Source organism: Bos taurus, chromosome 14 (genome assembly GCF_002263795.3).
Source record: "Bos taurus isolate L1 Dominette 01449 registration number 42190680 breed Hereford chromosome 14, ARS-UCD2.0, whole genome shotgun sequence".
Classification (NCBI taxonomy): Eukaryota; Metazoa; Chordata; class Mammalia; order Artiodactyla; family Bovidae; genus Bos; species Bos taurus.
The window spans coordinates 21,805,897-22,094,254 of NC_037341.1; the positions used below are offsets into that span (position 1 = coordinate 21,805,897).

The following is a 288,358-nucleotide window of genomic DNA, read 5'->3' on the forward strand; positions in this document are numbered from 1 at the left end:
TCTACAATATTATGCCCATCTTCTAAGATTGATATTTGATGCTATAATAAAGAAATTTGCCTGATTATTGAAGCACATGTATAAATATAATTGAAATTCACCTTTGAAAACAAGTCGAGCAAGTCATGTTTATTCTCTAAAAATAGTTATTCTGCCAGTGAGTAACTAGTTTTTAAGTCAACTACATTGTGAGATAATGGAGTTTTCCAGGTGGTGCTAGCGGTAAAGGACCTGCCTGCCAATGCAGGAGACATATGAGACACAGATTTGATCCCTAGGCCTGGAAGATCCCATGTAGGAGGGCCTGGCAACCCACTCCAGTATTGTCTGGAGAATCCCATGGACACGGGAGCCTGGTGGGCTGTGGTCTCAGAGTTGGACATGACTGAATTGACTCACGCATTCTATGAGATGATACAAATCACAAGGTCTCCTGGGGCTCTGAAATTATGAGTCATCCTGCCTGCTTGCTCTGAAAGAGCTATTTTCTGTGAGTCAGAAATTTATCTATACAGACCTAACTATTTTACCATAATATTGGGCCTCTAGAATAGGAAATATTCCATTTTTAGTCTACTTACATATATTTGTTTCTAGAGCTCATCGTTCAACATTTAATAAAGAACTATTCATTGTGTGGGTAAGAATTTGTGTTTCCTCTCAAATATATCACTTAATGAACTTAATTAAGAACGTGCTGGAGGTCTGCTTCTTAGGGGGACATTTACAAACTACTCTGGGCTTTAACAAATAAAGAATGTGTTCTTTGAAGTCAGATTATTACAGAAACATCAAATTAAATTTTGGATGCATTTTACTGTTTAAGCATTCAGGGTGAGCTTCATGATGCTTAACTTCTGAGTCTGTTTAATTATGAACTGCTAAGTTAAGATCATGGCATCTGGTCCCATCACTTCGTGGGAAATAGATGGGGAAACAATGTCAGACTTTATTTTCTGGGGCTCCAAAATAACTGCAGATGGTGACTGAAATTAAAAGATGCTTACTCCTTGGAAGGAAATTTATGACCAAACTAGATAGCATATTAAAAAGCAGAGACATTACTTTGCTAACAAAGGTCCGTCTAGTCAGGGCTATGGTTTTTCCAGTGGTCATGTATGGATGTGAGAGTTGGACTGTGAAGAAAGCTGAGCTCCGAAGAATTGATGCTTTTGAACTGTGGTGTTGGAGAAGACTCTTGAGAGTCCCTTGGACTGCAAGGAGGTCCAACCAGTCCATCCTAAAGGAGATCAGTCCTGGGTGTTCATTGGAAGGACTGATGCTAAAGCTGAAACTCCAATACTTTGGCCACCTCATGCAAAGAGTTGACTCATTGGAAAGACCCTGATGCTGGGAGGGATTGGGGGCAGGAGGAGAAGGGGACGACAGAGGATGAGATGGCTGGATGGCATCACTGACTCAATGGACATGAGTTTGAGTGAACTCCGGGAGTTGGTGATGGACAGGGAGGCCTGGTGTGCTGTGATTCATGGGGTCACAAAGAGTCGGACACGACTGAGTGACTGAACTGACTGAATGAATGAATGCATTTATAATTATCACGACTCTTAACTTACCAATTGTATATATACTGATTTCTTAAAATTCATCACCTCCAGATTGTGGTAGGTGTTTCTGTCAATAAATACCCCTGCTTCCTGAATCGACTTTGCTACTGTTTATGTCTCTTTTGCTTTCTATATAATTAGACTATTATTGGTTAGGTTCTACAGTCATTATTTTATTTAATCACCATGCAATACCACTGATGGGATTAAGTGTCATTATCTGCATTTTATAAATGGAAAATAAAAAGGGAGGCTGGTGAGGTTAGAGGACTTTCCCAAGTTCAAACACAAGAAGTGGTAGAACCAGGATTGGAACTCATGTCTTTCTGACTGCAGGCCTCACGCTTCTTCATCACTGCATGATGAAAGCCTCTTTAAGCAGAGCATCTGTCTGTTGACCCTTGTCTGTCCGCCCCCACCACAGTCCACGGTACTGCATCCTCAAGCATCTGACTGGATCAGTGAACGAATAAGAAAATGTTTACAAGATAAAGTCATGTGGGAATACATAGTATAGAAATTCTCAAAACAAGCACCCCTGGGGTAGATATAGAATGAGATGCAATTTTGCATCCCAATTTTGCAAGTGAGGAAACCAAACCTCAAAAGCCAACACAACTAAGACCAAACACCACCTGGTAGGTTTGAGCCACGCCAGGTCTTTTATCCCTAGACTCAGCTCTGTCTGCACTGCATCCCACAGAAATTGAATGTTGTGGTGTTCACTGAGAGGGAAACACAAGACGATCAATGGAATAGAATAGAAAACTCAGATAGAAAGCCACACACACACAACCAACTAAAGTTTTACAAGGACATAAAAGGAATTCAGTGGAAGAAGATGGTCTTTTCAACAAAGGGAACTAGAGCAATTAGATATTCACAGGCAAAGAAGAAGGAAAAGACAAACTTTAAACTATGCATCACACTTTATACAAATTTAACTGAAAATTGATCATAAATTTAAATGTAAAACTGTACAAATTTTAGAAGATGATATAGGAAAAAATTTCCAGAACCTAGATCTTTGTGAAGAGATTTTTCATACATAACACCAAAAGCATGAACCCTGAAACAAAAGTATGGTAAATTGAACTTGAAAAATATTTATTCTACAAAACATCCTGCAACGATATGAAAAGATAAGCTAAATATTGGGGAGAAATATTTGAAAAACACATAGCTGACAAAGGACTTGGGAGAAGGCAATGGCACCCCACTCCAGTACTGTTGCCCGGAAAATCCCATGGATGGAGGAGCCTGGTAGGCTGCAGTCCATGGGGTCGCTAAGAGTCAGACACGACTGAGTGACTTCACTTTCACTTTCCACTTTCATGCATTGGAGAAGGAAATGGCAACCCACTCCAGTGTTCTTGCCTGGAGAATCCCAGAGACGGAGAAGCCTGGTAGGCTGCCGTCCATGGGGTCGCACAGAGTCGGACACGAGTGAAGTGACTTGGCAGCAGGCAGACAAAGGACTTATGTCTAGAACCCTCAAACCTCAAGAGTAAAGCCACAATCCGGTTAGAAAATGGGCAAAAGACATCTCTTCAAAGATGGTATACAGACAGCATATAAACATATAAAAAGATGCTCAGCATCACTAGCCCTTAGGGAAAGAAAGCTGAGACCACAGTGAACCATCACTGCACAGTTGTAGGCAATAACTACTGTCCTTTTAACAACAGTTAAATGAAAAGTGGTGACAATACCAAATGCTGGACAATGCAGAGAAATTGGACTTTTCATAGACTGCTGGTGGCAATGTAAAGAATACACAGGAGAACTGTACAAAAAGATCTTCACGACCCAGATAATCACGGTGGTGTGATCACTCACCTAGAGCCAGGCATCCTGGAATGGGAAGTCAAGTGGGCCTTAGAAAGCATCACTACGAACAAAGCTAGTGGAGGTGATGGAATTCCAGTGGAGCTATTTCAAATCCTGAAAGATGATGCTATGAAAGTGCTGCACTCAATATGCCAGCAAATTCAGAAAACTCAGCAGTGGCCACAGGACTGGAAAAGGTCAGTTTTCATTCCAATCCCAAAGAAAGGCAATACGAAAGAATGCTCAAACTACTGCACAATTGCACTCATCTCACACGCTAGTAAAGTAATGCTCAAAATTCTCCAAGCCAGGCTTCAGCAATATGTGAACCGTGAACTTCCTGATGTTCACGCAGGTTTTAGAAAAAGCAGAGGAACCAGAGATCAAATTGCCAACATCCGCTGGATCATGGAAAAAGCAAGAGAGTTCCAGAAAAACATCTATTTCTGCTTTACTGACTATGCCAAAGCCTTTGACTATATAAATAACAATAAACTATGGCAAATTCTTCAAGAGATGGGAATACCAGACCACCTGATTTGCCTCTTGAGAAACCTGTATGCAGGTCAGGAAGCAACAGTTAGAACTGGACATGGAACAACAGACTGGTTCCAAATAGGAAAAGGAGTATGTCAAGGCTGTATATTGTCACCCTGCTTATTTAACTTCTATGCAGAGTACATCATGAGAAACGCTGGACTGGAAGAAGCACAAGCTGGAATCAAGATTGCTGGGAGAAATATCCATAACCTCAGATATGCAGATGACACCACCCTTATGGCAGAAAGTGAAGAGGAACTAAAGAGCCTCTTGATGAAAGTGAAAGAGGAGAGTGAAAAAGTTGGGTTAAAACTCAACATTCAGAAAACGAGGATCATGGCATCCGGTCCCATCACTTTAGGCAAATAGATGGGGAAACAGCAGAAACAGTGGCTGACTTTATTTTTCTGGGCTCCAAAATCACTGCAGATGGTGACTGCAGCCATGAAATTAAAACACGATTACTCCTTGGAAGGAAAGTTATGACCAACCTAGACAGCATATTAAAAAGCAGAGACATTACTTTGCCAACAAAGGTCTGTCTAGTCAAGGCTATGGTTTTTCCTGTGGTCATGTATGGATGTGAGAGTTGGACTGTGAAGAAAGCTGAGCACTGAAGAATTGATGCTTTTGAACTGTGGTATTCAAAAAGACTCTTGAGAGTCCCTTAGACTGCAAGGAGATCCAACCAGTCCATCCTAAAGATCAGTCCTGGGTGTTCATTGAAAGGACTGATGCTAAAGCTGAAACTCCAAAACTTTGGCTACCTTATGCGAAGAGCTGACTCATTTGGAAAGACCCTGATGCTGGGAAAGATAGAGGGCAGGAGGAGAAGGGGACGACAGAGGAGGAGATGTTTGGATGGCATGACCAATTCAACGGACATGGGTTTGGATGGACTCCAGGAGTTGGTGATGGACAGGGAGGTCCGGCGTGCTGCCGTTCATGGGGTCGAAAAGAGTCAGACACAACTGAGCAACTGAACTGAACTGATGGAAACAGTTGTTTTCAGTGGAAAACAACATTGTCTTCTTAAAAAACTAATATCTTACTCACCAATCTAGCCATTGCAGTCCTGGTTATTTATCCCAGAGAAATGGAAAGTTATGTCCACACAAAACCTGTACATAATTGTTTATAGCAGCTTTATTACTACTGGCCCCAAATTGAAAATAACCAAAATGTCCCTCAGTCAATGGATAGTTGAACAAACCATGGAATATATATGTTGTTATTGTTCAGTCACTAAGTCATGTCTGTCTCTTTGTAACACCATGGCCTGCAGCACGCCAGGCTTTCCTGTCCTTCACCATCTCTCAGAGTTTTCTCAAACTTATGTCCAATAAGTTGGTAATGCCATCCAACCATCTCATCCTCTGTCACCCTCTTCTCCTCCTGCCTTCAATCTTTCCCAGCATCAGGGTCTTTTCCAATGAGTCAGCTCTTTGTATCAGGTGGCCAAAATATTGGAATTTCAGCTTCAGCACCAGTCCTTCCAGTGAATATTCAAGGTTGATTTCCTTTAGGATGGACTGGTTGGATCTCCTCACAGTCCAAGGGACTCTCAAGAGTCTTCTCCAGCTTGGATTCAGATAAACTTCGGCGAGTTGTTATTGATTTCTACAGGAAATTTCCTTTCCTTCCAAAGGAGTAGAATATTATTTTAATTTTCTCAAGTATGTGATAGTAATGTACAAAATCACTCCTCCTGGAAAAGTGTTTTCTAACTCTCTGTTTACTTGATTAGGCATCTGGAGGGAGCCTGTCCTGATTCGAGTAAGTTCATCTGAGCCCCAGGGCCCCAGACCCACCTCCGGGAGCCCTCTGTCAGCAGTGTGCAGGGCAACAGCCATACTTCTCTGGCCGATGGAAATGGAGTCCAGGAAGTAGCTCAGAGCCAAAATCAGTTAGCTGTGAATGACAATTTATTTTCATCTCTGATAAACTGCTTACTCCCCAGTTAACCTCTTCATCCAGAAAATGCTTTTCTCCCAACCAAGCTCACAGCTTCCTGACAGCAATAAAAACGTTAGAGCCCATCAGCTCCACTGGCTGACACTCAGTGTCGGTGTTACTTGAAGTTTATATTTTAAAAGGCTCATGGGAGGGAAAAGTCATTCAAAAAGCATTTAGCCCTTCAAATATGTTCAAGCCCAAGAGTTCGCTGTATTCTAATTACTCTGGAAAGTGCTTTACTAATTAAAACTTTTAAAAACTTACAAACAGAACATAACCAGGGAAAGAGAATGGACAATAGCTTCTGCCCAAGAGACGAAGTTAAAAAAAAATTATGTTTAAAGTAAGATATTTTAAAATACTGTGTGCGTGCTAAGTCACTTCAACCATGTCCAACTCTATGTGACCCTATGGACCGTAGCCCTCCAGGCTCCTCTGTCCATGGGATTCTCCTGGTAAGAATACTGGAGTGGGCAGCTATTCCTCCCTTCCAGGGGATCTTCCCAACCCAGGGATTGAACCCGTGTCTCATTATGTCTCCTGCATTGGCAGGTGGGTTCTTTACCACTAGGGTTACCTGGAAAGCCCAAAATACTGAATACTTCAAAGAAACAGTAGGCTTGATGAAGCAAGCTTCCCGCCCTACAAGAAACTTAGAAAAAGCCTTCATAAAATCATAAATCCTTCTCTGAAGGATATAAATATCCATGGAAACAATAACGTGTGACAATAGAATTAGCTTCAGAAACAGAAAAAATAGAGGATATTCACGTACAGGGAGAAGAGGTGATGATTCAAGACTTGGTGATCTCTACATATATTTTAAAAATTATTCCCTGTCAGAAAGGATTTGAGATAGCCTAAAAGGGTGCATAAAATCTGACCAGATAGTATAAATCAAAACAGGAGACCAAAAGAGAAAGGAAAACAATGTTGTGGACATAAAATAGAGATGGGATATATATCCTCACAGTGCAGAATCGGAAGCCAGGGAAAGGCACACAGAGGATACACCCGGCAAGTAGGTCTTCTTTCCTTGAAGCCTCACTTCCTTTCTGCTGCTTCTACTTCAGCCTCAGACCACATCTCTCCTTTCTATTCTGGGTGACTCCCTGAGGGTAACCAATGAGGACAAGTGAGAGGATGGGGATTTAAAGGCAAAATACCAAAAAATATTGACAGGAGCTCGGTGCTTTACTATTCGCCACTCTCTGTGCCAGTCGGTGTGATGGGATCAGAATACAAAGACTATAAAAGGATGTGAGGGACTCCGTGGTGGTCCAGTGGTTAACATACTGTGTTTCCTCTGCAAGGGGTGCGTGTTCAATCCCTGGTCTGGGAAGTTCCGCATGTCATAAGATGAGGCCAAAAGACAAAAATAATAAATAAATAGTACAAAATGAGATAAAACTTGCAAACTTTAAATACATGGGTGTGAGTGGGAATGTCAGTCACACCATCACTTTGCTGCTGATTCCTATCTCATTAAAATGATAAAATTTCTAAAACTTTAAGGATCCACTGGGGATTTTTGCATGCTTAGTCACTCAGTCATGTCCAATTCTTATGACACCATGGACTGCAGCCTGCCAGGCTCTTCTGTCCATAGGATTTCCCAAGCAAGAATACTGGAGTGGGTTGCCATTTCCTTCTCCAAGGAATCTTCCCAACCCAGGGATCAAACCCGAGTGTCTTGCAGCTCCAGCATCGGCAGGCAGATTCTTTACCTGCTGAGCCATCAGGGAAGCCCATTGGGGGGTTTTAAATGCTGCTAAAATTTTCTTCTACAACCCTGGTTAGAAAATTAAGCACTCAATCTAAGCATTAAAACTTTCTCATTACCACACGTAAGTTCTTTAGCAAGAGGTCTGGGCTAGATCTGAAAACAGAATGCACATGTTAATTTCCTCAAGCCCCTGGCCGTGTCACACGATCACCATCTGAAGGACAGGTGATGAAAATGTTTTTAAAGTTTCTTACTCTTTTTGGTACACATTCCAAAAATGTGGGGGACCATCTTGGCTGTCTGAAAAAGCAGCAACCACCCATAAAAAAGTCCCCCTGTTGCCTTGGTGATCATGAATGATGAAGTCATTCTGCCAGAAACCTCATTCATTTGAAAATTGAAGTCCTTGAGTGACAATAAGCCAAGAACACTGTAATATCAGGGGGGGATAAAAAGGAAGTCGCAAAGTCTAAGACACAGCAAGGCACCCAAACAGGAAGGGAGTGCCTCAATTCACTTTACTGCAAGTTCTAGGAAGAGTGGATGGCAGACACACTCACAGGAATCCAGTGTTAGAGATCAGGTAGCTTCCAGAGATGAAAAGAATATCAGCTAATTAAAAAAAGAAGAAGAAGAAGAAAATTTACCTGTACACACTTCTATTACAGTGATGAAAAGACAAAGACATGCTTCCAAGACAATGACGATTTTCCACACAACTGACCTTCTGAGAGCAGAAGAATTGATGCTTTTGAACTGTGATGTTGAAGAAGACTTTTGAGAGTCACTTGGACAGCAAGGAGATCAAACTAGACAATCCTAAAGGAAGTCAGTCCTGAATATTCACTGGCAGGACTGATGATGAAGCTGAAACTCCAATACTTTGGCCACCTGCTGCTAAGTCGCTTCAGTCATGTCTGACTCTGTGTGACCCCACAGACGGCAGCCCACCAGGCTCCCCCGTCCCTGGGATTCTCCAGGCAAGAACACTGGAGTGGGTTGCCATTTCCTTCTCCAATGCGTGAAAGTGAAAAGTGAAAGTGAAGTCACTCAGTCGTGTCTGACTCTTAGCGACCCCATGGATGACAGCCCACCAGGCCTTCCGTCCATGGGATTTTCCAGGCAAGAGTACTGGAGTGGGATGCCATTGCCTTCTCCGTTTGGCCACCTAGTCAGATGCAAAGAACTGACTCATTCGAAAAGACTCAGATGCTGGGAAAGATTGAAGGCAGGAGGAGAAGGGGACAACAGAGGATGAGATGGTTGGATGGCATCACTGATTCAATGGACATGAGCTTGAGCAAGTTCTGGAAGTTAGTTCTGGACAAGGAAGCCTAGTGTGCTGCAGTCCATGGGGTCGCAAAAAGTCATACACAACTGAGCAACTGAATTGAACTGAACTGAAGATGGTGGAGGTAGGGGAAGTGACACAGAGTGAAAGCCAGCACCCTCACCTTGAACTTGATCTCAGAATTGTACAAAAGTTTTATATTATCTATGAAATTGAAGGAGTGGAGAATTTGAATATCTCATTTCATATAGCTCAAAGACTTTGTGAAAATGAGTAAACAAAATAAAAATAAAAGCTGCTCTAGAAAATCTGGAGATTCTTTCATCACGAGCCACTGCTTTGTATCAGGGTATTGGGAAAACTGATCTCCAGACCAAAGTTTTCCTGAGGGTGGTCTTCAGAACACCTGTTGCAGAATCAGCTGATGTATTCATTAAATGTGCAGAATCCCAGGAGGCACCCAACTCACAGGTTTCACAATTTCCTGGGTGATATAGGACTGCATTTTGAATCAGTTTCCTCCTTCATGGGTGCACTCTGCTATAGAACCAGGGGTCTACATTGCAGGACAGGCTGAATGAGCTCCAAATGACAGTCGAGAATTTCCAATGGTCCTGGTACCCCTCGTTGCTTTCTGTCACCCTTTTGCAGAGAAATAATCTAGGATATCCCCCCAGAGTAACTTGTCTTGGCAGTCTTTGTTCAAGTGGACAAAATGCTTTCTGCCCTGGAGGTTTCATCTTCAAGCTCATCCAAGAAGATTTGAACAGTTTTCTAGACTTTCCTAGTTTTCCCTCTTTCTCCCAGATTAACAAATACAGCCAATTGAAGATAAACAGCAAACTGAAAGTCCAGAAATGCGACATCACAGGAAAAAATTTACTTCAAGCGGAAAAGTAAAAGTGTTAGTCACTCAGTCATGTCCAACTCTTTGTGACCACATGGACTATTGCCCGCCAGGCTCCTCTGTCCATGGGATTCTCCAGGCAAGAGTACTGAGTGGGTAGCCATTCCCTTCTCCAAGGGATCTTCCCTACCCAGGGATTGAACCCCATCTCCTGTACTGCAGGTGGATTCTCTACTGTCTGATCCACCAGGAAAGCCCAGAAATGCTATATCACAGGATAAAATGATTTCAAAGTTAACTCTAAATACATGGTAATAGAGATCTCTACAAGTCTGCTAGCGTCCACGGATTGTGTGTGTGTTACAGTCAACCACGCATGGAGTTTTTGTTGGAAACCTGAAGAGACCCATACATCATAGCCCACATTTCCATGTCTGCCATCTTGACTGAAAGTAAATGTTGTCCAGCCAGAGGGGCGGCCCCAGGAAGCACTGGAGTCTCCAGAGAAGGGTGAGTAATCCCTGTCTGGGCAGAGGCTGGCAGCAGCCTCTGTAAAGGGCTGATCTAAATTTATATGCTTTCCCTGCTTTGTCTGCTCTGTCTCTGAATGTCAATTTCAGGAAACAGGCCCCAGAAAGACATACAGCTATTGAGCTTTCCAGATGGGTGAGGGAAGGTCAAAGTATTTATGGCAGAAAAATATTGCTCTTGGGTCAAAGCTGACTCAGAAATCGCATGTGTTGCTCTGCGTTCTTTCACTTTAGCAACGACTTACAACCCACATAGAGGTGCAGAATCAACTCGCTCCTCTTTCTAAGACCCCATTCATATTTTGTAGCCTTCAAAATGTCACTGGAGAGTTATTCAGAGTTATCTCTGAAGCAACCACCTCTCCTGAGTGAGTGGGAAAGTCAATCTGGAAGAAGCACAGAAGAAAGTTTATATAGATTTAAGGTAAGGATTCCTTTATAGCTCAGTTGGAAAAGAATATGCCTGCAATGCAGGGGACTCAGTTTCTATCCCTGGGTCAGAAAGATCCCCTGGAGAAGGAAACGGCAGCCCACTCCAATATTCCTGTCTGGGAAACCCTGTAGACAGCGGAGCCTGGTGGGCTACAGGTTTAGGGGGAAAAGCATGGAAAACCAGACGTTATAGTTTGCTAATCACTCATGAGCAGCCTCTGGAGAAATCAATTGTGCAAACCATCCATGTTCACATGCAGGCTCCCTGGCGTGGAAAGGACTTGAACCTAGTCACCCTTTCCATACATGTTCCATCCTCTCACCATCATTTTCCATCCAGTTTTCAGAAGAAAAGCATGCTGGGTCATCAAGCCATTCCACATTCATAAATCCCAAAACTCCATAGAAATGCTCCTTGGAGAAGAATAAAACTCTAATGTCTGATAACAAACATATTATTAAGAGTCATGATCACTGTAAGCTGATCTTAAAGCCTTAAAAAAAATCTTTGTTTATTTACAAAACATTCAGTCTCTTATTCTTGTTTAGTCACTAAGTCATGTCTGATTCTTTGCAACCCCATGGACTATAGCCTGCCAGGCTCCTCTGTCCCTGGGATTTCCCAGGAAAGAGTACTGGAGAGGGTTGCCATTTCCTCCTTCAGGGGATCTTCTTGACCCAGGGACAGAATCTGCATCTGCTGCTTGGCAAGTGGATTCTTTACCACTGAGCCAGCTGGGAAGCCACATAACAGATTTCATTCTAATTTTATAGAAGAAAAAAATTTTTTAAATTAATTTTCATATGTAGAGAAGTAACTTCAAATCAACTCCCAATAATCCAAGTGAAGGACTTCAGGCAATGGCTTGAATGGGAAAATTGGCAGAGTTTTAAAAATCTATTTACCTTTGTATTTCATTAAGATTAATTATTTTAAATCAGTGTATATAACACATGACATATGAGAAAGTTGTTTATATTTTAGATCTTTAGTGTCTATCAATCAGCTAGTTAGTAGGACAACATGAATAAACAGAGAAAGAAAAAAGTGTTTCTCAACTTCAAAGGAATCTACACAGAAGTGGTCTTCACAATATTATCCAAAAATGAGCAAAGAGCGAGTGCAGACTACGGACAGACCATTATCAACAGCTATGAGCAAAGGTTCTGGCACCATTTCCAGAATTTTAGGAGAAAAAAAAAGATTTCATGAGGCACAGGAAAAGTACATTTTATAACTTTTTAAGAAACATTACTAATGCACTTTGCTTGGTTTGCACCGGACATCACAACTGCCTATACGACAGTTGTGAGAGAGGGGCAGACCACTTGTCATTGCCCCCATGAACTTGGAGTGGCGGCCGAGGCAGAGAGCTCAGAATGGAAAGGGCCCAGCCAGGACTCACACCGCAGCTCAGAGTCTGAGTCTAGGGCTGATCGCTTGTGTTGTCAGAGTACCAATGCCATTTTCTTTCTCAACCAAGACATTACAGTAAGAACAGAAGACACGGAGGTTAAGGTGCTCGTGTGCCCACTAGTCCATGTCAGTGTCCTCACTGCGTTTTGTTCTTCCACAGTCTATGCTCCAGTGATAAAAATAAATCAAGTAAGCAGCTTTCACCAACACTGCAGTAATGAATCTGCAGCCTTTGTGGTTATTGTTCTTCAGTCACTCAGTCGTATCTGACTCTTTCCAATGCCGTGAACTGCAGAACACCAGGCTTCCCTGTCCTTCACTATCTCCCAGAGTTTGCTCAAATTCATGTCCATTGAATCGATGATGCCATCCGCCATCTCATCCTCTATTACCCCCTTCTCCTCTTGTCCTCAGTCTTTCTCAGCATCAGGATCTTTCCCAGTGAGTTGATTCTTTGCATCAGGTGGAGAAAGTACTGGAGCTTCAGCTTCAGCATTAGTCCTTCCAATGAATAGCCAGGGTTGATTTCCTTTAGGGTTGACTGGTTTGATCTCCTTGCTGTCCAGGGCACTTTCAAGAGTCTTCTCCAGCCCCATAATTTGAAAGCATCAATTCTTTGGCCCTCAGTCTTCCTTATGTTAGCCCTTAAATGTGGCCTGAAGTTGAGTCCCTTTCTGAAAGCCCTTTAGAGGATGAAGGAAGGATTGTAAGGTTCTTACTTCAGTTCCCCAAATCAAGTGAAGCTGGAAAGTAATGCTGAATTTTTCCCTTTTCATTCTTCTGGAACGTCAGTTTCAGACTTCTTTCAATTCTGTTTCACCCTTGAATGGCAAAAGACAAATCAAAGGGCTCACCAAGCAGGAATGTTAATTGGCAGCCACTGTAGAAAACAGTAAACTAAAAATAGAGCTACTATATGATCCAGCAATCCTGCTCCTGGGCATATATCCAAAAACAATGAAAGCTCTAATCTGAAAGAGTACATGCACCCCAATATTCATAGCAGCACTGTTTGCAATAGCCAAGACATGAAAGCAACCTAGATGTCCATCGGCAGATAAATGGATAAAGCAGATGTGATCCATATATACAATAGGATACTATTCAGCCATAAAATGAATGCAATAATGCCATTTGCAGCAACATGGATGGACGAGAGATTATGATACTAAGTCAGACAAAGACAAATGTCATATGATATCACTTATATGTGGAATCCGAAAAAACAGTACAAATGAACTTATTTTCCATGCAAATCAGAAACAGACTCACAGTCACAGAAAACAAACTTAAAATTACCAAAGGGTAATGGGAGGAGGGATAACCTGGGAATTTGGGATTACCAGATGTACACTATTATATAAAACAGATAAACAGCAAGGATTTCCTGTATAACACAGGGAGCAATATTCCATATCTTATAATGACCTATAATGGAAAATAGTCTGAAAAAAAAATATATGTAACTGAGTCACTTCACTGTATACCTGAAACCAACGTAATATTGTAAATCAACTATACTTCAATTAAAAAGAAAAAAGACTCACCAAGCAGATGAGACAAGTTCCCAAACACAGCAAACACCCAGCCAGGTCCCTTCTCCAGCTTCACCCCACGGGGGTCACATGTGCACTTGTCACACAACACAGGCCACCAAGGCCACCTTCTTTGTCAAGTTGGCCAGCCCTGCATGGACGCAAGGAAATACAGACGCATCGTTCTAGGCCGCAGGATCCTGGGCACGAAGCAGCTTGGTGCTGCCAGAGGGAGCTGGGAGGGCTGGCAGAGGTGTGCTCAAAATCAGGTCCCAAAGACTCAGGGTGAGGTTTTATTCAGAGTGATGGCACTGGGCTGGATTTTAATCCTGCCTCGAATACCACTGCCTCCAAGTTGAGCACAAACACTGCGCAGGCCCCACATCCCAGAGCACTATAGCACAGAACCCAGGCCCTTTCCAGTGGGAGGTGAGGGGCCTGTGCCTGTTCAGTCATGTCCAACCCTCTGAGACCCCATAAACTGTAGCTCGCCAGGCTCCTCTGTCCATGGGATTCTCCAGGCAAGAATACTGGAGTGGGTTGCCGTTTCCTCCTTCAGGAGATCTTCCAGACCCAGGGATTGAACGTGAGTCTCCTGCATTGGCAGGCGGATTCTTTACTACTGAGCCATCTGTGAAGCCCAAAAAGGAGGGGGCTGAGAGAGGATTTATCATCTCCCTTGGAAAAGCAAGGGTGAGAGGTGGCTGACAGCCCAGATCTCTACCTGGGAGGAGGGATCCACTGCTCCTTCACCCCCTCAGTTCAAACACTGACCCTAGGAACTCAGCACTTTGGGGTGACATAGCAAGATGCACTACAACACAGTTTGAGATGCAAATTCGCCCTGGTTCCGACCTCAGCCTCAGGCAATCTATTGTTCCAGACAAACCATTCTCAGCTCCCAAGAAAGGGTGGTGACATCACATGTCACACCCAGACGTGTCTGTCAGCTTGCAGCTTCCTCACCCCCCGCCACTCCTGTCTGTGGTGCTCACCCCTGCTCTCCATACTGCTCATGGGGTTCTCAATGGACATGAGTTTGAGCAAATTCCAGGAGATGGTGAAGGACAGGGAACCCGGCGTGCTGCAATCCATGGGGTCGCAGAGTCAGACACGACTGAGCAACTAAGCACAAGGCAACACTGGCCGTGGCTGTGACTTTAAAATGACCAACCTGATTTTTAAAGCCCTGGGGCTCTTAGGCTCCGTGAGGAGGGGTCTCCAGGAGCAGGAGGCTGGGCTCTGGGCAGCACTGTTCCCACCCAGACCAGAGACCCCACCCACACTGGGACTGGGGGGCTTAGCATTGCAGGCCTTTGGAGCCCAAGTCTGTTTAACCAGTCCCTGATCAGCACTGTGAACTAAGAATCTCTGCCTCTCTCTATCTCACATACACACACACAAACACACACACACACACACACACACACACACACACACACCATTCCTTGGTGAGAAAACTGCTGCATAAGATAAGAGAATAAATTCTATTTTCCTTGATTGTACTTTTAAATGTGCAGAACAAAAGATAAGATTCGAGCACTTTTATCTCCAATAAGTGGTTTTCTAAATATGTCAAGATAAAGATGAAATGATGCAATGAATGAATCAGAAGTGAATTAGAAAGGAAAGCTTCATTAGAATGATGCATCCCTGGATCCAGGAGCCATGGTGATTAGTTTAGGTGGCTGCTTTGGGCTTCCATCCACAGATCCAAGGGGACTGAAAGCCCAGAGTGTCACCACCCTAGCTGGAATTCTTGGAGAAATAAAAGGATGGTAGGAAAGAAAGAATAGAAAAATCTCAGAGTTGGACACGGAGTACTGAGCAGGCAGAGGACATCATTGCTTTAATGAGTGCAAACACCATCTGTTCATCTTCTCTCCACCCCCACAAACCTTTTCAACCACTGCTACCTACAGGGGGCTGCTCACAGCCCCCCGCTCAGGTGGCTGCTTCACCTTTGCCCACACTTGTCCCCCCACAGAACTGCCACCCCCAGTGCAATCGTGAGGTTCACCTTTCCTTGTAAGGCTCTCAGTTCTCTGAGGCAAGAGCTGGGATGATCTCGTCCGCCACCAAGTCCTCAATATCTAATCCACTGCCTGAGCTTAGTTGGTGTTCAATTGAATACTTGTGGTCAGGACTGCATGGGCAGTCCTGACCTCAGAAACCCATTCAATGCAGTACTCCAGGCAGCCTCTATCAACCCATTTAAGTTGACACAGGACTTGAAATCTCTTCACCATCTGACAATTAATAAGTCTAAGTCGATCAGAAGGCAACATCCACTAGCTGTGGTTGACATGAATTCACGTCATTTAAGTATTTCCAGCTTCCCTGGTGCCTCAGGTGGTAAAGAATTAGCCTGAAATGTGGGAGACCTGGGTTCGATCCCTGAATTAGGAAGATCCCCTAAAGAAGGGAAAGGCTACCCACTCCAGTATTCTTGCCTGGAGAATTCCATGCACAGAGGGGCCTGACAGGCTACAGTCCACGGGGTCACAAAGAGTTGGACATGACTGAGCGATTAAAGGTTATACATGCTAATGGATTCATTTCCTCTGAAAGAGTAACTGGCTTGTTTTCAATCTCATTTCACCTGCCATAGAGGAAATCCACTCTTTACTATAGTTCTAGACACAGAGACATTGTAAATATATTCACCTGTTCACGTGCAATATTTAAACACCTGATGTATGTATTTGTACTCAGTTGTGTCTGACTCTTTGCAGCCCCATGGACTGCAGCATGCCAGTCTCCTCTGTCCACGGAATTTTCCAGGCAAGAATACTGGAGTGGGCCTCCATTTCCTTCCCCAAGGGATCTTCCCCACCCAGGGATCAAATCCTTGTCTCCTGCAATAGCAGATAAATTGTTTACCACTGAGCCACCAAGGAAGGCCAACACTAGACACAGGCTCTAAATAATAACCTGGTTCAGCTGCTTAATAATAGTCCTGAGAATTACTGACTTCTAATACAATTACTGCTTGGACTTTTAAATCCTATTTTATGCAATTTAGTTCCTTTTAATGTGAGGAGACATTTTTATATTTCCAAAGAAAAAATTCTACATCACCATGTATTCAATATCACTCCATATGTATATATGGAGGAATGTTTACTTACAACTGGTTAAAACGGTAAATTTTACATTATTTGCAACAAGGGGAAATAAAATAAAAGTTGGGCAGGAGACCAGAGCATAATTGATCAGCATTTGTTCCGGCTGCCTTGTTACCTTAACCAGGATCCATCCACAAGAAAAGTTTAAGCCTCTGTTTCTTCATACAGGAAATGTTAATCACAATGCCAGACTCACAGATGCTTGAAAGAAAAGAAAGGAGATGCATATAATTGGATACACAATCTGATTGTTGCCGAGGGAACTGGACTTCTAATTAATCTGGGTGGCCAAGCCCCAGGCCAGGAATTCATCTAAGGGAAGATACTCCCAGGATGCTACTAATCCCTTACACGGAGGCCTGGGTCCTCCAACTCATCACCCGGCCTAGAAGGTTGCAGATCCCTGATAGTGAGATGAGTTAGGAAATGAAAACACTAAGAAAATGACCAGAAAATAGTGAGCATATATTAGTCAGGATCCCCAAGAAAATCAGAACCTATTGGTTGTATTTCCCCATGTGACCCAGTGGTAAAGAATCTGCCTGCAATATGGTTGGGGGGGGGGGTGGGCAGGGGGTCAGTGGTGGATTCGATCCCTGGATCAGGAAAATCCCCTGGAGAAGGGAACGGCAACCCACTCCAGTACCTGGCAGGCTACAGTCCATGGGGTCGCAAAGAGTCGGACATGACTGAGCATGAGACTTCCCCTCTCTATAGGATGTATTATATAACACAGATTTACATACAGACAGAGGTGAGAGAGAGAGAGAGTGTGTGTGTGTGTGTGTGTATGTGTGTTCTCCACTGGGAACCATAAGTTTTGCAGGGCTGTTAGGATTCCCTTGTTTTCACAGTAATTGGTTCAAACACTTTCCTCAGGCTTGCTTATCCACTCACAAAGATTCCTTGTTGATATACTGTCTTTAAGTTCTGTTTTTCTCATTTTTAAAAAAGTTTTATTTATCTGGTTGTCCCATAAAGAAGGCTAAGCGCCAAAGAATTGATGCTTTCAAATTGTGGTGCTGGAGAAGACTCTTGAGAGTCCCTTGTACAGCAAGAAGATCAAACCAGTCAATCCTAAAGGAAACAACCTTGAGATTCATTGGAAGGACTGATGCTGAAGCTCCAAAACTTTGGCCACCTGATGCAAAGAGCCAATTCATTGGAAAAGACTCTCATGCTGGGAAAGACTGAGGGCAGGAGGATAGCAGGGGATGAGATAATTTGATAGCATTATCGACTCAGTGGACATGAGTCTGAGCAAACTCCAAAAGATAGTGAAGGACTGGGAAGCCTGGCTTGCTGCAGTCCACCAGGTCGCTGGGTCAGACACGACTGAGTGACTGAACAATGACAACAAGTGTGAGAGATGACAGGAGTCGGCCAAGCTCAGGGTCGAGAAGTTTTCATTTGAACGTGTGATTGTATTACCGTGTAGGCTTGGACATCTAGCACTTTCTCTGTTGACTTCACATGAGAAAAACTGAAGTTCACTACAGACATTTCAAAGTTATGTAAAATACAGAACAGTGAGCTATTCCAAGCATTACAGTTATTCTTCTGCTATCATCTCTCATTGTCCTCTCTGTGGTCTTTGCAGAAATAATTAACCTTGTGAATGCTGAATTACTCACAAAAAATGGAAAAGCTCACCGTTAGTATATCAGGGCCACATGAATGTTGAAGATAGAGAGCTAAAGGACTATTGTAACTCCAGCAATCAACAGAGAAAATAATTCTGCAGTGAGAGAAATAATTCTTGTGTGCTTCAAGAGCACTGAAGACATTCAGCTTATCGATTTTAAAAGAACTCTCTCTCACGCACTCTTTCTCTCTAAATTTTCCAGCCAGAAATCGCATGTGCTTTGTGCAGAAGCCAGGACCACATGGCCTTCTACCTGCAGAAATTTCTTCTCCACTCTTTCTATTGAAATGGGTGCAAAACTTATTGTCAACGTAGGAGACAGTCTGTCCTAAATCAAGAGGTTGCCAAGAGAATGAACAATTCTCATGTGTCCATCTACCTTGAGACCAGACTCCTGCCTTTGTTTCCTTCATCAATCACTCAGTGGTTTGGGCCATGACCCCACACCCACTGCCTCATGTGGCTCCCTCAGCTGCATTTTCATCCAATCATGCTCTGTCTTTATGAGTTCTTCCCTAAGACACCAGAATGCCTCTGGAATGCCTTCCTTATCCAATATACAGACACCCGCAGAAGCAAATTCAATACATCACAAACAATTCACAGGCTCACTTTCGTATGACTTCCTGAATCATTTGGAAATTATAGAAATCAACTTTGACTAATTCAGCAGGAATTTAGTAAATGTTATTGAGTGGCTCAAAGTATCTCTTAGGGGCTGGAGGACCAGTGGCTGAGGTTACACAGCCAAACAGCTCAAAATCACGCCAGCAACTATCCCTGTGGAGACCTCCCCACAGCCACTGTCTGCCCAGATGCCGTCCCCAACACCAGGCTCAGGACCCTCTGCTGGGAGCCCCCACACTCACACCACTGTTCTTGGGACTGGGCACTGCTCATGCTAAAGGGCTTCCCTATTGGCTCAGTGGTAAAGAATCCACCTGCTAATGCAGGAGACCTGTATTTGATCCTTGGGTCCAGAAGATCCCCTGGAGGAGAAAATGGCAACCCTGGGAAACCCCACGGACAGAGGAGGCTGGTGGGCTACAGTCCATGGGGTCACAAAGAATTGGACATGACTGAAGTGGCTCAAGGCAAATTTGGCCTTGAAGTATGGAATGAAGCAAGGCAAAGACTAATAGCGTTTTGCCAAGAGAACACACTGGTCATAGCAAACACCTTCTTCCAACAACACAAGAGAAGACTCTACACATGGACATCACCAGATGGTCAACACTGAAATCAGACTGATTATATTCTTTGTAGCCAAAGATGGAGAAGCTCTATACAGTCAGCAAAAACAAGACCAGGAGCTGACTGTGGCTCAGATCATGAACTCCTTATTACCAAATTCAGACTGAAACTGAAGAAAGTAGGGAAAACCACTAGACCATTCAGGTATGACCTAAATCAAATCCCTTATGAGTACACAGTGGAAGTGAGAAATAGATTTAGGGGACTAGATCTGATAGAGAGCCTGATCAACTATGGACGGAGGTTCGTGACATTGTACAGGAGACAGGGATCAAGACCATCTCCATGGAAAAGAAATGCAAAAAGGCAAAAAGGCTGTCTGGGGAGGCCTTACAAATAGCTGTGAAAAGAAGAGAAGTGAAAACCAAAGGAGAAAAGGAAAGATATAAGCATCTGAATGTAGAGATCCAAAGAATAGCAAGGAAAGATAAGAAAGCCTTCCTCAGCGATCAATGCAAAGACATAGAGGAAAACAACAGAATGGGAAAGACTAGAGATCTCTTCAAGAAAACTAGAGATACCAAGAGAACATTTCATGCAAAGATAGGCTCGATAAAGGACAGAAATGGTATGGACCTAACAGAAGCAGAAGATATTAAGAAGAGGTGGTAAGAATACACAACAGAACTGTACAAAAGAGATCTTCATGACCTAAATAATCACAATGGTAATGATCACTCATCTAGAGCCAGACATCCTGGAATGTGAAGTCAAGTGGGCCTTAGAAAGCATCACTATGAACAAAGCTAGTGGAGGTGATAGAATTCCAGTTGAACTATTTCAAATCCTGAAAGATGATGCTGTGAAAGTGCTGCACTCAATATGTCAGCAAATTTGGAAAACTCAGCAGTGGCCACAGGACTGGAAAAGGTCAGTTTTCATTCCAATCCCAAAGAAAAGCAATGCCAAAGAATGTTCAAACTACCGCACAATTGCAATCATCTCACATGCTGGTAAAGTAGTGCTCAAAATTTTCCAAGCCAAGCTTCAGCAATACGTGAACCATGAACTTCCAGATGTTCAAGCTGGTTTTAGAAAAGGCAGAGGAACCAGAGATCAAATTGCCAACATCCGCTGGATCATGGAAAAAGCAAGAGAGTTCCAGAAAAACATCTATTTCTGCTTTATTGACTATGCCAAAGCCTTTGACTGTGTGGATCACAATAAACTGTGGAAAATTCTGAAAGAGATGGGAATACCAGACCACCTGACCTGCCTCTTGAGAAACCTGTATGCAGGACAGGAAGCAACAGTTAGACTGGACATGGAACAACAGACTGGTTCCAAATAGGAAAAGGAGTATGTCAAGGCTGTATATTGTCACCCTGCTTATTTAACTTCTATGCAGAGTATATCATGAGAAACACTGGGCTGGAAGAAGCACAAGCTGGAATCAAGATTGCCAGGAGAAATATCAATAACCTCAGATATGCAGATGACACCACCCTTATGGCAGAAAGTGAAGAGGAACTAAAAAGCCTCTTGATGAAAGTGAAAGAGGAGAGTGAAAAAGTTGGCTTAAAGCTCAACATTCAGAAAACAAAGGTCGTGGCATCTGGTCCCATCACTTCATGGGAAATAGATGGGGAAACAGTGGAAACAGTGTCAGACTTTATTTTTTGGGGGCTCCAAAATCACTGCAGATGGTGACTGCAGCCATGAAATTAAAGACGATTACTTCTTGGAAGGAAAGTTATGACCAACCTAGATAGCATGTTGAAAAGCAGAGACATTACTTTGCCAACAAAGGTCTGTCTAGTCAAGGCTATGGTTTTTCCAGTGGTCAAGTATGGATGTGAGAGTTGGACTGTGAAGAAAGCTGAGCACTGATGAATTGATGCTTTTGAACTGTGGTGTTGAAGAAGACTCTTGAGAGTCCCTTGGACTGCAAGGAGATCCAACGAGTCCATCCTAAAGGAGACCAGTCCTGGGTGTTCATTGGAAGGACTGATGCTAAAGCTGAAACTCCAATACTTTGGCCACCTCATATGAAGAGCTGACTCATTGGGAAACACCCAGATGCTGGGAGGGATTGGGGGAAGGAGGAGAAGGTGACGACAGAGGATGAGATGGCTAAATGGCATCACCAACTCGATGGACATGAGTTTGAGTGAACTCCGAGAGTTGGTGATGGACAGGGAGTCCTGGCATGCTGTGATTCATGGGGTCGCAAAGAGTCGGACACGACTGAGCGACTGAACTGAACTGAACTGAAGTGGCTCAGCAACTACAATAATGGCCTACGCTGCTGCCCTCACCTGGATGAAGTCTGTTAACCCTGCTTCTTTGGGACACAAGTAGATAGATAAACAGATATATAATCTTCCAAAATGTGCTACTTTAAAAAAAAAATACATTTGGCTGCACCAGGTCTTAATTGTGGCATGGGGGATCTAGTTCCCTGACAAGGGTTTGAACCGGACCCCCTGCATTCAGAGCATGGTGTTGAAAGGTTGTTGTTGAATCACGTGAAGACACCGGGATTCTTGGTCCCCAGAGAAGAATTCAATCCGGGGCCAGAGACGAGGCTTGATCGCTCAGAGTTTTTGTGTAATAAGTTTTATTAAAGTATAAAGGAAATGGATAAAGCTTCTGACACAGGCATCAGAAGGGGGCAGAAAGAGTACCCGTTTGCTAGTGTTAACAATGAAGTTATATAATCCAAAGAATGTCTGGAGGTTGTAAAGACCTCATCAGACCTACTTCCGTAATTTACATTTTAAGATAACACTGTCCTCAGGCAGGATACATCCTTGTAAAGACCAAGTCTACTCCCATAATTTACATTTTAAGATAACAGAAGGTTTAATCCAGAGACTGTCCTTAGGCAGGATACATTATTGTTATATAATCCTAAGGAATGTGGGGAAAGAAAAAAAGTTTGTCCTTTCTTCCTCCTTGAGAATTCCAGACCCCTCTCTCCTTGGGGACCCCTAGACTCCTTATCAACCTGCCTAGGAACTGACTCTCTAAGTGTCTTAGCCACTGTACCACCAGGGAAGTCCCTAAAATGTGCTATTTTTAAAACCTCAGTTGTTAATTATCTGGGTTAGAAGCTGAAATTTATCCTTGGGGTGACTTCATCTGTGTCCTGGGATGGACCATTTTTATGAGCGGTTTTGCTCCTACAGATAGGTCTAGACTGGTCTTGAACATTGCTGAAGTAATAAAAAATACAGATGCTTCCAACGATGTCCATTTTATTATGACTAAATATGGAAAAGTTACCTCTGTGGTGGCAGAATGCATCTCTGTAGAGATGGACACGAGGTGAGAGCTTTCAGGCTCCCACTGACAGAGCTATAATCAGGGAGTCTGGAGTTCTGGTGGTCTGTGGGGGGAAGACACAGCTAGGAGATCCATCTCCCACACCTGCCACCGGTGAGAAGGTATCGGAGTCAGTGGGGAAGGATTGTGAAGTGCAGGCAATGACTATGGGGACAGAGCGTGTCAACCATCACCTGTTCCAGGTTATAAGTGAGCTGGGTCCCCTCCCAGCCTTCACACCAGCCTTACACTCACCTGCTCTGTTTTGTGGACTAAGGGGGTGGGACCTGTTGGTGGGGTGGGACATAAAATATACGGGATTCACGGACACAGCAACATGCGTGGCCAGAGATGGAAGGCAAACAGCTTGAAGTCACTTCTGTAAGAGGGAATAAGTAACAGCCAGGAGAAACCCTGACCACAGCCCAGAACCTTCAGACTCACCCTTTGGGACTTCAGGATGGAGCTTGCTGCAGTCCTGTTAGATAAGGGCTCAATTATTTTATTTAGATATTAACAGGGGAGGTCACTCCCAAGGGCTGGAGTTCAAGAACAGAGACATGGGGACTTCTCTGGGAGTCCAGTGGTTAAGATTTTGCACTTCCACTGCAGTGGGCATGGGTTCAAACCCCTGGTCAGGAAATGAAGGTCCCACAAGCTGCGTGACACAGCCAAAAAATAGAAAAATAACAGAGACCCCAAGGTACACATAAAGTATTCGATTTTAGAGAGAAGGCTAATGACGACAATAATTAAAAGCTGATAACCAAATTTGAGAATAAAAGCAATAAATTTAAACATATTTTCAGCTCTGTGAATGGGAAATAAGATTTTTAGAATTGGGTTTTCTCTAAAGCAATAATACCACACCAAAATTCACTGCAATAAGAAATTCTCATAAGTTACTGCTCTATTAAAGTATAATGTGATCCCAAGGAACTCTACAATGGGATTATAGCTAAAATCCCTATTTAGCCCTCATTTCATTTGGCATTAATGACCACAGCTAGGAGATATATACTTTATAATGTGAAAAGATTATGATTAGTCATTGTGGATGGTTTATTAACATGTCAAGATACTACATGCAAATAAGAATTTGATGGCCTCTTTGTCTATCTCCTCCAACCCCTGATCACTCAGGGCCTGGGGCTTTTCCAGGAGAAGGTGATTTAAATCCTGGGCGGCTCAATTAATGTACTTTTAAAGCAGGAGGCTTTATTTATATTTATTTATATTTAAAGTGGTAGGACCAAAAAGGTCCTGCTGTGTAGTACAGGGAACTCTGCTCAATATTCTGTAACAACCTAACTGGGAAAACAATTTGAAAAAGAATAGATCCAAACACATGTATAATTAAATAATATTCTTGTGTGCCTGAAATTAACACTGCATTGTTAATCGACTGTTGTTGTTTAGTTGCTAAGTCGTTTCCAACTCTTTGCGACCCCATGGACTGTAGCCCACCAGACTCTTCTGTCCATGGGATTTCTCAGGCAAGAATACTGGAGTGTGTTGTCATTCTCTTCTCCAGGGGATCTTCCCCACTCAATGATAGAACCCGCATATTCTGCATTAGAAGGTAGATTCTTTACCCTGTACTCCAATATAAAATAAAAAGCTAAATAACATTATTCTAAAAAAGAGAGATTGAACCATGAAAAAAAAAAAAGAAGAATTGGTGATAGGCTTTTATACAAAAACAAACTTCACAGCCTCTTGTCCTCTTCTTGTCTCTTCTTCCTAAGCCCCTGTGGAGCAGATAGCACATGGCGCAGGGGCTGAGCACACCGGATGGTACCCAGTATTGGCTCACTTTCCCAGCAGTGAAAAGAAACACAGCTTTTGTGCTGACTCAACACTTCTGACATCAAATGGGTGGGTTTTTTCCCACTGCCTGCCTGGAGACAGTGTCATAACCCTCCGGCTGAGGGCTCAGTCTCACAAGTGCTCACCCAATTCAATGCCAGTGTCAAGTAGCAGAGTACCCAGGTCACCCACACTCTGTCCAATTCACCTATGACCCAGGGTCCCCATTACTCTCTCTTTCAGGTTCAATCATTTGCTAGAGCAGCTCATAAAACTCAGAGAAAGGCTTGCTTATATTTACCAGTACATTATACAATAAACTGAAAGTGATTCCTGGTGGCTCAGACAGTAAAGAATCTGCCTGCAGTGAGGAGACCCAGGGTCGAGAAGATCCCCTGGAGAAGGAATGGCTACCCTCTCCAGTATTCTTGCCTGGAGAATTCCATGGACAGTGGAACCTGGTAGGCTACAGTCCATAGGGTCACAAAGAGTTGGACATGACTGAGTGACTAACACTTCATTTTTATATGATGAAGGATGACCCACCAGATAAAAAGTTACACATAGGTCAGAAGGTTCTGGACACAGGATTTCTGTTCCCATGGAGTTGGGGTGGGCCACCCTCTGCATGTAAGTGTCTTCACCAGCCAGATGCTCTCCAATCCTGTACTTTGTGGATTTTTATAGAGACTTCTTTTTTCCTTTGGAAAACGTAGTCATTTTCATTAAAATGCTATCCATGTTACCACGTTATCCATGTATCCATGTTAACAGGTAGACTAGAGCTATTTTTAAATGAATTAACATTTTAAACCATTCACTGTTAATTTGTGATATGGTAAACATTAATAAATATAATCCATCCAAACAAAGGCCCTTTTATCAATAGTTTTTAAGAATGTAAAGGATTCTAGAACAAAAAATTTAAGAACTTCCACCTTGGAGAAACCACTGCCCAGTGCACCAGAGTTCTGGAAGCAAGCCATGGCCATGCTGGCTGCAGGAGCCAGAAAATATAGTCAAACCCAATGGCCAATGAGAAAAGGTCAGTAAACCGTGGCTCTCCATCCAGGCGTCCTTATATAGTACAGGCTAAAAAATAAGGAACGCAGCAGTTATATACATCAATGAGGATGAATCTTTGGAAAATACTGATATTTGAAAACTAAGTTGCAGAAGAATTCTTACCATGTGAGCGTGTTCATATAACAATGTAAAAAGCACGCAAAACCGAGTGTACTGATTAAGGACTCACGTGCAGTAAACCACGAAGGAACGCAGGGGATGCTGAACGCAGAATTCAGGATCCTGGTGTGTTTCCTGACTCCTGGCCTACACTCTCCTGCCAGGACTGCAGTGCCTTGGACTAACCTTGTCCACAGTGCATTTTAGTCACTTATTTGTTGACTATCTTTAAAACTCTGTTTTAAAAGATATGCATTTACTTATTTGGCTGCGTCAGGACTTAGCTTCAGCACTCCGGGTCTCTAGTTGCGGTGTGTGGACTTAGTTGCTTCACGGCATGTGGGATCATAGTTCCCTGATCAGGGATGGAACCAGTGTCCCTAGTATTTAAGGTGGAGTCCGAACCTAGTATTGCAAAGTGGACCACCAGGCAAGATCAACCATCTTTGAACCTCTTGGGGGCATGGACGAGGTCATTTAATTTTAGATTCCAGATCCTACCATCCTTCAGATGACAGGCACTTAATATGTATTTAGGAGTGAATAAATAAACACTGTTTTCTTACTTTACAAAACAAAAAAGCAAGGGGCCACATACTTGGTGATGGGAATTCAGCCCTGCATTCTGGGACTGAATGAAAAAAGAACAAAATCTTATCTACTGGTTCAAGTCTTCTGATTTTCAGCCAGGGCTGCTCACAGGTAATTCGGGCAGCAAGTGTCAGATTATCAAGGATATTGTGTGTTTGTTGTTGTTGTTCAGTCGCTAAGTGTGTCGGACTGTTTGTGACCCCATGGATTACAGCACACCAGGCTTCCCTGTCCTTCAGTATCTCCAGGAGCTTGCTCAAACTCATGTCCATCAGGTCGGTCATGCCATCCAACCATCTCATCCCCTGTTGTCCCCTTCTCCTCCTGCCTTCAATCTTTCCCAGCATCAGGGTCTTTTCCAATGAGTCAGTTCTTTGCATCGAGTGGCCAAAGTATTGGAGTTTCAGCTTCAGTATCTGTCCTTCCAATGTATATTCAGGGTTGATTTCCTTCAGGATTGACTGGTTTGATCTCCTTGCACTCCAAGGAACTCTCAAGAGTCTTCTCCATGTGGTGACCAAGGAGGACGAAAGAGAAGATGAAACCAAGGAGGGTCTTGGAATACAGGAATGGAAAAACCAGACCCTTATTGACCTTCCCTCCCATTCCCAGTTCTATAACTATTAATGGATTTCAGGTCCTCCTGACCAGTATAACCTGTCTCCTCTCCTACCCCATAGGGAGAAGGTATTTCCCTTACTCTTCCCCTGACCCAGTATACATGCCTCATCCAAATAGCAAATGACCTGCAAGATCCCACTCCTTGTACCCTGGCTATAAAAAGGGACTAAGGACCCCGTTCAACGTCAGTTCTCCCCTGAGCTGGCCCACTGTTTTAACAGCGTCTTCCATTCTAATGAACTTTATTTCCCTCTCATTCTGTCTCATGTCTGGAAATTCTTTCCCAACCTGCGCCTGGACCGTGACATCCAACACCACGGTTCAAAAGCATCAATTCTTCGGCACTCAGCCTTCTTTATGTACAACTAATCTGAAAACTGGCAGGGTCATCAGGCCCTAATGGATGGGATTTATTTAACACATGCTCTACCTAAGGTCACATGACTATTATCACATGTGTATCATAGCCCTATGAGTTGAGTACCCTTCCTATCACCATTTTACAGAAGGAGTGACACAGAGATGTTGTCACTTGCTCAAGGTCACAGAGCTCCTGAGGAGGAGCAAACAGTTCTCTGGGCAACATCAGAGACTCTCGAGCCAGAACCCGAGGCCCTTCCCTCCAGCGCTGTCTGTCCTCATGTGTCTCAGGTGAAGACCACCCTTCCCTCCAGTGCTGTGATCCTCATCCTTGTGTGTCTCATGTAAATACCTGAAGGGCAGGGCCGTGGCTCAGCCCAGCACTTACGTGTTTTTGTCTGTTCGCCCCATTTTTCCTCTGCACTGCTCACAATGTCTCTTCCTCTATTGTGAGGACTGACTTGATGGTTCCTGTGATCTTGATCCTCCCTGCACCTTTGAGAAGTATAAGAAAGTGCTGCTTTCCACTCGGCTTGCCGTGTGTCCAGATGAGCAAGTAAAAGCCAGCAAGCTACGGTACAGGGCATCACTGCTATTGTCTGCCTCCCTGAAAGGAGGACCAGAAACTTCATTTGGAGGTCAAGATTCTCGAAAAAACAAACCCTCTATTGAAATGACATCTCACGACACCCACCATGAATCAGTGACCAAAACAAGGTCAGGATATTCAAGTCCAGAAATCCATTTGCATTCATGGAAATTTAAAAAAGAATCCATCTGTGTTTTATTCACCAAAATTAGCATCACCAAGGTAATAGCTGAGTGGTATTGAAAAAGCGGATGTTGGCAGGTAGCTTGGAAAGCAATCAGGCAGCTTGGGAATTCAGGTCGAGAGCAAGTGCAGAGAACAGTTACAGACCCACGAATGCTCTGGACAATGGATCCTGAATGCTATTCTAAATTGAATCGTGCACTAGTGTTGCAGAGGGCCCTCCAACCCGGTGAGCCTCTCTCTGATAAGGAGTCCATCCCACAGACTTCCTCCTGGTTATTGGAGGAAGTCACTGAGTACCTACTCTGTGTCAGGACCTAAAAGAAGCCATTCTTGCAAATTCCTGACCTCATTTCATCTTCATAACAATGCCATCAAATAGCACAATTGACACCATTCTATTGATGGAAAGCTGCACATCCAGTTGTTTAGCCCCAGGAAATGCAATGCTAATTCAGTTTAGTTCAATTGTTCAGTCTTTTTTGACTCTTTGCAACCCCATAGACTGCAGCATGCCAGGCTTCCCTGTCTATCACCAACTCCCAGAGCTTGCTCAAACTCATGTCCATCAAGTTGGTGATGCCATCCAACCATCTCATTCTCTGTCATCTCCTTCTGCTGCCTTCAATCTTTCCCAGCATCAAGGTCTTTTCCAGTGAGTCAGTTATTTGCATCAGGTGGCCAAAGTATTGGAGCTTCACCTTCAGCATCAGTTCTTCCAATGAACACCCAGGACTGATCTCCTTTATGATGGACTGGTTGGGTCTTCTTGCAGTCCAAGGGACTCTCAAGAGTCTTCTCCAACACCACTGTTCAAAAGCATCAATTCTTCAGCACTCAGCTTTTTTTATGGTCCAACTTTCACATCCACACATGACTACTGTAAAAACCATAGCTTGACTAGACAGATCTTTGTTGGCAAAGTAACATCTCTGCTTTTTAATATGCTGTCTAGGTTAGTCATAGCTTTTCTTCCAAGAAACAGTTCAGTTCAGTTGCTCAGTTGTGTCCAGCTCTTTGTGACCCCATGGACAGCCGCACGCAGGCCTTCCTGCCCATCGCCAACTCTTGGAGTTTACTCAAACTCACATCCATTGAGTCGGTGATGTCATCCAACCATCTCATCCTCTGTCATTCTCTTCTCCCACCTGCAATCTTTCCCAGCATCAGGGTCTTTTCAAATGAGTCAGTTCTTCACATCAGGTGGCCAAAGTATTGGAGTTTCAGCTTCAGCATCAGTCCTTCTGAAAAGGAAAAGTTAAAATGTTACATAACCTCCTTCTCCTTCTGCCTCTGTAACTCAGCTTGCCCTTTGAAAAGTCTAGATCATGTAGGTCACATAGTCTCAGAAAGTGGGGACTTGCAATACTAGGAACTGGAGTTTATCTCACTCACTCTTGTCCTGCTCTTTGCAATCACCCAGCCCCTGCAAACCTGCTTAATCATGCCTGACCAGGACAGGCATCCCCCTCCCCATCTTGACTGCTATTCCCGAGCACACAAAACCCCTTATTTTAAACCAGCCTATTAACAGCTAGTGTTGCCCACTATAGTCTATCGAAAAACACTTGTAATCCTTTTGTTCGGGGCTCACAACTTGGAGTGTTTATTCCTCTGGGCTTGCCGATGTAATAAACCTGAGTTCTCCAACTCTCCGAGTGTAGTGCTTGGTTTCTCGAGTACTGGTTTCTGCAACATTTCTGGAGGCCCCAGCAAGATTCCAACCACACTGGCCCCTTGAGCCACCAGACTGGTAGCTTGGCCAGGCTGGAGCGAAGGAATCCCGAGACAAACAAAAAGTTAAGCCACATGACGGTATTCGGGTTCTCTTTTGAACCAGTGTTCTGACTCTCTGGACGGCCAAGCCCCAACTGGACTCATTGGAGGGATGGGCCAACTCACCAGGAATGGCCACAGGATAAGGTAAGGCCCTGGGGGAGACCTTACCCCAGGAGGAACCTACCGCAATTGGTCAAAGAGGAGACTGATCACCTCCTGGAGCTCCCAGGATGGGATCAACAGTTAAGGAAACCTGGGGACTTGGGAGGAAGGGTTGTGTCGTGAATGATAACCTCCTTGGGGCTCCCAGGAAGGGAGCAACAGTTAAGGAAACCTAGGGATTCAGGAGAAGGGAGGCATAATGACTATAAGTTCCTTGGGGCTCCCAGGAAGGGAGCAACAGTTAAGGAAACCTGGGGACTCAGAAGGGAGGCATTGTGACAGCCTCTGAATGATTGTGAGTGCATGCATGATTGCTGATTAAACTGAGTGAGAAATTTTTCTTTTTGGAAACTACAAAACAAAATCTTTTTGCATATGCAATCAAAAACAACTAGCATATGCAATTAAAAACAACTAGCTTGTTAAAAAGACCTGCCCAGGGAAAAGCTTAAGTTAACCCTTTCCATGTCCTTGAAATACACAGCCAGCTTGGCCTGAGACCTCAGCTTTGGGCAAATTAGAACTTCAAGTGAAGAGAAAAAAAGGGGGACAAAGAGATATTTTAAATCTCAAACAGAAAACTTTAAGATCTCTGTCTGTCTGTCTGGATTTATGTATGTCTCAGTATATGTCTTTTTTCTGATACTATTGTTGAAGTTGTAAATGAGTTCTAATTTAATTGGCCTAAAGAAAAGTAAGCAATGAAACAATTCTAAATACAAGAAAAATTAACCTAAATAAATTTCAGATTCAAGTGAACTGGGAAATATTCAACACTAAATATCTAGTATTAATGTTTGTTTGCTAATCTAATAAGAAAGTAGGATGCATGTTTTTAATAAAGCTGATATAAAAAATAAAATTGCATTTTATAAAGGGAAAAGAAAGTAGGTCTGACTTACAGGTGGCTGTTACAGAAAATGATTATAAGTTTTGTGGAAGGTGGAGCCTGAAAAAAAGCTTTGTGCATGGAGGAGTCTGCTGGGCTGCAGCCCATGGGGTCACTAAGAGTCGTGTCACTCTCCCTTTTCCCTTCCAAGCACTGGAGAAGGCAATGGCAACCCACTCCAGTGTTCTTGCCTGGAGAATCCCAGGGACGGAGAAGCCTGGTGGGCTGCTGTCTATGGGGTCGCACAGAGTCGGACACGACTGAAGCGACTTAGCAGCAGCAGCAGCAGGACTGACTAAGTTTAAAATAAATTTAATTAAGTTTACCTGCTATAGATGGGAGTCTCCAGGCAAGAACACTGGAGTGGGTTGCCATTTCCTTCTCCATAAGTTTACCTAAATGAGTTTAAAGCAAGCTGGTGCAAAAACTTAGATTCGGCCTTTCTCTCTGTTAAGAGGACATACTTTCTTCAGATATTGAACTGCTTTTAATAATAGATTTATGTTTCTTTACCTCTTAATTGGTCTATTCTATATTTAGCTTTGAAATCTTTTATTAACTTTGGCTAAGTAAATAAATATTATTTCACAGTAACTTATATGATCCTACCTGAGTGAGTGTTATAAACCCTTTTGATATTTATTAACAAAACGTCCTAAAGAATTTGACTTCTAGCTAACTTTGGGATGCTTCAGAAGGTCCCTGAGAAATCCCAAAGAGCTATTAAGCTACCTGGGTTCACTGAACATGTTAAATTACATGCGAAGTACTGTTAAAGGGGTGAAAAATCTTTTCAGGTTATACTGTATGGTTCATATTACTAATATAGATATCCTAAAATTATGTGAAATTCATATAGATCTGATATGCCCTGATAAAATATGGTCAATTATAATTCTAGTTATCATATTAAAGTGTTATAACCAGGGTTTTTTGTCAATTGCAATAGAATCAGGATTTAAACATGCCTTCTATGGTTTTATTCTCATGCCTTTAGAAGAATACTGCTAGTTCTTCAAGATTTATGGAAAAGACTTTCTAAGATTAAACAGATAAACAATTTTGTTATTTTGTTATTAACACTAAGCTGATGCCAGACTGGAATTTGGTCTTCTCTCTGTTCAGAGAACAGTTTTCTTAAAATGCAGCTTTCAATAACAGATTATAGATTTCTTTGCCTTTAAGTGATTTATATTTGTTTTTAAAATCTTTTTGTTACTTTGGTAAAATAAATAAACATTATTTAAGATTATGGTACATGTAGATAAAGCTCATTCTGCTTCTACAAAAAATAACCCCTCATGGTTCGACTTTTGCTTTCTTGATGTCTTTAAAATATGGCCATAGTCTGCTCTTAAATCAGGAAATTAAAAATAAATAAACAACAGCTAAAAATCAGAGCCAGTACTATGGGAAATCCAAGAGGGCTGCTTGGCTTTTTCCGGCTCCCTGACAGACCTCATCATTTGATGGGTTAAAGCCTGCCCTGGCTACAGTGTTAATGCCCTCAGTGAGTTCTCCAAAAAAGGAAAAAATTATGTTTCACTAAATATTAAGTTCTAGTTTTGTTAATTAACATCTGTGCTTACTAAGACTCACTTCCGAGATAGTTCCTTGTTATGTTATATGGCTAAAGGTTTAATTAAGTTATTAAAAAGGTCACTCTAAGATTGTTACCAAAGCTTATTTCAGTAACCAGTCTTTGGATAAAGGTCAGATGCTCCACGATGTACAACCAGGAGATTAACACTTGGCTATAATCATTTAACTGAGACAGATGACCTAGGGTATACCAGGCTATACCCAATGAAAGTTATTGACTTAAATTCTTCCTTGCCTGTGACCTTACTAATAACTGCTAGCTATATTATTTTCTATGTAGCTTGCTTCAGAAGATTATTTCTTACATTACCAAATGTGTGACTGAGCCTGTGATAAAATGCTGATATGCAGTTTTGTATGAGATCAATAATTGTAACAATGTACTCCAGATATGGGAAGAAGCAACAAGGGAAAATATTTTTCTGGACCAGTTCAATTCAGTTCAGTCACTCAGTTGCGTCTGACTCTTTGCAGCCCCATGAATCTGAGCACGCCAGTCCTCCCTGTCCATCACCAACTCCTGGAGTTCACTGAGACTCACATTCATCGAGTCAGTGATGCCATCCAGCCATCTCATCTTCTGTTGTCCCCTTCTCCTCCTGCCCCCAATCCCTCCCAGCATCAGAGTCTTTTCCAATGAGTCAACCCTTCGCATGAGGTGGCCAAAGTACTGGAGTTTCAGCTTTAGCATCATTCACTCCAAAGAAATCCCAGGGCTGATCTCCTTCAGAATGGACTGGTTGGATCTCCTTGCAGTCCAAGGGACTCTCAAGAGTCTTCTCCAACACCACAGTTCAAAAGCATCAATTCTTCAGCACTCAGCTTTCTTCACAGTCCAACTCTTACATCCATACATGACCACTGGAAAAACCATAGCCTTGACTAGACGGACTAGACGGACTTTGTTGGCAAAGTAATGTCTCTGTTTTTCAACATGCTATCTAAGTTGGTCATAACTTTCCTTCCAAGGAGTAAGCATCTTTTAATTTCATGGCTGCAGTCACCATCTGCAGTGATTTTGGAGCCCCAAAAAATAAAGTCTGACACTCTTTCCATCATTTCCCCATCTATTTCCCATGAAGTAATGGGACCAGATACCATGATCTTCATTTTCTGAATGTTGAGCTTTAAGCCAACTTTTTCACTCTCCTCTTTCACTTTCATCAAGAGGCTTTTGAGTTCCTCTTCACTTTCTGCCATAAGGGTGGTGTCATCTGCATATCTGAGGTTATTGATATTTCTCCCAGCAATCTTGACTCCAGCTTGTGCTTCTTCCAGTCCAGTGTTTTGCATGATGTACTCTGCATATAAGTTAAATAAGCAGGGTGACAATATACAGCCTTGACGTACTCCTTTTCCTATTTGGAACCAGTCTGTTGTTCCATGTCCAGTTCTAACTGTTGCTTCCTGACCTGCATATAGGTTTCTCATGAGGTAGGTCAGGTGGTCTGGTATTCCCATCTCTTTCAGAATTTTCTGGACCAAGAGGCTAGTAAGACAGGTATGGTCCAGAGACTTTTGTTACTTACAAAACCTGGTCTAGTGACAACACAGTGAGAGGCCCGTCAATGGAATCTTTGTTAGACCTGGGAATGAGCCTCCCCAGCACCGACGGACACAGTGACCATGAAAGGCCCCCCAAACATGGTCAAATATGACCATGAAGGGGCCCTGCTGACTGGAAGTTGGCCCTCGCCAGCTGCCTCTACAAAGATTAAATCATGACCACTACAAATGCTGACCTTCCTCACACCCTTGAAAGGAGTTCAGGGCGCAGACAAAAAATAAGGCACTCTGAGCTCTGGGAAAAACCCAGAAAAACAGGCCTTCAGAGAGTCAGGTGTTTTCAGATAAAGATTTTTATGAGTCCAATTCTTGCATCTTCTCATACCTAGAGAAACACTAATGTCAGGAACCAATGTCTGGACCCGGCTCTCCTGGCTAGCGCCTCAGCAGCTTTCCTGCTTCTATTAATCTTTGGGCCATGTATCTTTAACTTTCTTGTTAAATTTGTTTCTCCAAGTAGTAGTACGACAAGAACATCCCCCGGCCAACGCCCAGACAGTGCTGGAACAAGCTGCCTTGTCATTCTGTGGACTCTTACCTCCAGCCGTAAATGCACCCCGAGGTCCTCAGGCTATTCTCCCTTTGAGATCTTATACGGGAGACCACCCCCATGCTAGAAAAGCTCAAGGGAGACCACCAACAACTAGCTGACCTGGAGCTGTCCCAACACCTCCAGGCCCTGGGAACAGTCTTCCACCATATTGCCCGAGAAACCTGAGAAAGGACACCCATCCACTGGGCAACTGGGTTCATCCCTATCAGCCAGGAGATGAGGTATGGGTTAAAGACTGGAAAAAGAAACCACTTCAGCCAGTTTGGACAGGCCCTCACGTGGTCGTCCTGGCAACCCCTACTGCTGTTAAGAGTTATAGGTGTCACCCCTTGGATCCACCACACCAGAGTCAAGAAGGCAGCGACTTCCTGTGATGAGGACACCTGGAAAGCAGTCAAGACTCCGAAAACCTCCTTAAAGTTAGGTTCCAAAAACAACAGCTCTCACCCACAAAGGACGCTGAGCCCTGCTCTAGTCAGTCTGGAAGCTGACCAGTCAACACACAGCAGAAACTTGAGGACTCTTCAGCCTTGCTGCAGCCACACTCTGGCAGCTGGCTGGTCAACGCATGGCAGAAGCTTGAAGATCCAGCTATCAAAATATCAATGGATTTTCATTGTCAACCCTGCCTCTATCCCTGATTGGTATTATTGCTGTGCTCTTCACTACAGGACTGGCTTCAGTCGCACCCCAGGACTGGGACTTGGGTCAGAAGCTGCGGTTAACTGTCTGTTATTTCACTGTAGTGAGAAGCCTCATTCTTATTAGATGTCTTTTATGATTGATTCTCCCTACTAACTACACCGCTCCACAGTATAGCTGAACCCCCTTCATGACAGGCCCAGTTGCTATAGCCGTGACAACCCAAAGATGGGGAGAAAACCTTTTGCTAGTGTTCGGTTATCTGTTATGTGCAGGCTGCTTTGCAGCCTTTTGGTGTCCCTTGCTGTAACAGATGGTGCTGCCCCCAAGGCCTTTTCTTTGTTTGTGGGACAGATGCTTACTGATGTCTACCTGTCAATTAGATGGGGATCTGCACCATAGCTTTCCTCACTCCCCAGATAAAATTGTCCCCAACAACCAGACTCTCACCATACCTCTGGCAGCACATATGTGGTCACAAAGAGCCATCCAGTTTCTACCTCTACTAGTTGGCCTGGGAATCGCGGCTGGGATAGGTGTGGGACTAGGAGGAATTGCTTCATTAACTACCTTTTACCATACGCTATCCAAAGACTTTACAGACGACTTTGGGAGAGTGGCCAACTCTTTAGTGGCCTTACAGGACCAACCAGACTCCCTGGTTGAGGTGCTTTTACAGAATAACAGAGGGCTAGACCTACTGACAGCTGAAAAGGGAAGACTCTGCCCCTTTCTGAATGAAAAATGCTGCTTTTGTGTAAACCAGTCAGGAATAGCCAGGGACATGGCCCAAGAGCTAAGGGAACAAACAAATGATAAAAAGGAGAGCGAAACTAGCTAATTCCTGGGGTAATTGGAACGATATCTGGAGCTGGGCGTCGTGGCTTCTCCCTTTAACAGGTCCTCTCTTCACACTGTTTGTGGCACTCTTGTTTGGCTCTTATATTCTCAATGCGATTACCCAGTTCATAACCTCTCAGATTGAATCCATGAAGTTACAAATGGTAATAGCTCAAAAGAGCCCCCTAAACGATGGAGAGCTTTGAATGTCTTACCAAAACATTAGATGATGCTTTCTGCAATGAGTGATAGAAGCATTAAGAGGGGGGAATGAAGAGGAAAAGTTAAAATTTTCCATAATCTCCTCCTTCTGCCTCTGTAGCTCAGCTTGCCCCTTGCAAAGTGTAGATCACGTAAGACACGTATTCTCACAAAGTGGGGACTTGAAATACTAGTGAGTTCATATCGCTCACCCTTGTCCTGCTCTTTGCAATTGCTCAGCCCTGCAAACCTGTTTAATCATGCCTGTCCATGTAAAGGTCAGGCATCCCCCTCCCCACTTCTACTGCTGTTCCCATGCGAGTGAAACCCCTTAGTTTAAACCAGCCTATTAACAGCTAGTGTTGCCCACTACAGTCTGTCTGTAAAAACTCAGTAATCCCTTTGTTTGGGGCTCAGAGCTTGGAGGGTTAACTTCTCTGGGCCCGCTGGTGTAATAAACCTGAGTTCTCCAACTCTCCGAGTGTACTGCTTGGTTTCTCGAGCACTGGTTTCTGCAACATTTCCAATGAATATTCAGGACTGATTTCCTTTAGGATTGACTGGTTGGGTCTCCTTGCTGTCCAAGGGACTCTCAAGAGTCTTCTCCAACACCACGGTTCAAAAGCATCAATTCTTCAGTGCTCAGCTTTCTTTATAGTCCAACTCTCACATCCATACATGACCACGGGAAAAACCACAGTCTTGACTAGACGGACCTTTGTTGGCAAAGTAATGTGTCTGCTTTTCAACATGCTATCTAGGTTGCTCATAACTTTCCTGCCAAGGAGTAAGCGTCTTTTAATTTCATGGCTGCAGTCACCATCTGCAGTGATTTTGAAGCCCCAAAAAATAAAGTCTGACACTGTTTCCATCATTTCCCCATCTATTTCCCATGAAGTGATGGGACCAGATGCCATGATCTTCATTTTCTGAATGTTGAGCTTTAAGCCAACTTTTTCACTCTCCTCTTTCACTTTCATCAAGAGGCTTTTGAGTTCCTCTTCACTTTCTGCCATAAGGGTGGTGTCATCTGCATATCTGAGGTTATTGATATTTCTCCCGGCAATCTTGACTCCAGCTTGTGCTTCTTCCAGTCCAGCATTTTTCATGATGTACTCTGCATAGAAATTAAATAAGCAGGGTGACAATATACAGCCTTGACATACTCCTTTTCCTATTTGGAACCAGTCTGTTGTTCCATGTCCAGTTCTAACTGTTGCTTCCTGACCTGCATACAGATTTCTCAAGAGGCAGGTCAGGTGGTCTGGTATTCCCATCTCTTTCAGAATTTTCCACAGTTTATTGTGATCCACACAGTCAAAGGCTTTGGCATAGTCAATAAAGCAGAAATAGATGTTTTTCTGGAACTCTCTTGCTTTTTCCATGATCCAGCGGATGTTGGCAATTTGATCTCTGGTTCCTCTGCCTTTTCTAAAACCAGCTTGAACATCAGGAGGCTCACGGTTCACATATTGCTGAAGCCTGGCTTGGAGAATTTTGAGCATTACTTTACTAGCATGTGAGATGAATGCAATAGTGCGGTAGTTTGAGCATTCATTGGCATTGCCTTTCTTTGGGATTGGAATGGAAACTGACCTTTTCCAGTCTGGCTTGGAGAATTTGGAGCATTACTTTGCTAGTGTGAGATGAGTGCAATTGTGTGGTAGTTTGAGCATTCTTTGGCATTGCCTTTCTTTGGGATTGGAATTTAGGATTTGAAAAAGCTCAGCTGGAATTCCATCACCTCCACTAGCTTTGTTTATAGTGATGCTTCCTAAGGCCCACTTGACTTTGCACTCCCTGATGTCTGGCTGATAATTACCATCTTTCATAGGAGACATCCCACCACCCAAACACTAGTCCCCCTAGCCCTCCTGCCTGAGAAAGGAAGAGAGCAGAACAGAGTAAGGGCCCTTGAACTATAACCACCTACTCTTCCATAGGCTTTTACTGAGCATCCCTCACTTCTTTGCTTGTGGCTCAGCTGGTAAAGAATCCGCCCGCAGTGTGGGAGACCTGGGTTCGATCCCTGGATTGGGAAGATTGCATGGAGAAGGGAAAGGCTACCCATTCCACTATTTTGGCCTGGAAAATTCCATGGATTGTATAGTCCATGGAGTTGCAAAGAGTTGGACATGACTGAGTGACATTCACTTTCACTTTCACTCGCTTCTTCTGTGAATAGTTCACATCCAAATTGAGCACCTACTGTTTACCGCCCTGAGTGAGGGACTGGGTGCAAGGCAGGGATACCAAAATGCTGTGCTTTTAGGGTGTTCACAACCTTGGGGATAGGCGGGGGAGACTGGGCTCAGGAAGCCTCTTGAGGAAGGCCCCAGGCTCTGAGGAGCCTATGAGGAGAAAGGGAGGAACCAGGGGTGTCACCAGAGACAAGCCAGAGGCACCTGGAGGAAGCTCTGGGGGGCAGGTGGGACTGGACCCCGAGGAGTGGGGTGGGGAGAACACTATCCCCCCACCAGGCCCTACTGTGGCAGGGATGGCAGCAGTAGGCGTCTAGAGAAGCCTGGGATGTAGGCTGTGCTGCGTAGGTCAACTGAGAGGGATGCAGACATGTATACAGAGGGAAGTATGTGCTCTAATACTCTCATTCAGCCTTAGTTATCATCATTAAATCATCATCATCATTATTAAGTTATATTAATTATTAATCAGTATTAATTATTAATCATTATTGAGTTCAATTCAGTTCAGTCGCTCAGTCGTGTCTGACTCTTTGCGACCCCATGAATCGCAGCACGCCAGGCCTCCCTGTCCATCACCAACTCCTGGAGATTACTCAGACTCACGTCCATCAAGTCAGTGATGCCATCCAGCCATCTCATCCTCTGTCGTCCCCTTCTCTTCCTGCTCCAATCCCTCCCAGCATCAGAGTCTTTTCCAATGAGTTAACTCTTCGCATGAGGTGGCCAAAGTACTGGAGTTTCAGCTTTAGCATCATTCCTTCCAAAAAAATCCCAGGGCTGATCTCCTTCAGAATGGACTGGTTGGATCTCCTTGCAGTCCAAGGGACTCTCAAGAGTCTTCTCCAACACCACAGTTCAAAAGCATCAGTTCTTCGGCTCTCAGATTTCTTCACAGTTCAATTCTCACATCCATACATGACCACAGGAAAAACCATAGCCTTGACTAGACGGACCTTTGTTGGCAAAGTAATGTCTCTGCTTTTGAATATGCTATCTAGGTTGGTCATAACTTTCCTTCCAAGGAGTAAGCATCTTTTAATTTTATGGCTGCAGTCACCATCTGCAGTGACTCTTTGTTAACCATCATTAAAACCTGTAAGTTAACTCAGTAAGGAGGCCATCAAACTGACAAGGCTCTGATGGCTTCATAGCACAGGAAAACAAACCAAAACCTCAACCTGTGACTGCCTCCTATTAGGAAATTGCACCTAAGCACCATCACAACTGGCCAGCCATGCTGAGCTCCACCAATGAACAGCCTCCTTTCTCCCTCCGTCTCCTCTTCCCCCAGGTGCATCTCTCCAGGCTCCAGCCTCCCTTGACCTCCAACACCTCCTTCTTCACTGTGCGCCTGGTTGCCATCAATTGTTGCTCAAATAAACTCTTAAACTGTTCTCTGTGCCTCAGCTGTCTTTTAACAAACCAAAGGCCACAAGTTCCAGAAACAATTAAATGGATGCTTTATAATCTTGAGGATTCTCTGGCAGAGCTGGGAGAATCCAGGGAACAGAGCAGCAGATAATCTGGTGATGGCCCAAGACAGGTGAAGATTCTCTGCAGTCAGGTTTATTTTGTATTTTTCACTAAGAAGTGGAGTAATACACAATAAACACTCCTGTGAGCTTCTAGTCTAATCAAAATGGTTAACTGTTGTAAAACTTTTGATCTTGAGACTCTAATACCATTCTACTTGTGAGGAATTTTATTTATGGTATGGATGTTATCAACACTTATGTTACTTACCAAACGTGGTAGTTAATTCAGCTTTGACAAAACTGGCTTTGTTTTAATTGACCCAAATAACAGAAAAAGGTGTATAGATTTTCTTAGAGTTATGAAAAATCATTTGTCAGATTTCTTTCTTCATCACATAAATTGTACATACAAAAATAAACTGTGATCACAGCAGATCTAAATTATAAATGCAACACAAAATCTGGGCTTTTTAAAAAATGAGTTCAGTTCAGTTCAGTCGCTCAGTCGTGTCCAACTCTTTGCGACCCCATAAATCGCAGCACGCCAGGCCTCCCTGTCCATCACCAACTCCCAGAGTTCACTCAGACTCATATCCATCGAGTCAGTGATGCCATCCAGCCATCTCATCCTCTGTTGTCCCCTTCTCCTTTTGCCCCCAATCCCTCCCAGCATAAATCTATGTATATAGGCATATATCAATTCACATAATTGAAATTATCTGTATATTTTTGTTCTTTTTTTTTTTTTTACTTAAAATGCAAAAAGTTGCCTTATATCACTGAGAATTCTTCAACAAATTACCAGCGGCTGTGTAATGTCCTCACATACAGATGTTTCTTGACTGATGCATTAACTTCCCTGTTAATGGTTTGGATTTTTTAAACCATTAGAATAGCTATTCCATGAATAGCTGTGATGAATTTCAGGGAGCGTCAGTTATGATTTCCTTAAAGCAGACTCCTATAACCAAAGTGACAGAATCCAACGGTGCTAACATTTTCAAAGATCGTGAAACCTATTGCTGTGCTGCCTTCTAAGAAGGGTCACTGAGGGAATTTCCCGGCAGTCCAGTGGTTAGAGCTTGGAGCTGCTGGGGCCAGGATTCAGTCCCAGGTCAGGGAGCTAAGACCCTGTAGTGGCGCAGCCAAAAAATAAGTAATGAATGAATTTAAAGGATCACTAACTATCCCTCCATCCCCTTAGTGAACATCCAGTCACCCTTCTCCTGTCTTCTCGTCCTTCCTCGGCCTTCCATTCCTGAGACGCCTGGGGGGTGACCTTCAGCCTGAGTTCAGGATGTTTTCTAGCCCAGCTGGACCTTAGTGGTACCGTCTCTCCCCAGTACTGCTGGTCACTCTCTGTGCCGACGGCACCCTGAGCTGGCGGTCCACCCTGGCTGCCTCTTCCAGGTCCCTGCTGACACTGTGCTCAAAGTTGTAAAATCTATTTAGCTACTTTTCCATACCTGCTCCAGCTTCTTTCCTGACACACCATTAACTCTCTGTCTTTCCCTGGAATAAAGGATGACGTGTCCTGAGGCAAGGATAAGGGTGATTCTAGGGGGCTGAAAGTGCTCACCATGCAGCCTGAACCTCCCTCCCCACGTCCAGCACCACAGACCCTCGGGGAGCTGGCATAACTCAGCTGAGACTAGGCTGCCTGTTGAGGGGAGTCTACCAGGGGCGTGACGTCATCAGACCCCAGGAATCAGCCAGGCGTCAGCCCTGACTGCGGGATGGCCTGGCCTGCCCAGTGGCGACCCCAGCCCCAGCTCACCGTCCGTCTCCACCCAGACAGCCTCCCCTTGCAGCCCCCAGAGCTGGTGACTCATAGCAAAGGCCCTTAACCCCCACCCTGTCTCAGCAACACTGCCTCCTCCCAGACATCCTGACCCCAACTCTGGGAAAACTCTGGGCCAGAGCCACACTCAGCTTGTGGAGGAACAAAAGCAGGAACAAAAAAGAGGAAAAGAAAACATGAAAACCAGGAGAGAGAGCGAGAGCAGGAGAGAGAGCGAGAGCAGAACAGAGGTAAAGAAAAACTTAAGAGAAAGGAGGGAGGGAAAAGAGGATGGAGTTAATTGGCTCATTATCTAGTTAATTAGCTGGCTAGTTAGTTGGTTGGTTGGTTGGCTAGTTATCTAATTAGTTGGCTAGCTAATTAGTTGTTGGTTGATTGGCTAGTTATCTAGTTAATTAGTTGGTTCATTGGCTAATTAGTTGATTGGTTGGCTAGTTAGTTGGTTGGCTAGTTGGTTAGTTAATCATTTGGTTAGTTGGCTACTTAGATATTTGGTTGGCTAGTTAGTTTCTAGTTGTGTTTCTCTCATAAGAGAAAGCCTATGGGCTGGCTTTGGGCTCATACCCCATCCAGGTGACCTAGCTGGTGACAATGCACCCCGCTGCCTGATGGGAGACCAGGTTGCTCCCTCTGGGAGGCTCAGGTGACAGAGGAAGGAGCTCACACACCTGGGTCCTCACCTGCAGCAGCCGAGTGACCCGGGCCCCAACTGCCCACTGTCTGGGGGATTCTTCAAGGTTGCAGTGAAGGCAGCTGGAAGGCCTTCTTAACACCCTTTGTTCTTGGCTCTCGGATTCTCACGTATTGTTTTTAGTACATTCGACTTGAAAGAGTCTTTTGTGTGCTGGAAATTTGGGGAACGGAATTTCTGTTTTGCAAGGCCAGAAGTTAGCATCAAGGACATGAAAACCTCAGCTTCAAAAAGTTCACGAAATACCCCATTGTTGATGTTTTGCAGAAATCAACAAAATCCTGTAAAGCAATTGTCCTTCAAATAAAAAATTAAAAAAAAATTTTTAAATACATCCCATCATGAGTGTGTGCATTTTCATAAAATTCATGATTTCTTACAGGGTCTCTGAAACCACAGAACAGTGAGAAGCTTTGATTTAGAGCCACAAATTCTTTGTCTTTACCAAACGGAGTGATTTGCCTTAAATAGATGTGGCAGGTAAACAACAGATTTATGTGTGACATGAAGAGAAAAGACTTAATAAAGACTCTACATGTTGGGGAAGAAGAATGTATGAGGGAATGAAGATTCTGCTGAGTCCAGAAAGGGTCCCTGTTCCCAAATCCACAGTCCTGAGCAGTGGGAAAGACAACCAAGTTTCTCACAGGCCCCTCTTGCCCCAAGATGGGAAGTGTGAGCTTGTACCTAGATAGATAAAATGCCATGACCTCAGGCCTTCATGAGACCCCATGTACAGAGGGTTTGCCCTGAAGATGGATGCACTGCTCCCAGGGGTCAGAGCATGGAAATAAAGGCACCAAATAAAAAGTGGCATTCTTACCCAGCCCCACTCTGCATTTGTAACATCGCAGGATTGATCAAAATACGATTTCTAAGGTTATCTTCACTCAACAGCAATCTATTATATTTAAGGTGGAGAAAACCCCACATGGGTTTATGGAACTTGGATAAAAAGGTTTGCCAAGACCAATACTTTTGTGAACTGGAAAAAAGAGCCAGCGAGGAGCAGTCATGACCTCAAGGCACAGCCCGCAGGGTGGATGCTGTCAAAAGAGATGCCGATCGATGATGAAACTGTCATCTTTTTCCTTCCCCATGGACAGGTGATGACCTCTCACCAGCTGTCAGTTCAGCATGGTCCTCTCTGTGGGCTCCCGCGGTGTCCACGCCCAGACTGGTCTCTTCTCTGGAATGCCCACGCTTTCCAGGTGCCAATTTTAGTAGGTGCATCTTTGCAAGATGATCCCAAGAGTGGCTGTGCCTGGTGATGCCCTGAGCTCCCTCTCTGCTGAGTAGGTGGGCCACATCTCATCCCACCAGCATCAGTCAAAGCTGCAAACAGATCACCCTCAGAGACAGCAGGGCTGCTGAAGAACAGCCAGCACTGTGAAGTCTGGCAGGTGGGGATTTACTCGGACCTACCCCATCTGGCCACAGGGATGTCGGCGGTCAGGTGAGGAGGCCAGTCCCGTTGGCGGAGCTCAGAGGAAGCCAAGTGACTGAGGACTTAGGAAACGCCCCTGAGAAAAGTGACACAGACCTCAAGTCTCATGTCCTCTGTAATTTTTTCCCGTTTCTCTAAACCTAAGCAGTACATCATTCCTGGCAACCACATGAGACATTTTTAATTTTTCTTTTAGAATTAAGCACATTTGCCCTATATTAAAACTATGATTACTCTCTCTTCCTATATTATAAACTCTTCAAAGACAGAAGTAGCATCTCTTACACATTCTTTTATATACACATACACACCTGAACACACACACATGGAAACAAACACACATGGACACACACACACTTAAAGAGACACACACTCCTGGACACAATAACTACTTAGGTCAGTCTTGCTCACAGTAGTTTTTAACAACTTGGTTGATTTGAATTGAATTAATGTACCATACATCAAAAAATTTGCTAAGACTTTTTAACATAAATACTGATGCATGGTCTGATTATACGGTGGTGATACAGAAACTCTGTGGCTAATCATTTATTTCCATCTCAGTGTCGTGTTTTCACCGCAAAATAAAACTTAATTTGAGTAAATCTGCACCAGACATTAATCATATGCTTATTAAGCATCACTTTGAAGCCTGGTTATGCACAACATGTTTTTTATAATTCAGTGCCTGGGTTAGTTTTCACTTGGGATGCCACCTGAATTTTAACGTGCTTGGAAAATAGCATTTCCAGACACAATAGGAGGATTTACCTCCCACGGCTCAGCCTGAAGCTGGGCCTGTCCAGGCAGATGGGCCTGTGGGAGCCCCTCTCAGGTACCACATCCAAGATCCAGGGAAGTCCCTCCACTCATTTTCAATAGGGTTCTACTGCTCGGTCATCTAGTTGCTTAGGTAGTAAACTGGGTGCTTGTTTTGACTTTAGAATATCTCTGGTAGGCAGCTACCCCTGATTTTCCTTGTGTCCACCGGGTAGTTGTTAAAGCTGAGGGCAAACCCCAGTAACTTGGCTAAGTCACTTAACTTCACTCGGGCCCTCCACCTTTTTAAAACAGGGGTAACAGCTGTAGCCTCACAAGAGGGCTGTTCCAAGCTTCAGACGAGGAAGAGCATTCACAGGACCTGGGGCAGGCCTCCACACAAAGTCCGATCATGGTCTTCACAGCTCACATTCTATCACGTGCAGTATTTTCATCTTATCTCGTTTTTAATCTCCCAAATTAGCCTCGCTCATTTAGACTGATTCCATCAAGCTCTGTTCCTGGACTCTATCCTGTGCCTGGTTTATACACCGATGTTTATGCCAGTACCACCCCAGCTCTATTTAAAGCCAAGTACTGTTAATGCCTCCAACTTTAAATCCTTTCAAAACTGTTTCAGCTCTTCCAGGTCATTTGCATCTCCATGCAAACTTTCAAATCAGCTTGTTTATTTCTACATCGAAGCCAGATGGTACTGCTGTTGGGACTACATGGAATCTGTGGACCAATCCAGAAGAACTGACACCCTAACCATGTGTATCTCCCAATCCATGGTCAGAACATATCTCCTCCTGTGTGTCATCTTTCATTTGCCTCAGGAACCTTAGTTTTTAGCGCACAGATCTTATACTCTTGTTAAATTTTTCAAGTGTTTTTACACTATTTTAAATTTCCAGTTGTTGGTTGCTAGCCCAGAGAAGTGTTTTTTACATGTGGACCTTGTATTCAGTGATCACCCAGGTCCACCCAGTGGTCTTGGGCAGCGGCTCTTGTCTTCTGCCTCCCACAAGGGATGCTGGCCTCCCACAAGTCTGAGGACTGGGCACCAATGACCCTGTCCCTCTCACCCGGCTGTCACCCAGCTCACCTGCCACTCTCCTCTCTGCCTCAGGGACTTTTACTCAGGGTTTTACAGCCTTTTCATCTCTAGGTATCTTTCCACGTGTGTCACCTCACTGCCAGTTACTTTCATCTACGCCTCATGTCAACATCCCAGAGATACTGGTCAGCGTGGCTCCTCCTGGGCCCACCCGCCTAGGGTTGTCATCTCCAGACTTTCTGCCTGTTGGTCAGGCTCCCATGCTGAGCCATCAGCTGTGTGGGTGCAATAGGTGGCAGGGTGTGAGCAAGGCAGTGTGTGTGCAAGTCCCAGTCAGGCCCCCTGCCCTGGGGGGATCACAGGCACTGCTGCTCTCTTCAGAGCAAAAAATCTCCCTTTTTCAACAGTTTCTCCTGATGTTGGGCCAGCCAGGAAGGAAGGTCTTCATCTCACCATGGACACATCACGGGACGCAGGTCTGTTTCACCTTGCTCCATCAAAACGTGGTCTGAGGTGTCCAGCATTCAAACAGCAACATGACAAAAATAAAGCAGCACTATTCTAGAATAAACGTGCTTTTAAAAAGTAGAATCTTAAGGATAAGACTTGTTCTCTTATTCCAAAGGTAGACCTTGGCCCCAATGTTGAAAATCATTAGAAACTGGTACTGTCTCAAAGCCAGAAACATTCTAACTAGGTCTTTTGTAATAAAACAGGTAGCCTGTCAATTTATATTGATATAAATATATAGCCTATTTATATTCTATAAATCTGGTACTTGTGACTGTCCAGGTACAATGTGTGGGAATAAGCTTTACTTGCCAATGGGAAGGCCCTTTTCACATATCTTCATAAAATATGAAGGTCAATAAGATCCAAAAAAGAAGTTTCCCACCACAAAAAAAGAATTTTAAAACAATAAAAGTAGTTAAAAATAATTTTTAAATGAGCAGAAGACTTGAAGAGGTATTTTTCCAAAGACATACAGATGGCAAACAGGCACATGAAGAGATGCTGAACAATAATCACTAGATAACTGCAAATCAAAGCCACAATGAGACGTCACCTCACAGCTGTGAGAAGCTATTATCAGCAAGAGGAGGTAACGAGTGTTGGCAAGGATGTGGCCAAAAGGGATCCCTTGTGCACTGTTGGTGGGAATGTGAACTGGTACAACTACTGTGGAAAAACAGTATGGAGGTTCCTCAAAAAGTTAAAAATAGACCTACCATACAATCCAGCAATTTCACTTCTGGGTACTTACTCAAAGGAAATGAAAACATTAATTCAAAAAGCGATCAGATTTGTGGTTGCCAGAGGCATGGGGTGGGAGAAGTTGGGACCTGGATGAAGGTGGTCAAGTCAACCGTTTCGATCTTTTACCCTTAAACAGGAGATGGTGCTAGGAGTGTCTTTCTATAGAAGAAAACTTACCATATAAACTATTAGCCTTACCATCTTTACAATCAGAGAACTGCTCAGAATGAAAAGTGAAAATGAAACAAAAAGGAGACTCACACCAGGCGACGAGGTTAAAAACAAAAGGCTCAGATCTGGGGGAGGTAAACCTCCAGGCCATGGATGCCCCTGTGAAGGCTGGGAGTTCCAGAATAAAAGGTGGGAGGTAGAAATAAAATACCTATTGGCAATATTTAAACCAGAAAGTATTAAAAGAAAATAGACTTGAAGTATGAAAATCCAAGAGTAAATAAGAAATCAGTGAAAATAACCTATAGCTAAAATTCCTCACTGTGCTTCATAAGCAAGTCTTTTAGAGGACAGCATCATGTTAAGAGTTCATTTAACATTTTAAGGTTTTCTCAATATTAGCAGAAGATTGCTGCAATGTGCATGTGTGGATGGGCGGGTGGATGGATGGAAGACAAAAATCCGTATGAATTCAAAACATTTATTTACCATTCACTACTCTGCCAATACAATTCTCCCAATTCAGTTGGGACAAAAGGTACTTTTGTTACAATTCAAGTCAGGAACAAGGAAAGAAAAAAATGTATTTGGAGTGAGAATGTTTTAATAACCCTATATTCATTCCAGAGGACAATAAATAAAGAAATTATGAGCAGTATATGTAACAGTACTATTTTCCTTAGATACAGAAAGCACCTACTTTAAGACAAATTAATGGGAAATCAGCATTGGGAAAAGCTACACAACAGAAGAAAATGACACATAAATGAGGAATGGTTTGAGCTTGACCGCAGTTACTGAGACCCACTCCAGGTCTTCTATCCCAGGTGAGGGGACGGCTGGAGATCCAAGGGAAGCCCTGAGAGCTCATTCAGCTCCGGGCGGCTGCAGTCTGCGGCTGTTCAGACTGGAGTTGTTTACCAAGATATTCCCTGAAACACAGAAGGAAACAGCAAGGGAGGTTAGAAGTGAAATCAGTAAAGAGTCCTTTTCAAAAGTGAAGCACAATATACACTGTCGTCTCTAGTCACTTTAACATCTAAAAGCTGAGCCCCAGAAAACTGATCTTCAGTTCAGATCAGATCAGTCGCTCAGTCGTGTCCGACTCTTCGCGACCTCATGAATCACAGCACGCCAGGCCTCCCTGTTCATCTTGCCTAAATTCAAAAGTACCAGTACTGCATGAATTTTAAACAGCCCATTTACCATGTACAGACCAGGCGTGACACACGTAAACGAGTAATTCTGCACCCGACCACAAGTGACGTCTGCCTTCCTGTAAAGTCTTGTCTGCTGCTCTCTTTTGCAACCTAACAAATTCAAAACCAACCTACGTACAAGTCCAAGTCAGTGGACCAACAGACACATGAGAAGCTTCCTGACATTAGGAAATACAAGTTGTCTATCCCTAGAGATTGACACAAGCACATGTGAAAACAGCCACTGGAAGTAGCCTCCAGGATCCGACAGTTCGGAGCTGCTTGTTACTGAGTGCTCACTCCATCTACACTGGTGGAGTCTGAAACCTTCCCCAAGATGGTACTGCTGAACCCACAGGACAATCACAGGAGCCGAAAAGTGATCCTCTTTTATAGAGGGAGCAAACTGTGGCTTAGAGAGGTGGTCTCCCAATGTTTCAGGTGACGTTCTCTCCTCTAGAAAATCAACTGGACAAGCACCCAACCAGTGTATGTGCTGTGCGAAGTTGCTCGGTTGTATCCGACTCTGCAACCCCATGGACTGTAGCCCACCAGGCTCCTCTGTCCATGGGATTCTCCAAGCAAGAATACTGGAGTGGGTTGCCATGCCCTCCACCAGGGGATCTTCCCAGCCCCTGCAGGGATCGAACCCACATCTCTTAGGTCTCCTGCGCTAGCAGGAAAGTTCTTTACCACTAGCACCACCTCGGAAACCCACAGTCTGTGTATACTCAGCTCTGAACTGCAGGTGGCTACCACTGTGATTCCAGGACAGAAAACCTTTCCCTATCTTCTCACAAAGGACTTGCCTAAACTATTGTTTCTGAAGTACCCAATAAGGACAAGAAAAAGGTTTTTTAAGAACATTTACAAGATTCCTCCTATAAAGAGGAAAATCTGAGTTTTGGACTAGAGATCAGGTTCACACTCCAGCTGATCACTTGGTGGAGAGCGGGCTCTCAGTGTTCACTGGGGAGCTGGCTGAGGGATGGGTGTGAAGGCTGCTCAGTGGGCGCAGGGGTCAGCATTTCCAGCCCTCAGCCGCCGCTCCACCTCCCCTGGTCTTAGCACCTCCATTAAGCAGCCTTTGGGGGCCCCCAGGATCCACAGGCCAAGGTGACCTGCTGTCCTGCACAGCACAGAACCCAGGATGGGGTGAGTCTTGGCCCCTGCACTGTCCACCCTCTATCATCACAGCCTCAGCTCAAAACCATCCCTGCTTGAAGATGCCTGTGAAACAACACAGAACCCAGACAGGAAGAGCATGAGCTCCAGGAACTAGCACAAGTGAGGGGACAGAACTCCACAGGGCTCGGAGCCAGCTGTGGTTTAAACACGCGAGCCTGACTGAACTTCCTGCAGCGTGACAATGGCTTATGGGTTTATCTTTTTAATCCCAGGAGGAATGTTCTTACCGCTGACTCACTCTAGGTTTCATACGAAGCATATAATCTATTACTGTATTAATGAGAATAACCACCCTAACACAGACAATAGGGATCTTTTCTTCAACCAACAGCTAAGTTTTAATTTATGCAAAGGTCAAAACAGAAGCCTACAAATGTTATTAGAAAATAAAAGAGTTTATGGTCACAGTCAATGCCAGCACCCTGGGGAAGATTCCAACCAGGGAGCATTTGTGGCTGCATAGGTCTGTGAGGTTTAGGCAGAACGGGGCTGGGGAGTACAATGCTTACTGTAGAATCCCCAGACCTCAGGTACACAGTCTGCCCTCCATACCCGCAGCATCCTGTCTGCAGATTCAACCAGCAATAGCAGGAGAACACTCCTCCCAGATGATCCACGGACACGGAGGATCGTCTGTGAAGGGCTTGAGTCTGTGAAGGATTTGAGGCCACGCTAGGTCCTGGAACAAACACCGTCTAGTACTGAATGGAGGCACAAGAGCCTGCCCTACACGTCGGGAACCCGGTCGACAGAGCTCTGGAGAAACATCGACTCCCTGGGCTCGGCCTGGAAAGCGTGGTGATCTGCTGTCCTGACACCCAGTGTGGTCAATTCTAACACTCCTGTGCATCACCCAAGCTACCTGCAAGTCCTGTGTGCGGGCACATGGAAGTCCTGACACCAGGGGCCTGCGCCTGGGAACACACAGAGGTTACCTCACCCGCAGTCAGTTACAGGCCACCGTGGAGACCTGAGCATGGGTGTGCCCGCATGTTCTCCTCTCTGCTGTACCTGGGAGCGGGTGTCTCATCTCCACCTACAGGGGAGGGAAAGCTGTGGCCACCTGCTCAGGGCAGAGTGGGCAGGTGAACTGCCAGGGCACAGGCCCATTCCTCTCTCTACTGAGAGGCTGCCTGGTCTCCAATAAAAGAGGGTGCAGAGAGCAGACACTGTTCCATCTTTACAGTAGATGATAATAACAACAATAATAATGAGTAAGTAAAAGTCGCTCAGTCATGTCCAACTCTTTGCAACCCCATGGACTAGACAGTCCTTGGAATTCTCCCAGCCAGAATACTGGAGTGACTGGTGGTGGTGTTTTAGTTGCTAAGTTGTGTCTGACTCTTGGACTCTTGCAACCCCATTGCCTGCCAGGCTCCTCTGTCCATGGGACTCTGTAGGAAAGAATACTGAGTAGGTTGCCATCTCCTTCTCCAGGGGATCTCCCGACCCAAGGATGGAACCCAGGTCTCCTGCATTGCAGGCAGATTCTGTACCAACTGAGCTACGAGGGAGGAGATCTTCCCAAACCAGGGATTGAACCCAGGTCTCCCACATCGTAGGCAGATTCTTTACCAGCTGAGCCACAAGGTGTTGGGGGCCGGCGGAAGGCACTCCGCCCGTGGCAAAGGTCATGAGGAAGGAGGCTCGGCATACGCAAAGGCGGGCTCGAGCCTCAGGAGTCCCCCTGGAAATCCTCGAGCATCTACCCCCATAACCAGAGCCTGCCTGCTTTACTACTTTGTGCTCCCACCTACACCTCTGACTTTACGGGGGACTGTCCCCCACCACCTCTTTCAGAAAAGGAGTTAACCTAGAGCTCCAGTTAATAAAAACTCCTGGGCGTGACAGGAGTGTTTTAACCTACAAACTCCTCTGAAGGTTCTCTAGCCTGCCTGACAGGCTTGTCCGGCCACATGTGATTGCTCACAGCCTCCCAACCGTGAGAGGCATGAGATGCTTTAAACCTTCTAAAAACAGGTTCCTTAGAAAAGTTAGAAAACCATTAGTATAAGTATAGTGGGCTGATTAGAAACTGTGTTGGTGAAGGGTTTTTCATTTGTTGAGCCAATGTTTGTTGCTAAGTCTCCACATCCCCTGCCCTTACACACGTTAATGAATATATAGAAGAAATAAGTATTAACCTTTGATATTAATCATGTTAGACCTTAGGCTAAGTAAATTCTTTCCTTAACTAAAACCCACTACACCCTCACCCTATAGGAATGTAACTTTATTTGGGTGGCGTCTGTTTTAAGAATAATCACCCCTGGAGAAATAAGTGTCCTGGTTGACTGACCGCTGTCACAAGGATCATAAATTGTCAGCAGGCCCCTTGGCCAGAAGATGATGCAACACCCCTAAGACCTCTGTATACATTTGTATGAAGCACCTGACTTTGATAAAAGTCAGGACTGCTGACCCCATGTGACTTTTGCATAACATCTCAGTTATAAAAGTAGACCATGGAAAATAAAGAATTGGGATCAGTTTCTCAAAATACTGGTCTCCCCATGTCTCTCTCTCTCTCTCACTCTGGCTGAGTCTCCATCTGGAGCACAGAACCCACCAAGCTTACTAATTTTGCCTGGGCTTCTAAGATCCGACCGGGGAGGCCTCAGTGTCTCCTCTCCTTCGGGAGAACGGAAGGATGCCTGTGGCCTACGTTAAGTGGTGCAAGCTTCTTGTCTTGAAGTTTTATTGGTCTCCCGCATAAACCAAGCTACTCAGCTTCTTTTCTCCACTGAATTTTCCTACTGAGCTATCCTCATTCTATTACTCTTTACATCTTTAATTAATATGTAATTGAAGCTATTGTATCCTGATCCTCGCCGACGCCGTCCCCACTTCGAATACCCTGGATCAGCCGGGGCTGGAACCTGGCAACAAGGGAAGCCCAAGAATACTGAAGTGGGTAGCCTATACCTTCTCCAGTGGATCTTCCTGACCCAGGAATCAAACCTGGGTCTCCTGCACTACCGGTGGATTCTTCACCGGCTGAGCTACCATGCCTCTGGGTTAAGGCTACGTTACTGTCAGGCAAGAGGAAAAGTGACTACAGACTTCACTTCAGGGGATGAAAACACACCTCTAACAGGACTTCACAGAGCTATCTAAATGAGTTATCTGAGTACCGAGTTAGTCTCTGTACATATGAAGATTAATACACCAATTCAACTCACAGTTCACTCAAAGGGCATCTGATTTGTACCAGCAATCCATGGGAGCTGGACATTAAACTGTTAACTTCTACAGCCCAAAAAGCAAAATTTGAGGTGTGTGATGCTTCCTTCTCTAACGTCATCCATAACTTTGTAGGGAAACAAAATTTGCCACCCCACATAATGTCTCTTCAACATGAGGATTATTTTATGACAATTATTTTTAAGAAACAGACAGTTCATGAAGTCTTTCACCTGCCCCTTACCTGTCTACCGACCTCAGAGGAAGTGCCTGGCCCAGAAGACCACTATCCTGGGAGATCTACAAAGAGCACGGGCCGGGTGTGGGGAGCCGGATGGGGCCTGGAGAACAGAGTCCTCTGTGTCCCACCATCCCAGCAGGTCTCCGCAAACATCTGTTCTCCAAACACCCGCTTGTCTGTCTCCGTGTGAACTGCCTCCTGCCTGCTGAAGTCCCCAGTGACACCCCCTTCTCCTCCTCTCAGATGCCACGGAAGCCTCCTAGGACAGGCCCCTGTGCACATGTGATTAAATCAGAGTTTCTCCTGTTAATCTTCTCATGTCAAATTCTTAGACCAGCTAGAAGAACCTAGAAAGCCAGAGGGCAATTTTTTTCTTTTTCCAAAATCTTAACATCTCTTGAGATGTCAGCACTTCTGAAAACTGAAAAAAATGGGGAGTGTGAAGACATATTTCCCTTTCAAAAAATCTAGGTAACGGATTCATGTTGATATATGGCAAAACCAATACAATATTGTAAAGTTAAAAAAAAATAAAATTAAAAAAAAAAGAAAAATAAAAGGGAAACCTACAACAAAAAAATAAATAAAATAAAATAGGTAAGCCTAAAAAAATCCAGGTAAGAAAACAGCCCACACAAGATATCATGTTGAATGCTGAGAGAGCTCATATGTGGTTAAGAAACACCAATTTCATTCTCTTGTCAGGGGTATAAAAGATCTACATCTCAGCATCCACGATCCTGACAAACAGCTTCCCAGATGCTGTGAGCACCCCCCCAGACAGCTGAAATCTGAAAGAGGGTCTGAGGGTGATGCCAGCCCCAGGGCACCGGGAAGTACTGACCTGGCCTTACTTACACTAACTCCAAGAACAACACGAGGCCTCCACTGTATTATGATTAAGGGCCAAACCCTCACTGTACTTCAGTTCAGTTCAGTCGCTCAGTTGTGTCCGACTCTTTGCGACCCCATGAATTGCAGCACGCCAGGCCTCCCTGTCCATCACAAACTCCCGGAGTTCACTGAGACTCACATCCATCGAGTCAGTGATGCCATCCAGCCATCTCATCCTCTTGCGTCCCCTTCTCCTCCCGCCCTCAATCCCTCCTAGCATCAGAGTCTTTTCCAGTGAGTCAGCTCTTCACTGTACTTAGGGTTGTTTAAATATTCAAACACTTTTATTCATTCTTTAAAACTGTAGTTGAAGACACTGACTATATAATTTTTTTTAATTTATTCATTTTTAATTGAAGGGTAACTGCTTTACAGTATTGCATTGGTTTCTACCAAACATCAGCATGTATCAGCCATAGGTATACCTATGACTATATGATTTAAAACCATGGTAACTTCAGCTATGGATCAGTGCCAGGGGAGAGAGTGAACTGTCTCCTGACAAACATATTAATCTGAGAAAACTATGGTCTCAATTGTTTTCCTTTTTGCCTTGGCTTCCAAGAAAGTCAGTAGAAAATGTACTTTTACTATCATTTTTGAACTATTTTCTCTAATCTTCATTTTAGTATTTACATTTTCATAACTAAAATGATAATGGACCTAGAATTCTCCATCCCACATCTTTCCATGAGTTTATCATAATGACTAAAACTACAACTGAGTCATAATTATATTTCTCTTAATCTTTACCAATTCTGTTTTGGAAAACAATTAGGTATAAATCATAAAGGAAATATTCTTTTCTGAATGTATAAAAACAATTCATTTTGAAAATATAGACTTTATACCTGTTTCCAGTACAGACTTCTACTTAGTAAAGAGAAAAAATAAATTTCAAATATGTTATATATAGTTCTGTTTTCTTTCATGCAAATTCACTACAGTTTACTCAGCTGGAGTTATTCATCCAGCTTTTATGATGATTTTAAGTATTATACACAAAGCAAATTATGTTTTATGAGCCATGTAAAAAATCATAGTGCTCTCCCTCATCTGTATCTAATTGACAGGAACACATTTAAACTGCAAACTTGAGTGTGTGTGTGTGTGTGTGTGTCAGTCGCTCAGTCGTGTCCAACTCTTTGTGATTCCATGGACTGTAGCCCAGCAGGCTGCTCTGTCCATGGGACTTTCCAGGCAAGAATACTGGAGTGGGTTACCATTTCCTTCTCCAGAGGATCTTCCCAATCCAGGGATCAAACCTGGGTCTCCTGCACTGCAGGCAGATTCTTTACCATCTGAGCCAGCCGGGAAGCCCAGGGAAACTGTTTTCACAGCACTTTGAAGTCCCAGCCTGGGAAAAGCTGCGACCAAGGTCACCTGTGCCGTCTCTAACATCTGCCTCTTCCAGAGCCCAGCACTGCCTGCTGGACGCGCATCCTCATCTCTACTCTTCCAGTAACGTCCACAGAAGCTACAGCAGAGCCCATTTTTCAGATGAGGAGCTGGAGTTTAGCACATTAAATGATATGTTGTAATGTGAAGCTGTTTAGCAGCATGTAGGGTATGTAAACCCAAGTCTGTCTGATTTTAAACCTCAGAGTCTTCATCCCTAAATAGCACTGCTTCATGGAACATTATTCCAGCTCCTGGTGGCTGAAGACATGTTATTGTGTAGATGTGAGAATAAACAGTTTAAGAACATCACAGCATGAGTCCTCAACCTATTTCCCAAATATATTTTCATCACCACTAGCTATTTCATTTTCTAATAGCATTTAAATTCAAAGACTAAACAAATTAGCAGTATCCCTGAAGAGGTGACCCACAGAATTAAAAAAAAAAAAATCAGTGATTCTAAAAGTAGACTCTATTTACATGAATTCTGGTCCTAAGAAACAAAAACATAAGTTTTAAAAGCAGTTGTATTACAGTCTATTATGAAAGCAACTTGGGAAAAATTCACAATAACAAAGATATCTTTCCCACAGGAATTCAAGCAATCAAACCTTCACAAACTAGCTATAAAATCTAAATATCATTAGCTAAATCCAGAGTTTCTTCAACTCCAGCTTATGTTCAGAAGAGTCCAGTCCCTCCTCCCCATCACCTCTACCTTCTGTTATCCACAGAGCAGCAGTCTTAGGCACTTTATCGTTTTTCTCACACACGGTTATGATGTGCCATGCGCTGGGCCACTCAAAGCATTAGGTCTGGCAGCAAATGCACCTTTTTCTTTTTTTAGAAATGTTTTTTTGGAGCAGTTTTAGGTTCACAAAAAAATAGAGAGGAAGACACAGAGATTTCCCAGATATACCTAGTCCCCACACACTTGGAGCCTCCCCAACCATGAACACCCCACATCAGAGAGTATATTTGTTACCAAGCATGAACCGACACTGACACATCTTAATCACCCAGAGTCTTAGCTCACCTAGCTCACATTTGTACACCATCCAGAGTGAGCCACCAGGTGTGCTACGACTCTGGGTGATTAAGATGTGTCACTGTTGGTTCAGGCTTGGTAACAAATGCTTGGACAAATGTGTAACGACACACGTCCATCATGATAATTTCACACAGTATTTTCAATGTCCTAAAATTCCTCCGTGCTCTGCCTGTTCATCCTTTCCCTGATTCTCACAATTGATCTTTTCACTGTCTCCACAGTTCCGCTTTCTCTAGATGCCGTATATTGGAATTATACAGTATGTAGCCTTTTCAGATTGGCTTCTTTCAGTTGTTTAGTTGCTAAGTCATGTCCAACTCTTACAGCCCCAGGGACTGTAGCCTGCCAGGCTCCTCTGTCCACGGGATTCTCCCACTCCAAGAATACTGGAGTGGGTTGCCATTTCTTTCTCCAGGGGATCTTCGCAACACAGGGATTGAACCTGGGTCTCCTGCATTGCAGGTGGACTCTTTACCACTGAGCCACCTGGGAAGCCCTCTTTCACTTAAATCATAGGCCTTTGGAGTTTCTCAGTGCCTCTCCATGACTTGATAGCTCATTCCTTCTCAACACTCAATAATGGTCCACTGTCTGGACATATCACAGTCTGCTTATCCATTTACTCAAGGAAAGACATCTTGGTGGCTTCCAAAATGTCTGCTACAAACATCCATGTGCTGGGTTTTTGTGAGGATGTGAGTTTTCAAACCCTGTGGGTTAATATCAAGGCACACAACTTCTGGATCACAGGTTAAGAATATGTTCAGTTTTGTATGAAAATACCAACTGCCTTCCAAAGCAGCTGCACCATGTAGCATCCCCACCAGCAACGAATGAGGATTCCTGCTGCTCCACACCCTCACCAGCATTTGGTGCTGCCACTGTTCCAGATTTCAGCCAATCTAATAGGTGTGTGGTGTTATTTAGCTTTTGTTTTAATCTGCATTCCCCTAATGACATAAAATGTGGAGCATCTTTTCTTAATCTTACCATTAGTATATCTTCTTTGGTGAGGTGTCTGCTAAAGTCTTTGGCTCACTTTGTACTCAAGTTGTTTTCTTATTGTTGAGTTTCCAAAGTTCTTTGCAGGGAATTCCCAGTGGTTCAGTGTTTAGGACTTTGCGCTTTCACTGCCAGGGGCCCAAATTCAATCCCTGGTGGAGGAACTAAGATCCCACAAGCTGCATGGCATGGACAAACAAAAAATAAGTTCTCTGTATTTCAGATAAGTCCTTTATCAAATATGCCTTTTGCAAACATTTTCTCCCAGTCTGTGGTTTTATTCTCTTGACATTGTCTTTCACAGAGTAGAACTTTTTAATTTTAGTGAAGTTCAACTTCTCAATTATTTCTTTCCTGAATCAGGCCTTTGGTGGTGTATCTAAAAAGACATCACCATGTCCAAGGTCACCTGGATTGTCTACATTATCTTCTACAGTTTTTATGTTCACTCCATGATCCATGTTGAGTTAGCTTTTGTAAAGGTTGTAAGGTCGGTGTCTAGGTCCTTTTTTTTTTTGGCATGTGGATGTGCAGTTGTTCCAGCGCGATCTGTTGAAAAGACTACTTTTATTTCACTGCATTGCCTTCAACTCCTCTGGCAGAGATCAGCTGATTATATTTAAGGGGCCTTATTTCTGGGCTTTCTATTCTGTTCCATTGATCTGTTTGTCTACTCTTTCACCAATACCATACTATCTTGATTACTGCAGTCTCATAGTAAGTCTTCAAGTCAAATTCTGCCTGTCCCTTGCTGGTACATAGGAAAGTGATTAACTTTTGTGTATTAACCTTATTTCCTGCAGCTTTGCTATAATTGCTTATTAGTTTCAGGAAGACTCTTTTTTTGTCAAGCCTCTAGAATTTTCTAAATGGATGATCATGTCATCTAGGAGCAAAGACTGTTTCATGTCTTCCTTTTCAATCTGGATACCATTTATTTTTTCTTATCTTAATGCTTTGGCTAGAACTTCCAGTACAAAGAAGTTGTGAGAGGAGACCTCTATGTTTTGTACCTGATCTTTGTGGGAAAGATTCCAGTTTTTCAGCAATAAGTATGACGTTAGCTGAAGGGTTTTTTAAAAAAATAGATATTCTTTATCATATTGAGAAAGAACTCTATTCCTAGTTTATTGAAAGTTTTTATTATGAACAGGTGTTTTATTTTGTCAGATGCTTTTTCTGCATCTATAGTTATAATCCAGGAGTTGGTGCAAACTCCAGGAATTGGTGATGGACAGGGAAGCCTGGCGTGCTGCAGTCCATGGGGTCACAAAGAGTTGGATACAACTGAGCAACTGAACTGAACTGATGGTTAAAATCATGTGATTTTTCTTCTTCTTTTTGTTGATGTGATGGATTATATTAACTGATGCTCAAATGCCTAACCAGCCTTGCATATCTGGAATAAATTTTACTTGGTTTTGGTGTATGATTCTTTTTATATGTTGTTGGATTCAGTGTGTTAATATTTCATTGAGGATTTTTGTATCTATGTTCATAAGAGATTCTTGTTTATGGTTTTCTCATAATGTCTTTGTCTGGTTTTGGTATTAGGCGATGCTGGCCTCACAAAATGAGTTAGGAAGTATTCCCTCTGCTTCTCACCTCTTAAAAAGATTGCAAAGAATTGATCTAACATTTCTTCCTTAAATATTTGGTAGAATTCAATGGTGAACCCAAGTAGGCCTGGTGTTTTCTGTAGACAGCTGTGTCCAGTCTACTAATAAGTCCATCGAAGGCATTCTTCACTTCTGATACAGGATTTTTGACCTCTAACATTTCTTTTTGGTCCTTTCTTAGGATTTCTATCTCTCTGCTTAACTTGTTCATCTGTTCTTGCATGCTGTCTACTTTATCCATTAGAGTCCTAAGTATGTTAGTCATGGTTGTTTAAAGTTTCCAGCCTGATCTCCCAACATTCTCGCCATGGCTTGTTCTGATGTCTTTTTTTCCTTTTTGGTATGCTTTGTAATATTTTCTTAATAGTTGGATTTGGTGTGCTGGGTAAAAGAAACTGTTACAAATAAATCTGAAGTAACATGGTGGTGAGGCAGGGTGAAAGAAGTTTTTTGGAGTCCTATGATCTGGTCTCAGTCTTCACTGAACCTGGACCCTGAGATTGTGACCTTCACAAGTGTCCCTTGGGGTTTTTCTACCCTTCTGGGTAGGAAAGGATGGTCAGAGTCTGCTGGAACTGGTCATTTCCCTTTCCCAGGTCAGTCAGACTCTCATGACACCCCAGCAGGCAGGTTAATGAATCTCCACTGAGTACAGCCTTGGTTAAGAACAAGAGCTCTGGGCTGTTTCAGAATGGTTCCTCTCCCCTTTCTGACAAAAGGCCATGGGAGTTCTTAAATATTTACTGTGGGACACTGGTCTGGCTTCTGAAGAGAACTCTCACTGTACTGGCCCACTCCCCAACCCCCCGTCTAGATCCCCTAGACTTGTGCATACTGCACCTCCTGTGATTCACCAGCCATAGTCCAGCCTCCTCCAGGCGCTGGTCCCTCACTGTCCCCTGGTCTGAGTCCTGCTCCTCTGAGCAACGACTCTGCATTCACGTGCCTCTTTAGTCTCGGCTGCAAAGTGTATCCTGTCCTCTCCTGTGGGTTCAACAAGGGTTGCTTGATTTTTCAGTCTGTTCAGCTGTTTACTTGTTCAGATGGAGTGGAGACTTCAAGCTCCATACCTGTAGAACCAGAACCAGAAGTCCCTCCTTTTCACTTTAAATGCTGGTTCCGGATCAAGTAGTTATAACCAAAAGCAATCAGTACAATGCAGAACACGCCTGTAAGTGACCACAGCACATACAAATCTAGTTATGCAACATGGCATATGCCGTTACAAGCACTCTTAAGAAGACAGAATGGGAGCAAAGTCCACACTCAGGGCTTATTATAGACTCCTTTTACTTGAATTATATTTAGAATGTAATAAATAGTCTTACCTGAGAATTCCTCCACTAAAAATGTCATAAGAATAATGTGGAAAATTCCAGGCAGCCCAAGACAGACCACAATTTTCTAAATTAATTTTGGAAAATGTTAAATTTGGAAATGTCATATGTTATGGGGAACACATGTAAACCCGTGGCTGATTCATGTCAATGTATGACAAAATCACTACAATACTGTAAAGTAATTTGCCTCCAATTAAAATGAATAAATTTATTTAAAAAAAATAAAAAAATAAAATCACTTGGAATGTTATAGTAACATGATTATTAAGGCTAAAAAATTAAAACTTACTAAGGGGTTTTTCCCTTCAATTCTGTTCATAAGTAACTCTTTTAATCACTGTATTTATGGCTATGTACTTAGAGAATAACTAAAATACCCCAGTCAGATGTAAAGATTGAAGAATAAAAGCAGTATCACCCACACCCTTGACTTTGTGAGGTCTCTCTGTTATATTATTTACCTACACATAAAAGAACTAGAGAGTCTAACACTCTTATTATTCTGCTTGAAAACAGGTTGAAAAAGAATCTAGAAACAAAGAGAAAGTTCTACACAAGATCCTCTACCTACAAAATTCAGTGTTTCTTTCCTGAAGTCCTGAGCTGTCCATATGCACATATGGCTGCTTCTGAATTAGAGGCTGATTACATTTAAAATCATTCTGTAGGAGAGAAACGATGACATTGTATGATGTTAGATTATAACACAGAAGCTGAGGGTCTATACAAAAGTTCTCTAGACTAAGTTGTCATTGCTTGTATCTATTTTGCCAAATTCATGAATATAAAAATCCAGTCTTGTTCAAAAGAACGAGGGACATACCAGGAACTGCATGTGGGGATGGGAAGGCCAGAGCCTGCACATCCACTCAGCAGGGCCATGGGTGGGACTGGCCCTTTCAAGGCTCCCTGAACTACAGGGACCCCGGTGTATGCCTACTGTCCCCTCCTTCCATTCTGGCCCCCACATCCCACCCACATCAGTTGGGGCTACATGTAACCCATTATTCCATACACACAGGTGTCCAGTGGAGGGGGCAATGCTGGCTACTCTATGTCCTCCAAGTCACAGAAATAATCCAGAAATCAGTCATAAACTCCTGACAAAGAAGTGAGCAATATTTTCACATGATACTGTAAAGCTCTACATTCCATGTTCCATAAACCAGGGGTAAATCCATCTCTGCATCACCAAGAAAAGTGAACTGAACCCCTCAGAGCAGAATCCGAATTGAGAACCAGAGACAATCCAGGTCCATGATTTCCTAAGTTTCTAGTTTATACTCAAAATGTAATTTTAGACTTAAAACCAAAAAACCATTCTCCACAGTAAAAAAGAAATGCTAACTTTACTAAATCTACAATTATGATTTAGTCTGATCAACAGAAAGCTTGGGAATAATGAAACACCAAAAACCTAAAAATGATTTATGGTAGAAAAGTCAAACAGTAAACCAGGAGAGCGCTGGAACTCTGGAAACCGGGCCTCAGAGCAAAGCAATAACAGAGAAAACATGCTCGATACCGTCAGGAAACACTGCTGCTGCTGCCACTCAGACAGACTCGTATTCTACTTTTACCCATAGCTGTGTTTTAATTAGTTTCAATATTTCTGTTACTGTGTTGTACTAAAATACACCATTTCTAAAAATTTGTTTTAATTAAACCAAGACAAACTAAATGCTCAGAGGAAATCAAATCAATTATGTTTTCAGGTTTTATTTGGTGTGAAACATCTTCTAAAAACCAGTACCATGGTTTAGTTAAAAAGCCTCTATTTTAGGAAAGTAGAGCAGTAGGCTTTACCAGCTTGGTTACCTGCATAAAGATACTGGCTCAAAATCCTTTTACATTTGGAAATAATGCTGCCAAAGGTTTTCCTTTCCTTTCCTTTCCTTCCAAATGACATTCTATTTGGTCTCACACCAATTTGACGTTGAATAACTTGCTACTACTGGAGCAGTTTACATCCTCTGGCACAAAGTGCCATAGAAAAGTGTCTGTCACAACAAACGCTACAGTCTGATCAACTGTGGATTCTAATCCACAGTTAGAATTCTTTCTAACTGGATTCTAATCTTCATATGAAAATTCTTTTAATAAAGTACAGGAAAGCTTCTCCACTAAAGAGGATTTATCATAATTAAAACACTAAAGCTAAAATATTTTGGCACGTAACTAGAGAAAAGGGGGAGAAAGGATATTCTCTAATTGGCTAGTCAATAATAAAGAGCAAATAAACCAGTTACTGGCCATAAAAAAATTTACTTTTCCTTTTGTAATCCTACATCAAAAAATTTACTGTGAAACTAAATCAAATTCCTAAATTCAAGACAAAGTTTTCAAATTTTAAATGTTTCATCTTTAATGCATGATCATTTGAACAATAAAATTCTCGACCAAAAAATTTTCTCCACTGCCAAAGGGAACACTCTAGTGTTCTATGCCATACTCAGCTTTTTTTTCACATCATAAATGCAATTTAAAAAATGAAAACGCTGAACAATAAACTTTTCAAGAGAAATAATAACTATTTAAATGGAATTATTATTAACAAGACAAGAATTATACTTCAGCAACCCTACTGAACCTGACAAAGGATGAGACGGTTGGATGGCATCACCAACTCAACAGACATAGACTGAACAACAAACTACTTTGCACATGTGTTTTTTGAGAACATTAATGCAGTTGTTTTCTAAACTATCACAACACTGCTCTGAATGGCTAAAATCTACTTCTAGGTATTAATCTAAATCACTGCTCTTAAAAACCAGCACTCACGAGAGCGTTTCCTTAAGAACATGTGGATGGGGCCGGGGGCCGGGGGCACCTACCAGTTGTGCACCATGAGCTTCTGTACAGCCAGGAGGGCGTTGTAGCGCACCTGCTGGTCCTCGTGGTGCATGTGGTTCATCACCAGCTGCTTCCCACCCAGCTGTTCGATGACCCTGCAGGACAGAAGCCACGCAGTGAACACGCGGCAGTTGACTTTCCAATGCCTGCTGTCAGTCACAGACAGCCCCAGCCCTCAGCCGCCCAGGAGTCTCACAAAGAGAAGTTACCGTACTGGTAAGTAAACAACACACATCTTTTTAAAACACCATTTCTCCCAAATCACAGATTTGAAGCATTCATACATTCTCTCTTGAACTCCTAATAATAAATCCAATTGTTATCCTCATTTCCTAGTCTGGGCAAATATGATCAATCTGGACTGCTAGGGTAATCTAGATTATCGTGCTCCAGGCAGTTGAGTATTAAGTTCTTTATTACCAGCATTTGTGGCTTGCTTAAAAATTAGTATACTGCATACCACCTAACAGCTGAAATAATATCAGATCAATAATAAGCCCAGCGGCTGCCATTCTGGGAGCCAGATACAGGCTCAGAAGCAGGCGGCAGGGAACACGAGGTTAAAAAACACCTCATAGAAGCCATGTTAATTTCCTGAGAAAGACTCGATTTGTTAAGATATCTGCCCTTTCCTGCAATGATGGAGTATGCCATTATGACCTTCTGGGCAGTAAAAGAGATGAGAGATTCCTCTTGACAAAAGCACCATGAGGACTGACAATCACACCACTGTTGCTGCCCCCCTGCAACACCCTGAAAAATTCAGTTACTACAGGCACAAAAGTGAACCGTAAACAGTTACTGCATCACAAATGGAAGAAAGGACCCTTTTGTCTGCCAGGGCAGGGCCCTGCAAAGAGCCAGTGGGTGTCTAAAATGCAGCCCAGCAGTGTGGGTGCCTGGTGGCCAACACCACCACACAGTCAATGGCTGGGACCCCTTAGTGTGGCAAGGCTGGCGGTGGTACAAGACAACCTAGAGGGAAGCACACGGGTTGGGGTGACAGAGAGGCTTCACCTGGAGACCTTCTTGTATGTTATTTTTAGAACATCTTTTTTTTTTTAATGTACTGTATTGAGAAAAAAAAAATGTGTAGTATAATTATATCCAGTTTTTATGAGTGCTTGTCCCATGCCAGGTACTATGGATTAAAACACCACCTTACCTAACACACCAGCTCAGTCCTTTATCAACTACATTATAGTAGCTCAGTCGTCCAATCTAGCAAATTCTTTCCTGCCACTGAGGACAAGGAACCCCCATTTGTGGTGCTGATGTGGGGACTGAAGGATAGGAAGCTGATGTGATTATTTTCCCCAAAAAAGAGCTTCTTCCATCACATTCATTCATCCTACTCAGTTCAATAACAATTCAATATTATAACAAATAACAGTAATAATTGAAAAATCACCAGTACTCATGAAATGGCTTTTAAATTACAGCATACAAACCAAAGAAAATCCTGAACGTGAATTTTCTAGTGAGATCTCTATTGGCTAAGGCACAGTTGTGTTCCACACATGTGCTTCTATTCTTATACCACCCATTTTTAATTAGGTTTAAAATTGATCCCCAGCGTTATGGTCACCTTGATACCACTTACACCATCATCTCCCAGCTGAATGACTCTACTCTACAGGAGTGTGTGAGTTAGGACCCTTGCTGACCATCTCAGGGCACCTGAGGTAACCAGGTTCCTCCCTTACCGCTTGCCTCGTGGGTAATGGCGCACATACTCCCCAACGTCATGGGCGGCAACAGCTAGGACTTGGGGATCGTCAGACACCTCCAGAAGTTTGGTCAAAATTCTGAAATAAATTTAATTCAAAGAGAGACTGATTTCTAATCCTTTTCTAGAGCACAAGAGAACACAGGTATAATGCTGATATTTTCTCAAAAATGTACATTTACAAATATAACCGTATTTTCTACAAGTTTCACATTACACACAGTACACTGCACATGCTTTATTGAACATAAGTCAGCAGCCTTCAGACCTTTTAAACGCACATAACAGGTCACTTTCAGACTCATAATGTCCACTGCCCACAAGTCCCACAATATCAGGGGGAGACTGGGAGGGAAAACTGCAGGTGGCACACAGGGAGATCTCAGGGCAGGGAAACACTTCCGTGTGACACAGAACATGTTTAGAATGCTTACAGAATTCCTACAAAATGGGGAAACAAACGAACAACAACAAGAGGACCTGAACGGGCATTTCTCCTGGGAAAAAGATAACCCAAATGGCCAATAAGCACATGAAAAGGTATTCAACCACATTAGTAAGCAAGAAAATATATGTTAAAACCATGGACTATCTAAAAACTTAAAGGACAAAAATATGTCCATGAGTATGTGGAATAACGGAGTTTATTTAGCATGTAAACTGGAATTAACTGAATGTGAAACTTACTTCAAGAGCTCATAATTCTTTTCATTTAACCTCGCAGCATTCTCTCTCCAAAATTTCTCAGATTTGTGCACAGGACTCCACTCCAACCTTCCAGACTTAAGTTCTGAACTGTATTCATCGAATGAGCTATAAAAATTTTGAAAGAATTCAAAGTTTATAAGAATCTGAGAGATACTCCAAAATGTAAAAAACGTAGAACATCTTCACTAATGATTTAACTATAGAGACTGAGCATCCTCTATGTATTATCCCTAAAAAAGTTTAAACAGCTTAAATCATCTTCAGCAAGCCACAGGAAACTGATTCAGAGCACTGAGGTCCAACGTTTCTGTCAAATTTGAATACTCGTCATGAGACGTTAAAAGGAGCACTTGTTTCCAAAATCCTTACTCTAATACACACATGAATATATGTCACTGAAATATCTGATAATTTAGCATTGTTTCTACCACGCCACTTAAAAACTGTATTTAACAGACCACTCAATATGTTAGGATACATTTACGTAAACAGTGTATTACTTTAACATAAAATAAAGTAGTACATTCTATTATACTTTAAATGTCAAACTATGATATGGCACTACAAAAATAAAAACACATACCTCAGGACAATATTTTTAACCGTGATTATCAACAATGTAGAGACAATTCACTAATTGAATTAGCCCACTATAGATTAATAATAGAAATAAAACCTCTGTACATGGAACAAATTGAAATGCATTTTAATTCAAAAATTATTCACTATGCCTATGTGCTACGTCGCTTCAGTTGTGCCTGACTCTTTGAGACCCTATGGCCTACAGCCCACCAGGCTCCTGTCCATGGGATTGTTGTTTTTGCTTTGGCTCCGTCTCTCCATTCTTTCTGGATTTATTTCTCCACTGATCTCCAGTAGCATACTGGGCACCTATCGACCTGGGGAGTTCATCTTTCAGTGTCCTATCTTTTTGCCTTTTCATACTGTTCATGGTGTTCTCAAGGCAAGAATACTGAAGTGGTGTGCCATTCCCTTCTCCAGTGGACCACATTTTGTCAGAACTCTCCACCATGACCCGTCCATCTTGGGTGGCCCTACACGGTACGGCTCAGAGTTTCATTGAGTTAGACAAGGCTGTGTGGTCCATGTGATCAGATGGGTTAGTTTTCTGTGACTGTGGCTTTTAGTCAGAAGAATCAGTAAGTAGTAAAAATTGGCTGCTGCTGCTGCTAAGTCGCTTCAGTCGTGTCCGACTCTGTGCGACCCATAGACGGCAGCCCACCAGGCTCCCCCGTCCCTGGGATTCTCCAGGCAAGAACACTGGAGTGGGTTGCCATTTCCTTCTCCAATGCATGAAAGGGAAAAGTGAAAGCGAAGTCACTCAGTCCTGTCCGACTCTTCGTGACCCCATGGTCTACAGCCTACCAGGCTCCTCCGTCCATGGGATTTTCCAGGCAAGAGTACTGGAGTGGGGTGCCATTGCCTTCTCCAAAATTGGCTAGTATGGATTAAATAATTTAGAAAGCTATCATTAATCTTATTTATTTTTAAAAGGATCTCAAATCATTATTACAGAAGAACTAATGATAATTTTTAAAAATAAACATAATAAAATGGAATTTATATAAACTGCAAGCCCATGGCTGGCCTATTATACTACAAAGAGAAAACTCATTCGGCTTTCTTTCATAAAACTCTGTATAAACAACTGATGCAGGTGACAGCTCCCACCTCGACAAAGGCATTTGGGCCTGGAGACTATGGGCTGCACTGAGTTATCTGGTAAATACATTCCCAGAGCACACATTACACTGAAGGCATGTGCTGGACACCTCACGGAAAATCCTACAAGATTAGAACGTTTATCACTATTTTACCAAAAGGAAAACTGAGACTTCAAAATGTCAAGAAACTTGTTCAAGGCCACACGTGGACAAAGTAGCCTAATAAGCAAACCCCAAACCCCAACTCTTCTTAGTAAATAACTCTCTTTCCAGAATGTGTCAGTACTTTAAAAACAAAGAATGCATGGGTTAACGGGGAAAACTGTCAAACTAGTATTAAACAAAAAAGAACCAAGACCAGAAGAATATGTGGAACCCATTTGCATTTGTGTGTTGGGGGTGGGGGCTAGAAGGTGTTTAGAAATCAGAGTGTGGGGGGAGGAGGTGGGGAAGATAGGGAAGTGGCCTGGAGTCCCATCTGGACTGTAATAAGGGAGGGATTTTTCTTTTTACTGCATGTACATCACTTGCATAATTTTTTAATATAAACAATAAAGCAACAGAAACTTAAAAAAAAAGCATGAAAAAAAATACTCTTTCCCTATATGAGCAAACCTCCTCCATAAATGAAATGACTGCTGCTTAAAAAAATATTCTAAACCGGCAGATTCCCAGAGGGTGGCATCCACAACCTGAGGGAGAACAGTGGCTGGGATTTCAGACCACAGAGAATGGTGGGTTCTCCCCCCAGAAGAGGAGAGAACACACACAGCTCTGACCAACTGTCTGCACGGTGATGAGCCAGTGTTTCCATGTCCCTCAGTTTTCAACAGAAGACACCACGTTTTAGCGCAATCTTCTAAGTTCGCAGTTAGTAACAAATTGAGACTTCCTTAAAATAGGAGGCCAGGCAACAGCCCAGGATACCCAGCCCATGAGAATCAAAGAGGACAGCACACCTGAGATCCTGGACACTCTCACCGAGCTTCTCCAAGAGAAACTTTATATCCTCACTGATGTCTTCGTCGTCGTACTTCTGCTGCTCCAAATTCTCCAGCTGTTTCAGGACTTTGCACTGAATCATCGCCAGGGCATACTCTTGGCGAGTTTCTCGTTCAACTGACTTTTCTAAGAAGTTCTGGGTTAGATGGAGACATGATGAGAAATGATGTAACCCGTTATGTGATATTGTCTACACCTGCCTTCTCACCCTCTCTCCTCCACCAGTTCTCAGGGTACCCATCACCTTAAGTGGATGCCTGCGTCACAAACTCTGACTTCTTGCCTGAGCTCCTGTCCCACCTCAGGAGCACTCTTCTGATTCCTTCTCTCTACTGTCTTCACTAAACACTTTAAATTATTCCCCCAGACAAGCCTCAAAACCCTGCACACATTTACAACAGTGCCATCCCTATCTTTGGTCACAGCCCTGCTCCTGGGGGCACCACTATGAACATTCTGTTCATCAGCCACACAAAGCCCGAAGGATGCTAAGAAAGACTACTTTCTCAGTATCCCCTAGTTCTCAATCGGTGACCTTTTTCTCCCCCACATCAACCTATCAGTGCACACAGGACAGCAATAAAGAACTTGCTTTCTTCAACAATTATCAGAAGCAATTTTCTGTTTTTAGGAGTACTTATGAAAGCAGCAAAAGAATCTACGTATTTCTAAAGATAAACTGTTTACTGAATTAGCCAATGTTTCTAAGCAAGCGCCATGCCCATGCTCAGGTCTGGAATAAGGACAAACAAGCTCTCAAGAAAGCCACTTCAACAAAGGTGGCAAGGAAGGCCTGTCTAATCCCCTCCCCCACATTCCCACACAAATCCTGCAATAACAATTCTAAATCAACTGTACCAAAATTTTAATCTTCTTTATTTCTGCAAGGATGTTACATTTCTACCAATTATGCTAAATAAATGCAGAGAGGCTCTGGCTTAGCCTATGAAAATCAGTAAGATCCATCCCCACCAGAACTCTAATGACGTTTTTTCACAGGAACAGAAAAACAATCCTGAAATCTAGTTGGAAACACAAAAGCCTCCAAATGTCCACAGCAATCTTGAGAGAGAAGAACAAAGCTAGAAAGGTCACACTTCCTGATTTCAAACTAAATTACAAGGCTATAGTGATCAAAACAGGATGGCACTGGCATAAAACAGATACACAGACCAATGAAACAGAACAGAGGGCCTCTCTGAAGGGGTTATGACTGTGAACTATCTGTAGAGAATATGCAAGTCTATGCATGTCTCTGTCTGTGTGTGTGTATACGTATGTGGGTGTGAATTAAACATCATAGTTAACACAAGCTAATATAAATCCAAATTCAACTGGGTGGTGTTTCTTCCAAAGCCTTCCCAAGCTTTCATGCAGTCATAAAATATAATTTATCTTATTATCTGACATATTAAGTAGGGTCTGGACTAAGCAGAACCAAAAAAGAGAAAAAAAATTCACAACGGATGAAGAACTCTAGACAACAAATACAGCCCCGAGTGTCTTTCTCAGTCACAAGCCTCAGAACATTCTAATTTATTTTAGAAACAAAAGACTGACATATCAAGTTAACCGAAGGAATAACATTTATGGAGACCTGGAGTTCAGCACCTGCTATGAATAAGTGAGACTGACATTTTCAAAAATAAAATTTCACCCAGCCAAATGAAAAAAAAAACAAAAAACAAAAACAGCTGCTATATTTCTTCAGCTCACAGCAGCTCAGCAAGCTTCCTAAAGTCTTCAGCATAAAAATTTTCTTCCTCAGGATGTGGGGAGAAATGTATAATTAGATGATCCTCAAACAACCTCACCAGCGAAATCTTTATCAAAGATTATAGGAATTTGAGGATTAAAAAAAAAAAGTCATTTTCATTTTTTTCACCTATTTGATAGTCTAAATCAAATGGCTTTACTATGTCCTTACTAATGGCTCGATTTTAACTCAGTTATGTACATCAAAGTTTTGGATGTCTAAGGATGTTTTTCTGATATTCAGTCTTCAGTCTAATCATACAATGACTATGTTGTCCCAGTTTAGTAAGGACAGTCTAAAAAACTAATATACCTATCAATAGATTGGGTCTATTTTAAACACTCTGAAATTCAAGTTGGACAACAGAAGTCCAGAAATTAATGTAAGTTCCATGCATTGTGTATAGGTAAAAAAATTGAATCTGCAAATAAAGTTTAGGTAATATTGTTAAATCTTGCTAAATATTAGTAAAACATTTGTGCTGCCTCTTCTAAATCTAACAGAATAGCCCTTGACCTCTGCCTAGGTGCCACATTAACCTAGAATGCAATTCATAGAGGTGGGGGTTAAAGAGGCAGATGGCTATTATTTTGTGCTTTTATGGACAGAAAAGGAGGAAGAGAAATATTTCCTGTATATTTACTATTGCCAGGCCCTTTGTCTGTTACTTCATTGAATCCTTAACCAATGCTGAAGTGAGTTAAGTTTCACTCAACACTTTCTATAGACGGAGGAATCAGCTCTGAGAGCTCACACCACCCTCCCATCCAGCCATGCTGGGACTCACTCCAGGTCTGTCCACTCCAGAGCCAACAATCTTGCTAACACACCACATGGAAAGGAAAACTAGAAAAGAGCTACACTATCCTACTTCTAAGATGTCCATAAAAAGCTGATCAACAATCTGGAGAGCTCCCAAATCAGGGCCAAAGAAAACAAAGAATCTCAGTCTGGCTGTACACTTCCTGTGACTTTTTGAACACTGTGACTTCTACAGAGTCCAGCATGGCCCCCTGCACCCTCAACTTCCCGGTCTGTTTAAGGGAAGATGCTGACTGAGGTCATGGCCAAAATCCTAACATCCTAAGAGGACAACTTCACTGCTCAAAGTAACTGATGATCTCTAAAGCTGTCTTAGAAATGACTGCTGGTCAGCAGACCCAGGATCAGAAATACAACTCCATTCTAAACGAAGGGCCCAGGACAGAAAAAAAACCTGAAACAGCCTCCTGGAAAACAAGGCCACCTGAATATAGCACTGTCACACTCCCAACAAGCGTCTGCAATCCTCACATTTCATCCATATAGACAGCTTCCTCCCTCGTCCCCTCTCCTGCCATAAATACAATCTGTGATAGTTCAGTCTAAGCTCACCAAGAATCCACAGCTCCATGACCACTGGGAGAACAAGCAACATTTGCACCCGCTGAAAGGCCTCAGGCTGCATGAAAAGTGCCTCACACACACACACATCACACACCCCCTCACAGAACACACCACACACACACACACACATTACACAGAACACACCACACACACCACAGACCACCACTGAATACACCACATGCACACCACACACACATCACACTCTACAGAACACCACAAACATCCCACACACACTCCCCCCATAGAAAACACACACACCCCACTGAACATACCCCACGCACACCACACACACATCATACACTACAGAACACCACACACACATCCCACAGAACACACTCCACATACACACACCCCACAGAACATACATACACCACACACACCACAACACCACATATACAGAACACACACACACCCCACAGGACACACTCCCCACAAAACGCTTACGCGGAATGCTGCGAGGATGATCCTCGTCACCTTCTCTTTGACCGACTCCTGCAGGATGTCAGACAGGACAGGGATGATGTTGTAGCGCCTCAGGTGTTCACACATCTGTGGGCTAAAAGCCAGGAGCCACACAGAAAAGATCATCTGATACTGGAGCTGAAAGCCACACTTGTTACTCAGAACGCCCATGATGCTGAAAGGAACACAGGTGGAAATGACGTTTAGGAATAGGACAATGCAACCAGAAGTAGAAATAACTGACTGCTCTTTCTGCCCCAGTGCACCAGTCTCTCAGAATCATGTCCTCTCCTTTCTGCCTGCAGGAAGGAGCAAGCCAGAACCCTGCTCTCAGAGGGCCAGTCCACACGGCCAGAGTCTCAGGATGCTGCCCCCTTGCGCCAGGGCGCGCGGTCACACAGTGAACAGCAGGAGGGCCTGACCGGCATTCAGGACGTGACCCTTGCACCTCAGCACGCAATTTCCTTTTGAATCTTACCTTTCACTTATATGCTACTTTATATAACTATATACTTTAAAAATACTTCAAATGTCAGGGTACAAATGTTCACAAAGGGCAGTTGAATGGGGTGGGAGGGGGGAAGCAATTACTTTAGTGGAAGCCTGCCCACTTTAGCTCCAGTAGTTAAAAAGTCAGTGCCGACCTCCAGACTTTCCAATAATGTAAGAGTATATTCTCAGTCTTATACAGGCATATAAACTTTCAAAGATAGTGTGTGCCATTCATGTAAGTGAAAAGGAAACCACACAGAGAAAACAGGTCCTGGGCTTTTAAACCACAGTCCCCTTCCACTCTCCTCAAGCAGGCTATGCTCACAATTTTTTCTCTTCCCAGGGTCCCTGCTTGTGATTTGAGGAGCACCAAAAAGGAAAAAAAGAAAACCTTCAATCCTAAACAAAAGAAATGGCAGAGTAGAAAGTACATGTTTTCTTTCTTTAAAAAATGAAAAAATTCAATGACTTCTCTAAACTGTCCCACTCTCGGCAACTTAACATATTCTACCTTTATTAATGCCTCTTCTCAACTTAAAAGTCTCTGTATTAATTTGATTACAACTAACCTTGTTGGTAGGTATTACCATACCAAAGACTGTATGTTGGACATGACACATTCTAGATTCTATTTATGCCCTTTCTTGTTACTAAACTGAATAGTTAACACTGGTTCAGTTCATTTCAGTCGCTCAGTCATGTCCGACTCTTTTGAGACCCCAAGGACCGCAGCATGCCAGGCTTCCCTGTCCATCACCAACTCCCAGAATTTACTCAAATTCATGTCCATCAAGTCAGTGATGCCATCCAACCATCTCATCTTCTGTTGTCCCCTTCTCCTCCTCCCACCTTCAATCCTTCCCAGCATCAGGGTCTTTTCAAATGAGTTGGTTCTTCACATTAGGTGGCCAAAGTATTGGAGTTTTGAGCTTCAGTATCAGTCCTTCCAATGAATATTCAGGACTGATGTCCTTTAGGATAGACTGGTTGGATCTCCTTGCAGTCCAAGGGACTCTCAAGAGTCTTCTCCAACACCACAGTTCAAAAGCATCAATTCTTTGGCATTCAGCTTTCTGCAGAGTCCAACTCTTACATCCATTTATGACTACTGGAAAAACCATAGCCTTGACTAGATGGACCTTTGTTGGCAAAATAATGTCTCTGCTTTTTAATATGCTATCTAGGTTGGTCATAGTTTTTCTTCCAAGGAGCAAGCATCTTTTTAATTTTTCATGGCTGCAGTCACCATCTACAGTGATTTTGGAGCCCAAGAAAATTAAGTCTGTCACTGTTTCCACTATTTCCCCATCTATTTGCCATAAAGGGATGGGACCAGATGCCATGATCTCAGTTTTCTGAATGTTGCATTTTAAGCCAACTTTTTCACTTTCCTCTTTCACTTTCATCATGAGGTTCTTTAGTTCTTCTTCGGTTTCTGCTGTAAGGGTGGTGTCATCTGCATATCTAAGGTTACTGATATTTCTCCCAGCAATCTTGACTCCAGCTTGTGCTTCATCCAGCCCAGAATTTCTCATGATGTACTCTGCATGTAAGTTAAATAAGCAGGGTGACAATATACAGCCTTGATGTACTCCTTTCCCGATTTGGGACCAGTCTGTTGTTCCATATCCAGTTCTAACTATTGCTCCTTGACCTGCAAACAGATTTCTCAGGAAGCAGGTAAGGTGGTCTGGTAGTCCCATCTCTTGAAGAATTTTCCACAGTTTGTTGTGACCCACATAGTCAAAGGCCTTGACATTACCATCTTCCAAAAATACTAGTACCAATAACTAGAAGAGCAGCATCTGGTTAGCCTCTCTGTATGCCGTTAGGGTCCACTAGACCAAGCTTTAAGTGTTTATCTTTTGAGCAATTGTAACTATTTTTAGAAGCAGCTGTTTCATGACTTTTATTCTTTCTTACAGGTCTTTCAAAGAACAAAAAGAAAATGCACTTTTTGTTTAATGGGATAAAATTCAATATACCTTGGGCTTCCCTGGTGGCTCAGAGGGTAAAGCATCTGCCTGCAATGCAGGAGAACTAGGTTCGATCCCTGGGTCAGGAAGATCCCCTGGAGAAAGAAATGACAACCCACTCCAGTACTCTTGCCTGGAAAATCCCATGGACAGAGAACCCTGGTAAACTACAGTCCATGGGATTGCAAAGAGTCGGACATGACTGAGTGACTTCACTTTCTTTCTTTCTTTCAATATATCTTACAGCTACAATACAGGTCTATTAGACCCATTTATAAACCTAAGATATACTGTGAGTTTGTTAACTATAATTTGAAGAATCACATATTTCACCATCCTAGATCTTATTTTGTCATTATTCCCTCATTATTCTCAAGTATGATATAAAAAAATAGTAAAGACTAAAGTTATTTAAAAAATGGATGATGAAATCACCTAGAAGATGATATAATAGTAAAATGAATAATTATGCTTTCTTACTGCATTGCCCAAAATATCACATCACTTTAAAGAAGATAAACAGACCAGAAACACCGCCTGCGTAGTCACCTTCAGGTTTCTGTGCGGAGGACAGTTAACACGTGAGATGGCTGTCCTAAGAAGTTGGTTGCCTGCACACCAGGGCCCTGGTCGGCCTCTGGGAACATGACTGGTGATCAGCCCCCTACACAGAAACAGAACTTTGCCTAGAAGATGTTGTTGAGTTGCTAAGTTGTGTCTCTTTTGTGACCCCATGGACTGTAGTCCGCTAGGCTCCTCTGTCTGTGGGACTTCCCAGGCAAGAAGACTGGAGTGGGTTGCCATTTCCTCCTCCAGGGGATCTTCCTGACCCAGGGATCGAACCTGTGTCTCCTTCATTGGCAGGAGGACTATTTACCACTGAGCCACCAGGGACTAAACTGTGTACACAAACAAGATGCTATGTCTATGCTGAAGGCCTGCTTTCCCTCTGGAGTCTGGAATGTTGCTTTGGGCAAGGTGGAGAGAACCAACCTGATATACTAACAATGAAAACCGGGGGCCCTGAGTCTCCAGCATGATTCCTGGGGAAAAACATCACACAAGACATTTGAAAAAAATTTTTTTTAAAAAACACCTTCATTTCAGTGATTAAACATATTAATTTCTTTGACAATGTCAAGGAGAGATGCTCTTAAATGTTACCCCACATGACAAGTGAGGGCTCACCAGTTCACCCCGTCTGCCTCCACCCAGGCGAAGCGGTACTCATTGACTCGGAGCATCAGCTGCAGACACCCGGCCACGCACTGCACATACTGGGAACTCTGCGTGGGAGAAAGCACCTCAGGTCAGCAGGTTGCACAGATGCCAGAGTCTGGAGTTTGTTTACTAGGGTTTCTGATGGTAATATCAGAACGTCCAAAAGTCTCTATTATTTCTTCAAAAGTCAATTCCCCTTTTCACTTTCCTCTCTGACTCTTAGAAATGAAGCTGACTTCTGTGAAATTAAGCCTACATGGTTCAAGCTTACATCCAATCAGGGAAATCAAGTAACACAGTAATTATGTCTTTGATATGGTTTGATAAACAGCTTATTATCCTGCAGTGTTTCACTTACTCCTGAAGAGAGGCATGATACAGACAATACTGCTTTTCATAATTATATAAATATCAAAGATCAACAATAAAATGAAAAAGATATAAGTGTAGTCTCTGAGATGGGCCCATATCTGAATGATATGAAGCTGGCTGCTGAACCATCCTTAGTAAGGATGATACCGCTAAGCACTCTGAAAGGGTACTCTTAGGATTAAGTAAAGTAGTTCATAGAGCACGGAGGTAAGACATTTCATAGAAACTCAATAAAAAATAACTTAAAAACTATACAGCATATACAAACCTAATTAAACACGTGAAAAAGATTATGACTTTTTAAAACTATCAGTTCAGCGGCACTTTCTTAGAGAAACTGAGGTTAAACCTGAAGCTTGAAATAAATATGAGTAAACAATAAAAAAAAATGTGAATTTTCAGTTCTAAAGACGTTTCAGGCACCTCCATATTAGAAAAGCTGGTGGTGACACCTGGCCTGCGCTTCTCCCTAAATATTTACCATGAGCCTTACGTCTGTAAGAAATGAAGGAACAAGGGGAAATTTCAGACTCTGGCCTTAAAGAGCATGCTGACAAAAAGAAAAAAGAAAGGAGAGGACAGTGGATGTCATATAAATACACAAAACCTAACACACATTAGGTTGAAGCTCTATGTTTCAATTTAAACTAAGCTTGCTAAAAACTAACACTTCAAAGAAAATTCCAGGCATTCAAACACAGAAACACAATGATATAAGTATATTTGGTAGAACAATCAAAAGTCATCATGGAAAGGTTATCTTAGGTTTTACCTAGAAAGTAGTGAACCCAAAGCACAATATATCCAATAGCACTAACATAATTTGCCTAAAAACTCAAAATGTTAGCAAAAATTAATGACCCAAAAAAAAGGTGAATTTTCAGTTCTAAAACAATCTTCCATAATGGGAGAAAATATGTATGTATTTTTCCAAAAAGGTCAGCAGGTAAGTAGCCCTTCATAAAAGCAGAATTCCATCTTTCTTGTTTAGAGAAAGAATCTGGGCAAGCTTTCTCCAATAATGAACAAAAAGGTAGCCTAGGGCACACTGTCCTCTTCCACTTATCATCAATCTCAACACAAAAATTTCTTGGTTCACTGTCTTTTTCCATGTCTATTTGCCATTCTTTACTGCAATACATGACACATTTTTAAAATGGCTTCTCCGTTGCTAGTTACAGCTTCAGCATTCACATATAAACAAGCAGATAAAAAAGATTGCTTCAAAAACCGCACTCTTTCCTGTGATGCACCACGAGGCAGTCCAACACCAGTCCAGAAATTATTTTCAGTGAAGGCAATGCTGACAGACAACTGAATGACCGCCTCCAATTAAACAAAGGAAACTATATCACTTCCTTAGCTTTCTCTCACATCATCCTATTAGTGTCATGTATAAAATTATTCAATGACTTATTTTTAAAGAGAATAATCAGCCTTCCATCACTCCAGTGAGTCACCGCCTCTGCTCCTACACAGACGCCATCCAGGCCCTGCTAGAGACCTGCAGCACGTGGCGCTCGGGCAGCTCCGCACGCGCTCTGCCCTCCCCAGAGCCATGCCCATGCTGTCACCTCCACCATCACCTGCACCCTCCTGCCCTGCCTTCCTCCCTCATTTCAGCAGCCAGAGAGCTGCTCAGCTGCCAACACCACACCCCACACAGCACTATATCTACGGCCATTCCCACCTGCCTCTCGTCCAGAGAGGCGGGCAGTGCTTGCTGTCCAGGCCCCGCAGCCCCACGAGGCCTGCAGCCAACTCCTCCCTCACAGCGCAACATGTAGCTCCAGTGTCTGCTGGTTTCCTCTACTCACCACCTAAATATACTCTATCTTTCTCATCTTCATGTTATCCCTAAATGTGGTACCAACCTCTGCATCTCTCTTCCTCCTAATACATGATGGTTTCTTGAAAGTTCCATCACCAGGTTCTTACCTCTCTTCCATCTTACCAGCCCATTAACATGGCAACTGCTAGGGTTAGCAGTGACCTTCAAGTGCTAGGTGCAACAGTTACTTTCCCCATTGAGGACCAGACCTCCACCTCCAGTTACATCCCAGAACTCTGGCCCCTCCTCTCTCCAGGTGAACTGACCCACGGGCTCAAACATCGACTCCTCCACCAGGAAAGAAAGGCAGTAACAGAGTATCACAGTTAAGAACAAAGGCCCTGGGACCAGCCTGCCATACTTGGCCACCTCCAAGTCTCTGAGTGAGCTTCCCACCAATAAAGTCGGAGAATAACAGGGCACATCCCGTAGGGTGTGGGATAATCTCGTTAGCTAACACGTGACAGGCTAGGCGAAGATCCAGCTACAATGTGCACAAGCCTTCCTGGTAGAGAAAAAGCAACTTGACTTCTCAACACATTTAAGAAAAGATCATCAAATATACTCTCCAATATGGCTGACAATGGGAATTCTCCTACATTATGGTGGATTAGGCACCTAAGGAAAACAGCAACTGGCAGAATTCAAGAGGGACCCCCAGATCCATATTCTGGAGAATTAAAAATAATTCAAGGAACGAGGAATGATAAAGCAGGAAGGCAACAAAAGATACACATAGGAACTGCAGAGTCATTGTGCCAAAGTTACACTAGAGCTGCAATAGTGTTTACAGACCGCTTTTCAACACCCATCTCCATAACCCAGGGATTTAAGTACAAACTAAAAGAGAAAGTGTAAAGATAATATTCCTCTAAAGTTTGCAATCGTGGGCACTTAAAAAAAAAGGAAAAGTCTGCAGTGCAGAGAAGAAGAGCTGTCTAGAGATACTGGAAACACACGTGTGTCTGGTGGCATCAGTGAAGCACAGAGCTGAACCCATCAAGCACACAACCAACCAAAATAAACCCCAGAAGCCAGCTGTAGATGAAATCTCCAGGACTGGTGATTAACCCACCCCCAAAGCACTCAATGTTTCAAGACTATGACACAAATCTTTTCTCATAGAGCTAAAAAGTCAGTGTGCACACCTCACACACACACAAGTGTGCACGTGTAGTTTTTGCTTCTATCACAACATCCACTTTAGAGAGTAATGCAGGACAATGTCAGTGTCAGGAGAAAACTGGAACTGTCTCCCTTTGCTGACGGATATAAAAACTGGTTTAGAAAAGTGACTGGAGCTGGATCTAAATCCACATGTACCCTGTGCCCTGGCAACTCCATTCGAGAAATCATGTGCTCCAGGCATGAGTGATTACATCCACCAAAAGCCATGTACAATGACGTAACCCTGAATATATGTAATTAAATTTGATTTTCTCCTGTTCCTCTGTCTCATGTCAATTTAATTCTTTGACCAGCCAGAATAACCCAGAAAAAGGAGAGGGTAATTTTTTCCTCCCCAAAAAGTTATGACTTGAAAAAAAAAGTGACCAAAGAAAGAAAAGGAGGCAAAGAGGGAGAGAGGCTTTAGCAATCAGAAGTTTTGCTAAATTATCTCTGGCATATCACTGAAACTCTTCAAAATTGTTGTCTCATCAATACAAGAAAGCAATACCAGCCCACCAAATTAAAAAACAAACCTCTGCTACTCAAATATGAACTGACATCAGTTACCATTAAACACAAAACATTATAATGTACATCATCATTATTATTACCTCATATTCAGGAACTAAAACACACACAGTGCAAGAATTCTCTTGAAGTTGGCTTATTAAAAGAGACTTTCCAGTCAACGTTAATAAAACACCTATATTAAATTAATGCCTAAATTAAAATAATATCATCTTAGATTTAAGTCTTACCAAAAAAGTAATTTCACTATTAATTTACAAATTTATAAATCTCCTTCAAGTACTGCTTTCAATCTAATTTGCTTAGTCATGTAATTTAATTACATGACTACTGGGATCCTTTATTGTAAGGAAAAATTATTGTGGACTTCAGAAAATATGATTTACTTTATAAATGACAGCTTTGTATGCAATTCCAAGAACATAGTTACCTTATTATGACAATATATAGCCATGGTAACAAATGTTATGTAAAGGAAAGTCTGGTACTGAAATACTTTACCATTTAATTTTCTTTTGCATTGCTAGAATAGACACAATCCTTCCAAACATCTGATCAGAAAAGCAAAACTGATAGCTTATCTGTTCTCCTTTTTGTAACATTCATTCTTTGCATATACTTTAATGATCCTCAATGTTTAAAACATACTAATTTTATGACAAGAAAATAAAAGGCAATTGAACAATGAAAATGATCCAGGAAGTGCTTTTGGTAAATAGGAATGCTCTGGAAACCTGCACAAAGACACATAATTGGTCATGAACTTCTTGAGGTCCTCACAGACTTGACAAGTCACCAGCGAGAGGGGACTGGAGTTAATAACAAGCCTGCCCTATCCAAGTGTCTGACGCAGCTCACTTACATCTGCTACTGGGCAGCACCTCTGATAAACTCATGGACAGACATTAAAGAAGCAAATCATGAAAGTTCTCTACCTCCTCTGAAAGACTGAAAAGTCTTAAATTAAAAACACAGCTGGGCTTCCTTGGTGACCCAATGGTTAAGAATCCTCCTGCCAATGCAGGGCACCCGGGTTCGATCCCTGGTCTGGGAAGACCCCACATCCTGTGGAGCAACTAAACCTGTACACCACAACTACAGAAGCCTGCACCCTAGAGCCCATGCTCTGCAACAAGAGGCACCACAACGAGGAGCCTGCACACACAAGAGAGAGCCCTTGCACAGCAGCGAAGACCCAGCACAGCCAAAAATGAAATAAATAAATTTATAAAAAAGAAAAAACATAGCCTTAAATTTAAAATAGAATCAAAGCTATAAAACTAACTTCACGTTAACAAGGATGTCAGAACTGCCAGAAAATACAATTTAAGGAATTTGGCCAAAAGTAAAAAATGCTAAGGTTTCTTTTCCCCTTTCATTCGAAAATGCTGTTACTAAAAACATTCCACTTTTAGGTGAGAGAAGCCTGTCACAGATAACCGTGTATCACATGACTCACTCACATGAAGTGACTGCAAGAGACAAGTCCAGAGACAGAAAGCAGGTGAGTGCTTGCCAGAGGCAGGCAGGGGGTTAGGATGGGGGCGACTGTTGATGAGAACATGGTTTCTTCCTGGGGTGTTGAAAATGCTACAAAACTAGATTGTGGAAATGGCTGTACAACCCTGTAAATATATGAAAATCTGCTGTAATGCAAGTGGAAAGACTATATAGTATGAGAAACATACTTTGATAAAGTTGCAAACAAAGCAACCAAAAAGCCTGCATAAAATGGAAAGCTGATCTACTCACTCACACTTGCCACATTTCTGGGCTCAGGAGCCATGTGTGCTAGGGGCTCCCAGAGTAGACAATGAGAATATGAAGAACAACACTTCCATCATCATGGCAAGTTCTACTGCTTCAGACCTGCTCCAGAATATTAAACGGCAAGACAGAGTAAGTGACAAGAGAACCTGGCAACTTGACTGTGTTACTTACTGCCAATGAAACTACGTCCACCCAGCAATAACCAGGGCTGAGCTGGGTCTACAGCAGAGATGGCCAGAGAAAAGGACATGGCCAGACATGGGAGCAAGCAGTCCCCTTGCTCCCCTGCACACAGGTATCGAAGAAGCTGGACAAAGGGAGGATACCCAGACTCTTCTAACTCCTCCAAAGGCTGGAGGGTTCCTCTTTCTGTCAGGGCATCAGCACAGCAATCAATGCCAAGGCTATATGATTTCCTCGGAAAAACCGAAGAAAACTAATAATCCACATGCAAGAGTCAGCAAAGAGCTGAATGACTGTAGAAGATCAGTCAGCCTAAGTATGAGAAATCTGAAGTCAATTATGACCGTCACATTCAGGTAAAGACAACATAATGCATTTTAAGAAAAGTTCATCTATGGAACATAATTTAAATAAAAATGTCTCACGGGTCCACTCATAACTTAGGATGTCACTTCTGTGCCATTTCAGCAGCCAAGACTGTAGCATCATGCTTCTCATACTGCAGCGCAGAGCTGTGCCCTGTTTGTCTTATACTGACATCAAGTGGCAGCAGTAGGGAATGCAGTTTACCCAACCCCATTTGTACACTGCCTGAACCCTAAACAGATTTTAAGATGTAACATGGCTATTTTTCAAAAGTCTGAGTAGAAAAAAAAAAAAAAAAAGTCTGAGTAGGCGAGGCAACTTGGAGAATGTCTAAAGCTCCAGGTTCAGTCCACAGGTCTTAGAACCCCTCTGGGAAGGACTCTGTCTCCATGGCGGTTTTGCAACCATGACCAGATGACCGTGGGCAAGTGGATGACCTTAGGCGAGCCAGTGTGCCTTTTCAGCAGCCTCACTGCTCATCCCTGAAATGTGGCTTATGGTAAGACCCACGTCAAAGACGAACTGTGAATATTCAAGGAGATGTAAGTGCCAGGTGACTGAAACAGTGCTAGGCACATAGTAGAAGCTCCATAAATACCAGTTACCAATTTTGATCCCCCTACTAAAATGAGACCGTCAAAGGAAGTGCTAATACAATACCCCTCTCTCATGTGCTTTCCAAGCAGAGAGCTTTCTGAAGAAGCAGGACCCTTCAGGAAGAGACAGGGAGTATGTTCAGGTGTGCAGGACACTAAAGGGAAGAGACTGGACATCAAAGGCCATCTTCTCTCCACCCAGAATCACCATCGATGCTACTAACTCTGCTGGGATGTATGTGTCAAGTCCACCAGACAACCCACTTTGACTGACCACCACCAGGTCAACAGGATCATGTGTTCCACATGACGGACAGGAGAGAAAGAAAGGGGTGTCATGTGACCAGAGCCCACTGACTGCGCAAGCCTAAATAACTTCCAGGCCCTTTAAAAACCACTTTAGTTTATGGACATGTGTGATTCAAAACCTTTTAAAAATTTGACAAATAAATCTAACCAGATAATTTTTCAAACTATTTTTCAAAATTTCAAACTGATAGGAAAAAACTCAAGTCATATAAGACAAAGATTCCCAACTTAAACATCTGCTCGTGGTTGAGCATCTAGACTTGGAGCCTACCTCCTCCTTCCCTCCCCAGCCCCCAAACTGCTCACCTGGTTCTACACCTTGTCTGATTCCACCTCAGAGGACTTGTGCTAATTTCTGGCCTAACACACCCAAGTGTGCTAGGGTCAAGAGGTCAAGTCCCTCCACCCAAGCCCCAAGAGAAGCACCCCTTTTGGCTCTGAAATGGATTCTGTCGCCCTCCCTAGTCTGGGAGCACACATATGGGGTGTTTGCTGCAGATTATGAACACGGATCCCACGTGGCTCCACCTCAACTTGGCTGAGGTCTATCACAGGCAGGTGGGAATGTAGATACAACTCTTCTATATTTTTAACTCTTTCCCCACCTCTCTCTCTCCACTGGCACTAATCATGCCAGCTTCTACTTGTCCACATTTATTGCCAATTCTTAAACTCTTCTGAATACAGTGAAATCAAACCATTCCCAAGCAGGGGAGATTACTCTAACCAGGAAAGGAATTTGGGGAGATATGATTAGTTTTAACATTTAACCTTTGGGCTCTACAGAAATGTGGGGCATGTCTGGCCTGAAAAGGGGGGATTTGCCCCCACCATAGGCCTCTAGAAAATCCTGAGCAACAAGGGCAAGTAGTGAGTCTTTGGACCAGCAGGGAACTGAACTGTCTCCAGCTGCCTGGCACAGGGCTCGCAGATCTGTCAGACATTATGGCCTGAAGACAGCAGCTCTGGTGAACTCACTCTGAGTCGCTCTGTCTTAGGCCCAAGATACAGCCACCTGAAGGGGAACGCAACAGGAAGAGGGCGTCCCACATCCAGAGACAGCAGAACGTGACCCCCCAGCCTAGGAAGGCTCATGCACAGCGTTCAAGACTCCACTAACCGAAGTGGAGGCGGCACCAAATCCGTGGATTTACATCCAGGGGATGCTAACTGTCTACGACTCAAAGTAACTTATGCTTGGGGCGTGAGGAGGCCAGTGAATGAAGAGGGAGTATACTTACATCGCTTGAAGAGACTGTTCCTGTTTCAGCAGTGACACCGCTACCACGCAGTTTCTATTATGAAATAAATAACTCATTACTTAGTTTTGTTTTTACTCTTATCCTACTTTATCAGCTTACTAATTTTATCATTATTTTCCTAGTCCTATTTAATGGAGTATCATCAACTAATAAAAAGCATGGGGATACATGAAATATTCTAAACATCGTTACATTCTTCCAGATATCTTAATCAGTAAGTTATCCTAAATTATCTTAAAATAATAAACTGAATACTAAGTTCCAGCTAAATTGTTTAAGTGAAGCTGGTGCAAAATTTCCAAGTCTCAGGATTTACTGCCTGAACTGTTTTTCCAATAAGACAATGTCTTAAGCCCAACTATCTACACTGTGTTCTGCTTCGAAACTTTCAAAACGAGTGTCTGATGATGGAAAGATACTATGCGGGACTCAAAGATGAGGCTATTCACAGCAAGGCTAACACACTATAATGACAATCAGAACCTCACATGTTAAACAGGAATGGGCAAAGGAAATTTAAAGTAGAAAGTCAGAAGCTGAGTATGCAAGGGAAAACTGATAATGAATTTCTGCAAGGAAATTTTTATTTTGTTTTATTCAACAACTATTATTTTCTAAGTGCCAGGCATGAGCCGCTATAACACAAGTATAATTAATGCTCAAACTATCAGCAAAAAGGCTCCTAAATGTCACTGTGAAGTCGAAAAACAAAATATTCAAATTTGCACCTAATTCAGACTTTTAAAAGTTTATTTTTATTAAAATCATGAAAGTGTGGTCCTTTTGTATGAGAGAGAAAATGCTTATGACGGAGAAAAAGAGACCTCGGAGAGACAGTGTTACCACATGGCATTTAAGCAAAGAAGAAAAAAAATCCCGAACCAGCCAACACTTCATTCCTCAGACAAGAGGCCTGTAATTGACTCCTGACCAGAGGCTGGGGGAGGAGTGTCTGCCCATAGCAAGAGGCAGAAGCCGGGCCCAGCAGAAGTAGTGACCAGACTCAGAGCACACGGGCCGAAAATTCTCCCTGGAGCACAATGTGCAAAGCAGAGAAGCTAGACCTGAACAAGGCCAGAGAGTTGGCCATTAAAAAGAGAGCCAGCACGTTGGAAAGACACAGAAAGGTCTCTAAGAACATCCGCCTCACAACAAGAAGCTCGGGTCTGATGAAAATTGTTCCAAACACTGAAATACCTGCTTCTACTAGAGACTAGCGGAATATCCCTCCAACTGCTGGCCACGGTTACAACCGCAGCTAATGGTGCTAACAGGGGCAGATCGCCTGTGAGGCACAACACAAACCTTACTCCCATGAGAGAAGTCTAAGCTGAAACGACCCAGCGTGCTGGAAGCACACAGCAGCATGCAGTCTCTGCTACCCACTCTGGTTTTAAGAGTCCAGCTACCACACAGCCTCACAGCTGACCCCAAAGCAAGATGATGCCTGCTCAAAGGGAGAACTAACCTCAAAATAGGGGGGGGAAATGGGGATGGGGGATTACCTATGTAATTAAACACTCTGATCCCAAATGGTACACACTAAAGAATTTTAAACCTTGTCTTCACATAACTATTTTTCACTTTCTAAATATCTTCTTTTTGAAATCCCTCAACAATTCTATAAAATCTGCAAACCTGGGGCTCGTGTAAAAATACTTTTAAAAATTAAGCCCAAAACCTGTAAAAATGTATGCTATTGACAGAGAAAATAACTGATTTTGTTCAAGACACTTCAGAATCTCCCTGTCCAAACAGAAAAGACTATGAGGCTCCACCACCCCCCACCCAAACGAAGGCAAGGGAGGATAAGACAAAAATAAATCCAAGTAAAATGTCATGGTGTCTCTCTCATGCTTCGAATTAAAATCTATTAAGATCATAAGGCCACCTAAAGTCTAAACGACACCTTTCCAAAACTTTATTTCAAGTAGACCTTTACTTGTGATCTGACACTGTCACCACCACACCTACCGGCAATGCTTCTCCCGGTCTCACCCTTGCTGTCACCCACCCTGCCACACACCCCACCCCCTCTCCTACCTGTCCTTCCACGGATCTCCTCCCCCCCAGTTCGGCTCACTCCTCCCTTGAGGCTACTCCCTCCATGCCCCCTTACCACCTCACACTTGCTCACTGGACCCCCAGAAGGAAAGAAACCCTCAGCTCAGCCCCTGGAAGTGTCCGGTCACCTGTCCCGCTCCAGAGAACCACGAAGACAAAAGGGACAACTTGTCATCTGCCAGCTATCACACCCGCGAGCTGTCTTCCTTCACAGAGCAGCAAGGTTCAAGAGGCCTGATAGCAGCGAGACAACCTGCAAGCAGGCCACCTATTTCCCTGTGGCTGTAAACTCAATCCCAGGAGGACATGGTAGGATCCAGAGAGGCAGTTGCTGCGATCCAGAGAGGCAGCTGCTGCATGAGACAGCATCTCAAGCTAGAGACAGCAGCCCTGGGCCACCCAGAGTGTGTCTTTTGAAGCTGTGTGATCTCCCAGTCCATATGACCTTGGCAGCCGCCTTCTGGAAAGGGCAATCCTCCCCACTCACAGAAATGCGTGATGGGAAAATCCCGAGTGGCAGAAGAGACAGGAAGGTCTGAGTGGAAGCCAGTCAAAGACAGAAAAGGTAAAGCCCCTATCAGACCTGTGAGCAGCATGGCTGAATCAAACAGTTCAAGATGGCTCTAGTTTAACACAGAATTTCTGCAACTTCACATAAATATCTTAAGTAGCTTTAGAGAACTGGACGCTATATTCTTTTAAGAATACTAAAAGGAGTGTCTCTTACCTGTGAACTCAGTTGAGTCTTTATCCAATTGAAATAGTAATTCAAGTCGCTGCCTTCCATCAGTTCTTTTCCCCAAGCTGCTAACTTGGCAATAATTCTTGCTGCCTGAAAAACAAGAACTGCATTTGAGTATTATTCTAAAAATCACAACATCAACCCTAAAAAAAAGGACTTGTAACCATTTTGCAGCATGACTTCTTTTAGCTCTCAACTTGTCCCAACATAACAGATAATATTTCATTTTTTAAAATATTTTAATGAGGTCAAATATAGTTTTAAATATTTTCATTAAAGTGAACCAAAATCAGTTGTATGTTAAGAATTTCAGGACATTCCTTACATTATTCTGAGTTTCAAAAGTAAGACTGGGATTCATTACAAGACCAGCAAAGATCAAAAGAACACAAAAGTCCTTAGAGACTCTCACCAAACCACTTGCCAAAGTCCTGAGCCAGCTCCACAACACATTGCCAGCACCACCTCACTCATTCAAGCCCCTGCAAGTCTCACACTTAAATATCTATATCTTGATATAAAATATATCCTGGGTATGAAATAGTCATTTAAAATATATCCTGGGTATGAAATAGTCATTTCTTGCAATAGAAACAAATACTCTTTTCTCCTCAATCAAAAACTTCTCAATTTTCTTCAAGCTATAAAACGAATCATGAATTTTTTAATTAAATAGGCACTATATGTTTATCAAATCATCATGTTGTATACTTCAAGTATCTTACAGTTTTGCCAGTTACACATCAATAAACCTGAAAATTGACAGATATAGACGGGGGGGAAAAGGCAGTATAAAATACTACTTCATTCTTTGAGTACTTTTGATAAGCAAGTCAGTGTTTCAAATTCCAGGCTTTTATGTCAATAAAATCATGGAATGCTCTGCAAAATCTGAACTGTATCAGGGCAATCCTGCCTCCTCTGAGCTCCCAGCCCCATTCCCACCCCCTGACCCCCCACCCCTAACACCCCTGTCACTAACCACCAATAAGGAAATGGAGCTCTGAAAAGTCAGTGTCAGAGCAGCCACTCCTCTGGCAACTGGGAGGTCACCTAATCCTGACTGGTGTTCTTCCTGAAATCAGAAACGTGATCAATTCAAAACTCACCATATGAACAGTAAAGAGATCCTGGCGATTCAGCATCGGAAGGAAGTAGGACCAGGCAGTGTTCTTGCTACGTTTAGCGTAGTCAAAGAAAATGCTAACACGCTGGTGATTTTCCTTAGAAAGAACAATCACTGATCAGAATGCATTTTGTTAAAGAACACGACAATTATGCACTGCTTCTCAGCCTTCCCTCGTGTGTTTTTTCCAGTCTGTGTGAGATCTGTCCCCCCATTATTATTACAGTGGAGCAGGGGGTGGTGATGGGGTCAGGGGTAGACGTCTTTAAATAAAAATCACCACTAATGTATTATGATTAATTTAAATGTAGTAAGCCATGCTAACAGATGCCTGCAGGTGGAGCACCCCTAGCTACACTTCTCCTCAGCCTGCCCTGCTCCTGACCTGCCCCTCCCAGTGCTGTCCGGACACCTTCACCCTCCATCCACAGAAACAAAGTCGGTAGGAGGCAGAAAGATGCCAATTTAGCTCTAGATGGAAGGATCCGAAGGAAGCACCTCAAGCTACTTCCAGGCAGGCAGGGGAAACAAGGAATTAAAGAAATCTCGAATGTTCACGGTTACTCCTAGCGTGCTGTGTTAGAAAAATCAGGGCAGATGCAGACAGCAAAAACCAGCATATACCAGCAGACAGATCTGAGGAACAATTAATTCTTAGTTTCTCAGTTCAAATAATACAAGCTCTACCTCTCACTGAAATGTTCTCTGTGTATCGATGGCTGAAATCCACTACCTGATTCACTAAGTGAATACAGTGGTTAAGAAGCAATATTTGGCAACGACGCAAATAAATACATAAACAGTCATTCTAATTCTCAGATCAATATTTAAATCTTTTTAAATGCAATGGTTTTGAGACTTCCCTGGTGACTCAGTAGTTAAGATTCTGTGCTTCCAATGCAGGGTACTCAGGTCAGAACCCTTGTTGGGGAACTAGGAACCCACATGTTGCACAGCGGGGCCAAAATAAATATATACAATGCGTTTTTTTTAATATGTATTCACTTGGCCGCACTAGGTCTTAGTTGCAGCATTTGGGAGTTTAGTTCCCTGACCAGGAATAGAATCCATGCCCCCTGCACTGGGAGACACTGGACCACCAGGGAAATCCCCAAGGATTTTCATTTTGGTTTATACTAGCAGTTATGTGGAGAAGGCAATGGCACCCCACTCCAGTACTCTTGTCCGGAAAATCCCACGGACGGAGGAGGCTGGTGGGCTGCAGTCCATGGGGTTGCTAAGAGTCGGACACGACTGAGCGACTTTACTTTCACTTTTCACTCTCATGCATTGGAGAAGGAAACGGCAACCCACTCCAGTGTTCTTGCCTGGAGAATCCCAGGGACAGGGAGCCTGGTGGGCTGCTGTCTATGGGGTCACACAGAGTCGGACATGACTGAAGCGACTTAGCAGCAGCAGTAGCAGCAGTTATGTATTTGAAGAGTAGAAAACTATCTCCTTCACTAACACATCATTAGAGTCTAGAGTAATAACTTAAATAGTCATGGTAATGACTTCATCAAAAAACTGTAAGTTCAAGTAGGTCATGATTAACGTCGACAGGCCATGGATTTTGTAGCCAGTTGGCCTGTTTCAAAAAAGATGACTCTGGATGCCAACAATCTAAACCTAGATTATACTCAGGTGTAAAAATACAATACTGTGAATAAGGGAGTCTCTGTATTGAGGGACAACAGAGCAGTAAATAGAAACTGTAAGCTACTGGAAAGGTCCCAAATGATGAGCAAAATGTTCTCCAAACACACCGTGCTTCTGAGGGCAAACACCTTGCCTACAGTCAGCACTGAGCTCCCAGTACCCGGCACTGGACAGGACACAGGGATGCTGAAATCTGCAGAAAGACTAAAGGAGAAGGAGCCCTGTCATCTGTGAGTACGCCGAGCATCCAGAAAGCCTGTGGGGGTACATCAAGCCCTGCCGTGTTCAGCACAGAACTCAGAGGAAATGTGGAAAAGAGACACACCAGTCCCCCAACATCCTGCAAACCACAACAGCAGCCAGTGTGCAGTGTGGGGACAGCCCCGTCTTCACCATGATAAGCAAACGACAACTCCCACGGTGAAGAAAAACACACCATCACACCCTGAAAGCGAACAAGTGCTTAAGTGAAACCTTACAGAAATGCTACTCCTGGGAAAACACAACAAGGTGAGGACGGAACATGTCTGCTGAGGAAGACACCCACCTGCAGTGTATCATCCACCAGGGTGAGTATGTACTGAACTGTCTGCTCTTTGGAAATATGAGTCATCAGATTTATAAATGTCTTAGCACACTAAAAAAAAAAAAAAAGGAAATGAACATTAATCACTGTTTTCAACTGCAGATACAATGCTCTAATGGAATTTCAGTAAAATATTATTCTCTTGCCTAAATGAGGACGCAGTTATAGAAAATGCATCCTTTCACACATATGTGACCAAGTACAGGAGGGCCATACTCACATCAGATTTTTTATAATTTCTAATCACATCAAATGTTTACTATTTTAAAACAGACAGACCTAGCCATCATCAATGCTTGATACCATAAAGAAGAAGTTACATAGACAATCTAATTTTAAATTTTTGTTTTGATGTTTGGGTTTTTTTGGTCTTTTGGGAAGGCTTATACATTTATGGGGAAGCAGAATACCAAAGCAGCAAAAGTATAGGAATTCAGTTCAGGTGCTGCAATCAGAAGTTTCCATCCTACAATTTAAGAACTGAGTCACGATCGCTCTAGAATTCAACAAGACTGGCACTCGTTACATGCCTCCTCCCACACTTCCCAGGATTGTACATTTGGGCTAGCCTGTACGACAGATCCTTCAGCCCATCAGGGCCCCATATCAGAAAATCTGATGGGTGGCAGAGTTAGATGTTGTTCTAGTGAGAATACAGAGTAGACAAAGAATTTTCTTTAAAAAAAAAAAAATGTTAAGCAACTTTGAAAATACTGTATACTTTGAAACAGTAATTTCCATGCCAGGAATCTACTCTATTAAAAAAAAAAAAAAAAGTTTCAGAAAATGTCGGAAAGGATGGAGGAACATATACACACTCAGTACGACATTTTTTCCAAAATTAACAAAGAAAACTAGAAATCACTCAAATGCCTTCCAATAAAAGAGAATTTTTAGTGAAACTATGACACCTGCTTAAGAGGAATGTCAAAGAATCACTGAGAAAATCTCTAGAATGTCTAATGACCCAGGGCAGGGCTCGTGGTCTGCTATCTGTACCAATCACCTGACTGCCTTCAGTCTGAAGCATCTCCTGCTTCTCCTCAGGACTTCTTTTCATCTCAAATCTTTGAATGAACTCGCAGTCTTCAGAAGAAATCATCTGCCCCCTAGAAAGAGAGAAGGAGGTTTCTGTTCAGTAAGGACTGAAGGGTCCCTATGAGCTACTGATACAGAATGCTTCTCTCCTCTCTCTGCGAGTGCTGACCCCAGGCCCAGCACCCACAGACCTGTCTTCAGAGCTTAGCTGTACCACCTCCTGCTCAGGGGCCTCCCAGGACCTGAGCTCACTGACCCACAGGATGCAAACAAGAACCACATTGTCTTTAAGGGGCTGGACTGAAGATGAAACAATTCACATAAGGTGGTCAGCACAGGCCTGGTCCCCCGAAACTCAATAAAATACCACCTCTAGGCACTAGCCAGTCTCAGCCTGTCCCCACCCAAGCCAACCTAACAGGTCAGCAGCTCTGGCCCCTTCTGTGACAGCCAGCCCGGTCAGGCAGTCCTGACAATTCTTCCTCCTGACTTCACTCTACTCCCCACTTCCCTGCCTCTCGGAGGGCTCAGTCCCCTGGCCACAGCCCAGCAGGCTTCTGGCTTCCAATCACACCCTCTTTCATGCCCCTTGGGGGTGGCTCAGCCCCATGGGCACAACCCAATAGGCTTCCTGCTTCCAATTCCACCCTCCTCCATGCCCCTCTGACCCTGCAGTTCTGTCAAGCGCACATCTGACTGCACATTTACTCCTTTCACCTGGTCAAACTATGAATCTAAAAGGCAGTTCTACCTAACACCTCAAAAGTCCTTTTTAAGTCAGTTGACAAATTAAAACCTTTATGAGGGGCTTCCCTGGTGATCTAGTGGTACAGAATCCACCTGCCAATGCAGGAGACACCAGTTCGATCCCTGGTCCAGGAAGATCCCACATGACACAAGGCAGCTAAGTCAGTGCACCACAACTACTGAGCCCTCACGCTCTACAGCCCATGTTCCATAATAAGAGAAGCCACTGCAATGAGAAGCCTGTGCACTGTAACTGGAGAGTAGCCCCTGCTGGATGCAAGCAAAGCGATATAGACCAAGCACAGCCAAAAATAAATACATATATTAAAAAAAAAAAAATTTTAAGCACTGTGATCAGCACAGCCTGCCCACTGGAGCCCCAAGCTGTTTCCATCACACTAAGCTGGGTGACAGCTAACAGTTCTAAGGAGGAAGTGTTTTCTTCCACATTTGTTACATTTGTTAGGCTTTTTCCAGTGTTCCTCTCACAGAAGCATGACCATGAAGAAGGCCGAAGCACAGGCACATGACAGCCCTGATTCACTGCAAACCAGCACTTACTGCAGGTAGGACTGCCAGTTCACTTTGTTCGCACGGACTTCCGCAGCCTTGGCGGCAATGATGTTGGTGGGAACAGCAGCATCCACAGCACCCCGAATATCCATCTTGGTCATCTAAACTTATGATCTTGACTGTTCTTCTACAGATCTTCAATTTGCATGCAAGGCAAAACCAGAATACAAGGTGTGATTGTTTTTTAACAACTGCTACTATTATCATCAATAGCATCATTATCACCATAATCTCTAGGAGCATTCATCTCAAACATTAAAAAGCCTAAACAGGTCCGCTGGGGCTCATTCAGATGCTAGAATCTGGCTGGCAGAAGTGGGACTCTCCCTCGCCCTCTGTACTGGTGTGTCAGCAGAATCTCTGGACGTTCTAACTGAGAAAACTTCAGAATTTTTAGTTCACTCATTTCAAGTTCTCAAGTTGCCAAGAGCAAGTCAAAAACAATTCTGGTGAAAATGGTGAGCCAAGCTGGAACAGGTTTTTCCTTCAACACTAAGAGAAGCCAACTATGGGAGAAACTGACTCTACTCCATTATGATCCAGTAGTGAAAAAAAAAGTCCTCTTTGTGGAACAGAAAAAAATACGCTCCCTCTAAACAATGGATTGAAAATGAATTTGATTTATAAATGAGAAGATCGAGGGCGGGATACTGATTCAGAAATTCTGCAGTGTGTAATAAAAGAAGAGAAAATGGCATGGAATAACTGCCTCCTGTGATTTGAAGGCCATTGTGAAGGAAAACAATGCAGTGAAAACAAGTTCTTCATATTAGGCCATATACCATTGCATCACATTTATTTATCTTTCTGGATATTTTTATAGCCCTTAATAAAATATATTAAAATAAAAATAAATAAAAATAAAAAGCCTAAACATTAACATCATTAATATTTCAAATCTTGTCCAGTTATGCACTACTCCACAGACGTGTTCTCTATAGGTTTTCACTTTTCCAGGAAATGTTTTCCATTTGTTGGCACTAATACCGCAGTAAGATTTTAAAAGTAATCATAAGATATTGGGCTTCCCTCCTGGCTCAGATGGTAAAGAATCCGCCTGCAATACGCAAAACCTGGGTTTTATCCCTGGGTTGGGAAGATGCCCTGGAGAAGGGAAAGGCTACCCACTCCAGTACTCTAGCCTGGAGAATTCCATGGACTGTATAGTCCATGGGGTCACAAAAAGTCGGATAGGACTGAGCGACTTTCACTTTCATAAGATACTGAATTCAGAAATCATACTTACTAGAATAGGCATACAAGATAAGAAAGTATTTTAAATGTATACAGTTGCTGCTGCTGCTGCTAAGTCGCTTGAGTTGTGTCCGACTCTCTGCAACCCCATGGGCTGCAGCCCACCAGAGTCCTCTGTCCATGGGATTTTCCAGGCAAGAGTACTGGAGTGGGGTGCCATTGTCTTCTCCGATATACGGTTGAGATAGACTTACAAATAAGAACTTGCATAATATAGATACAACCAACTATTTTCTTTACATTTACTAAGCACCATTTTAAAGTGACATGAAAAATCTACATGTCTTTTTACAACTTTATTCAAATTAAAACATTCAAAATGGGAATGTAAGATCTCTTAGAAGGCAGAGCTTTCTTTTTTCAATCAAAATAGCAGTTTCAAAATCAATATTGAGAGAATTTTTTGAAACAGAGATACATTTTAGGCTCAGTCAACAATGGGAGACTGATCTGATAATATGAATGCACAAAAATGGGTTTTAAGTAATTCTCACTCCTAAACTTAAAGATAAAAGCTTAAGCCTGCTTGTATCACGACACAAAATATAAGATGCAGTTTACAAAATAAAAGCTCACAGTTAGTTATGACCAAAAACAAGCTAAAACCACAACCCAAATTCTTCTCCAGGGTCCCAATGACCTTAAGTCAGTCTGGAAGGAATCTCTACATCTGAGGATTTGCTGTCTAAACAAACAGAGGCACTGCGGACCGGCCGGGGCCAAGCATAAACAGGCTCCGCCCGGGCCAAACTGGGACCGCGGAATCGAGACGGCCCAGCCTCGGCGGGCCCTCCCGCGGCGGGCGACGGTGCCTGCGGGCGGGCGGTCACCTAGGCCCTGGACAACCCGAACCCTGCGCCGGCCACAGCCGCGGCCCCGACCCGGGGAAAGCACCTCTCGCCCGTCCACGCTGTACCCTGCCCTACCCTGCGGGGGAGGCTCTGCGGTTCCGCAAACGCCGCTGAGGCCGGGAAGGAAAGACACCTGGGAACCCGGGGCCGGAGGAGGGCCGGGGACGCCTGGGCAGAGGAGGAAGCCAGCGCGCGCCAGGGACGCGGAGAAACCGCAGGCTCGCAGGGCCGGGGCCGCAGCCAGAACGACCCGAGAGCAGCCTCACCCCGCGAACCGCGGGACCCCCCGACGCACCCAGAAGAGGCAGGAGGACGCAGCGGTCCGGGCGCCGAGTCACAGCCGAGTCGGGGGTCCTCCCGGTCCGGAGGAGTGGGCGGCGGCGGCGGCGGCGGGGGCGGTCCCGCACAGAGGAGACGTTGAGGACGGAATAGGCTGGAGGAACCCGGAGCGGCAGCGGCGGAATGACAGGAGTGCCGGTCACGTGAGCCGGAGCACGTGACCGCGCGGAAGGTGGAAGCCAGGAGGGCCCAAAACGGCTCCCGGAGCGCCCTTCGCTTACGAGGCATGCAGGGACTCTCCCCACCCGAACACCCGGCAGTCCCCGGGACAGGGCCGGTGGGCGCCAGAAGCGAAGAACTGGGCCAAAGCTCATTGATCATTATCGTAACCGTCATTCCGAAAAGGTTAATTTAGAGCTTTGAAGTCGGTTAACTTTCACTTGGATTTGACAAATCAGCGAATCAGGCGTTCTTAAAACGAGTCTCAGTTATGAAACATATGCTGAGACATAGATCCCAAATGTCAGATTTTTACTGTGTTCTCAGAGTTGGGCAACCATCACTGCAGTCAGTGTTGTAACATTCTCATCGCCCCAAAGAGAAACCTCTTACTCTTTAGCTATCATTCTCCATCTCTCCCCAAACCTTCTTGCCCTAGGCAGCCGCTCCTCTATGTATCTAAGGACTGGCCGATTCTGGACATCTTAGGAGTGGCATTATACAACATGTGATATTTTGTGATTGGCTTCTCTCACTTCATATATGTTCAAGGCTCATTCGTGTGTCAGTACATATCAGTACTTCATTCCTTTTTACAGCTGAATAAATATTCCATTGTGCGGGTGTACCTTTGTCTACCTTTCACTAGTTAATGGGCATGTGGGTTGATTTACATACTGGACACTTGCATGCAAGTGTTTGGTAAACATGTTTCACTTCTCTGGCTTCAGCGGATATCTACAAGGGAACTGCTACATTGAATGGTAACCCTGTTTTCCAAAGGGAAGGTATCACTTTACACTCCCCCCCAGCAGTGTGTGAGGGTGCCAGTGCTTGACATCCTCACTAAAGCTTGTCATTGTCTGTCTTTTTGATTAAAGCCTACCTACTGGTATCTCCTTGGTGATTTTGACTTGGATGTCCCCAGTTGCTAAAGATGGTGAGCATCTTTTCATGTTTTTTGGCCATTTGCACGTCTTCTTTTGAGAAACGTCTATTTACAAATTCACCCATTTCTAGTTGTTTTTTTTAAAGAGCTCTTTATATATTCTGGATATAAGTCCCTTATTATGTATGTATGATTTGCCATATTTTACCCTATTTTGTGGGTATCTTTTCACTCTTTTGATGATATCCTTTGAAGAACAAAAGGTTTTCATTTTGATGAAATCCAGTTTGCCTGTTTTTTCTTTTGTCACTTGCACTTTTGATATTATGTCTAAGAAGGCTTTGCCTAATCTGAGATCACAAATATTTTCTCCTAAGTTTTCTTTTAAAAGTTTTATTGTCTTAACTCTTAAATTTGGGTCTATGATTCGAGTTAATTTTTTAACATGATGTGAGGTCCAACTTATGTTAGTTTTATATATCCATTTTGGGGGCCTGGGACTATGTTATGAAAGGAAGTTTCTTCAGTTCATAGTCCCCAGCAATGCATACCTGGGGTCCTTACTTCTGTACCCCTCCAGACCCAGCAGAAGCTACCTGGGCCTTAGATACCTTTGACCAAGGATCAAACCCAGGCCCCCAGCAGTGGAAGCGCAGAGACTTAACCACTGGACCACCAGGAAAAGTCCAATAATCTGATATTTATAAAGCACTTTACAAAAAGGAAGTATGATGTAGAAGCCAAGTTTTGACTTCATGGTTAGATGACTATCGCATAAGGAAATGACTTCAATTAATTCTGTGCTGTGCTGTGCTTAGTCGCTCAGTCGTGTCCAACTCTTTGTGACCCCATGGACAGTAGCCCACTAGGTTCTTCTGTCCATGGGAATTCTCCAGAAAGAACATTGGAGTGGTTTTCCATGACCTCCTCCAGGGGATCTTCCCAAACTAGAGATCAAACCCAGGTCTCCTGCACTGCAAGTGGATTCTTTACCATCTGAGCCACCAGGGAAGTCCTCAATTAATTCTACATGACATAAATAAAAAGTAATAATCCTTGAAGTGAAGTGTGGTTATGAGTGTAGCAAGCATTTCCAGCCACAAAGCCGACTGCTACTAGAAGGACCTTTTAAGAGACCGAGATAAAGTGGCTCCTCTGCCTCTCGAGAGTATGGTCCAAATTTTTCACATATCACACACTACAAACGCAGAATATTACCACATGATCTATTTCCTTTATCATGATATACTAAGCAATATATCACTTGAATCATTTCCTTCAGTTTTGATCTAGCATTAAATTTGAATTAGGAGTATGTTGCTACCCGTAGAGATGAAGAGCCTGGTAGGCTACAATCCGTGGAGTCACAGAGTCAGACACGACTGAGCAACTTCACTTTCACTTCACTTGCAACCTGTAGAGGGCAGTCAGAACATACCTAAACTCTCAAACTCAGAGGCTCATCCTGGAATAGAGCCCACGGACCGTGGATAAACTGCTGACCCACAACACAGATAATCCTCTTGCTTTGACGGATGCGACTTTACAGGGAGGCCCCCAGCAGACTAAGCGATGGCCCAGCACCAGCCAAAGGAAGAGAAATAGAGTGGACCCTGGGCTGGTATTGTTAAAATCAAGCTACAGGACTCGTTTGAGGCTTTATTGTAAAAACATGCCCAGGCTTTCCCAAGACAACCAACAGGGCCACCAGAAACATTTCTCCAGACCATCGAGGCGGATACAATTTCTGCCTCCGCCGTGGACTGAGGCATATAATGTGAACGTTCACCAAACCGTGGAAAATGAAGGATGTGCCACAGCCATGCACAATGTCAAGGTAAGACCATCTCCCCAGTCCGTGACCGTTCTTGGCAAGGAAAGGGTTTATCCAGAAAGAATATAAAACCATAAGCAAGCTTTAGTGTCAGCGCTCACTTTACCTTATTGATGATTTATCAAAAAGGCTTCCAAACTAAACCCAAGAGAAAAACTCGAACTTTGATAACAACCTGATTCATCCAGTTTTCTCCAACCTAAACAGCTTCCCTTTACAACGGCAAATGACTACATTTTGTTTGTTTGTTTCAGGAAGTCTTGTCTTAAAAAGCAGAAAACCTAGACATAGATTTCTATGGCTACTATCAGTGTTTAGATATTCTGACATAAAAGTTATATCCCATGTAGTAATGAAAAAATATGGGCTTCCCTCGTGGCTCAGTCAGTAAAGAATCCACCTGCAATGCAGGAGATGTCAGATACCTGGGTTCAGTCCCTGGGTTGGGAAGATACCCTGGAGAAAGAAACCACAACCCACTCTAGTATTGTTGCCTGGAGACTCCCATCGACAGAGGAGCCTGGCAGGCTACAGTCCATGGGGTTGCAAGAGTTGGACACAACTGAGTGACTAAAACACCACCAATGAAAAAGTGTAGATTGCTTTCCACCAAAATTGTTTGAGGGAAAAAAAATTTTGGTAAAACTAATACAGGCATGAAAGACCATTTAGGAACTAAGGGTGTTTTTCCTAAAGTCATAGTTTCCTAGCTGAATTTCTTAAGCATGAATTTCTATAGACAACGTGATTTCCCCAAAGAGTAACCGCTTTCCTACTCAGCGTTGTGTGTATCTTTGCAGAAAGTACAGTTTAAGTCTGTCAATCCTCTTAACTATTAATAGAAGCAACTCTTAAAAGGCTATTTGGTGTGGAGGGGGATGGACATGTGTCAATGCCTGTGACAAACAATGATCAGAGCTCAGAAGAAATGCTGATAAATTCTACAACTGAAGACCTGTCCAGATTCTGCAGCACTAGAAACTGCCTGTGCCTTGGCTCATATCCTCACAATAATCATGTATTTGCAGATTCTAATTATCCAGATCTGCCCTTTCCCCAGAGATTTTTGTTTTATCTTTTGACTGCACCATACAGCATATGGGATCTAAGTTCCCAGACCAGGAATGGAACCCAGGCCCCCCACATTGGTAGCATGGAGTTTTAACCATTGGAAAACCAAGGAAGTTCCTCCCTGGTGTTATTTTAACCAACTGGCACAAGGAGAAGTTGTTTGTTTGTTAAGTCATTGGGAAGCTTTTTCAATAGGAAGGTAGTTGATTTCAGTGGTTCAATAGGAAGGTACATTTGATTTCAGTGCCCACATGTGTTAAAATTGCATAGAACTACACTCACCTGTAGGGCTTCCCATGTGACTCAGTGGTAAAGAATTCACCTGCCAATGCAGGAGATGCAGGTTCCATTCCTGGGTCAGGAAGATCCCCTGGAGAAGAAAATGGCAACCCCTCCCCACCACACGCACACATGAGTGCATACAAACTTATGAAATCTGAATGAGCTCTTAGAATTATACCAATGTGTCTCTTGGCTTTGATGTTGTACAATTTATGAAGTTTCCATTGGGTGGAACTGCGTGAAAAGTGCGGGACCACTGTATGTACATTCTTTTGTGAAACTTCCAGTGAATCTATAATAATTTCAGAATTAAATGTGTAAAAAAAAAAAAAGCCTTCCAAAGGCAGGTTAGACTGAAAATAACAATTCATTTGTGTTGTATAAATATGTTGTCTACTGTGGTTCTTCCTGTTGTTCTTTTTTATTTGGATTCTTAACCGATTTCATTAGGTAAGAAGTACTGAGGGAGTCAAACCTGTTTTAGAGATGAGAAAGCATGTTTGTAAAAACCACTGTTACATTCGTGTAGTCAGCTAAGTGGTGATTCGAACCCAGGTTTTTTCTGACGCTGACTTCGTTACTAAGTCGATAGATTCTGGCTGTGCTTTAGAAGCAGGCTGTAATTTCTCAGGCTGGAAGCCAGCATCCTCAGTAGTGATTTATCTGTGCATTCTCCCCAAAGAGCCCAACAAAACTGCTAATTTACTACAAAATAAATTAACATCTTTCCACCTACACATGTACACACACAGACACACACTGATGAACTTGGCTTCATCGGGTTTAGTTTTTCTCCACCAGGATTTCTGCTTCCTTCCATTCAGAGCACAGAGACCAAGTGGGAGACGGGGTGCTCCCTGGACCGGGCACTCTTTTTAGTGATAAAAGTGAGAGAGAGAAAACTTTACAGCCACGCTGGTGAGCAGTTATCTACCCATCCATCTGTCAATACAGATAGATGCATACACATGTGTGCATTCTTTCCCAGTAATAAAAGTGATCAGAGCTTAGACCAGAAAATTTTCTACATAAAATTATTTTCAACGTCATTTTAATTGCTGTCCCTCTGAGAGTGCAGACTTTTAGGTGCTCTCCTGTCCAGGTGTGTGACCCCTTGAGAAGCCCATCAAAGCCCTTACTGTGAGACATTACACACTGAAAGGGGAGAGATAAACTCCAAGGCCCCCAAAGGTACCTACCAAGACAAGGGAGCTTTTTATGGCAAATACAGGGAGCAGAAAGAAGAAAGGAAAAATCTCTTAGCAAGAAAGGAATTATGCTTCCAATATCCAGCACCATATACATATACATCGATGTATTCAGAAGACAAAGTTATCCTGTCCTGTCTCCAGTTGTGAAAGAGCAAGTTCCCCAAGGACAGAGTTGGTTCTTACCTTTGCAAAGGCCCTCTGAAAAGAATTCTGTAGTAATTAACAACTGAGAGGCTCACAAAATTGCCTAAGGAAAGGCTCATCTGGAAGTCTGTCCTGGTTACATCCTCCATCCTTGGCGAGCAATCCTCAGGTCCCCCTGCAGGTGATTCCAGGTGAGCAGGAGGAGGGTTCCCCAGGCTCCGGACCCAGGGACTCTGAGTTCTCAGTGACCATAGCTACATTGTCTTCCTTTTATAGGGACCATAACAAAGCCCGTGGTGTCGTCCTTAGAAACGTGTAAAGAGTTCTCCTGCTGCTCAGTTTCTGGCTCACAGAAGCCAGGTCAGTGGTGTGGCATTAAGAGCAAAACTATGGGGATCTTCCCTGGTGGCTCAGTGGTAAAGAATCCCCCTGCAATGCAGGAGATGCAGGTTCAATCCCTGGGTTGGGAAGATCCCCGAGAAAAGGGAATGGCTACCCACTGCAGTATTCATGCCTGGAGAATCCCACGGACAGAGGAGCCCAGTGGCCTACAGTGCAGAGAGTCACAAAGAGTCGGGCACAACTGAGTGACTTTCACTTTCAAGAGCAAAACTGTTGGGGACTTCTCTGGCAGTCCAGTGGTTAAGACTCCTTGCTCCCAAAGCTGGGGGCTCAAGTTCAACCCCTGGTCAGAGAACTAAGATCCCACATGGTGCATGGTGCTGCAAAAAAAAAAAGAGCAAAACTATTTTCAGCCTGTTAAAAAGAGTAGTGTTATCACCCTAGAGTTTTAGATAGTTAATCTGGACTCTATCTTAACTTGATGAAGCATCTAAGATACCAGCTTATGCCTTTCACCGTAATCGATGAAATAGTGATCAATTTTCAATTTCAAAGTGAATGGCTGGGAAGCGGTATAAATTAGGAGTCTGGGATTAACAGATACACACCTAGCACAGGGAACTCTACTCAATATCTTGTTATGGAAAAGAATCTGAAAAAGAATGTATATACATGTATACAGAACTGAACCACTTTGCTATACACCTGAAACTAACATTATATTGTAAATCAACTGTATTTCAATTTTAAAAGAATGCATACCTTTAAAACATACATACATATATATATATATAATACAGGCATAAAAAAATGTACAATTATAATCCGTACTTTTCAATTGACCCGAAAAAGTCAGTCCTCTGAGGTTAAAGAGTTGGGTCATTAACTGTTTTCCATTAATTATCATCAAGGAGGCTGCTGGGAAAATGCAATTCTCTCCTCCACTGGGAATATTATGGAAAAGCCAACTGTTTGCTTCCTAAAACCCAGTGTCAGCCTCTCCATTCTCCACAGTGGAAGTAAAGATTTTTCTACTCTGAAAATAATAGTATACAGAAAAGACCCACATCAGTCCTACTCTTCAACATTTTAGATAAAAATTTTAAAATAAAGTTTTGGTCATGTTTACAATTTTTTTAATGCTTACATAATTGTCTTTCAGAGTTTTACATTAAAGGTTGGGTTTTCTTTGTTCTCAAGGTTGAGAAGTATCAAAGAAAAGGGAGGAATTCTAATGGAGCAGGACACCCCCTCCCCCTACCCCGCCCCCAACTGTGGGGCTTTGGGAAGCAGGGACAGGCCTTCAGTCCTTCCCTCTTCTGTAGCTTCTCCCTGCAGATAGCCCATTTCCTGAGTTGTTTTACAGATGTAAAAACCCTCCATCAAATGGAAGATGTTGACTACTTGAGGACCGTGAGCACACAGCCCCAGGCCTTCTGGAGCCTATGGACTGATCTTGTGAGCCTGTGACCCTGTGACACCTCCTGTGACCTTACCATCAGCCCAATCAGAGAATTGCACACTAGCTCATCTCACACCCTGCCACCCAACACCTGCTCCCAGCAACCTGGCTTTTAAAAATGCTTTGCTGAAACCCTCCTGGGAGCTCAGGTCATGAGCTTTTCAGGGCATGAGCAACGCGTCTCCTTGCAGGACCCTGTAGTAAACCTTGTTCTGCTCAAAAAAAAAAAAAAATTGGGTTTTCCCACTGGGTTATATTTTAGAGGCAAACGTCTCCACCAGTGCCACCAGGTGGCTTGTTTTAGCAAAGGTAGACAGCATTTTAATAGGTTTCTTCACTCCTCTGAAGTTTTTTCTGAATGAGAATCAAGAGTGTATTGCATTATGTAGTTTTCTAACTTAGCCTGAGTTTGCTTTTGTTCTTGAGAATGTAAATCTAGAGTTTCTGAACACATGAACAAATGACAGTGATTCTAAAATCAATGGCTTTGTAGGGCTTCCTGTCTTTACCCATCACACCAGACTCAGGGCACAAGATAAGAAGCCTCTTATTCCTTGGTGTCTCAGGATTCTCAAACATGTCTTCACTCCCGGGTGCTGTGATAGAAGCCACACAGGGCTTCTCCGCAGGCTGGGAGGCATCATAGCCTGGAGTTAGAAACTTTACAGAATGGCTTTATAATTATTGCATTTAAATTGACTGAAGAAAGTAATTTTAAAATGTAGCAACTCTTTTGAAAGATAATGGTTTAAACCTTGGAATATATTCAGATATTCAAGAGTAAAACCCAAATTATGGACTATGTAATTTAACTTGACATTAGTGATGTAACCAAATATGTTTTTCCAAAGGAATATATTTTGATTATGTGAGGCTGAATTTTCAGCATTAAAAATCACCAGGATTTATTCTCAAATAGGGCTTCCTAGCGGCTCAGCAGTAAAGAATACCCCTGTAGGGCTTCCTAGTGGCTCAGCAGTAAAGAATACGCCTGCCAATGCAAGAGATGCAAGTTCAATACCTGAGTCAGGAAGGTCCCCTGGAGAAGGAAATAGCAACCCACTCCAGTATTCTTGCCTGGAGAATCCCACAGACGAGGAACCTGGCAGGCTACAGTCCATAGCGTCGCAAAGAATCAGACATGACGGAGCATAGCAACACAGCAGTTCTCAAATAAGAGACAATTTCAAGAACTATTATTCAAAAACAGACTGAGGAATGATTTAAATATCATAAGTCTAGTCTCAACATGTGTTTGCAGCTGCCTGTTCAGATTGCACCTGACTGGAGGATAAAAGGAAATGGCAGGAGCTGGCAGCTCAGGAACCTGACCCCAGGGGTCTGTGGAAGAGTCTGCTCGCCAAGTCCTCACTGCCACTTCCCAGGAGAGTCGAGTCCAGTGGGGTCTGGTACCCACCCCTGGATCAAGCCGGTCCTGGCAGTCCTGTGGGCTGTGAGACAACCTTAAACAGTTGTCCAGCACACATTTTGAGCGACTGTAACTTTGAACCAGTGTGTGGCCTTCCCAGGACACCCAGGTACTCGAAGGAGACAGACTTGCTTTCAGTGTTTGAGTTCTAGCATCTTTCTATCCATTGTGTGTGCTCAGTCGTGTCCTACTCTTTGTGACTCCATCAGCTGTCAGCTGTCAGGCTCCTCTGCCCATGGAATATCCCAGGCAAGAGTACCGGAGTGGATGGTGAAGGCTTCATGTGACCCTCTCTGCTGTCTTGAGTCAGACCAGATGGATCCAGTGTGGGTCACCTAACCACCCAGATTCACGGAGACATGACTGTTTTTACCTCTAAGTTATCAGGAAAGGTTGCTGGAGGTGATGTAAAAAAAAAAAAAAAAGTTGAGCAAAATAGGACCACATGGAATGAATAAAACATTCGATCAGATCAGATCAGTCACTCAGTCGTGTCCTACTCTTTGCGACCCCATGAATCGCAGCACGCCAGGCCTCCCTGTTCATCACCAACTCCTGGAGTTCACTCAGACTCACGTCCATCGAGTCAGTGATGCCATCCAGCCATCTCATCCTCTGTCGTCCCCTTCTCCTCCTGCCCCCAATCCCTCCCAGCATCCGAGTCTTTTCCAATGAGTCAACCCTTCGCATGAGGTGGCCAAAGTACTGGAGTTTCAGCTTTAGCATCATTCCTTCCAAAGAAATCCCAGGGCTGATCTCCTTCAGAATGGACTGGTTGGATCTCCTTGCAGTCCAAGGGACTCTCAAGAGTCTTCTCCAACACCACAGTTCAAAAGCATCAATTTTTCGGCGCTCAGCCTTCTTCACAGCCCAACTCTCACATCCATACATGACCACAGGAAAAACCATAGCCTTGACTAGACAGACCTTTGTTGGCAAAGTAATGTCTCTGCTTTTGAATATGCTATCTAGGTTGGTCATAGCTTTCCTTCCAAGGAGTAAGCGTCTTTTAATTTCATGGCTTCAGTCACCATCTGCAGTGATTTTGGAGCCCAGAAAAATAAAGTCAGCCACTGTTTCCACTGTTTCCCCATCTATTTCCAATAAAGTGATGAGACCAGATGCCATGATCTTCGTTTTCTGAATGTTGAGCTTTAAGCCAACTTTTTCACTCTCCTCTTTCACTTTCATCAAGAGGCTTTTTAGTTTCTCTTCACTTTCTGCCATAAGGGTGGTGTCATCTGCATATCTGAGGTGATTGATATTTCTCCCGGCAATCTTGATTCCAGTTTGTGTTTCTTCCAGTCCAGGGTTTCTCATGATATACTCTGCATATAAGTTAAATAAACAGGGTGACAATATACAGCCTTGACGAACTCCTTTCCCTATTTGGAACCAATCTGTTGTTTCATGTCCAGTTCTAACTCTTGCTTCCTGACCTGCATACAAATTTCTCAAGAGGCAGATCAGGTGGTCTGGTATTCCCATCTCTTTCAGAATTTTCCACAGAAAGAAATTGTCCAAGCATCTGATATTAGCAATTTCACACCACCTTTCCCAATTGTGTAGTAAGTCTACTCTCTCTACTTCTGCAAGCTGCGTATATGTAAGCCTTTTGTCTGTGACCGTTTGCCGGAAAAGCCGTGTGTGTGAAGGAGATTTTTTTTTTTTTGAAGTTTTCAGTGGAAAGCTCAGAGTGTTGCCACCCATGCCATCGTAGGAGGATATGTACTTAATTACGTAGACGCTTTCACGTAATTAAGTACATACGTGCAATTAAGTACATGCAGAACAAGTTTGCTGGATTTATAAGCATATTAATCAGGAACTAAGAGCCATGTCCTAACACTGCCTTTTTTCTGTTTTTGTCTTTTCCTAAAAATAGCTGCAAACTGTTTTTAACAACTCACTAGTGTCATCAAGGTCTCCCCTTTCCCAGGGTTCCAGCCCCAGACCTGTCCACCATGTTTTGGCCCCTGGGAAAGCCCAGGCTTTGGGGGCCCCTCTTCACCCCTCATGCATCCTGATAACACAGAGGGAGGCAGGTGAGGAGGGGAGGACATGAGGGAAGGAAGCTAAGAAGGTCTCCCAGGCACCACGGCCATTAGCCTGTGCCAACCCCTCACCTCAAACCTTCCCCAACACCCCCAGTCACACCTGGGGCACCTCATCCTCTCACTCTGGCCTGACTTCTCCCATTAGGAAAGAAAATAAAGTTCAAGTTCATTTGGTGCTTAGATGTGTTGTTGTTGTTCAGTTGCTAAGTCGTGTCCAACTCTTTGCGACCCCATGGCCTGCAGCATGCCAGGCTCCCTGTCCTTCACGATCTCCTGGAGTTTGCTCATCTAAGTTTACTTAGATATGAATGAACTAATATATTGTTCCCATCACAAAATGTGCATGGACTGCTAATATTAGGTCCACAAGTGTGAAGTCCCAATAGCATAATCTGGGGCAAATAAAACCTGAGCATGAGAGAGACCTGGTGTGTGTGGCTGTTTCTGGTGCCTCCCCCGAAGCCATGCTGCAGCCTGGTCCAGCCCCAAACCCATCAGACACCAGATTCTACCTCTGGTTACAAAGAAGCCGGCCGCCCTGCATCATCCCTTCACTTCAGAACCTCCTGTGTTCTGCACAGTCTTGACCAAAGGCCAGGAGAACTCTGCTGGGCTCATCTGTCAGAAACAGGCTCTCTTTTTCCATGCTGCTGCTGCTAAGTCGCTTCAGTCGTGTCCGACTCTGTGCGACCCCATGAACTGCAGCCTACCAGGCTTCTCTGTCCCTGGGATTCTCCAGGCAAGAACACTGGTGTGGGTTGCCATTTCCTTCTCCAATGCATGAAAGTGGAAAGTGAAAGTGAAGTCGCTCAGTTGTGTCTGACTCAGCGACCCCATGGACTGCAGCCTACCAGGCTCCTCCATCCATGGGATTTTCCGGGCAACAGTACTGGAGTGGGATGCCATTGCCTTCTTCCTCTTTTTCCATAAGTGACATCAAAAAAGGGAAAAAATAGAGTGCCTTTGGATTGTAGGTAATCATGGAAGCAGAAAGCTGACTGCATTTTCAAATGCCTTCTTGCTGAGTCAGGATTCAGCACTCAGCTGCTCTCTTGGCACCCAGCCCTCCATCGCAGGCACAGATGCAGTGACCACACTGAGGATCCCAACAGCAGGATGGCTCTGCTCTGTTTTGTAAAAGACCGAAGGGAGTGAGGAACGGTGAATGGCGGAAATTCAAGCGGTTGCAGGATCTCAAGCTAGTGAAACTTGAGGCTCCAGTGTATTAATAACTAATTGGAGTCTGATAAATTGAAGACCTCTTTATCCCAGCCGCAGGTGTCCCGTTCTGTGCATCCTAGCCAGGGCCAAGCTGCCACCAGAGTGAGGACCTAAAGCAGTGTCTCTGGAACGGCAGGAATGGGGTTTGAATTCAGGCCCAAGTTAGCTTTAATTCTCTGAGTTTTACCATCTATAAAATCAAGACAGTAATACCTGCCAGATAGAATTTCATTTGGTTCTTTTTTTATCAGATACTTTGAATTTTAAAAAAACAACCTGTACCCAAGGATCTAGGTTTCCTATTAGCCCTGTCATCCTGGTAAACTCCCCAGACCCACGTGTTTGATTTGTAGCCCATTTGATGGACAGAGAAGCCCGGCAGACTACAGTCTATGGGGTCTCCAAGAGCTGGACACAACTGAGCACGCAGGCACACAGTCTCCAATAACCAGGTGTTAACCTGGTTATTTCCTCCTACAAAATGGGCTTCCACCTGCTGGGCACATTGTAAGTCAACACTGATTGGCTGATGGATTAGTAAATAGAATTGCATTATTGCTGTGCTTCCTGAGACCCTAATCAGAGATGTTTTCTCTTGACCTCTTTAACTTGTTGTTCAGCTGCTGTTGTGTCCAACTCTGTAACCCCATGGACTGCAGCACACCAGATTTCCCTGTCCTTTACTGTCTCCTGGGGTTTGCTCAAACTCATGTCCTTTGATTCGTCGGTAATGCCATCCAACCATCTCGCCCTCTGTCGCCTCTTTCTCCTCTTGTCTTCAATCTTTCCCAGCATCCGAGTCTTTTCCAATGAATCGGCTCTTCACATCAGGTGAGGTCACTGTTAAAATCTTTCTTCAGCCAATGTCTCATGTCCCGAGGGAAATTAATGATAGTTACAAATCCTGACTGGCCCCAAGATGTATCATTTCAAATAGGTGCCAACCTCCAGCTTCCTCAAGAAAAACAGTCTTTTTAAAATGCTGGGTAAAGCCATCCAGTGAGTCCAACTGAAAGAAATCAGGGCCAGCTGACAAGTTCTCAGGCAGCCAGGCAGCCAGGCGGAGAGGGAGGGAGCCCGTGCAGCCTGAGTGAGGCTCACACAAAACCCAGTTCACAAGGAACCAGTGGGGAAGCACAAGCGCAAGCAGTCTTCCCGGCCGTCACAGACCATCCACTTTGGACGGAACAATGGCTGCTTTTGTTCTTGCCGTCCTGTTTGTTGGCTTTCGTGTCCTCAGCTGTGACACTGGTGGATCCGGCCTGATCGATGGGGACAAATGAAGTGCAGGCTCTGGCTCGTGTTCCCTTCTGCATCAGGCCTTCTCCAAACACTCATTTCATAAACTCATATCCTTGAGGTGTGTGCAGGGAATTGGGACTGCTTCTATACTATTGTTTCTGGTCTTCTGCAATTTAAGAAGATGTGAGACACATCTGCAAGGAGATCCAACCAGTCCACTCTAAAGGAGATCAGCCCTGGGTGTACTTTGGAAGGAATAATGCTAAAGCAGAAACTCCAGTACTTTGGCCACCTCATGCGAAGAGTTGACTCATTGGAAAAGACCCTGATGCTGGGAGGGATTGGGGGCAGGAGGAAAAGGGGACGACAGACGATGAGATGGCTGGATGGCATCACCGACTCGATGGACATGAGTTTGAGTGAACTCTGGGAGATGGTGATGGACAGGGAGGCCTGGTGTGCTTCGATTCATGGGGCCACAAAGAGTCGGACATAACTGAGCGACTGAACTGAACTGAACTGAGACACATCCTTGATAAGTTAAACACCATGTCTTTTGTAAGATCTTCTTGTTACAAAAAACATCAAATGTACCTAAAAGCAGAGAAAAATAGCATGATAAAACCCTAAGTGTCCATTCCCCATGAGCTTCCCAGATGGCTCAGTGGTATAGAATTTGCTGGCAGTACAGGGGACATGGGTTAGATCCCTGGGTCGGGAAGATCCCCTGGAGGAGAAAATGGCAACCCACTCCAGTATGCTTGCCAGGAGATTCCCACGAACAGAGAAGCCTGGCGGGCTACAGTCCATAGGGTCACAAAGAGTCAGACACGACTATAGCAACTTAGCGACTAAACAGCAACCCATTACCCAGCCTCCACAATCATCAAACTCAAGTCATGTCATTCCCAAGTTCATTCATTTGGGAAAAAATGTGGATACACATTCCATCCCAGGATGGCTTTAGGTTTTGGAGACACAGGTCTGAGTAAGGCACAGTTCTGACATACATTGGGCTTGGAGACTCAGGGGAAATGAACAGTCAGTGTTACAACACAGGGCAGGAAGTGCTGTGGTCAGAGAAAGCAGACAGGCCGCTCACCCATCCTGGGCGAGATCCCAAGGAAATGGCATCTAAGGTGAGTGGGAGATGGCCCTTGGAGAGAAAAGGAGGCCTCCATGGGGAAAGGGGTGGGACTGCAGTAGAGGCAACAGTCTATACAAAGAACAGGAATGTGAATGAACAAGGGGATTTTAGGAACTGAAGGAATCTTAAAATGATTGGAACTTTGAGTATAAAAGAACAGTGAGAAACTTGGGTGAATCAGCAGAGTACCAACAAATCAGGAAAGGTCTTCTATGCCCCACTGAGTCCTGCAGAGACACCAGGAGCCACTGAATGGTTAGATGGAGAGAGTAACATGATCACATTTGCCAGCAGAGAGATCACCCCTCATGCAAGGTGGGAGTGGATTAGACTGGACAGAAGCTCAGTGTAGATGTCAAGGTGGGACCTGTGAAGGAGGTAGCTTTAATTTAATTAATGAGCCGGGCAGTCCCATGGGGAATGCTGAAGTGCACAGTTGGGAGGCCCTCAAGCTCTAGAGCTTCCTCTGTGGAGTCTGCTCTGCATTTCCACTTTAAAAAAAAATTTTGATGTGCACCATTTTTTAAATCATTACTGAATTTGTTACAATATTTCTTCTGCTTTATGTTTTGTTTTTTTGGCTCAGAGCCATGTGGGATCTTTTCTCCCAGACCAGGGATCAAATTCTCACCCCCTGCACTCTTAACCCTTGCACCACCAGAGAAGTCCCTGGGTCTCCACTATAAGGCAGGGCCAAGGTTTGGGTCTGGGGTTAGTGTTATGTGTGTTTAGGATTCAAATGACAATGGCATTGGACACTTAATATACACATACACACTGGTCTGATATTTTGGCCACCTGATGCGAAGAGTCAACTCATTAGAAAAGACCCTGATGCTGGGAAAGATTGAGAGCAGGAGGAGGAGGGGGCGACAGAGGATGAGATGGTTGGATGGCATCACCGACTCGATGGACATGAGTTTGAGAAAACTCCAGAAAATAGTGAAGGACAGGAAGCTTGGGGTGTTGCAGTCCATGCGGTCACAAAGAGCTGGACATGACTTGGAGACTAAAAGAACAACAGCACAGTGAAGAAAGAGAATACTGCTGATCGTGAGCGTCTCTGTCACCCGCACCAGTCAAGCTTGCACTGGTCTCCACCAGCTCTTAGGGTTTTAACAAAAGAGTTTTTCATTTCTTGAAGTTACTAACATCAAACCTTGAAAAGTCTTGGAATTAAATATCACAATATAAATCCTTTTTTTAATTTATTTTTTTATTGAAGGGTAATTGCTTTACAGAATTTTATATAAATCCTTCTTGACCCGATCCTTTTATCTTCTTTTTTTTTTTTTTCCTTTTATCTTCTTAAGAGAAACTTTATATGAAGTGAAAAAGAAATGCATGATTTACAAATAGACTATGGCTGTCAATCATTTTGGAAGCCTTGCCGCACTAAGACTGAAAGCTTTCTTGCAAAAAATAAATAAATAGAAACTTTGGACATCACACAGAGTCAACTATATTGAATTTCATTTCAGAATAACAATATTCTGCATTCCGTGGATTTAGCTTAACAAAGGTGTCTGACTTTTATGAGGCCAACTCTCCTAAAGCTTTGGTGTAAATCCCTTACTAACTAAATTATCAGAGGCTTCTCTGTTAGGCCCTAAAGTACTATTCCTTGCGTCGTGCTCAGTCACATCTGACTCTGCGACCCCATGGACTGTAATCCACCAGGCTCCTCTCTCCATGGGATTTCCCAGGCAAGGATACTGGAGCGAGTTGCCATTTTCTCCTCCAGGGGCTCTTCCCCGACCCAGGGATTGAATTTGCATCTCTTGCATTCCCTGCCTCTTTACTACTGAGCCACCTGGGAAGCCCCAAAATACTACTCCTTAGGTTCAGGTAAATCAGGCTATTATAGAATTTTTATTATTCTTTTAGGACCATAGAGAACTAAGCAATTTAGTAGGGAAATAGAGAATTAACAGCCATTGATGATGAATAGACTTAGTACCTATAGAGTTGAACTCAGTCATTCAATCTCATCTGCAGGTCTGGAAGCATAACTAGTCTTGGAATCTTCACTACTCACTGAGTATGAGAAGAATGAGACATTGGAATTTTGATCACAGAGAATCAGTGTGGTCAGATGTACTTAATTACAACTGGAAACTATCATAGTCATCTGGAGACTAGGAGTCAACACCATCGCTGTCATAGATTACTGTCATTGGTGTCGGTAAATAATAAGCACATTTCCTGGATGTGGGGCCACAGAGCATTATACCCAGGAGTTGTAGGATGGGCCCCAGCTCTGCTTTTTCTTTGCAGGGGGTGGGGGTGGGGTGGGGTATGGTTGCTTTACATTGCCAATTTGGTTTCTGCTGTACAATGAAGTAAATCAATCATATATGTATACATATCCCCTCCCTCTTGGACCACCCTCCTCCCCACCTTCCCCACATCCACCCCTCTAGGTCATCACAGAGCACTGAGCTGAACTCCCTGTGTTATACAGCAGCTTCCTACTAGCTATCTATTTTACAAATGGTCGTGTATAAGAGGGAGAGGGCAATGGCACCCCACTCCAGTACTCTTGCCTGGAAAATCCCATGGATGGAGGAGCCTGTTGGCTGCAGTCCATGGGGTTGTTGAGTTGGACACAACTGAGTGACTTCACTTTCACTTTTCACTTTCATGCGTTGGAGAAGGAAATGGCAACCCACTCCAGTGTTCTTGCCTGGAGAATCCCAGGGACAGGGGAGCCTGGTGAACTGCCGTCTATGGGGTTGCACAGAGTTGGACATGACTGAAGCGACTTAGCAGCAGTAGCAGCAGTGTATAAGAGAACTCACTGGTCATAGCAAACACCCTCGTCCAACAACACAAGAGAAGACTCTACACATGAACATCACCAGATGGTCAACACCAAAATCAGATTGATTATGTTCTTTGCAGCCAAAGATGGAGAAGCTCTATACAGTCAGCAAAAACAAGACTGGGAGCTGACTGTGGCTCAGATCATGAACTCCTTATTGCCAAATTCAGACTTAAATTGAAGAAAGTGGGGAAAATCACTAGACCATTCAGGTATGACCTAAATCAAATCCCTTATGACTATACAGTGGAAGTGAGAAATAGATTTAACGGCCTAGATCTGATAGAGTACCTGATGAACTATGGACTGAGGTTCATGACATTGTACAGGAGACAGGGATCAAGACCATTCCCAAGAAAAAGAAATGCAAAAAAGCAAAATGGCTGTCTGAGGAGGCCTTACAAATAGCTGTAAAAAGAAGAGAAATGAAAAGCAAAGGAGAAAAGGAAAGATATAAGCATCTGAATCCAGAGTTCCAAAGAATAGCAAGGAGAGATAAGAAAGCCTTCTTCAGTGATCAATGCAAAGAAATAGAGGAAAACAAGAGAATGGGAAAGACTAGAGATCTCTTCAAGAAAACTAGAGATACCAAGGGGACATTTTATGCAAAGATGGGCTCAATAAAGGACAGAAATGGTATTGACCTAACAGAAGCAGAAGATATTAAGAAGAGGTGGCAAGAATATACAGGAGAACTGTACAGAAAAGATCTTCCCAACCCAGATAATCATGATGGTGTGATCACTCACACTCACCTAGAGCCAGACATCTTGGAATGTGAAGCATCACTACGAACAAGGCTAGTGGAGGTGATGGAATTCCAGTTGAGCTATTTCAAATCCTGAAAGATGATGCTGTGAAAGTGCTGCACTCAATATCTCAGCAAATTTGGAAACCCAGCAGTCACCACAGGACTGGAAAAGGTCAGTTTTCATTCCAATCCCAAAGAAAGGCAATGCCAAAGAATTCTCAAACTACCACACAATTGTACTCATCTCACACACTAGTAAAGTAATGCTCAAAATTCTCCAAGCCAGGCTTCAGCCATCCGTGAACCATGAACTTCCAGATGTTCAAGCTGGTTTTAGAAAAGGCAGAGGAACCAGAGATCAAATTGCCAACATCCGCTGGATCATCAATAACGCAAGAGAGTTCCAGAAAAACATCTATTTCTGCTTTATTGACTATGCCAAAGCCTTTGACTGTGTGGATCACAACAAACTGTGGAAAATTCTCAATGAGATGGGAATCCTAGACCACCTGACCTGCCTGTTGAGAAACCTATATGCAGGTCAGGAAGCAACAGTTAGAACTGGACATGGAACAACAGACTGGTTCCAAATAGGAAAAGGAATACATCAAGGCTGCATATTGTCACCTTGATTATTTAACTTAGATGCAGAGTACATCATGAAAAATGCTGGGCTGGAAGAAGCACAAGCTGGAATCAAGATTGTCGGGAGAAATATCAATCACCTCAGATATGCAGATAACACCACCCTTATGGCAGAAAGTGAAGAGAAACTAAAAAGCCTCTTGATGAAAGTGAAAGAGGAGAGTGAAAAAGTTGGGTTAAAACTCAACATTCAGAAAACGAGGATCATGGCATCCGGTCCCATCACTTTAGGCAAATAGATGGGGAAACAGCAGAAACAGTGGCTGACTTTATTTTTCTGGGCTCCAAAATCACTGCAGATGGTGACTGCAGCCATGAAATTAAAACACGATTACTCCTTGGAAGGAAAGTTATGACCAACGTAGACAGCATATTAAAAAGCAGAGACATTACTTTGTCAACAAAGGTCCATCTAGTCAAGGCTATGGTTTTTCCAGTGGTCATGTATGGATGTGAGAGTTGGGCTGTAAAGAAAGCTGAGCACTGAAGAATTGATGCTTTTGAACTGTGGTGTTGGAGAAGGCTCTTGAGAGTCCCTTGGACAGCAAGGAGATCATACCAGTCCATCCTAAAGGAGATCAGTCCTGGGTGTTCACTGGATGGACTGATGTTGAAGCTGAAACTCTAATACTTTGGCCACCTGATGCAAAGAGCTGACTCATTTGAAAAGACCCTGATGCTGGGAAAGATTGAGAGCAGAAGAAGAAGGGAAGGACAGAGGATGAGATGGCTGGATGGCATCACAGACTCGATGGACATGGGTTTGGGTGGACTCCGGGAGTTGGTGATGGACAGGGAGGCCTGGTGTGCTGCAGTTCATGGGGTCTCAAAGAGTAGGACATGAATGAGCGACTGAACTGACTAAGTGTATATATGTCAATCCTAACCTCCCAATTCATGTTCTCTATGTCTGCACCTCTATCTGGATGCCAGACATACGTGTTTATATATGTTTTTGTTTTTCTCTATCTGACTTACTTCATTCTATATGACAGACTCATGGTCCACCCACATCTCTACAAATGACCCAATATCATTCCTTTTTACGGCCGAGTAATATTCCATTGTATATACATACTGCATCTTCTTATCTGTCAATGGCTATTTAAGTTGCTTCCATGTCCTGGCTATTGTAAACAGTGCTGCAGTGAACACTGCGGTACATGTGTTTTTTTGAATTATGGTTTTACTTGTCCTAACAAACATCATCTAACCTCACTGCTCTGCAGTTTCCTCATTAAATAGAAGGGGGGTGGGGGCAGGGGAGTGGTGGTTAGTTAAGTAACATACATGAGAATGTTTTGAAAATGCTCATACCTCAGGGTAAAAAGAATTCAATCTTTTTTACGACAAAAGTAAGTGTGCAAAATATAGTGGGAATTTTGTTAGGGGACTGCCTATTCCTTCTAAGGAATATTTTGTTTGGTGTATATATATTTTTATATATTAAATTTTATATTATAAAATATTATATAGAATTATATTATATATAATTATTCTAAGGTTTGCCAATTTTGTTTATCTTTTCAAAGAGCTAGTTATTACTGTCATTGGTATTTTTCTAATTTAGTCTCAATTTCATTTTTTTCTGCTCTAATCTTTGTTATTCCTTCTTTTTATAGATATTATGGGTTCGATTACAGACCACTATAATAAAGTGAATCACATGAAAAAAAATTATATAATATATATAATTTTTAAGTTGTAATCATCCATAATTTAAAACTCTACTAGTGTAGACAAATGTAATTTTTATAGAGTTAGAGACTCCCAAAAAAAATCACTAAAGCTTCAAAAATGAGTTTTGAATTTTTCTTTTTAATTTTCTGATATGTAATAAAAAATTCCCTTCCTGATCTCTGGAGATATGGAATATTACAGAAGACAGAGTGCAGGCTTTAGTTTACTTTTATTTTCGTTTCTTTTCTTTTTCATCCTCTTAAATGAGCTAACAAATAAGAAAGATGGGGAAGAAGATTTTGAAGTCTTAGGACTGTGGTACATGGATCCTTTTTTCTTATTATTTACAAATGCTTTAGTTCATTTACATTTTTAACTAAAACATTCAAAATTAGAACCATGCAACCCTGCAGTTGTGAACTAATACGATTGTTGTGGTCATGGAAAAATGACTTTTTACAATGACAGAAAATTAAAATATACAGTATGGCTAAACCACAGCAAAATAAAATTAAAAAAAATAAAGTTCAGGAAAAATAGGTCAGCTCAAAAAATTAAATCTAATTTAAAATTCCACTCTGTGATTTTCATTTTAAAGACTTGCATAAATTTTTGGTAAAGAAGTAGTTTAATTCCACCATGGATGTTTCCTTTATGAAATGTACTATTTAGGGGTGAATGACATTTCTGAATTTTCCTTTTGAAGGGGGTGAGACTCTGTTCATATTGACTCTGCAGTTCAGTAAGCAACATGAACAGTTAGGAAAGCGGATTCCCCATCAAAATCAGGGATTCCCTAAAACTTCTGGAGTCCCTGGGAGCAGTCCTTTTAGGAATACTGATTCCAAGATGATTCCATTTGGAATTGTTTCTTAAACTCTTGGACTGTCATACAGAATCTGGCCTAAAAGGAAGACCGGGCTTTTCGGAGTGATCGGCACCGCCTGCGGCTGAAGGTCTCTCCTCGGATAACTTCTCGGATCGAATTTTGTGGCTGCTTTAATACTCCGTGCTCTGATCTTGCCAAAACGAGCAAAGGAAGTGGCTGGGTTTCAGCACCCGATGCCTCCAGCCTTCACACCCCCGCTAGTTGGAGAAGCCGGCGGCCCTTCGCAAGACAGGAGCCAGAACTGGGGGGAGCGGACTGCTGACCCGAGGGAAAACACCACTCTAGAGAAGAGGAAGAGGTGAACTTCTCCAGAGGCCCAAAGAAGCCGGGCTTTTATATTCTGCCTGCACATGTCTGCGGTTTCCCTCACAAGCGTCTCTGTCTGGGCTCACAGGACCGCAGCGCAATGCCTAATGAAGCGTGCAGAGGAAGGGGCGTCCAGCAACTCCGGAAGAAGGGCTGGGGCGGGAGAAGAGTCAGGTTACAGGTTCCATGTTCTCGAAAAACCACTCGAAAACCTGATCTAGAGACTCAAAATCCGGGACCCACGAAACGCCTGTGGAGCGACCTTCGGGGCCCCGGCAGCCGGGCGCGCTCTGCAGAGGTGCGCCTGCGGCTCTGGTTCTACGCTCTCCGCTCTGTTTCAGCGCTTGCCCGAAGCCTGTTGGGAAGGCCGCGGGGTGGGCTTGCCAATTCCGGGTCGCCGGGAACCAGGCCTGTTTTCTCTTGACTTGCTTAGCATAGTGGCATAGGCCTGCGGCCACGGGCACCGCTCTGGAGCTGCCAAGGCCGATGGCCCACGGTCTCCGGGTGCGTCCGGTGCTAGCGGCATCCCGCCGGGATCCAGGGGCGCAGCCGCGGCCGAGCTCTCCTCCCAGCCTTCGCCCAGGGGCTGGTCGCCTGCGTCCCTCCCCGAGAGACAGACCCTGGGCGCCAAGGCCAGCTCTGGGTTCTTTCCGCATCTTTCACTTCCCTCCTCGAGTGAGCCGTTGGCGCGCATCCAGAAGGCTCGGGGATTTCCGGGTCCAACCCCTAAAATAAACGCTGCGGAGGTCCAGAAAGTGGGGGAGGGGAGAGAAGCGTCCGCACGCGGAGAATGAAAACACTATGAGAACGACCCCGTTCTCTAGGAAAAGGTAATGAGGGAAGCTCAACAGTGAACTTGCTCGGAAATGCAAACCCAGCTCCTCTCTCGCCGGGAGCATACCAACGACCGAAGGACGAATCAGCCGGAGCGCCCGGCAGCGTCCCAGAAAGGGCCTCATGAATGAGAATGGGTTGCTAGGTTTCCTCGCTCCCTCCTGACACCCGCTTTCCACCAGAGGAAAGGAAGCAGGCCTGGCCCTGCCACTGCCGAGCGGGGACGCGCGCCAAGCCCACGCGGCCGCTCCCTCCTTCAGGACCCTGGAGAGCGGCCGCCGCGCCCCGAGGACGCGCGCCACGCCCCCGGGTCGCCCGTATTCGCTGCTTCTCGCCTTCACCTTTATTTTTCTTGGCAACCACTAGCACTTGCTTTTCACACACATTAAATTGTCTTTTCACTTTGCTTGCGGGGGCTGTTTGGATTGGCTGAGTTAGGTTCCGGTTTGTAACTTCACTAAATGTTAGTGGACCAAGAAGCTCTGAGAGCTCCAAAAACCTGAACAAGGTGGGTGACCTGAAAGCGCCAAAGTTCAATCCCTTTACTTCGTAAATGAATTAGATGAACTCAAAGAATAAGAATTTCCGAAGGTTAGCCGTCGCGTTGGTAGCAAGGTAGAGTCCTGAGCCCCTGAGTTCTAAATTAACGTTTACCTATACATACCAAGAAAATAATAGTTTATCTTTACCTTAGCTTCTTAGATCTCCCATGCAACAAGTGGAAGGTGAGAGGCCTGCCTCTCAGCTGGAGGCCTGCCTCCAGGATGTGCTGGAGGAATAAGATGGACACAGGGCGTGTGGAAAGGGGGCTGCAGATGGTGCTAAGTTCTGGTCTCTCCTGACCCCAGTACCCAGCACAACCGAAATCAAATCGCCAGTGCATTTTCCTCCAGCCTGAAGGCCCTTCAATCTCCTGCCTGTAACCAGGCCTCCCCTGGACACTTCTCACAGGCCCTGGTGACCTCATCTGTCTCTAGTAGAGCTCTGGGCACTTTGGAAGGTGGACCAAGACAGAGGGAAAGAGGCAGGATGAGAAGATGAGGCAGAGTGAGAGTTCCGAAAGTGAAGTAGATTTTCAACCAAATTCGAAAGAACCAAGAGAGGTGAACACAGACACTGCTGTGCACTGCACCTCACAGGGAACGGGTCTCATGGGAGACCCTGGGAATGTTAACATTCCCATTCTGATGCGGTGGGTCAGGATAGGGTCTGAGATTCTGGTTTTCCAACAAGCTCCCAAGTATTATCCAAGCTGCCGGTCCAAGGACCACACCTTAAGTAGCCCTCAGTTAGAAGGGGGTGGGAGGAGAAGGCGGTGGGGCGGAGAGGGAAGAGAGGGGAGGAATGAGAGGTGGGAGAAACTAAGCAGAGTCCTTTTCCTCTTGCTCTCACCGACTTCTCTTGCACCCCCAAAGTAACGCCTCAAAATGCCGCAGACTGGCACTCTGCACTTCCTCTTCAGTCTGTAGCCGGACCCCACAGTGACCTTGTGTGGTTTTTGTCTCTCTCCTCCCCCGCCTCGCCCTGCCCGCCGGCCCCGCACAGCTCCTAGGTTCGCCCGCTGCCCCGACGCTGCTCAGCCTCCTCTCCGGCACGCTCTCCGGCTTCGCGCGCTTCTTCGCTCTCCTCCTTCGGCGACCCCCTCCCGAGGCTCCCCTGCGGCGCCGGGACTTCTCCGCCCTGATCCCCGCCCTGCCAGCCGCTGTGCTCTCGCCGGGGCACGAGGAGCGGCCGGGCCGCCTCTCGCTCCTGCTCAGGGCAGCTCTGGCACTGCCTGGCCGACCCCCAGGGGGACGTCTGCCTCGGGAAGTGGACGCCAGCGCCGGGCAGAGCTCGTCCATACCCGTGAGTACTGTGGTCTCACAGTCCGTGACCTCACCGAGACGCCCGCATCCCGGGTTCCTCTCTAACTCGGACTGACCCACTCCATGTGGGACCAGCAAGGGGAGAGCGGGAGGGCAAGCGGGAAGGTCACACCCGGCAGCGCAGGTTCAAGGAAAAGACGCCGGCTGCCCGCCTCACACCCCTCCCCCCAGGAGACCCTCGAGGCTACTTTTCCGGGACCACTTTCTTCCAGAGTCTATGGAAGAGGGAGGGGTCCTCGCCCTCCGCGAGGCGGCTTCTCAAACTCTCCATCTTTACGCGTCCCTCTCCTCCGGCTACTCCAAGCCTACCCGGGACAAGCTTCAGCCCCCTCCTCGCGCTCCCACTCCCCAGCCCCCGGCTACAGCGGGCTCGGGTGGCCAGGGAGGAAATGACGTGATGTTATTTTAGGGTCAGGTCGGCTTTCAGCTTCGGGGTTTAGCACGGCCCCGGCAGTCAGACTGCGTCTCGATCCCGAGGGAGCGCGGGGGTCTTAAGGCCTCCGCGCCCGCAGAGCTGGGCGGCGGATTCCCCCCACCCTCCAGGTCTCCTCCTTCCTCGGATTCCAGTCATGAGTTAGTTTTCCCCCGCTCATCCCCGCCCGCCCCCCACCCCCCCCGCCATCCAGCCAGGTGGGGCCTTCGACTCACTCGGGCGGGTGGGGAGGGGGTGAGGAACTCCTTTTCAGTATCGGGCCGTTGGAGGCTGAGGCTGCAGCCTGAGGAGGTGGGGGGCGAGCTGGGAGAAGCACTCGGGGGAAAGGAGACGGTGGGGACTGCCCTCCTGAGGCGGACAGTCCGCGGCCGGACTCTCCGGGTAGCAGCACCTGTGCGCGCGGCCCACCCCTGCGCGCACACTGGCTCCTCCTTCCCACAGCTCCATTCATAAGGTCCCACGCTCCTCCCGCACGCCGGAGTCCCACCCAGTCCCCGCGAACCCCAGCGTAAGGAATAGCCGAGGGGGTTCTTCGGCTCCCACTCTCCGTACTTCCTAATCAGGGGCTGGAGAAAGGGACCACGGTCCGGGCGTGGATGGGAACCCCCAGCTGTCGCCGCAGAGGAGCGCGCCGCCGGAGGCGAGCCCTGGGATCGTGGAGCCAGGGAGGGGGAGAGAGGGGCGGGGAGAGGCAGAGCCGAGGGAGGGAAAGAGCGAGAGAAGAGGGCGACTGGAAAGGCCGAGAGCCAAAGGCAGAGGAAAGCCAGGGAGGGCGATCGCGGGCTTAACTAGGGCTGCACTTGGAATTATAATAAAAATAAGGCACTCGCGGGACGCATGCGCACAGAGGACGGAGGCTAGCTGGCCCCAGCCACCCCTCCGGCTCTCCCGGTGGACGGAGGAACCGTGAGTACCCGCTAGCTTAGCGGCTCCTTCTCCCTTCCGGACTCGCGCTCAGACCTCGGATCCCGGGGCGGTGGGGGCCGGGCGGGGAGCGCACCGGGGCCAGGACGGCGGTGGCGGGAGCAGGCCTGAGTCAGTGCGCAGCGGGTGCCGGGCGTGGACTGTGACCGCGTTTCCAGGGTCTCCGCCGGGGAGTCCGCAGGATTCGACCCCGGTGGCCCGGCGTCAGTGAGTGGGTAGGCTACTGACACCCGAAGCGGATTTGGGAAACTTCGGGCGCCGGAGGCGGGCAGTGCGCCCAGGGGGAGAGGAAGTGGAGACTTCCACTCCGGCGGGCTCCCGCCACGGAGCCCCGGGGGTCTAACGCTGTGTTGGCCCTGAAGCTCTTGAAACCTAATGGACAGAACTGTCAGCACCCTTCGCCCGCGCGGAGGAGGTGGAGGCGGCGCGGAGGGTGTTTTACTTGCAGGAACCGCGCGGTTAGTAGCCCGCGCTCTTCGGGCTGCGCTCGGAAGTTGGAACGAGTCTGGCGCCCCGGTTGCGGAGATCTGAGCGGGCCCGGGGCTGGAGTGGACCTCTGGGGCGGCGGCGCGAGGCAGGGAGTGGGCTTTCGGGGGTCGGTGGGCGCCGCGACTCCCCTCCTCGGATTGTGGGGGAGTGGGCAAGGGAGGGGTCGCGGAGGAGGCGGGGCGCCGGCGGGACTGATTGTGCGCCCAGGGCCCTACAGCGGTGGGGGCAGCGGGCTGGAAGGAGTGGGCAGCGGGTGTGGGGGGTGGTCTCGGTGCTGCGGGAGCCGACTGGGGTAGGGCCTGGGGACCCGAGTGGCTTGCGAGCCCCCGGGATTGGCCAGCGATCGGGAAAAGCCTGGGCGGCGGGCAGGGGGCGAGGCCGGGAGTGTAGCTCTGTCCCTGCGCCCCCCGCGGTTGACCGGCTGCAGGAGTGGGCGCCGAGGCCCAGCTTCAGTCCATGAGGAGGAGGGCGCTCCAGGGGGAACTCACCCCGACTTCCCTTCTTCACGAGAATCCGGCCGAGGCCGAGCGCTCTTTGTCTGCCCCCGCCGAGCGGATTGGCCAGAGGGCGCCTTGTGTCCCGACCGCAGCGGATGCCTGCGGCGCCGGCGGAACGCCCCTCGGCCACCAGCGAGCCGAAGCAGTCATTCGCCCGTGGGGCTCGCGCTGTCCCCGGAGGCGGGGGCACCTTCTCGTCACCCTCCGGCGTCAGCTCCCCTCTTCTGGAGCGCAGGGCCCCTGCGTGGCTGGGCTTCAGTTCCCTTCTGGTGGTTCCAGATCGCGAAGTTGACCAAACAAAGGTGCGAGTTGACGAAATGGGTGTGACTTATTCCCCAGACTTGGCAAAGGAAATTTGTAATGAAAAGGGTCTGTCTGTAAAGTATTAGCTTTTTTTTTTTTTTTTTTTTTCTCTCTTTTGCTCACGACCTGATTTTCTACTGGGCCTCGTCCTGTACGTTTAGTGGCATCTTTTGTATCACGTATCAGTATTGCGTAGGAGGCACAATATTTCGTAATAGGTAGAAGTCTTGAACTCAGGAACTGTCTAGATTCAGATCTCCGTTTAGCTGTGTGACCTCAGGCAAGTTACTCAACCTCCCTGTGCCATAGTTTTTATCGTCTGTAAAATAGAGATAAGAAAAGTAGGTATGCCATGGGTTGACTGCCAACATTCAGTAAATTCCCTGGAAAAGCAAATGGCAACCCACTCCAGTATTCTTGCCTGGAAAATGCCATGGACAGAAGAGCCTGGCAGGCCACAGTCCCTGGGGTCGCAAAGAGTCCCACACAACTGAAGCGACTTAGCACACATCCAGTAAATTAATGCAGTAGAACCCTGTTCAATTCAGTTCAGTTCAGTTCAGTCGTGTCCGACTCCTTGCGACCCCATGAATCACAGCCCGCCAGGCCTCCCTGTCCATCACCAACTCCCGGAGTTCACTCAGACTCACGTCCATCGAGTCAGTGATGCCATCCAGCCATCTCATCCTCTGTCCTCCCCTTCTCCTCTTGCCCCCAACCCCTCCCAGCATCAGGGTCTTTTCCAATGAGTCAACTCTTCGCATGAGGTGGCCAAAGTATTGGAGTTTCAGCCTCAGGATCAGTCCTTCCAATGAAATAGAAGATGTCCATCAAAATTAGGAAAATGGAAAAAGTTTTCTGTCAGTATCTAAATGTAAAAACAATACATTTCTACATTATATGGACCCTTTTATTTCAAATAATTATTATATTTATTTATAAACTTCAAATAGCATTTTAAGAATATTGTCTCAGGACCTCCCTGGTGGTCCAGTGTCTAAGACTCTGTGCTCCCAATGCAGGGTGCCTTGGTTCAATTCCTAGTTAGGGAACTAGATCCCACATACCACAGCCAAGAGTTCCAATGGCTCAACTAAGATCCAGTGCAGCCAAATAAATAAAATTATTTTTAAAAAGAAGAAAAGATTATCTCTAAACTTCAAAGTATTTCACTTTGTAAAACAAATATGCATTAAAACTATGTTTTAGGTCATGCTATATTTGGAAAATCCAATGTGTGCATTAAAATACTACACTGAGTCCATTTTAATTAAGAGAATGTGGAAACTTGGGAGCTAGAAATGCTAACTTTCCTAAAATCCAATCACAGTCGCTCAGTCATGTCTGACTGTTTTCGACCCTATGAACTATACAGTCCATGGAATTCTCTGGGCCAGAATACTGGAGAGAGTAGCCTTTCCCTTCTCCAGGGAATCTTCCCAACCCAGGGACTGAACCCAGGTCTCCTGCATTGCAGGTGGATGCTTTACTAGCTGAGCTACCAGGGAAGCCCGATATCAAAAGTACAGAATGATAAAAGTCAGATTACTCACTTACCTCCTTCACTTTACAGGTGTGGAAACATTCAGAGAGGTTAAGGGCCTTGTCAGACATCTCCAGCTAAACAGAGGCCAAAATGGGATTAGAATTAGATCTGACTCAATGTCCAGGGCTCTTACACACCATACAGGTGATTTTCTGTTGACTGCAGATTAATGTATGCATGTGTTCAGTCCCTCTTGCACACAGACCCCAGGACTGCCAGGCTCCTCTGTTCATGGGATTCCCCAGGAAAGTACTGGACTGGGTTGCCATTCCCTTCTCCAAGGGATCTTCCCAACTCAGGGTTCAAATCTGAGTCTTCTGTATTGGCAGGCGGATTCTTTACCACTGAGCCACCTGGGAAACCCTTGCAGATTGATGAACCTCTAACAAATAGGAAACCAGAAGGAAGAAATATACAAGCATGCGTTATCTTCAACATAAGAAAGGCCAGGCAGTAATGTTGTTACTACTGTCAGACCCCTTAATCGTGGTCCCTTCACACCAGGAGATATGACCACATGACTTGTTCGAGGTATGGAAAGGTGTCAGATTAAAGCAGAGACAGCATTAGAATTTCATATCCCACATTTTGCTGAGGCAGTCCGAGCATGGGTTGAAAAAGAATTTCCAGACACAGCATTTCAGAAGGGAGAAGTTTATTAAGGACAAAGGGCAGAGATAAAGTGGGCACTGTGAGCACAGCAGTCTGACCACCTAATAGACCAGGGAAAGCCAGCAGTGTTTGTGGGTTAATAGTAAATTTTTACAGCCTCAGACAAAATTCCTGCTGGAAGGTTGGCATTAGGTGATTGGTTGGGGTGCTATAGGGTGTCTACTGGAGTGGACATCTTTGCCTAATTGGGAGTCAGAAAGCTTGTCAGTGATGATCAGGGGGCTTTTGGCAAGGTTACAGAGTGGCTCGGTCAGCTTCAGAGGTGACCTTGATTCTGGGCTTCGCTTCTGTGGCCTTGGTGCGAAGCCTTGCCCCTGTGGCCTTCCGGGCAGGACTCAACACATTTGATTGATTAATCCCTTGTAGCAGTTTTACATTAGAAAACATTTTTGACCTTTTCTTAGATTTTTAATCCTCTTTCTTCTGGCTTTGAAGGTCTTTAGCCTGTAAGAGAGCTTTTTGGAAAGTCTTCCAAGATTGGGCTGCCCAGGTGGCTCAGTGGTAAAGAACCCACCTGCCAATGCAGGAGACATGGGTTCGATCCCTGGATTGGGAAGATCCTCTGGAGAAGGAAGTGGCAACCCACTCTAGTATTCTTGCCTGGGCAATCTCATGGATCCAGAGGAGTTTGGCTGGCTATAGTCCATGGGGTTGCAAAAGAGTCATACACAACTTAGATTACATACAAGGAGATTTTCTTATTCTAGATTATGTAGACAAGCAAGAGTGAGAGAAGTAAAGAAGTTTTCTTATTTTAATGCAGTGGCCCAGGTGGCTGGTTTCATTTCAGACACTTGAACATCAGTTCCAAAAGTCCTGGTGTTCTTTCATTTCTGCATGGAGCCGGCTCATGACATTCACCTTTCACTAACAGATGCAGCTTAAAGGTCCAGACTTCACATAAGTGGTTTAGAAATGACATGATGTGTATACATGCTAAGTCACTTCAGTCATGTCTGACTCTTTGTGACTTCATGAACTGTAGCCTGCCAGGCTCCTCTGTCCATGGGATTCTCTAGACAAGAATACTAGAGTGGGTTGCTGTGCTCTCCTCTGGGGAATCTTCTCAACCCAGGGATCGAACCCTTGTCTCTTAAGTCTACCTGCATTGGCAGGTGGCTTCTTTACCACTAGTGCCACCTGAGAAGCCCCCAGACTTCACATAAGTGGTTTAAAATGACGTGGCACAGCCTTTCAAGTGAGTGGTCTTGCAAAGTGATTCACAGGAATGATGTATCTACCACGGAAAGTCCTTCTAGGAATTGCATCTGCGTCCTTGAAGAAGGAGACCATGGTTCTCTCCAGTTGTGAACTGGATATCTTACGCTCAGTTTTGCATTTCTGTACACTTGTTCATAGATGGAAATCCAGGGCATTAAGCAAGGAGTGACTTTCTAGCAGGCTCCTAAGTCAGTTCAGCAGAACTGAGTTTTGAAATCACATGTATCAAGTCAGATCCCCTTATGATTATCATGTGAATCATGGTCCAACTGGGAATACAGCAGATTGGTTTCCCACAGCACCAGGTGACTCACAGGATGAGCTTCTATTCAGATTCGTATAGTGTCAGCAGCAGCTAATAGGGGTCAGTCGAGTCAGAGCCTAGCATTCAGTACATTACATGTGAGTCACTGACTCCCCAGCACTGCTGAGATGGTCCCTGAATGTTAACTTGAGCAGCCACTTTAAGAGACAGCACTGCACGGCGTGAGTGAGTTCACAGTACGACTGAATGGGCTTCTGCAGCAGCTGTTCACAGCCAAGTCTGATGTGACTGAGTGCTCAAGGTAGTGTTCCGAAGTTACAAATTCATAGAACCCAGCTGATTTCATTCTAGCTATTTGTGTGGGGAGTCATTTGTGAAAAGCGAGCAATATGCTCCATTACCCGGCAGTGATATTTCACTGGAGTTATTTCAATGATTATTACAGCTGATTGATCTTGCTGGTTTGGGAATGCTCAATTTCCAGTTATTAATCAACTTTACCCTATAAAATCCTTCTCAAGTATGTATCAGTGTTTGGATTTTAGACAATGGCATCTCATGCAAAGTCACCTTGCAATTGGACTTCCTAATGTCTTGGGTTGACTGTGTGCACCTCAGTCCCACAGTGAAGTGGAGGAAAACACCTTGTTTTCTTGGTTTTTCTCTGTTTGTGCGCCTGTCACATCTGATGCTAACTAGATGCTGTTTGCTCCAGAGCCAGGACACAAGTTTGCGGTACCCATCCATCCTTCTAAGGCAGCAATACATGCAGCGCTCCCAAGCCTTCTGGGGCTGTTTGACTAGATCCATGCAAGCCTGTATAGCTGTTCTGATGCAAATTGGTGGAAAGAATTGTTCAACCCCCACCCTACCCAGCCCTTGTAGATGACTTTCATGTCTGGGGGGAGGAGGTTGATAATGAGATTTAAGGTTTTGTATTTATTTGGCTGTGTCCCATCTTAGTTGTGGCACATGGAATATTCATTGCATCATGAGGGAACCTTCCTTCCCACCTACAGATTCTTTAGTTGTGGCACCTAGCCTCAGTAGTTGCAGCCCTTGGGCTTAGTTGCTCTGCAGCACGTGGGATCTTAGTTCCCTGACCAGGGATCAAACCCATATCCCCTGCAGGGCAAGGCAGATTCTTAACCACGACCACCAGGAAGTCCCAAAATACAAATAATTTTTACATTAAGTTTCCTGTTAGGGCTTCCCAGTTGACTCAGTGGTAAAGAATCTGCTTGCTGATGCATGAGACACAGGAGATACCGGTTCAATCCCTGGGTCAGAAAGATCCCCTGGAGGAGGAAATGGCAACCCACTCCAGTATTCTTTCCTGGAGAATCCCATGAACAGAGGAGCCTGGTGGGCTACAGTTCATGGGGTTGAAAAGAGTCAGGCATGACTGAGTGACTGAGCTTAAGATGGAAAAGTAGTCCTGGGGGGTGGTTGGGCAGTTCCAGAGTTGCTGGCCTCTTCAGCCCCTGGCCAGGGGGACAGCGCTGTGGGCCTACATTCCTGAGGCCAAAGACCCTGCTCAGAGTTCGGTTGCTCAGCATGGTGGGGGCCGTTGGAGCCGGTTTTGCTGGTCTAGCCTCCAGACTCCGAGAGGTCTGCCCTTCTTACAGCAGTAAATGCATGAGAACTGTGGGGTCTCAGGACTTCCTTGGTGGTCCAGGGTCAAGCCTTGGCCTTCCACTGCAGAGGGCACAGTTTTGATCATTGGTCGGAAAACCATGATCCACATGCTGTGCAGTGCGGCCAAAAAAAAAAAAGAATTACAGGATCTAGTTTTACAACAACCTCAGTTCAGTTCAGTTCAGTCACTCAGTCGTATCTGACTCTTTGCAACCCCATGAATCACAGCATGCCAGGCCTCCCTGTCCATCACCAACTCCCGGAGTTCATTCAAACTCACGTCCATCAAGTCAGTGATGCCATCCAGCCGTCTCATCCTCTGTCGTCCCCTTCTCCTCCTGCCCCCAATCCCTCCCAGCATCAGAGTCTTTTCCAATGAGTCAACTCTTCGCATGAGGTGGCCAAAGTACTGGAGTTTCAGCTTTAGCATCATTCCTTCCAAAGAAATCCCAGGGCTGATCTCCTTCAGAATGGACTGGTTGGATCTCCTTGCAGTCCAAGGGACTCTCAAGAGTCTTCTCCAACACCGTAGTTCAAAAGCATCAATTCTTCAGCACTCAGCTGCCTTCACAGTCCAACTCTCACATCCATACATGACCACTGGAAAAACCATAGCCTTGACTAAACGGACCTTTGTTGGCAAAGTAATATCTCTGCTTTTCAACATGCTATCTAGGTTGGTCATAACTTTCCTTCCAAGGAGTAAGCGTCTTTTAATTTCATGGCTGCAGTCACCATCTGCAGTGATTTTGGAGCCCCCAAAAATAAAGTCTGACACTGTTTCCACTGTTTCCCTTATCAGTTTCCCATGAAGTGATGGGACCAGATGCCATGATCTTTGTTTTCTGAATGTTGAGCTTTAAGCCAACTTTTTCACTCTCCTCTTTCACTTTCATCAAGAGGCTTTTGAGTTCCTCTTCACTTTCTGCCATAAGGGTGGTGTCATCTGCACAACCTAGAATTTATCAAATTCTCATTAGAGCTAAGTCTCTGCTGCAGCAAATAAGGCATTTCTAGACCTTTAAATGACCTGGAAGTTCTGTACTGTATTTGTGATAAAATGAAGTACTTGCTTATGAACAAAAATATCTGAACAGCATACCAGACCAGGTGGAATAAATATGGGTTAAACAAGGGTGAAGAAAATGGTGCAAGAGTTATGAAAAACGTTCGCAAAATCTAATAACATGAACAACTTGCCTGTTCAGGTTAAACACATCATAAACTAACCTCCAAAAGATATCTCTTCTGTTATCTTCTAATGATGTATTCAAAATCCTGAGGGTATTAAGCTATAAGTTCTAATTGTGATAGAGCACTTATCTGTTAAAATATATCAAATGTAGCCTGAGAATGAGGAGACTGCATAGAGAATATTTTTTAATGGAAATTGTTCCTTTATGAGCCTTTTATGCATCCTTTAGGATGGGGTTTTATTCCTAGTTCCCTATGTCTGACTGCTTTATGTGGTCACACAAAAAGAGATGAATGGCTATGGTTCCCTACAAACAGTCTAAAACGCATAAGCATTAAGCATTCCAATTCACTGAGAATTTTTTCAGTTTTGGATCTGCTTGTTCAGCATATCTGCTGCTGCTGCTGCTGCTAAGTCGCTTCAGTCGTGTCTGACTCTGTGCGACCCCATAGACAGCAGCCCACCAGGCTCCACCGTCCCTGGGATTCTCCAGGCAAGAACACTGGAGTGGGTTGCCATTTCCTTCTCCAGTGCATGAAAGTGAAAAGTGAAAGTGAAGTCGCTCAGTTGTGTCCGACTCCTCGAGACCCCATGGACTGCAGCCCACCAGGCTCCTCCGTTCATGGGATTTTCCAGGCAAGAGTACTGGAGTGGGGTGCCATTGCCTTCTCTATCTAGCCATCTAATACTTAATGCCGGCAGGGCATGAGGTGGTGGGGAACCTAAAATTCAGGACATATTTTGGTGCAAATTGTAGAAAACCAAAACAGAGATTCTGTCACACACGTCCTAGGAACAGCAGACAAAAACATCCCAACAGCTCAGCCCCTGGAGAACTGTCTTGGGAGCAGGAAGGCAGTGTGAAACCCAGGTGAAGGTGCGCTGGTATGCCTGTTAGCCCATTCTCATCAGCAGCACACTTGCTGGAAAAGGACTCCGGAGTCATCCACGGATGGGCATCAAAAAGCAATCCCAGTCTGTCTAAAGGTGGCCCGTGTACAGCTGTGGGGTGAAGAGCCAGGCTCTGTGGGTAGATGGTGTAGATCTGAGTCAGTGTGGAGACTGCCCCACGGAGTAAACAGAAGTAAGGTGTGCTTACTACTCCATCTGCTCATTCAAAGGGGAAACTGCACATAGGTTGGAAATTATGGAGAGAAAGCAGGCCCTGATAAATAGTTAAGATTTTATTCTGGTGTCAAGGATTACCATCAATGGCCACAGGAGGGGGACTAACCAAGACTGGATTCTAGATAAAAAGAGTAAATATTTTGGGCTTTGAGGGCCATGTGGTCTCCATTGCAACTACTCAACTGTGTCACTGCCCCTAAAATCTGTGGGGGAGAGAACTGGAGATGGACTGCCCACCGGCCACCAGACTTACTCTCTAGTCCTTTACAGACAAAGTGTTACTTCTGATCCATAATCTAAATGTCAGTGTGGAGTACCACTACCAGGATCTTGTAGGAAACGGCCTCTAAAAAAGTAAGTTCAACCAATAACAATGACATTTCTTAGAGTTTTAAGGCACTCTCAAGGAAAAAAAAAAAAATCAGAAGGACAGATCACGAATCCAGTGAAAGACAATCTCCTATAGAAGATAAAATCAAAGGATCTAATTTAAGTTTCCTTGTGATATCCACCATTTCAACATTCAGCATTTTCATATGAATGGAAAAACTTAATGACAGTTAGCAAGTCCCAAAAGTACTAACGCAGTGACCTAAATGGGAAGGAAATCCAAAAAAGGAGTGTGGACTTATGAATACGTACAGCTGAGTCACTTTGTTGTACAGCAGAAACTGACACCACATTGTAAACTATTCGCCCTAAATAAATAAATAATTTTTAAAATTGATGCAGAAAAAAATGACACTGGAGGCAGGAAATAATTAAGTACAAATATTTTATTAAATTTGATATAAAATATTTTTTAAAAGTTGTAATGAAGAAAGGAGAGGGAAATGATCCACACAAAGATTTTGTGGATGGGCGCTTAGACTGTGAAGGCTCTTAGGGATTCAGATTACAGCCTAAAAGCTTTAACAGGACGGGAGCTGAATATTTCATATCATTTATAATAGGATTATCATCACAGATGAAAATTCTAACTGATAATGTACAAGAGGCCAAGTCTGACTAGCCAATCCTACCATCCAGTCACAGATCATGGAGAATTTCCTGTGGCAACAAGTAGAATTTGTGGGGGGAAAAAAAGAGATAGAAAATTTGCCCAGACAGACCTGAAAATAGAAAAGCCTGGTTTAGTGACTTACGAACACACCTTTTTGTAACTTTTGATTATCCTTGGTTTGCATGTACATTAATACATTTCATAACCCATCTGCTGTAACTGGTGGAAAAGAAGTTCTTCGACCAGTAAATATTCCTCCAGGCCTGATGTGTATGAGGTTTGTGAACACAGAGCCCGCAGACTGGACCAGACTACAAGACTGCAAGGGAGCTTCGGGAGGACCCTCTGAGTTACCCTGGTAACCACCATTTGTCTCTGTTTGTACAGATTGAGCTTGTTTTAGATTCCACATGTAAGCGATACAATCTAGTACTTTTCTTTCTGTCTGACTTACCTCACTTAACACTGTATTCTCAAGGTCCATCCATGTTTTCCCAAATGGGAGAATATCTTTCTTGTGGCTGAATAATATTCAGTCCTGTATATATACCACCTCCTCTTTTTTATCCACTCATCCTCAACGGGCACTTGGGTCGTTTCAACATCTTGGCTACTGTGAATAATGCTGCAGTAAACATGGGTGTGCAGATAAGATATCTAAATCTTGTCTTCATGTCCTTTGGGTATCTACCGGAGTCGAATTGCTGGATCATCTGGTAGTTCTATTTTTAGTTTTTTGAGGAACTTACATATGGTTCTCCATAGTGGCCACACCATTTGCATTCCCACTAACGATGCCTCACGTTTCCTTTTTCACCACCTTGGCAACGTCTATTGTCTCTTGTCTTCTTGATGAAACTGGTTTCTCTCTTAATGCTCTTCTGCTTTCATCAGCATTTCAGGCACTTTCATAGAAGTGTGGACTTGTAGAGGCTTTACATTCACGTTAAATTTATATTCACATTCTCAGGGTTTCACTGAAGCCCATGTAATCCATGATACCCTCCAGGCTCTAGTTTTATTTAGATTTTAAAGCCAAAGGTAGAGATGAAATATGTATGAGACTGAACAGAATCGGGACTTATATGGCATTCATTGCACTTACCCATTGTCTTCCCTATTAAGTAAAATCTGAATTGTAATTAGTTACATTCTGTTCATTTCTGTTTCTCAGGGTGCACTTTGGGAACCCACTTCTTCCCTGTTGATTGTAGGAAAGGCTATAAATATCGAAATTCTCTGGGCCAAAGAGCACTCGAGTGCTTTTAACCGAGAAAGAGCTTGCATTCCTGACCTTGGTGCTAAGCTGTGTGGATAAAGGAGAGCATAGGGATGCTATCTCCCTGGCCCAGCATGTTCATCTGGATGCCCTACTGTAACATGGCATGCAGGGAAAGGATTTCCATGGCACTTTCCCCCCAAATACACACTTAAAGATTCGTGATAAATACCATGGTTCTGGACTGTCATGTAGCATTTCCCTCTGGAGCCAGGCTCTGGTCCCCACAGGGACCATGCTCCAGTGCCGTGGGATGCCCCATTCCTGTCTCCCCAGCATCACCTTCGTTCTTGGCATCACCACTACCCCCCACCGCAGCAGCACAGCACAGGCACTAGTCCAACCATCTTCTCTCTCCCTCCGTCCTTGGATATTTTTCTTTTTTTTTTTTTAATATTTATTTATTTGTTTGATTGTGCCAGGTCTTAGTTGTGGCGTGTGGGATCTAGTTCTCTGACCAGGGAACGAACCTGGGCCCCCTGCATTGGGCAGATAGTCTTAGCCATTAGACCATCAGAGAAGTCCCCCCTTGGATATTTTTCTTTCCTTTTCTGATGTGTCTCAACTTTCAGTCATGGGATGGCTTTATCATTTCCAACCAAATGAACACTGTCCACTTAGCTATTGTTGTTGTTGCTGTTGTTCATTCGCTAAGTCGTGTCTGACTCTTTGCGACCCCATGGTTTATAGCCCTCCAGGCTCCTTTGTCCATGGCATTTCCCAGGCAAGAATACTGGAGTAGGTTGCCACTTCCTCCTCCAGGGGATCTTCCCAGACTAGGGATCGAACCCGCATCTCCTGCATTGGCAGGTAGATTCTTCACCACTGAGGCACCAGGGAAGCCCAGTTGGTTACTATACCTGAGTCAAGTGAACTTGATGAAACAGGAAGCAGGAATGACAGCCACCAGAAGCACAATGCAGGCAAGTGACTTATGTCAGATGACACCCATTAGACATGCGCAGTTTAAGGACTGTTAGTAGATTCAGAGTGGGTAACTATCGCTGTTATCCACTTGAGAACATTTTCACATTTGCATCATTTCAAGAAGAAAGCCACCTCTGTCAGCTGTCCACCCACCAAGTCCCTTTCTTTGGCAACCCCGTTCGATTTTAAACATTCATTTGTCTGTGTCGAAAATATTTCTTCCTGTTTGTTCTGTAATTTGCAATGATTGCTCAGAAATTCTTAGAGAGTCAGGTGGCTCAGTGGTAAAGAATCCACCTGTAAATGTAGGAGATGCATGAGATTCAGGTTTGATCCCTGGGTCAGGAAGATCCCCTGGAGGATGAATTGGCAACCCACTCCAGTATTCTTGCCTGGGAACTCCCATGGACAGAGGAGCCTGCCGGGCTACAGTCCACAGGGCCGCAAAGAGTGGGATGCAACCCAGCATGTGTTCCTTGCTTTGAAAGGAAGCAGTAAAAGTTGGTAGGGATTCTTATCCAAACCTGGCACATTCTTTACCAGTTTCAAGATTGCCTGAAACAGCCCTAGAGACAGAGATTTAGTAAATGCTGAATTCTTTCAGAGGTTCCCTGGGCTAAGCAGTCATCTACAGTCTCCTTGAGAAAGTCCCATGGCCTCATGGGGTAAGGAATGCCCACAGTCAACATTTCAATCAGTACTTGCAAAATACACTGTAACTGTTGATTGGTATTAAGAAAGACCAAGTAAAAGCATGTATAATTCATTTATTTCCTTCTGATCTACTTTAATTTCCCAAAGGCAGTTGCAAAAGTTGAGTTATACAATATGTTCATTTAATAATGACAGGAGAAAAGCACATCACTATCATAAAAACCCTCAGTGTGGTTCGAGTTACAAACTTGGTGACAACCAGATAAACAAAATAGTAAAGATTTCCATTCAAAGTTACTGAAAAACAGATGGTCACTTAAGTAGTTCTTTTAGAAGGTAAGGACAGATGTGATCATCCATCTGGAAGTAATTATAATTCTAAAAAAGTCTATTATTATTAAACTCTCAGTTGATTTCCCCTACTAAAATAATGAACCAGCTTTTCCTTAAAATAGACCCAAAATTATTCAGGCAATAAAACCAAAAGGGAGAAAAATTTGAAAACTAGAGGACACATTAAGATCTCTGGCTAAAACTGGTAGGTTACTAAACATTGATAGCTTTCTGTGTCCTGTGAAGTGGAAGACCCAGATTGGATTTGCCTTTTGGTCTATTAACTGTGCTGAAGTCAATGCAAGTAATTCTAGCTCTTCATTAATATTTCATGAGCTAGAGTGAGTTGGACTTTTTTCTGGTGATGACTAGACCACAAGGTTCTCACACTTAAAATCAGCTGACTTCAAGATCCCACAAAACAGTAGAAACATCGTTGTTGACAGGATTCATCTTATTTCTCAGCTGCTAATAATAACAACAGGCGGGAGCCCTGGGCAGGCAGAGGGCCTGTTTGTGACTTAATTGGCACCAGCTGATTGGTGTTTATGCCTGGAGTCTGTGATTCAGAGAAAGCCAGGTTCACCTGCTGCTATTTTCAGAGGAGGTAGCTAACTCCAGGGAGAGTTCTGCACTGCATGATCCATCCACCCTCTACTTTCAGCTGGTCTGTTTTTCAAACCCCACTGTGTAAATTCTCTTTTTCAGTTGATTTACTATGTTGTGTTAATTCACACTGTACAGCAAAGTGACTCTTTTGCATTTCTTTTCCATTATGGTTTATCCCAGCATATTGAAGATAGTTCCCTGTGCTCCACAGTAGGACCTTGGTTATCCATTGTGTATATTCTTTCTTCCTCCTTCCCTCCTCTCTCCTTTCTTCCTTCCTTCCTTCCTTCCCTGAGTCTTCATTGCTATTCGAGGGTTTTCTCTAGTTACAGCGAGCAGGGGCTACCCTCTACTCGTGGTGCACAGACTGCTCTTTGCAGGGGCTTCTCTTGCTGTGGAGCTCTAGGATGTATAGGCTCAGCAGTTGGGGCACACGGCTTCGTTACTCCAGGGCACGTGGAATCTTCCTGCCCCAGGGATCAAACCCGTGTCCCCGGCACTGGTAGGCGGATTCTTAACCTCTGAGCTACGAGGAAGGTCCCATTGTGTAGATTCTTCAGTGAAAGACAACAAGAAGCCAGAAAAGACTTCTTGTCGGATTCATCAGCCTCAGAGTCACTCATCCTTAGAAACAGCTCCTCTGGGTTCTGGAAGCCTTCGTGCCTGGCATACCAGACTACTCTCTCCTCCCTCACGAGTAAGGATGTCTAACAGTTCCTTTCCCCAGCCTGTGCCATGGATTTCTTCCAGTTCTACCAGGAGTGAGGGGCTCGGGCTGAGAGGGTCCTGGATCACAGCTTCTTCCACCCCACCCTGGGGTGAGTGCCAGACCCCAAGGAGAACCTGTGGCAGCTCTACCCCGCCCTCCACCAGGTACCACCACTGAGCACTCCCTGGATGCACTCGCCCTGCAGGCGGGGTCAGAGCAGAACCTAGAACTGACACACATCTGCGAAAAATCATCCTACATCTGGGGGAAGGATGTTATTAATAGAAAGAGTTTTCCCAGGCTGGGAAGACTTAGAAGGCAGAAAGACCGAAAGGAGGCTAAAATTAGGAGCAAATGGGGCTAAGTCCTCAGAAATGTTATTGCAGAGAACAAGGGAAGGAGTGTCTCGGGAGGATGCAGAGAATGTTCCTGGAAGACTGTTCTCTTGATGATGCTGGTACCCGTTGAGGGGAGCTCAGGAAACAGCCAAAGGGAAATGAACAGGTGTGGCCATGGAGGAGAGGAGCTCTGTTCTGAATTCAGAGAAGCAACAAAAACCTGATCCTTTGAACAGGCTCCAAGAAATACTGGGAGAGACTTTCCTGGTGGTCCAGTGCTTAAGACCTCCTCTTGCAGTGCAGGGAGTGTGGTCGGGGAGCTAAGATCTCACACCCTACCTCGGGGCCAAAAAACCCAAAACATAAAACAGAAGCAGTGCTGTAACAAATTCAATAAAGACTTACAAAAATTATCCACTTAAAAATCTTTAAAAAAGTATTTGTTGTTCAGTCGCTCAGTCATGTCTGACTCTTTGAGATCCCATAGATTCCAGCATACCAGGCTTCCTTGTCCTTAACAATCTCCCAGAGTTTGATCAAACTCATGTCCATTGAATCGATGATGCCATCCAACCATCTCATCCTCTGTCACCCCCTTCTCCTGCCTTCAATCTTTCCCAGCATCACATAAAATACTAGGAGAGCTCTTTGAGGGTGAGACAGGAAATCCAGTCAAATTAATGTCCTAGCATAAAGTGTGTGCTGCCGCTGCTCAGTCACTCAGTCGTGTCCGCCTCTTTTTCGACTCATGCATGGACTGTAGCCCATCAGGCTCCTCTGTCCATGGGATTTCCCAGGCAAGAATACTGGAGTGGGTTGCCATGCCCTCGTCAAAGAGATCTTCCCTACCCACGTATTGAACCCATGTCTCTTATGTCTCCTACATTGGGAGGCAGATTCTTTACCACTTTAGATCAGATCAGATCAGTCGCTCAGTCATGTCCGACTCTTTGCGACCCCATGAATCGCAGCACGCCAGGCCTCCCTGTCCATCACCAACTCCTGGAGTTCACTCAGACTCATGTCCATCGAGTCAGTGATGCCATCCAGCCATCTCATCCTCTATTGTCCCCTTCTCCTCCTGACCCCAATCCCTCCCAGCATGAGTCTTTTCCAATGAGTCAACTCTTCGCATGAGGTGGCCAAAGTACTGGAGTTTCAGCTTTAGCATCATTCCTTCCAAAGAAATCCCAGGGCTGATCTCCTTCAGAATGGACTGGTTGGATCTCCTTGCAGTCCAAGGGACTCTCAAGAGTCTTCTCCAACACCACAGTTCAAAAGCATCAGTTCTTCGGCACTCAGCCTTCTTCACAGTCCAACTCTCACATCCATACATGACCACAGGAAAAACCATAGCCTTGACTAGACGAACCTTTGTTGGCAAAGTAATGTCTCTGCTTTTCAATATGCTATCTAGGTTGCTCATAACTTTCCTTCCAAGGAGTAAGCGTCTTTTAATTTCATGGCTGCAGTCACCATCTGTAGTGATTTCGGAGCCCAGAAAAATAAAGTCTGACACTGTTTCCACTGTTTCCCCATCTATTTCCCATGAAGTGGTGGGACCGGATGCCATGATCTTCGTTTTCTGAATGTTGAGCTTTAAGCCAACTTTTTCACTCTCCACTTTCACTTTCATTAAGAGGCTTTTGAGTTCCTCTTCACTTTCTGCCATAAGGGTGGTGTCATCTGCATATCTGAGATTATTGATATTTCTCCTAGAAATCTTGATTCCAGCTTGTGTTTCTTCCAGTCCAGCGTTTCTCATGATGTACTCTGCATATAAGTTAAATAAACAGGGTGACAATACACAGCCTTGACGAACTCCTTTTCCTATTTGGAACCAGTCTGTTGTTCCATGTCCAGTTCTAACTGTTGCTTCCTGACCTGCATACAAATTTCTCAAATTTTACCACTTAGCTACCAGCAAAGCCCCATAATGTGTGTGAGAGGTGGTCAGATACTATGGTCTAGGCGGGAGCATCTCCATTTATTAGCTAGTAAACTTTTGTAAGGGACTGCTTTGGTGGCTCAATGGTAAAGACTCTGCCTGCTAATGCAGGAGACTTGGGTTCTATTCCTGGGTCGGGAAGATCTCCTGGAGAAGGAAATGGCAGCTCACTCCAGTATTCTTGCCTGGGAAATCTCATGGACAGAGGAACCTGGCAGGCCACAGTCTACGGGGTCACAAAGATTTGGACACGACTGAGCAACTAAACAACAAGCAAACTTGTGTAAAGAGAAATTTCTCCTTATCAACACTTAGGTTACCCTGGAGTCACGTTTGTGTTGGAAAAGACAGGATAAAACCTTGATTCTCTGTCAGTATTTACCAGTTTTCAAAATCAGTTGGTTTCCTAACATTTTCTAAAAGTAACAGTGAGTGTTTTTGCATCACTGTGAAATCACAGATTCACACACATCTGATTATTTTTCATTGCAGTTAGTATTTTCTTTCTGATACTTAAACTTTCCCACACTTGGCAGGGGCAGCCTTGTTTATATTAGCTCATGGCTCCCAAGTTTAGAATTTTTATATAGTCAAATCTGCCAATCTTTTACGGTCTCTAGGGGAAAGAGTAATTGTGTCATGCTATGTCAAAGCATCTAAAGTATGAGAGCCTAGTCACCTATTAAATGAAGGAGTCAGAGCTACATGTCCTGTTCAGTAAGATTTCTGATATATTTTTAAAGCAAAAAACATAAGGCACAGAGTCTACATAGCATCTGAGGCTGTTTAGATAAGCATTACTAAGACTGTGTTTTAAACTAAAGTTAATTACATGTTCTTATCATCATAGCAATGGTTCTGGAGGGACTTCCCTGGCAGTCCAGTGGTTAAGATTCCTCACTTCCAATGCAGGGGCTGAGGGTTCGATCCCTGGTTTGGAAATTAAGATCCCAGATGCTTCGTGGCATAACCAAAAAAAGAGATAAAGAGATGGTTTTGGAAAGAATCACATCAAAATCTTAACAATGGTTATTTCTGGGGCTGGGAGAAGGATTAAAGAGTTCAGCAGAGCTGTGATTTCTCTGTGTGCCTCTGTGTTCAGCATGGAAGCCTGGTTGAGGGTTCATCAGCATGTATTCCTTTTTTTATTGGGGATTTTCTTTTTTTTTAAAATTAGTTTTATTGGAACTTCCCTGGTGATCCAGTGGTTGAGACTCCACGTGTCCACTGCAGCGGGTGTGGGCTGGATCCCTGGTTGCAGAACTAAGATCCCACATACCGCTCAGCAAGGCCAAAAAAAAAAGTTTTGTTTTCAAGTTCGGATTTAAAGTTTTGTCTTTGATGAAATCTTATATCTGCAATTACATTTGCAAATAGTTTCTGCATTTGGGGCCAAAAGAAATGAAAAACTGATTGGAATATCTAAATACCTAAGTATATATTAATGTTTATAAAAATATATTAAGTCAGACAGAGAAAGACAAATATCATATGATATCACTTACATGCAGAATCTTAAAAAATGATACAAATGAACTTATTTACAAACAGAAATAGAGTCACAGATGTAGGAAATAAACTTATGGTAACCAGAGGCATCGGGGAGAGGGATAAATTACGAGTTTGGGATTAAAATATACACAGTACTGTATATAAAATAGGCTCCCCTGGTGGCTCAGATGGTAAAGAATCTGTATATAAAATAGGAAAAAAGGACCTACTGTATAGCACAGAGAACAATATTCAATATCTTATAGTAACCTACAATGGAAAAGAATCTGGAAAAGATTATTCAAAGTAACCGAATCACTGTTGGGCACCAACACAACATTGTAAATCAACTATACTTCAATTTAAAAAGCGGTTAAAGTTTTTTTTTTTAATGTAAAATATTTACAGTCTCAAGGGAAGAAGCATAATATATGCACACACACGTGACTCGGAAAGAACATGAGTCACGTGTGTGTGCATGTATGTGAGCAGTTTGTAGATTCTAGTCGCTTACACACTGTCAGCTAGCCAAGGGGCCATGGAAAAGTCACTTACCTCCCTTGGCCTAAAAATTAAGTAGATTAGATCACGTACAGGTCAAAGTAAACATCATAACTAGAAATATTGTCACATTACTGTGTTATAAAATGCAGGCGTCTGAAAAAAAGAAAAATGCGTGTGTCTACACTGAGCTGTCAAATTTCTGAAGAAGGCCCTTGGATTGACAGACTGGCATGAAGAAAGACAATGGGCTTGGCCAGCCTGGCTACAGGTCCTTCTGAGGCACCTCAGGGATGAGGTAAGCCTCTTTAAGCCTTGGTTTCTCCACCTGAGAAGAGGAACTAATAACTGTCTTTCTTGGCTCACGGAAATGTGGGGAGAAATACAAATGAGGTAATACATATGAAAGTCTCCTGTAATCTGTGAAGCCCCATAAAAATATGAAGCATTGTTCTCTTAATTAGCCTTGAATGTTGTTCACACTCGTAAATGTGGCCTTATTTGGGAAAAGGGCCTTTGCAGATGTAATCAAGTGCAGATGAGGCCACACTGGACCAGAGTCTCCTTATAAAGACCAGGGTGTCCTTGTAAAGGGTGTCCTTATAAAGAGAGAGCACTCCCGACTTGAGGGGGAGTTTGTCTCTCAAGTTTCCTTATGTTCTGGCTTGACTCTTTCAGGGCCCATCACTTCTTACTGATGGTAAGATCATCCTTCTAAAGATCGCTGGGGATGGTTTTAATGTTATGTCCTTGAAGGTTCTTGGTTCTCCTTTATCAGGCCCTTGTCTATGATTCTACAGCTTAGAATCAGGCCCTTTTAAGACAGATTTTTTTTTTCCCGTGCAATGCTTGTTCTTTCATCATATTCCCTATGTGTAATTGAAAAATGGCTATTTTCAGAATTTGGAAACCATAATGAAAATAAATAGCTATTCATGGAATCCAACTGCCAAGTTTAAGTTTATAAGAAAATAACTTTTCTGAGAGAGTCACTGTTAGGCTAAATTTTTTATAACTAGTTACTCCTTTCAATTCCAAATTACCAAAGATTTTGATCAAGATTAAGAATTTGCTTTTTTTTTTTACACTTGATCTTGAAAAGAGTTCTCGTAAATGGGTTCCTGGGAATGGAAAAGCCATGTTTGAGTAGGATGATCTCTTAGTTAAGATCTAAATATTTAATAGGGCTTCCCAGGTGGCTCAGTGGTAAAGAATCTCCCTGCCAAGCAGGAGATGTGGGCTCGATCACTAGGTTGGGAAGATCCCCTGGAGAAGGAAATGGCAACCCACTCCAGTATTCTTGCCTGGAAAATCCCATGGACAGAGAAGCCCAGTGGACTACAGAACATTTAATAAACTGCCAACCTGTTTTTTACCATTTTCTCAGGCTGCCATTAATTATAGAAACAGTTTCTGAGGTCACTGACATTGGTTTTACATTCATCTAACTTCTAAGCCTCTGGACCCTCAAACAAAGGCTAGTTGCTGGGGCCTCATGCTTGGATCATGCCGACAGACACTGAAATTATGGCCAGTAGTCTGCGCCACACATAGCCCACAAGAGGAATAGAATGGCAGTGTCAAAGGAGTACTGATTCTGTGTTGCTTAGAGCAGATGGAAATGAAATGTATTCAGAGTTCTCCCACACATATGATGGAGGCCCAAAAAAAGACGCACAAAGCTCGTCTGGCAAATCAGACCACATATCAGTGTCTGAAAGGATGAGCTGAACTAACACATATGACAATGGCATATTTTAAAAATCTTGTATATAGGTAGGTATTTAATATGTTATTAGTCTTCATATTAATTAACTATGACACTTGAAAAATTAATTCTCTACAAATATTTAGTGACACACAACTCTCCCATAAGTTACTACATGTTTGCCTTTTGAATAGGCCTGCAGTAATTGAAAGCATCTCAATCAAACAATTAAGATAACCTATAATGATAAGTTCCAGTAAATTTGAAAATGGAATGAAAGGGATGGCTTATTTTTCAGGAAATGAAAAATACCCATACTGACTCAAAAGAGAGGAAGAAAGTATGAAGAGAACAGAAATCAAACTTTAAGACCCAGTCTTGCAAAGATATTGAAACAGGAGTCTCTTAAAGCCTGCTGACATGACTACATCACAGTCCTTTTTTTTTTTTTTGAGAAACAACTGGGATTTAAAAAAAAATATTATTATTTATTTATTTTTGGCGGTGCAGGGTCTTTGTTGCTGTTCAGGGTTTTTCCTAGTTGCAGTGCTCAGGTTTCTCCTTTTGGTGGCTTCTCTTGTTGCATAGCATGGGCTGTAGAACGCATGGTCTCAGAATGGCAGGTCCTGGGCTCTGGAGCACAGACAGGCTCAGTAGTTGTGGCGCACTGGCTTAGTTGCTCCGTGGCCTGTGGGATCTTCCCAGACCAGGGACTGAACCTGTGTCTCCTGCATTGGCAGGTGGATTCTTGACCAGTGAGCCACCAGGGAAGCCCTGGGATTTTGTTTTTAATGAGGCAAGTTGCATCAGTACCTTTGAGAAAATAACAGTTACCTAGAGCATCCGTGGTTCAAAGCTGATTAGTCTGCAGATTGTGCTGGCTTGTCCTTGCCCCTCCACGTCCTAAATAAAGTGAAAGCGTTGTCTGTCTCTGGCTCCACTGAAATGCCACTGATGCGGTGAGAACTGGGTCCACCTGGAAGGATGGACTGCCCAGGCTGGTGCTCTGGACAGGTGTTGTGAGCGTTGCGCCTGTGGATGAGGGGCAGTACAACCCTCTGATGGGTCTCTCGTTCGGTCCTGGAACTTACATCCCCGTGTAATCAAAAGAAGAGGGCTAATCCAAAGCTGTTGTTAATGAGTTTTAATTCATAAAGAGAATTTAGCCTACTCAATATGAAAACACATAATGAAACTATGATAATTAAAGCAAAGTCCAATAACATAAAAAGATAAGTAATAGTAAGAATAGATGGAATGGAATAACAAATACAGAATTTAATTCCAAAGACCTATTTAAGGTTCTTTAACGGGACTTAACATTTTTTTTCCTTTTACTCTGCCAACACTTTTTTAACCACTGTATCAAAAGTTAAAAATGGATTCAGACATTTCTCTTTCTTATGCTGCTTTTATAGTTCTCTCCTCTAGCTATTCCTGTAGTTCTCAGGAAAGGGGAGGGTTGAAGGGGTTTCCGGTGGCACCATGTCTGGGGGGAAGGCCAGGGCATCGTTTCTATAGGTGGCAGCACGTTTGTGGAGGGGGCGTCACTGTCTCCTGGGTCACCCAGGGCATCACTGAGCAGGACACAGGCGTGGCTCCAAAAGCTTTGCCACTGTGATCGTCAGTGCAGTTGCCCCCACATGCCCCACGATGTTGGTCTAGCAGGGGTGGGGTTGGAGGGACTCAAACTGGGAAGCGCACCTGTGGGAGGTCCTCACGGTGATGTCAAGGGATGTCCTGTCAGCATCCACCTCCTTGACCAAACTGTGAGCAACTTAGTGCAGGGACCTCCATTCGTTGTTTCGCTACTAGAATTTATCACAGCAAATGGCAGATTCTAGACAGTGAATAAATGGTAAATGAATGGATTCTAGGGGTTTCCCAGGTGGCGCTAGTGGTAAAGAACCCACCTGCCAATGCAGGAGACATAGGAGGCACGATTCGATCCCTGGGTTGGGAAGTTCCCCTGGAGGAGGGCATCGAAACCCACTCCAGTACTCTTGCCTGGAGAATCCCATGGACAGAGGAGTCTGGCGGGCTAAGTCCATGGGGTCACAAAGAGTTGGACATGACTGAGTGACTTAGCACACATGCACGAATAGGTTCAAAGGACCAACTTTTACCAGAATTAGCAGAGATGACAGGATAGAGTCACACTGCATCTTCACAATGACGCAAACAGTGGAATCTCCAGCTTACCTGATACTAACTCTGCGCCCCCCACCCCACTTCTCCTGTTGCAGCCAATGGGGTCAGAATGGATGGAGATGCGGAAGCGGCCTGTGTGTGCAGCCCAGGAGCCCACAGCCTGCGCCCCCGGCCAGCCCGGAGTAGAGAACCAGGGATCCAACGCTTGCTGCTTCTGCTGGTGCTGCTGCTGCAGCTGTTCCTGGTAAGCTGGTGGCTTTGTTATGACCATGCTTCTGATAAGAAAACGGTACCTTGAACAGTGCCAGCTTATGATGATTCAGTAAGTGCTTTGTAAGCAACTGCTGTATGGCTGACACTGATGTGGGTTTTGTAAAGGACCACAAAAACAACAAAACAAACAAAAAACCAAGATGAGGGCTTCCCTGAGGGCCAGGGTTCGATCCCTGGTCTGGGAACTAGATCCCATATGTCTCAGCTGAAAGATCCCGCTTCCTACAGCTAAGACTGGGGTCAGCCAAGTGAATAAAAACACAAGGTCTTCCCTGGTGGTCCAGTGGTTATGAATCTGCCTGCCAGTGCTGGGGACACGGGTTTGTTTCCTGGTCCAGGAAGATCCCACACACCATGGGGCAGCTGAGCCCACAATTACTGAGGCCCATGGACTCTAGGGTCCCCAATAAGGTAACTGCTGAGCCTGTGTGCCTCAACTACTGAAGCCCGTGCACCCAGAGTCCGTGCTCCACAGCGAGAGAAGCCACCACAGTGAGAAGCCCACACCCACTGCAACTTGAGAAAAAGCCAGCAAAGCAACGAAGACTCAGCATTGCTAAATTTTTTAAAATAAATAAATATTAAAAAAAAAAAAAAAAGACAAGGCTGCATCCTAGCTCTGAAGGAACATAGTCAAGTCCCTGAAATCAGGCTAACTAATGTATATCAAATGTCTGAAGAACAATCTAAGCTAGCTGATGGTTGAATATTAATATCTGGGCAAAAATGGTGCCTAGATTGTCAAAAAGGAGTGAACTCAAGGCCCTCTACTTGGAGATAAAGAGTTTTTGGAGGAGTTACAATTTAATCTGGGTCTTAAAGATTAGGGTTATGAAAGAGCATGAGCCTGTATTTTATATTCTGCTGCTTCTGTTCTATTAATATTGTTTTCAATAAAGAAAATTATTAAAATTTATGCTGGACAGAGAGAGGAAAAGCTAAAAATATAGGCTAACTTACTGGGAGAGGAAGATACACTGTCATTGCTTAAAAAAGAGATACAACTTGACTGTTTGAGTCACTGCTGAAGATCTGGAGAAAGGGGTATGATTTACACTCAGAAATCACATGGGCATTAGATTGCATCTCTGAAATCTTGTATATGAAACATACCTCATGCCAACCAAATGTGCGTGTAGCTTTAGTCAATGAAACCATTGTAATGTACTTGGGCTTGACTGCAAGTTCGACCCACACTGTGCAGAAGAAGAAACCCTGAGATCGATCAGTGACAGAATCACACAAGGTGATGAGGGGAGCTGAAGGTTGAAAATGAAAAGTCCAGGACAGTTTGTTTGATTTGTTCCTGCTTGCCTCGGGCTGGCATTAATTTCCAAGAAGCTCCACTCCGGTGGGTGAGCCTAGAAGTGCGAGCCTCCAAGGATAGATGGGACCCAATGCTGGGAGGTCTGTCCATTCGGGACAGAACCCCAGACTCTGGGGGGAATACAGGGCTGAGCGGCCTGGCATTCAAAGCAAGCCTTCAGCCCTGAGTAGGAGTCTCGAGGACCCAGCAGGGGACCAGAGGAAAGGATGTGTTAGCAGCCCCTACACCGCGCGTGTCTAGGACCCCGTAGTGGGAAGGAGATCCCCCAATGGAGAAGAGACCACGTTTAAGCCCCTTTTTCTGCACTTTTCACTCTGCTCATCAGGCTCAGTGAGATGGTACCTAAAAGATGCTCAGAGATGTCCCCATGAATATGGAGTGATGCTGGCATTTATCCTATCTACCCAGTCCCCCATCTGCTGCCTTGGGAGGCATAGGAGGCAGGATCGTGGCCTGAATAAAGTCTGGGACTGATGGTGTGGTGGGGGGGGCAGGTGGTGGAGGGCCCCAAAGCAGGCTCCTCCTACTAGTAACAACTATGGTGAATAAAATATAAATCTATGCCTGGACATCATCATCACAGCCAGAAACCAAGTATCATGTGGTATGTGTGTCTGTGAAAGATGAGAGCAATGTCTTCAAAGTATGGGAGCAAAGTAACAGAAAATTTAGTCAAACTATAACTCAGGAAGATGTCTCCAAAGAAGATGGACAAATAGCTGGTAAATACTTGAAAAGATGCTCAATGTCATGGGTCATTAGCAAAATGCAAATCAGACACAGAGCATGATACCCTTCGTACCCACCTACATGGCTAGAATTAGAAAGACAGACAACGGTAAGGACTGGTCTGGGTGTGGAGGAACTGGAGCCCGCCAGCATCGCTGGAGGGAACGTGACATGGTGCAGCTGCTTTGGAGGAGAACAGTGTGGGACTTCCTCAAAATGTTAAAAATAGAGTCATCATGTGACAGTATTTCCACTCCTGAGTGTCTGCTCAAGAGAAATAAAAACAGACATCCACACACAATGACTACAAATAGCCCCAAAGTGCATACAACCTAACTGTTCATTTGTTTTACTAAAAGCATTATTATTCTAAATGTAAACTGTCCCTCATTCGTGTAGACCAGAGTATTATATAGAGAATTTATTTTGCTAATACTTGCCTGTCGTACTTTTGGTTTTCTTAAGAAAACAAAGCAGAGTCATTTGTGTCACTTGTTACTTGATACAGAATGAGCTCAGCCCTCATGTGTGCGTCTCCTTTCGTGCAGTCTCACTGTGAGAAACCAGGAGGAACAAAGACTTAGAAGGACTTCCTATGAAGCCAGAACAGAAGACCTTCCCACCTGTGAAGAAAGGTAAAACGTCAGCGTTTAGCTCGCTGAATTGACAGAAATGCCAGCCTTACTATTTTTAATTCCTTATTATTTTTTCTTTTCTTCCAATTTTTTCTTGAGATACAGTTGACATCCAGGACTGTATAATCCTATGGTATACAACGTAAATGTTTAACTTGCATACGTCGTGAAATGATGATCACAGTAAGTTTAGTGAACATCCATCATCCCATGGACGCCCAGCTGGAATTTTTTGATGTTTTGCCTTATATGTGTCACTAGAATAGTTTCTCTAACTGCAGTTTAGTATCAAATCATAATGTTGTGTCACATTTCCACTCGGCACAATTCCTTTTAATTATTTTTTTTAATTAAAAAAAATGTTTTGACCACATTGCATGTGGGATCTTAGTCCCCTGACCAGGGATTGAACCCGTACCTGTGCTCCCTGCATTGGGAGTTTGGAGTCTTAACCACTGGACCACCAGGGAAATCCCAGCAGATTCCTTTCAATTTATTGTGTGACAGGGAGAAAAGTCAGTTCCATTATTAATCTAATGCCTGTTAATCACAAATATAAATTGATGCTTCTTGGCAAAACATGTGATATATTTTATTTTTGTGTGATTCACCTTTTTAAATAAAAGAACATAATGAAATACACATTATGTTGAGGTTCAGGAAAATTTTAAAGGTCTATTTTTTCTTAACTCTTCTTTTATACTTTAGCTAATATATTATTTTTTGAAGTGTTTTTTTAAAAAAAAGTTGGAAAAAACATATAAATTACTTTTCATAATGCCGAATTTAAAAGTGTCTTTTTTCTTCCTGTATTATCAATGGATTTATTTTCACTTATCGACTCATACCTTTTCTGCATGTGTTTATATGTATCCAAATCCCCCTTTTCATAAGAATACCAGTTATACTGAATGAGGACCCTCCCTAATGACCGCATCTTAACTTGGTTAAATCTGCAGAGATCCTACTTCTAACACAAGGTCCAGGGTCAGGACTTCAGCATCTCTTTTTTAGGAGACACAATTCAATCCATGCATCTCTTTTTTAGGAAACAGAATTCAATCCATGCTCGTATTTTTGCTGAAGGCTTTAGGAATGAGGACAAGTCTTTCTCAGCCTGAAAGGGCCTGCGTGCACATTTTCATTCTCAGAGGGAAAAAGACATCTGTCCAGGGCTGAATTCCCATCAGCTCTTGATCCCTCAACTCCCCACACCCATTTCTCCCACCTGCAGCCCGGGTCCCACCCTGGAGGAGGCCAGCGCCTGGGCTCAGTCCTTTGACAAGCTCATGCTCACGCCCGCGGGCAGGAACGCCTTCCGGGAGTTTCTGCGGACCGAGTTCAGCGAGGAGAACATGCTCTTCTGGATGGCGTGCGAGGAACTGAAGAAAGAAGCGAATAAAGCCACGATTGAAGAGAAAGCGAGGATCATATACGAAGACTACATTTCTATTCTCTCTCCTAAGGAGGTAGGTGCCTGCCAGAGGTCGAGGCCATGGGCACAAAGGACCCCTTCAGTGTCTGGTCACCCGGCCCGGTTACCGCTGCTCCAAAATATGGAACCCCCCTGCCTCCCACTCATCATAGACTTGGGCAGTGGTCCCAACCAATGGGTGCCAAGTGCTCTTGAAAATCTGTGAAAGATCATGAGCATTTTCCTGGGGAAAGTGTGCGTAACTTTCATCAGATTCTCCAGAAGGAGGTGTCTTTTCGTGTCTGGCTGTAAACACTGCTATAGGGGGAAGGAGAGGGTGGGACAAATCGAGAGAGTAGCATGGAAACATATATATATTACCATATGTAATAGATAGCCAGTGGGAATTTGCTGTGTGACACAGGGAGCTCAACCCAGTGCTCTGTGACCACCTAGAGGGGTGGGATGGGGAGGGAGATGGGGAGGAGGTTCAAGAGGAAGGGGACATAGGTATACCTGTGGCTGATTCATGTTGATGTTTGGCAGAAACCAACACAATACCACAAAGCAATTATCCTTCAATTAAAAATAAATAAATTTTTTTAAAAAAGAAATACAACCTCCATAAGCATCACTTTTCCAGCATCGCCGAAAACTCATGGGAGATGCAGATTCTCACCCGCACCCAGACCCACTGAGCCAGAAGCTCTGCAGAGGCCCCACCCAGTTTAACCAACCCACCAGGGGCTTCCAACGCCTCTGAAGTTTGGGACCCCTGTTCTATAGGTTCAGTTCCTCCTTTGGCAGCTTAGCACTGGGGACGACCTTGCTTGGTTGGGATTTTTAAAAAGCCAAACAAGCTGTGGGAGTCGGGGGTGGATGTCCAGAGACGACCATGTCTGATGAGCCTGGTGTTTCCCCCACGTCTGCCAGGTCAGCCTGGACTCACGCGTGCGGGAGACCATCAACAGGAGCATGGCTGAGCCCTCCCGGAACATCTTCGACGATGCCCAGCTGCAGATCTACACGCTGATGCACAGGGACTCATACCCCCGCTTCATGAACTCCGCTCTCTACAAAGACCTGCTCCGCTCCTTATCTGAGAAAGCAGTGGAAGCCTAGGATATCAAAGATATTTATTATTAATAAAATAATCCAAGAACTCGTGGGCTCCGTCTAGGACAGGGACTTTAGAGGCGGTAGTGTCTTCTGCTGGTCGTGCTTGGGCTGTTTGAATAACAGACGCTTTCTTCTACAGAAAACTGATACATTCACCAAGAAAACTGCAGCCACCTTTTCTAATCCTTTTGGAAAGACTGGGGCATGGCTGTGTAGAAAGGTTGTGTAGTTACATTTATGGTGGCAGTAGTGTGTTCTCAAGGGACAAAGGATACACAAGAAGACACCACGTTGCCTTCAAAGGGTACATCATGGGAACAGACAGGACCCAGATTCCCATTTTATAAAAATGTGATCGCTACCTGTAAAACTGGTACCCTGCTGTATCTTAGGATACATGTATGTATTGCTAAATGCATATATGTTAATGTGTAACTTACATGATTGATGTAAAGCGCTGTGCTCTTAACTGGATCAGCCTCAAAAGTCTGGTAAGAGAAGCAGTGTTTAGAAAATCCTTTTGTTGACAAGTTACCTTTATTTTTTATTACCAGAGCCTGCCAACCTAAAGAATGAATTTTCAACTTAGTGGCATTCATCACAAACATTCAAATAAGCATATTTCCTTTTTTAGTACTGAAAGAAACATGGGCATTTTCACTCTAAAAAAATAAAGCACAAGAGTTTTATCTCAGCCTTTTTTTGTACATGTAACTATTTGAGAAATAGATGGGGAAACAGTGTCAGACTTTATTTTTTTGGGCTCCAAAATCACGGCAGATGGTGACTGCAGCCATGAAAATAAAAGACGCTTACTCCTTGGAAGGAGGGTTATGACCAACCTAGATAGCACATTAAAAAGCAGAGACATTACTTTGCCAACAAAGATCCGACTAGTCAAGGCTATGGTTTTTCCAGTAGTCATGTATGGTTGTGATAGTTGGACTGTGAAGAAAGCTGAGTGCCGAAGAATTGATGCTTTTGAACTCTGGTGTTGGGAGAGTCCTTGGACTGCAAGGAGATCCAACCAGTCCATTCTAAAGGAGATCAGTCCTGGGTGTTCTTTGGAAGGACTGATGCTAAAGCTGAAACTCCAGTACTTTGGCCACTTCATGCGAAGAGTTGACTCATTGGAAAAGACCCTGATGCTGGGAGGGATTGGGGGCAGGAGGAGAAGGGGACGACAGAGGATGAGATGGCTGGATGGCATCACCAACTCAATGGATGTGAGTCTGAGTGAACTCCGGGAGTTGGTGATGGACAGGGAGGCCTGGCGTGCTGCAATTCATGGGGTCGCAAAGAGTCAGACATGACTGAGCGTCTGAACTGAGCTGAACTGAACTGAAGATTAAGTAAGTACAGACACACTCAAGATTCTCTTTTAGTTCCCAGACCAGGATTTCATCTTTAGAGCCCACTGTTTTTAATCACAGGTGAACAGAATAAATTCATAGCTCAAGGTGAATATACAGCCTTACAGATCTAAACCATCACTATAATGAGTGGGGAAGAAATGCATCCAGAAAGTAATTTGCATGAAGCTCAGTCAGTAAAGAACCCGCATGCAATGCAGGAGACCCAGGTTCAACCCCTGGGTCAGGAGGATTCCCTGGGGAAGGAAATGACAACCCCCTCCAGTATTCTTCTTGCCTGGAGAATCCGGCGGACAGAGAAGCCTGAGGTCACAAAGGGTCGGACACAACTTAGCGACTGAACCACACTTGCGCCTCAGCCTTCACAGGATGGCCTTCCTCTTGGTCACCCCCTCCCTGGCCCTTCAGTCTGAAGATTTCTTCATTATTCTTTTCAAGCCCCTGGTCCTCATTCTCAGCAAACACCTCCCCTCCTCCTTTACTGTGACCATGGCACCCCTAAGCCTCCATCGTCCTGACGACCTATACATCCACGTGGACCAGCATCCATGCCCTCTCCTGAGCCCAGCCCCAGTGAAGGTGCTCTTTCCCCCTTTCCAAGACGTTAAACCTCTCGTGTCCTTTTTTGTTGTTGTTACAGTTGATTTACAGTGTTAATTGATTTCTGCTGCACAGCAAAGTGATTCAGTTGTACCTATGTATATTCTTTTTCACTATGGTTTATCTGGATGTGAGAGTTGGACCAGAGAGAAGGCTGAGCACCAAAGAATTGATGCTTTCAAACTGGTGCTGGAGAAGACTCTTGAGAGTCCCTTGGATAGCAAGGAGGTCAAACCAGTCAATCATAAAGGAAATCAACCCTGAATATTCATTGGAAACACTGATGCTATGCTGAAGCTTCAGCTTCAGTATTTGGCCACTTATGTGAAGAGCTGACTCACTGGAAAAGACCTGATGCTGGGAAGGATTGAGGGCAAAAGGGGGCGGCAGAGGATGAGATGGTTGGATGGCATCACCGACTCAGTGGACAGGAGTTTGAGCCAACTCTGGGAGATGGTGAAGGACAGGGAAGCCTGGCATAAGCGAGGTCACAACTGTCACAGTTGGACAGGACTTAGCAACTGAACAACAAATGGTTTATCCCAGTGTATTGAATATAGAGTTCCCTGTGCTCTACAATGGGATCTCGTTGCTTATCCTTCCTATATAATGATAGTTTGCATCTGGATTCTGACTCCGTCTCCTAGGGTCTCATTTTTTTCCTTGGACAGAGAGGATGTCTTAGGGACTGAGGTATCGACACTGCCCTGCAGCCGCTTACACCCAAGTAAGGACGACAGATGTGTGGGGCAGAGACAACAGCAGCCGTGAGTACTGGTCCAGAGAGGAGCTGAGCTTTGGAAGCCTTTTAGGCCATAGGGAGCTTGTGAAGATGACCCGAGCTCCCGCCAGGCTCTGGTCCACCCCTTCTCACCTGGGAACCTGGTACTGGCTGACAGCGCCCAAGAATCCCCAGGGGAGCAGCCTCACATCCAAGTGCTACCTTCCTGCTCTGAGCCCACCCACCTGGCCCTCACGATCCGTGTGCCGCCCCCCAAGCTCTTCCCTGGGTTCACTTGAGCGCCCCTTCCATTTCTCCCAGAAGTGTCAGTTGTGTCTGACTCTTTGCAACCCCATGGACTGTAGCCCACCAGGTTCCCCTGTCCATGGGGTTCTCCAGGCAAGAATACTGCAGTGGGTTGCCATGCCCTCCTCCAGGGGATCTTGCAGACCCAAGGATTGAATGCCCATTTCCTGTATTGCAAGCAGATTCTTTACCGTCTGCATCAACAGGGAAGTCCACCATGAACAAATCCAGTGGATGAATCTGTAGGGCCATCTGTGTACATGAAACAATCCTGAGATAAATCAGCCTGCTATTCACCTGGGACATCAATGCTTCTTCTGGATCAAAAACACTTCTGTAGTTTAACTGGAAATCTTAGCAGTGTTCGCACAGGTTTTGATGTTGTATTATCTCACTTTTACTTAGAATCATGCATTTACTTTGAACTCAAGTATTCATCCTAAACCATTTAATATGAAAAATCTTTTTTCAGTTGCTTGTTATAGAAATCTATCTTAAACTAGCATAAAGTAAATGGACCAGCTTCCATTAGCAGAAGTCCAGGGTAGTTGCAATGCCTGCAACTACCTGATCTCCCTTCCCCATCTCAACTTCCCTTGGCTCATCACACACAGAGGGTCTCTGCACACAGTGGGTAGAAAGTACAGGGAGCCCGGGGACAGCTCCTCCTGGCTCAGCTTGTCCAGTGGAAGCACTTATCTATCATCCCACCTTTCATACAGTAACCCCAGGGAGGAGCACAGGTGAGGTGGGACAGAACACTGACAGACCCAGCAGGGTCACATGGGGATGAGGTATCCCTTAAATGAATCAGATGTTTGGGAACTAGCGCCAGAGAGACAAGAGACACAGCAATGCCCTCCCTTCCCAGGGCTCTCACAATTCTGCTTTTTACCAGCTACACTTTCTAACAGCATTATTACAAAGGTAACTTGGATACACACTGTCAGCCACATATAAGAGTGGAAAAGCCCTTTCGTGTCAAAGCAGCTCAGTCTTCCAATTATGGAAACACCTGGGATAATTTAATCAGACTCTATGGCACATCATATATGAAATGTTTCTCTCTGCAGTTGGGGCCATTAAGAAAAAAAAATAATTAGCTGCCTTTTTATAGCACTGGGGAGACAAATCAGAACAAGTCATTGGAGGCAGTCATCTGTGCTCTCATCTTCCATCCACCACTTAGATAAACAAGCACCAGAACACACAGGTTGATTTGAATAAAAATTTTATTTAATAATAAACCTGTTGCATCACTTTGCAGAACCAGAGTACCAGAAGAGACCTCCCAAGGCTGGAGCTTGTTACATCTTCCTGGAACTGAGTCCACAACATTGCCGGCACTGGCTACCTGCCCTCCCCCAGGTCCACAGACGTGGGACAGCCTTCATGGCTCAGCTCCCCCAGTCAAGATAGAACACAAACAGAAGCAAGAAAACTATTCCATGAGCCCCCACTGGGTGCACCCATTCTCCGAGGTGTTGAACACAGCACTGAACAAGTTTCTCATAAAACTTGTTCTCATAAAACCGCATGGGCTCCACCTTCCCCAACTTACAGCTACTCATCACAGCTGTTGCACTGGACTGGTTTCACTTGTCATTCATCCTAGGAACTACGTAGGGGGTGAGGGGAGCCCCCACAACCAGTTTGACCTAGGAACTCGTCAGGCAGTACCTCTGTCCTACTCACTATGAAGTAGGATCTTCAATGTGGGCACTTTGCTTATTTCTGAAACTTGGAGAAACACGTGGATTTTTACATCAGTGACTATTCACCTTACATTTCCTGGCGGGACATTCTTGTTTCACTTTTTGGCTGTATCCTACAGCATATGAGATCTTAATTTTCTTACCAGGGACCAAACCTGCATCTCCTGCAGTGGAAGGTAAGAGTCTTCACCACTGGACCACCAGGGAAGTCCCTCAATTCTTCTTGAATGGCTAATTTTCTACATACAGCTAAATGGGGTGGAGGTGGAGGGCTGCAGTGGGCAGCAAAGTGTAACTGTTGATTAAAACTCCTTAAATCTCACCACTTTGTTATTTTTGATACCTCAAATCCCCAAATTATACTTTGAACTAGAGGCAATCATTGTGGAAGTCTAGTGTTAATACTTCAAACTTTGTTCCATCTGTGAGGCATGTAGAATGTGTGTTTGTGTTTGTGTGTGTGTCAGAACTCCTGCCATGGCTTCCCAACACTTACATGAACACTCATTATTCTCAGGGGAGCTGGAAAACCAAGGTGGTGATTTTCTGCCTTCCGGGGATGGTTCTTCATTAACTGTCACATCTAACTTTATGATCCAACTCTCCTATCTTGTACATGACTACTGGAAAAAACATAGCTTTCACTATATGGGACTTTTGCCAGAAAAGTGATATCTCAGCTTTCAATAATATGCTGTCTAGGTTTGTCATAGCTTTCCTGTGAGAGTTGGACCATGAAGAAGGCTGAGCTCCAAAGAACTGATGCTTTCGAATTGTGGTGCTGGAGAGGACTCTTGAGAGTCCCTTAAACAACAAGGAGATCAAACCCAGTCAATCTAAAGGAAATCAACCCTGAATATTCATTAGAAGAACTGACATTGAAGCGGCAGTACTTTGGCTGCCTGATACGAACAGCCAACTCATTGGAAAAGACCCTGATGCTGGGAAAGATTGAAGGCAGAAGGCGGTGACAGAGGATGAAATGGTTGGATTGTATCACTGACTCAATGAACGTAAATTTGTGCAAACTCTGGGAGATGGTGAAGGACAGGGAAGTCTGGTGTGCTGCAGTCCATGGGGTCACAAAGAGTCAGACACAACTTAGCGACTGAGCAACATCTCCATGTTAATTTAACACAGTTGCTTTGTCCTAGAAATAGACATTATAAGATATTACCCTTGAGAACTGTTTACTTCCGGTTACTTTATAACTGGCTGGCGTTCTCCAGTCTAAGACTCCCTGTTTGGCTTTTCACATCACACTGAGTGCACACACAGGATGCACACATGCACTCTGCTCTGAACCAGCCTGCATCCCTCTCCGGGGTCCAGGGAGGAGACAACAAATGTGCTCTGCACCAGTCCCTTCATACCTACAACCAGGCAACCATTAGTTAAAACTGCACTTTAAAAACACCTTAATAGTTGGGAAAGGAGAACTTTTTTTTTTAAATCAGAACTTTTTAAATAAAAAATAAAGCAAGTACAGATATCAAAATAAAATGACAAAATGTGATACATGTTTAATAACAAGAAACTTTATTGAATTACAAATTTAAAAATGGCTCACTTAAAAGTGGGACTATTTTAATCTTCTTACACTCATTCTTTCAAAAATTCATGTTATTTTCCAAGTGATAAAAGGTTACTCTGTGACCTGACAAAGTGGAGGTGGGATGGCACCAGTGGCCAATTCTTACATGTGGGGTCTTCTTGTGGACTTCTGGATGTTTTCTCTACTGCATCAAACTGACCTGCGGTGAGCAGTGAGGAAGGGTGGGGGGCGCGGGGCGTATAAGCTGGTGCTGAAGTCTTTCCTTAGGGGTCGGAGAGTGGAGATGGAGCAGGATGAGATGTGTTCCTCGTAACTGGGGATTCAAGATGTGCTACAGCCAGCGTGAGATCATTCTTCCTTATTCTCAACCAAGCAGATGACACACACTTAACTGCAAGGTCCGTCCCATAAACGTGGGCCGTGTTATAGCCCACACACTCCTCTGTCCCTCAGCCTTACCTCCTGTGTAACAGAGGCAGCAAGTCAGTTAGGACAGAAATGTGCTCCATCAGTCTCCATATGGAAAGACCACAGCTTAATGATCTATATAAGCCTTAAAGTCCTCAGTCAGGACAGATTTCCAAATCAAAATCAAGTCAGGAACTGTTCACAGGAACCACACTATTCTAAAATGCTAACATCTTCCTCCCAGTGTGTCTTCCTACAAAAGGAAAAAATGGTCCAAACTTTCCACTCTTTGCCTGTCTGGGATTTATGAAAAGCATACCAAATTATGACAGTGTTCTGCAAAACTAAAATATACTACAAAGTCAAACAGGTAAATAAACAACAAACCAAACTGATTTCAACAAAGTCAAGTCATATTTCCAAAAGCCAAATCTATTAAGAACAAGTAATACACATGTACAAGAAATTACAAGAAATGAGGATCACAGTTAGTTACAAATGCAAAATAATATCTAATTATCCCAGACTTGTGAACAGAATAATTAAAATCAATTTCATATGCTAGTTCAAATATTATATACAATTTAGATAAGCTGGTCAAGTATTACTTGAATACACACCATGTCTGATAAACTTATAATTACACTGCCTCATCCTTTTTTAATATTTGCAGGTACATGCCAATATAGGGGAAAAAAATGTAATTTCCACTTGTGTGTTAACTGAGAAGAGTAACATTCTACTGTGTATGTTTTATATTGTAAAAAAGTTGTTACATTTTCTTTTAAGAAGAAAAAAAAAGGTAAAAATTAACTGCCAAAAGTTTATTAAAAAAAAAAAAAAGTTTTGAAACAGATTCCATTATGTGGTCTCCCTACTGACCTGAAACTACACAAGGCATTTAAGGAAGGGACACTATGTCAAAACCAGAGACTAACCCAAGGGAGGCAAGTTACTTTAAAAATCTGATTTGCAGGAAAACTAGCTAGTTGACCTAGTCTTAAAGCTAATTACAAAATCCATCTTCTTAATGGTCCAGATGTTTTGCCAATGCTTCCAACTCAACAGAACTGTCAAAAAAGAAAAAATATTTTGTGAGACCTTTAAATACAGACAATGGGGTGTACCTCCTTCCCCTGTTCAACACAGCATACACATGACACTGCTAAAGAAAGAGGCATTTTTAAAAAATGCTGTATTTTCCAGACGTGAACAGTCACCTATATTGTGTTTGACTCCTCCAATTTAGAACCGCTAAGCATACATAAAGAAATAATATAAAATATTTTCTTATTAAGCACTTCTCTCCTTAATTCTTAGGTTAAAAAAATTAATTCCAAATTTGAACTTCCAGAGTAAGCCACCACAGGCATCAGCTTTCTACATTACATTGACTTTTCTTAAATCCAACAGGAACTATGTCAGCACTTTGCAGCAAACTGCCTGTATTCAATACAAACTATGATACGCCCAGTCTTCCTCCTCCTCATGATGCTAAACAAATCCAGGAGAGCACTGGAAAAAACAAGTTTGCCCAACAGGATTGAACAGCATGAACATCTATCCCGTAGACCAGTTAAAGAAACTGCCAGCTCCAGACAGGAGACGCTGCTTCAAGCCATGAAGACATTGTCAGCACCATAACCTCCAGGCCCAAGAACAGAATCGCTGTGTGTAACGAAACGGGCGCTGGCCTCACCCCTGGAACACTGCTAGAGCCCTCCTCCCACTGTCTTTTTTGTTCACTTCTGATTTTAGGAAATGCTTTAACCTCTGTGACTGTTTTAAAATAAGGAAACGTCTAAGGTAAGAATAACTTGAAAAGAAGCTTGTAGAATTTTCACACACACACACAAAACTAATCACAAATAGAAAGCATTTTTGGAGCATCAACAATGACCAGGCACTTTTAAATCTATCATTTCTACTACTCAGCATGACCTGTACTGTGGGCCTTATTTATATTTGTCTGTGAGAATATCACAGTTCAGCAACAGTAAGGGGCAAAGGAGCCCAAAGCATGTCTGGCTCCAAAGCCCACCTTCCTCCTGTGGGAGCCCCCAGCCACACACTCCTAGTGTCCCCACCTCTGTTTTAGGTGTGATGTTTCTGTGGCTCACAGAAATCACTGAAGAATGAATCATTCATGTAACATTATTTGCCTGTGTGGGGCTAATTTAGGAGAACACAGGCAACACAAAAGAAGGCTTCGTGAGAAGCCTATCAGATCATGGCAGTGCTCATCCGGATTTCCTAGAATAAACACTGAAACCAGTGGGCTGGATTTCAAAGAGGTACAGTAGTTTTTCCAGAATAAACATTTATGCAACCATACACCCGTGTACGTGTTCCGGAAGAACAAGCATGGGAGCACCTGAAAGGACAGCGTGCGCACAGGATGGCGACACAGGAGCTACACCTCTAAGATCCGGCCTTGTGACTCCTGCACCAAGACCACGCAGAGGGCAGTGTCCGAAGTCACCGTCTAGTTCTAGCAGAGTACCAAACAGTGTGATCCACGACAGACGCCAGCCTTGGCCTCCCCAGCATGGGGCAGGGTGAGCATGGGACACACGGGACAGCCCCCAGAGAAGAGCCGGTGTAAGCACCCCAGGGAGAAACCACCCCACAGAGCCGGGTGAAACGGGACACCCCCAGGCTCCCTACCTTCCACCGGTTTCCACACTCGTTGCAGACGACAAACGTTGTCATGGGTTCATCAGCACTCCGTGTTTGTACCTATGGCAAAGTTGGGTGAAAAACACTGCTTAAAGCATCTATCTAGAATGTGGAAGACCCGGGTTTGCGCCCTGGGTTGGGAAGATCCCCTAGAGAAGGAAATGGCAATCCACTCTAGTACTATTGCCTGGAAAATCCCATGGACAGAGGGGCCTGGTAGGCTACAGTCTATGGGGTTGCAAAGAGTCGGACACAACTGAGCGACTACACAGAAAATCCAACCTAAATTAGAATATCCTACATAAACTACAATGGTAGCACAATAAAATATGTAACAGTCCAAAACAAGCTATTAACAAATTAGCAAAATAATAAGGAAAGAACACACATTTCCAAACAAAAGTCCTTGTCTTCTCATCTTTATCCCAGATAAGTGGGAAAATCATCCAAACTTGCACATTATACTACCAACAGAAGTGAAGTGAAGTCACTCAGTCGTGTCCAACTCTTTGCGACCCCATGGACTGTAGCCTACCAGGCTCCTCAGTCCGTGGGGTTTTCCAGGCAAGAATACTGGAGTAGGTTGCCATTTCCTTCTCCAGGGGATCTTCCGACCCAGCAATCAAACCCAGGTCTCCCACAGTGTAGGCAGATGCTTTACTGTCTAAGCCAGGTGAATCTAATATATACTACTGATAAATGGCTAACAAATATGAAAAATTTTCATCATTAACTAAGAAGCACAGAAATACTAATTAAAAGACCTCCCAGTTTTCTTACAAATTCGTAAAAACATAAAAATTACAAATACTTCATTCTGACAAAAACTGCCAAAACCTTTCTAAAAGTCAGACAGCAACAAGAGCCTTTACCCATCCTCTGTGACTGAGGAACTTGACATCTGCTCTAATATAAGACTGTAACTAGAAACACAAAGTTATTTTGATATGTTTTGAGAGAGATCTCAAGTATAAGGATACATTCTTAATACTAACAAATCCAGCTAACTGAAAATAAGTTGATATTTGTCTTGAAACGGGAGTTGTAAGCCTCTTAGTATGAAAGTGAGTCTTAACAGTCACAAACCTGTGTGTAAGTGCAGTTCTTCTTTTTACATTTGCCGCATGTGAACAAGTCCGTCTGGGTTCCGCCTGTCTTGGCCATCTGATGCTCTCTGATGGCTTCTTTGGTCAAGTTTTTCCGCATCTCTTTGAGCTCATCACTAGCCATCTCCTATCACAAGGACAGCAATACCACCCAGTTACAGGCACCTTCTATACACATGCAGAATGCTGTTTATGCTCCAGTAGTTAAACAACAACAGGATCAAAATCAACGTTTAAAGTTTTGAAAGTGAAATATCGTTATTTTTCCTCAAAGGACTCATCAGTTTGTTTACTCTTACATTTTTCCCAAACACTCAGAAGTCTGTATGTGAAAACTGCATCTAATGCAATCCGATAGTGATGAGCGTATCCAGACCATGGTCTCTACTACTGCACCCACCTCCTCTGCCAGAAAAGGAACCAGGGGCCTCAGAGGAATGTCTGGTTCCAGTTTTGAGTCAAGAAATGCACAAGACAGGCAGAGTATCTTCTTGTGCCAGGAAGCATGGGAGCTGCCTGACCACTGTGAGCTCATCACTGGACAGAGGGGCTATGTGACAGAGCTCCATTGACCAGACAGAAGATAATTTCTTCAGCCATCATGATAAATCACTGAAAAGACCAACCCACTGGATAAATAAAGTCACAAGTCCGTAACGACACTTAAAAAAGTAGAGCACAAACACGTGCAAAAATGGCAACAAAGGCCCCCATTGGCGGTTAGTGGGGCATAAACCACTCCTTCTGACAACTGTTAACCAAAGGGAAGAATTACACACTCACCTGCCTTTCCTATCCTAACCAATGGCCTTAAACTCAGGGCAAGTGCTCCTTTATCAAAGAAGTCTAGCTAAGAAAGGTGAAAGGACTTTCCCAATTCTAGAAATCTGTTTTGCAACTCCTAATGACATCACCAGTTCAGGCAAGGATCATCAGTGGGTGAATACGCAGGTAAAAGGCCAGTGGAGAACCTCACAGAGAAGGGATGAGACTGTCCGTACACAAATCCCTGATAAATTTCCACACCAAAGAGAACAAGATACATGTCTCCTGAGGTGATGTAGTATGAAGTAAGAAGGACCACTGATGAAGCATTTGTGCAGGGAAAGTTAAACCTGCATATAATCTAAGCCTACAAAACTAGCTTCCAGTTCACAGAAAAGAATGGAGACAGAAAAATTAGTGTAATGAGGAAGAAACGGGCAATTCAGTGTGAGATACACAAGAGATAAACCAGTTTCTTCAATAGGTCAATGTCATGGAAGAAAAGGGGGCTGGAAAAGGAGACTTAACTATGTTCATACACAGTCTTAAGAGACCAAGCTTAGGGTGACATCTAGACTTCGGATCCTGATACAAAGTAAATGTACAACCAGGAACATACAATGACTATAAACCAGATATCAGATACACCAAGGAATCATCATTAGACTTGCTGGATGCAGTGATGACAGTGTAGTTACATAAGAATGTCAGATTTTTACAGATTTCTCTCAAGGATAGAGAGGTGGAAAGATATAATGTCTGGAATTTGCTTGAAAATAATTCAGGGGAAAAGAAAGAAAACAAAGAAGGGATAGATAATAAACAAGTGACAAATTACTTAATATACTTGAAGCTTAGGTGATGGGTAGATGGGACTTCATTACACTATGCTCTGTACTTCGTGAAAGTTTAAAATTATCCTAATGAGGTTTTAAAAAATGAATCTTAAAAATATAACAGTTTTCATTAGTTATATAGAAAGACAAATTCACTTGGATGCTCAGTAAGACAGTGAGACTGTAGACACACTTCAGCTTATATCTATGAATAGCTACATCTAAAAAAAGCAAACAATGAATTTCATTTTCTCCATCACTTTCTAAATAAATATAAGGATGGTCAATAAGATGTAGCCAATCTTATAGTATTTAACCAAGAAAAGAGCTTAGAGGTTACAAAGTCTGTTTGCAATTAGAAATTTAATTCTGATTCTACATGAATCTACAATAAATAACATTTTTATTTTTTGACAATAATTTAATAAGGCAACCACTCAAAGATCATGGTACAGTTATGAAAGGGACAAAGTACTGATGCTAACAATCACCTTACGTTCTTATCTAGTATACTGTATATAGTGTGTATAAAAATGTATTAGGATAGTTATTACAGATGTAGTATTTATTCAGTACTTCATGATTTAAACAGACTTTACACTTGACATCATGGAATACCATCACAGAAATGTTCTATTCAAATACACTCACCTCTGCTGTCATTCTAGCAAACAAGTCAGGAGGAATGTTCCCACACAGCACGTTTTTCCTTAAATTTGGATTTTTGGCATCCTTAAGATTTGATATCCTACTTCGTACTCTATTTTTGTATTTCATGTCTGTGTTCCTTATTTCTTGATAGATAGGTACTAGGCCATTAAGGAAAAAGATTAAATTATAAAGGTCCTAAGATCATTTTTTTCCTATTCTGCCATGATAAGAATTCCTGAAATTTCTAAGCAGTATTTCCAATTCAGATTAAATTAATAAGGCACTGTTTCTGCCTGATTTCCTGATCAGTACCTGGCAAAAAATAGTGATTTTATGCTATGAATGAGCAATACTTTCTCAATGTTTAATGCCAAGTGACACAGATTAAAAGGGTTTAAAATGTAACTCAGGTATTCAATCTGAGTGAGAAAACTTTAGAAAAAGAGCCTGAATTTATACATGCTTTCCCTGGCCCAAATCTGCATTCCGCCAAGGATCCTAAAAGCCTCAAAAAGACCACAGAGCTCCCTTGAGGGCCTTCTGATAGAAGAAGGTTCGGAAGACAGTCTGCAGTGGCCTGGAGGTTCATCTCCTTCCGGCTCAGCAAGAAGCCAGGTTAGCAGTCGGTTTTTCTCAATAGGACGGGCTCCAGCAGGGGCCCAGCCCTAGAGCAGCCACCCCTCTGCCAGGACAGGCCTGCGGTACACTGTCATCTGTCACCAGATAGTCCTGCTCCCTGGACCCATGTGCAAGACTCGCTCTCCCCCACCAGAGCTCTTTCTGAGGCACCCAGTGTGAACGCACAGGACGACGAGCTCAGGGGATTTCTATGCTTTGCTGAGGCCCCCCCCACCCCCACAAGGTGAGACCCCACTTTACACTCGCTAGCACGTGTCCGTGAGACGTTACGGTCTCAATGTGCAAGGCAGAAAAATAAAAGCACTGTCACCATTATGTATCTTACTTTTGCATAATAGGACAACAAGAACAACATGTCGCAGACAGCCTTCCCCTTTCCCACCAAAACAATCAAGACAGAAACTGTAGAATAAGATTTTCTATTTACAGGAAGAAAAAATAATCTACTGGGTTCTTGACACCAATATGAATATACACGCAAAGGATATCTTCCTCAATCTGAGATCCCAATTCTTCCTCGTCAGCTCCAATGGCGATATAGTCATCTAAACACAGAGAAGTGTCATGAATGAATGATTACAACATATTAAAAGAAAATTTCAGTACAGAGCCAATTAAACTGTATTCCTATTTCTTCAACCCCACTTGCCCTGTACAAAGAATCCTTTCAGTATAGTTTCCTTAGAATCTGGTCTTCTTTGTGACTTCCTCGGCTCCTCCTCTGGATTCAGCTAGTGTCCACAGGGCTCCTGCATGGATGATGTCTTATCCCTCAGGAGTCGGGGAGTCATGCATCCAGCAGGCAACCCCTCATTTCACAACTCCAGAAATTCTGGCTGTTCCCACAGACAGCAGAGAAACTTATGCAAAGAACTGTCTTGTCTCCTTCCTGCCTCAGGCTTCCATGCAAATAAACCATTCATTTCATTGGCCAATCACATATATGGACACACTCAGAAGACTTCTAAGCAAACGTTCAAAGTAACAGAAGGAACAAAAAAAACTAGAAAGAAACAAGAAAATATACATAAAGAGATAATAAAGGAAACAGAGTAAAGAAAAGGCAGAGTAAGAAGAAAAATAGGTCATACTAACTAGGGCTCAGTATAATAGAAAAGGATGCATTTTTAGAAGACAGTAAATACATATTCCTATATATGAAACTTTAAAGCCAAAGTTTTACATAGGAATGAATACCCCTAAATTAAATTAAAGCTCCCATATATAAACCAAGATCTCTTTCTCACTTAAAAAAGTAGGAAATGAAATTATGAATATAAAACTTATTGTATGTCATAGTAACATTTAACAACAGGACAATAATATGGTATCATTAACTCTCAATCTGAGGGGGGGATACTGAGTTTGCAGATTAAACATAAGGAGAAAAAGGATTGTGAAAAAGAGTTTAAATGAGTACGACTCAGGGGAACATTCACCAGAAGGAAGGAACCTATTGTTTCTGAGAATCACACGTAATAAGCAGAGGCCTGGATGCCTGCGCCTCTCTGCTCTCAGTAACGCCCAGCACAACAGCCTCTCCCTGGGCTGGGCGGTGAGGGGCAGCAGCCATCGGGATCCCACCCAGAGGATGAAATGAGGTCGACAGGGCAGCGGTGGCCTTGGTCAAGGGACTGAGCAACAACATTTACCTCCTGTTCGGAGAGCAGCAGCGAGCATCTCCCTGCACTTTAACCGCACAGAATCAGAAGTGCTCGGCGCCCGAGGAAAAGATGAGACGTACGTGTCCCGGGCATTGGTCTCGTCCTTTCTGCTGCTCATGTTGCCACTGGAGCTGCTGGTATATACACACACACACACACAGACACACAAAAAAAGAAGTCAGGAAAACTCTCTTAAAGTGAGTATCATTACCATTACTCTCTAAAAACAGTAATTCTGGGCCTAAATAAATCAAATAGTATTCCAGTGACTCTTAAATGGAAAAAGAAAAAACCTGCCTGTAGATAGATTAAAAAAAAGTTAAAACTTTTAGTAAAGATGAGACAAGTCTTTTATTTTTTTAACCTTGATCCTCCTTTTAAACGTTAAACAATATTTTTAATACAGAAAACACACATTACACCTCAATACAGCACATGAAAAGATGGGATCTCAGTTATGAGCAGAGGGGGTAGAGGAGGGCACAAAGACTATGATCGCTCTTGACCAAAACCAGAGAGAGAAAGCTGGCAAACCCTGCTCCAATCAGACAACCAGTGAGGCTTATACGTGAGACACCACTTCAGGATAAAAACCACAGGGATGAGGAGTCATGAAAATATAAACATCTCTTAATTTCTCCCTAAAAATATCAACACCATTGCAACAATTAATAACTCTTCCAGTCAACCTAATCACTTCAACCACTCCTGATTAACTTGCTGTGTTAGATTCTTACTGAAATATTTTCGGACTGGTTTCAGTTAACTTTTACCACAGTAAAGATTTCCGCCAATTAGTTCTGCCAAACTAATCCTGCCTTTCACTCCACTGACATCACTTGCTACTCCCTGCCGGCAGGCAGCCCCTTGCCCTTGCCGGTAACCCAGCCGGCCTCCACACACAGCCTGCATGGGCCCGGCGGCCACTCCGCAGGCCTTCTGAGGTCAGTCTTGTGTTTTCTGAAGTCTCCATGACCCCTGTCTCCCAAAACACACAAGCTCCCATGAAGTGAAATACCTTTCCTCTCTTGCTTCAGGGCTATTCTGTGACGTAACTGCAGTATCTTTTTTCTTTTCTTCAGAGTCTTTATCTGTTGATGGTCCATCTGAAAATTTATGAAATTCCTGTTTCAGCACTTGTTAAAACAAAACAAAAAACAGGACTACTACATGTTATCAAGCTATTTATCATGCAAAAAAAAAAAAAAAACAATAAAATCCTAAGCTTTTAACAAGTAAATGAAGTTTACGCAGCTATTCTGTTAGCAAATGTACATGGAAGAAACACTGCACATTAAAAAAAATTAAAGTGCAAAGTATATATAACAATGTTGTTTTGATAATTTTTCACGAAGTAAAAAAATTTGAGGTGGTACTCAAAATACAAATAAATATTTCAGAGATAGTAAACAAAGAAGATTTTCATAGAATATACTTCAGGATTATTAGTTAGGCCTACTCAGCATCTCCTCTATCTTAAATAATCTGAAAACTAATACAGGTTATTAATACTAATGAAGCATAAGCTTTAAGACTTAAAAGAAGTGAGTCATCAGACACGGGAAAATAAAAGTACATAAAATAGGTTGGACGAAGGCAACAGTTTAGCACTGGAAAGAAACATTCACGTTTATATCAACCAAAACAGCTTTGAAGCTGGGTTCAGAAATATTTGGAGCCACTGCGTGAACTACCCCAGTTTGGTCTACCCGAGTCCTAGAGCTGCATGAATAACTCAGTTCTCCACTGCCCTCTGTACAGAACACGGAAGAACATTTACCCTTGAGGCAGGACTGCCCAGGCAGCTCTAAGCTCCTACGCTAACATGCCACTCTGGACGGGACGGACTGACAGAAGACAGTCCCAATCACAACTCCAGAACTATCATGGGAATCCAGTCCTCATGACACATGTCAGTTCTCAGAGACCAAGTGTATTGTCCCCTTTACTCTATAATTCCCTGGAAGGCCTGAAGATGCTATGGTATCGTGAGGAAGAAAGCACGGATCAGCGATGACATTTCAGAACAGAGCAAGGACCAAGAAGTGTTCCCACAGCAACAGGGAGTAGAAGGCTTCAGAAAGGTCACATGATGCATTGTGTCCGACTCTCTGCAACGCCATGGACTGTACAGTCTACCAGGCTCCCCTGTCCACGGCATCCTCTAGGCAAGCATACTGGAGTGGGTTGCCATTTCCTTCTCCAAGGGATCTTCCTGACCCTGGGATCAAGCCCAGGTCTCCCACACTGCAGGCGGATTCTTCACCATCTAAGCCACCAGGGACAGGTAATACAATCAGGCAGTACCGTCTAACAAGGTCCAGTGCTGGTGAGGGAGCAGTAACGCTGCCATGGTGCAGTGTGCGCTACGGTGGCCCTCTGAGAAGGCAGGGCAGTAAGAGGCAGCAACGGTCGTAAAAACACTCCAACCTGAGTAGAGGGTGGTGAGCCACGCAGCAGAGCCTGACTACAGAGGGCTCAGACCACACCCTAGCTCAGCCGCTCAGCACCGCTCCTACTGCGCACAAACAAGGCACCTGATCTCTCAGTCCCTCGACTGTCTCAGCACAAAGTGGGGGTTACAGCAGCCCCTCGACTATCTCAGCACAAAGTGGGGTTACAGCAGCCCTGAGCACGCGGGACAGCCCGGAGGACTAAGTGCATTAATACAGGCCCACACACGGTGTGTCTTAAGTGTCAGAACTGTGCTAACCAGAAGCAGAGGAAATCTCCCAGAAATCTAGCTAACCACCTAAACGGCAATGTTTTCTGGTTTGGAATCTAATACAGGATCCTCTTTTTCGTTAGTTTTCTTAAGGCTGAACTTTCTAAATTTCACAGGCTTTACAATTTTTGGTTCCTAGTTTCCAAGCTCTTATATGTAATAGGTCTTTTATTATTACTGCTGCTATCTATGAAGTATTAAAAGCTTCACTTTTTTTCTTTTCTCCTCCACATGAGGCTGGTAACTGCTCAGGAAATGGCTGGTTCCAGGGCTGGGACAGATAAGTCCAGCATGTTGCGTGGTGCCAGAATGCAGGAAAGAGGTTAAAAACAACAACAAAAAAAAGCAAGGAGCTTGTCAAAGAGACACAGAAGCCAGTTTGCAGGGGTGCCCACTGGTCAAACCTGGGACAATATAAATATCAAAATATGAGCAGGAATGGATTATAATCCATTATACAGAACAGGAACCTATGCGTCCACACTCACAACAGAACAAGAACTGAGAGGCAAGAAGAGGGTTCTTCTTACAGAATGATGATGTATGAAAACTGAAAAAGTAGAAAAACTAGAAAATCTTAATTTTTCAACTGTTACCAGAAAGAATGGTTTGGGCAGTAATCAGGGGATACCAAATGGGGGTGGGGGAAGGTCTGACAGGGAGCACCATAGTTTCAGGGTCTTAAAGTGATTCCCACAGAACTATCAGACACAAGGAAAAATCATCAGTGACTCATTGTACACCTTGGATCGGTCTCAGAAATAATACCGTCCTATCTCTGTACACCACACCCCGGAAGGACACAACACACATGCGCAATACCCCAACTATGGACGCAAAACCGGATCTAGTCGTGAGAAAATGCCAGATGAAGCCCAAACAGGGAACATGGCGGTCCAGTGGTTAGGACTTAGCGCATTCACTGCAGTGGGCCCAGATCCAGTCTCTGGTTGGGGAACTAAGAGCCTGCAACATGCACTGCGCAGGCCAAAAACAGACAACGCCCCCCACACACAACAACAGAGGGAGGGGAGGAGGGGCCATGTGTTCTTCAAAAGTCCATGTCCTAAGAGACGCTTACTCCTTGGAAGAAAAGTTATGACCAACCTAGATAGCATACTGAAAAGCAGAGACATTACTTTGCCAACAAAGATCCGTCTAGTCAAGGCTACGGTTTTTCCAGTGGTCATGTATGGATGTGAGAGTTGGACTGTGAAGAAGGCCGAGTGCCGAAGAATTGATGCTTTTGAACTGTGGTGTTGGAGAAGACTCTTGAGAGTCCCTTGGACTGCAAGGAGATCCAACCAGTCCATTCTGAAGGAGATCAGCCCTGGGATTTTTTTGGAAGGAATGGTGCTAAAGCTGAAACTCCAATACTTTGGCCACCTCACGCGAAGAGTTGACTCATTGGAAAAGACTCTGATGCTGGGAGGGATTGGGGGCAGGAGGAGAAGGGGATGACAGAGGATGAGATGGCTGGATGGCATCACCGACTCGATGGACATGAGTTTGAGTGAACTCTGGGAGCTGGTGATGGACAGGGAGGCCCGGCGTGCTGAAATTCATGGGGTCGCAAAGATTTGGACACAATTGAGCGACTGAACTGAAAAGACATAAAAAAATTTTAAGGATGAGGAAAAAAGCTGGAAAAGTAACTACTGGGACAACTGACAAAACTGGAACGAACAGTGCACTGCAGATTAAGGTAACTGTGGCTGCGCGGGCACAGGAGGGCCTAGAGGAGCTATACCACATTGAAGGTCAGGAGGGGCGGTGGTGAGGAGATACCCCTTGTCCAAGGTAAGGAGCAGTGGCTGCGCTTTGCTGGAGCAGCCGTGAAGAGATATCCCATACCCAAGGTAAGAGAAACCCAAGTAAGAGGGTAGGTGTTGAAAGAGGGCAGACACACTGGAACCATACTCACAGAAAACTAGTCAATCTAATCACACTAGAACCACAGCCTTGTCTAATTCAATGAAACTAAGCCATGCCCGTGGGGCAACCAAAGATGGGCGGGTCATGGTGAAGAGATCTGACAGAATGTGGTCCACTGGAGAAGGGAATGGCAAACCATGTCAGTATTCTTGCCTTGAGAACCCCATGAAAAGTATGAAAAGGCAAAATGATAGGATACTGAAAGAGGAACTCCCCAGGTCAGTAGGTGCCCAATATGCTACTGGAGATCAGTGGAGAAATAACTCCAGAAAGAATGAAGGGATGGAGCCAAAGCAAAAAGAATACCCAGCTGTGGATGTGACTGGTGATAGAAGCAAGGTCTGATGCTGTAAAGAGCAATATTGCATAGGAACCTGGAATGTCAGGTCCATGAATCAAGGCAAATTGGAAGTGGTCAAACAAGAGATGGCAAGAGTGAATGTCGACCTTCTAGGAAGCAGCGAACTAAAATGGACTGGAATGGGTGAATTTAACTCAGATGACCATTATATCTACCACTGCGGGCAGGAATCCCTCAGAAGAAATGGAGTAGCCATCATGGTCAACAAAAGAGTCTGAAATGCAGTACTTGGATGCAATCTCAAAAACGACAGAATGATCTCTGTTCGTTTCCAAGGCAAACCATTCAAAATCACAGTAATCCAAGTCTATGCCCCAACCAGTAACACTGCAGAAGCTGAAGTTGAACGGTTCTATGAAGACCTACAAGATCTTTTAGAACTAACACCCAAAAAAGATGTCCTTTTCATTATAGGGGACTGGAATGCAAAAGTAGAAAGTCAAGAAACACCTGGAGTAACAGGCAAATTTGACCTTGGAATATGGAATGAAGCAGGGCAAAGACTAATAGAGTTTTGCCAAGAAAATGCACTGGTCATAACAAACACCCTCTTCCAACAACACAAGAGAAGACTCTATACATGGACATCACCAGATGGTCAACACCGAAATCAGATTGATTATATTCTTTGCAGCCAAAGATGGAGAAGCTCTATACAGTCAGCAAAAACAAGACCAGGAGCTGACTGTGGCTCAGACCATGAACTCCTTATTGCCAAATTCAGACTGAAATTGAAGAAAGTAGGGAAAACCACTAGACCATTCAGGTATGACCTAAATCAAATCCCTTATGATTATACAGTGGAAGTGAGAAATAGATTTAAGGGCCTAGATCTGATAGACAGAGTGCCTGATGAACTATGGACTGAGGTTTGTGACATTGTACAGGAGACAGGGATCAAGACCATCCCCATGGAAAAGAAATGCAAAAAAGCAAAATGGCTGTCTGGGGAGGCCTTACAAATAGCTGTGAAAAGAAGAGAAGCGAAAAGCAAAGGAGAAAAGGAAAGATATAAGCATCTGAATGCAGAGTTCCAAAGAATAGCAAGAAGAGATAAGAAACCCTTCCTCAGCGATCAATGCAAAGAAATAGAGGAAAACAACAGAATGGGATCTCTTGAGATCTAGAGATCTCTTCAAGAAAATTAGAGATACCAAGGGAACATTTCATGCAAAGATGGGCTCGATAAAGGACAGAAATGGTATGGACCTAACAGAAGCAGAAAATATTAAGAAGAGATGGCAAGAATACACAGAAGAACTGTACAAAAAGATCTTCACGACCCAGATAATCATGATGGTGTGATCACTGACCTACAGCCAGACATCCTGGAATGTGAAGTCAAGTGGGCCTTAGAAAGCATCACTATGAACAAAGCTAGTGGAGGTGATGGAATTCCAGTTGAGCTATTTCAAATCCTGAAAGATGATGCTGTGAAAGTGCTGCACTCAATATGCCAGCAAATTTGGAAAACTCAGCAGTGGCCACAGGACTGGAAAAGGTCAGTTTTCATTCCAATCCCAAAGAAAAGCAATGCCAAAGAATGCTCAAACTACCGCACAATTGCACTCATCTCACACGCTAGTAAAGTAATACTCAAAATTCTCTAAGCCAGGCTTCAGCAATGTGTGAACCGTGAACTTCCTGATGTACAAGCTGGTTTTAGAAAAGGCAGAGGAACCAGAGATCAAATTGCCAACAACCACTGGACCATGGAAAAAGCAAGAGAGTTCCAGAAAAACATCTATTTCTGCTTTATTGACTATGCCAAACCCTTTGACTGTGTGGATCACAATCAACTGTGGAAAATTCTGAAAGAGATGGGAATAGCAGACCACCTGATCTGCCTCTTGAGAAATTTGTATGCAGGTCAGGAAGCAACAGTTAGAACTGGACATGCAACAACAGACTGGTTCCAAATAGGAAAAGGAGTATGTCAAGGCTGTACATTGTCACCCTGCTTATTTAACTTATATGCAGAGTGCATCATGAGAAACGCTGGGCTGGAAGAAGCACAAGCTGGAATCAAGATTGCCGGGAGGAATATCAATCACCTCAGATATGCAGATGACACCACTCTTATGGCAGAAAGTGAAGAGGAACTAAAAAACCTCTTGATGAAAGCGAAAGAGGAGAGTGAAAAAGTTGGCTTAAAGCTCAACATTCAGAAAACGAAGATCATGGCATTTGGTCCCATCACTTCATGGGAAATAGATGGGGAAACAGTGGAAACAGTGTCAGACTTTTTTTGGGGGGGCTCCAAAATCACTGCAGATGGTGACTGCAGCCATGAAATTTAAAGACGCTTACTCCTTGGAAGGAAAGTTATGACCAACCTAGACAGCATATTGAAAAGCAGAGACATTACTTTGCCAACAAAGGTTCGTCTAGTCAAGGCTATGGTTTTTCCTGTGGTCATGTATGGATGTGAGAGTTGGACTGTGAAGAAGGCTGAGTGCTGAAGAACTGATGCTTTTGAACTGTGGTGTTGGAGAAGACTCTTGAGAGTCCCTTGGACTGCAAGGAGATCCAACCAGTCCATTCTGAAGGAGATCAGCCCTGGGTTTTCTTTGGAAGGAATGACGCTAAAGCTGAAACTCCAGTACTTTGGCCACCTCATGCGAAGAGTTGACTCATTGGAAAAGACTCTGATGCTGGGAGGGATTGGGGGCAGGAGGAGAAGGGGACGACAGACGATGAGATGGCTGGATGGCATCACTGACTCGACAGACATGAGTCTGGGTGAACTCCGGGAGTTGGTGATGGACAGGGAGGCCTGCTGTGCTGCGATTCATGGGGTCGCAAAGAGTCGGACACGACTGAGCGACTGAACTGAACCAATGTTAAATTTCCTGAATTTCCTGTATTAGGATTACATAAGAAAATAAACTTGTTCTAAGAAAACATACACTTAAGTTTTAAAGAGTAAATAAAGACGAGAGATCCACCTATTCTCAAATAGTTTGGAAAAAATAAAGTGTATGCATCAGGATATACATAAAGATAAAAAGAGAAGAGAGACTATGACAAAAGAAACATGGCAAATATTAAAGATGAATGCCCTAGAAAAATGACACGTGAATTATTTTTATTATTTTTGAAAAATTTCTCTAAGTTAGAAACAGTTTTTTTTCAAAAAGTGGGACACCTTCCCCTCCGGGAAAAATTTTCTTCTTAAAGAGGCAATCCAGGGGAGGAGGGAGGTGAGATGTATGGAGAGTAATGTGGAAACTTACAACACCATATGTAAAATAGATAGCCAATGGGAATTTGCTGTATGACTTGGGGAACTCAAACAGGGGCTCTGTGACAATCTACAAGGGTGGGATGGGGAGGGAGGGGACATGGGTCTACTGATGGCTGATTCTTATTGATGTATGACAGAAATTAAAAAAACTCTGTAAAGCAATTATCCTTCAATTAAAAAATAAAGTGGCAAAAAAAGAAAAAGAGGCAATCCAGTTATAAGTATTAAAAAATCTGACTAGCTTAAAAAGCAGAACCCTCAAGGTCAGACTAAAGCCCCCTTCCAGATTATAAAGTACTGATTTCAAAACACCTATATTCATTAAAAGAAAAAAAAAATTCAACAACTCAATGTTTGAATAAACCAGATCATAAACATATATAAGGGAAGATACCTAATAACTTTTTCCAGGATTTGATGAGGGACTTTGCTAAAGATGTAACTTCTTCATCTGTGCTCTGCTTGCGAATAGCATTCACTGACATTCCAATTCTTGTGGACTGCAAGGCAATGACAAAAAAAATGTATACAAGCAATTTTATTTCAGGCAATTCGTTGTTTGATTTTCTTGTTTTCCAGATGCCTCTTCATTTTAGAACAGAAAAAACATCAACTGTATGAATTCTTTTAGCAGTAGACTGTAGATTTAAGACACACACATCAAGGGTCTCACCACCGAGATCTGCAGGCATGTTAACTCGCTACTGAAGTGAGGCTGGTCAACTAGTAAGATGAAGTCAGTCTCTTTCACAAGAGAACAGAACAAAGAGTGTGTGTGTACACAAGGCAGGCAGATGCAACCACGGGCTCACACACACACCCACTTTGCTTCTTCACATTCTCCTGCACAGATTACTATGTACATCACGTGCTGCACCTTATGAGGACACCTAAACAAATACTACCATCCACACAAGGTTAAACACCAGCACATGATCACAAATACTAAAAATGGACTTCACAGAATACAGACAACTTAACTTGTGGACATACGTGCTCAGGGGCGTGCTGGGAGCGCCCATATTCATCAACTGTCCCAAGATCCTTTAAAATCGAGATCATCATCCCTATTTTTAAAGATAAAGAGACTGGAAGTGTCAATAAATAACCTGGCCAGCATCACACCATTACTAAATGGCAAAACTGGGATTTTAATCCAGGTCTGTTGCCTCCAAAATCCATGCTCTTTTCCCACACATCAACTGTCTTCAAACTGCTCAGAGAACATAAAGGCTCTGATGGCCAATTATGGATGATAGATAAAAAATGGTGACTTAATGTAAATTTAGGTTGTCAGTAGACAATCTCTCTAAATATGGTTATGGAAGAAATAAAAGGAATTGTTAGTGAGATACAAAAGGGAGCCCTGCTATAAACTTTAAAGCTGAGAAATAAACGGATCCTTAAGATTTCCTTTTAAATTATTCAATGTACTCAACAAAGAGATTTGGGGCATCTGTTGAAGAATCTAGAATATGTATCTGACTGGACTGCCCTGTGTTCTCTCTCGGAGAGTGGAGCACAGCAGAGGAAGTTTCCACAGCAGACACACACAGGGGACTCACCACTCTAAAACCCCAAGGTGGTTTAAGATCAGCATGTGGGGGACGTTTTTCCCACAGAAAGTGGTTTCTTTCTTGTAGAAGATAGTATGTTCTAAGAACTTTTCTCAGTGAAGAAAAACTGTTAGAACTTTAGAATGCTTTAGAACTTGTCTAAAGCACTGCCTTCTCAGCCGGTGGGGCATGCACTTGAATGCAGAAAACCTTTCAAAAGCAGGCAACATTTTTCTATGATGGTAACTCAGTAGATTAATAATTTATGTTACCATCTTTAAAAAAAACAAAAACAAGTTAATAATGTTTTACACTACAAAAGGAAAATACAAAAAACTTATATTGGTATTGAAGATGTTTCAGTATTTTATGACAATTACCTATTCAAAAATTATGACATATGTTAGCACATACCTGTAATAGTTCCAGGGTCATGGGAATATTCTTAAGCTCCTTCAGTAAATCCAATGCTCCAGCCTATAAAATAAAATAATTTCAAACTAAATTCTCCAGAGAGTAAAGCAAAGAGTAACCAGAGATTTAAATGTATATTTTCCTATCCACAGTTCACTGAGAGTCATTTATTCATGTGAGGAGAATGGTATATAGAGATACAGATACATAGATGAAAGAGGAAAAAAAGAAAGAGCAAAGAGTTTTCCAAACAGGCTGCAACTCACTAGAGGATCATAAAATCCATTTATTGGGTTATAACCAGCACCTACGTGTTGTCGTGTGAAAGTTTACTTTCAGTAGTATTTGTTTGTGTGTCCCAACTTGAAATGTGCAATGTTTCTCACTGTGGTGGTACAATACCCCCAGACTTCCATGCAGGGCAATTAGCTATGGAAGCAGGAGTGGGAGAGTGCTGGTGGTGGGGGCACCGCTTCTCTAGAATTCTCACCATGCCTCTGCACCTCACAGCTCAGACTCAAGGACACTGCTGTCTACCTGGTTCTTGCATGGTAAGAAGCAAACTCTGAAAGGAAATCCAGAAGTGAGGTCTCTGTTAAGCTCGCAGGCCCATCTTCTGCCAAGGCTCTGATTCCCATCTAGAATCAAAGGCTTCCATGCAGCTGATGACGATGAGACTTAGCACTGCAGCTAAGGGGGCTGGGATTACATGAGAAGCAACAGTGCCACCTACAGCTTGTGGCCAACGTTCCAACATGATACTCATTCAACTGACCACATTTCAGTTCAGTTCTGTTCAGTTCATCTTAATACATTTAACTTAATTAATCATATATCATTTAGTCTAACAGTGACCTAATGTACTATATTTGGACAGATTATTATTCTACACACCACTAATTAAAAAACTATTAAACTATCATAAACTTTTCTTATCACTTCTTTTTACTTTTGCAGTTCCTTTAGACTTGGAATTTTTGTCATATTACCTTTTACATATAGAAAAGTGTAATCAAAACTGGCTAAAGTGGTGGTTCTAAAACTATTTTTCAGAGTCTAACACTTATGAATTGCCTATTGACTCAGATTCCATAATATCTGATTTTAGCCCACAAAAAGCTGTGTCAAAACACTAGTAACACAACATTTCACAAAACAATCTATAAAAGAGCTCTGAGCTCTGAGCCATCAGCTCTCTGCAGGCACCAGGGTGGGCTCTGGGTGTGTAAGCCTGCTGCCTTTACCCCACTGCTCTTCTCCCACTGGTTTCTTGCGGGGCCAAGAGCACCCCACTACTCTCAGATTTCCTTCCAAGTCATTGACACCTGCTCCACAATGTTGATGCTGGGCTGGATGTTCTGTCTGTGAAAGTACATCTCAACATCCATCTGGCCAGCAACATGTGTAACTCATTCTGCTTTCTGAAATGTTAAAATATGAAAACTAGGCACTCCATGAACCAGTGAAACACACCACACCCTAGGAAAACAGAAAGCCCAGAGCATGGAACAAGCATGGAACCTCATGGTATCACTGTATTTTTTAAGTTTAAAATCAAGCAAAGGTTTCTAGCCAGATAATTCTTACATTTAAAGTTGACAGATGTGGCCCTGAACAATAAAACAGTATTAAATTTTCTTCTGGCAACAGATGCATCCTTTTAATTTAACCCAGAACCTCCTAGCTAAAAACAAGTTCAATAGAAATTATGAAATAGGTCATTATAAAGGATTTTAAGGATCCACCTCTTAAGAGATTCCTCCTGATCATAAATTCTATAATTTATTTTTATTTAGAGGCAACTAAAAATAGTAAAACATTAGAGTTGTTAAAAAATAAAACACTGACTTTAAATTTATTGTTAATCAAGAATTTTTACATGCATGCCATTTTTGTGAGCAAGTGTCTTCAATCCTGTATCTGCAAATCCCCAAACCAAAATCCTTTAAAAACCAAAAGATCTCCCATAGATTTTCAATAAACTCATTTGGCAGTAACATCTAATCTCAACAAATGTACACAGCTATTTAGTTCTATTTATCCTACTTAATGTGTGAATGTTACATTTCACTATAGAAATGCCTATGTCTGATTACCGGGAACTGCCCAGCTCCCACTGAAGATACTATGAAATATGTGATGTTTGTACTATACCAATATCTTTATAAACCTGGAAAATTTGGAATTCTCAAATATGTTAAAGACTCTGAAGGTTTTGATTACAAGACTGTTTGCCTGTATCCTTATCTACCAGAGATATTTTTCTTCTACTCACATCTCTGTGGTCTTTTTGAACAATTTCTGACCTAAGATCAATTAAAAGTGAAGATAATCACAATTCTAAGAGTCCCTTAAAAAGCAGGGTCTCTTACATAAAGCTGGGCTGCATATAAAGTTGACTCTTCTAACACATCAGCAATGTGGCTTAAGGTCTAAGCTGTTTTTCAAGCAGAAGGAAGCAAAAGATTTGCATTAATTTCATCACACTCTCCTTTTTCACTCGGATCTCTTTGGTGAGACTGGGGTTAGAGATATAGGCTATGGAAGGAAGGAAAAGTTAAATAACACTTATCGGATAAAAGTAAGACCTTTCTCAGAATTACAGTGTGTTCTAATGAAATAAGATGTGTATTTCAATCAAGGTTCTTTAGGAAATAAACAACTATTAATATGATGATCTGGATGGATGAAAAGGGCAAAAAAGAGACGATCATATGTTAATTCAGTGACAAAAACTTTTTTGAGGGTTACCATGTGCCAAGCGCTGCATACAGTATCTCATTTCTTCTTTACAAGGAACCCCATGGAAGCAGGAATCCTATTATCCCCATTTTACAGATGAGGAAATTAAAGCCCAGAAAAGTTAAGAAACTTGCACAAGGTCACATGATTTACTAACCAGAAAAAGTGAGATTTACCCCGTTCTGTCAAATGACATGCTCACCCTTAACAAACACCCTTCTACACCACATGCCAAGCTCTCTGCTGTGCTGAGGACACAGCAATGGGCAAAACAGAAACCCTTTTTGACCTCAGGAAATCCAAAAATAAGCAGAAATCTTTGAGCCTCCACTTCAAACCTTCAATTAAACAAGAAAAAAAAACAAAACCCTGAATTCAGAGAAGGTAAGTAATTTGCCCGAGGCGATACTGATGGGTACTGAAAAGGGACAAGAGCCCACTTTCCTGGCCTACGTCACTGCTCTGTCCATTCTATAGCCCCACCCTTGGGGCAGTTCTGCTCTGTGTGAGCTCCAGCAAACAGCACTACTAAACAGTCCCTAATCATCACCTGCCTCTAAAGGTCAAGTCTATTTGATTGCAGCATCTCCTACAGACAATGATGCAAGAGAAAGAAAGAGTCTGCCTCAACTTCAAGAGTCAAATTTAGTTCACAGTACTGGCTAAAAGATAAACAGCTACAGACTACTTTATTACAGCCCTGGTACTACTACCTGTCATCAGAGAGAAGTGCTTTATAAAATATGGTATGATGAGAACCCAGTACATTCAAGACTGTACAGGATCCAAACGGCCTTCTGTTCAAGGAAGAGGGAAGAAGCAACACAGAACACAAAGAGCACACATGTATATGGTAGATCTAGATTAAAATCCAGGCTCTGTCAATTCTTAATTGTCAGATCTTGGGCATGTTACTTTGCTTTTTCAAGCTTCAGCTTCTTCATGTGTAGATGAGCATATTACACTAAACTTTAGTTAGGATGATCAAATGAGGTAATAGAACACCTAAGAAGTATCAAATTACAGTGCCTGACATATAAGAGATGGTTGGTAAGATACAAAATTTATACATAAATTCAACTTTATAAAAATTAAAAGCTTTGGGGGATTCCCTGGTGGTTCAATGGTTAAGATTCAGTGCTTTCATGGAGTGGCCTGGGTTCAGTCCTTGGTTGGGTAATTAAGATCCTGCAAGTCACACAGTGTAGGCAGAAAAACAAAAGGTTTTATCTTTCAGAAGACACTATTAAGAGAGTGAAACAACAGCCCACAAAATGAGAGACAATATATGCAAATCCTATCTCTGATAAGGGTCTAGTATTCAGAATATAATGGAGAAGGCAGTGGCACCCCACTCCAGTACTCTTGCCTGGAAAATCCCATGGGCGGAGGAGCCTGGTGGGCTGCAGTCCATGGGGTTGAGAAGAGTCAGACATGACTGAGAGACTTCACTTTCACTTTCCACTTTCATGCATTGGAGAAAGAAATGGCAACCTACTCCAGTGTTCTTGCCTGGAGAATCCCAGGGACAGGGGAGCCTCGTGGGCTGCCATCTATGGGGTCACACAGAGTCACACACGACTGAAGTGACTTAGCAGCAGCAGCAGCATTCAGAATATAAAGAACTCTCACAACTTAGTAATACAAGTATTCAATCAAAAAAATGGGTAAAGGATCTGAACAGACATTTCTCCAATATGCAGTGCACCAAGTACTGAAAAATGTTCATCAGTAGTCATCAGAAAAATGCAAATCACCACAATGAGATACCACTTTATACTCACTACAAAGGCTATAATCAAAAAGCCATAATAACAAGTACTGATGAAGATGTGGTGAAATTTGAACCCTCATGCTACTGGTGAGAATGTAGAATAATAGTTCAACTTTGGAAAACCATCTGGCAGTTCCTCCAAAGGCTACATAGACACAGTTATCAGATGATCTGGCAGTTCTACGCCTACAGAAATGCATATACCCGACAGAAATGAAAATACATGTCCACACCAAGACTTGATCAAGAATGTTCTTAGATTATTCATGACAGTAAAAAAGTGGAAAATGCCCAAATGTCCATCAAACGATGAGTAAATAAACAAAATAAAGGGATGCTATTCAATACAAAGGAACATAGTATTGACATGCTGTTACACAGACGAACTTGGAAAACACCAAGCGAAAGAAATAAAAGGCCACTTATTGTATGATTCCATTTACACGAAAAGTTCAGAATAAGCAAATCAAGAGAGAAAGAACGTAGATTAGTGGTTGGGGGGAGATATGGTGACTATGTAAGGGGCTATTTAATGGATAGTTTCCATCCGGAGTGATGAAAATGTTCTAAAATTAGATAGTGGTGATAGTTGTACAAATCTGAGAATATATTAAAAACCACTGAACTGTATACTTTAAAGGGTGAACTGTATTGTACAGCTATATAAAGCTGTTATAAAAGATTGTGTTCAGTTCAGTCGCTCAGTCGTGTCCGACTCTTTGCGACCCCATGAATCGCAGCACAAAGATTGTGTAGTCATTCTAAATTTGGATTTATGCTAATTAATCTAACCCCGATATGGAAACCACAGTTTTTTTTTTCCCCAACCCAGGTAAGATTAAGACTTAGAAATGTACATATTTCAGGTATCCCTGCACCTAGGAGATTCTAACATCTAATTTCAATTTCTCTCTTTGCAATTTAATTCTACTCAGCCCTGAGCCTTCAGTGAAGAAAAAAATAAACAAATCTCAACATCACTCATTAAATGTGTCCACAAACTTGAAAATTCTAAGTTCTCACTTGATTCCTCTAAGTCTAATGTTACAAATCCTTTACAAAGATAAAAGGATTTTTTTCAGTTCAGTTCAGTTGCTCAGTCGTGTCCTACTCTTTGAGACCCTGTGGACTGCAGCATGCTGGGCCTCCCTGTCCATCACCAACTCCCAGAGTCTACCCAAACCCATGTCCATTGAGTCAGTGATGCCATCCAACCATCTCATCCTGTTGTCCCTTCTTCTCCAACCTTCAATTTTTCCCAGCATCAGGGTCTTTTCCAATGAGTCAGCTCTTCGCATCAGGTGGCCAAAGTATTCCAGTTTTAGTTTCAGCATCAGTCCTTCATATTCTAGGCACTGCCAAGAGTTTTATATTCATCTAATCTTTACTAAATTGTATCCAATTTACTACCAAAAAAACATTTCAGACCCTAACAGCTAAAGTTCAGAAGAGTCAGAATTTGAACCAAGATTAGGAGACAGACTTGCTTACTGACATTTAGTAAAAATGGCAAGAAAAAGAAAATCTATGTAAAAAACTGCTAATATCTGAAAATTTAGAACTAATTCACGTGATTCATCATGGCCTCCAAGTGCGCCCTGTTTAAGATCAAGTGCACAGACAGGGCAACATTCTGGGCAGCACCAGGGTCAGGATATTGTGGGTATATTTAGAGAAACCTGTCTGCCCCACAACAGCAACACCCTGGTTGCCCAATGTACCCAGACAAGGTTCAAGACCCAGATCTTCTAGAGAGATGCTTGGAGGGGTAGATGCTTGAACATAGTGGTACTGGCTTTGACGAAAAACAGATTCAGATTCATATCTTCATTTGGCCACTCGGTAGCTATTAGACTTGAGAATTCACTCAAGAGCCTAAATATTTCCTCATTTTTATTTTTTTTTAATATATTTTTATTTATTTATTTTTTGGCTGCACCGCATGGCATGTAGGATCTTAGATCCCTCAAAGGGATCAAACTCATGGAGTCTTAGCCACTGAACCGACAGGGAAGCCCAATTTCCTCATTTTTAGACTAGAGATTAAGGCTTAGCCTAATAAACTGTCTAAGGAATAAATCAGATAAGGTAGGTACTGAGAAGAATTCCTAGCTCAGAGTAATAGCTCAATAAATGGAAGCTGTTTTTATTATTACTTAAAAGTGACACCTATGATTTGTACTTATGATAGTAAAGCACTATCTAACAATGGCACTTAAACTTCAATTCAGAGGACAACTATTATTTTTTCAGCAAAGTTCACTTTTTCATAGTATAAAAACAATATAAAAAATAGCTTGTAGAGAAAATCTGGAAGCCACACACACGAAAAAGAGAAACAAATCTATCATAATCCTACAATTCCCCAGAACAGCTTCTGTTAAATTACTGAACAACTTAAAAAGCTTTCATGGGCTGCTGGTGGGCCGGGAGGGAGAGTCATTTATACCGTTTCCCTTTCTCTATTTCATCTGCCTATCTGAATTTCTGTAACACAGACAGGAAAAGAGAGAAGGAAAAAAGTAAAAGAGCCAGTCAATTTTACCTTTCTTTGGCGGGGAGCTGGGGGAGGCGGGGGAAGCAAGCTTTTATAAGTTTTGTACTACTAGAAAAATAGAAGATTTGAGAAGAAAAATGAGACTTGAGGCTTATTTGTGGTACTTCTCATTCTCCTGTTGACGCATTATGTCTTTATAATTTGAGAACTGCAGATAAGCATAAACTCGTCTTCTCAATACTTGCTCACTACGAAATTCCTCATTTTTAGGAAACATTTATTACAAGGAAACAAACACAAGCATCACTAGATGATTAAAGGATACATTATAGCCCAAGTTAGAGAAAAAAATTATCTAACTAACAGCCTTTTCCCCTAGGTTACGCTTCTATTGTGGGAGTCTAGCGTTCCCTATTTGAAGGACTGATGCTGAAGCTGAAAGTCCCATACTTTGGCCACCTGATGCGAAGAGCTGACTCATTGGAAAAGACCCTGATGCTGGGAGGGATTGGGGGCAGGAGGAGAAGGGGACGACAGAGGATGAGATGGCTGGATGGCATCACCGACTCGATGGATGTGAGTCTGAGTGAACTCTGGGAGTTGGTGACAGACAGGGAGGCCTGGCGTGCTGCGATTCATGGGGTTGCAAAGAGTCGGGCATGACTGAGCAACTGAACTGAACTGAGGGTTCCCTAGACAGAGAAAAAAACTTGCCAATTTAAGCAAAATAACAGAAATGTTCAGCCAATGAAATATCCAGAATTCATCACTTGCATCAGGCAATGAATGGCCTGTATCAACAGAAAAAACAAATAGCAAAAGCAACTGTCTAGAACAGAAAACAAACAGGAAATACTTTAAAAGTCCAAAATTGCAAATGCAGATTAACAGGCTATGAAATCACATGCTAGGCAATGCACCTGTGAAAGGAAAAGAGGAAGAGACTAAGTTTGAAGCCTGAAGAATTCCGTGTTTAAGGTTGCTTCCTGCTTTGGCATGCAGACCAGCAGAACACTCAGCTCCTGGCTTAATCCGGTGGACACTTCATGGAAGCTGGGGAACTACTTGACCTGACTTGGTTTCTTACTCTGTAAAATGGATGCAGCACAGCAGTGTCTGGAGTCCCAAAATGCCGCTGCACAGATGCTTTGTAAAGTGCTTTCTCTAAAGTGCGATACAAACCAGAGCACCCCTTTCCTCTCTCCAGTTAGTTTGAGAATTCAGTTTAGCTGAAAAAAAGACGGCTTTGCAGTGAAGGACAGGGAAGCCTGGCATGCTGAAGTCCATGGGATTGCAAAGAGCAGACACGACTGAGCGACTGAACAACAGACAGCTCTGAAGCAAGGGACTGAACGTGGCAGAGGCAGGTTGGACAGAAATGCAGAAACTGGGACATCTCATACAAACCACAAGAGAACACATCCACATAAGCATGTTATCAGTGACAGAAAACGCTGCTGGCATCAACAGTAAAGCGCCCAGAGAGGCCCAGCCACGACACTTGTGCAAACCCGCCAAGCAGCACACTCTCGTCAGGGTGTGTGCCTTAGACACAGCCCTTCTGCACTCTACTGCCTAAGAAGATCCACTTAAAAAAAAGTTTAGCAGCTTGCCAAACACACTGGCATCGTTTACCTTTTTAATTGCTAAACAAACATGGAGGACAGTTGAGATAATCCAGGGCATGTTTAGCCCTTTTCAAAAAAAAAAAAATGATTCGGGAATTTCACGTTTTGCTTTATCAGCTTTGTGTCTAAAACAGATGACAAACCGCTGTTCTAAGTTTTTTCGTTTTTAGCCAACGAGCCCGGAAAACCAGAACGGATTTTTTCAAACGGCGAGGGTTGTCTGTACTCTTGGGCTAAGCCAGCGAGGCTCGGCCACGGTCAAGTTTATAGTGAAAACGCCTCGATGAAGTTCAACCGGCTGCACCGGCCCCAGGGGCCTCGGCGCTCAGAGCGGGCCCTCGGCCGCGGGATGGAGCCCCCCACCCCCGAAATCCTGTGCCCGGGATGTGGGACAGGGCACCCTCCGCTACCAGAACCCTCTGCCAAGAACACGGGATAGGACTCCTGCCCCGGGACCCCCTCCCCGGGACGTGGGACAGGACACCCCCCAGGACCCCACCCAGGGCCCCTTCCCCGCGATGCGGGACAGGACACCCCTCCCAAGACCCCTCTCAAGGACGCGGGATAGGCCTCCCGTCCCGTGACCCCCTCCCCAAGATGTAAGACCGGAAAACCCCACTCCACCAGAACCCTCCCCCAAGAACGTGGGATAGGACTCCCGCCGCGGAAGCCCTCCCCAGGATGCGGGACAAGACACCTCCCCAGGATCCCCCTCTCCGTGATGCGGGACACGACACCGCTCCCAAGACCCCTTCCCAAGGACGCAGGTTAGGACTCCCGCCCCGGGACCCCCTCCCCGCGACGTGGAACAGAACTCGCCCCCCAGGCCTCCCCTACCAAGGACGCGGGACAGGACCCCTCCCCCGGGACTTTCTCCCCAGGACGCGGGCCAGGACTCCCTTGAGGGTTCCCGCCCCAGGACGAGGCCTCGCCGGCGTCGCACAGGGAGGGCGGGCGGCGCGGGCCGCGAGCCCCACCAGGCCGCCGGGCTCCCGCGTCCGGTCCCCGCCCGCCGCCCGGCCTCGCTCCGGCCCGCGCCGCCCGCCGCGCTCACCGCGTTCTTCTTCTGCACCATCTTGTCCATCTTCTTGGCAATGCGGATCACCTCGTCCTCCATGGCTCCGGCGGGCCTGCCCCGCTCCCGGCCGTGTGGGACGGGAAGTGCGCGAAGCTGGCGGGCGGCGGGCCAGCCCAGGCGTCTGCTAGGCGCCTCAGCAGGCCGTGCCCAGGCGCTTCCTCACCGACCGAGCCCGCGGCGGCTGCGGCGGCGGCGGCGGCGGCGGCGGTGGGCAGAGGCGGTGGCGCTCCTCCCCCGCAGGCAGAGCCAATCGAGTGGCGCGCGCCGAGCAGGCGTCACCAATCGACAGAGACCAGCTGGGCTACAGGCCCGCCAGGCTGCAAGTCTTCGCCGGCTGTCGTGAAAGTGGGCGGGCTGCGCCGCCAGGCTTCGCGCGCGCGCCCTGCGGCCCCGCCCCATCCCTTCCCACCGCGGTCCCCTGGTGCCTGGCACGCAAGGTCTGCTGGTCTCCCGTCCACTAGCCGTGGCGCCCGCAGAGACCCCCCCACCCCGCCCGGGGTCCCCCAGCCCCGGCGGCTTTGGAGGATGGAACGTGGTGAGAACCCCAGCATTTTCCCCGCCGTCGACCGCTGCCTGGAAATTGGATTCTCCATCCCCCTCAATAGATCGTTGTATCATAAGGATGTGGCCGTTGTAAGAGTTTACTCTTTGAAGTCGTTTGTAAACGCCGTGAGGACGGGGACCCAATCTTGTTTGTTTCCTGACTCAGAATGTTGGACGTTGTACCTTGAATATAGTAGAATAATCGTTGACAGTAACGTTCTCATCAAGGAAATTGATGAAGGCGTCTCACCTGCTCTGAAGATAAGTGAGGAAGTTGAAATGTAAAAAGTTATGACTAACAACCCAAAACCGAGGTAGAAAATCGAAATAATCAATACTGGAGAAGAGTGTAGGCTCCTTCCGTAGATCTTTGTGCAGTTAATACCCTGGACTACCATCTCGTGCAGTTTGCAGACATAGCCCACACCCAATTTAACCATCACTAATCAAAACTCACCACATAAAAGTTTCCTCTATACTAGGATGTCAGGTATTGTTCTAGCTCAGGTTTTTGGGCGAAAGAGTAATTTGAACCATGCCCCTTTCTCTTTATTTCATTTTAGTTTTAAAATTATCTTTTCATCATTGATTCCTACTTAGGTATACACCTAGGTATTCTTTCTTCTTTGGGGCAATGGTAAATAGTATTGTATTTTTAATTTTGGTTTTCACATGTTCCTTGCTCGTTCCTTGACTTATAGGTCATTTTTAACTGTTTCAGCTCCCAAGTTAGTTAGATTCATGCAGCCATTGCTTGTTGAGTTACCCAGATGTTTATCACTCTGCCCATTCTTTGCATATCTCCTTTCCTCTAATTCATTTTTTTTTTCTGAAAGAACATGGTTCTTTCAGTGTTCTTTTTTCTCATAAACTTTCTGTATCAAAGTGGTTTTCTTTTGCCCTCACTTCAAAATGAGTTCACCTCTAAGTTTATCAGTTATTCTTTCTCTTCCACTTTTACGTTATTCCTTTATCCTCTGACCTCTGGTGGTGTTTTTGTTAAGTGTGATGTGCAACTCTTCAAGTAGGCTCTGTTTGCTGTTAAGATCTTTTTCTAAAAAAAAAAAGGAACCTTTTTCTATGGTATTCAGTTTTGCTCCTCACCATGAAATGTCTCTTTAGAGACTTTGGGTTTTTTTTAATTCATTTTTTTTCTTTTTTGGCTCCATTGGGTCTTGGTTGTGGCACACAGTCAGGCCGCGTGTCATGTGGGATCTCAGCTCCCTGCCCAGGGATGGAACCCACATCCCCTGCATTGAAAGGTGGATTCTTAACCACTGGACCACAAGGGAAGACCCTAGAGCCTTAGTTTTGTTTCTTCTGTTAGTAACTCATGTTGCTTCCTGAATCTAAGATTTCTTACCTTTCCTGAAGTCTGGAAAAATGTCAAGTCATTTTATCTTCAAGTGTTGCTTCTCTGCCATTCTGTGCTCCGCAACTTCCATGAAACTTTAGGTTGGACCTCTTCATTTTGCTTTTCTAGTCTCTCACCCTTCCTTTTGGTACCTCGAATTTCTTCTAATGAGTTTCTTTCATACACAGTTTCATGCATACAAGTCTTCTGTGTTTAATATGCATTTTAACTCATCTATTTGAGTATTTTTTGTAGGTCATATTATTACAATTCAAACTCAAGGAGTGTGGGGTTTCAGTTTGGGAAGCACGGTGGTGATGGTTGCACACGCTACTGAACTGTATACTTTGAAAGTGGTTTAAATGGTAAATTTTGTTATATTTAACCACAATAAAAAAAATCTGAAGAATAAAGTATATCCAAGCCTGGCCTGCTCCCCCTCCTGTCCTTACCGGCTTCATCCCTGCCCCAGTCATGCTGTGTAACCTGTTTTATCAGATTCTTCACATCCTTCTCACATATGGGTTTCTTTTTTTTCATGCAAATCCTAGCCAAGTGAAATATATGGGTGTTATTTTCTCCACCCCTTTGTGTTTCACATTTCTTCATCAGTAATGTATTCTGAATCTTTCCCGAATTAATTCTTTTTGTTTTAACAGCTGTGTAACAATCCATTGTACAGGTGAAGAGTAATTTATTTAGCTGGGCCACTTTTATTCCACATGCGGTTGTTTCAGGTATTTTACCCCATCATAAATACCATCATAAATAATCCTTCTCCATGAAGATTTCTCACTTAAGTGTTTATGTTGTGCTTCTGCAAGTTTGCATTTTTAATGTTTAGAAGCATTTAAATTACGTCCCTGGGGCACAGAACATGTCAGGGGACTACAGGGTAAGAAAAACACATCATTTTGAACCCTGGCTTCTACATATATCAACTCTGGGACCATGGGCAAACACTTCATCTCTCCAAGTATATTTCCTCTTCTGGAAAAAAAAGATAAGGTTGATGTGAGGACTATATGAGTAAAGGATATAAAATGCCTAGTACAGTGCCTGCCTGGAATGGATTAAGTACTTAAGTTTTAGTAAGACACTGTTGTTATCTGTAGATAGACTTAAAACCATGCTTGGACCACATCTATTTTTGAACCAAGAGTTTCAAAAGGATGGTGAAATCAAAGGTTATCACATGAATTAAGCCGCTGCTGTGGAGGATAAATCTAAGAAAGAGCTAAAGCTGGAGACAAGATTTCAGCACAGAACTCTCTAAAGCAGGAAGGCCAACCTCAAATGGAACAAGCAGCCTCACAAAAAGGTGAGCTGGTCACTTGATTCAAAATCAAAAGCCAAAGGACTGTTTAAAAGGCAGACAGGATTCCTTTACAGGGAAAAAGAAAGAAATCAGCAGTGAAATAAAAGGAGAAAAAAACCACTTGGATAACTGATTTATGACACTAATTTTAAAATCCCGTTAAACTATTTGAAAGGAGAAGACAGAAGGAGACACCACAGAAAACTTCAGTAAGCCAGGAACCCTTAAGATCAAACTGGAGATTTTTTTAGCGCATTAACACTGGCTCCCACTTGACTCCACTCCACCATCAATCTGCTCTCTCCACCTATATTCCTGTGACTGCATCATTGTCTTCCTCCTTTTCCGTACAGCCATTCCAAGGCAAATTCAAAAGTCAAAGATATTCCAAAGAGCCAAGTCACAGCAAAGTCAGAATTCAATTTTATTTCACATTGATAGAAACCGTGAAAAAGATTTACATTTTCCCACGTTACAGCACAGCATTTCAATGGGATATTTCTTGCCATAAGTTAGATCTTGCTGATTTGTGTCAGTGAAACAACAGTTTATATTCTTAAGGTAAAGCAAAATGACTTAGTAAATGATTGTTTAAAAACTGTGAATCCAGACATAAACATATGGCTTCATTATTCACATGCTCTGTGTAGTCCATACCAAGTCATTTCCATCATCAAATAGCACCCATTTATGAAGATGCCATCCTAACACTGTCCTAGTCAGCTGGAATACAGCAGAAAAATGACCAGTTCAGAAATATCAAGTGTACATTTTTGGTATGTATTAAACTGTGTGGTAACTACACCACATGTATTGAGTTCTAACTAACTTTTGTTACCCATAAATTTATTTTCAAGTAATTTTAACCAATAATTTGAAAAATCTGATTATTTAAAATCAAATAATTGCTATTTTTACATTTGCACAAAAGCTAACTTAAAAAGATCATTTGACTACAGTGAAAATTTTAAATGAGTCTGTTGGCAGAGAAGAGTAAAGCAAAATTTTTGAAAGGATTGTTCATTTCCTACAGCAGTCGGTTTCAAACATATGTGCAGAATAAGTAAATTCTATGCTATGAGGAGAATCACCTCAGAGCAAATCATCTTTGAGATTACAGTTTTTAAGATCTGTTTTAAATATTCCAGAACATACTAGAATATGAACTATTCTTTTCAGTTAATTACAGGAAAATACAACCACAGAATTATTTTCATTACCTGCACTGAAGATTCTATAACTCTGCAGGTCCAAAATGTGGACTAAACTCCAGTTTAGGAAGTAGTGTACAAACTCTGAAGGGATGTCAGGTTTCTTTCTATAAGTATCAATACATTTTTACTCCACCAAGTCTGTGATTCAGAATGTCAAATTACAGCATATATTGACTGTGGGTGTCCATGGCAAGGAGGCAATATTTGGTCTTTTATGAAGGATAAAAAGAAGAAAGAACATATTTCTAGAGAGGAGAAAAGAATATTAAATAGAACAGAAATTATATTCAGCAAAGAAAAACCTGGTCCCCAAAATAAAAGGGCCATTAATTCTAGAGAGCAATATTACTCTTTATGGACACTTAGAAGCATTATCCCTCTTATAAGGAATATTGTAATAACACCTCATTCTTAATATTATAATCATTAAGTATATAAGAACACATATAAAAATACGGATACTGCAATGGTGACTATGTAATTTAGGGATGTGTCCATAGTCCTAAGTCACAGCACGTATAAACCCTTTATGTCTTAACTGCTCATTTACACCTGAACAAGGTTTCATTAAGCATACTAGTAATTTTCAAGTGATGTAGTAAAAAAAAGTCCGGTTGCAGTATTTTATGATTTTGCTGAATTACATTTGGGAGAAAGAAGCTAGCTGCTTCATCTATTTTAATACTAGTATATCCTGGATCATATCATACAAATACATATAGAGAAATGTCAAAGATCATACATTTCCCACGAGGAGATTTATTTAGTCTGTTTCATTGGTGTATATTTGCAAAACGTTTTAACACTGCAAACATTAGAGGTTTCAAGGTCGGGCACAGGAAGAAGTGTGTGCTCCACTGGACGATGCTGGTGTGCACTTCTACACAAGGCCTCTTGGTGGCGTCAGTCAACAGGAGGTAGGAGCTTATCAATGAACTGCTTGATGTCCATCATTTCCTGTTTGGAATAAAGAGGTCTGATAAGCAGTTACACAAATCAGAAATGAAATCCCCACTAAATTCCGCTAACTAAATCCATGGTGTGCACAGATAAGGTGAAACCACAGTTTTACTACAATTACATAAAAGTGGTGACAGAGAAATGAAGCACCAACAGAAATCTGGGAATACTTCCTATGATGATAGTGATGATTGTATTAATACATTCAATGACTGCTCTGGTGTTATGAAGTCCCAGGAAAATGGTATGCACTTTGTTCCACTGGGGGTCAGGGGGAAGGGCGGTTGAGAAGTGACAATAACCACCTGGAGAAGACATGGTACACACACACAACTATTGTCAACTAAGCGTCAGTGCCCAGCTTCTAACACACCCCCACTAAAACAATGACGCTATACCAGCAGCACCAAACACGCTGTGCCTTCATGAGGAATCACACACAACCAGCCACCTGAAGGAGGGAGGGCAGGTGCCCAAAACAGGCCTGGAGAGCCGTGGAAGCGAGCCCATCCCCGAGGACATGGCTCCATGCCTCCTGCCTGTAGCTCCACCTTATCACTGCCCCAGAACAGGCTCCCTGCTATTACCCCTGGTGTCTGACCTCACAGGTCCACACCCCAGCACGCAGAGACCCTTCACCAGTATCACCTCCAGCCTATTGTACATCCTCTGTGGTCCCAAAGGTCCCTGCGATGCCCCCTCCTCCAGCCCCACCGCCTCGCACTTTGTGCCCCAAACTGTCTATCCACTGTCCTCCCATTTGGTGCACAGGTCCCCTCCACACAAACACTGGTGCCCAGGTGCACCCCCGAGTCTTCAGTGTGCTGACCCAGAGGTACTGCGTTTGCGGTCCTGGCTTGGGTGTGTGTGTGCTAACCTTGGGGCACCTGTGACGGGATGCCTGCTGTGAGGACCACTGGTTTGGACCTGTAGCCCCTCCCTCCTGGGATCTGGCTGCTGGCCTTGCCAAATCTGATACGTCATCAGGGGTTCAACTGCCTTCTCAGTCACACCTAGAGTCCTACGTCCCCCATCCTTCTGGATAAATCTTACTACTTGCCTTCTCTGCCTTTAAAGCACATGATTTAGCCAGGCTGACAGGTGCAAACAATGTTAACTTGGACTGCCTTGGTGCTGAGCAGTCAGTTTTTAGTTTTTAGAGCCTCTGAACCTATCCTGACGTCCTTCATTCTTAACAAGCAATCACCCTTCTCAGGTTTTCAGAGAACTTTTAAAAAACTTCTAACGTAACATACATCACAGTCTGCTCGCTATATAGTCACTTGGATATATACCCTTCTCCCCTATTAAAAATTCTCGTTTGAGTTAATCTACTTTAGATTTTCGGAGAAGGCAATGGCAACCCACTCCAGTACTCTTGCCTGGAAAATCCAATGGATGGAGGAGCCTGGTGGGCTGAAGTCCATGGGGTCACTAGGAGTTGGACACAACTAAGCGACTTCACTTTCACTTTTCACTTTCATGCACTGGAGAAGGAAATGGCAACCCACTCCAATGTTCTTGCCTGGAGAATCCCAGGGACGGGGGAGCCTGGTGGGCTGCCGTCTATGGGGTCGCACAGAGTCGGACACGACTGAAGCGACTTAGCAGCAGCAGCACTTTAGATTTTAATAAAGGAATGTTTTTTGTCCTTGAATTACATACAATGTTTGCAAGTGGGAAGTTGATGAATGAATGTTGAATTAAATGCAATAAACTTTGATCTAAGTCCTACTAACCTATGGTTCAATGTGAATTCATTCATTAACTTCTTTTAAACCCCCAAGCCATCAAATGTTATTTATCCTAAAAATATCACATGCAAAAAGTTGCAGAGGTATGCCTGTCATTGCTGCTTCCTGTCGTTTACCTGTTGACATGAACTGTGCATCATGCCTGCGTAGGTTCTGAAGGTCACATTGGCTGGATTCACCAATGTCTTCAGCTTCTCAGCAGTGAGAGAACCGAACATCAGGGGGACTAGAGGATCCAGGTCCCCATGGCATTGAAGAATAGAAATGTCTCTATTCACGCCACCGATAGGGCCCTGCAGACAACACGACAGAACTGTGTTATTCACTCAAAGGGGTGGCGCACTGTGTCAGGCGCGTACAACCAGAGAACAGGCACGTATCATACAGCATGTTCTTACATCACAGGTGACATCTGGCCACAGAAATGAAACTCCCTCCATCCCTGTGCCCTCCACCTCTTCATTTAAAGGACATAGGATCACCCTGCTTGTATTAAATGTTCTCCTAATGAATCAGTTCCTCAAAGCACATTGTATCCTAGTCATATGTCCAGTGTCTGGACTCAGTATGTTTTAGCTGAATCATGTTCTTCTCAGCTCTTACTTGATTTAAATAAGAAGGTTAATAAACAACACTATGTGTGAGACACCAAAGAGTTACTATATAGTGACAAGGAAAAAAGAAAACACTAGATTTAAAGATGAATTTGAAAATATCCTTATCCTTCATGTGTACTATGTACTGCTTTACATGTTGAGTATTTAAAAACTACATTCTCTGGCAAAATTCTGCTATTAAGCAGTGAGCATACTGAGCATTCCAAAAACATTATTTCTATGTATTAAAAATAGCCCTAATTTTTGATATAAATCTTACAGTGTACCAAAGACATCAAATATAGAATTCATGCCAGCAGGGACTTCTTTCTTTCTTGTTTTAAGGACTCACGCATTTCTTCCATTTTCTGCAATCCACAGTAAAGGCAGTGTAGTGTGCAGATAAAGTCTAAATAAATACATCACAAAGCAAACAGATACTTTCTGTATTTTCAGCTCAATTTGTTGTGACCCTAAAACCGCCCTAAAAATTTAAGTTTATTACTACAATAGCCCTGTCGCTCAGTCGTGTCCGACTCTTTGTGACCCCATGGACTGTAGCCTACCAGGCTCCTCTGTCCATGGAATTTCCCAGGCAATAGTATTGGAGTGGATTGCCATTTCCTTCTCCAGGGGATCTTCCCAACCCAGGGATCGAACCCAGGTCTCCCGCATTGTAGACAGACGCTTTACCGTCTGAGCCACCAGGGAAGTCCTAATAAGCTAATATGAGGCTGTTCTCAACAATATCTGCCACCTCAGAGCTCAGCGATGCCCTGCTGCACGCATGCGTCAGGCACCTGTGGAAACGAAGCCCGCAGTGGCAGCCAGCAGCTGAGAGCGGTGACCCCGGCCAGCTTCTGCTGTGTGGTCAGAGCCGTGTACAGAGATAAAGCTCCTCCCTGGAGAGACAACAGGCAGAGTCAGTGGGGCGGATCTGCTGCCAAGAGCAGTGGGGGTGATTCTTGTTATCAATACCATCTGTTAGAAAAAAAGTCACACTGGATGGCTGACATCTAATGAAATTAGGCAAACTGGTAGAAACACACGCACCCCCCAGCAGCACGTCCTCCAGGACTTGACTCTCCACCTTGAAGGCAGTCATGAGACTCCAGTGACGCCCCAACCAGCCAAGATGCAGTTTGAACAGCAGAGTTCATGGCTGCCCTGACAATGCTTGAGGGTTAGTCCAATTTATAGTCACTATCCTCTTTGCAAAGTCTTGGGTAGAAAATCAAATCTGGTCTTAAACTGGTATTACTTTCCAAAACAAGAATTCAGGATGATAAAGACTGTCTGGAGGGACACCTTGGGAGCACTGGCCGGCAGCTCACAACCCCCCCGCCCAGGCCTGGAGCCTGCATTCACTCTGGCCCACAGCTTCCAGGGCCACACAAGGATATGAGAGCCTTTCTCATCTGAGAAATTCGGTGACTGTCAAGCTCTGTGTGGCTGGAACTGTAACACGTAAGCTCAAGAATGGGAAAAGCGAGAGGAAGCAGAGGCCAACCACAGATGGCGAGGCAAGTGAGGCCGACGGGCAGATGCAGGGGGAGAGCACCTGAGGCCGAGCTGCCTCCGGGAGCCTGGCTTCATTCTCATCGCTGGCTTCTGGGATGTGACCCCAGACTCGTAACTTACTCTTTCTTGCCTAAGGTGTTAGGATTTAGTTTCTGCCTGCTCTAATCAACGAATCTCATTGGCAGACTCCTGTCTGAACCAAGTGTTCATTCCTATAACCACATGTATGTCACAGTGTGTGCACTACAATGTACATTACCCATGACTTCCAACAAATATCACATCAACAGCACGTCTTTTTACTGTATCATATCAACAACTTATGTTTCCATCGAATTCTAACTTCTAAATGATTCCATAATTCCGATACTGCCCTAATTCAGGTCGTCTGGACGCTAAACTGTTGCCTTGGAGAATTTACAGATTGGCAGTGAGGGCAGTTTGGGGGGTGGGGGGTGACATGGCAAACAGGTGATGAGCTGAAATGAAGATGTAAATGCCAGTATGTTGTAACTGTAGAAAAAGCACCGCAGGTGGGAGAAAAAGTACAGGAAGAGAAGAAAGATGCCAAAAGTAAACACCATACACTTTTATCTAAAACCTTTTCTGCATGACAAGAAAAAAGAGGACAGAATGACATCACCAAGACTGACTTAGCTCCCCTCACCAGAACCATCTACTCCAGAATGGAAACCACAGAGGGATCCTCAAACAGGGTGCGGCTGAAGCACCCCCGACCTTGGGACCAGCACAGATCAGGAGTGGTCAGCAAGTGGCTGGAGCAGCCCCCCAGCTAGGTCCCCTTTGTCGGGGCCCCTACTCTGATCCCACCCGACTCGGATTCCAGGGGGTTCGTGGGGCTCGACCGCTGGGAATTTGTGAGAAAAAGAAGGAAGGGATTTTTCTCTTTGACCTTATTTCCCATCAGTCATCTCCTCCTGGGACAGGGCCGCATACCCGTGTTTCAGCAGTTTTATCTAGAGGTGCACACACTATTAACAGATACAGCTACTTGTGCGCTGTGGTTACTCAAGAAAAACACATTCCAGGCTCCAATTGATTTCCTTAAATAAACTGACTTTCAAGTCGTAATCTATAGAGTGAAGCCTATCACTGAGAGAGAAAACTAGAAAAGAAGAACTTCCCAGTCCAATCAAACTTAATTCAGCATTAAAGGTAAGGAGTACATCATATTCTGTAACATCTTCTAAAAACAGGACTCCCATAAAAAAAGGATCAGGACTTCTAGACAAATACACCGATGACACACCACCCAAACTTTTATCTTACCTGAGAAAATCCTCCCAAAATAATTCTGTTAGAAGGAATGCCGTTCTTCACCTCTTGATCTATCAAAGCTTTAACTAAAAATAACATAAAAAAATAAAATCACCAAAAATTAAATTACCAATACTTTCAAAGATAAGTCCACTGATGTGCTTTTCCATTATTAATTTTTTCCTATTTAAATTGTATCAGTGTATTAAAGGTCAAAACAAGTGAAAAACTTGAACCACTCTTTTAAAATACAAAATTAGGATGTATTTTTAAGAACTCAATTTTGTAGGCACTGCTTAAACTGTTCAGTTATTTGTCACATGATCTATAAAGCAGTTTTTTCTCTCATCAGTGTGGAGGGATATGAATATTCCTTTATCCACGGTCCATTCTGCTCATATACATTCTATAGTTCTTTCTCTCCAATGAACCCCAGGCATTTGTACCTAAAAGCTGTTACTTTAAAATTGTAGATAGTTAAGTACTTTACGTGGGTTGTGATTTACAGTGCTTGAATAATTTACCTTATTATTTAAAAACCCCAAACACAGTATTAATTATCCCTATAGCCAGTAAATAATGTGGGAGGGGGGGGAAACAGATGAATTCTTTTGTTTCCGCAAAATATTTCAACACATATCACTAACTAAATTACTCGGTAACTCCCTATAATTCCATTTTTCTTTATAATACTATGAGAATAACTGCTCCTTTTTACAAATTTATCTCCTTTCACTTTTGACATATATATGTAAGAGTTTCACCTTTGTAAGATGAAAATTTCCAAATTTAACTGGCCACAAGTATGAGATATTCTGTGACTTTGTTTGCCTACATCAATGAAAGCAAAATGATGCATCTGACAGCATTTAAGTTTGATAAAACGCCATTCTTCCCCATCCACCTCATCTTCATGGACCATAATTAACAGTCCAACAAGGTAAGAGTGATCAGAAAAGAGTGGCATAGTGCCACCACCTGAGTTTAGACAGCTGCATAGTTTTCATCAACAGCAATACAACAACCGAATCTACTATAAAACTTTCTTTACTTACCATTTTCTGCTGCCTGTTTAATTCCAGTTTCATCCTCCAGTGAATCTGGCGAAAGCCCAATAATGTCAAACCTGGAAAACAAAGCAAAGTCCTAAAAGAATTGTTTGATTCTAAGAATATCTACCTTTGATAAGAAGATGATAACTTCAGAGAAAAAAGGCTAACCAGAAATATTCTCTAGAACATTAAATTCAAACTAAACTGCTTCTGGGCTTCCCAGATAGCTCAGATGGTAAAGAATCCACATGCCAATGCAGGAGACACAGGACACGTGGGTTTGATCCCTGGATCAGGAAGATCCCCTGAAGAAGGGCATGGTACCCCACTCCAGCATTCTTGCCTGGAGAATTCCAAGGACAGGAGACCCTGGTGGGCTACAGTCTATGGAATTGCAGAGAGTCAGATACAACTTAATGACTAAATAACAACAACTGTCTCTGCAGGCCAAACAGTCAACTTAAAGGTGTGAATATGACATCCTGTGAGTTCCTTTTGCACTAAGTAGACGCAGATGCTATTAGAAAGTCACTGTCACATAATTTAAAGTTAGAAACACCTGCAGAATGACCTAGTCTAACCTGACACATGGGGAGGAATCTTCAGCCCTTGAGACACCTGAATAGAAGCCATCTCCTCACTTCCCTCCTAGTCATCCTAAGTCTACTGGCTGGAGACCCCTGCACCAGCGTGGCACCTCACACGCAAGGCCTACGCCTGCTGCACAAGGCCCTCGGGCCGCCTCCACCAAGGTCTGCAGAGCCTGTCACCACTCGACCCTGAATCTGGGTCTGCCCCGCTGTCCACTATGTGTTCAGACTACGGTCAGGAGCTATGTGAGGTGGAAGTCTTGGTGTCAGACAGGGATTCTGTCAGAGAAGGAAGAGAGAAGAATCAGAGGCCACCGTGGGCAGGAACCTGTGAGAGTCGCCAAGGAATCTCCCATAGACACAGATGAACGTTCAGGTGGGTTAGAAGGGGTGGGGACAAGCAGAGGATAAGGTGGCAACACACTGGAGTCCCCACGATGTCCTGACAGGAGTGTGGAGACAGGGGAGCAAACAAGTAGGAACAAGTATGCCTGCTGGTTAGGTCTGAGCTAAGTGCCTTCAGAGATGGGGCAGCTCCAGGTGGCAGAGCCCAGGGGAGATGTGGGTGCCTGAGGCTGAGAGAGGAAAAGGTCAGTGGGAAGAGAAGAGTCCTGGAAGCAACAGCCACTCAAGGCTGTGAACGGGCCACGGACATTGGATCCCCAAGTCACCGGAAAGGTAAGACGTCAGCAGGAGCCGGAGGAAAAAGGAAAACAGGACCCGGGGGTCGGAGTTGTCATTTCTGAGCAGACCTGAGGGCAGGGCTCTCAGAGCAGCAGGAGGAACGCGTGGCCTGGACGTGGCTCAGAGAACAAAGGAGCGACTGTGAAGCACACAGGGAACGCCTGGCACCCTGTAGACCTCCAGAGGGCTCATCAGGAAGTGGTCTCCCCACACACCCGCCAGCTTGCCAAGCCGAGGTGGGAGGTGGACGCCCCATCTGGTCACGGCAGTCAGCAGAGGCGTGTCAAGTGGTGAGGGACACTCTGCAGCATTTCTACCCACCCACTCACTCCTCTTTCTCTACCTGCTGTCGCAGCTCCTTCAGTTTACCCCTGAACCTAAGTCATGAGAACCATTTCACTTTAGAACTTTGCAACTTAAAGATAGTTCATTAAAAATTGATGTATGCAAAAGCAATTTTGATTAAACAAAAACAAAAAAAAGAAAAACTTACCAAAAAACCCCCTAAATACAAGTAAAAAGTTGTTAGTAAATTAGTGAAGTCTTACTTACCATGATGGCATGGCCATGTTCATATTTAATGTTACAGGCATAACCGGCCTACATGGGGAAGAAAAAAGAAAAACAAGAATAATACACCAAAGCACAGAACCTAGTCAACACCATCTGTTGCAGATAATTACTTGAGGCTCACACAACATCCAGTGTGCAATTTTAAACAGATGATCTGCTTAGCTGCACGCACACCTGTACAACTCTGTGCTCCACACTCTCCAAATGGTTCTTGAGACAAAAGCGGCCACTGGGATGGACTAAAGTTGGCAAACAAATATCTTTCTTTATCAACACCTTTACTTGATGCTTTCAGACCAGACGTGAGAAAGAAAACAGTGGCCAACATGGCTGGAAATGTCTGAGACTGGCTAAGCAGGGGGCAAGGGATGCAAGCAATTTACTGCACAGAAAAGGTGATGTCGATTCCCATAGGCTCAATGACATGTGTGCTGATTTTCTAGTTCTTAGCTGCTTACAAGACCTCTAAATAAGTAAGGGAAACATAAGCTTTGCCTGAGTGTCCATTATACCCAACTCAGTTCTGTGCTGACAATGTCGGACCACCCGCCTGCAGCCAGGTACCAAAGGAGAGAAGAACAGACACACTCTAACTGCATCTCACCACCATGCTCCTTACTTGAGAAACAAGTCCACCTGAAATGTCACAAAATCTTAGCAAATTTCCTTGAGGACATAAACTTGCTTCCCTAGGTTCAAAGATAGGTTTACACCAAATTCAGTCTGGGGGCCAGTAACAATAGAGCAGGAATTCCAACAGCATCAAGAATTCTGCCTCTGGCCTGAGTCATTAAGAAGCATACGGCAACCCTGGCCACAGTATGTGGCTGTCGCTGACAACGGTTAAGATGAAGAAGATGAAGCCTGTGCTACAGGATAAGAAGAGGAGGGAACCTTTTCTTACCTAGTCTCAGATACTCTTCCTCTTTCGTATTTATCGACTCTGCTGCTATGACCACTTCCGAGGCTGAACTACTGACCCGTCAGCACTCGTCTCATCCCACCGGCTTCTCCACGGCTACCACTCCTCAGCACCCTCTGATCTAAGACCTGCTCATCTCAGGGACTTTCTGAATTTGCTCAAAACTTACTAGTATCTTTTGGACACCTACAAATATTTTCAGGATTCAAAGCCAAATCTAACAGACTCCAAAGTATGTGTTCTCTTTGTGCTGCATCATACTGTCTCTAATTGATGGAATTTGAAAGGGTTTTCAAGGTAGTCACAAACCTGACAGGTAAATCCCCTTCAGAGACAGCTCATGGATATCCTCAGAGCTTAACAGGTATCTGTGTATCTACAGGAATTTTTCTGGCTGCTGTGAGTTCAATCGATCTTCAAAGTAGCATTATTTTAAATTTCTCAATTAAAAAAAAAAAAGGAAGAAAAATTCAAGGTAACCAGGTCACATTTATGTTTTAAAGAACTTACTAATCTTTAGTTTGAAGCTGAACATATACAAACGCATTTCTGGAAAAGTAAAGCTATCATGCTTCTTCTTCTCTGGATTCCAAATTGAAAGCCTGAAAACTGGAAACACTTACGCATGCGGGCAGATGTATTTGATGTGGGCGCTTCTGATTCCGGCAAAGGCTTCTGCCCATCCATGCCTGGTGGAGAAGTAACGCCATTAGATACTGTTTTAGTCCCGTTAGTTAGTAACAGAATAAATAGTTACTTACATTTGTAAGGGTAAATTTTAACCCCTTAAAAAATCATTGCCAACCTAGAAATAACCCAAAGCGTGTGATTTCAGCTTTACCGTGAGAAACTCTCTAATGGTTCCTAGAGAACAGTGTTTTCTCTTTCATATACTTCATTGGGCTTTCAAATCTACAAAGTGTATTTTTTTAAGCTCTATAATCTCCCAACCATATGCCTACCAAAATACCCAAGACAGATGATATAATTCATTTTATATGAAGAAAAAACTCTCACAGGGGTAAAGCAACTGTCTGCTATCTCTCTTTTGCTACTACACCAATCAAAAATAAAACAACTCTAACATTCGCTCTTTGTGCAAATGTGGACACATGTTCAAAATGGAGTAAGAGAAAAACTAGAAAAATATAAACGTCATCAAAATCCTTCCAGCCAGAAATAAAGTTAATCTTTTTACATATTTTTTCCAAGTTCTGCATGCTATCACTGGAGAGGTAAACACAGATTTAACAAGAGTGGGATCACACTACAAACACACAGCTCCCTACTTACTTACACACTTGACATTACACCTGGTACTTTCTACATGTTACCTCTGTGTGCTCAGTTGCTTAGGTTGTGTCCAGCTCTTTATGACCCTATGGACTGTGGCCTGCCAGGCTCCTCTGTCCATGGGATTCTCCAGGCAAGAATACTCGAGTGGGTTGCCATGCCCTCCTCCAGGGGATCTTCCAGACCCAGGGATCGAACCCACATCTCCTGTGGCTCCTGCACTGCAGGCAGATTCTTTACCACTGAGCCACCAGGGAAGCCCCATTACCTCTACTAAAGGGTAAAATAAAAGTAACGTAAGCCTTTTTTGGATAAAATGGTTTTGAAATAAATGTTAACTGCTTTTCTGTTAACTACTTCTCTATTTTAATCCACCTTCCCCAAAAGTGTTAAGGACACAGAAACCTCACTGAAAAGGCAAACACAGAGAGGGCTGAAACCGATACTGTAGACTGTCAGTGAATACACACAGAATGAAGGAATGTTTTAGAAGATCACTATTTGGCAACCATCACAATAACAGATGCAGACAGCAATCATCAATGGATGCTAAATCCAGAGGTGAAAAATGGACATTTTTATGAAATCATAGCATCTACCCACCAAATACTTTTTAAGTGCAATTATACTAATTTATTCTGGAGACACTTGTAGACACTATCTTAACCAGGTAGTGAAACATAAAATCAGCATCAGAGGCACAAAAATCAACCCAGTGAGAAGTCACATAAACCAGACTGAGGGCCACCCCACCCAGGAACTGGTTCGTCAGGGAGAAGGGTCCAGGTCACCAAAGCTAAGAAGATGGACCGATCCAGACTGAAGGAGCCTCAGGAGATTTGACAGCTCAACCTGACCAGCTCACTTGTGATCTGGACCCACAAAGGACACTGCTGGTCAAAGCAGGGGGATGTGACTGTGGACGGTGGGTTTGACGGGAGCTTCGGGTCAACACGAACAGCCTGACCGATGGGTATACTGTAGTCACACGGTTGTGCCTTCTGCTTGCAAAACACACTGCAGCTCTGTGGAGTAATGAGGCAACAAGCCTGCAACTTTATTCTTGAATGTATGAGAAATGTTAACAACTGGGCAATCTGAGTGAAGGGCAAAAGGACCGCTGGATACTACTTCTGTAACTTTTATGTAAATGTGAAGTTATTTTAATAGAAGCAGCTAAAATTTTACACAAAGATAACGATGGAACGTAATCTGTTAAGTGATTCTATGAGTCCACATGACAGAAGTGAGGAGGGTCAAGCCAAAAATGCAAGGGGAGTGGCAGTTAGAGAACCACATCACAGTAACACCTGCCTCCAGTGACAATCACCCATGGAAAAAGCCCTGGGTCAAAGTCCGCTGTACGATTTGCATCATCTAAAAGCACCTCCCCATGACTTGCGCTTACCACACAGGGAAAACACAGCGGCGGCAAAGCCCCAATGGAAGAGACCACCTTCACCGAGTGGCCTGGGGCAGCATGAGTAACGGGACAGAGGACCCCATCTGGCTTCCAGCATGAAGCAATGAACGGGGCTGAACTGCCATGTGAGGAAGTGCCACACAAACCTAAACGGGGGACCAGTCCCATCCATGCAGAAAGGTAAACATCCAGAACACCAGAGAGGAGCAGAGGGACTGTCCCAGATTAAAAGAGACTTGAGCGTTGCAGCTGCTCAGGGCAGTGCGGCAGGGACCGAAGGGCAAGGGGAGAGGATTACTACAAAGGACATTACTGGGGCAGCTGCCAAGGTCTGTTAGGTAACAGGGTAGACCGATAAGAACATTAAAGAAGTGCTAAACTTCCTGAATCAGATACTGTTCTGTGGTTATACAGGAGACTCTGCTCATGCTTAGGAGGTAAGTGCTAAAGTTGGGAAGTAAAGAATCATGGTACTGGCAACTTTTCCAAGTTTAGGCAAACACAGTAACATGTTAGATAGAGCTCAGTGAATCTGAGTAGAAGGAATTGAGGAATCTGTTTTACTCTAGCATATGCTCACTCAGTCGTGTCCAACTCTTTGCATCCCTATGGACTGGAGTCCACAAGGCTCCTCTCTGTCCATGGGATTATCCCAGCAAGCATACTAGAGTGGATAGCCATTTCCTCCTGCAGGGGATCTTTCAGACCAGGGACAGAACCAGTCTCCTCTCCTGGTAGGTGGAGTCAGGAATCACTGACTCCTGACTGAGTCACCACTGAGTCACTCAGTTACCACTGAGTCACCTGGGAAGCCCCTTTATTCTTGCAACTCTTCTATACCTTTAAAAGTATTTAAAAAAAATTTTTTTAATACTCTCAAAAGTATTTATCTTTTGGGTTGTAGGATTTCAACTGGTTTCATTCTCTTCTCAAATATATTTGAATCTGAATTTTTTTTTACAAGACAAATGTAACACTTCCATAATCATAACAAAAGCTGTCTTTATTTTGGAAGGAAAACTGATCTCAGGCAATATAGTGTGGACGAACACATTTTATTATACAAGTTATGCAGAGGAACATGTGGTCAGATGTGTTTCTTGCAGAACTTTTCAGAGCTTTAAACACGCTAGTGCCCACACAGTAAAGCTTCAAAGGGAGAATAAGCCATATCATATTCCCTTGACACTAAGATATAATCTAAGTGGCACCACTGAAAAAAATCTTTTTATAAAAAAAAAAATCACCACCACAATAAACACATGTAAGATGAATACCAAAAAAAAAAAAAAAAAGATGAATACCAATCTCAGAAACATAAAATGTGGGGAAAATGACATATGGGAATTGAGAAAATATGGAATTACACAGGGTCTCCCAATCTCATTTGACCACAAACGCTTTTCATGAGGAATCTACAGGATATAGACTGCTAGATCCAAGTTAAGACAGCACACCTTGGCTGGCCCTGCAAAAAAGAACCTTAGCCAAAAAAAAAAAGAAAGCTGCCCATTTTTATAGCAACAAACTGAATTGCTTAATCCTCTTCACCCTGAAGTCAACCTGACAAAAGAACCTCAGTTCTCCAAAAACTATCTTAAACACTGAATTACCATTTGTCAGATAGGCTGCTGCTGAATTTTCTCATGTGTTAATGCAACCAGTTAAATGTCAGCTTTCTTTGGTGCCACCCCACCACTGAGACCTCTAATTTTTTTATATAAACTTCACTCTTAGTCAAGATGTCACAGCTGCTCTCAGCCTTTATAATCTCACGGTGGTCATTTTCGTCACCATCTCACTCTTAACTTCTGTCTAAAGTATCTGGCTACACTGGGGTCCACACAGAACCTTCCTCCAAATGAAGATTTTTTCTCTTGCCCTGATTCTTCAGGCCTCAAAGCTCTTTATTGGGAAAGTTGCAAGGGACCAAGATGCTCTCTGTCTGTCAGGTAATAAAACAGGGCTTCTCTAAAAACCTCTGGATTAGATAGATAGACGGATAAATAAATAGGAAAACAAGTCTTTCTTTTTCATAGAACTACTTGTTGACCATAAAGTCCTATAACCCTTCCCATACATAACTCCATGTAAGGCATGGACCTCCACTTGGGGGGCCTAAAAGGATTTAAGACTTAATCTAATTCTAGCCCAGTGCCTCCTTGTAAAGACTCAATAGTGTCTTGGCTCCTTTATCAAAATTTATTTGTTTCACTTTCCCTCCAATTTTGTAATTTTTTAACAAAAATTTTATAACAACAATTTGACTGACATTTCAAACAGATAATCATGGATTTAAATTTTAAAAACCCCTCAGGACTTCTCTGGTGGTCCAGGGGTTGACTTTGAGCTCTTAATGCAGGGGGCCTGGGTTCGAGCCCTGCTCAGGGAATTAGATCCTCATGCAGCAAGGAAGATCTTGCACACTGCAACAAAGATCCCGGGTCGCCGCAACTAAGATCTGGCATAGCTCCCCGGCTTCCCCCCCCAAAAGCTCTCAATACAGAGAAAAGCTGAGTGACAGATAAACCACAGGGCTAAAGCCACGTGTCTGATAAGCCTCCAAACAAATCTTTAAACTGCATCCTCTGCCCTTCAACTGATTTTTGAACAGAACATCTAAGATTTCACTCAGAACACTCACATTGCTAGTATCTCACTAAACAAAATCCACCAGTTCTTCTCAAGCTGCCCTGAAATTTCACCTCCGCAAAGTTCTCAAGTGCAGGCTCTACAAACATACCTCCCAACTCTGGCATCCAGTACCCATGGCAACTCAAGGAGGAGTTTGCAGTTTTAATATGTTCCAGAAACACGAGTTGATGCATGACAAATTAAGAGGATGGGGGAAACTGCAGGGGGTGGGGCTGGGAATCAAAAAAGAAAGGATTCTATCTCATGACCCAAGTGTAAGAAATATGACTAGCAGTCTTTTTTATACAATCCTAGAGTTCTTCAACAGTGAATTCTTGCTTGTGTAGGGGTGCATGACCTCGTTCATCAGGGTACTAAGGATGGTACCTACCCTGTGTCTCCCAATCCATGAAGGAAGATCACCTAGAAGAGAAGAGAGCAATGACTGATTAATACCCCCAAGAAACCACCAGAATGTCACAGCCCCGGGCTCTGGTTAAGCTGGATACCAGGAGTCACAGAACACCGCCTTCAGCAAGTTAATTATCTCCACAGACCTCGCTGAAGCGGCAAAAATACTTAACTTCTCTCTTTGCAGCTCCTCAGATAACTTACGTGGGGTTTTAGCACTTCTTGAGGTTCCAGTTAGACATGCTTCTGGGTAAACGATCACATTCTACAGAACACAGTTGTCTCTTTCAGGTCAGACCGTGAGAGTCTCACCTACACGGTAGAATTTTTCCATCACAAAAAAGGAGCTTCCCGGGGTAAAAGTTTGAGATCCTCACGCACAAGTTTCCTAAGGAGTGGCACCCCTGACCGAAAACGACACTAAACCTTCAAACTCTGAGATGAGGGGTGTGAGGTGCGAATATAAAGTCCTGTTCCTGGGGGCTAAGGCCTTTCCCATCCACAGACAGGCAGAAACCTGCTCCAGAGCTGCCTGGGGCTGGGGCGCCGTCGGCTCACATAGGGGCCTAGGAGTGGGGTGCCTGGCGGGGAGGGGGCGGGGAGGGAGGTCCCGGGGCCGGGGCGCGGGTAGGGGACTCTGGATGTGGGCGGGGGACTCAGGATGGGATGGGGGTTCGGGCTGGAGGTTCAGGATGGGGACAAGTGGATCGGGACTAGGGACTCAGGATTGGGTACAAGGGGATCGGGGCACGGGCTCAGGATGGGGACACGGGGATCTGGGCTAGGAGCTCAGAATGGGTACACGGGGCCGGAGGCTCAGGAAGGGGATGGGAGCTCGAGGGTGGGAAAACAGCCTCCAGTTCGCCGTGACCCCGCGCCCTCCGCACATAGCCGGGCCAGGCGGCGCCTATCACCCCCGCCCGACCGCACCCGACCCACCGGCCGGGCGTCCCGCCCCCTCCCCCCGGCCCGCGGGCGCCCCGGCGCGCGCCCGCGCCCGCACTCACCGCGGCGGTGGCCTTACGGGCGGCAGGCACGATGGCGGGCAGCGGAGCCGACATGTTATTGCCGCACATACACCGGCTCCCGCGGCCGCGCGTCGGAAGCGGAAGGCGGAGCGGGCGCCCGGCCGGGCCCAAGGGCGTGCGAGCGGCGAGTCGGGCCCGCCCACGGGCGCGCGCTCCGGCGCGTGCGCGCCCTCCGGCCCCGCGCCGCCCTCCGGCCCCGCGCGTCCCTGCCGCCCTCCGCGCCGCTGCCCGCGCGTCACAATGTCCCGCCGAGTGGCGCCCGGTTGGCTGCGGCCGAGGGCTGCCTGAGCTGACCTCCGCGTGCGGGCCGCGCATGCTCCTTGCGGGCGGAGGGCTGGCGGGCCGGGGCGCGCGGTCACTGACGACCCCGGGCATTCGGTCTCTGCCCTGCGAAGGTGGGGACTTGGGGCAGCTTTGGCGGCGTTTCTTTTAGGGGCCGCTCCACTGTTTACTTCGGGGGTCCGCTCCCCTCCTCCTCTAAACTGCAGCTGGAGAGGGAAACGGTTGTCACTGGGTTTCCACGGTTCACCGGTGGGCGGATGTGGAGTTAATACTGATTTAGGCACCCGACCACGGGAGGGGGCCCAATGCCTATGTACTAGTTGGTGGGGTCTGGGAGGAGCAGAGATGGTCACACTTAAAAGTTAGAATGCCCTGACCTTCGGAAGGTTACGACTGACCACTGGTGAAAAGCCACAACTTGTGAGCTATGGTCTCGTTTTGTTTGGGAGCTCACTGAGGACTGTACCCTGGGACACAGCCTCTGAACGCTGAGGAGCATCTCTGGAATGGGGGGCGTGGGCGAGGTCAGCATCTGTATGATTTTGGTCCAAGTGTTCAGATGGTCAAGCAGCATTTCTGTAGGTTGCTGGTAGTCAGGAGAAAATACGGTTTTGGTGCTTTTCTGAAGGTGGGAAGATACCAGTTTGGGTTCATAAAAATTTTCACCTGGAAGTATCTACTATCTGAAGGCCTATTCTTCGAGTTTTCTCCTGGAACACAGATGCCTCCTTCTTTACTGTCTGAGCCACCAGGTAAGTCCCTGGATGCCTCATTCTTGATCTCCACCCTGAACTCCTTTCAGGGGGTATTGAAGGTCAGGGACTGTTGACTTCATTCTTGTAGAACCAGACGGCAAATGACATTGTCTTAATCTAGTGGAGAGATTTAAAGCTATATTGTTGTTGCCTAGATGCTAAGTTGGCCCCATGGACAGAGGCCCGCCAGGCACCTCTGTTGGTGGGATTCTCCAGGGAAGAATACTGGAGTGGGTTGCTCGTTTCCTTCTCTAAGGAGGTCTGGGTCTTCCTGACCCAGAGAGCGAAGTCGTGTGTCCTGCATTGCAGGCAGATTCTTTAACGGAGCCATCTGGGAAGCCCTAAAGGATATATACAACCTGTCAAAAGAGTAACAACCAGCCCCAAATGGAGCCAAGCCCTTTGTGCCAAGTCTGCATCATCACCAAACTGAAACTCACTACCTGAACTTGTCTGTTTCAGTCTCTGGAAAGATGTCAGAATCAGTCTGGAATTTCCTGGTGGGTATGAGGGTGTTAGAGAGCCTGATAGGATCCCTTCCATCTCCCCCCCAAAATGAGTTAATCTGCTCCCTCTTGATGAAAGTGAAAGAGGAGAGTGAAAAGGCTGGCTTAAAACAACATTCAAAATACTAATATGGCATCCAGTCCCATCACTCCATGGCAAATAGATGGGGAAACAACGGAAACAGTGGCAGACTTTATTTTGGGGAGCTCCAAAAATCACAGCAGATGGTAACTGCAGCCATGAAATTAAAAGACACTTGCTCCTTGGAAGAAAAACTATGACCAACCTAGATAGCATATTAAAAAGCAGAGACATTACTTTGCTGACAAAGGTCTGTCTAGTCAAAGCTATGGTTTTTCCAATAGTCATGTATGGATGTGAAAGCTGAGCGCTGAAGAACTGATGCTTTTGAACTGTGGTGTTGGAGAAGACTCTTAAGAGTCCCTTGAACTGCAAGGAGATCCAACCAGTCAATGCTAAAGGAAATCCGTCCTGAATATTCATTGGAAGGACTGATGGTGAAGCTGAAACTCCAATACTTTGGCCATCTGATGCGAAGGGCCGACTCATTGGAAAAGACCCTGATGCTGGGCAAGATTGAAGGCAGGAGAAGGGGACGATAGAGAATGAGATGGTTGGAGGAAGCACTGACTGGATGGACATGACTTTGAGCAACCTCTGGGAGTTGGTGATGGACAGGGAAGCCTGGCATGCTGCAGTCCATGGGGTCACAAAGAGTAGGACACGACTGAGCGACTGAACTGAACTCTTGTTCTCATCTTCTTTCTACCTCTAAAAGTCCTCTGTCTGTGCAGCTCCTCAGACCTTTCTGCTTGCCATATGGGATGCTGCCCAATTCATGAATGGTTGCATAAAGCCATTAGTTTTTAATTTACTCAGTTGAAGTTATGTTGTTGTTTTTTTTTTTTAAACTGAAGGACAATTGCTTTACAGTATTGCATTGGTTTCTACCAAAGATCAACATGAATCAACCATAGGTTTACCCATGTCCCTTCCCACTTGAACATCCCTCCCACCTTCCCCCCACATCCCAGCCTTCTAGGTTGTTACGGAGCCCCAGTTTTGTTTTTAACAGTCCTTAGGGAGTCCAGGGTAAAGAAGATAGTGAGCAAAGATCTTTAAAAAAAAAACAAAAAACAAAAAACTTCACATTACTCACATGATAGCCAGAATGCTGAAAGTTGAAGGTCTTATACATGTTTTTTTTGTTGTTGTTTTTTCAATCATTCTTGTCCTGAATCTGAGTGCTGAAAATTTTGTGGGTTCTCAAAACCCTTAAATTGATGCTGATTAAAAAAAAAGGGGGGGGGTGTGGCTTTGGGGATTTTCATTGAGAGGCTCATGAATCTACAGACCAATTTGAGGAAATCTGACAACTGAAACTTCTAAGAACTGATAGATACCACAGACCAATTTGAGGAAATCTGACAACTGAAACTTCTAAGAACTGATAGATATTAATTTTGGTAATGTTGGATTTCTGTCAGTAACGTTTTATACTTTTCATCACATAGACCTGAATAGCGTGAAAGTTGCTCAGTTGTGTCCAACTCTTTGCGACCCCATAGACTATACAGTCCATGGAATTCTCCAGGCCAGAATACTGGAGGGGGCAGCCATTTCCTTCTCTAGGGGATCTTCCCAACCCTAGACCTAGGATCGAACCCTAGGTCTCCCGCATTGCAGGTGGATTCTTTACCAGCTGAGCCACAATGAAAGCAGAAGAGTACTGGAGTGTGTAGCCTACTGCCTTCTCCAGGGGATCATCCTGACCCAGGAATCAAACTGGGGTATCCTGCATTGCAGACAGATTCTTTACCAACTGAGCTACCAGGGAAGCCCCATTGGCCTAATATTTTGTCAAATTTATCCCCCCCAAATCCATATTTAATGCTGTTTTAATTTTTAATGATCGTCATGTGGGATGTTATTTCTCCCACCATGAATTAAACCTGTACTCCCTGAAGTGGGAGCATGGAGTCTTAACCACCAGACTGTCAGGGAAGTCCCACTTCATTCTTTTATATGACTCAGTGGTCACTATTAACCAGGGCTGGAGTCAGGATGAACTTAAATAGTTGCTGAGGTGTTTTCTTATTACAGGGTCTCCTTAATGTGATTTAAACAGGGGCTAGCACAACACCCCAAGCATGTGGGTGGTTAATAAACATTATCCTGCAATGATGATGATGATGTAAAACTTCTATAGACATAAAGATCAATGACTTATGACTTATTCACCACACACCCTTAATTTTACATTCTTAAAACATAGGTGAGACTCATCAAATTTTCACTTTTATATGCTTGGTCAACATGTTGCTATGGGATAAATTGGAGTCTACAGCTAACCACAAACAATTATTACTTGTACTATTATTAACCGATGTCCACCAATAACATTACATAGCCTATACAACAAAAAGCATCTACTTCCCAGAAGTGCAGCACACTGTTTTATGTTTCCTGTGTCTCATTTATTCAATAGAAATTTTTTTGATGATAAAAAACAATATTGGAATGAACACTCACCCAGAAGCTCGTAACTTAGTGAAAACTATGATTTTTCTAGATAAGGGGGAAAATTGTGTTTCTTTCTGAAGATTAGGACATATTTTGCAACATATTTTGCAATTTTCTTCCCAGAATTATGAAATTTATAACAGAAAGATGATGAAATATATTGAACTGAGAAGCCTTAAGGTCAGAAACTAGCTTTTATTTTTTCACTGTATTTCTTTCTATATTTCTAAATAGAGTCTGGTCTTGTATCGTCACACTGTTTTACGGAACTCACATATTTGTATTTTTTTTTTCAATTGAAGGATAATTGCTTTACAGAATTTTGTTTTCTTCTGCCACATATCAACATGAATCAGCTACAGGTATACATATGTCCGATCCCTCTTGACGGAGAAGGCAATGGCACCTCACTCCAGTACTCTTGCCTGGAAAATCCCATGGACAGAGGAACCTGGTGGGCTGCAGTCCATGAGGTCGCTAAGAGTCGGACACTGATCGACTTCACTTTCACTTTTCACTTTCATGCATTGGAGAAGGCAATGGCAACCCACTCCAGTGTTCTTGCCTGGAGAATCCCAGGGACTGGGGAGCCTGGTGGTCTGCCATCTATGGAGTCGCACAGAGTCCGACACGACTGAAGCGACTTAGCAGCAGCAGCAGCTCCCTCTTGAAAGTATTTGTGCTATTAGCTTTACAAAAGGCTTTTTTTTTAACTTTTCAAAAGTACTCATTTTTGGAAGATCTCCCTTACCTTACCTTCAAATAATCTGGGAACAAAACTTTGACTTCGTCCATATTTTTGTAACAAGTTCAGTAGCTTGCTCAAATATTGCTCAAATAAAGGAATGAATGCAATGTTTTCTGTAGTTTTTTTCTTTTTCACCCCGACACAAGCAACTTGTGGGATCCGAGTTCCCTGACCAAAGCTGGAACCCCAGGCCCAGCAGTGAAAGCTCAGAATCATAACCACTGAACTACCAGGGGATCCGCTTTTGTTTTTTACACTTGATTTAAAATAACTTCAAAAAGGTTTAGCTAAACATAGAAATAGCTGCCCTCCAAAATTTTATTTCCACCTTCACTACTTGTGATCACCAGTAGGAACAAATCCCCAGCAAGACGGTGAAACATAAAAGAAACAGTACAGGAACAGGGCATGGTCTGTATCACACTCACTTAAGACAAAAATAAGGAAGCTGATATTTCTGAGTGAAAATAATGTACTTTGGGCTGCAGATATTCAACTTTATACTATTAAAAAAATACTACTTACATAGTATAAGAGGCAGTGTATGAATCCTGGCTGCTTACTATTAGAATTTGGTTAGGCTGGTAGCTTATTAGAATTTGGTTAAGCTACCAGCCTTGCCAAGTCTGTCAAAGGAAATAACATCTAACCAACAAGGGGTTGTTTAGTTAGTGAATCAAGCCAGGGTGGCTCCTTCATTAACAGCAAGTGAAGTCAGCAAGCACAGGTTGGTACCAGCCAGCCATTGGTAATAGCTCGACTCTGGGTATTATTCTTGTATCTCAGGGTTGCCAACTGAAAGGCACTCACTATCTGCCTCTACAAGGATGAAGTCAGGAGCCACTGCAGCCCCTGTCTTTCAACAACCCCCTCACCTCAGAGTTCAGGTCTGAGATCAGGAGTGAGGCATCTATGTTCTGGGAAAAACTGACAGAACAGGCCTTCGTATATTCAGATATTTTCAGACTTTACAAGCCCAAATTCTTGACTTTCCTTGTGTCTAGAAAAGCAGTGAAATCATTAAAGGGGACACCTGCTCCTCCTTACTAGCAGGAGCTTCTGCAAAATGTGCTTGACTCCACTCATTTCAATTGCTCAGACGTGTCCAACTTTGCACGCCAGGCTTCTCTGTCCATCACCAACTCCTGGGGCTTGCTCAAACTCATGTCCATCCAGTCGGTGATGCCATCCAACCATCTCATCCTCTGTCGTCCCCTTGTCCTGCCGTCAATCTTCCCCAGCATCAGGGTCTTTTCCAGTGACTCTTGACTCCACTAAAATAACATATAAGCCGACCTTCCCCCCTACCTCTTCGGAACTGTTTCCCAGAGCTCAGTGGCTGTCTTCTAGGCTATAGCTCTCATTTTGCCCCAAATAACTCACAGCTCTGTGTTGTGCAATTTTTCAGTTGACAGGGCGTATAATCAGCCCAGCTCCCAGCTCCAAACCGGAACTTCAGCTCCGAGTATGCTATTCGGGGCTCCACGTGGCGCTCGGAGAAGACCCTGCCTCTCTAAGCACCAGACTGTGAGACAGCTCAGAACACACAGTGACACCAAGTCCTACAACGCGCAGCGTTTCAACGCGTGTTTGTGCGGCGAAAGAAAACGCAGCACATTCCAAGCCAAGAGCAAGGCACGATCTCTCAAAATACGGTCCCATCTCCAGTGAACTAAACACAAAGCCAGCTCAGCTCGGAGAAGGTAGCCTAGCGTACCCGCCGCTGCCTGGATGAAGACCGGCTCCCGGCGTGCCCCGAGGCCTGCGGCGCTGCGCGCCTGCTGCACGACGGGGGCGGGGCCGCGGCCGTAAAGCAGCGCCCGAGAGCACGTGGGTGTGGATGCCAGGCGCCCTTGCTGCGTCTCATGCAAGCGGGTCATGGCCGGCCCGGTGCGGGGCGCAGCAGGGCCTTGGGCCCTGGACTTGCTTCGGGCCCTGCCTCGTGTGAGCCTGGCTAACCTGAGGCCGAACCCGGGCTCCAGGAAACCGGTAAGGCTGGGGATGGCGCGGGAGTCCTGGGGTCGCGGGTCTAGAGACGCTGTGGGAACGAGGGGCCTTTGAGCCCCTGCACTTGAGTGATGCGGGAAGCCTGCCCCGGTAGTCCCAGCTCTCAGGTTCGGGTTTAGAGGAGTAATCGGGTTAACCTGGGCGGGGAGCGAGGTCGCAGGAGGTGCAGATGATTGTTTCATTCAATATTGGGTTAGCATGAAGTGCTTTTCCATTATACCTGTATCTTAAGGGGAAAGATATTTTACGTTCTGCAAGTCACTGAACACAGCTAGAAAAGCTGTTATGGGTATACTGTCACCTTAAAAATCAACTCGTTGCTTTCGCCAAGTAAGAAAAAAGTTTTCTTTATAATTTGGTGTGTTGACCTCAGAGCAGTTCGAATAGTGCCTGGCACGTAGTGGGTTTGGCCCTTTGCTGGCTGGAAGGATGAATGAGGGCCTTACCAACAGACAGCGCAGAGGTGAAATATACTTTAAAAAGTGCATCTGCAGCTCATAAAACAGTCTTCCCTCCTTCCAGGAAAGACGACGAAGAGGTCAGAGAAGAGGTAGGAAGTGTGGCAGGGGCCACAAAGGAGAACGGCAGAGAGGAACCCGGCCCCGGCTGGGCTTTGAAGGAGGCCAGACTCCATTTTACCTTCGAATCCCAAAATATGGCTTTAATGAAGGACACAGGTAAGTTTGCTTTGTTTGTGGTTTTATTTTTTTGCTTTGCTTTGCTTCTTAGTGTAAAAATTTGTAATTCTGAGAATCACCAAATGATAGCTTGGTAGAAATTTAAATCCACTTCTTTAAATTAGCAAACTTTTGCTACCCTTCCTTTGAACCATTTTTGGTAATGAAGTTTAGCCTGACTTAGTAGAGGAAAAAAGCCAGAGGTTACACTCAGACCTGCAGAATGGAGGTAATGATGCATGCTCTGGAGGTTTAGAATGATTTTATGTTTAGAACTCTGGCCCACTGTCATCACCCAGCAAATGGTAACTGCTCTTACTTTGAGATCCAGTAATGCATAATTCAGATAGTATGTTAAATTTTTCACATATTTATTTGTATAAATGAGCGAAGTAAATGTAGGAGTTTTATTTTAAACCAACTAAATTGATACAGGAGAGCACGGGACAGAGCTCTGCGTTCATCTGGAGGTCTTATAGGAGGATAAGTCTGGCTGAGTTTTCCATCTGTTGTTGGTTTTTTTGTAGCTTCAGACGCCAGTATCAGCCTTTGAGTCTCAACAGGCTGCAGTACCTGATTGACCTGGGCCGTGTCGATCCCACACAACCTATTGACTTAACCCAGCTGGTCAACGGGCGAGGTGTTACCATCCAGCCATCTAAAAGGGACTATGGAGTCCAGTTGGTAGAGGAGGTAAGTCTGAATTAAATTTTTTTGGGAGTTTTGTAGATGACTGTTTCTGATTTCCATATAATCAACACTATGCCTCCTTTATTTTTATCTCTTTTGATTTGTAACCATTATGTAGTGGTTGATTGTGTTATATTCAGTTGTGGTTTTAGAAAGCCACTGTTCCCTTGTCCTGGGTTTTGTTCCTGTGTATCCATTCAGCTTGCTGCCTCACTCTGTTTGGTTCTCTGTTCAGATGTCATCCTAGTAGGAGGATCTTTTTAACTTTTTTTTTTCCTTCCAAATTATTTGAGGCTTAAATTATTTTTATTGTGGAGATGTTCTTTATAAAGGAACACTCTCGTATCTGACGGTCTGCCTTATTGTGCCCAAAAGGGTTTTTCTTTGAATATATGAACACCTGATATTTATTACCAAGCAGTGCAGGCATTTTTCATTGTCTTCCTCACTGTAATGTCAGTTTTTTTTGAGTACAGGTGCTTTGACTCATTGCTGTATTTTCAACTGGCTTGTGATAGTCACTCAGTATTTATGGAAGAAAGGGATGAATGAAATCCAGTTCTGATTGTAGGGAAGAGGTTTTCTATTTAGAGGAGTTGGCCAGGAGTTTTATAGGCAAATGAACTTGTACACTGCTAATCAATTAATGCCCCCCCACCCCCTTTTTCTTCTGTGTCAGTAATACAGTTGATCGCTGTGTAAGTGACTAACTTAGCGTCCACTAGAGGGAAGCATAGTTTATGGGAAAACCTTTCAGATCTTTGAAAAAGTAAACTTGGCGATAAAAGTTTTCCAAATAAATGATTTGAAGAGAGAATACCAAATACAGGATTAAGCCTCGGTATTCTACTTTAGGCATATCAAGGAACATGGTTATAAAGTAACATACGGAAAAACCCATGACCTCATGAGACCTTAAACTGCACATCCTAACAGTTGTGGACATATGTCTATTAAACTAGCAGAAATCATTCTGAAATCTATTGGTTGAGTATGTACAGTTATTCATCATTTACAGCTTTGTAAACCAGTTGCCCTTTTCTGGATTTCAGATTTGCAGTCAATATTGGGTAATAAGATGGTTTTGATCTTTTCAGCATAAAATGACCAATTTAGGAACATGTGTCCTAAGGTAAAACAAGATAAAAGAAACTTAATTGATATAAAGAAATACTAAATAGGCATCTTACAGCACTGAAAATGCTGGAAGTAACACTAGTGCCCAGAGACAGGGAAATGGTTAAGCAGTCTATGGAATAGTAATGAGAAATGTCAGGTAACATGGCAAGACCTTGTTTTATTGAGTCAAAGGTCTCATTGATTGTAAAAATGCCTACCAGTATCAGGGAAGGGAGAAATGTGTCTTAGAATTGATGGAATATTTTGAAACTGGGAACCACCTTGTTTCAACCACACGAAAATAGCAGAAAAAAATTTACCACTGCAAAAAGAATGGTAGTGCCACCATCTTTTTATTTTTGTCAGAATCTGTTTTGAAATCAGGCCTAATGAAAGTGACCAAAGACAGGACTTGAAAAAGTTCAGAATTATTTTTACTTCTGTGGTCTCTGCATCTTTCGCTCAAGAGGGCTGGTCCCCTCCAGACCTCAGCTATTTTGTTCTTCCGTTGGCTCCAGCATGCTTGTTCCCCTGTTTAACCATCTCTTGGCCTCTTGCTTACTTGTGGGTCAGGAAGGTAAGCTTCTGTCTGTATCACATGACATAATGTTGTGGTTAGGAACACAGCCACTGGGACTAGGCTCCCTTGCTTTATGTTCTTGGGCAAGTTGCCCAGGCTCTCTGTGCCACCATCTATGGCATTGGTGTCGCAGTAATTCTATTGGTTTAGAGTTGTTTTGAGGGCTAAACAATCTCCTGTTAAGGAGGTGTTGGGAATGGGTGCTTATGATGGTGCCTGCTGAATATGTAAAATGGAAGTCTTATTATCCCTGCTCTTAGGGAATGAAAACTAAGAAAATAGAGTGGCCTAAAGAAATGAGGAACGATTTGGTGGTGTTTGATAGGACCTCTAAGCAGAGGTGTTAAAGTAGGAGCAGCTGCTGGGCTGGAGGCACTCCGGAGGAGAAAACAGGGCAGGGAGGAGGCCCTCGTGATTAGTTTGCTGGCAGCCCAGCCATCTCCTCACACACTTTGTTTTGATGGATGACAGGGCGCTGACACCTTTAAGGCAAAAGTTAACATCGAAGTTCAGCTGGCTTCTGAGCTGGCCATCGCCGCCATCGAGAAGAACGGGGGTGTCGTCACGACCGCCTTCTACGACCCGAGAAGCCTGGGTAAGCTTGTCCTCTCGGGGCTTGAGTCAACTGCCTCACCAGGGCTTGACTTGTTCAGACACCTCGGTTCCTGTTTTGGGAATTTCTGCTAGTGGTGTGGCTGGTGGGGCTCCGTCTTCTGATACACCTCAGCTAGTATGTCATAAAATTTTTTAGAAAAAAAAAATCTGGAGCTTAAATACCCTATGTTTAGAAATTCACTAATTGTTGGTAACCCAGGAGTGACTTTGACCTTCAAGATGCAAACTTTTGAAGATCAAGTGTTTCCATTTGTTTACTTAAGTCTACTAAGTTAAGAAAAAAATAAAAAGTTTTTGGAATTAAGCTCTCATCTTGGAAATACTTTAATAAATTAAAAGAATATCATAAAGAGAAAACCAGTATATATATCACCAGTATTTGCATCTCTCTTTTTATTAAAAATGTTTTTTAGAAATTCTGTGCAAACCCATCCCATTCTTTCTCCGTGGACAACCCATTCCCAAGCGGATGCTCCCCCCCGAGGCCCTAGTCCCCTACTACACTGACGCGAGAAATCGAGGCTATCTGGCAGATCCTGCCAGATTTCCCGAAGCAAGACTGGAGCTCGCCAAGAAGTATGGCTATATTTTACCTGACATCACTAAAGACGAACTCTTCAAAATGCTCAGTTCTCGGAAGGATCCACGGCAGATTTTCTTTGGTCTGGCTCCCGGATGGGTGGTGAACATGGCAGACAAGAAGATTCTGAAACCTACGGATGAGAAGCTGCTTGAGTACTACAGCTCCTGAGCTCCGTCCAGGGGAGCCAGTGGTAGGGCACTGGAAGGGGTGCTGACACATGTTTCCCACTGCATTGGCTCAGTTTGTGTTTCTGCAGAGGATGATGTTTTCTGTGTAATCACACCTTTTTTTTTTTTTTTAATCAAAATTAAAAATACAGTAAGCAATGACTGCGTGGAAGATGTGGATCTGTGTGTGTCTCAGCAACATGAGCTCGCTGGCACGCTGCCCGAGGGAGTAGGCAGCTCTTAGACCATTTCCCCTTGAGTTTTCCATCATCTTCCCATTCAGGTCTTGTCTTATTGTTGCAAATCAGAATGAATGCAGATGGGCTGGGCTTGCTTTGTTGTCCTCTCGGTGGGGGTCCGAGGGCTGCTGATGAGCTGGTGTGCCTCTTGGTTAGCCCTGAGGATCCTCTTACCCAGAGTCAAGACAGCAAGCCTTTAACCCAGACTGATGGAGATGTTGGATGGGAGTGTAAGGCTGGTGAATAGTTTCTAAGTATTGCAGTGTTTTCTGGCAAGATTGAAATGAAAATTCCAAGTGAATTCATTTTTCTCAACTCTGGCAAAGCTGTCGAAAATAATCAAACCATTAACATTTTTTTTCTTTGAAGAAGGTAAATATTCCAATTGATATAATTTTATTTATTTCCTAGACTTTGGAAACCTTTGTTTTGCAGTCGTTTTAAATGCTTTTGAAGAAAATGGTCAGTGGTTATATAAGCTATAAGAACAGTTGGTAACGTGAAAATTAAACTGTTAATGTAAAAGGTTTAGCAGTCAGTAAGCTTTTTTAGCTTTGCAAAGATCTGTTGTATCTAAACCACGTGGAAGCTTAATTTATCCTGATGTAATTAAATCTTGAATAATTCCTGGTAATTCTTCTACAGTAGAATTAAAATGATTGCTGTTTATTTTATTAAAATTTTTCTTAAAAACCTAAACAGTGCATTATTTTGTCAATTTATCTACCTCAGATATTGCTGGTATAATATTTAATTGATGAAGTAATTTATGTGCCAAGAGGATATTTCAGTTTATGCAGGATTATTTAGTTTGGTTTGTTATTAAGCCATTTCATAGTATCCAGAACTCATAAGAATCAATACTAGGGTTACCTTTTCTGATAGTCACCTGTGAATTTCAGAGGATAGGCAACAATTTTAAAACACGCTTTTATTTCCAGGACACCCGGTGACAAGAGTTGGCAGTGCTGGGATTAGATTTGGCTCCACTGATTGGAGCCCCGGGTCTCAGTGGCTTGAATGAGATCAGGTTTCTCGTTCTCTGAAGTGGAGTGTAGCAATCACTGTAGGGTCGACTGGTCTCTCAGTCCCTGGCTTCCCCCAGTCCTAGAGAGAGGTGCATCTTTAGGACCCAAATACAACCCACACAGAGCCGCTTTCCCCAAGACGAGTCTGGAAGCTGCCACACAAAACGTGCACTACACCCATCCCACTGGCCAAAGCTTGGCTACAGCCCTTTTCTAACACAAGGGGCTGAAGTCTTTTCTTTGGCAGCTTGTGTTCTCAGCTGAAAAACCCTGATGGGTGAATCACGAGTGGGAATGTTGACAACCAGCAGTGGGGGTTGATGCCTCTTTGGTATTGACCAAACTTCAACCCTGAGGTTAGTTGACTTAAATTAGACAAACATCAAAAAAAAGTGCAGAATTCATTATTTCTGTGCTTAATAGTAGGGGTTTCTGAGGTGGCTCAGTGGTAAAGAACCTACCTGCTAACGCAAGGAGGTGGGTTTGAGTCCTGGGTCAGGAAGATCCTTCGGAGGGAGAAAGGGCAACCCATTCCAGTATTCTTGCCTGGAGAATTCCATGGACACAGGACCCTGGTTGGCTGCAGTCCGTGAAGTCACAAGAGAGTCGGCACAACTGAGCATGTGCTTAATGGTATGTTCACTGTTCTGTTCAGTAAGTTATAAAACTAAGTGAATAATTCATCAATCTGGGTAAGAATGATGTTTTTGAAGGAGAGGGATGATAAAGAACCAGACACCATCTGCTTTTTTTCCGTGCCTCCTTTTTCTAAACATTTTGACCATCAAGCTGTCTTAGGCTGCCTGTGTTAGATTCTAGAAAGTTATATGGAATACTGTATGTGGAAGAAGAGAGAGATTGCAAAGAAAAACAGCAAGGTACACAGAAAACATGTTTTTGATGATTACAGTGGTTCATTAAGAGAATACACTTTCATTTTTTAAAGTCACTGGGAAAGGTCCTCAAAAACTTTCTATCATGAAAGTAGCCAATGCCTGTTTTGAAATTATGTAATACTGAAGTCTAAAAAGTGAAAGTCCATATTGTCTTACTGTTAACTGGTTCCTGACCTACTTCCCAGAGGTGAGAAAACCACTGGTTGGTTTGGAGTCCTTTTTTTTTATTTAATCAAAACGGCATAGATGGCAAATAAAGGCAGTTACCTTGTTACATCTAATACCGTTTCAAAAACGCTTTCCATTAGAGTAAACAGCACCTTTTTTCTTTCCCCTTTTTTTTTAAATTATGAAAATATGATAACACATTTATGGGAGACTTGGAAAATACAGACCAAAGTTACTTGTAATTCCACTACATAATTACGATTATTTTTTTTAGTAGATTTTTAGTTTTGATGTCAAACTCTCAAAAATTAATAGAAGAGAAAAAAAAATTAATAGACGAGATATACAGAAAAGTGGGTATAGTAGACCTGAAAAGCACTATGAACTAATTCAACATAATTAAGATTTGTACAGTTTTCATGCAACAGTAGGATACAAATTTGAAGTTTCCATAGACTATAAGCTAGGAGACACTGGAACATATCCAGGGGCATAAACGAAGGTGCATAAGTGTCATAGTCTAAAAGTATTGAAACGTTACAGTCTGTTCTCTTGTCATCGTGGAATTGTGTTAGAAATCAATATCAAAAGTTAATTGAAAATAACCCACATATTTTCAAGTGCAATGTGACCTTTACTGAGAGAGATACTTAGCCGTTGAAAGCCTTAGTGAAGTTAGACTGAAAAAAACACAGGGCGATTGCAGAGAAGAAAGCATTTAAATGAGAAATTAATATCAAACTTATAAAACCCCATGTATTTGGAAATTAAATGTCCACTTCTAAATGATGTCGACTCTTATTCTTAACTAAGCTATTCACATAGGCCTCGCTGGTGGCTCAGATGGTGAAGAGTTCACCTGTAAGGTGGAGACCTGGGTTCGATCCCTGGGTCAGGAACATCTGGAGAAGGAAATGGCAACCTGCTCCAGTGCTCTTGCCTGGAGAATCCCATGGACAGAGGAGCCTGGCTGGCTACAGTTCATGGGGTCGCACAGAGTCGGACAGGACTGGGTGACTAGCAAGCCGTTCACACAGGGTCCGTTAGATAAGTCCCTTCACCCTCCTGGCTGAAGCGTGGTGACCGGTACTGTTTGTAGCACAGGCTCAAATACCGTGATGATTGAGTTGTCTTGGGCTGAGGAAGGCTTCTATGACCTCAACCTTTTGTGCAGAAATGAACTTCCTTACATTTAAGCACATCCTGTCCTGTGTCCATCTGGAGTGGACCACTTGTCTCTGCAGAGTGTGGGCCTCGCTGTGGGTGGGCTACTACCACCGCCCACCCCCACCCCCCGGCTGTGCTGCTGGAGCTCGTCTCGTGATTCAGTTCACAGCTGTGTTGGGGGGCCCCGACAGGCAGTTCTTCAGGAGACGTGAAGGGGGGAGGTAATCACGGGCAAGTGGATGATGGGACCTCAGCTTCCAGCCCCAGAAAGTACTCAAGAGGCCCTTAGGAGTGTCCCCCGCGCCCAGTAAATGACTCAGCTACCCGGAGCCGCAGTGAGAGTGGAGAAGGAGGCGGGCAGACACCAGACTTGCTGAAGTTGGTGGTCTCGGGCCCTCCAGGTGGAGGGGAAGTCAGGAGAGAACGATAAAGGGAAGAATGAAAACAGGAAACAGGTGCCTGGTGATGCGTCACGCCAGGGAGCACTTGCTCGGGGCTCGGGGCTTAGTCACAAACAGCTGTATCCTGGCCTTAATCTCGTAGTCCTGCAGCTCATTCTCAGCGCAGGCACGTTCCACATAGTCTGTCCACTCGGCTCTCATCGGGGTCAGCAGAGAGACTGGAGCCGCGTTATATAACAGTGCCCTGTGCCAGGTCATTTCCAAGACAGCAGGTCTAAGTAGGAAAGCCACACGCCCTCCATCTACATCCCAGTCCTGCCTGGTGTGACTTAAGCCTGTTCTCACCGGACATGGCCTGTGCGTGTCTGCAGAGAAGTCTTCAGTTGATATGGGTTAGAAAAGATCTTTTAGTGCCTGAAAGTAATTACTGTGGATTGCTTTGGCTTATTTTCCTTTTCTTTGGCCGTGCCTCTTGGCATGGGGGTTCTTAGTTCCCCGACCAGAGATCAAACCCACACCCCTTGGCAGTGAGAGCATGGAGTCCTAACCATTGGACCCTCAGGGATTTCCCCTCTTTTCCTCTTTTAATGTCCCTTTGTTCTTTGGGTTGCGGGTAGACTCTGCAGTGGCAGAGCTAGTGTCCGACAGCAGCAGCAGGTCTGCTGAGCATGTGTCAGAACAAAGCACACTCCCTGGCGTCAGTGAGTGTAGACCCTGTGCTGTGTCAGGAGGATTGGCTATGGCGTGCATGGCATAGCCTTGCATCTGTAAACCTCGGTGATGATCTAGGCTTTCACGGAAGCCGGCTTACCCGGGGCGCATCGTCTAACTGCAACACCCACTCCTTCTGTCTCCTTCTGTGGCTAGGGACTCACTGGGTTACCTGGGCAGGAGACTCACCCGGTTACCTGGGCAGAGGCTCCAGGCGTGGAGGCCAGTGTGCAGACTGGTCAGGAGAATTTCCCTGGGCTCAGAATCTAGTACTAGTTACGTGACCGCTGCTTAACCTCTCTGAGCCTCCACTTGACCATCTGAGAAATGCTGGATAATGACAGATCCTAACATATCCGGTGATGATGGGGACTGAGAGAAATCAGTGTGTGAAGCACTTACCACTGCGCCTGGCACAGAAGTGCCTCTAAGCGCTCATGAATTAAGCATCTTACGTGGCCCAATAATAAATAATAAATACGTGGCCCAAAAATAAACAAACAATAAATGTGATTGTTTATTGTTCAGTCACTCAGTCAGGTCCAACTCTTTTGCGATGCCTTGTACTGTAGCCCACGAGGCTCCTCTGTCCGTGGGATTTTCCAGGCAAGAATACTGGAGTGGGTTGCCATTTCCTTCTCCAGGGGATCTTCCTGACCCAGGGAACGAACCTTCATCTCCTGAATTGCAGATGGATTCTTTACCTCTGAGCTTCCGGGGAAGCCCTGTGTATATCTATCTTATAGTTTTATAATCATCAAAGTAATTTTAATTTCTTTCATATAAATATATTACTTAGTCATTCACTTCTCCAGGGGATCTTCCTGACCCGCTCACTTGGCCAAAGGCCAGAGATCAGACTGCACTTGACCTTCTAACAAATGCTGCTCCGTGCTGTTCACCACAGAGGATGTATTGACACTTGAGTTTCCCCAGATGTGAAATGAGAAACACATTTACTGCGCAGAGCAGTTGTCAGCATTTCTGGCTCAGGATTTAAGTTCCTTGTGAATTACAGAATAACCTGGGTACTGTTGGAAGAAATCAAGAAATACTAGGTTTTGCCTTCTGGTCTCTTATCTCATAAATAAATTTGAATGCTACTAGTCTAGGTTTTAAAAGGTTGCATTTTTAAAATAATTACTTTCACATTGAAAGTAAAATGAAAAGGTTTTTAAAGAGGAAGTTTTTCTGTTTGTTTTAGTGAGCTCTAGACACTTGCATCTTTCAAAGAATAAATCCTTTAAAGACCAAAAGGCAAAACCTGGTGGGTTAAGTGGGTTGGGATAAGACGTCTGTCATCCACTAAGCCTAAGCCCCAATGCATGCTTTCGTCAGAGAGCCTGGCAGCGCTCACTGCTCTGAATCAATCACAGAAGTAGCCATGATCTTGCTAATCCTTGTAAATCCAGGCTCAAAGCATGGTACAGTCCCTCTGCAGCAAAGGAATTCTTGTCTCCAGTGGGAGAGGCCAGTCGGGAGCGGTTTGTGTGTTGTGTCAGTGTTCAGGTCTCTCCTTTGATGCCCTCACAGTTTTGTGTATACCATCTGCCTTCTTCCCACAGCTGTGGTTGTTCAGTCACCCAGTTGTGTCCAACTGTTTGTGGCCCCATGGACTGCAGCACACCAGACTTCCCTGTCCTTCACCATCTCCCGGAGCTTGCTCAAACTCATGTCCATTGAGTCGGTGATGCCATCCAACCATCTCGTCCTCTGTCGCCCCCTTCTCCTCCTGCCTTCAATCTTTCTCAGCATCAGGGTCTTTTCTAATGAGTTGGCTCTTCGCATCAGGTGGCCAAAGTCCACAGCTGTGGACTTGCTGGCAAAACTTTCCACGGGACCCTTTCCACTGTAGAGTCAACTCAGTCCTCCTCCTCTGTGGCCTGGCTGATGCCTGTGTCTCTCCAATAAATACTGCCGAAGTCTTTCCCTAAGAACTCCGGCTTATCGAGACATGAGTTATGTCCAGGAAAGGTGTTCAGGTGTCCAACTGAGTTGTGACACATTTATACACTCAACTACCCTCTCCATGGTTACCTCTTGTCCATTTCTAGTCAGTTCCTTCCCTCATATCCTAACAGCTGGCACCCAGTGATCTTGTTAGGGGAAGCACACTGATTGAAACCGCCCACCCTGGCCAGGCACCATGGTAACCATTTGCATGAGTTGTTTTGTGACAGGAGATTCTGATAAGGAATAGGAAACTAATAAGCCCACCACCAACCAGACAAGTTCAGGAAAGGTTGAAAGGAGACACCGTGTGTCCATCCACTTCCCAGAATCCCTCTCACTAGCATCCATCTTGGCTGAACGATGCATGCACCACCAGGAAAGACCCTGAATTAGAATGATTGGCCAAAGACCACCCGGAAACTAATCCCATCACCATAAAACCCAAGACTGTGAGCCGCGCAGCAGAGCAGTTCTCCTGGGTTCCCTTACCCTGCTACTCTCCACCCGGGTGCCCTTTCCCAAAAAAATCTCTTGCTTTGTCAGCGCATGCATCTCCTCGGACAATTCATTTCCGAGTGTTAGACAAGAGCCCAGTTTCGGGCCCTGGAAGGGGTCCACCTTCCTGCAACAATCTGACTTCTGTCCCCATGATTTTGCCTTTTCCAGAATTTCCCTCCTGGGCTTTGGAGCATCCTGAGTGTGGCTTTCTTCACTTGGCACAAGGCCTGTGGAGGGCTTAGCCGTGCCGCTGTTTCTTCAGGTGGTTCTGCCCTTTGATTCCTGAGTGCTGCTCCTGCCCTTTGATTGCTGAGTGCCTCTCCATATCGTGGCTTTGCCACAGCCTGCCACATCATGATAAGCTTCAGACCTCTGCACGCTGACGTGTGTATAAGTAGTGTGTTCTTTGCCACGGCAGCACACGTGTTCCATTACACAATCTGCTTACTCATCCACCTGGAGAAGGGTAATTGCCTGGCTTATAGTTTTTGTCTATCACAAATCAAGCTGCCACAAACATTTGTGTACCAGTCTCTGGGTGTGTGCTTCCTTTGCTCATGGATAAACGCCTACAATCACATACCAGGCTGTTGTCTGAAGTCATTTAACCATTTTTTATCCCCCTCCCACCCCTGAGCAAGATCCCATGTACGCCTCGTTCTCACCAGCACTTGCAGGGCCAGCTTGTTCAGTTCTGACTCTTGTAATAGGTCTTATGGAATTAATTAAAGAAACCTCAGCTGTTTTCTTGAGTGTTTTCATCATCAGTTGATGTTGAATTTTGTCCATTTCTTTTTCTGTGTCTTCGAGATGATCATGTGGTTTTTGTATTTTATTCTATTTTGGGGGTATTACATTGATTTTCAGATATATTGAACAAGACTTGCAGATCACTGATAAACCCCACTTGCTTTTTTTTTGTTCTTGGATTTGGTTTGCTAGTATTTTGTTCATGATTTTTGTGATGTCTTGGTCTGGCTTGGTATCAATATAATACTGGGCAAATAGAATGATTTGAAAGTATTTCCTCCTTGTCTTTTTTTAAGAATCTATGAGGAATTGAGCCCCAGCCCAACCCCCTGGGGATGCTTGTCCTGAGCCCAGTCCCTCTGTGGAGTCACATTGACTGGAACTAAACACACCCCCTAGTATCAGAAAGGGAGCTGTCCTAACGCATCCGAAATGCTTGCATCTCCGGTAATGGAGGGAAGATTTCCAGAGAAAGCCCAGGCGCTGCCGGGTATTGTTTGAAGTTGGAGAAGCTGTTGTCAGAGCCCCTGCCTCACTTCCACGTGGGCCCCTGGTGTGCACCCGTGGCTGTGGTCTCCAAGACAGGGTACGTGTCCAGACCTGGGAGAGGTCACTGCAGACCTCACACACATACCACACACACCACACATGTACCACACACATATACACCCCCCCACATATACACACATGCCACACACACACACATCACATATACACATACACACCACACATGTACCACACACATATACACCTCCCACATATACATACCCCCCACATATACACACACGCCACACATACACACACCACACATACACACCACACATATACACCCCCCAACATATACACCCCCCCACATATACACACACCACACACACACACCCCACACATATACACACCACACATATACACATACACACCACACATGTACCACACAAATATACACCCCCCACATATACACACACCACACACACACACCACACATATACACTCCCCCACATATATACACACACGCCACACACACACCACACATATACACACACACCACACATACACATGCACACATATATACCACACACACAAACACACCCACACACCCACACCACACATATACACATACACACCACACATACACACACACACACCCCACACACACCATGCATATACACATACACACCACACATATACACCCACACATACATACCACACATATACACACACACACCACATATATACACACCACACATGTACCACATACATCTACACCCCCTCCACATATACATACCCCTCCACATATACACACACACACCACACATACACACACCACACATATACACCCACACATATACACATACCCCCCCCACATATACACACCCCCGACATATACATACCCCCCCACATATACACGCACACACACCACACACACCACATATACACCCGCACATACACACCACACATATACACATACACACCACACATGTACCACACACATATATACCCCTTACATATACACCCCCACATATACATACCCCCCTACATATACACACACACCACACACACCACACACACCACACACCACACACACACAAATACACACCACATACACATACCCCCCCACACACACACCACACATATACACCCCCCTCACATATACCCACCACCCACATATACATACCCCCCCACATATACACACACACCACACATACACACACCACACACACAAACATACCACACACACATACACACCACACATGTCCCACACATACCATACAAATACACACACACCACCCACATACATACACCCCCACCTATATGCACACATGCACCACACACATACACACCACACATATATACACACACACCACACAAACACACACACACCACCCATACACACACACACCACACACATACACCCCCCCCCACACACACACATCTTAGCCTTCAGAAATGAGGCTAGGCTGCCACCTAGTGACCACATATGAGACTGCAGGCATTTCCAGGTGTGACCTTGGTCCTCCTTGCTGCTGCTGCTGCTGCTAAGTCGCTTCAGTCATGTCTGACTCTGTGAGACCCCATAGATGGCAGCCCACCAGGCTCCCCCGTCCCTGGGATTCTCCAGGCAAGAACACTGGAGTGGGTTGCCATTTCTTTCTCCAATGCATGAAAGTGAAAAGTGAAAGTGAAGTTGCTCAGTCGTGTCTGACTCTTTGCGACCCCATGGACTGCAGCCCACCAGGCTCCTCCGCCCATGGATTTTCCAGGCAAGAGCACTGGAGTGGGGTGTGGTCCTCCTTAGTTAGGAGGTACTCATGCTCTGTACATTCAGCACACCTGAAGCATTCGCACAGCAGGCACAGTGCTAGGCACGGGGGCTGCTACAGTGAGAAAGGTGGAGTGACTGGCCTACACAGACCAGTAGAAGGGAACGAGGAGCCAAGGGAAGGAGTAATGAAATCACAGAGCCCGAAGTGCCGCACGTAGCCTGCTCCCAACACTCTGGTTCATCCTCCGTTTTAAAGGAATTGAGACCGGCATGTGGGCACAGCAAACCCAAGTTCTTCCTTGGCTGCAGTTGGTGATGGAGGAGGAGGGAGAAGGGAAGGGGGAACCAAAGTAGCAGCAAAGGATCCACTCTGATTCTCACTCAGCTCTCCCTAAGATCCTGTAAAGCTTGAGGTGTCCAGTTGCCCATTTCCAACACTGATGTTCACAGCACCTCCTAACATTTTAAGGGTACGGAATAGACAAACTCTTAATTTCTGGGACTGTATATCCTCACACACATTTGAAAGCTGGCTGCAGACTACCTAAAAGAGATGTCCCAGGAATTGTGTGCTCACGAGCTGGGGTTACACGTGGTGGCAAAGTGGTTTAAAGCCACAGGTTTTGGATGAGGTGGTCCCATGGGGGCTGCTTCCCCAGGGGGCTTTAAAACTCAAACCTCAGCGGCCTCCCCTGCAAGACAGCAAGAGCATGATCCCTTCCTCAGATGGCTGTGGTGCTGGTGAAAGAGAGGATGTGCGTCCTTGGCAGGTGGTGGGCAGAGCAGAGGTCCAGGAAGCAGGGGAGCTCGTTATCCCTGAGAAGACATCGGGTGGACAGCTTCAGGGAGGATGGACCCAGTGACACAGCAGAACCTCGGGTGCACACTCGCTGGGTCCACGCCTGCCAGAAGGGGTTCATTGTATGCCCACCTGTTTTAGTTCCCTCATCTGGAAAATTCATCTCCCAAGACCAGTGGGCTGGGCACCTGCTATAATTCAGCCGATGACACCTGCCAGGGAGGTGAAATAGAACACAGGAAGATTGCTCTCAGAGCTGCTCACAGTTAGGCAGTGGGCGCAGGAGCAAGTGAACACATTCTAAATGTTGTACAGTAAGTCCCCTGCACACGAACCTTCAAGTTTCAAACTTTCAAGGATGCATACGTGCCCCTGTGTGCCAGCTGTTGTACTGTACTACTGTACTTTTCAAGGGCCTTTGTACTGTAAAGGGCCTTGAAATGTTTATTTTTTATTTTTGTTTTTGAGTATTATTTGTGTGGAAAAATCTTATAAACCTGTTACAGTACAGTACTATATAGCCAATTGTGCTGGTTGTACTGGGTTAACATTGTCGGACTTAAGAATATCCTCTCAGAATAGAACTTGTTCGTATGTAGGGGACATATGGTATTAACAAAATAAGGGTTGAGCATTAATGGGAATTCACTTAGGGCAATTAGCTTTTCTGCAGTTAGTAATCAACATCACCAGTTCAACTATACAGTGCCCTTTGTAGAAAATGGAGGAAATGAGTGGCTTTTTTAGAATTTTTACCATGAAAAGGTCTTTGTGAAATGTTAGTCTCTTGGTCATGTCTGACTCTTTGTGACCCCATGGACTGTTGCCCACTAGGCTCATCTATCCATGGAATTCTCCAGGCAAGAATACTGGAGTGGGTTGCCATTCCCTTCTACAGGGGATCTTTCCCTACCCAGGGATTGAACCCGTGTCTCCCACATTGCAGGCAAATTCTTTACCGTCTGAGCCACCAGGGAAATCCTTACATATAATTACAACCTTTTAATTCTTTTTAGATGACTCAATTCAGTTCAGTTCAGTTGCTCAGTCGTGTCCGACTCTTTGCAACCCCATGAATCGCAGCACGCCAGGCCTCCCTGTCCATCACCAACTCCTGGAGTTCACTCAAACTCATGTCCATCCAGTCAGTGATGCCATCCAACCATCTCATCCTCTGTCGTCCCCTTCTCCTCCTGCCCCCAATCCCTCCCAGCATCAGGGTCTTTTCCAATCAGTCAACTCTTCGAATGAGGTGGCCAAAGTACTGGAGTTTCAGCTTTAGCATCAGTCCTTCCAATGAACACCCAGGACTGATCTCCTGTAGAATCCTGGGTGTAGAACACCCAGGACTGGTTGGATCTCCTTGCAGTCCAAGGGACTCTCAAGAGTCTTCTCCAACACCACAGTTCAAAAGCATCAATTCTTCGGTGCTCAGCTTTCTTCAAAATCCAACTCTCACATCCATACATGACTACTGGAAAAACCATAGCCTTAACTAGACAGACCTTTGTTGGCAAAGTAATGTCTCTGCTCTTTAATATGCTATCTAGGTTGGTCATAACTTTCCTTCCAAGGAGTAAGCATCTTTTAATTTCATGGCCGCAATCACCATCTGCAGTGATTTTGGAGCCCAAAAAAATAGTCTGACACTGTTTCCACTGTTTCCCCATCTATTTCCCATGAAGAGATGGGACCAGATGCCATGATCTTTGTTTTCTGAATGTTGAGCTTTAAGCCAACTTTTTCACTCTCCTCTTTCACTTTCATTAAGAGGCTTTTTAGTTCCTCTTCACTCTCTGCCATAAGGGTGGTGCCATCTACATGTCTGAGGTTATTGATATTTCTCCTGGCAATCTTGATTCCAGCTTGTGCTTCTTCCAGCCCAGCGTTTCTCATGATGTACTCTGCATATAAGTTAAATAAGCAGGGTGACAATATACAGCCTTGACGTACTCCTTTTCCTATTTGGAACCAGTCTGTTGTTCCACGTCCAGTTCTAACTGTTGCTTCCCGACCTGCATATAGGTTTCTCAAGAGGCAGGTCAGGTGGTCTGGTGTTCCCATCTCTTTGAGAATTTCCCACAGTTTATTGTGATCCACACAGTCAAAGCGTTTGGCATAGTCAATAAAGCAGAAATAGATGTTTTTCTGGAACTCTCTTGCTTTTTCCATGATCCAGTGGTTGTTGGCAATTTGATCTCTGGTTCCTCTGCCTTTTCTAAAACCAGCTTGAACATCTGGAAGTTCACGGTTCACGTATTGCTGAAGCCTGGCTTGGAGAATTTTGAGCATCACTTTACTAGTGTCTAATCATCAAATTCATGGAAATTCCATGAACCAGCAGCATTGGAATCTCCATGGAGCTCTTTAGCAGTTTAGAATATCCAATCCTCACCTTTCAGCTGAGTAAGAGTCTTCCTTTTAACAAGATCCCAGATAATTTCTGTACACCTTCAAGTTTGAGACGCTCTGGTACCAGATATGGAGCTTGCATGTTGCAGTATCTCGTCTGGACCACTAGGAGGAGCCATTTCCTCGAGTTTTTTATACTTAAGGGCGACTTTAGACCCATAGCGTAAGTCGTTTCTTTCGTGGTTTTTTTTTTTTTGTAATAATGTTCTTTTCCTCTACTGAAATAACGTTTTGCTCTTTAAATGAAGAGAAAACAAATATAATAGCAAAAACTTTTATGTGCAACATATACAGTTGTATTTGAGGAATAACTGTGGAGAAGGAATATTTTAAAGTCTAAAACATTTTAGAAAGACTGGCACAATGTTTGCTCTAAAAGCCCAGGCAAATATCTGAAAATGACATGACATTGTTTGTATGATATGTTGGGATGGTGCTACAATAAAAATAGTTATAGTAAATTGAAGAACTTCGGCTTTTAACTACAGGTGTCTGTGTGTGTGAGTGTGTGTGTGTGTGTGTGTGTGTGTGTCTAGTTTATTTCAAGGAGTACATCCATCAGAGAAATGTGAAAAAAAATGTAAGAAGAAGGATGGCGTCATTTTATCAAGACATAAATAAACCACGATGAACCTTTAACCCGTGGAACCTCCTCATCAAAGACTTCTAGTCAAGGTCACCGGTAAAAATGAACTTCCCGCTTCTTTCCTTCAGAATAAACAAAGAAATTTATAAATTGAGATTCCAGGCTTACCAGCTCCGGGGACTCTGTGGCTGGGCTAAGTGACAGAGAGGAAGCGTGGAGCAGCCGCTTGCCCTGCACTCCTGGGCCACCCTGTGATGGGAGCCCAGCCCTCTGGGCAGAGTTAGGCCCCCTGGGAGCTCCCGGGAGCACTTTTCTTCTCCACCTCAAGGTTTCAGGAGCGGGTTCCTTGGAGAGAGGTTCCCAACCCTGTGGGCCCCACTGCCCTGGAGAGTTGAGAGGCTCTCTTCTATCAGCATCACTGACTCAACGGACATGAACCCGAGTGCAGGCCTGGCATGCTGCACTCCATGGGGTCGCAAAGAGTTGGACACAATCAGTGACTGAACAACAATTTCAATCAGCAACTGGTCCTCTTTCAGTCCGAGCAGATATTCACCTCTTTGCTGCTGGGGTAAGATACAAATGAAGCCTTATCCCCCAACCTGATAGAGAAAGGAGAAATTCAGAGTTGTTCATGACTGCATGACGCCTGCAGCACTCACCAACGATGCAATAAAAACCAAAGAACCTGGGGGCTGTGGGCAAGTGTGGAGCTGGCTCTCTCTGACTCCGTGCTGGGGACTGCATCTGGGCACAGCTGGGTGGTATTTACTGAAACGCCAAATACTCATGTTTTGGGCTCAAAGCCACATCCTAAGCTATCACCGGCGTTGGAACACTTGAAACCTGACATCTGATGCTGACAAAGTGTCAGTGGATACTTTGTTGTGCAGTCACTCAGTCGTGTCCAACTCTTTGCAACCCCATGGACTGCAGCACGCCAGACTCCTGTGTCCTCCACTGTCTCCTGGAGTTTGCTCAGATTCATGTCCATTGAATCAGCGATGCTATTTAACCATCTCATCCTCTGTCACCCTCTTCTCCTGCTTTCAGTATTTCCAAGCACCAGGATCTTTTCTAATGAGTCAGCTCTTCACGTCAGGTGGCCAAAGTATTAGAGCTTCAGCTTTAGCATCAGTCCTTCCAATGAAATTCAGAGTTGATTTCCTTTAGGATTGACTGGTTCTATCTCCTTGCAGTGCAAGGGACTCTCAAGAGTCTTCTCCAGCACCACAATTAGAAAGCATCAATTCTTTGGTCCTCAGGCTTCTTTATGGTCCAACTCTCACATGCATACATGACCACTGGAAAAACCATAGCCTTGACTAGACAGACCTTTGTTGGCAAAGTAATGTCTCTGCTTTTTAATATGCTGTCTATGTTTGTCATAGCTTTCATTTCAAGGGAAGGCAAGTGCCCCTCTTCCCCTTCCTCTTCCTGGGTGCCTGTGCTGTTGATTCCCATTTTACAGACAAAACAAAGAGTTTTGGTCCCTGTAGCTGATGACTCATCAATCAAAGTATTTCCCTTAGAAACACCAAATTGCACCAAAGGCGAATGCAAGGGGGAGGGACAGATGGTTGTAAAGGGTCAAAGGTCTTCTATTTTTCACGAAGGATTGCAAAATGATGGCTTTTCCAGTGGGGCATCAGCTGCCTCCCTGGGGCCCCCGGTCACTCATGCAGTAGGCACCGGGCACTGGAAGAGGGTGTCCTGGCCCTTGTTCCACAGGCTCCTCCGAGGGCCCCACCCAGGGGAGGGCCTTTCCCATCCCCCACTCTGCTTGCATATGGGGGAAGGTATGTGAGCCGTCCTGGTCAGAAATAGGATTCAGTGTTCTGAGTCCATTATCACACAAAAGAAAACTATCAAGGCTGTTCTGGGCTCCCAAGAACATACACAATCATCGAGCTAAGCTGAAATAATTAGAGATGGAAAAAACTGTACGTATGCACTTGTGCTGACCCGTAAAGAACATGCCTCCCTTGCTGGGATGTCTCTGAACCAATCTGAGTCCTGGCTGCCGGATACACATCTTTGAACTTCATCCCAAGGAGAGCAGACCTCAGGCTACCTGGCAGAGCTGAAGAAATATGTATATGTATATATTTCAGAGTTCTTCCTTAGAGGTTATTATAAAATATTGAGTATCATTCCCTGTTGCTGCAAATGTTTCTTAAAAGCAGAAAAGAACTGGGCTTTCCTGGTGGCTCAGTGGTAAAGAATCCACCTGCCAAGGCAGGAGACACAGGTTCAATTCCTGGTCCAGGAAGATCCCACGTGCTGTGGAGCAACTAAGCCCGTGTGCCACAACTACGGAACCTGTGTTTTAGAGCCCGGGAGCTGCAACAAGAAAAAGAGAAGCTGCATTGAGAAGCCGGAGCACCAGCTAGAGAGTGGCTCCCAGTTGCCACAGCTAGAGGAAAGCCTGGGCAGCAACGAAGACCCAGCACAGCCAAAAATTAAAAAATAAATAAAATTATTAAAAAAAATTTTTAAAAAGCAGAAAAGAACTGATGTCTATTGACTGCTGACGGTGTACTAGGACTGGGCTCCATAAAGAAGTGAGGGTCATGACCCTCAGTTGGGGCCCAGCAGGAATGTGACTCCTTGCTGGGACCCGAGGCACCGCCTGCCCAGAATTTAGCATCCAGCTGTGGTCACCGGGCCGGTCTTGCTGCGCATGCTCACATGTGTTCCTGGTGGCCTGGAGGATACAGAAACCCTCGCTGTCTCAGGGGATGGACGGGTTGGGGGTCACTTGGAAAGGCCCGTGGCCGTGCTCTGGAAGCTTGACACCTCTGGGAGATCAAGAAAGCAGCAGTAAGAAAGTGACGCTTGGAGGAGTGGTGTCTGAGGCTTGTCACGAGTCCAGGAGGAGACGGTGCAGAAGCGCTCTGCGGAAATGCTTCTGGGGCTGCAGTGCCCGGGGTGCCAACGGCCAGGCCGGCAGGCCGTGGGGAGGGTGGAGAGCTGGGCTCTGAACTGGGAACGGGCTAGATGTCTCCTGCTTCATCAACTCAATGCACATGAGTTTGAGCAAACTCCAGGAGATAGTGAAGGACGGAAGAGACTGGCCTGCTGCAGTCCATGGGGTCACAAAGAGTCGGACAGGACTGAGTGACTGAACAACAGCAGAAGTCTCCTAATTAATTTATTTTTCCTTTTTACGCCTGTATAAGAGTGGCATAGTAAAAACCTGCATCTTAAAAGGTCTAAGATGGATTCTTCACAAAATATAAAATCAAAAATTGGAACAATAAGAAAGCACTGGGTCATAGCGTTTTTTTTTTTTTTTTCCTGCTTAGTGGCTTGTAAAATAGCACATCTTACAATTGGCAGCATTTTAGGCTTATTGCAATGTATTTCTAAGGTTATTTTACATAGGACGGTTTGAGGCACAGAGAAGTTAAGCAAGAAGCTCAAGGCTGCACATCTAGTTTGTTTTGTTCGTCGCTTAGTCATGTCTGTCTCCTGTGACCCCATAGATTGCAGCCTACCAGGCTCTTCTGTCCATGGGACCAGGCAAGAATACTGGAGTGGGTTGCCATTTACTCTTCCATCGGGTCTTCCCAACAAAACAACCTGCCTCCAGGCTGGTCCACTGTGTGGAGTGGTATGCATGCTATGGTCCTGCTGAGATTTTGGCTGGCCTTCCCCTCCCCGGCTTGTCTTTGTTCCTACCGGTTTTCTGAATCCGGGTCTTCAGGTAGGCTGAGCCTGAATCTGCCGGGATCAGCTTCTCCTGCTGATGGAGACACATTGGCATGACGGCTGGTGTGGATTCACCTGGACTGATCAGGCCCTGTGGGCATGGGGAGTAAGAACTGCGCTAGAGCGCCCCTTCGCTTTTGTTTTCCCTTCAAGTTCCATGTCTTGGGGATGCCATCAGGCCTTCCATATTTCCCACTGAGATGCACCCCAGCTTTTTCTGTAGCTTTCCTCTTGATGTTCCCTAAGTTTGCAAAAATCCACACCGTCATGGTGCCCAGACTGCATATTTACCTGGAGAGCACACAGTGTTCCTCTCTTTATAATTGTTCGTTGAGTGTCTCCCTGCCCCATTAGGTCAAAGTCACTGGGATAGAGTCTGGGCTGCCTTAGGCCAGCTACCAGATGAGCGCTCAGAAACTATATCTGCGACCCGAACTTTTAGAGCCTGAGGGCCTCAGAGGCCCTCGATCAAGCATTGCTGAAGCACAGACGCGGGGCAGGCTGGGGTCTGGGACGATGATGCACCTGGTCCCCTGTCACCACAGGGGAGGGACTGTCCTCCCCGGGACCCAGATGACATCACCCCCAGCTCCTAGTTCCGTCCGCCAGGCCTGGGTCTCTGTCTGGGCCCCATTGTATACATCCTTCCTGAATATTCTATACAGAAGAAGTCAGTGCCAATTTATTAGAGCCAAACAGACGTGTTTGTAAATGTCACTTCGCCGTGGTTCAGCAGTGGGTTAGGAGGCTGACTGAGGAAGCTGAACAATGGGTGAGTCGAGGTTGAACCCGGGCACCCTGGGCAGGAGCAGGGTGAGCAAGAAGAAAACCTGGAGGCTGCTCGGCAGCAGGGCGGGGGCGGTCCCCACTCAGAAAGCTAGTGTCTCAGCTCTCAGGAGCTGCTCAGAAGTGGGAGACATGTGCTTCTTTGCCCCGTTCATTCCCCAAACCTATGAATATGCGTTGTGTTCCTTCAGCAGAGGCAGTGCCTGCCGTCTGGGGCTGCTGGGTGGAGGGTCCTGGCTCTGAGTCATCTCTGATGTAGCTGCTGTTTGCATCAGGCTGGAGCCTGAAATCCCTCTTCCTCCTGTATGGACCTGCCAGCTCCTTTTCCTAGACCAGAGCCTTGGAACCCCCATCCTTGGGCGAGTGTGCCCCCCACCCTGCCCCTGGAATGACGGCAGCTTGACTAGAGTGCCCTGGACTAGGGGCACAGGGAGCCCAGGTCACCCACACTGTGGTCTCAAAAGGAGCCTCTGTCCAATCCTCAGACGGACACAGTGGCAGTAGCATCAAAGGCAAATTGTATGGGATGTGGGCTCAGGAAAGGTGTAAGAGGGGCCAACTCTTTGCTCCAATGTCCTGCCTGTAATTCTGGTTCACATGGAATGAAGAGGAGAAAAAGACCAGGGCTCAGGGCTCTTCTTGGACATGGGGGATCCTAGAGGAGAACTAGGGTGAATCTGACTGTGCAAAGATACGTAGGCTTCCCAGGTGGCTTAGTGGTAAAGAACCCACCTGCTAATGTAGGAGACACAGGAGATGTGGGTTTGATCCCTGGGTCAGGAAGATCCCTAGAGGAGGGCATGGCAACTCACTCCAGTGCTCTTGCCTAGAGAATCCCACAGACAGAAGAGCCTGGCGGGCTGCAGTCCATGGGATCACACAGAGTCAGACATGACTGAGCACGCACGCACTAAAGATTTGTGCGGTGTTTGCCACTGGTCACACTTGCTTCCTACTTGACCTGAGGGATGTGGGCCTGGGGATGCTTAGGGGTGGAGCTCAGGACATGGATGAGGATAGCTGACCGCCCCGCCTCCAGCCCAACCCAGCTGTGGTCACCTTCTTGCAGAAAGATGGAAAGAACTCTAGACATGTGTGTCTGTGTGTGAGAGAGAAAGAGAGAGAGAGAGAGGATAGGAGCCACAGAGCCTAGAAACACAAGCCTAGTCAAACCGTTGCATCCTGTTTTACCAGAAGGATGGAAGCTACCGCGGGGTCTGGTCATATGAGTGGGAAGCATCACTCAATGGAAGCAGGTGAAAGTCAGGGTCCAAGCTCCAAGCTGGAGGGAGGGCAGGTGGGTGTGTTCGCAGGGGTTCTCACTAAGGATGTGGCTCCTCACAAGACCCTCGGAAGGGTTGAAGTTAACCTCCAGCTCTCACAGGTCCATCTGCTCTCGAGCTAGCACACTGGCCAGTCCACAGCGATGCTCCTTATTTACCAGTGGGGACACGTGCAGCCCCTAAGCGGGAGATGTTGCGGGCGAGGACCCGGGACTCTGTTCAGACACACAGGCAGCGTCAGGCACAGAGAGAGGTCTTTGAAGAGAGGCGAGAACGTCACCCTCTGGACTGCGGTGCTGTCTCCACCGGTGTAGAGGTGCAGGCCCGGGCAGGAGGCTGGGGCAAGTGTGCCAGCTCCCCTTCCCTGGACCGCCATCCCCCGGGGTGTCTTCCCTGGACACCGGGTTTAACGACGCATCATCTCACGGCCTGGCTTATTTCTCCAGTGACTCTCTTCTGCATGGCAGCTGCTAGGGACATAAAGCCTTGGGGTCAGTGGCCTCGGTTACCCCCCACAGTGCTCCCAGGCTCTCCGTGGGGCACGGCGAACACCCCTTATCCTCTGCCCTCAAGATGCTAAAGGGCATTAGGGTCATAGATTTTCAGGCCTCTATCCCTCGCCTAGGAACCACCAACTGCTTTATAGAACCCCTAAGTTCTCTTCTAACAATGTTGTGACAGTTTCAAATGAACAACTAGGGGGCTCAGGCATACATATACATGCATATCCATTCTCCCCCAAAGCCCCCTCCCATCCACGCTGCCATATAACATTGAGCGAGTTCCCTGTGCTATGTGGTACGTCATTTTTGGTTATCCATTTAAAATACAGCAGTGTGCACATGTCCATCTCAAACACCCTAACTACCCCTTCCCCTCGGCAACTGTGAGTTCGTTCTCTACGTTTGTTGAGTCTCTTTCTTTTTAGTAAGTTCACCAGTTTTTAAGATGATGCTCATGTACTCAGAACCCAGAGGCCAGTTCCCTTTCCAGAAAGAGAATCTGCTGGAAACGGTTGTGTTTCTTTCTCCACCTCTTCAGTGTCACGATGACAAGTGGCTCGTAGGTGTGGGGTCTGTGTAGGAAGTCTCTGACATGGCCATGCTGAGAATGTTTATTGTAGAAAGGGAACTTTTGCCCTGTGAGGTCACCTCCTCCCAGCTACCACTGGCGTTCTGATATTCTATCACAGGAAATGCCTGGTGGTCCACAAAGCACTCTTCCGATTGCAGCTGCAGAGAGAGAGCATAATTGCTGCAGTGGACAGTGAGGTCTGGGGACCCGCGTCCAGGGGTGGCCAGCACCTGGGCCCTGCGAGACACAGACTGGGAGGCTCTTTGTACAATCTCAACATAATCCCAGGAACCCAGGGCAGCTGACCTCTCATTGTCACACAGCTCATGTGGAGAAAAATGTACCAGAGGAGGCCCTTTCTGTTCAGCCGTGCTGTGGGGGATCAGATTTAGATTTGGTTTGTTGAGGCTGCAGTGACTGCCCATCCCCCTCCTCCATCTTTTACCCAATTAATTTGACATTGATTATCCAAATCTCACCTTCATCGTTTGGGTGGGACAGTGGCATGCTGGAAGCATCAGCTTTGACTGGAAAACTGTCTCGGATCAGTGATTTTTGACCCAGAACATTAACATACACCAAAAGTTTACAATCCTTCTCTAAAACCTCAGTTCCCTGTGTGACACAGGCCAGACCCTGGGTTCTCTGGGCCTCAGCTTCTGAGCACCAAAGAATTGATGCTTTAGAGCTATGGTGCTGGAGAAGACTCTTCAGAGTTTCTTGGGAAGCAAGGAGATCAATCAGTCAATCCTAAAGAAAATCAACCCTGAATATACACTGGAAAGACTAGTGCTAAAGCTCCAATACACTCACTGGAAAAGACCAACTCACTGGAAAAGACCAACTCACTGGAAAAGACCAACTCACTGGAAAAGACCAACTCACTGGAAAAGACCAACTCACTGGAAAAGACTCTGATGCTGGGAAAGATGGAGGGCAGGAGGAGAAGGGGATGACAGAGGATGAGATGGTTGGATGGCATCAGCAACTCAGTCAGTGGACATGAGTTTGAGATGGTAAAGGATAAGGAAGCCAGGCGTGCTGCATTCCACAGGGTCGCATAAAATCAGACACGACTGAGCTGCTAAGCACACACAGCTGGCCAAGTAGCTTGAGTTGGTCCATTGTGAAGGCTGAGGTTTCATTTGATGTTTCTGAGGAGCCATCAGAGGACTGGCCTGGAGAGCTTGAATGTGCCCATGATTCTCTGCAGTCAGATGGAAGACCAAGGTCGGGCAAGAACTGAACGTGAACCAGAGGGACCAAGACCATGGCGGGTGGAGAAGGAGCAGGTCCACGGTCTGTGTGGCCTTCAGCTGGCAGCCTGGGATTTGGGGCCCCCACTGGCGGCTGCTCCACACCTCCCAGCAGCCACAACAATTCATGGAAATTAATAAATGCATTTATTGGGAGGGGTCATGGGTAAAACAGGAAAATCAGTCCCCCTGCTTCTCAGACAAATACTCCAGGATCGAGTTTCAATAGAAACACGGCCTCCTCCACAGTGCTGAGTATTTATAGCAAACAGAAGTGGTTCAAGCTCTCAGGTAGTTCAGCAAGGTTAAGTACGCTTCTTTTGTTTGTTTAGTTAACAAATGCATTTGGCTGAGGTTTGTCTCACAACTTACCCGGTACTGGAAATTCAGGAATGTGAATGGTTTCATTGCCCTCTGCTCAGGCTGTGGTCAGAGCAAAACAGAATTATTTTTGCTTAAAACTGACAGAAGAGTTCCGTAGAGTGAGAAGGGTCTTTTCCCACACATGGTGCCGGGAGAAGGGCTCTCCACATGTAGAAGAGTGAACGCTAACCCCTTTCTTACGTCACATACGAAACTAAGTCACAATACATCATAAACCTAAGTGTCAAGACTAAAGCTATTACATTTTTAGAAGAAAACATGAGAGTACATTTCTGTGACCTTGGGTTAGCTAATGTCCCTTTAGATGTGACCCCAAAAGCACAAGCAATCAAAGAAAAAAATAGGTAAATTGGACTAGATCACCATTTAAACTTTTTGTGCTACAGATAATGTATCAAGAAAGTGAAAAGACAACCCACAAAATGGGAGAAAACATTTAGAAATCATAGATCTGATAAGAAACCAGTACCCAGAATATAAAAATAGCTCTTCACATCAACAAAGAGACAAGTTACATAGTTTTTAAGGTGGGCAAAGGATATGAATAGCTATTTCTCTAGAGACGATATACAAATGGCCAATAAACACATGAAAATATGCTCAACATCATTAGCATTTTATTCAGTTCAGTTCAGTCGCTCAGTCATGTCCAATTCTTTACGACTCCATGGACTGCAGCATGCCAGGCTTCCCTGTCCATCACCAACTCCTGGAACTTGCCCAAATTCATGTCCATCGAGTCAATGATGCCATCCAGTCATCTCATCCTCTGTCATCCCCTTCTCCTCCTGCCTTCAATCTTTCCCAGAATCAGGGTCTTCCAATGAGTCAGTTCTTCGCATCAGGTAGCCAAAGTATTGGAGTTTAAGCTTCAGCATCAGTCCTTCCAATGAATATTCAGAACTGATTTCCTTTAGGATGGACTGGTTGGATCTCCTTGCAGTCCAAGGGACTCTCAGGAGTTTTCTCCAACACCACAGTTCAAAAGCATTAATTCTTCAGTGCTCAGCTTTCTTTATCATCCAACTCTCATATCCATACACGACTATTGGAAAAACCATAGCTTTGACTAGACGGACTTTTTTTTTTTAAATTTTTAATTGAAGGATAATTGCTTTACAGAATTTTGTGGTTTTCTGTCATACATCAACAAGCATTACAAATAGGTACACCCATGTCCCCTCCCTCCCAGACCTCCCTCCCATCTCCCTCCCCACCCCACTCTTCAGCCTGTTGCAGAGCCCCTGTTTGAGTTCCCGAGTCATATAGCAAATTCCCATTGGTTTTCTGTTTTAACACATGGTATTGTAAATTTCTATGTTACTCTCTCCATATATCTCCCCTTCTTCCCCCTCTCCTCCCACCTTGTCCATAGGTCTGTTCTCTATGTCTGTTTCTCCATTGCCACCCTGAAAATTAGTTCATCAGTGCTGTCTCTTCAGATTTCATATATATATGTTAGTATACGACATTTATATTTCTCTTTCTGACTTACTTCATTCTGTATAATGGGCTCTAGTTTCGTCCACCTCATTAGAACAGATTCAAATGTGTTCCTTTTTATGGCTGAGTCGTATGTCATTGCATATACGTACCACAGCTTCTTTATCCATTCGTCTGTCAATGGACATCTTGGTTGCTTCCATGTTCTGGCTGTTGTAAACAGAGCTGCAGTGAACATTGGGATACATGTGTCTTTTCAGTTTCAATTTCCTCAGGATATATGCCTAGGAGTGGGATTGCTAGGTCATATGGTGGTTTTATTCCTAGTTCTTTAAGGAGTCTCCATACAGCTAGACGGATCTTTGTTGGCAAAGTAATGTCTCTGCTTTTTAATATGCTGCCTAAGTTGATCACAGCTTTTCTTCCAAGGAGTAAGCATCTTTTAATTTCAAGGCAGCAGTCACCATCTGCAGTGATTTTGAAGCCCAAGAAAACAAAGTCTCTTGCTGTTTCCATTGTTTCTCCATCTATTTGCCATGAAGTGATGGGACTGCATGATCTTCATTTTCTGAATATTGAGTTTTAAGCGAGCTTTTTTGCTCTCCTCTTTCACTTTCATCAAGAAGCCCTTTGGGTCTGCCTCTCTTTCTGCCATAAGGGTGGTGTCATCTGCACATCTGAGGTTATTGATATTTCTCCCTGTAATCTTGATACCATCTTGTGCTTTATCCAGCCTGGCATTTTGCATGATGTACTCTGCATATAAGTTAAATAAGCAAGGTGACAATACACAACAGGCTTGACGTACTCCTTTCTCAATTTGGAACCAGTCTGTTGTTCCATGTCCAGTTGTAACTGTTGCTTCTGATCTGCGTACAGATTTCTCAGGAGGCAGGTAAGGTGGTCTGGTATTCCCATCTCTTGAAGAATTTTCCACAGTTTGTTGTGATCTACACAGTCAAAGACTTTAGCGTAGTCAATGAAGCAGAAGTAGATGTTTTTCTGGAATTTAAGGAAACATGAATCGAAACCACAAAGAAATACCACTTCAAACCCACTAGGATAAGCATAATAAAAAATCACTAGTGAGTGTTGGCCAAGAGGTGGAAAAAGTGGAACCCTCCTAGAGTGCGGGTGAGAACGTAAACTGGTGCAGTGGGTAAGAAAAGCAGTTTGGCAGTTCATCAAGATGTTACACGTAGAGTTACTATATGCCTCCTTTTGTACGTGCCCAAGAAAATTGCTGATATACAACCACACATAAACTTGTACATAAATGTGCTTAGCAGCATTATTCATCATCGTCAAAACATGGAACAACCCAGGTGTCCATTAAATAGTGAACAGATACACACCAAGGGGTGCATCCAAGTGTGGTGCACAACAGATGTTATTTGGCCATAAAGCAGGATGATGTGCTGACATGCCCTACACCACGGAGGAGCCACGAACACACTGAGCTGCATGAAGGAAGCCTGGCAAAAAGACCATATACCACGTGATCCCGTTTGTGTGGACTGTCAGGAACAAGCAGAGTGAGAGACGGAAAGCAGACTAGCAGTTTTCTCGGGCTGGAGTCAGGGGTGGTTGGAGAAATGACTGCTCATGGGTCTTGACATTTGGAGTGGTGTCATTATCCTAAACTCAGACTGTGGAGAAAATGCACATCTCTGTGAGTATACTCACACTATTGAATGGTGTATTTTACATGGGTGAATTTTTTACGTGGGGGTAAATTCTATCCCAATTCTGTTTTTAACATAACTGACGTGGAGGGAGGGAGGTGATGAGACAAGATGGAGTGGCAACTCTGGGCCTCCCACACCCTACACTGCCTTCTCCTCCCCCACCCCGATCCTGACCCCAGGCCACCACAGGGAGGCCTTTTCCAGCTGGACTGTGAGAGGGAAGGGCCCCCCATACCCTCCTCCTACCTGACTCAGTCCCACAAACATAAAAGACAGAAGTCCCTCAGGCTGTTTTTGGTTATGGAGAAAAGAAAAACATGATGGATCCCACTGAACAATTTACATAAAGATTAGCATGGCTTTCTCAGCAGGATTTAAAAAAAGATGGTGTTTGGTTCTTCATAGAATCTTTTTAAAGTATAAATATTTACACACTACAAACTTGATTCTCTGTGTGACACTCCCTCTAGTCCTTTTCCTTTTCTCTATTCACTATACTTGTGTGTGTGTGTGTATATATATACACACACACACACAGAATATGTACCTAATGTTTGCTGTTCTATTTTTCTGCTTCAGTCTTAATCCCTACTTCCTCATAATATGATTTATTATGGATCCTTGTTGTTCTGCACAGGATTGTGGGGTCACAAGGATGCACCTTGTAAGGTTTCTGCTCTGAGAGTGTGGGTGGACCCAGCTCCATCAGCTGACATCTGACCCCATCTCCATATCACGTGGAGGGCAGGCAGCGCAGCCTGAGGGCTCCCAGGGGTCCTTAGGCCAGTTCCAGAGGTGACCAGACAGCCCTCCTTGGTGCGAGGACTCTCTGTCAGCCTCAAGGAAGCTGTTCCAGAGCTGTGTGTGCTCTCCCCTTCTTCATCCACCCTCACAAAGTGGGGGCCACATCACGTGGGATGCACCCTTGGCTGCCCTGGTCAGTGGAACACTGACCCGCATTTGTGTTTGGTTTTCTGGACCATTGGCATCTCGACAATGGTGAGGTTTTAACGCAGAAGGCTCTGCCAGTCCAGCATCAGATGGAGCTTCACTCTCCCCCACTCACAGGTGTCCGGTGTGGCTGAGGGTGGGAATAGTCTCCTCCAAACTTGACTCTTCGCCCTCCTCTCTTCCTGGTCCACACATCTGAGGGAGGCAGTTTGCTCACTGGATCTCTCAGTCCCCAGGATGGAATTGTCTCCCTTCTCAGCTTCCAGGGTAAGCAAGGTGATCAGGGTGACCGTTAAGAACCGGGAGGCATGTCTCCTGCTGGCAAACTGAGAGCTTAGCCTCATCGTTCTAGCGCTGCCGGCAGAAGACGTGTTTGCAGCAGCAGAGGAGCCCACACACGCAAAGACAAGAGCATACGGTTGGCACCACCGGATGTCTTCCCGTCCCCTACCTCGTTTCTGGTTACTGTAGCCATGGCCGCACCACCCAGTAGGGTGAACGGAGACTGCCCACAGGCAACGTGTGCAGACTTAACAGGTTATAAGGGCTGCTCTTCAGGCACTCACTCTGCTTGTTTTTTTGCTGCACTGATCTTTGCTGCAGTGTGCAGGCTCCCTACTTGTGGCGCTCGGGCTTAGTTGCCCTGTGGCGTGTGGGATCGTAGTTCCCCAACCAGGGAAGGAACTCACATGCCCTGCATTGGAAGGCAGATTCTTAACCACTGGACCATCAGGGAAGTCGCCAGTCATTGTAAACATAAGGACTAGACTCCATTTTCCAGGCTGAACTGGGACCCACAGACGTACCAGCTGACCAGGATACCACTTCATTGGCCTTGTCCATCTTCCACACTCACCTGGTGATGTGGGTTCCATTGAGTGGCCCCCACAGCTGTGGGCATTCTCTCCAGGGGCCTGGAGTGCACTCAGTGCTCTGCATCAAATCGGGAAGCCCAGGGGTAATCTTCCTTTTTCATGACAACTCGGGGCCTAACTTCTACGAGTGGTTCTAGGAGACCTGAAGGTATTTAAGAATACACCACCAGGAATCATGTGGCCTGTGGATGGCAGTGGAGCCCCTTTCCCAAAGCAGCTGTACCCTGGGTCTCAGGGGTGCACTGTGGAGGAATGCTGGCTTGTTATTTATGCATAGCTGTGGGCACTTTCTCCTGTGACGTGAGACTTTCATCCAGTTAGGAGAGGTGGCGTGGAACCTGCCCCTGGTTTTACCTGAAATGGTCAGTGCTGTGACCGCATCCCTGAAGGCCAGTTAAATTGGGCGAAACTCATTGGTCAGGATGGTCGTGGCTAATAAAATGTCCTACATGTTCTCTTGGACCAGAATTAATGCCTTGGGCTTGTATTCAGTTCAGTTCGGTCACTCAGTTGTGTCTGACTGTTTGAGACCCCATGGACTGCAGCACGCCAGGTTTCTCTGTCTATCGCCAACTCCTGGAACTTGCTCAAACTCATGTTCATCGAGTCGGTGATGCCATCCAACCATCTCATCCTCTGTCCTCCCCTTCTCCTCCTGCCTCCAATCTTTCCCAGTATTAGAGTCTTTTCCAAAGAGTCAATTCTTTGCATGAGGTGGCCAAAGTATTGGAGTTTCAGCTTCAGCATCTGTCCTTCCAATGAATACTTAGGACTGATTTCCTCTAGGATCGACTGGTTTGATCTCCTTGCAGTCCAAGGGACTCTCAAGAGTCTTCTCCAATACCAAAGTTCAAAAGCATAAGTTCTTCAGCACTCAGCTTTCTTTATGGTCCAACTCTCACATCCATACATGACTACTGGAAAAACCATAGCTCTGACTATACAGACCTTTGTCGGCAAAGTAATGTCTCTGCTTTTTAATATGCTTTCTAGGTTGGTCATAGCTTTTCTTCCAAGGAGCAAGCGTCTTTTAATTTCATGGCTGCAGTCACCATCTGCAGTGATTGTGGAACCCAAGAAAACAAAGTCTCTCACTGTTTCCATTGTTTTCTCATCTACTGGCCATGAAGTGATGGGACTGGATGTCATGGTCTTTGTTCTTTGAATGTTGAATTTTAAGTGAGCTTTTTCGCTTTCCTCTTTCACTTTCATCAAGAAGCCCTTTAGTTCTGCTTGCTTTCTGCCGTAAGGGTGGTGTCATCTGAGTATCTGAGGTTATTGATATTTCTCCCTGCAATCTTGATACTATCTTTTGCTTCATCCAGCCTGGCATTTCACATGATGTACTCTGCACATAGGTTAAATAAGCAGGGTGGCAATATACAGTCTTGACATACTCCTTTCCCAATTTGGAATCGGTCTGTTGTTCCATGTCCAGTTCTAACTGTTGCTTCCTGACCTGCATACAGACTTCTCAGGAGGGAGGTAAGGTGGTCTGGTATTCCCATCTCTTGAAGAAGTTTCCACAGTTTGTTGTGATGTACACAAAGGCTTTGACATAATCAATAAAGCAGAAATAGATGTTTTTCTGGAACCCTCTTGCTTTTTCTATGATCTAACGGATGTTGACAATTTGATCTCTGGTTCCACTGCCTTTTCTGAATCCAGCTTGAACAACTGGAAGTTCTTGGTACACGTATGGTTGAAGCTGGCTTCGAGAATTTTGAGCATTACTTTGCTAGCATGTGAGATGAGTGAAATTGTGTGGTAGTTTGAACATTCTTTGGCATTTCCCTTCTTTGGGACTGAAATGAAAACTGACCTTTTCCAGTCCTGTGTCCACTGCTGAGTTTTCCAAACTTGCTGGCATATTGAGTGCAACACTTTAACAGCATCGTCTTTTAGGATCTGAAATAACTCAGCTGAAATTCCATCACCTCCACTAGCTTTGTTTGTAGTGATGCTTTACTAAGGCCCACTTGACTTCAGACTCTAGGATGTCTGGCTCTAGATGAGTGATCATACCATCGTGGTTATCTGGGTCATGAAGATCTTTTTTGTATAGTTCTGTGTATTTTTGGCACCTCTTCTTAATATCTTCTGATTCTATTAAGTCCATACCATTTCTGTCCTTTATTATGCCCATCTTTGCATGAAATGTCCCCTTGGTATCTCTAATTTTCTTGAAGAGATCTCTAGTCTTTCCCATTCTATTGTTTTCCTCTATTTCTTTGCATTGATCACCGAGGAAGGCTATCTTATCTCTCCTTGCTATTCTTTGGAATTCTGCTTTCAGATAGATATATCTTTCCTTTTCTCCTTTGCCTTTTGTGTCTTTTCTTTTCTCAGCTATTTGTAAGGCCTCCTCAGACAACCATTTTGCCTTTTTGCATTGGGTTAAGTTTCCTTAACACAGAAAGTTAAGGGAAAATCCACTTTGATTTCTAAGGGAGACCCTGATGGTTTGTGGATTTGTTCAGCTGGTTGGATCCAGGACCCTGTGGGGTATGATTGGGGTCTGTACTTCAGGCTGACCTCCCTCTATTGCTCAGGGTCCAGGAGGTCTTAACCTTAACTAATTGCTGTATGAGACTAACTGAAGAGGCCTAGCCCTAGCCTCTGTGGTCAGATAAATTGGAGAGAATGACGGAGCAGTATTTTTACAGGAAAATCTACTAGAAACCGAGATGGTACAGAAATGAAGGGTGGATACTGTTTAGAAATAAATAATTCTTCATGGGTCCCCTGGATTCCTGCAAACTGTGCAGCAGAAGTACTGACTCACTGGACTTCTCTGAGTAAGAGGGAGAATTGGGTACTTCCCTGGTAGTCTCATGGCTAGGACCCGGGCAGGGCGCTGGGTTCCATCCCTGCTCAGAGAACTAGATCCCACATGCTGCAACTAAGACCCAGCACAGCCAAGTAAATAAATAAATATTAAAATTAAAAAAAGAAAAGAAAAGAGGGAGACATGGTTGGCAGGTCTGGGTGTGACGAGTTGTACAAGACGGCTCTGGAACCAGCACTGAGAGATGGGTGAGGAGGAAAAAGAGGAAGCCAGGGCTTTAGGGGCTCAGCTGGGGGGGGTCTCTGGACTTGTCAAGAGATGGTTGGATTGTGCATTTTGAAGGTGAAACCACCAGAATTTGTTGATGGATTAGATGGGAGTGTTTGAGAAAGGAGCACAGATTTCCTGTAGGACATCCTTAGTTTTCAGGGCTGTGATGTTTGCCATTTGTCAACTAATATGAATATTCAGTGAACAGCAGCTGCTCTGCAGCGCACGTTCATGTCACCTTGCCCCTGTGTTTGGTAAATTAAGATGTCACCTGCCCATGCACCATTCCTGATGCCCTCGGTCAGGCTTTGGTGTCTTCCTCCTGCATCTGTCATCCTCTCTTCTTGGTACATGGCTGCCTGTGCCAAGCCCGGTGGACTGTTACTGCCCCTCACCTGCTTCTGTCCCTGTGCAGACGGCAGCCCGCACCCCCTTGTTCATCACTGAGCACGCTGCACCCAGGATCAAGTCTGGGAGACAACGGCGGTCAGCCCAGAGGTGTTGATTATCAGTAACAGCTTAATAACAATCATCTATCCTGGGAAGAGTGGTTGTTCCTTCATCTCTAGAGTGGAGTCTGGGGTTCATTCACAGGGGTTCCTCTTACCCTGAAGAGCCCGGGATAGACAGTTATTACCCTGGCTAGCTGTGGGCAGAACAGAAGGGGCCAAAGCCTTATGGAACAGTTGGTATTAATTTTTATTTATTTAAAGAATTGGAGAAGAAAATGGCACCCCACTCCAGTATTCTTGCTGGGAGAATCCCATGGACAGAGGAGTCTGGTGGGCTTACAATCCATGTAGTCCCAAAGAGTCGGACACAACTGATCATGCAACACTCATTCTTTGAAAGAATATTTCAATAAGATGGCATTTATCTTAATTACTAAGTTTTTTTGGTGTCTCTGGAAAATTACCATGTGTCTTGTGTCCCAGCCGTGCTGGTGAGGCAGGTCGGTGGCAAGGAAGGTGTAGCGGGGCATAGTTTCAGGGCATGGCGTTTTTCTCAGTGTTAACGTGGAGAGTCTTGAAGAAAAATTTCTCAAAGCCCCAAGCTGGGCGTCTGAGTCTGCGAGGGCGGCCCCAGCAGACTGGGCAGCTTCAACAAGGGCCGGGCATCTTCTCATGGTGCTGGAGGCTGGATGTCTGAGGTCAAGCTGCCTAGAGAGAGGATTCTGGTGAGGACAACATCCTGGCTCAAGATGAAGTCTTCTCCTCTGTGGCCATGGAAGGAGAGAGATCTCCAGGGGCTCAGCTTCTTCTCTAAGAACTTCAGTCTTATCGGATGAGGGCCCCACCTTCACGACCTCATTTAACCTTAAAGTGAAAATGTCAGTCGCTCAGTCATGTCCGACTCTTTGTGACCCCATGGACTGTAGCCCATCAGGCTCTTCTGTCTGTGGAATTCTCCAGGCAAGAATACTGGGGTGGGTTGCCATTTCCTGCTCCAGGGGATCTTCCTGACCCAGGGATGGAACCCATATATCCTGCATTAGCAGGTGGATTCTTTGCCATTGAGCTACCTGGGACACCCACAAAACAGGTTAATATTTCTTACCTCATGGGGAGGTAAAGAGGCTAACCTGATATACCTCTATATTTACAGAGAGACCTTGAACAAAATCCTCAGTATGTTAGGTTCCTGCCCTTTGACAGACTGGTTGGAGTGCAGGAAAGAGAAACTGGCACAGTGATGAACTGAGGGAGGCGATTCTGCTCATAGGCTTCAGAAACCCGAGGGCTGGAGGGTGACCCTCACAGGCTAGCTGCCATTTTTCCAAATCTCAGCGGCTGCCCACCCTGACCCCATGCGATGTTAGATCTCCAAGCAGACACCGGGCAGTCGTCCCAGACCCCCCAGATATCCTCAGGTCGAACAGGAAACTCTCCCCAGCCCTTGGATGGGAGGGGGGAAAGTGCTGAGTCATGACTTCGTTTCCTCCTGATTCCATGTGGTTCTTATCGTGTGCTCCAGGAAACATCCCCACACCCAGCTATTAATAATGATGATGAAATGAAGTGTCTGACTCCATGGGACTCGATCCGGGGTGGAGGTGAGGGTCACCTGCCCGGCTGAGCTGCCCCTTTCTCTGTCCAGGAAGGCGGGCGGTGGAGATGGCAGAGATGCCAGAGACACCCTTGGGCCTCAGCCTCACGCAGCAGCGAGGCTGAGGCCGTGGGCCGTGGGTGGGGGTTGGGTGGGGATGTTGTTATTGGCAGCTCTTCTCAAGCATTTCCAAGATCCCTTAGTGGGCAGAGAGCCAGTCAGAGAAACGCCATCCATGACCTTACAGGGCCCGGGAAGAACCTGCTGCAGGATGGAGGGTTTGTTCAGGTTAACAGGGAGCTACACCCACAGCCTCACAAGGCAAAAAACATCTTCCCGGGTAGGCGGGGGGGCGGGCTGTCACCCTCGTGCCTTTTCTGTTCAAGCACGACACTTCACTGATGCAGTCCCTCCCTTCCTGTCCTCCGGTCCCCCGGTCCCCTTCACGGGCCTGACCAGGGTTGACAAGCAGGACCGCTGTCAGATAATGATTTCTGTTTGGTGCCTAGAGCTTTCTAGAAGTGATGGTCACCCGAGTGACTCACAGGAGAGGCTTAGGTTCTGTTTTTTTCTCCCAGGAGGGGAAAGACAGCTATGGCCATGCCCCTTCATCAATAGATTTTCTTGGGGTATTGCATTATTGGCTTCAGCAGCTCATCCTATTACCCAGAACCCAAGTAGAAAACTTCACTCAAACGAGGGGACTATATATATATATATATATATATACACACATATTTGCCCTGGTTATATATATACTCATTGCCCAACAAATTCAGACCTCCCTGACATAAGGGAAAGTTTTTGTCAACTATTCTTGGTCCCTTCCCCTTATTGAACTCATACTTGAGAGGTTTCTTGTCACAGAATTTAATTTCCAGCATTGAGACCAGGTTGATGATTAACTTGAGGAACCGGGGAGGAATTCTGGTCACAGCCGGTTGCCACAAATGGAGGAGTGGAGCTTACCAGAGCAGTGAGGCTGAGCAGGCATGCCACGCCTGCACCTGCATGGCTCACCCCCGCAGCCGCCAGCCAGATGTGGCTCTCTAAATTTAAACTAAAATTAGTTACTGCTAAAGAGGCAGTTCCTCCGTCACGGAGACACATCTCACGTGCTCACCAGCTCCAGGGAGCTTGCTGCTCCTGCCTCAGCGGGGCAGATCCGGAACCTCCTCACCATCCTGGGAAGTTCTCTTGGGACGGCGCTGGTCTGGGCTGTGTCGTCTCTGGTATCAGATGAGGTGGCGTGTGGGGAACACCTTGTGCGCAGTGAAGCATAGCACACGTGTGTCACTGGTGACTAGGGTGGAGGCAGAGGGCCTCCCAGATTTCCTGAAGAGAAGTCTGATGGGATGATGTGGCTCTAGGGTACATGTCCGATCCTCTCACAAGGCAGCTCTCCTTTTCCTGTGACCATCCGCAGCGATGTTGTTTGTTGTTTATTCGCTAAGTCGTGTCTGCCTCTACAACCCCATGGACTGTTGCCCACCATACTCCTCTGTCCATGGGATCCTCCAGGCAAGAATACTGGAGTGGGTAGCCATGCCTTCTTCCAGGGGATCTTCCTGACTCCAGGACTGAACCCAGGTCTCCTGCATTGTAGGTGGATTCTTTACCGCTGAGCCACCAGGGTGATGAGCTCTCTTTCCTGGGAGACAGATGAGGAAAGCCTTATCTCTGTAGCTTCCAGGTTCCCAGGTGGCCCTCAGACAACCAGCAAGCCCCCTGGACAAGCCACCGAGGCTTCTCTCCACCCAGCCCCAAGCCCCACGTTCTGAGACAGCACAGAGCGTGTGAGGGGCATGCGGCTGTGCTCCCCCCATCCCCACGGTCACCCAACAAGATGCAGGAGAGGTGGGGACCAGAAGAGGGGCTGACCCTCACCGGTGTCACCTCTCAGCTGTGTGACTACCAAATGTCTTCACTTCCTCGAAGCAAAGTTTTTGGTTTTGTCTCCTTTAGTCAGTGTAAGCAGAGATAAGACATTCCCTCGGCAGGACTTGGGAGGAAGCAAGGGAACTGACGGGTGTGGGATGCTCAGTGCAGACCTGCACACGGGTTCCGGCGCACAGTAGGGCTGTGAGGAGGAGCAGCTGTGTTGACCCCAGCGCCGGCCTTGGTTCTGGGAGGCATGGTGTTTTCCTTTCTCCTGCAAAGCAGTGGGAGACTCTCAGACTCCTTGAAGTCCAGGTTTAGATCTGTCTACACGTCTGTGGGATGGGGCTGAACAGCTTCAAGTAAACTTTCCAGTGAGCAGGCGCGTGTTTCCATAAACGTCCACTTGACAGCCCCCACTGCCTTTCCCCCCTTGATAACAGAGTCCAAGTTTTGTTTCCCTGTCTTGCGTCCTGGGCTCCTTCCTTAGGTCTGGAGTGTTGAGTGTTGATTGGTCCAGGTGCTCAGGTTAATATTTGTCTGGCTGGTGACATAATTGAGAATTCTGAGAAGTGAAACGTTGGGTGGGGGAGGGGCAGATCCAAAGATGATTGGCCATAAAAATGAAGCCCTGACACTTGGACACACTGGGCCCTGGTCTTTCATCTGATGTGTCATGTGTAGTGACTGTTGTCCTCCTGTGTCCATGAGGAGACAGCCCTGCGACAAGGCTAGTGTCCTGGGCAGCCAAGGAAAAGGAGAGACCCTAGTCCAGGAGGACATCTTAGCTGTTGCCTTAACCAATGTACAGTCACCCTATTTCTAGACTTCTAAGTGAGATAATGTGTGCATGTCAGTCGCCCAGTCATGTCCAACTCTTTGCAACCCCACGGACTGTAGCCCACCAGGCTCCTCTGTCCATGGAATTCTTCAGGCAAGAATACTGGAGTGGGTCACCATTCCCTTATTCAGGGGAGCTTCCTGACCCCAGAATCAAACCCGAGTCTCCTGCATTGCAGATAGGTGCTTTACTGTCTGAGCCACCAGGGAAGCCCCAGTGAGATAATACAATATTTTATTCATTAAACCAAATGAGAAGCTGTAATTTTCTAGTATTTGCTGCCAACAGCATCTTAAATGACACATGGTACAAATAACCAATACATTTGCACTTGTAGTCACTTACAAGTGTCTTATATTGCACACTCGGCCCTGTGTGCTTCATCCTTGTAAGATTGTGTGGCACATTCTCAGGGTTGTGCATGTAGTGAGCACTTGACATGTCGTTGTTGGACAAACATGGGTGTGGGATACGGCCCTGAGGTTCCCGACAGTGTCCGAGGGACCCTCCGGCCTGACACGGTATCAGAGACAGCCGGGGGGCAGGCCGGGCTGCAGGCTGTTTCGTGTGATTCCACCTCGTTGTGCTTGTGGTGGGTCATCCTACTGCACACTCAGACTTACACGTTCGAAACTGACTTTGACTCCTTCCTTATTGTTTATTCCTCGAGTCACAAGTGTTGCTGACCTGTGGTTGTATTACTTTGGCCTTTCAGTTTATCCAGGGTAATAGGGTTTTAGGGGAAAACTGGCTTGTACTGTCCAAGCAAGTGAAATTGGTCTGAGACGGAAAGTCACGTAGTTTTTTTTCTAACAGGAACGGTGTTTTTCAGGAGAAAAGTCTATTAGGGAAGCAAAACCAGGAGGAACATGTTGCCTGATGGATGGGTGGGGACAGAAAATGAAGGACCCATCATGATGGACAGACCCCTGGATACTGGCTCCTGGTCTAGGCAGCTCCCACTGCCCGCTTCACCCCACATACCCACACAGCTGCCCCGAGTCCCCCTTACTGTGGGTACACCTATGAGAAGCTATTAAGAGCCCTCGGTCGATTCCAGACTTGCTTTTCAATGAGTGATCATTTTTGATGATCCAGACATGAATCCTCACTCTTGTCACGATGTCAGCGTCTCAAAGGCTGTGTTTTGCCTGCACAACAGGCTCCCTCCTGGCTGAGCATCACACCTGCCCACCGTCCTTCCCAACAGGCTCCTGGGCAGTGAATCTGAGCTCCCTGGGAGAGTTGTCCCCAGGTAGGGTTATCCAGCAGGGACAGTGGCTTTCTGTGGGGTGTGAGGCAGAGCCTTGTGTAAAGCTGTGAAGAGCTGTGTGGTTCTATGCTGAGTCCTGCATCTTTCTTCTCAGCAGCAGCTTTCTTGATTGTTGGTTTCATCTGAAAAAAGTAAGTAGATTTTTCAGGATGAACTCTCACTGGAATGCTGGGATTCTATCTTTGTATCAAGAAATTTGGACTCCTTTCTCCAGACTGGAGAAGGAAGAAATGAGTGGGAGGGGAATACCAAGGAGGGGAATAAAAGAGAATACAGATCAGGAAAGAGAGCTTAGTGACGAAAAAATGAAAAAAGAAGACAAAGAAAGTAGCTAGTTGATATACAAACTAGATAATCAACAAACACCTCCTGTATAGCAAAGGGAGCTCTACTCAATACTCTGTAATAACCTATATGGGAAAAGAATCTGAAAAAGAATGGATATATGTATATGTGTACCTGAATCACTTGGCTATACACCTGAAATTAATGCAACATTGTAAATTGACTATACTATAATATAGAATAAACTTTAAAAAGTTAAAAAAGAAGGTAATTAGAGGCTTAAAAATGAGAAAGAAATAACCAAAACACTGAGAGCAAAGAAAATTCACTTATAAAAAGAAAATAAAAATGGTCTGTGAGATAGAAAACAAAAAACAACTAGTGATCAACCAAAGTGAAGAAGATTGTCTTACAAAAGAAGCTGACCTTTTACTTGACCAGTTTCACAAAAAACCAATTTTTTTATGGTGTATTTTAAGCATGACTCTTCTTATTGTTTAGTGGCTAAGCCATGTCCAGCTTTTTGCGACCCTATGAACTGTAGCCTGCCAGGTTCCTCTGTCCATGGGATTTCCCAGGCTAGAATCCTGGAACTGGTTGCCATTTCTTCCTCCAGGGGATCTTCCCAACCCAGGGATCGAACCCATGTTTCCTGTATTGGCAGGCAGATTATTTACCACTGAGCCACCAGGGAAGGCTTTAAGCATGGTTACCAGTTGCCTAATAACTGGTAAATTTTTTGATGATACTATAAACAGAGAGAAATAACTTTCTTAACGTTATAAATGACGTTGTCTGCTATGCCCTTTACCATCCTTTTCTTTATAGAACCTCGAAATAGCGAAAGTGAAAGAGGCTTGAAGAATATCAAATGTTTGCTCACTTCGGAGGGAAGGAAACCTCAGTCTGAAGAAGCAGCTTGTCCAGATGGTATGGCCAGTGACACAGGAGAGCCAGGACTTGACCGTCCCCAGCGGGGGATTCTGGCTGCTCTGGTGGCCACAGGCTCCCCCTTACCCTCTTCTCTCCCAAGTGGCAGACCTTTTGCTGTGCCCCTACCTAGTAAAATTGATTTGGCCTGAGGCTCATTCTTACTGAGTCTTATAAGATGGTTGGATGGCATCACCGACTCAATGGACATGAGTTTGAGCATACTCCAGGAGACAGTGAAGGACAGGGAAGCCTGGTGTGCCGCAGTCCATGGGATTGAAAACAGCCTGACGTGACTGAGCGACTGAACAACAAGAGCAAATTTAAATTAGTATTAAAATTACTAAAGAAGAAACATTCTAACATGAATATACATTAGAACACAAACAATTACTAAATAAGTAACGTTGTAACACATTACAGCTTCATAGCTAATATTTATAGAAATTTCACTACTGGCTAGGTATTGTGTTCAATGTTTTACATGAATTGACTCACTGAATCCTTAAATAAGTAACAATATAACATGGTCATGATGGAACTATTGACAACGTAGCTAATATTTATAGAATACCATGTGCCACTTATTTGTGCTCTTATGGGTTGAACTGTGTCCCCACAAAACGCGTATGTTCAAGTTCCTGACCCTCAGCACCCCAGGATGTGACTTTATCGGGCAATCAAGTTGTTGCAGGTGTGGTTAACTGAGATGAGGTCACTGAGGTAGGTCCCAACCTGATATGACTGGCGTCCTTTTAGGAAAGGGGAGTTTGGACACAGAATCAAATACAAGGGTGAGGAGGTAAAGAGACACAGGGAGAAACGGCAGCTAGGAGCCAAAGAGAGACTTCTGGCCTCCAGAACTGTGATAGAATAAAGGTCTGTTGTTTAAGCCACCCAGTTTGTGATACTTTGTGGAAGCAGCTTTTACAAACGAATATATAGGTATCAACTCATGTAATCCTTCCCATAAACCTACCAGGACATCTGTACTAAGGATGGGGTAGGGAGAGTTAGATATCAGTAGAAAGAAGCAATCAACCTCATCCAGAATGTGGAACATTCCAGGAGACAAATGATACAGTTTCTCCAACATAACTATGCTGTGATTTAAGGTGGGGGTGGGGTGGGAGGGGGGAGACTGTTACTGAATAAATGTGGCTTAAGATATATAGTAACCATGTTCAGCATTTGAACCTTACTCTCATTCTGAGTGAATAAACCAACTATAAAAATACATCTTTGAGAAAATCAGGGAAAATTGGCTGTGGCCTAGATATTGGATGATGATAAAGAAGTGTTATTGATTTTGTTGGGTGCGACATGGCACAGTGGTGATGTTAGAAAACATAACCTAATTAGCGGGAGACTGGGAAAGGGCTTGCTGCCTGGGACTTGGGTTTGGAGGAAATCAGAGAAAAAATGTTTGGGTCTAGATGATGCACGGATTTCTGTAGTTGATTCTCCCACTCTTTCTACCATCAAAAATATGTCAGAATATGTTTATAATAATGAGAAAAAGAAGCTATAAGATTCTACTGTTGCTGCCTTACAGATGAGGAAACTGAGGCTAGGAGGGGTTTTGTAAGCAACTTGGAAGAGCTGAGCTGTGAGTGGTGAGACTGGCCCCAGAGTGTAATTCCAATCAGGTATTTAAGAATATTAATATTTAATGACAACACAATGGTATTTTCCCATCCATTCGACACTAGTCCTCTGCAGTGTACATTCCCATCTGGGTACATCCCAGCACACTGGGTACCTGGGGACAATCGCCCCCATCTCAGAGGTGGAAGCAGACAGCACAGGTGACTTGTGCCACTACACTGCCACTACAGAAGGGGAAACCAGGAGCGGAATTCAGTTTTTGACTCTGGGCAAATGCCAGCACCAGATGGAATGGCCTGAGTGCTTCACCTGCAAGCAGAAGGATTTAGGGCTGGGGTTTCTGGATGGCGGAGACTTGTGGACACCTCGCCATGGTCAGCCCACTTACTTTTCGCTTTTAAAGGTTCAGTTTCTCTGTTTGCATTAAAAAGTAATTTTAAAAAGTAATTTTCTCTATTTGGTTGTTTATTTTTGACTGTGTTGGTCTTCGTTGCTGTGTGGGCTTTTTTCTAGTTGCAGCAACGTGTTTGGGCTTCTTTTGTTGCAGAGCACAGGCTCTAGGGTGCACAGACTTCATAGTTGTGGTGTGTGGGCTGAGTGGTTGTGGCTCCCAGTCTCTAGAGTGCAGGCTCAGTAGTGTGGCACATGGGCTTAGTTGCTGCATGGCATGTGGAATCTTCACAACCCAAGGACTGAACTTGTGTCTCCTGAATTGGCAGGTGAATTCTTTACCACTGAGCCACCAGAGAAGCCCTCACTTCTCTTATGGGCCTCAGGTGTCCAGTAGGTGAAAAGGAGAGAAGGGGCCCCACCCCCACCCCTGCCGGCAGTGCCAGCCTCCCAACTGCTGAGACCTGCAAATACGCAAACAGAGTAACCCACCAGAAAAGAGACTAGTGAACAAAGGTGATGCTAGGCTTTTTCTGTAAACAGATTCACTGTTCACTGATTAGCTGGTGTGTGGAGAAAACTGTGGTTAGCAGCCTCAGAAAAAGCCATTCTGGAGTGAAATGGAGCTTCGGGAGGTTGCCGCAATTGCTACATCATCAGATTTCCACTCGGAAGATTTCAACGGCCTGAGATGAGAGCCAGGGCGTAGGTGGGAGACGCTCAGGCCCTCCGTGGGAGACAGCTCTGTGCTCCTGACCTTTTCCTGGCCCTTGGGTTGTGGATGGTACCCTTCTAGCCCCAACTTCTCAGAAGTAGCCTATGTTATCCATCAGGGCCTGTCCATCCAGTTCAAGTTCACAGTGATAAATCTCGTGGCCTCGGAGGGTCCTCACAAAGGTGGGTGTGGTCTGCTGATAGCCTGCATGATTAAGTGCTTTCCTGTGTCAAATATAGCCATAATATACCACAAACAGGCAGTCGAGTTTTATACAAACTGATCTGGCTGCTATCAGCTGCTCTGACATTTTATACTAATACTTAAAATAAATCTAGAAACAGGAAAGAAAGTACAGAATTATTGTTTCAAGCAGGCCGTGTGAGCTTATCTTCAAAGTGGCAGAGCTTCTATTGTTCAGGGACGGCTCACTCCACTGGCGTAAAGGTTAGTGGCCGAAGGGCCACCACGGATTGGCCGGTTCCGAGAGCTGGCCCGGGGCTCCATTGACTTCCTTTCCTTCTTGCTCACCTGGGGGCCTCTTAGTGCAGCTGGAAACAGCAACGCCCCTTCAGAAGCTATGGAGAATTTCTCCTTAAAATCAGCCAAACCATCCCAATGCTGAGGGCGTACTTAAACCTTGGTCTTGACTGCTGTGTCTCTGCCTGTGTGTGCTTCCTGGAACCAAAAGGAAGCTTGGGCTATTCCGGATTTTCTTTTTGAAATGAGAGACTGAGGGAGAAGTGTCCCATGAAATTAGGTTTTAAAAAAACCTGATATTTAGAAGAGAACATAGAAATCATCTTGATAATCCAGTAATGATCAGCTTGGGCAATGCACTGGAACAACTTGGGGAGATTTTTCTTTTTTTTTTCGTTGTTGGAATTTAGATGCTTTACAATGTCATGTTGTTTTCTGCTGCACAGCAAAGTATATCAGCCACACATACACATATACCCTCTCTTCCTTCAGTTTCCTTCCCATAATGGTCACCACCGTGTTCCCCATTAGTTATCTATTTTACACAGTAATGAATCTGCCTGCAATGCAGGAGACCTGCATTCAATCCCTGGGTGGGGAAGACCCCCTGGAGAAGTGGAGTAGCAACCCACTCCACCATTCTTGCCTGGAGAGTTCCATGGACAGAGGAGCCTGGCAGCTATAGTCCATGGGAGTCGCAAAGAGTCAGACACAACTGAGCAACTAACACTTTCCCTTTATACATAGTAGTGTACATCTGTCAGTCCCAATCTCCTAATTCATCCCACTCCCTCTTCCCCTCCTTAGTGTCCATACATTTGTTCTCTAGATCTGTGTCTCTATTTCTGCTTTGCAAATAGGTTCACTGTACCATTTTTTCCTAGATTCCATATATATGTGTTAATATACAATATTTGTTTTATTAACCCATATATTGGGGAATTTTTAAAAAATATTGATGTCAAGGACCTACTACCAGAAATTTCTAGGGGCGTTGATGTGTAAAATCTCCTTAGGGGATTCTAACAGGCAACTGGGTGGAGAAACACTCCTTATTCCAAGGGCTCATGAGATAGAGTGGCATCTGAGGCCCACAGAGACAGGACAGCTGGGGTCCCAGGGTAAGTGGGAGGCACAGCCAGGCTGTGGAACCTAGTGCTCCGCCCACTGTGCTCTGTGTCATGATTTACCAGTGCCTCAGCTCAGTTGGACTGAGCGACTTCACTTTCACTTTTCACTTTCGTGCACTGGAGAAGGAAATAGCAACCCATTCCAGTGTTCTTGCCTGGAGAATCCTAGGGACGCGGGAGCCTGGTGGGCTGCCGTCTATGGGGTCGCACAGAGTTAGACATGACTGAAGTGACTTAGCAGCAGCAGTTCAGTTCAGTTCAGTTGATCAGTAGTGTCTGACTCTTTGCGACCCCATGAACTGCACCATGCCAGGCTTCCCTGCCCATTACCAACTCCCGGAGCCTACTCAAACTCATGTCCATCACATCAGTGATGCCATGAAACCATCTCATCCTCTGTCATCCCCTTCTCCTCCTGCCTTCAATCTTTCCCAGCCTCAGGGTCTTTTCCAATGAGTCAGCTCTTCGCATCAGGTGGCCAAAGTATTGGAATTTCAGCTTCAGCATCAGTCCTGCCAAAGAATATTCAGGACTGATTTCCTTTAGGATGGGCTGGTTGGATCTCCTTGTAGTCTTTTCCAACACCACAGTGCAAAAGCAGTTCAGTGCCTACGATGGAAATAAACCTAAAAATGGATCGAGTGCTAAATGCTTAGTTACATTTGCAACTGTGGGTCTGGGTACCCTCCTCATAGCTTTATTTCATAACATAAACTTTTTTTATTATTGACATAATCATAGGACTTTGTTTTTATTTTATCATTTCCCAAAACTCCTCTAATATTCGCCTCTCTTGCTCTCTCCTAACAATTTTGTGTAGATTTGAATTCTGAAAGACTTCAGAAGATGATGCTGATGTTCCCTCTGTAAAAGTGAGCCAGTGATGAAAAATACCATGGAGAGCCCAGAGTGGAGCTGAATTAAGCTGGGTGGCTATGTTGAGGACCACTTCTGATTTTATTTGTAAGAATAAGAAAGCTCATTACTGCAGACACTCATGTCTTCCTTTTTGGTGAACATTTTAAAAATTATTTTCTACAAAGTAAACAATAGTTGGTAAACAGAACAATGAATATTTGAGTCTGGAAAGTATACTTCTAGGGTTTTCCAGAATAGTCCTCTTTTAAGTACCCTATTTTGTGGATTCTCTGGTGGTCCAGTAGTTAGGGGGCTTCCCAGGTGGCACTAGTGGTAAAGAGTCTGACTGCCAAAGCAGGAGATGCGAGAGATCTGAGTTCGATCCCTGGGTCAGGAAGATCCCTTGGAGTAGAAAATGGCAACCCATTCCGGTATTCTTGCCTGGGAAATCCCATGGACAGAGGAGCCTGGTGGACTATGGTCACAGAGTCAGGCATGACTCAGCGACTGAGTCCAGCAGCACAGCCACTGGTTAGGACTCCACACGTTTTTATGCCTAGGGCGTGAGTTCAATCACTGGTCGGGGAACTTAGATTCTATAAGCCATGCAGCACAGCCAAAATAGATAAGTAAATACGCTATATTTATACTCACGTAAAAAGTAAAGAGGTCTTCCTGACCAGTCCCCGTTTCTTCATCCCGTTGGCTACGTAGCCACCCCTCCCCCTAACCCTCCCCACCTGACTGCCTCTGATCTCTGAAACGGTCCTTGTGCTCTGGGTCCTTCCTGTGTCCAGAATTAGGGCCGACACTGCCATCTCCTATCTGGGGACCACAGCAGCCTCTTCACAGGTGGTTCTGCTCCTCGTGCTTAAGAAATTGGAGGTTCATCAGGGACCCCACCATCCACTCTGCACACTTTTCCAATGCCAGCTCTTGGCTGCACCCCTGCCTTTCTCTGGGTTCACTGTGGCACCCCTGGTTCTCAGCCATGGCTCCCTCTGGGGTTGCAGATGTCTGTGTCCTGACCACAGAGGTCCTGTTTGTTAATCTGGGGTCACCCGTGAGCCTGGGCACCTTCCAAGCCCCCTGGTGATGGTAATGGGGAGTTGGCTGGAGGGACCTCTGCTCAGAGCCCTGAGCTGCTTCCCTATTCTCACCTCCCTGACCTTTGCACAAGGTTGCTCCTTTGGCCTGAATCTCCCCTCCCACCTCCTCTCTTGGCCACCTCCATGGCTCCCTCACAAGAGGAGGCATCAGAGAGGTCAGTGTGGGCTGCCAGGTAGGGCAGCCAGCAGGCGATTAAGGGAGATTGAACGCTGAGTGGGCCAGCCGCTCACCATCTTGTAAGAATACGAGAGAAAGGGGCATCATTGGGGGGAAGGGCCCTCCCTCCTGGAAAATGAGCTTTGTCTCTGCACTCTGGCTGGCTGTGGGCTTCCACCCACTCTGATAACACCGAAGAAGATTAGGAACGAGATGCTTTGGCGAGCTTGGAGGCCATTCCATTCATGAACTCCTGTGTCCTCTGCAAATTCCTCGCATAGCTCACTGGCTCGCATGCAACTCTCTCCCACCTCTGCGTGTTACAGAGGAGAGTCCTGGATCCCCGGTTTGATTTGCCTTATTGTGGGGCGGAGAGCAGTGGAGGCAGGAGGGATTGTTAAAACATCTTCAGGAACCGATCCTACACAACCATCACGCCCTGAAGACACAGGAGCGTGAGTTGTACAAATAGAGAGTGATTCAGCTCATTCAAGCAGCTTGAAAATGATCATTTCCTCTGACCATCTGTGATATTCCTCACTCTTCCTCTTCTCAAGAACATCTTTGACATTTTCTTCTGCTTTTTTAATTTTTTAAACATTTTTGATTGTGGTAAAAGTCACATAAGACATACTATTTTAACCATATTTTACTGTACGGTTCAGTGACACTAAGTACATTCACATGGCTGTGTAACTCTCACCATCATGTAGCTCCCAAATTTTTCACCTTCCTAAACTGAAATTCTGTCTCCATTACATACTGACTCCTCATCTCCCCTCCCCAATACTCCCCCCACCACCACCTCCCAGCCCCTGGCAGCTACCAGTGTACTTTCGGACTCTGATTTTGACTGTTTTAAGCACCGCGTATAAGTGGAATCAAACAGTGTTTGTCCACACCTACTGTGTATCAGTTCAGTTCATTCACTCAGTTGTGTCCGACTCTGCGACCCCATGGACTACAGCACGCCAGGCTTCCCTGTGCATCACCAACTCCCAGAGCTTGCTCAAACTCATGTCCATCGCGTCGGTGATGCCATCCAACCATCTCATCCTCTGTCGTCCCCTCCTGCCCTCAATCTTTCCCAGCATCAGGGTCTTTGCAAATGACTCAGCTCTTCGCATCAGGTGGCCAAGGTATTGGAGTTTCAGCTTCAGCATCAGTGCTTCCGATGGATATTCAGGACTGATTTCCTTTAGGATGGACTGGTTGGATCTCCTTGCAGTCCAAAGGACTCTCAAGAGCCTTCTCCAATACCACAGTTCAAAACCATCAATTCTTTGGCCCTCAGCTTTATGGTCCAACTCTCATATCCATACATGACTACTGGAAAAACCATAGCTTTGAGTAGATGGACCTTTGTCAGCAAAGTAATGTCTCTGCTTTTTAATATGCTGTCTAGGTTGGTCATGGCTTTTCTTCCAAGGAGCAAGCATCTTTTAATTTCATGGCTGCAGTCACCATCTGAAGTGAGTTTGGAGCCCAAAAAATAAAGTCTCTCACTGTTTACATTGTTTCCCCATCTATTTGTAACTGTATATAGTAATACATTTATATATAAAAACTGTGTATAGGAAAGCTGTATACAGAAAAACTGTATATAGGAATACACTGTTTGTATTAACAATATCTGTTCTGGGCTCCCCTGGTGGCTCAGAGACAAAGAATCTGCCTGCAATGCAGGAGACCCAGGTTCTATCCCTGGGTCGGGAAGATCCCCTGGAGAAAGAAATGGCAACCCACTCCAGTACTCTTTCCTGGAGAATTCCATGGACAGAGGTGCCTGGCTGACTACAGGCCGTGGACAGAACTGAGCGAGCGACTAACAACATATGTCCTACAGACAAATTCCACCTTCTTTTTTTTTTTTTTTTTACTTCTGATTCATGCAAGAATGTACAGACTTAACTGTAGAAGACTATAAAGGAAATTTAAATGAAAAGTGAAATTTAAATGAAAAATGAAATACAATGAAAATTAAATAAAAATTTAAAACACAAGTTCATGTAAACACAGGGGATTTTAGGTCAGCCCCAGTCCCAGCCCCGTGTGCTCTGTCTGGCCAGACGAGATGCTCTTCAAAGCTCGGTGAGTTTAGTTGCCAAGAGTAACAGTAAAGGACATGAGGTGTGGCTTCATCCCTGCCCGCTGTCCTGTGTACCAGTGAGTGACCCGAGCACCTTCCCAACCTCTTGACCCCAGTTTCCACATCTTAGAAATGGGTGTGACGCCCATTTGTGTGGTTGGTGTGAGGTCTAACCCGGCGGTGCTTTGTGAACAGCTTACCCAGCACTTGCAATACATATAACTTTAAAGGAGTGATTAGGATTTTGTTTTTTCTGGCAGTCTTCACCTTGGCATGATTGCACCACTTTCTTTAAATAGACCAGACTAAATAGTTCTCGTGGGTTAAAGGTGGTACAAGAGAGAAAGGATGTTCCTTGCGCAAGATCAAGTCCTGGTGTCACAAAGGACCATCTGTCCTGGACCAAAAGGTCCCTCAGGGGAAGGTAGATTTCAGGCTGCAGAGGGGCCCCTGGTTACAGAGCTGGTTTTCAGGTAGGGCTGTGGTGAGCTTTCTGGGGGTGCTGTTCCCCACATACCAGGCTACCCAACTGCCTCAGAGGTGGCTTCTCTGATCACCTGGTGTGCATGTGTACGCTCAGTTGTGTCTGACTCTTTGTGACCCCAAAGACTGTAGCCCACCAGGCTCCTCTGTCCATGGGATTCTCCAGGCAAGAATACTGGAGTGGGTTGCCCTTCCCTTCTCCAGGGGATCTTTCTGACCCAGGGATTCAACCTGTCTCTCCTGCACTGCAGGCAAATTCTTTACCTCTGAGCCACTGAGGCTTCCCTGATCACCTGGACCAAGTGGCTAATTTATTCTGTTGCACCATTTACCATCTCCTGGTACTTGAATTAACTGGCATTTATCACTTCTGAAAAGGGCAAATAATCACACAGAACTCTTTTCAAGGAGTGCCTGGGAAATGGAAGTACTGCACAGTTATTTCTGAAGAACGGACCTTCTGTCTGTTTAACCAGACAGACAGTCAAGGTTCTAACTTGACAAGAGAGAAACACTGAGCTTTAAGATGCAGTAGCCTTAGGTATGGGGGGGGTGCGGGGCGGGGGGCGATGACTGTCTGTATTGTTTGCTGAGAGGATAAGGGAACCTGTGACCAAATCAGTCCTCAGCAAGCAGCACAGTCAGAGATGAGAAATCCTAAAGCTCTTAGGAAAATACGTCCCCCCAAAAGAGAAGAACTCACTGAAAGACATGAGGAACTTGAAGGCATTTAGGGCTGATGATAATATGTGCCAGCATTGTCCCTCCTTGCATCCACCCCAAGTTCTTCTTCTCTTTAATCAAGTTACAAATAAGACCTGGATGAGAAACTGGTCACTTGTCTTTGCTGTGGTTCAGTTGCCAAGTTGTGTCTGACTCTGCGACCCCGTGGACTGCAGCACACCAGGCTTCCCTGTCCATCACTATCTCCCGGAGTTTGCTCAAACTCATGTTCATCAAGTCGGTGATGCCATCCGACCATCTCGTCCTCTGCCATCCCCTTCTCCTCCTGCCCTCAATCTTTCCCAGCATCAGGGTCTTTTCTAATAAGTCATCTCTTTGCATCTATATGCTTGTCTTGTCTATGATTTTTTTTTCTGGCCTTACCATGGGGCTTGTAGGCTCTTAGTTCTCCAACCAGGAATCAAACCTGTGCCCTCTGCATTGGAAACTTGGAGTTCTAACCGCTGGACTACTGGAGAATTCCCTACTTATGATGTTTATACAATCTCAGACCAGGTTTTTGCACCACTTGTCTTTAATCACCAATCACACTGACAGCCTCCTTGCATGTGAAATCTTGGGTCCAGCAATCAGGAGCCTCAGGCGTAACCCAGACCTCACCTGTGAGGTGTGTGTCACTCAGGGCATCACACTGAACGAACCAGGCACCATCTCAGCTCAGATTTCACCAAATGCCTTCGAGGTTCCATCAGCCTCAGCCCAGATTTCACCAAATGCCTTCGAGGTTCCATTAGCCTCAGGCCTCCCAAGCAGGAGAGAGAGGCCCAGTGCCGCAGGGATGACATGGTTCAGAGACAGAGTCGATGGCCCCTAGCGCTGGGGGTCAGTCTGTCTGGGTTTAGGTGTGACACCACCTGTGGGGCGAGGACAATGCTTAATAAAGCTTAGACCTGCAGATGTAAACTGGACAGAACCTAAACAGATAACCTCTGGGAAGATCCTTCACCTGAGATTCTCAGTGGCTTCGAGGAAGTCTCTGTGAGATTAGAAAATGTAATTACATCTGATAAAGCGATTGCCGGCACTTTTTTTGAAGACGGGGCTTTATCAGGTCCATTGTGTGAAGGTTAATGGAGGCAGGGGGGTTTCCCGCCACTGGTCTCTCACCTCTGACAGATGAACTCTGATTATATTAGAATGTTTGGAAGTGGCTCCGTAGTCTTCAGAGGGCGAGCACATTATGGTGGACTCTGTGTGGTCTAAGCTGGCCGTGGAGCCCACAGACCTGACTCTGAGTTACTGTGTGATCCATCCAGGGAGGCGGGATCCAGGGGACTCTCTCCTCCCCTGCATGCTCCTCCCCACCTGAGCTCACACTTTGCAGAGCCCTGACCTTGTTATCTCACTGTTCCGTCTCCCTGACTCTGTCCTCCCCCTCCAAGATGGAAAAACCCTTGGAAGACAGGCATTCACTTGCTTTGTATTCCCAGAACCTAGCACAGATTTTGTTCCGTACATCAGTCCCCATAGGATTGCTGACTGAACTCAACTGGCTTGGAGAAAGCTTGGGTTTTCCTGCTGGTAGATATTGGAATGGTGGGTGAGGGTTGAGTGGACCAGAAGAACCTTTGAGGACCCGTCCCCTCCCCATCCCTGTGGATGCGTTGACTATTTACTAAGCCCCAAGGTTAGGGTGGGGCAGGAGCAGAGAAAATCGTCCTGAAAGGACGCTGTTTACTCTGTGCTGACGACAGGAGCGACTAATCTAAGCTTCTCATTTCACAGACAGGGAAACAGAGCTCCAACAAACTGCAGAAAAGATTATCACTAAACTTACTTCTTTCTATGACGAACTTCGTGACGGAGGTTCCAAGCGACCTTCAGTCACGCCACCCCAGAAGTATTCACTAAGTCTAGTGAAGAGGTTCAGACCCACTGAGATAAAATAAACATTTCTTTCTTTTCTCTTTTTATTTTGTATCAGGGTAGAGCCGATTAACAATGTTGTGACAGTTTCAGGTGAACGAAGGGATTCAGCCACACATATATATGTATCCATTCTCTCCAATAAAATACACATTTCTCTTCTTTTACAGTCAGGTAGGGAAAAGGACAACGCTCTAATGATAGTGGATGAGTTTAGATCCCCAAACTGGATCCAAAGAGTCTTAACAACACACAGCACAGCTAAACACGTAAAAAGCAGACACTTCAAGTTAAGAAGTTTGTAACATGATTTAGAAAATGTCACTTACGTCACTTTTATCCAAAATTAGGTTTGATGAATATCCTGTTAGGAGAAAATGTGGATTATGGTTTGTCTCCCAAACCTCCTCCCCCACAGCCTATTTCCACCTTCCCCTGCCCCCTTCACCCCGAGCTTAGACCTAACAAGCTCCCTGCTAAGCCCCAACAAGTTATCAGTAGTCCTGACACCCCGACCCCCTCGGAGAACAGACGGAAATACAGCTTCACAAATATGGAAAGCAGTTCTCAGCTAGTCAGTGTAAAGGGGTGGGGGGAGTTGCTAAAAGTGGTACACCTGTTTCTAAAAGCTCCTGAAGACACACACTGTTGGTGGCAGCCAAGTACCAGTCTTCCCTGATTGCTTGTTACTCCACACAAAAGATGGAACTTACTTTCATAAGGTACTTCTGCCTGCATTAAATCTCTTTGTATCTGGTGAGGATGCCACAACAGTCACCCCATCTTACGGGTGGGAGAGGATGCAGCAGAGTGATGGGGCAGCCAGCCTGTGGCTGCCCGGTGCATGCAGCATCAGGGCTGGGGTACTTTCCTTCCATGTCCAGCCCACAGACTCGACTATACAGAAGAGAACGTTTTAGACCCTGCCACCCATCCCTCTCCAAGGAATCAGCCTCTTCTTTCTGTGCACCTCCATATCCAGCGGGCATTCTTGCTTGGACTCTTAGAGCAAAGGCCATCAATACTAAGACCCTCTGATCCGGAAAGGAAGGAAAAGACAAAGGCAGGACCACAGAGCACATGGCAATGACAATGCTTTCCCTTCTCTGAAACACCTGGGATTTCATTTCTCTGTAGAAACCCTCAGCAAGCGATGCGCAACCTCCCCCTTAGAAGCCAGTACCTTCTCCATCTGGGAGGTGACACAGGAAGCAGGTGATTTCCAGGGAACTTTCCATCACTCCAGTGCCTTCTTATTAACCATCTCCAGCTGGCTGGTTACCCAGTCCTTCCACGCCGGTGGCGATGCAGAGATGTCACATGACCCAGAATCTGGGGCAACAAGAATAGTTGGCTGCAAGTAGGAATTGTTTCAGTGTAGGGATTTTAAAATCCACATGGTAGTAACACCCATTCTAGGCTTATTTAAAGCAAAACAGTCTCTTGCAACTGAAATTGGTCCTTAAATTTCCTTTAAAATGAAAGTTTTGATCCAGTCACTGATTTGTATAAAGCCCTTAAGAGCATCTTCTGTCCATGGGAAGCATCCGCATGGTTCCACACACAGGTGGCTTTGAGATGTACAGCAGGCTCTGGGTAGGCAATTGCAGAGACAGTTTCTCCCATTGTTATCACCCTGGAAATGTGTGCTGTCATCTTTACATGTTTATAAAAGCCAGAGCAAGATGAGAGATTTATAAATGTCCTCAAGGCAGATCCAGGAGCCTATAAATCAGCCTTACTTACATGGCTGGCAGCATGGAGCCCAGGCAGTGGAACAGAGCCATCCTCAGGGGACCAGTCCGGGAGACTGAAAATGAAGACAGACAGCTGGAAAACTGGGATTTAACCACCTTGTCTTTGCACAGCCACAATGGGACATTGTTAGGCCTGGGTTCCATGAGACAATGGGCCTCGATAGGACAGAAGAGCCATTCAGAAGGACAGCTACATCCTGTGCCTTGGGGCAGGCTGGGCGCCCTTTCAGTTTGTTCTTGCTGCACAGTGTATGTGTAACAGATTATTCGTCCTAATTCGCTTCCTGCCCCTCCTCCCCCATCACCTTTCTTCTCCAGACTTCCAGGGAGTCCAGGGTGGTTTTTCTCTCTGGAAATGCTGGGTGATTTGTCAAGGGACCCACTGCTGAAATGTACATCATTGCTTTTCCTGGTCACTTAAAACTGAGATGAGAGAATTGCTGGTGGTCCAGTGGTTAAGAGTCTGTGCTTCCATGACTGGGGGTCTGGGTTTGATCCTGGTTAGGGAACTAAGATCCCTCAAGCTGTGCTGCATGATAAAAAAAAAAAAAAATGAGATGAGTACATTGGTGTATGGATTCTAAGGGCAATCTGCTAGAATGTGTTTGTACCCCAGATTCTCCAAGTGTGAACTCAGCCCACTGATCAAATTCCTGGCTGTACATAAAAAAGAATGAAGTAATACCACCTGCAGCAACATGGATGGATTTAGAGATTGTTGTACTGAATCAAGTAAGTCAGACAGAGAAAGACAGGTATCATATGATATCACTTACGTGTGAAACCTAAAAAGAACAGTGCAGGTGAACTTATTTACAAAACAAGTAGAATCTTTTATGTAGAAAACAGTTTCTGGTGACTCAGCAATAAAGAATCTGCTTGCCAATGAAAGCAGGACTTCCCTGGTGGCTCAGATGGTAATGCATCTGCCTACAATGCGGGAGACCTGGGTTCAATCCCTAGGTCAGGAAGATCTTCTGGAGAAGGAAATGGCAACCCACTCCAGTACTCTTGCCTGGAAAATCCCATGGATGGAGAAGCCTGTTAGGCTACAGTCCATGGGGTTGCAAAGAGCTGGACACCACTGAGCAACTTCACTTTCACTTTTCACTTTGCCAATGAAAGAATCATGGGTTTGATCCCTGGGTCGGGAATCCCCTGGAGGAGGGCATGGCAACCCACTTCAGTACTCTTGCCTGGAGAATCCTATGGACAGAGGAGCCTGGCAGGCTACGGTCCATGGGGTCACAAAGAGTCAGACATGATTTAGAGACTAAATAACAAAAAATGTAGAAAACAAAACCTATAGTTACCAAGGGGTAAAAGGTGGGGATAAATTGGGTAGATTGGGATTGACATATACACATTACTATATATAAAATAGATAATTAATAAGAACCTAGTGTACAGCATAAGGAACTCAACACTCTGTAATGACCTATATGGGGAAAGAATCTAAAAAGAGCGTGGGTACATGTCTATGTAAAACTGATTCACTTTGGTTGTACATGTGAAATTAATACAACACTGTGAATCAACTATACTCCAATAAAAATTAAACAAAACAAATTCCTGGCTGTAATTGGATGAAGAATCTACTATTTGGTAACAAAGAGCCCTTCTCATTTTTATAGGGGACTGCTTTACAGATATAAAGCATCAGTGAAAGTCGCTCAGTCATGCCTGACTCTTTGTGACCCCATGGAGCATACAGCCCATGGAATTCTCCAGGCTAGAATACTGGAGTGGGTAGCCTTTCCCTTCTCCAGTGGATCTTCCTGACCCAGAAATCGTACTGGGGTCTCCTGCATATTGTAGGCAGGTTCTTTACCAACTGAGCTATCAGGGAAGCCCATGACAGCTCCATAATTTTTTGCAAAGAATATAATCTACTAAGGAGAAAAATGAAAAAGATTAAACTGTGGTCATAAAGAGGCCATTGTAGCATAAAGCATCATGTAATATTCATATCCAATATTGTAAAACTTTTACAAGGAGGTCTATTATGTAGCTATTTTATAGAATCATGTGAAATCTGTGCTAGCAAATGAATAGCATTACATAGAAAAGTAGAATATAAATAGTTTACAATACAGTATTTTATATTCTAAAAGTAGAATATAAATGTTACTGTATTGACAGAAGGTACCATAAACCATATCGGCAGGTAGGCAGACTCTTTTGGACCCCATGGACTGCAGCCCTCTGTGCATGGGATTTCCCAGGTAAGAAAACTGGAGTGGGTTGCCATTTCCTTCTCCAAGGGATCTTCCTAACCCAGGGATCGAACCTGCATCTCTTGAGTCTGTTGCACTGGCAGGCAGATTCTTTACCACTGTGCTACCTGGGAAGGTCCAGCCAAAGACCACAAGGTAATAGCTAAAACCAAAAATAGTTGCAGCAGGAAGGAGAATTATGGCTTTTAAAAATCTTTACTTTTAACATTTAAAATAATTTTATCAAGAAGAATGTTCCAACGATAAGAGGACAGGTCCCACGGGAGTGATGATTTGTTCAAAGGGTCTGGAATCGAGTTCACTGCACGGGATACACTGCTTTACTCTCGCAAGTTGTATTTCTCTCCACCATATTCCTAGGACCGAGGGCCAATCCCGACTTTGGGGACACACCCAGGACTCCTGGAATGCATAGTGAGGGGCCCCAGAGAGAGGCTTACCTTTTCTCCTTCCTGTGAAGTCGTTACAAGGGGGAAGGAGAAAATTAACAAGAATCAGTCCATCCAGATAATGCCCTACCAGCCTTATCTCCAATCCGATGAGTATTAGATATTCATTTGTGAGGAGGGGAAACGGGGATTCAGATGTTAATTAAATATTCAAGGTCACCTAGTGAGCAGATACGGCAAGAATGTGAGCCCACGTGTGGGCTCCAAAGGCCACATTCTTCCCACGATACAACCAAGCTGCCCCAAATATGTTTACGAAGAGCACATTCTCCTCTGTCTCCAATGAAGTCCACTCCATTCCACCAGGGAGGACTCCGAACAGCCAGTGCACTGGCCGGGAGGGCGGTGCCAGCCTGGGTAACAGTCAAGGATGCCACGATGCTAAGCGCTTTTGGTGGATATTCTCAACCTTCACCCCATAGGCAGTCCCATCTTACAGTGGAAACTGAGGCTTAGAGAAATTAGAAAGTTGCCTGGATTACACAGCTTGTGTGTGGTGGAGTCAGGATTTGAATGTCTGGCCCCAGAATATCAGAAGTGCCAAAAAGAAATACCAGGAATATACATTTTCTCCATTTCTGAGATCTAAGGCAAGTAGAAGGGAAAAAACATAATCAAAAAACACAAAACAAATAAATGAATACAAAGGCTTCCTTCATTTTTAGCTCTAGTTCACTGAAAAAGGTGTTAAAGTGTAGATTCTCTGAGGGAAGTACCTGAAACTTACTAGGGAGATTAAGCTAACAGTGGTTTTCCCTGGGGTTTAAGCTCACCTGTGCTTCTCTGGTGGCTCAGATGGTAAAGCATCTGCCTGCAATGCAGGAGACCTGGGTTTGATCCCTGGGTTGGAAACATGTCCTGGAGAAGGGAATGGCAACCTATTCCAGTATTCTTGTCTGGAAAATCCCATGGACAGAGGAATCTGTCAGACTACGGTCCATGGAGTCACAAAGAATTGGACACAGCTGAAACAACTTAGCATGTCTACCGCACGCCTGCCTCCCACCCGCCCCCCGCGCCCCAGCAAATCAACTACCTCCTAGAGAAACAAAGTTGGCACTCCCATCTCAGCTCTGAGAAACTCATTTCTACCCTCTTGTAGATCTTACTCCTTTAATGCAGAATGCTTTGTTTTATTTTTATTTATTTATTTTAAAAAATTTATTTTAGTGAGTAGGAGCTTTCCTGATAGCTCGGTTGGTAAAGAATCTGCCTGCAATGCAGGAGACCTGGGTTCGACAGGTCTTGGGAAGATTCTCTGGAGAAGGGAAAGGCTACTCACTCCACTATTCTGGCTTGGAGAATTCCATGGACAATATAGTCCATGGGGTCGCAAAGAGTCAGACACTACTGAGCAACTTTCACTTGGTGAGTGTAGTTGATTTACTGTGTCATGTTGATTTCTGCTGTACAGGAAAATAGTTATACAAATATATATATAAATATATATATACTTTCTTTCATTATAGTTTATGCCAGGATATTGAATAGAGTTCCCTGTGCTCTATAGTAGGACCTTGTTGTTTATCTATTCTATAAGTAATAGTTTGCATTTGCTAATCCCAACTCCCACCCCATCTCTGCCCCACATTCCATCTCCCCTTTGGCAACCGCAAGTCTGTTCTCTATATCTACAAATCTTCTGTTTAGTAACAGATGCTTACTAAAGCATCTTTACTTTACTGTTTGCTAAACAAATGCTTCTGTTTAGAAACATTATTCAAAACACCATTACTCAAAAGACAACTTTTTTATTTTTCCTTCTTCTTTTAACCAGAAAGTTACATTTTGGTATAAAATAAATGAATTTTCAAAAAGCTAGAGGTTACCAGATAGTTTGAAATGGCAGATTCAGTCTCAAAATCTAAACCAAATTAAACCCTAATTCCAATTGTCAGTTTCCAGAGCAAATGAAAACAATAAACTAGACTCTCTGTCCCTCTCTGTTGGTTGAACACTAGGTCATCCTTCCAGATAATCCCGCCCAGAAATCCTTGTCTGACCCCTCGACCCCCAAGTTGTTTTTGCTGTTTAGCTGTGCTCAGTCGTGTCCGATTCTTTGTGACCCCATGGACTGTAGCCTGCCAGGCTCCTCAGTCCATGGGATTTCCCAGGCGAGAATACTGGAGTGTGTTGCCTTTCACTTTTTCAGGGGATCTTCTCCACCCAGGGATTGAACCCAGTTCTACATCACAGGTGGACTCTTTACCATCTGAGCCACCAGGGAAGCCATCATGCAAGTATGGGCAGTGTCTAAACCTTAAAGAAATTTTGTGATAAAAGGCACTGCATTTTATCAAAATGCAAAAAATGATGGGATAACATGAAAGTTAAATTTTAGCCATTTTTAAGTGTGCAGTTTGGTGGCATGAAGTACAATCCCATTGCAGTGCAACCGCAGCCACCGTCCAACTCCACAGTGCTTCCATCTCCCCAGACTGAATGTCTCAACCTTTTACACCATCTTCCCTGTCTTAGACGTTTTCACCAGTACAAAGCCCCTTCTCACATTCATGATGATAACTAGTAAGTCACTAGTGCTGCAACCAATATCCATTTTCGATGGTCAGGATGCTGAAAAGTGAATCCTCAGTGTCAGTTGGGATCTGTGGGCTGAAGCCTGGAAAAGCTGGCTCTGGGGGGGTGTCGAGGATGTGCAGTGAGTGGATGGCCCCCGGGCATGCTTTCCTGATCACACATGTGTGAATTCGAGCTGAAACTAGCTGGCATGCGTGTGCATGCACACACACACACTTGCACACTGACTGTACTGAAACAAGTTGAAGTAAGTCACAGAAGCCACTACAACCAGTACAAAGCATGACCCTGGACACTGAGCAGGCGCCCAGCAAGTGTTTACTGAGGAGAAAATAACAAGAGAGAATGAATAAGAGTGGAGAAATGGGCTGTTGTGAGTCACAGTCTTAGGAATCTGACACTTGGCATTTTGCATTTCTGACTTTCAGGGCCACTATAGCTTTCATATTCTTGCAACACTGATAAAGACAATTGTTCTGGCCTGGACACTGCCTAGGGGTGTCCCCGAGTCCTGCTTTCCTAGAATTCCCTGTGTAGAGTCACCACCCTTCTCTCCTGCCCACCCAGCTTCCTTGAGCCTCGGGTAGCGCTGGCATTTCCAGAGGAGCAGAGTGCCCTGGGGATGGAATCACTTCCTGTGGCCTCCGACCAGCACAGATATGCCACAGAGCCATGGCCAGGGGTGAGCCATGCTGGAACTGAAGATGGGCCCATGGGTGCTGTCTCCCCTTGTCCCTGCCACGATAGGAGTGTTCACACACTGAGGATGGGGAAGTCATTCTGGCTTGTACACAATTTAACTCGGGCTTTATGCCAACAAACTAGAGAGTTTGTGGCCTTTTAAATGGTCATCATATATTTGCTTTAACCATGAAAGAGAAGAATGCATTTAAAAATCAAAACGGAATAACTGTGGGGTCTTCTGTAGTGGCTCAGTGGTAAAGAATCCCCCTGCCAATGCAGGAGACATGGGTTCCATCCCTGATCGAGGAAGATCCCACATGCCGTGAAGCAACTAAGCTCGTGTACTGTAACCATTGAGCCTGTGCTCTAGAGTCTGGGAGTTGCAACTACTGAAGCCCATACACCTAGAGCCCGTGCTCCACAACAAGAGAGGCTGCAGTGATGAGAAGCCCATGCACACCACAACCAGAGAGTAGGCCCCACAGATGGGAACCAGAGAAAAGCCCGAACAGCAATGAAGACCCAGCACAGCCAACAATAAATAAATACATACCTATTTAATGGAGTAACTGTAGTTACTCCTGTGTGTGGCTGGTGGTCATTGTGGATGTGGGTTCAAGACACATTACTGCTTCCCCAAGAACTTGAACTTTGAATTGTATCAAAGGACACCACTAGCAGCTCTCAAAACAGTACCTGTGGCCAGCTGCCTGCGGCCACCTCATGATCTCAAGGTCCCTCCCAGGCTCTGCAACATTTCAGACCCCACCCCATCCTTCCTGAACAAGCACCCTTGCTTCTTCCCAGCTCCAAGTGTAATTCTTGAAAAACAACTTGCATTATCAGATTTTTTACAGTTTTTGCCTTTACAAGTGTTAGTCAGTGAGTCATGTCTGACTCTTTGTGACCCCATGGACTGTTCCTATGTCCATGGAATCCCCCTGGCAAGAATACTGGAGTGGGTGCTATTTCCTTCTCCAGGGATCGAACCCGGGTCTCCTGCATTGCAGGCAGATTCTTTATTACAAGCCACCCCCATTTTGTATTCAGGTACAATATAGTTCAAGTCTTCTTGAATCTGTGTCTCCTAGGCTAGAGGTCCCTGTTTGGCTCAAACTAAGCTCTGTTCTATTCCTTTGATTGACTGTTATTGATTATTTCTGTTGATACCCACAGGTTTGGACAGAGGCCCCCAGGAAAGCGGGAAGTGAGGAGAACTGGGTGTGAGCTTTCACACTGTGGATAGGCTTGGGGTGTGTGTGTGTGTAGGGGGTGAATTTATGGTTGGGGGAGGGGAAACAGGACAAACCTCACCTTCCAACCCCTGGGGACCAGTGGCTGAAAGAGGCTTCCCTGACAGCCTTGTGGTTAGGACTCTGCTCTCACAGAGGGCCTGGGTTCAATCCCTGGTCAGGGAATTAAGACCTTGCAAGCCAAGCTGGCGTAGCCCCCTCCCCGCAAAAAGCCAGAATGTTGGAGACACATAGGATGTTGCCTTTGCCTGAATCTGGACTGGTTATGGTTAAAAAAAGAAGGAAGGTGTGAGTAGAATGTAGTTTCTACAGCAGACGTGTATAAACCAGCATGTGTGAAACTGGACGGGACTGGGGAAACTGATTGTGACGGAGCTGGTCTGGGGACACGGGCAGGAGGGTGGCAGTGACAGGGGACATTGTGTACACATGTGGAGCAGCAGGGGACCACTGCTCCAAATGTCAGGTGCCCACCTTCCCCGTCCTTCCCCCACTGCCTGGGGCCTCGAGGGGCTCTCTCTCTGTTCTCCTTTAACCACAGTTTTCACTTTGACAGAACTCTGGTTCTCAGGCTCATTTCCTCCTGTCTTACGATCAGGACCCTGAAATGGAGTGAGTGATTAAAAAAAAAAATTGATGAGAATTAACTTGACATTAGCCTTGTCTTTAGCATTCAGTCCCCTAGGCGGCAACTGGCTCCTGGACTTGCCCATCACGGGTCCTGGGTAATTTGGACCTTGTGATTGTCTATCTCTCTGTCCTCCAAAAATCACCCCATGTTCCCTCTCCCTCTGACTTACGTTGGGAGGAGAGAAGAGGCGAGAGAGAGGACGGTATGTGAAGGGAGCCGAGTTCCTGGCATTTCTCTTTAAAATTGACAGGAATGCTCGCATTAACTTGTGACATGGAAGTATTTATGCTAATTAGGATATTAAAATTCATGGCTAGTAACAACTTCTTTGTTTATTGCTGAAAGCTAGACATAATGTGAGAAGACCTTTCAGGCATGTTTATAATTCTCTTTTGGGCGGTCCGTGTTACAGATGAGTGAGGCAAACCAGTGAGGTCAGCTGATCTCCTTTTTTATCTTTCCTTTTTTAAAAAGTAAAAGCTGGAGAAATGAGGCTTGTTTAGATCATATGTGTTTCTCTGGAAAATATCTTCATTGTTCAGGGTGAGAAGTTGAAGGGTTATTTTTGTGCATCTCTGTTTTTAGCTGCAGATCAACACTGCTGGCTCACGGTGAAAGCCCCTTTGTGTGAAACATCCCTTTCTGCATCAGTCCCTTGGGCATAGCACGTGCCAAACCATCAAACCTCGTAGGCTGGCGGATTATCTGTGGAGAGGAAACATCTTGATACCTCTCTGAGATGTGTTATGTCAGAGAAAGTGTGTCACAGATGCCCCTGCAAGGGCTGTGATGCCAGGGGCCAGGCCCTCCAACTCACCTGCCCAGGGACTGTTAGCTGTCACCTCTCATTAACCAACTGTGTACACTTGGCTGCCATCTTCTCAAAGACGCTTACGCAGTGGTACTTTGCAACGACGTCAATTCTTTTCCTGTCTGACCTAGAAGATTACAGTGACTCAATGCTGGCTGGTCAACCTTAAAGATTAAATCGAGGACATTGGCTTAATGATTTTAACAGTTAGTGTAAAGGATTTCCCAAGTAGGAGAATCACGGTATCAAACATGGTTGGGAATTTTATTCGGTCTTAAAGAGAAAGTAAGCAGCACAGTGAAGGCAGATTTGTATGATTGTATTTTTTAACGAATGAGCTTCACATTAAAAAAATCTAAACAGAAATGAGGAGATAAGAGTCTTAGGAACGGTCAACATATGCTACACTCATAAAATGCTCCACTATGTGAATTAATATCTGATTGTATGTTGATAATTATGCAAGAATCTTTACTATTCTATGGTGATCATTGTTTTCTGAGTTGAATTCCTTTAGGTAAAACTTTTATTTGCTCTAGTTCAGCATTTTCAAACATTCATATGCTTAAGAATCTCTGGGGAGCTGGGTCATAATGCAGGTCCTGGGGCTGTGTCCTCAGACCTCGGTGGGTCTGGGCAACTGGCTGCCTATCCTGGGCTACCTTGCCCAGGTGTATCTGGACACTGGGTGTAGCACCCAGGTCAAATGGACGGAGTAGGGTGAAAAGGAGCCTCCTCCTTCCATTGGAGAAGGAAATGGCAACCCCCTCCAATATTCTTGCCTGGAGAATCCCAGGGATGGGGGAGCCTGGTGGGCTGTGGTCTCTGGGGTCGCACAGAGTCGGACACAACTGAAGCGACTTAGCAGCAGCAGCAACAGCAGCAGCAGCAGCCTTGCTTCACAGAGTGTGATTTCCCTCAAATTTACCAAAGTCTTATCTTTTCTCTTTAAGGAGAATCAGCTCAAATGATTTTAACAAAAACTACCGGGCGTAGACTCTGTGGATGAACAAGAGAATTAAGATAAGTGTTGACAACCCAGAAGCTCCTCTTCCTTTGGGATTTATTTTCCCTGTTGCTTTTCTGGAAGGCAGCAATCACCCGAGGCTTCTTGGGAGCTCTATGGTTTCCATCCTCTGCCTTCCTTTTCTTTAAGTCAATGTAAAACACAATAGATTTTCTTTATTTGCCCTTTCTCAAGTGGAGACTGACCCTGACACTTGGCAACATGGAGTCGTACAAAAGAAACAGCCCAGCTGATCCCAGACCTTAGGATGGTCACAGATGTCGTAGCGTTCAGAAAGCACTCCTATGCTGCAGCTGAAATGCATGCCCTGACTACTTCCAAACAGCCAACTCCTGCCCATGGCTTTACGGTCTATGCCCCTTCCTCCACGAAGCTTTCCATGATCTTCCACTCCCACGGGAGAGATGTCACAGTGTCCTGGGTAAAAGCACAGACTCTGGAGCCAGACATACTGTGTTCAGGCCTCAAACACCATTTGGCATCTGCGCAACCATGGGCAAGTCGCTCAGCCTCTCTGTGCCTGCATCTCCACCTCTATAAAACGGGGCTATGAAGAGCACACTTCACAGCTCCATTAATTAAATGTGTCAGTGCATGTGAAGCTCCTGTAAGAATGTCTCGCTTACATAATTTAATGTGTGAAAGTATTACCCTCCTGACCTATTTTATTTTTCACAGAATTATCCCAAAGCTCTTTAATGAGTGCCTTCCTTTTTAAAATTTTTATTGGAGTATAATTGCCTAAATACTGTGTATGTTGTGTTAGTTTCTACTATACAGCACAGTTAATCAGCCATGAGTATACATATATCCCCTGATTTTTGGATTTCCTTCCCATTTAGGTTACCACACAGAGTACTGAGTATAGAGTTCGCTGTGCTCTGTTCTCAGTAGTTATCTATTTTATACATCGTCCTGAATATATGTCAGTCCCAATCTCTGTACTTTCTGAGTTCCAAACCAACTACCTACAGGTTTTGGCTACCCTATAGGATCCATAAACTTGATTTAGACAGACTGATTGAGTAGAACAGACAGCCCAGAAAAAAACCTTTGTGTTTATGGTCAGATATTCTTTGATGAGGCCACAAAGACCATTCATCTGTGAAATGATGATCTTTCTGATGAATCGTGATCAGAAACCTGGCTGTCTTCATGCAAAAGAATGCAGTTGGACCCTTTTCTTACATAGAATAAAAAATTAACTTAAAAAAAAAATCTAAACATAAGACCGCAAACTATAAAACTTCTGGAAGAAAACATAGGGGACATCTTAATAACATTGGATTTGCCAGTGATTTCTTAGATATGGCACCAAAAAAAAAGGGTGTTTGGACAAATAGACAAATGGGACCACATCAAACTTAAAAACTTTTGTGCATGAAAGGACACTAAACAGAGGGAAAGGCTGCCTATGGAATGGGAGAAATATTTGTGTTGAACCAGTGCAAGTGGAGGGCTGAGAGACACAGTAAGTGTGTCTACTTACTGACCCCAAGTAGACACACGCTACTTGGGGTTAGCATGGAGTACACAAGAGAAAGGCTTTGGTGCATGTGAAGGTCACTGGTCATGGTGAGGGCAAGAAAAGTTCTTAAGGGAGAGACCAGCCTTATCTCACTGATGCACCTGTCTCCTGGGCTGAATGTCACAACTTGTTTGTGGAGCTGTTGAGGCAGCAGGACAGTATGAAGTTCAAGTGTTGACGGTGTAATTTGCAAATCATATATCCTACAAGAAGTTAATATCCAGAATATATAAAGAATTCCTACAATTCAAAAGCAAACAAAATCAAACAACCTGATTTTAAAAATGGTCAAAAGACTTGAATAGAAGTTTTTCCAAAGAAGATAAACAAATGGCCAAAAGACATTTGAAAAGATGCTCAACATCACTGATCAACAGAAAAATGCAAATAAAACCACAGTGAGATATTGCTGCACACTAACTAGAATGACTACTATCAAACACACACACACACAAATAGCAAGTGTTAGTAAGGATGTGAAGAACTGGGAAAGCCAACTTGTCCACTGTTTGTGGATTGTAAAATGGTGCAACTTCTATGGAAAACAGTGTGGCAGTTCCTCCAAATGTTAAACAGAATCACCATATGAACCAGCAATCTTATTTCTGGGCACGTACCCAAAGTAATTGACAGTAGTCTAGGAGATATTTGCATAGCCAGGTTCATAGCAACAATTTTCATAATACCAAGAGGTGGAAGCAACCCAAATGTTTATTGATGGATGAACAGATAAATGAAGGTGGTATGTCCATATAATGGAATATAAGTCAGCCTTGAAAAGGATGGAAATTCTCTTGCATGCTACCACACGGATGAAACCTGGGGACATTATGCTGTGTGAAATGTCAGTCACAGAAAGACAAATACTGTACAGTTTCACTCCTAGGAGGTACTTAGAGTATCAGATTCACAGAGTAGAGTGGTGGTTGCTAAGGGATGGGGGTGGGAGTGGAGGAATTTTTGTCTAATGAATAGTCTTGCTTTTGCAAGATGAGAGAGCTCTGGAGATGGACGGTGATGATGGTGGTACAACAAGGTGAATGTACCTAACACCACTGAGTTATACACTTAAAATTGATTGTTAATACTTTGGTCACCTGATGAGTAGAGCCGACTCATTGGAAAAGACCCCAGTGCTAGGAAAGATTGAGGGCAAGAGGACAAGGGGGCGACAGAGAATGAGATGGTTGGATGGCATCACTGACTCAGTGGACATCAGTTTGAGCAAACTCAAGGAGACAGTGAAGGACAGGGAAGCCTGGCGTGCTGCAGTTCACAGGGTTGCAAAGAGTCAGACATGGCAGCAAAGGAACAGAAACAGCCATGTTACAAAAAAAACAGGTGCATCATTTTCTCCTTGTGACCCCCTTTTAACCCTGGATTATGGGGATTCTTTGTTGCAAGTCAGCAAAACTAACTCTAAATAATGTCAGTAGAAAAGGAATCGACTGCCCACACAGCTTGTTTAACTGGAAGATGCCCAGTTTTTCATCTCCTAACACATCACATCAGAAACCACCTCATGATGGATACGTCTGTAGTGGATGAGGTAGGCACTGCCCACATCCTCTGTCAAGTTCATCTCTCAAGGGCTGACAGAGGGCAGCTGTCAGCTGGGCTTTCCCGGAGGGAGCTGCCTGACCCCAGGCTGCCCCCCACGCTCAGTGACTAGTCCACGTGGGGTTCCAACCTCTGCTCCCCACCTGCACACTGGGCAGTTCTGCAGGTCCACCTGCCCCTGGGCTCCCTGTGGGGGTGCTGAGCCTCCTGGGCCCTCACCTGCTCACCACTATTGTTCTGGGGAGCCCTCCCCCATCAACCTTCTGCACTCACATCTCCTCAGAGGCTTTTTTCCCGGGGACCTGGCCTGAGACAACACGTCACCAGTTGATTAAGTGTCTCTTTTTCTTTCTTAATGTTCCATAAAATGAAGGTGTGACTTACCACCGATGGCGTTCTAGATTCCTTAAAATTAGCTGGGAGTCAGCCAAGTTCGAGAGTGGGGGGGGGGAGGGAGGTGGAGAAACAGGCAGCAGCTGGTGAAGACCGGGTCTCAAAGGGACCTGGGCACCCTGCTACTGAGATGGTTTTGTCATGAAGGAAAGTCACCTGAGCAGACCTGGTTTTGGAAAGTTGTGGCTGATTGAGGGGGCATTAGAGGGTGAGAAAGCACAAGGTCTGGGTCAGAGGAAGCAGAACCAGCAGCTGAAGAGTCCACTGCAGAGGCTGGTGAGGAGTGGGTTCACGCAAGGTCCTTGTGTGTGCTCAGTTGCTCCATGGACTGTAGCCCGCCAGGCTCCTCTGTCCGTAGGATTTTCAGGCAAGAATACTGGAGGGGGTTGCCACTTCCTACTCCAGGGGATCTTCCTGACCCAAGGATCGAATCCGCGCCTCTTGTGAATCCTGCATTGACAGGTGGACTCTTTACCACTAGCACCATCTGGGAAGCCCTCACAAGGTCCTTAGGGAGGTGGAATTTGAGATTTTGTGATGTTAATGGCCATGCAGATTTCTGGAAGGACTCTCTGGCTTGGCTTGGAGACCACATCTCAACAAGCTCACAATGTGACTGCCCACAGGGTGCCCCATAATTGTGTATGCCACTGACAAAGGAAAACATGTTCCCAATTCAACTGTGAATTTGAATCCCAATCTCAGGTGTGTCAAAAAGCAACAAAGTGTGCATTTTAGACTTGGAAAGACACAGTACTCTCTCTCAAGTTGGTTGAAGCCGCCCACTCTGGGAAGTCTTCCTGCCTCCCTAAGACCGAGTGAGATGCCCCCTGGATGTTTTCATGGCAAGCGGTGCTCAGTCTTGTGTTACTCCTGTCATCCTCTTAATGCTATTTTGGACTTCATGAGAAGACATCTGTAAAAGCCTAACCTGTGATCAGCTCTCTTCTGGGCTCAGGGATCAGTAAGTGGAAACAGGAGGGAATCCGATCGGATCGCCCACCGTTGTCTTGTGATCTCTTGTCCACTTGACTGTGGACTCCTTGGCAGAGCATCATTGCAGCCCAGCGGCTGGTACCATGCCCGACACATGTTGGGCACAATAAAGGTTTGTTGTGAGAGCGATGAATCCATTAAAGGTCATTTCTCTTGCAGCAGCTGGTACAGGAACCCACCCTGGACAAGACCTTTATCTGTTCACCATTCTCCAAGTTATTCTTGATTTTGTCTTTGCTTGGTGATCACCATAGTCTTGAACACTCACTCCTTTTTCCCTATAATCCTAACCATACTAATGCCCTGGCATGCCTAACCTCCCCCATTATCCATCTTCCCCACCAGCTGGTTCATTTGTTACAGCTGATACAGACACATCACAATCACCCAAAACCCACAGTTCACATTGGGATTTGCTTTGGCAGTGTATGTTCTGTGGTTGTGGACAAATGTCTCAGGACATACATGTATTGTAACAATATCATTCAGAGGATTTTCACTATGCTTAAAATCCTCTGTGCTCACCTATTCATCCCTTTCTACTCACCCCTAAACCCCTGGAAAACAAATATCTTTTTACCGTCTTCATAATTTTATCTATTTAAGAATGCCATGTAGTTGGAATCATACAGTATGTAGCCTTTTCAGGTTGGCTTCTGTTACCTATGCTATGCCATGTCACTTCAGTCGTGTCTGACTCTTTTGCAACCCCATGGACTATAGCTTGCCAGGCTCCTCTATCTATGGGATTCTCCAGGCAAGAATACTGAAATGGGTTGCCATGTCCTCCTCCAGGGGATCTTCCCAACCCAAGGAACAAACCCATGTCTAATTATGTCTCCTGTATTGGCAGCAGAGTTCTTTACCACTATCACCACCTGGGAAGCCCTCTTTTACTTAGTAATAGGCATGTAAGTTTTCCTCCGTTCTTTTCTTGGTTTGAGAGCTCATTTATTTATATGTTTTAAAATGCTGAATAATATTCCATTTCCCAGATGAACCACCATTTATTATTCATCCATTCACCTATTGTGGGGTATCCTGGCTTCTTCCAAGTTTTAGCAATTATGAATAAAGCTGCTACAATTATCCACATTCTTACAGATCAGCTCAGTTCATGGTTATTTCTTCTTCCATGCCCTCAACTCCACTCCTCTGTCCCACTCCACAGGCCGAGCCCAAATAGAAACTCGAGGGCAAAGAAACCTGCTGAAGCCATCTTATGGCACAAAGCAGAGAGTCTGATAACAATCTCGAGGGGAGGTTGGTGTCATAAAGAAAACGTGGAGCACCCTCTTTTCCTCTAAGGGCTTCCCATCTACATAAGACATTGCAAAAATCGTGAAACCCAGGTAACACATGAGCTGTAAAGTTAATTGATGTGAGATTTAGTCAAAGAAGAAATGACTGTGAGCTGAGCTGATGAGTGAGAATATGGGAGAGACGAGAGTGGACCTGGGGGCTGGCCTTTCTAATTCTGTGTTGCGGTGGCTACATGCACCAGGTCACCCCTTCTCTCCCTCCAGGTGCTACAGCAGCTCATCCCTCCCCCTTGGAAGGCTTTCTCCAGCCCTTTTCTTCCTAGCTCACACTGGGTGCCACCCACCCACAGTTCAGTTCTCAGCTTCAAGGCCCATTTCTCTGGGGTACTCTCTGACCACCTGGGACTTGCTAAGGATGGTTCCCCCTTCCTATGATAACTGAACAGATGCCAGGCAAAGTATTTGCATCTTTATTCAATTCAAACAGATCTGCACCCTACAGTATGAAACATTCACTGTATTCACGCAGTTTCAGGCAGTGTGGAGTAATTCTGGGGACGCTGATACTCAACTCTTGGCAAACGATGCTGGGTGCCATGGATGGCCTGGCACGGACCGAGTTTTCTGGACCAAAGAGGCATGTGCAGCACATGGTTCTAGCATCCCTGCCTGCCCCATCTTACTCAGGGTGCTGGGTCGCCATCAGTCTGGTCTCTTGTGGATGGTGGGCTCTGGGCAGCAGGTCTGGTTGCCTCACTCCAGCACCCGGAACCTGATGTGGACACAGCAGCAGGTGTACAGGGAGGGAAGCCCACCAGGGAAACGTGTACATGTGTGTCTGTGTGCGTGGATGTGTGTGCATGTGTGTGGGAGCACGTGTGCCCATAGGGACAGGTCCAGTTCAGGTCTGTCCCTCCGGAGAGAGAAGCACAGCTGGCAGGGTCCCTGTCGGTGGCTGTGGACAGTGAGCAGGGACTGCAGCCCCAAAGGTCAAAGCTTTAAAGGGCTCGCACCTTGGTCCTTGCAGAGCCCTGAGTGCTGCTTGGGAACCAGCAGCGGCAGCAGCGGCGGCATCACCGAGCTTGCAGCAGAGACCTTCGGGCTCCACCCCAGACCTGCTGGAGCATCTCCACACACTCCCCCAGAGACTGGCGCGCACCTCTGGGTGGGAGACTCAAGGCCTCCCCAGTTCCAACTTAACGTTTTGTCCAATCACTCCTGACTTCAACCCTCCCAACATTTTCAAATGATGAACTTTTCATTGATGCTGTTGTTTAGCTGCTCAGTTGTGTCCACTGTTTTGTGACTCCAGGGACTGTAAGTTCACCAGGTTCCTCTGTCCATGCGGATTTTCCAGGCAAGAATACTGGAGTGGGTTGCCATTCCCTTCTCCGGGGGATCTTCCCGACCCAGGGATCGAACCCAGGACTCCTGCATAGCAGGCAGATTCTTTACTGTCCAAGCCAACAGAACTTTAAATCAGTTTTAAGAAAGTAAATGCCTGCTTATGAGTTCCTTGAGGGTGGGTCTGCTTCCTGTAATCAACCCGCAACCCTGGAAATGAGCGTTAGTCCTGTTCCTGGCACAAACTGGTAGCTGGCACACAGCAGTGTAGTACAGCCTTGGTTTATTTTCATTATATCCCTCCTAGGTATGTGTGAGTTGGGGGGATAATGACCAAGTGTCCATGCTCTTTTTTTTTTAAGATCTTTTTTTATGTGGACCATTTTTTAAAAGTCTTTATTGTATTTGTTATGGCTTCCCAGGTGGCTCAGAATCCTCCTGCCAATGCAGGAAACGTGGGTTCGATCCCTGGGTTGGGAAGATCCGTTAGAGGAGGAAATTGCAACCCACTCCAGTATTCTTGCCTGGAAAATTCCATGGACAGAGGCGCCTGGAAGGCTACAGTCCATGGAGCCACTAAAGAGTGGGACACGACTGAGTGACTAACCAACAGCAACTTGAGGGTTGAGCGGAGTCAGACAAGCCTTTCTGGAGGGATCACCTTGAAAGATGACTTGGTATTCAACCAGCAGAGAGGGACAGAGAAGTCTTGTATTAGTTTACTATTATCATTTCATTTGTTCTGGAAACTGATAGTTGGAATTACTTTAGTTTAGATTTTGAGATTGAATCTGTAATGTCAAACCTCAAGCTTTTGGAAAATTCATTTACTTCATATAAAAATGTAACTTTCTGGTTAAAAGAAGAAGAAAACATAAGAAGTTGCCTTTTGAGTCGTGCTGTTTAGTAGAACTTTCTGTTCTGATGGATACCCGTGCAGTTTCCTATGGTAGCCACTAGCCACGCATGGCTGCTGGGCACTGTTAATACAGCCAGCACAACTGAGAAACACAGTTCTAAGTCACATTACATTTTAATTAATTTAAGCATAAATAGCCCAAATATGTGTCTATAGTATTGAGCAGTGAAGCCTTGGGACACTAACACAAATATACTGATTTCAGGGGGGAAATGGATTAAAAAGAGACAAAATATAATTTCTTTGAAATACTGAAGGGTTTTCATATCAAGGAAAATATGACCTGGAAAAATATTATTCTCTCCCCAAGGTGTTTTGCCTAGGTGCTTGGAATCCTTCCAAATTTTGTGGGAAAGATTGTTCTGTGAACAACCTGTGTACAATTGGGAAAGACTGTTCCGTGAACAACCTGTGTACAATTGGGAGGTGCCTCTTACACTGGACACTTTTGTTTATCTTCCACTGAGATATTTAATTTTATTTGCTCATATGTGTTATATCCCTAGAAAAAGAATCCCAGGATTTTCCCTCCTGTGGGTTTGTTTTTTTTTTTTTGAACTTTTATGTTTTGGTCACACTGTGAGGCATGTGAGATCTTAATGCCCCCAACAGGGATCAAACTGCATCCCCTGCATTGGAAGTGCAGAGCCTTAACCACCTGGAGTCCCCTTGCTGTGTATTTTCGATTTGCTTCTTTACGGTCCATGATATCAGCTGGGGTTGTTAGTACAGTGAAACCACACTGAAGAGATGCAAGCAGGTTTTCTACCATTCTTCTAGATCTTTAAGCATCAAATCTGGGGCTGATCTTGCCACATTGTGTAACCCGCCTGTGAGGACCCCAGCGACTTCCCCAGCTCTGCAATCATCAGTGATTTCTATTTTTTTTTTTTTTTTTTTTTAATTTTATTTTATTTTTAAACTTTACATAATTGTATTAGTTTTGCCAAATATCAAAATGAATCCGCCACAGGTATACATGTGTTCCCCATTAAGCTATTTTATATCTATTTTACCTTTTCTATAACTGTCCAGGTAGGCAAGAAGTAAAATTACTTCCATTTTATAGATGAAGGGGACACAAGGAGGTAATTGAAACGAATTCCAGGAGTAATACTTTACCCATTAAACCACAGTCTAGTTAACTAAATAACAATACTCAAACTACTAATGCACAAATGACCTATGATGAAATTAGAACAGTTAAGAGCAACATTATCAGTAGTTGGGGTTTAGGCAGCTGTCATTTATCGGGACTCTTCCATACAGAAAGGACAAGCTCAAGAAGGAATATGGCAGAATCACAGAATTATGAAAGCCACGGTCTAGGAAAAACTGGACCAAGGAAGCACCCTTTAAAAATCTTGAGTATGGTAGTGCTATATGGCACATAATGAATTTATAGAACTTAGTATTTAAGGATGGCAGTAGAAATAACAGGTGCTTCTTTTAAATGGCACAGATAATTCTCTGAATGTCAGAGACACACAAAGCTATCAATGAAGTTTATGCAATCGAATCCTGGAACAGATGGAGTATCTGAGTATCCATATTCCTAGTTATCAAAGCAAAAGCTTTAAACATTCATCCAATAATTAAGTGTAAACCAACTTTTTTTTTAAATATGCTGAAAGCAGAATTTTTTGTTTACTTTAATGAATAATTACAACTGGGAAACCACACCTGCCTTAACAGTCTGCTTCATCCACTTTACTTGGGATTGATTTTGTCTTACAGAAAGCAACCATCAAAGTTTCTTTTCCCTTGCCCAAGATTTTAAAAAGTCAACCATTACATATAAATACAGGAAGGCCTATGCCAAGTTAACAAATGAAAACTGTAACTCAAAATGAGGTATGCACATTGACAGTAAGTGCATTGGTATACTCCATACAAAAGCTGGAGAGTTTACAAACAACTGGTGATGTAAAACAGAGGTTTCCTAAGAACTTACTTAATTAGACCTTTAAAAAGCCCTAGAAAACTTCATTTTTAACAAGGGTCCCAGATGATTCCAGGTTTTGCTTAAAGTGTAGTTTGGGAAACATTTTTAACCTCCACTGAGTGTCAGATTACATATACAATAAAATTAAAATACAAACCATGTACTAAATGAAAAATAGTATCTTTATATAAGCTATTAATAGATATCTAAATACAATATGGTTTTTTAAAATGAAATGTGTATATAACTGTATTCATAAAGTACACTATTCAAAATCTATACAACATTAACAACAAATCCAAATAAAAATGAAGATATTCCTCTGAATTTCATGTTTCACCGAGCATCAAAAACCACCAATCTTTTAGTCCTTTTCTTGTACATTATTCTGTATCCACATTCTCTGCATCGGATGGGATCCCTTGATTTTATTTCATTTTCTGTGTGACATTTCAAGATATATAATGCTGCTGCTTTGGGTTGAACGCCTCTGGTGTCATTGTGTCCTGAAATCGAGACTCAAATTTTAATTTCAAAGTGGGCCCTCACATCAATCAGGAATCATTTTCGAGGAAACTAAAAGTTCATTCTAACGACTTGTGTTTCATGGCTGGGCAACACGGAGAATCTCTGGCTCTCAAACAGATTTCGACTCGCCTCTGACATCAGTGATTTCTAATTTAACCGTGTCACCACGTTTAACCATCACAGAAACCAGAAGACGGCTGTGGAGCATGGCCTGATAAGCTGGCATCTGCCTTTCTTTTAGCTGAAGGTGCCATGAGATCATCTTTCCTTCTCCCTGTGAACTTCCCCCATCTTCATGGCTATTGTGCAGGGTCTTATTTCCATGGCTATCTGACCCTGGTTTCCCAGCTGGGATGCAGCTGGAGTTGAACAATGGACGTGCCCGGCTCTGTTAGCTCTGCATCTTCATACAATGTCCCCACTGGATGGACCCACCTTTGGTGTGTGGGAATCTGCTAGGAGGAAACTTTTTACCAGGTGCTGCCTAACTGTTGAGAGACCACCATGCACATCACCTCTGTTAACAACATATCTTTCCAAACACTACATTTCCAATATCTAAATTTAAAAAAAAATAATTTACTTATTTGGCCGTACTAGGTCAAATAAGTTCTAGGATCTTAGTTCCCTGACCAAGGGTTGAACGCTGGCCCCCTGCTTTGGGAACTTGGGGTCTTAGCCACTGGACCCCCAGAGAAGTCCTCCAATTTCTAAAATTTTAATTTACTGGAACTACAGTTGGTGAGGCAATATTTCCATAAAATAAGAGAATTTGACCAGTGCTCTATTTTCTTTGCCTATTTTGTAACCTCTATTTAAAGTAGTCTTTGATACATTTTTCACTTTACATTTACTAACTGAAATGTAGCTAGCTGTATCCAGTAAAGGACTTTAAGATTTTATAATTTTGTAAAGAAAACAAGCACTTTGATAG

General features: G+C 44.5%; 5 protein-coding genes and 1 long non-coding RNA gene across 21 annotated transcripts; 2 read left to right on the forward strand and 4 right to left on the reverse strand.

Annotated features, from left to right (window-relative positions):
• Nucleotides 1-47,870: 47,870 nt before the first annotated feature.
• ATP6V1H (ATPase H+ transporting V1 subunit H) lies at nt 47,871-121,863 on the reverse strand. Of its 7 annotated transcripts, none has more exons than XM_015474432.3 (14): nt 121,779-121,863; nt 92,705-92,851; nt 91,365-91,467; nt 90,320-90,409; nt 88,097-88,210; nt 86,973-87,077; nt 84,161-84,214; nt 75,762-75,859; nt 72,088-72,280; nt 68,459-68,637; nt 65,794-65,919; nt 65,084-65,185; nt 63,359-63,472; nt 47,871-48,335 (listed from the first exon to the last, which is right to left on the reverse strand). In XM_015474432.3, the coding sequence occupies exons 2-14, from the start codon at nt 92,815-92,817 to the stop codon at nt 48,275-48,277; spliced, it is 1,452 nt and encodes a 483-aa protein (XP_015329918.1). In that variant the 5' UTR covers nt 92,818-92,851; nt 121,779-121,863; the 3' UTR covers nt 47,871-48,274.
• On the forward strand, nt 97,816-156,362 carry RGS20 (regulator of G protein signaling 20). 4 transcript variants are annotated; one of them, XM_025001734.2, is made up of 6 exons: nt 97,816-98,053; nt 119,115-119,424; nt 143,502-143,650; nt 146,284-146,370; nt 147,605-147,839; nt 148,718-156,362. In XM_025001734.2, the coding sequence occupies exons 1-6, from the start codon at nt 97,881-97,883 to the stop codon at nt 148,904-148,906; spliced, it is 1,143 nt and encodes a 380-aa protein (XP_024857502.2). In that variant the 5' UTR covers nt 97,816-97,880; the 3' UTR covers nt 148,907-156,362. The 4 variants fall into 4 exon arrangements, with proteins under 4 accessions (XP_024857502.2, NP_001421921.1, NP_001421922.1 ...); NM_001434992.1 differs by lacking the exon at nt 97,816-98,053 and having other exon boundaries at nt 119,100-119,424; nt 148,718-149,597; NM_001434993.1 differs by lacking the exons at nt 97,816-98,053; nt 119,115-119,424 and adding an exon at nt 120,584-120,783 and having other exon boundaries at nt 148,718-149,597.
• Nucleotides 155,135-184,134, reverse strand: TCEA1 (transcription elongation factor A1). Of its 4 annotated transcripts, none has more exons than XM_025001453.2 (10): nt 183,855-184,134; nt 174,160-174,222; nt 172,584-172,689; nt 164,940-165,027; nt 163,910-164,052; nt 162,746-162,802; nt 161,619-161,773; nt 159,347-159,493; nt 158,249-158,320; nt 155,135-156,651 (listed from the first exon to the last, which is right to left on the reverse strand). In XM_025001453.2, the coding sequence occupies exons 1-10, from the start codon at nt 183,915-183,917 to the stop codon at nt 156,643-156,645; spliced, it is 903 nt and encodes a 300-aa protein (XP_024857221.1). In that variant the 5' UTR covers nt 183,918-184,134; the 3' UTR covers nt 155,135-156,642.
• Nucleotides 184,135-187,504: 3,370 nt separating this feature from the next.
• Nucleotides 187,505-205,099, reverse strand: LYPLA1 (lysophospholipase 1). 3 transcript variants are annotated; one of them, XM_025001713.2, is made up of 10 exons: nt 205,006-205,099; nt 203,979-204,010; nt 198,861-198,926; nt 197,295-197,342; nt 195,472-195,542; nt 194,429-194,502; nt 192,418-192,519; nt 191,970-192,026; nt 191,138-191,314; nt 187,505-189,264 (listed from the first exon to the last, which is right to left on the reverse strand). In XM_025001713.2, the coding sequence occupies exons 1-10, from the start codon at nt 205,072-205,074 to the stop codon at nt 189,211-189,213; spliced, it is 750 nt and encodes a 249-aa protein (XP_024857481.1). In that variant the 5' UTR covers nt 205,075-205,099; the 3' UTR covers nt 187,505-189,210.
• Nucleotides 205,100-211,681: 6,582 nt separating this feature from the next.
• On the forward strand, nt 211,682-217,238 carry MRPL15 (mitochondrial ribosomal protein L15). The gene is given in 5 exon segments (NM_001075445.1): nt 211,682-211,851; nt 212,392-212,546; nt 213,074-213,239; nt 215,407-215,530; nt 215,964-217,238. Coding segments are annotated over 5 exon segments (894 nt in total). The 5' UTR covers nt 211,682-211,740; the 3' UTR covers nt 216,302-217,238.
• A 30,123-nt stretch (nt 217,239-247,361) lies between these two features.
• Nucleotides 247,362-267,408, reverse strand: LOC101906669 (uncharacterized). 2 transcript variants are annotated; one of them, XR_009490475.1, is made up of 4 exons: nt 267,309-267,408; nt 266,746-266,894; nt 249,850-252,840; nt 247,362-247,996 (listed from the first exon to the last, which is right to left on the reverse strand). It is a non-coding gene; the product is annotated as an uncharacterized lncRNA (long non-coding RNA). The 2 variants fall into 2 exon arrangements; XR_003038057.2 differs by having other exon boundaries at nt 247,362-252,840.
• Between the last annotated feature and the right edge of the window lie 20,950 nt (nt 267,409-288,358).

Coding starts and splice junctions, on each gene's coding strand:
- ATP6V1H (XM_015474430.2), bottom strand. CDS start 95,474: ATGAGCTTTGGCCCAGTTCTTCGCTTCTGGCGCCCACCGGCCCTGTCC. Junction 90,410..92,704: donor AACTGGCAGTCCTACCTGCA/GTAAGTGCTGGT, acceptor TTTTTTTTTTAG/TGTGCTAAGACATTTATAAA. Junction 65,186..65,793: donor AAGAATTATGAGCTCTTGAA/GTAAGTTTCACA, acceptor AATTTATTTCAG/AATTTTGACCAAACTTCTGG.
- RGS20 (XM_025001734.2), top strand. CDS start 97,881: ATGCCCAGGCTTTCCCAAGACAACCAACAGGGCCACCAGAAACATTTC. Junction 98,054..119,114: donor CACAATGTCAAGGTAAGACC/ATCTCCCCAGTC, acceptor CCTGCCCGCCGG/CCCCGCACAGCTCCTAGGTT. Junction 143,651..146,283: donor TGCTGCTGCAGCTGTTCCTG/GTAAGCTGGTGG, acceptor CCTTTCGTGCAG/TCTCACTGTGAGAAACCAGG.
- TCEA1 (XM_025001451.2), bottom strand. CDS start 183,917: ATGGAGGACGAGGTGATCCGCATTGCCAAGAAGATGGACAAGATGGTG. Junction 165,058..172,583: donor ATCCTGGAAAAAGTTATTAG/GTATCTTCCCTT, acceptor TGTTTTAACAAG/TGCTGAAACAGGAATTTCAT. Junction 159,494..161,618: donor TTGCTAGAATGACAGCAGAG/GTGAGTGTATTT, acceptor TCCTTGTGATAG/GAGATGGCTAGTGATGAGCT.
- LYPLA1 (XM_025001713.2), bottom strand. CDS start 205,074: ATGTGCGGCAATAACATGTCGGCTCCGCTGCCCGCCATCGTGCCTGCC. Junction 195,543..197,294: donor AACATGGCCATGCCATCATG/GTAAGTAAGACT, acceptor TTTGTTTTCCAG/GTTTGACATTATTGGGCTTT. Junction 189,265..191,137: donor TGCACAGTTCATGTCAACAG/GTAAACGACAGG, acceptor TATTCCAAACAG/GAAATGATGGACATCAAGCA.